The sequence below is a fragment of the Pelophylax lessonae genome (genome assembly GCF_965119305.1).
Source record: "Pelophylax lessonae genome assembly, chromosome: 6".
NCBI classification, from domain to species: domain Eukaryota; kingdom Metazoa; phylum Chordata; class Amphibia; order Anura; family Ranidae; genus Pelophylax; species Pelophylax lessonae.
Window position 1 is genome coordinate 24,953,619 of NC_138773.1, and position 214,115 is coordinate 25,167,733.

The 214,115-nt window shown below is 43.7% G+C and overlaps 2 protein-coding genes across 2 annotated transcripts; one reads left to right on the forward strand and one right to left on the reverse strand.

Annotated features, from left to right (window-relative positions):
• Nucleotides 1–24,272: 24,272 nt before the first annotated feature.
• On the forward strand, nucleotides 24,273–191,282 carry LOC309558501 (up-regulator of cell proliferation-like; the record flags this gene model as incomplete). The annotated part of the gene is made up of 2 exons (XM_082261581.1): nucleotides 24,273–24,478; nucleotides 186,592–191,282. The coding sequence occupies exons 1-2, from the start codon at nucleotides 24,319–24,321 to the stop codon at nucleotides 191,280–191,282; spliced, it is 4,851 nt and encodes a 1,616-aa protein (XP_082117707.1). The 5' UTR covers nucleotides 24,273–24,318.
• On the reverse strand, nucleotides 61,421–82,571 carry LOC309557643 (interferon-induced very large GTPase 1-like; the record flags this gene model as incomplete). Its single annotated transcript, XM_082260434.1, has 2 exons — nucleotides 82,265–82,571; nucleotides 61,421–66,060 (listed from the first exon to the last, which is right to left on the reverse strand). Exons 1-2 carry the CDS (start codon nucleotides 82,554–82,556, stop codon nucleotides 61,421–61,423), a joined length of 4,932 nt encoding a protein of 1,643 aa, XP_082116560.1. The 5' UTR covers nucleotides 82,557–82,571.
• Nucleotides 191,283–214,115: the final 22,833 nt, after the last annotated feature.

Here is a 214,115-nt window from a genome sequence, read left to right on the forward strand (position 1 = left end):
CAGAAATGGGGGGGCAATCATAGACAGGGTCTCATGGTGCAGTATATCAAATATATTTTAATAAATTGTAGCAAGCACTTACAATTCAGTAAACAGATGCAAACCCCTGATTCCGCACTCTCCGATACTTCCGGTTACGGCCGTAAACTGGAAGTGACGTCACCCGGCTCCCCCCGACGCGTTGCGTCACCAAAACACGTGACTTTCTCAAGGGATCCCTGAGAAAGTTGATCCCTTGACAAAGTCGCGGATCCACATTGGATTGGATTATCCTTTTTTCCACTTACATATTCATCATTTATCCATCTGTACCAGGAATCTGCACCGATTCTTCTTTTTTTCATATTATGTTTTACACATTAGATATGTCTAATATACATTAGAATTGGCTGCTTTTCCATCTGTGGTATTCGTTTCTACACACCTATACTATATTATTTTATCACTTACCTTAGGTAGAGCATTGTTTTTTCCTCCATGTCTCTGTGATTACATCACAAGCCACGCCCCCCCCCACAGTTAGAATCACACCCCCCCTAGGGATATACTTAACCCCTTGATCACCAGTAAAGTTACCCCTTCCCTGCCAGTGTAATTTTTACAGTAACAGTGCATATTTGTAGCACTGATTACTGTAGTAATGTCACCGGTACTCCCAAAAGTGTAAAAAATGTCCGTCAGGGGTCCGATCTGTCCGCCACAATGTCCCAGTCCCGCAAAAAAAAAAAAAAAAATTGCAGATCACCGCCATTACTAGCAAAAAAAAAAAAAACAATAAAAATGACATAAATCTTTCCCTTAGCTAGTAAACGCAATAACTTTTACGCAAACCAATCAAAATATGCTTATTGCGATTTTTTTTTTACCAAAATATGTAGCAGAAAACAAATTGACTTAAAATGTAGACAAATTTAGATTTTAAATTTTTTTTTTTTGAGAATTTCACATAAAAAAGTGTGAAAAATATTGTTATTTTTTTTTTAAATTGACGCTCTTTTCTTGTTTAAAGCGCAAAAAAATCAAAAAAAAATCGCACAGGTGATCAGATACCACCAAAAGAAAGCTCTGTTTGTGGGGAAAAAAAGGACATCAATTTCATTAGGGTACAGCATCACACGACCGCGCAATTGTCCGTTAAAGTCACGCAGTGCTGAATCGCAAAATAGGGCCTGGTCTTTGAGCAGCCAAATCCTCCAGGGCTTAAGTGGTTAAGGCGTGCTGCTTATGGGACTGCAAGAGGAGTTTCTCTCTAGAAGGGCTATCTGGATACCATGGAGTGTTAACCATTTGTCACACCACACTCACCGGAGAACAAATGGTTAACAGCATGTACACTCCATGGTATCCAGATAGCCCTCCTAGAGAGAAACTCCTCTTGCAGTCACATAAGCAGCACGCCTTAATGGACACACTCAAAGGACCTCTCCAGGGTATATGCAGATAATTCTCATAACTCCAAGATTATAAGCCGCCAAAGAGAAAGGGTAAACTCATACTACTGCTACGTACATGCAGTTAACCATTTGTTCTCTGATGAGTGTGGGACCATAGGGAGAGGCTGCACATGGTGTGGTGCTGGCTTAGTATCTCTACCTTCTGGACTTACCTCACGTGGTGTACCCCATGGACATCTATTCGTTTAATTAGCAGTTATATATGGACTAATGTTTATCCAATTTATTGGGACTAACATGTTGATTGGATTATTCTATAAGCCTAGCCTGCTGTAGGACCATGATGGGATGGGGAACCTTGTCACTCCAGATCTTTTGGAACTACATTTCCCATGATGCTCATGCACGCTGCAGTGTACAGTAAAGACCCCCTCCTTTAGTACAGACCACCCTCCCTTAGTACAGAACCCCTCCATCAGTATAGACCCCCTTCCTCAGTATAGACTCCCTCCCTCAGTACAGACCACCCTCCCCCAGTATAGACCACCCTCCTTTAGTACAGACCACCCTCCCTCAGTAAAGACCCCCTCCTTTAGTACAGACCCCCCTCTCTCAGTACAGACCTCCCTTCAGTACAGACCCCTCTCCATCAGTATGGACCCCCTTCCCTCAGTATAGACCCCCTCCATCAGTATAGCCCCCCTCCTTTATTAGTCAAGACCCTCTCTCAGTGCAGACCCCCCTCCATCAATATAGACCCCCTCTCTCAGTACAGACCCCCTCCATCAGTATAGACCCCCTCTCTCAGTACAGACCCCCCTCCCTCAGTACAGACCCCCTCCGTCAGTATAGACCCCCTATCTCAGTACAGATCCCACTCCATCAGTACAGACCCCCCTCTGTCAGTACAGACTCCCCTCTGTCAGTACAGACCCCCCTCAGTCAGTATAGACCCCCCTCTCTCAGTACAGGCCCCACTCCATCAGTATAGACCCCCCTCAGTACAGACCCCCCCTCCTTCAGTATAGACCTCCCTCCCTCAGTATAGACTGACCCCTTTCAGTATAGACCCCCCCCCCCGTACAGACCTCACCTCCATTAGTATAGACCTCCTCCCTCAGTACAGGCTCCCCCCTCCATCAGTACAGACCCCTCTGTATAGACCCCCCTCAGTATAGGCCCGGGGCCCCGACAGACACCAGCGCTCAATGAGCAATCAATAAAAAAAGATGGAGATTAGAGAATGTGTATATACATTCGAGGGTATGGGGAGGCAGAAGGGTATACAAGCAACCAGTAGGTTTGCTATATCGGTCAAGGGTATCATCTGAAAAAACCTTGAACTTTTTCCATATTGCTACTTGATTACTGATACCATGCCATTCAGTAATTGCTTGGGGCTAGGGTTGAGCGAACACGGACTGTAATGTTCAGGATCGTTCCGGACTTTTGGGTATTCGGTACCCTGACCCGAACATTTCACTGTATGTTCGGGATACAGTCCGTTATTTGGTAATTTATTTCATGTTTTGGCGCGGTTTTAGTGTTGAGTGGTTTCAACAGCTGCAAGGCAGCCAATCAGCAAGCGTTTGACTAGTGTGCCCTTAGAAGCCATCACAGCCATGCCTACTAATGGCATGGCTGTGATTGGCCAGTGAAGCATGTGACCCAGCCTCTATATAAGCTGGAGTCACATAGCGCCGCGCGTCACTCTGCTCAAACTATACTAGGGAGAGGTTTTCTGCTGCTGCTGAGGGAGAGATAGGAGATTACTGTAGGGTCAGGCTGGAGATTGCTTTCAGGGAAAGAATAGGAAGAATCTTCTTTAATCAGACAGCGATCTACATTGATTTTATTGTGTGGGGTGCAGTGCACAATCTTTTTGCCCTGACCTGAGCCCAGTGAGGAGGAGGGAGAAAAAAAAAATCTTTTATCAGTCTGTTAGGTGGGTGGCGTGCGGCGTGTAGTGCAAGCTCAGTGCATATGTGTCTGCTTAATCTGGATTTAAAAAAGAAAAAAACTTTTTTCCTTCATATTTTTCTTTGACATACAGCGTTTAGACACTGCTTTTCTAATTTTCTCTTCAAAAAGCACCAATGTAAGGGAAAAATAATTATTTTTCAGTTTTTAGGGAAAAAAAATATTTTTTAATTTTTCATTTAAATGGGTTTTTTTTTATTCAATAGCGGAATAGAACAACAACAGTACCCAACCTGTTAGGCGTGCAGCGTGTAGCAGCCATGTAATGCAACCTCAGTGCATATGTGTCTGCTTAATCTGGATTTAAAAAAAAAAAACATTTTTCCTTCATATTTTACTGTGACTTACAGCGTTTAGACACTGCAGTTCTAATCTGCTATTCAACAAGCACCAATTAAGGGGACAATTATTTTTCAGTTTTTCATTCATACTTTACTGTGACACTGTCATACAGTGTTTAGACACTTTTATGCAAATCTGCTCTTCAAAAATCACAAATTAAAGGGAAAAATAAAAAATTTTCATTCATACGTTACAGTGAGATACAACCATTGAAAACTGTTGTTGTATTCCGCTTTGCAATAAAAACCCATTTAGGGGGAAAAAAATTAAATTGCAGCCTAGTCTGCATATGTTACAGTGAGATACACCCATTGGATACTGCTGTTGTATTCCGGTTTGCAATGAAAACCCATTTAGGGAGGAAAAAATTAAATTGCAGCCTAGTCTGCATATGTTACAGTGAGATACACCCATTGGATACTGCTGTTGTATTCCGCTTTGCAATAAAAACCAATTTAGGGGAAAAAAATTAAATTGCAGCCTAGTCTACATATGTTACAGTGAGATACACCCATTGGATACTGTTGTTGTATTCCGCTTTGCAATAAAAACCCATTTAGGGGGAAAAAAATGTAATTGCAGCCTAGTCTGCATATGTTACAGTGAGATACACCCATTAGATATTGCTGTTGTATTCCGCTTTGCAATATAAACCCATTTAGGGGAAAAAAATTAAATTGCAGTCTAGTCTGCATATGTTACAGTGAGATACACCCATTGGATATTGCTGTTGTATTCCGCTTTGCAATAAAAACCCATTTAAGGGAAAAAAATTAAATTGCGGCCTAGTCTGCATATGTTACAGTGAGATACACCCTTTGGATACTGTTGTTGTATTCCGCTTATCAATAAAAACCCATTTAGGGGAAAAAAAAAATTGCGGCCTAGTCTGCATATGTTACAGTGAGATACACCCAATGGATACTGTTGTTCTTTTCCGCTTATCAATAAACACCCATTTAGGGGAAAATCCAAAATTAGATAAATATGAGGAGAAGGTCAAATAAGGGATGTGGCCTGGGTCGTGGTGCTGCTGGTGGAGCTCCTGTTGCAAGGAGAGGACGTGGTCGATCTGTGCCAGCTACACGCACAAGTGAAACACCTTCCTCAGGTGTGAGTAGGTGACAGAACCTGCAGCAGTATTTGGCAGGGCCTAATAAGCCTCTACAAATGTTGAGGCCAGAACAAGTACAGGCGTTAGTAGATTGGGTTGCTGACAGTGCCTCCAGTTCCTTCACATTGTCTCCCACCCAGTCTTCTGCTGAAAGGTCAGAGTTGGCACCTGCAGCCGATGTCAATCAATCTTTCACCTCACCCCCTTGCAAATCAGCCAAGCAATCTGAGCCCCAAGTCATGCAGCAGTCTCTTCTTCTTTTTGATGACTCTGTTAGCATGGTTTCCCAGGGCCATCCACCTAGCCCTGCCCCAGAAGTGGAAGAGATTGAGTTCACCGATGCCCAACCACTTATGTCTCAAGATGAGTACTGTCAACTTCTCACGTACCTGACTGATGAGCCCGATAGTGCAGAGGAAGGCCTCCCTTACGTATCTGACTCACGGCCCCTGGTAGAGCAGACAGGTGGCACGGGAGAGCAGAATGGTATGAGGGCCTGGCGGGTCAGCTGTTGGACGGGCAGCTCCAAGGTCCCAGATGCTTTAAAAGGAGACAACCAGCAGGTAGGAGGATCCCAACAGCAGGCAGGCAGAAGGACGCAACGCCCAAGTCCACACTCACTCTGGGGGCTCACAGGCAAACGGATCAGTTCACAGGCCAGGTCAACAACAGGCGGGCGGCGTGGAATCCAAAGGAGCATGCAGGTTCAAGGTCAAAAGAGAGCCGAGCTCAGGTGCAGGCGGAGAGCAAGGGAAGTCCAAAGTCAAGCCGGGTCAAACAGGAGATCAATCACAGAAGCAGGTAAACAGGAGCAGGGGTCACAGGAAGCTGCTTATCAGACAGCAAAGACATAATGCTTCTGAGGAGTTTAAATAGAGCAGCCTGTTGCCAATCACTGCAATTAGTCTGCAGACTCTGCACTAAGTTAACCCCTTAGGTTGCAGACCCATGACAAGTACATGGGAGGACCATCGCAGCACGTCCCTGATGATAACGAAACGCAGGTGCCAACTGCTGCGGAATTCCGAATTGTGGAGACCGACAAGGAGGGCAGGGGTGAAAACTGGGTGGAAGATGATGTGGAGGACAATGAGGTCCTTGACCCCACATGGAATGAATGTCATGCAGGTGACCTGAGTAGTTTTGCGGAAGAGGCGGTGGTCACACAGAGCCACCAGCACAGCAGAAGAGGGAGCCGGGTGCAAAAGCGGAGCGGCCGTGCCCTAGACACTACGCCTGCTATTGCCCAACGCAACAAGGGACTGAGCACACCAAAGCCAGATCAAAGGAGTTCCCTAGCGTGGCAGTTCTTCAGACAATGTGATGATGAAAGGACACGAGTGGTTTGCACGCTGTGCAATCAGAGCCTGAAGCAAGGCATAAACCTTCTCAACCTGAGCACAACCTGCATGACCAGGCATCTAAGTGCAAAGCACGAGCTGCAGTGGAGTGCACACCTCAAAAACCAAGAAAGGTCTCTGGCTCCTCCTGCTTCCTCTTCTGCTGCAGTCTCGGCCTCTTCATCCACCTCTGTAGTGATACCGGCACCTGCCACCCCGCAAACAGAGGATCTGCCAGCAACACCACCACCTGGGTCACCAACAACCATCTCCACAATGTCCCGTGGAAGCATTCAGCTTTCTATCTCCCAAACACTGGAGCGCAAGAGGAAGTACCCCCCTACCCACCCGCGATCCCTGGCCCTGAATGCTAGCATTTCAAAATCCCTGGCCTTTGAAATGCTGTCATTCCGTCTGGTGGAGACGCAGAGTTTTAAAAGCCTTATGGCGGTGGCTGTCCCACAGTACGTTGTGATCAGCCGCCGTTACTTTGCCAGGCAAGCCATCCCTTCCCTGCACAACGAAGTGGGTGTTACAAAACCAGGTGTGCACTGCGCAATGCCATCTGTGGCAAGGCCCACCTAACTACGGATACGTGGACCAGTAAGCACGGTCAGGGATGTTATATCTCCCTAACAGCACACTGGGTAAATGCAGTGGCGGCTGGGCCTGAGGCGGATAGCAGTTTGGTGCATGTCCTTCCACCACCGAGGATTGCAGGGCGCTTCAGTTTGCCTCCTGTTCCTAACTCCTCCTACTCCGCTTCCTCATCCTCTACCGCCTCCTCATCCGGTCAGCGTAACACCTTCACCACCAACTTCAGCACAGCCAGGGGTAAATGACAGCAGGCAGTTTTAAAACTTGCCTGTTTGGGGGAAAAACCACACACCGCCCAGGAGTTGTGGAGGGGCATTCAACAGCAGACTGATGAGTGGTTGCTGCCAGTGAGCCTCAAGTCCGGCCTGGTGGTGTGCGATAACGGGCGAAATTTTGTAGCAGCTCTGGGCCTAGCTGGTTTGACACACATCCCTTGCCTGGCGCATGTGCTGAATTTGGTGGTGCAGAGGTTCCTTAGAAATTACCCGATATGTCAGAGCTGCTGCAGAAAGTGAGGGGCCGTCTGTGTGCACTTTCGGCATTCTCACCCTGCTGCTGCTCGCCTGTCAGCGCTGCAGCGTAACTTCGGCCTTCCCGCTCACCGCCTCATATGTGATGTGCCCACAAGGTGGAAATCCACCTTGCACACGCTGGCCAGAACAGCAGCAGGCCATAGTGGAGTTTCAGCTGCAGCACGCACACGTGAGTTGCTCTGCGGAACAGCACCACTTCACCACCAATAACTGGGCCTCCATGCGAGACCTGTGTGCCTTGTTGTGCTGTTTCGAGTACTCCACCAACATGGCCAGTGCTGATGACGCCATTCTCAGCAAAACTATCCCACTTCTATGCCTTCTTGAAAAAATGCTTCGGGCGATGATGGAAGAGGATGTGGCACAGGAGGAGGAGGAGGAGGAAGATGAAGAGGTAACATTTCCAAGGCTTTCAGGGCAGTCATTCACAAGTGGCTCCTAGGGTGGGTTCCTGCACCCACAAATGCCAGGTACACAATTGTCCAGCAGGGGCACAGTTCTGGAGGATGACGAGGATGAGGAGATGGAGGAGGAGATGGAACCATGTTCACAGCAGGGTGGCACCCAGGCCAGCTCATGGCCATCACTGGTGCATGGCTGGGGGGGATACAGAGGACACAGAGGATACCCCTCCCACAGAGGACAGCTTTTTGTTGCCTCTGGGCAGCCTGGCACACATAAGCGATTACATGCTGCAGTGTCTCCGCAACGACCGCCGAGTTTCCCACATTGTAACTTGTGCTGACTACTGGGTGGCCACGCTGCTGGATCCCCGTTACAAGGACAACGTACTGTCCTTAATTCACTCACTGGAGCATGATCGGAAGATGCGCGAGCACAAGTGCACGCTGGTAGACGCGCTGCTGGTGGCATTCCCACCTGACAGCGGGGGCACAGTCGAAGCACAAGGCCAAGGCAGAGGAGGAGGAAGAGGTCGCCAACACAGCCAGGGCACCGCCAGCACCTCAGAAGGCAGGGTTAGCATGGCCGACATGTGGAAAAGCTTTGTCAGCACGCCACAACAAGCAGCAGCACCACCAGCTGATATGGAACGTCTTAGCAGGAGGCAACATTTCACTAACATGGTGGAGCAGTATGTGTGCACACGCCTAGACGTACTGAATGACGGGTCTGCCCCCTTCCAATTCTGGGTCTCCAAGTTGGGCACATGGCCTGAGCTTGCCCTTTACGTCTTGGAGGTGCTGGCCTGCCCTGCAGCCAGTGTATTATCTGAACGGGTATTTAGCATGGCTGGGGGCGTTATCACAGACAAGCACAGCCGCCTGTCCAGAGCCAATGTGGACAAGCTCACGTTCATTAAAATGAACCAGGCATGGATCCCACAGGACTTGTCCGGTCCTTGTGCAGAATAGACATGTATACCGGCCTTACCCAGCCATTGTTGTATTTGATCTTTCTTACTCTTTTGGGGTGTACCCTAATTTAAAAAAATTTTTAATTAAAAACCAAAACCAGTGTTGGCTCCTCGTCCTCCTCCTCCACCGCCATATCCACCGCCACCTCAAACTCCTACTCCATATGGGCCTCGTCCTCCTCCTACATCATTCAAGATTATTATTTTTTATTTTTATGTATTTTATCTTATTTTAAGTTATTTCCCTATCCACGTTTGTTTTTAGAGCACTTGCCATGCTCTTTGCAGCCCTCTAGCCCTTTCCATGTGTTTTTTAGAGCCATTTTAGTGCTCAAAAGTTCGGGTCACCATTGACTTCAATGGGGTTCGGGATCGGGGTAAAGTTCAGGTTAAGTCCAGGTCATGAACCCAGACTTTTTTTTCAAGTTTGGCCGGACCCGCCGAATCCGGACATCCAGGTGTTCGATCCAACTCTACTTGAGGCTGATGCAGGCCACCTTTTTATAATTAAACTGTTAAAATTCTGAAGTGTAGTATGTCAGAGTGAGTAATATCGAAAGTGAAAGCAGCACTTGTTTAATTAGTTAGTAATGGTTTTATTACTTTTAAAGCCTGCCCTGACCACACCTGGCTCTTGTTATAAAACAAGTAAAACCTGATTGCAGTACAGAAGAGACTACTGCGACACTGCCGAAAGCTAAAAGATCATTTTCGTAAAGAATAAGGTAGGCAAAATATAATTTTTATGAGTATTGTTAAAAAAGATGAGGTTTGGCTTTACAATGGGTTTGTGGAGAATTCTTCATGTTCAAGGTCTGCAGCACCAGTGAACCAATTAAGGATTTAACTCGGCTGAATTCTTTGTAACCATAATGCACTGTATGGCCATTGAACTTATGTCAGCTGGCTTAGAAGGGCCAATAATGGGGGCTTTGTTATCTGTATGTAAGGGTGGATTCCCAGAAGCCATTTATCCTTGTGTGTTGGAGTAGTTTAGGGAGAGCTGACAGTTGGTGTGAAGGCAAATTTAGTTGCTGCTATACTGTGTTGTATTGTGCTAAATTACTGTGGATTGCAATGTGGTGGACTTCATATTTTTGCGTATTTCCTGTGTTCATAGTGGAGAGACTCAAGAGTCCTTTCCACTACTTTTTGGTATGTGACAGCAAAAGTTATATATATAGTATACTAGGTTAAAAAATGTTTTTCTTTTGCATATTGGGGTTGTACTGTGCACCAAAGCACCATGTATTTATTACCCCTCTTGTCATATCTGCCATTAATTTGGAAAATCGCTTTTATTGAAGATGTCAGGCAGGTCTAATGTGAGAGACAGAGGTTCTGTATGTGACGGAAGTAGGAGCAAGCTGGTCCTGCAGAATAAAGTAGTGGTCGGGCACCACCATCTATAGGTAGGGCAATTTACCTTTGCTATCTCAAATTGGTCATGCTATACTGCCACAGCATTCAGAGGAGTTATTGAATGACTGATAAAACCTTCCTTTTTAAACCTCCTCCCATGTGAAGGGCAGCCAGTTGTCTGCAATGGCTGCTAATATACTTTCTCTATCTTTTTCAGCCTCTTTTGCTAATTTCGCCATAGCCCTGCAGATTGCCAATTGACAGTAATCAGATTTACTGTAGTCCATAACATAATCAACCACTTGCTGCAGGAGAATGATCCTATTCCCAGGATTGGTCCACAGAGCTCTGAAGCATGGGCCTTTTTTGACATATTTGCTGCTGAAAACATCCTTGTTGTCTTCAACCACTGCCTGCAATGTTTCAGCCGTGGTAAAAGTTCCAGCCATTTGGGTAGCACATGCGGGAGGACACACATGACTCTACACCACAGCGTTTGGTGGAATCATCCCCTAGGTGAGACAAGTCAGCAGCAAAAGGTCTACTATTTAATCACCATGAGACAGAGGCAGCAAAAGGCAGAGGAGGAAAATGAGTCGGGGTTCTGAGGTGATGCGGACAGAGCTTCTAGGGAAAGGTTTCACACCTTCCAAACCCCAGGAGTTCTACATGGATGGGGTTACATAGTTACATAGTTAGTGAGGTTGAAAAAAGACATCAGTCCATCCAGTTCAACCTATGATGTGTGTGTTTGCTATTAACCGTACATTGTATACCCCTGTATGTTGTGGTCTTTAAGGTGCCCATCTAATAGTTTTTTGAAACTCTCAATGCTCCCTGCTGATACGACTGCTTGTGGAAGAGAATTCCACATCCTTACCGCCCTTACAGTGAAGAACCCCTTACGCATTTTAAGGTTAAACTGCCTTTCCTCTAGTTTTAGTGAGTGGCCACGTGTCTTATTGTATTTCCTTACTCTGAATAGTTTGTTCCTTATGCTAGGGTCACCAGTACAGTATTTGTACATTGATATCATATCCCCCCTCAAATGTCTCTTCTCTAGAGAGAATAAGTTCAATGCTTGTAGTCTTTCCTCATAGCTGATGTCCTCCATTCCCCTAATTATTTTTGTTGCCCTTCTCTGGACTCTTTCCAATTCCAGCTCATCCTTCCTGAGAACCGGTGCCCAGAACTGGACAGCATACTCCAGATGTGGCCGGACCAGAGTCTTGTAGAGCTGGAGAATAATCTCTTTATTTCTGGAGTGAATCCCCTTTTTTATACATCCCAGTATTCTGTTGGCTTTGCTTGCAGCGGCTTGGCATTGCATGCCACTGCCAAGCCTGTTGTCTACCAGTACCCCCAAGTCTTTTTCCATCCTAGACTCCCCCAGAGGTTCCCCCCCTAGTGAGTAGCTTGCTTTCTGGTTTCTGGCCCCCAAGTACATTACTTTACATTTATCAACATTAAACCTCATCTGCCATGTAGTTGCCCACCCTGTTATTTTGTTCAGGTCCGCTTGTAAGGTTTCCACATCCTGCATAGAAGATATTGGCATGCTTAGTTTAGTATCATCCGCAAATACTGAGATTGTACTAGATATCCCCTCCTCTAGATCATTTATGAATAAATTAAACAGGATTGGTCCCAGGACCGAACCCTGGGGGACCCCACTTTCCACACCCGCCCAATCCGAGTACTCCCCATTAATCATCACCCTCTGGACTCTCCCCTGGAACCAGTTCTCTATCCAGGTACTCACCTTATGGTCCATACCTACCTTCCTTAGTTTGTACAGTAAGCGTTTGTGGGGAACGGTGTCAAAGTGGGGTGAGATTGTTGAGGACAGTGTTGTCCACTATACATTATTTGTTCCCATTGTCTCTCAAATATTACACTTTCAAGGAAAAATCTGCCTCATCTCTCCCTCATATATTGCAACTGTCTCCCTATTGTTCTGTAAAGCCACACACAACCTAAAGGCATCTCTCAGGTATGTAATTTAACCGATATTCAAGGAAAAAGTTTGACCGCACTCAAAAAGTAAATGAACTTGGAGTGTTTATTCCCATAAAACGAAGACAACAGTGCATCACACAGACATGGACATGGTTGACGCGTTTCGCGACTCTATGGGTCGCTTACTCATAACCAATAATTGGAGAAAGGCAAGGAGATCATATAGATGGGCTGGTAAAAGAATCAGCTGCAACAAATCTGGGGAGTGGACTCAAACACACCCAGAACTTGAAGTAAAATGCCTAACACCTGTAGATCACTTGCCTCAAACCAATTACTAATAAAGACAATATTGAACAACACATAAAGACACACTCTATATCCATGCCAAAAATATATTTCTCCAATTATTGGGGTCTAAATACCCCAAACCCCTCCTTTGTGCTTAAAAGCATTCAAAACGCCAATTTTGGCTGTTTTGAATGCTGTAATTTTTTTTAATCTGGCGCCGAGTACCTGGAAGTGATGTCATGTTTTACATGTTTTATGCCGGGTTTTACAGAGCCGAATGCGGCTTTGCTCGGGTCTTCGGCGGCCGTGCAGGCTGGCTGCCTGGGTCTCCCGGTGGGACGGGAGACCCGGGCGAGCGGCAGAAGGCGGCGGGAGAGGGGGGGGGACATCCCCTCCAGCTCCTTGTGATGACAGCCGAGTGGCTTCTCAGCCGCATCAGTTGTCATTAGAAGACAGCCGACCGTCGGCTATGGACGCCTGTACCGGGGTGATGCCTCTAGCTGCAGGAATCACTCCGGTACAAGCACTTTCCTGAAATATCGGCAATATCGGTAACCCCCGGGGCCAATTCCGATATATCAGGGAAAGTGCATATTGGCCCCCGATATATTTTACCTTTGTCGATAATTGGTCAATCCCTAATAGTAAGGATATATGTTGTAGGCAGGTCTGTAGTGGAAACTGATCCAATGATCAGGTGTGTATTACTCACACTAGAAGTACCATTCATCTATGCCGGACATGATCCACTGCCAGTATAGATAGCACACTGTCCTTTTAGACAAGTTCACATAACTGTCTGATGATTATAGCGGTGGATATACGCTGGGGGACATTTTTTTATATTTTTTAATAAAAGAATTGTCAAAAACTTGTGTTGTGTTTTTACAGTACTAACTTTTTACACTTGTTTGGTGAATGGGTAGGGGTACTATGTACCCCCTACTCATTCACATAGGGGGGCTGGGATTTGGGGGCCTCCTTGTTAAAGGGGGCTTCCAGGTTCAGATAAGACCCCTGTCCTCAGACCTCCACAACCACCAGCCAGGGTTGTGGGGAGGAGGCCCTTGCCTCCATTAACATGAGAGCTGAGTCCCCCTGCCTAAAAGTACCCTCCCCATGTTGAGGGCATGTGGCCTGGCATGTTTCAGGAGGGGGGGACTGCTGCCCCCCCCCCTTTCCTGGCCTGCATGCATGGATAAGGTTCTGGTATGTATTTTAGGGGGGATTTTTTTTTTGGTGTGGGGGTTCCTCTTAAAATTAATTCCAGACCTGAAGGGCCTGGTATGGATTGATGAGGGGGGACCCCACACTGTTTTATTCAGAATTTTTCATTGCCTGCATTTTTTTGTTTGCATTTCAGTTGTCAGTGGGGAATTCAGCTGACAGCTGATGAGTAGGGCTGAGCGAACACGGACTGTATTATTCGTGTTCGTACCGAATAATTGGATTTTTTTTACCCGAACACGGACACGAACACTTTACTGTATATTCGGGTAAAAATCCGTGTTCGGTCGTTTTATTTCCGGGTTTTGCATGCTTTGGCGCGCTTTTCATGGCGGGCTTTCAACAGCCAATCAACAAGCGTTTAACTGGTGTGCCTAAGCCATCCCAGCCATGCCTGCAAATGTATCAGTAGCTGTGATTGGCCGTCTCAAGCATGTGACCAAGTCTTTATAAGTTCGAGGCAGCGCCGCAGCGGCGTCATTCTGCTGCTTAGATCAGGGAGAGAGCACACATCAACGTGCTGGCTGCTGATTAGGGACAGACAGGCAGGAAAAAAACATTTGTGTCCGGATAGAATTGAGGGACAGGTCGGAGTGTGTTAGGCAGGGCGAGTTGTAGGCATTTTAGGGATAGAGTCTGCTGATTTTTAGGGAAAGTGTGTTCTACAAACTACAATCGATATTGCTGTGTGGGGTGGGGTCTGCACTTAGTCCCGATCTACGATCTCTTATCAATCCTGTTAGGGATAGAGTCTGCTGATTTTTAGGGAAAGTGTGTTCTACAAACTACAATCGATATTGCTGTGTGGGGTGGGGTCTGCACTCAGTCCCGATCTACGATCTCTTATCAATCCTGTTAGGGATAGAGTCTGCTGATTTTTAGGGAAAGTGTGTTCTACAAACTACAATCGATATTGCTGTGTGGTGTGGGATAGGAGATAGGCAGGTGTCAGTGATCCACATCCATTTTGCTGTGTGTGGGCTGCAGTGAACACAATCTTTTTGGGGTGCAGTGAACACAATCTTTTTGGGGTACAGTGAACACAATCTTTTTGGGGTGCAGTGAACACAATCTTTGTGGGGTGCAGTGAACACAATCTTGGTGCAGTGAACACAATCTTTTTGGTGTGCAGTGAACTAAATCCATTTGGGGTGCAGTGAACACAATCTTTGTGGGGTGCAGTGAACACAATCTTTTTGGAGTGCAGTGAACAAAATCCTTTTGGGGTGCAGTGAACACAATCTTTGTGGGGTGCAGTGAACACAATCTTTTTGGGGTGCAGTGAACAAAATCATTTTGGGGTACAGTGAACACAATCTTTGTGGGGTGCAGTGAACACAATCTTTTTGGGGTACAGTGAACACAATCTTTGTGGGGTGCAGTGAACAAAATCCTTTTGGGGTGCAGTGAACACAATCTTTGTGGGGTGCAGTGAACACAATCTTTGTGGGGTGCAGTGAACAAAATCCTTTTGGGGTGCAGTGAACACAATCTTTGTGGGGTGCAGTGAACAAAATCCTTTTGGGGTTCAGTGAACACAATCTTTGTGGGGTGCAGTGAACACAATCTTTGTGGGGTGCAGTGAACACAATCCTTTTGGGGTGCAGTGAACACAATCTTTGTGGGGTGCAGTGAACACAATCTTTTTGGGGTACAGTGAACACAATCTTTTTGGGGTGCAGTGAACACAATCTTTGTGGGGTACAGTGAACACAATCTCATACTTCTGAAGATTTGAGGGTGCTGCCTGTTCCATACTCCTACTCCTCATCCATCCTTTTAGGGGTACAAACAATAGTAATTGGGGCCTAGTGTGGTTGTGTACGTGTGAGATACATACACTTTTTTTGATCATATTTCCTATTCCGCTATTCAATAAAAACCTTTGGGGATCAATTAAATTGCAGGATAGTCTGTGTCGGTACATGTGAGATCAACCTTTCCAAGTTTTTGGGGTTCATCTCATACTTCTGAGGATTTGAGGGTGCTGCCTGTTCCATACTCCTCCTACTCCTCATCCATCCTTTTAGGGGTACAAACAATAGTAATTGGGGCCTAGTGTGGTTGTGTACGTGTGAGATACATACACTTTTTTTGATCATATTTCCTATTCCGCTATTCAATAAAAACCTTTGGGGATCAATTAAATTGCGGGATAGTCTGTGTCGGTACGTGTGAGATCAACCTTTCCAAGTTTTTGAGGTTCATCTCATACTTCTGAAGATTTGAGGGTGCTGCCTGTTCCATACTCCTACTCCTCATCCATCCTTTTAGGGGTACAAACAATAGTAATTGGGGCCTAGTGTGGTTGTGTACGTGTGAGATACATACACTTTTTTTGATCATATTTCCTATTCCGCTATTCAATAAAAACCATTGGGGATCAATTAAATTGCGGGATAGTCTGTGTCGGTACGTGTGAGATCAACCTTTCCAAGTTTTTGGGGTTCATCTCATACTTCTGAAGATTTGAGGGTGCTGCCTGTTCCATACTCCTCCTACTCCTCATCCATCCTTTTAGGGGTACAAACAATAGTAATTGGGGCCTAGTGTGGTTGTGTACGTGTGAGATACATACACTTTTTTTGATCATATTTCCTATTCCGCTATTCAATAAAAACCTTTGGGGATCAATTATATTGCGGGATAGTTTGTGTCGGTACGTGTGAGATCAACCTTTCCAAGTTTTTGAGGTTCATCTCATACTTCTGAAGATTTGAGGGTGCTGCTTGTTCCATACTCCTCCTACTCCTCATCCATCCTTTTAGGGGTACAAACAATAGTAATTGGGGCCTAGTGTGGTTGTGTACGTGTGAGATACATACACTTTTTTTGATCATATTTCCTATTCCGCTATTCAATAAAAACCTTTGGGGATCAATTAAATCATGGGATAGTCTGTGTCGGTACGTGTGAGATCAACCTTTCCAAGTTTTTGGGGTTCATCTCATACTTCTGAAGATTTGAGGGTGCTGCCTGTTCCATACTCCTCCTACTCCTCATCCATCCTTTTAGGGGTACAAACAATAGTAATTGGGGCCTAGTGTGGTTGTGTACGTGTGAGATACATACACTTTTTTTGATCATACTTCCTATTCCGCTATTCAATAAAAACCTTTGGGGATCAATTAAATTGCGGGATAGTCTGTGTCGGTACGTGTGAGATCAACCTTTCCAAGTTTTTGGGGTTCATCTCATACTTCTGAAGATTTGAGGGTGCTGCCTGTTCCATACTCCTCCTACTCCTCATCCATCCTTTTAGGGGTACAAACAATAGTAATTGGGGCCTAGTGTGGTTGTGTACGTGTGAGATACATACACTTTTTTTGATCATATTTCCTATTCCGCTATTCAATAAAAACCTTTGGGGATCAATTAAATTGCGGGATAGTCTGTGTCGGTACGTGTGAGATCAACCTTTCCAAGTTTTTTAGGTTCATCTCATACTTCTGAAGATTTGAGGGTGCTGCCTGTTCCATACTCCTACTCCTCATCCATCCTTTTAGGGGTACAAACAATAGTAATTGGGGCCTAGTGTGGTTGTGTACGTGTGAGATACATACACTTTTTTTGATCATATTTCCTATTCCGCTATTCAATAAAAACCTTTGGGGATCAATTAAATTGCGGGATAGTCTGTGTCAGTACGTGTGAGATCAACCTTTCCAAGTTTTTGAGGTTCATCTCATACTTCTGAAGATTTGAGGGTGCTGCCTGTTCCATACTCCTACTCCTCATCCATCCTTTTAGGTGTACAAACAATAGTAATTGGGGCCTAGTGTGGTACACTGTATTATAAAATTTTTCCTATTCCGCTATTCAATAGACACCCTTTTGGAGTGTAAAAAATTAAATTACGGCATAGTCTGTATCGGTACGTGTGAGATACACCTTTTAAATTTGTTTGGCGCATCTCCTTCCCCCGCCAAGAATTGCAGGGCGCTTCAGTTTGCCTCCTGTTCCCAACTCCTCCTACTCCTCTTCCTCATCCTGCCTTTAGGGTACAAAAAATTGTAATCGGGGCCTAGTCTGTGTTTGTACGTGTGAGATACACCGTATTATAAAATTTTTCCTATTCCGCTATTCAATATACACCCTTTTGGAGTGTAAAAAATTAAATTACGGCATAGTCTGTATCGGTACGTGTGAGATACACCTTTTAAATTAGTTTGGCGCATCTCCTTCCCCCGCCAAGGATTTTAGGGTGCTCCAGTTTGCCTCCTGTTCCCAACTCCTCCTACTCCTCTTCCTCATCCTCCCTTTAGGGTAGAAAAAAATTTAATCGGGCCTAGTCTGTGTTTGTACGTGTGAGATACACAGTTTTTTATCCTATTCCGCTATTCAATATACACCCTTTTTGTGTAAAAAACATTAAATTGCGGCATAGTTTGCATATTTGACTGTGAGATACACCCGTGCGATACTGTTGTTGTTTTGTTCCGCTATTCAATAAACACCTTTCTAGGCCAAATCTTAAATTACAGAAATATGAGGAGACCGTCAAATAAGGGCCATGGCCTGGGTCGTGGTGCTGCTGGTAGAGCTCCTGTTGCAAGGAGAGGACATGGTCGATCTGTGCCAGCTACACGCACAAGTGAAACACCTTCCTCAAGTGTGAGTAGGCGACAGAACCTGCATCAGTATTTGGTAGGGCATCATACGCCTCTAGAAGTGATGAGGCCAGAACACAGAGAGGCGATAGTAGATTGGTTTGCTGCTGACAGTGCCTCCAGTTCCTTCACATTGTCTCCCACCCAGTCTACTGCAGAAAGGTCACAGTTGGCACCTGCAGCCTATGTCCAACCGTCTTTCACCTCACCCCCTTGCAAATCAGGCAAGCAGTCTGAGCCCCAAGCCATACAGCAGTCTCTTCTTCTTTTTGATGACTCTGTCAGCAGGGTTTCCCAGGGCCATCCACCTAGCCCTGCCCCAGAAGTGGAAGAGATTGAGTGCAGCGATGCCCAACCACTTATTTCTCAAGATGAGTACATGCAAGGACCATCGCAGCACGTCTCCGATGATGACGAAACGCAGGTGCCAACTGCTGCGGCGTTCAGCGTTGTGGAGACCGACAAGGAGGGCAGGGGTGAAGACTGGGTGGAAGATGATGTGGAGGACGATGAGGTCCTCGACCCCACATGGAATGAACGTCATGCAGGTGACCTGAGTAGTTTGGAGAAAGAGGTTGCACAGAGCCACCAGCACAGCAGAAGAGGGAGCAGGGTGCAGAAGGGGAGCGGCGTTGCCCTAGACACTACGCCTGCTACTGCCCAACGCAGCAAGGGAACGAGCGCACCAAAGTCAGCTCAAAGGAGTTCTCTAGTGTGGAAGTTCTTTAGAAAATGTGCTGATGACAGGACACGAGTGGTTTGCACCCTGTGCAATCAGAACCTGAAGCGAGGCATAAACCTTCTCAACCTGAGCACAACCTGCATGATCAGGCATCTAAGTGCAAAGCACGAGCTGCAGTGGAGTACACACCTTCAAAACCAAGAAACGTCTCTGGCTCATCCTGCTTCCTCTTCTGCTGCAGTCTCGGCCGCTCCAGCCACATCTGTAGTGATACCGGCACCTGCCACCCTGCAAACAGACGATCTGTCAGCAACACCACCACCTGGGTCACCAACAACCATCTCCACAATGTCCCGTGGAAGCGTTCAGCTTTCCATCTCCCAAACACTTGAGAGGAAGAGGAAGTACCCCCCTACCCACCGATCCCTGGCCCTGAATGCCAGCATTTCAAAATTATTGGCCTTTGAAATGCTGTCATTCCGTCTGGTGGAGACGCACAGTTTTAAAAACCTTATGTCGATGGCTGTCCCACAGTACGTCGTGCCCAGCCGCCACTACTTTTCCAGGCAAGCCATCCCTTCCCTGCACAACCAAGTGGGGGAAAAAAATCAGGTGTGCACTGCGCAACGCCATCTGTGCCAAGGTCCACCTAACTACCGATACGTGGACCAGTAAGCACGGTCAGGGGCGTTATATATCCCTAACGGCACACTGGGTAAATGCAGTGGCGGATGGGCCTGAGGCGGATAGCAATTTGGCGCATGTCCTTCCACCACCGAGGATTGCAGGGCGCTTCAGTTTGCCTCCTGTTCCTAACTCCTCCTACTCCGCTTCCTCATCCTCTACCGCCTCCTCATCCGGACAGCGTAACACCTTCACCACCAACTTCAGCACGGCCAGGGGTAAACGACAGCAGGCAGTTTTACAACTTGCCTGTTTGGGGGACAAACCACACACCGCGCAGGAGTTGTGGAGGAGCATGGAACAGCAGACAAATGAGTGGTTGCTGCCAACGAGCCTCAAGCCCGGCCTGGTGGTGTGCGATAACGGGCGAAATCTCATAGCAGCTCTGGGCCTAGCCAGTTTGACGCACATCCCTTGCCTGGCGCATGTGCTGAATTTGGTGGTGCAGAGGTTCCTTAAAAACTACCCCGATATGTCAGAGCTGCTGCAGAAAGTGCGGGCCGTCGGTGCGCACTTTCGGCGTTCTCACCCTGCTGCTGCTCGCCTGTCAGCGCTGCAGCGTAACTTCGGCCTTCCCGCTCACCGCCTCATATGTGACGCGCCCACAAGGTGGAACTCCACCTTGCACATGCTGCAAAGACTGTGCGAGCAGCAGCAGGCCATAGTGGAGTTTCAGCTGCAGCACGCACGCGTGAGTCGCTCTGTGGAACAGCACAACTTCACCACCAATAACTGGGCCTCCATGCGAGACCTGTGTGCCTTGTTGCGCTGTTTTGAGTACTCCACCAACATGGCCAGTGGCGATGACGCCGTTCTCAGCTTAACTATCCCACTTCTATGCCTCCTTGAAAAAACAATTTGGGCGATGATGGAAGAGGATGTGGCACAGGATGAGGAGGAGGAGGAGGAGGAGGAGGAGGATGAAGAGGTAACATTTCCAAGGCTTTCAGGTCAGTCATTCGCAAGGGACTCCGAGGGTGGGTTCCTGCACACACAAACGCCAGGGACACAATTGTCCAGCAGGGGCACAGTTCTGGAGGATGAGGACGATGAGGAGGAGGAGAAGCTGGAGGAGGAGATGGAACCATGTTCACAGCAGGGTGGCACCCAGGCCAGCTCATGGCCATCACTGGTGCGTGGCTGGGGGTATACAGAGGACACGGACGATACACCTCCCACAGAGGACAGCCTTTCGTCGCCTCTGGGCAGCCTGGCACACATGAGTGATTACATGCTGCAGTGTCTCCACAATGACCGCCGAGTTGCCCACATTCTAACTTGTGCTGATTACTGGGTGGCCACGCTGCTGGATCCCCGTTACAAGGACAACGTACCGTCCTTAATTCACTCACTGGAGCGCGATCGCAAGATGCGCGAGTACAAGCGCACGCTGGTAGACGCGATGCTGCTGGCATTCCTATCTGACAGCGGGGCCACAGTGGAAGCAAAGGCAGAGGAGGAGGAGGAGGAGGAGGTCGCCAACGCAACCAGGGCACCGCCAGCACCTCAGAAGGCAGGGTTAGCATGGCCGAAATGTGGAAAAGCTTTGTCAGCACGCCACAACAAACATCAGCACCAGCAGCTCAGATGGAACGTCTTAGCAGGAGGCAGCATTTTACCAACATGGTGGAGCAGTATGTGTGCACACGCCTAGACGTACTGAATGACGGGTCTGCCCCCTTCAACTTCTGGGTCTCCAAATTGGGCACATGGCCTGAGCTTGCCCTTTACGCCTTGGAGGTGCTGGCGTGCCCTGCAGCCAGTGTATTATCTGAACGGGTATTTAGCACGGCTGGGGGCGTTATCACAGACAAGCGCAGCCGCCTGTCCAGAGACAATGTGGACAAGCTCACGTTCATTAAAATGAACCAGGCATGGATCCCACGGGACTTTTCCGTACCTTGTGCAGAATAGCAATGGATACCGACCTTACCCACCCATTGTTCCATTTTTGCTCTTTCTCACTCTTTTGGGGTGTACCCTCATTTAAAATTTGTGAAAAGAAGCAGTGTTGGCTACCTCGTCCTCCTCCTCAGGGCCAGATTAACATAGGGGCTATTGGAGCTGCAGCTCCAGGCCCCTACCTTTTTATATAGGCCCCGGGCTGGCCATATTCACTGTTACCGCTCTTCTGTCACTTGTAAACACAGAAGTCTGGCTTCTATGCTCGCTTCCCCAGGCAGCACCCTCAGAACCTCCCCACACAGCGCGAAGGCCGGACAAGGAGGGACAGTTGCCGATGCATGGATGTGTGTCCCATCAGCATCCCATGTTGAATTAGGCATGCATGGCTGCACCCTTCCTCCTCTGGGTGCATGCCAAGGCACGGCCCTTAAGGCCCTTCAAAATCCTCAGCACCAAGCCCATGATGCTCTTAATCCGACCCTGGTCCTCCTCCACCGCCGCTTCCACCTACACCGCCCATAGGTGTGCGCAGCCTATTGCATTAGGGTGTGCACCCCAAAGTTTAAATACACATGCATGTGTTTGCCTACATGTACATGGCCCCAATACATTACTCTCCCTGCTGGCAAAGAGAAATAGAGCAGAGCAGGTCCGAGGGAGATCTTTCCCATCTCCTCACTGGCAAACAGAGTGATAATGCTATGTGCCCTAGGTGATTAGGGTGTGACCAGGCACACCCGGCACACCTTGTGCGCACGCCTATGACACCGCCACATCCACCACCACCTCAACCTCCCTCCTACTCCATATGGGCCTCGTCCTTCAGAGATGAAGAACATTGTTTTATTTTTCAGTTTTTTTTGTTGTTTTAAGTTATTTCCCTATCCACATTTGTTTGCAGAGCACTTGCCATGCTCTTAATTACGTTTTGCTGCCATTTGCAGCACTCTAGCCCTTTCCTTTGGTGTTTTAGAGCCATTTTAGTGCCTGAAAGTTCGGGTCCCCATTGACTTCAATGGGGTTCGGTGTCCAGGAAAAGTTCAGCAAAAGTCCGGGACACGGACCCGGACTTTTTTTTAAAGTTCGGCCGAACCCGTCGAACACGGACATCCAGGTGTCCGCTCAACTCTACTGATGAGTCATCAGTTGTTAAGGACCTGGTGGCCAGTTTCCTGGCGGTATGATTGTTTCCAATTTTGGGTGCTGAAAGAGGTACCATTATTTTGCATGTAATTCTTAAGGACGAGCAGCCCAAACCAACTATTTACATATGATTTTTTTTTACTGTGCGTTCTTCTTTATATCATCCCAGGTATGATAAAGTTTAAAACACAAAATCATAAATTATAATGTAATAAATAACTATAAAAAAGTTAAAGTCTCTCTTTCTCTCCCAGGGGGCAAGTGCGTGCCGCTGGCGGCACACTCCCACCCCCACTCAGCAGCGGGGAAGCCTATGCTCCGATTGCCGCCTGACACCCGCGATCGCTCCCCGCTGAGAGATAAGGACGGTCGGCTGTTGTAAACACAACTGACCGTTCTTCTCCTTGAAATGAGATCCTTCTATATAGGATCACATGTCTCTATGGTCATTTCACAAGCCACGCCCCGCCCACAGTTAGAATCACTCCCCTAGGCTCATATTTAACCCATTGATCACCCATAGGGTTAACCCCTTCCCTGCCAGTGTCATTATTACAATAACATATTTTTAGCACTGATTACTGTAGTATGTAACTGGTACTCCCAAAAGTGTCAAAAATGTCAGTTAGGGGTACGATCTGGCCGCTGCAATGTCGCAGTCCCGCTAAAAATCGCAGATCGCCGCCATTGCTAGTAAAAAAAAAAAAAAAAACAATAAAAATCACATAAATCTTTCCCGTGGTTAGTAGACGCAATAACTTTTGCGCAAACCAATCAAAATACGCTTATTGCGATTTTTTTTTTTACCAAAAATATGTAGCAGAAAACAAATTGGCCTAAAATGTTAAAAACATTTTGATTTTTAAATTTCTTTTTTTGAGAATGTCATATAGCAGAATGTGAAAAATATTGTTTTTTTTTTTTTTTCAAAATTGTCGCTCTTTTTTTGTTTATAGCGCAAAAAATTAAAATCACACAGGTGATCAAATACCACCAAAAGAAAGCTCTATTTGTGGGGAAAAAAAGGACATCAATTTTATTTGCGGACATTTGTGAAAATTTGCGGCTGACGTTCGCGAACCGCCCCGGCCGATGTTCATCCATCACTACTGGTGGGTCATTCTATCCCTCCTAGTCCTGAATTGACTTTGTTGGGCATAGGAATTCTGGGATTTGCAGCCCCTCTTAGGACCGTAATCATGCAGATATTGCTTGCTGTTAGATCATCCATTTTCTCTAGGTGGATGTCAGCGGAAATCCCCACACAATATGAAAAAATTCTGGCATATAAGGATGGGAGAGGTCCAAAATTTGAAAAGCAATGGTCTCTGTGGCTTCAGTTTTACAATGCTTGGAAGCGATCTTAAACAAATATGGACTCTGATTTGTTCTTCAATATCTGTCTACTCTGGTATTTGAATGACTGCGTTAGCGTCGACAGCTCACGGTATTGTTTACAGTGGCTTTTTGACCAAGGTATGCAATATACTTATTTGGTTGTCTGTTCTTTCTTATTGTTAATCTGTAATCTTTTGAAAATCTTAATAAAAATGTATTTGAGAAAAAAAATAGTCACAGATTAAATGGTTATTTTATTTTATTCAATTGTATTTATTTTTTTATTCTTAGATTATGAAATAAAGAAATCATGGCTTCTGGCAGAGAAGTTGCAGAGATGATGATAAAACGTTTTCAATGGAAATTAGTGGAAGTATTCAAGGAAAATGTAGAAGGTTTGTGTGATGAGCTGATATCTCAAGGCCTCATAACCCCGGATGAGATGATTCATCTCCAACATGATGAAGATCCAAGAAGCAGAGTTGAAAAAATAATCAACATCATACTTCAGAAGGAAGACTGTCAAACATTTCTGTGTCATCTTAAGAACATGATCCCCAGATTTCCAGCACTAACTGATCTGTCCCAGCACTTTCCAGAAAGTGAGTCATCTCAGCTATAGAAATATTTGAGGCTGGGTATTATTTGTTTGTCTACTGAGCTTCCAAATTCTATCACGCTATACCCAACAGAGAAGGTGTGCCCCTGAGCCTCCTTTTAGTTTATGTTTAATGCACTTATGCTTCAGAGCATCCGTTCCCAAATTATTGGTCAATTAGCTGCAAGGGTCCAGAGATCTTCACTGTATGGCCTCCCAGAACTGCACAGCCCTGTCTAAAAATAAACCTAGTCAGACCCCTATGCATGAACACTGCATTTATCTATTCATTGCATTCATTCTATGTTCTGTTTTCTATTAATTATTATTATATTAATTCCAATGGAAACTACAGTGCCTTGCGAAAGTATTTGGCCCCCTTGAACTTTGCGAACTTTTGCCACATTTCAGGCTTCAAACATAAAGATATAAAACTGTAATTTTTTGTGAAGAATCAACAACAAGTGGGACACAATCATGAAGTGGAACGACATTTATTGGATATTTCAAACTCTTTTAACAAATAAAAAACTGAAAAATTGGGCGTGCAAAATTATTCAGCCCCCTTAAGTTAATACTTTGTAGCGCCACCTTTTGCTGCGATTACAGCTGTAAGTTGCTTGGGGTATGTCTCTATCAGTTTTGCACATCGAGAGACTGAAATTTTTGCCCATTCCTCTTTGCAAAACAGCTTGAGCTCAGTGAGGTTGGATGGAGAGTGCTTGTGAACAGCAGTTTTCAGTTCTTTCCACAGATCCTCGATTAGATTCAGGTCTGGACTTTGACTTGGCTATTCTAACACCTGGATATGTTTATTTGTGAACCAGTCCATTGTAGATTTTGCTTTATGTTTTGGATCATTGTCTTGTTGGAAGACAAATTTCGGTCCCAGACTTAGGTCTTTTGCAGACTCCATCAGGTTTTCTTCCAGAATGGTCCTGTATTTGGCTCCATCCATCTTCCCATCAATTTTAACCATCTTCCATGGCCCTGCTGAAAAAAAGCAGACCCAAACCATGATGCTGTCACCACCACGTTTGACAGTGGGGATGGTGTGTTCAGGGTGATGAGCTGTGTTGCTTTTACGCCAAACATAACGTTTTGCATTGTTGCCAAAAAGTTCGATTTTGGTTTCATCTGACCAGAGTACCTTCTTCCACATGTTTGGTGTCTCCCAGGTGGCTTGTGGCAAACTTTAAATTACACTTTTTATGGATATCTTTAAGAAATGGCTTTCTTCTTGCCACTCTTCCATAAAGGCCAGATTTGTGGAGTATACGACTGATTGTTGTCCTATGGACAGAGTCTCCCACCTCAGCTGTAGATCTCTGCAGTTCATCCAGAGTGATCATGGGCCTCTTGGCTGCATCTCTGATCAGTCTTCTCCTTGTATGAGCTGAAAGTTTAGAGGGACGGCCAGGTCTTCGTAGATTTGCAGTGGTCTGATACTCCTTCCATTTCAATATTATCGCTTGCACAGTGCTCCTTGGGATGTTTAAAGCTTGGGAAATCGTTTTGTATCCAAATCCTGCTTTAAACTTCTCCACAACAGTATCTCAGACCTGCCTGGTGTGTTTCTTGTTCTTCATGATGCTCTCTGCTCTTTAAACGGACCTCTGAGACTATCACAGTGCAGGTGCATTTATACGGAGACTTGATTACACACAGGTGGATTCTATTTATCATCATTAGTCATTTAGGTCAACATTGGATCATTCAGAGATCCTCACTGAAATTCTGGAGAGAGTTTGCTGCACTGAATGTAAAGGGGCTGAATAATTTTGCACGCCCAATTTTTCAGTTTTTTTATTTGTTAACAAAGTTTGAAATATCCAATAAATTTCGTTCCACTTCATGATTGTGTCCCACTTGTTGTTGATTCTTCACAAAAAAATTACAGTTTTATATCTTTATGTTTGAAGCCTGAAATGTGGCAAAAGGTCGCAAAGTTCAAGGGGGCCGAATACTTTCGCAAGGCACTGTATATACTGTATATATTTGGCTGTATATACATTGTAAGATTGGGGAGTCAACAAAGTTGTCTGATTGCAAGGATATCACACAAGAGGGATTCTTGTGAAACATAGCCGAATGCTTACCCTATATTGCAGGAAGAAGGTGGTCTGCTTCGATAAATTGTAAAATAAGATCAAGTTGAGCTTGAAAGTACACAAATAAGCACAATTCAAAATGTTCACAAGCTTTATTATCTTAATATATCTGTGTTACTTACCAAAACCAACACAATTGTACATTCAGTCAATATTTATTATAAAGTGTACTGCACTTATCAAAAAATGTATAACGCTAAATGCTAAACTTTTCTATGGGGGACACTAGTTCCTGTGACCTGGGGGTCCCCAAGGGATTCCCCTAATTTGCAGGGATATCCTCTCACTTCTTGTTTTGGTTATGGGACAGGAAGTGAAGGGAAATACCCCCCAACGGGGCACAAAGGACCAAATCAATTCCTTTGTCAATGCAAACAGCCCATAATGTCCAGTAATAAATTATAAATTCCTTAGCACAAAATGCGCTAATAAAGTGCAAACATGCTTCTTCCACAAAAGTGCCACGATGAACAGATCAAATGGGTATTCCCCCAGTTTCATCTTTTAGAAATAAATTTTCACCAAAAGAAGTTGACCACATACAGTAAATCATTTGGTTAAACAGCATGTAATGTTCAAATCTACAGTGATCCTACAATCATGGTTCTCTCCCGCCACTGCTTCTCCGCCAGTAATTCACAAAATATTACAGTGCAAATTGTGCACTGATTCATTATTTTGTGCCTGTTTGCACATCATAGTAGTTTTTTTTTTTTTTTTTTGTCTTAGTTAACCACTTTACCCCCAGCCCTATTTCGGACACTTTTTGTTCACAAGTTAAAACCAGTATTTTTTCCTAGAAAACTACTTAGAACCCCCAAACATTATATATATTTTTTTAGCAAAGACTCTGGAGAATAAAATGTCGGTCATTGCAAAATTTTTTGTCACGCGGTATTTGCGCAGCGGTCTTTAAAACGCCATTTTTTTGGAAAAAATTTGAAAAATCACATTTCACTAATTTAAAAAAATACTAAACAGTAAAGTTAGCCCATTTTTTTTGTATATTGTGAAAGAACATGTCACGCCGAGTAAATAGATACCAAACATGTTACGGTTTAAAATTGCGCCCCCCCGTGGGATGGCGACAAACTACGGTCAATAGAGATCTCAATCTGCGACGCTTTAAATTTATTTAACGGTTACCAGTTTTGAGTTAGAGTGTAGCTCTTTTTTTAAATTATTGCCCACGCTCTGGCGATCGCGGCGATACCTCACATGTGTGGTTTGAACAGCGATTTCATTTGCGGCTCGACTTGCGTATACGTTTTTTTTTGTGCGCGAGCTAACGGTGACGGGGGCGGCTAAATTTTTTTTTTTTTTTTTTCCTATTTATTTTTTCTTTTTTTTTAACTTTATTACAGGTTTTTAAAAAAAAAAAAAATCTGATCACTTATTTTGCTGTCACAAGCAATGTAAACATCCCTTGTGACAGCAATATGTGTGACAGGTACACTTTATGGAGGGATCGAGGGTCTAAAAGACCCTAGACCCCTCCACTACACTTCCCTGTATGCAAAACGCCAAAAACGGCATTTTTGCATACAGCCGTTTTTTAAATCTGCCGCCTTTTGCGGCACGGTAACCCGGATGTGACGTCATGGACGCCGCCTCCGGGTTACGTCATCGGAGACCCGATCGATGCCGTTTCCGGCATTCATCGGGACTCCATCCAGCCGGCGGACGTGTCGGCTGGGTGCTCGGGGCTCCCGGTGGGACGGGAGCCCCGAGCAAAGCCGCGGAAGGCGGCGGGAGGGGGGGGACGTCCCCTCCCGCCCCCCCGGGTAACGATCGAGCGGCTCCCGAGCCGCATCGATCGTTACCGACGGAAAGCCGACCGCCGGCTTCAAACAACGGTACCGGGATGATGCCTCTAGCTAGAGGCATCATCCCGGTATAACCACTCAAAGTCAGCCGACGTAGATCTACGTGGCTGGTCGTTAAGTGGTTAATAATATTTTATAAATGCAGGGCACCTTACATATACAGTATATACATATTTTCATAGAATCATACTAAGATTCGGAATGACATTGCACTTGCTTTTGTCAGCATTTCATGGAGTGAATAGAAATGTCACCCAAAGAGTCCAACATATTTGTTGGGAAATTAGGATTTATGTGGAAAGGAATATTTTAAGGTGTTTAATTAATTTAAACATACATGTTTTCTTATAAGTAGTAGTATTAGTATTATTATTCTTATTTCTTTACATTGGAAGACCAAAATGTTTGTCTGTCTTCAGCTTCAGTCACCAGAAGGACTCTCCTGCCAACCAGCCATTACAGAGCCCTTGTAATATATGAACATTTTTGTGTTGTAGGTATGTCTAGTGAGCCTGTTGCCACAGTCCTGAAGTGACCAAAGGACTTTGCCTTGCATGTCTAAGTAGGATGTAATACAATCATAACTTATGAAACATATTAATCTTAGTGGGTGTCCAAATCCAGTTCTACCTTGGAAACCAATGTCAACCAGTAACACATTTATTGTTTTAAATGTATTTATATTGGTAATTCTTAGCATTAGGTTTTATGTTAACAATATTTTGTTCTTTTTACAGATAAACAAAGGCGTTTCCATGAACTTCTTGTCAGTTTAAATATGGAGCATTTAACTAATTCCAAACTGACATTGAGTCACATCCTAGAAATTGGAGCAGAGACTTTGAGTGATGTCCAGCCCCAGGCCATTCAAGATGTACCATGGCATTTTTTAAGAAAGTTGATGGCCTTGAACAGAACTGCAGTTAATACTCAGTATGAACAAGATGAAGAAAAAATCAGTTTAAATGGAAGCAACACCTTTTTTGACTCATCAATGATCGAAGAGGAAAGTAGTTCAGCTGAATCTATTCACCCCTTGGATGTCCTGTGTGCTCTCCTGCATTGTTCAGATAGTTTTCTACAACAAGAGATTGTATCCAAGCTGTCCATGTGTCAGTTTGCTGTCCCTCTGCTTCTTCCTTCTGCTGACGGGTCACACTGCACCCTCATGCTTTGGGCAATGAGGGATATTGTGAAGAAGTGGAGACCGCAGTCACTATCTGACAGTAAAGGGTTCAGAGAGGAAAATGTGGTGAATATTTCTATGCCAATTTTCTCCTTCATCAGATTGGGTAACACCAAACTATCCAAATCTAAAATCCTGAATCAAGTTCTTAATCCAGCCCAACATTTCCACAACTTTTTCATCCACGAAGATATGGAGGGAGGAAACATTGAGAGGAAAATATCTGATGGACTTGTGGAAATGTCCTGGTATTTTCCTTGTGGTAAGTCTGATGTTTTCCAAGAACCCATCGCAGTGACCAACCTACGAGGAGACCTGGAGTCCAACTGGGACAAATTTGCATTTCTGGCTCGAGTCTCATCAGCTGTATTTATATTCATTGAGAGTATTTCGGAGATGCAATTCAAATTGTTATCATCCTTCAGTAATGCTGACGTCCAGTTTTATCTTATTGTTACTCCAGAAAAGGGTAAAAAAATAAACATGGAGACCTCAAAATACATAAACCATCTAATGCCAATTTTAAAAATGAGTTCGGAAAATATTATTACAAAAAACAGCACAGCAAATGATGCAGCATTGGTGAAAAAAATTCACAATGGCATTAAAAATGTTTTAAGAACCTCTCAGAAAGAAAGGCAAAACCTGTGTAATAATAAAAATAAAATTGAAGGACTTCAAATCTTTGTTGATGAGAATTCTGTTGAATGTCATAAAGCAAAAGATCTAGCAAGTCAAATTACTTCTGTGATAAACGATGTGGAAGGGTATAAGAAGGAAACGCTAAAATTACAGGGAGATCTGTGGAAAGAATTGTCAAAAGTAGAAAAAGAACTTTGCAGAATGGCAAAACAAGGGAGAAAAGATGCACAAGAATATAAATCTGAGCTTAAACAAAAGCGCAATTCACTCCACAAACAACAATACCAGCATGATGTTCCTGTAGGCATATTCGATTTTACTGAAGCAATTACTGACCTCTCCACGACTGAAAAACATTATTTCTTGAAATGGATGAAATTTGAACTGGATTCAGTTGCAAGAGACAACAATTCCTTGTTGCAGTTTGAATACAGGGAAAAATGTAACAGTAAACCGGATATATCAGAGCTTAAGCAGCTGGATCAGAAGATCTCAGACAGTTCTTTAGGAATAGAACATTTTCTGCGTGAGCTGGGACAGTTTTATGAGGCTGAGTATTCCATGGTTGATAAAAAACAGAATAAAGAATCCGCAAGACGATTCACTAAACTCCCAGGAATTGCTGCTGATCTTCTACTAGATGGGTTTCCGTTAGAGTTGATTGATGGAGACGCCTCTAATATTCCTATACAGTGGATAACTGATGTTCTGACTGAGCTAGACAATAAGACAGGAGGGCGATGCAAAATGAGAGTGATAACTGTACTGGGAGTGCAGAGTACGGGGAAGTCCACTCTTCTGAACACCATGTTTGGTCTGCAGTTCCCGGTGGCCAGTGGAAGATGCACAAGAGGAGCCTTCATGACTCTTCTAAAAGTGAAAGAGAACTTCCAGGAGGAGTTGGGCTGTCACTTCATTCTCGTAATAGACACTGAGGGGCTGAAAGCTCCAGAGTTGGCCTCGTTGGAGGACAGCTATGAACATGACAATGAACTGGCCACACTAGTGGTTGGGTTGAGTGATATCACCATCATCAATATGTCTATGGAAAACACATCAGAAATGAAGGATATTTTACAGATTGTGGTCCATGCTTTTCTTCGGATGAAAGAAATCGGGAAGAAACCCAACTGTCAGTTTGTACATCAGAATGTCAGTGATGTGTCTGCTCATGAAAAGAACCTGAGGGACAGGAAAAAATTTTTGGAACAGCTAGATGAAATGACAAAAGTAGCTTTAAATATGGAAAAGAAACGTGGAATCACCTGTTTCAGTGATGTGATGAATTATGATCCCGAGAAGCACAATTGGTACATTCCTGGACTGTGGCTGGGGGTTCCCCCAATGGCTCCGGTAAACTTTGGGTACAGTGAAAACATTTATGAATTAAAGAAATATTTACTGGGATTTTTAAAATCTCAAAACTCCAAAAAAACTCAATGTAAAATCCTTGACTTCATCACATGGATAAAAAGTTTGTGGAGAGCAGTGAAACATGAGAAATTCATCTTCAGTTTCAGAAACAGTCTGGTGGCTGAAGCTTATACCAAACTGTCTATGCAATACTCCATGTGGGAATGGGAATTCACTAAAAAGATCCATAGCTGGATGATCACCAAAGAAACTCACATCAGAAATCAATCTGCAGCCAGTCTCCATGCCGAAATGTGCATGCAATTTAAATGTGATCTTCAGAGCTTACTGGTAGAAGAAGAAATTAAAATGCTGAAGCTACTAGAAAACTATTTTGACAGCAATTGTGAGAACGTTTATCTCATTGAGCGATACAAGGATGATTTTGTCATGAGTGTGAGGTTTCTGAAGAAAGAACAGGAAAGGAATACTCTTAGTAAGCTCAACGAGGCGGTTTCAATCCAGAAAGACAAATGTAAGATTCTGGATATTCAGAAGAGATCTCAGGAGCTGATTGAGAATGAAATAACAAATCTCCTGAATAGCTGCAGAGAAAGAAATTGTGAACTTTTTGACATAGAAGCAGAGAAAGAATTTGAAGAGATGTGGAAGAAAACACTCTCTGATTTACAAATAGGGGAGCTGACAAGACGTAACATTGGACAAACGATTCTGCAGCAGCTTAACAATGAAATGGGTGTAAAGGGAGGCGGTATTAATGAAAACCTAACCCATGTGATGAGCTTGGATGACTATGGGAAAAATCCATTTGTTCCTGACAATAGCCACATTGACTGGACATTATTTTCCCCTAGTCGCAATCCATTCTATGTAGATAAGGCACAGCTGGACAAGATAGAAGGTCTTGCAACAACTTTAATAGATATGTGTGACACATACATGAAAGAGAAGACAGGCAACATAGGGGATTACAATGATACTTACTTTCAGGAGTTGCTACATATAATCAATGCTAAACTCAAAGATAAAACCACTGCAAAACTTAATTTTTCTCCAAAGTTTGAGCTAGATATAAAACTTTTTATTTTTGGAAAAGCATCTAGAGCATTTCAGGACATACATGACAGGTTCATTCAAGAAAATGACCCCAAAATTTGCCTTGAAAGATTAAAACCTCAATACCTGGCCACATTTGAGAGTATATTCCATGAAAAAGAGTGTCAGAATAGGGCCAAAACATTCTGTGAACATTGCCTGAAGCCAGCACTAACTGATTATATTCTGGGGCATCTCGGTAAGGAAATCATTGATGAAATTCTACAAAGTTCTGACAGCCACATATTTAGCAGCAGAAGCGCTTTTCAGTTTGTTGTACTGGAGGACTTGCTGAAGAAAATGGAATTTAAACAATACTTGTTGTACATTGATAATTATAGGGTCTTTTTGAAGCGCTGGATCCGTCAGTACATTACTGAAAAATATCAGAACTCATCAACTCTAAACGTCTTAGCAGAAAAATATTTATCTTCTATCATTGATATAATTGAAGAAGTCCTGAAGAGTGAGGAATGTGCGAAAACAGAAACCATTGTGACATTTCTGGAAAGTTTCTGCAAGTCACTAGAGAAAGAAATAGTGATTTCACAGAATGAAATGACAGTAGTCACTTTCCACAATACAGCAGATGTCAGCCAGTTCTCTGAGGACATTCTTTTCTATCTTCCTAACATAAAGGAGAAAATGTTATCAGACACAGAATTGTTGGACATTGAACGCCTCCTCTCCAGAGTCACACTGAAGCCTCAGGAGGAATTGATGCATAAAGTGATTGGCTGCAGTAAGCAGTGTCCATTCTGTAAAGTCCCCTGTGAGAATGCTGGTGGTGACCACAAGGAGCACTCTGCATCTCTCCATAGACCTCGGGGACTGGGAGGCTACAAATCAGACATAGATGGGACTTTAGTCACTGACATCTGCTCCACTGCTGTGGTATCTAACACTACATTTAGAAATTCTGACACAGACGGAGATTTTCACCCACACAAAGACTATCGTAAATACTATCCAGACTGGGTAATTCAGCCTGACCCCAGCCTTGAATCTTCTGATTACTGGAAATATATTTTTGTTCATTTTAATAGTGAATTTGCAGAAGAACATATTGCAAAGCCAGCTGAGCCTCCACAAGACTGGATGGAAATCACAGAAGAACAGGCTTATGCGAGTTTACTGGAAACTTTTAACATCAAACAAAAATAACATGGCTGTATTTGTGTCATCACTCACATATACAATGTTTTTCTGAACATTACAGTTATATTTTACTTAATTTAATTTTTATTAGCCTAAAATCCTTATTTGCATACTCTTGTCTCTCTGCAAATAGTAATCGTGGATCCCAGTAAACAGATTTAAAATTAGGTATGGGAATGTGGCTGGATTCAAAGTTTGTTTTTAAAATTTGACCCAAGGTCTGCACTGAGCCTTAAGAACTCTATGAACTGAGATTACATTGTGGAGGAAAGCATTAGGATCCAAAGAATCATTGTTTTAACTTCCATGCAACCTTCCCCAACGTTTGCAAATTCATAACTAGAGTACATGGACAGTTAAGAAATTGCATCAGAGCTGTGGATTTGTTTTGTTTGCATTTTCAGGAATATTCTTTATCATATATGAACATTATTTCTGCACGCATCATAAAAAAAAAAAAAAGTGATAGCAATGAACAAAGTCTTCATGAAAAGGGAGCTCATATACAATCTTCCTTCATCAACCCCAACCCATTGAAAAGCCATATTTCCATGCCATTGTTGGGTTCTTTTTCTGACTTCAAGCCACGTTATCTGCTCAAGAGTCATTTTTTTTTTGTACAAGCAGGGAAAATTATTATGAAAACTACCCAAGAAAAATAATTGGACCTTCCAAATCCCTCACCTATCCGGAGTCTATAGTGACTTTATACTCGACTTAAGCGTGCCAATAAATTTCAGGTGATGAGAAGCAGTTTAGCTAAATAACACTGTATATACACCTTAGGACAGAAATGTAAAGGGGTTGTAAAGTAAGAAGGTTTTTTTATCTTAATACAAAAGCCTTCTGTGTGTAGCAGCCTCCCCAGCGCCTCCTAATACTTACCTGAGCCCCATCTCTATCCAGCGATGTCCACGAGTCCCTCAGCTGCCCGGGACTTTCCCTCCTGATTGGCTGAGACACAGCCACAGTGCCATTGGCTCCAGCGGCTGTCAATCAAAGTCAGTTAGCCTATTAGGAGAGAAAGGGGCAGGGTCGAACGGCATCTCCGTGTCTGAATGGATACACGGAGCTGCAGCTTGGCTCAGATGTCTCCATAGCAAGCTGCTTGCTGTGGGGGCACTCAATAGGATGGAGGGGCTAGGAGCAGCAACAAGGGACTCGAGAAGGGGAGGATCCAGGCTGCCCTGTGCAAAACCAACTGCGCAGAGTGCAGAGGGAAGTATAACATGTTTGTTATTAAAAAAAAAAAAGACTTTACAATTACTTTAAGTCCACTTCCACAATTAAATACACAATTAATAGAGTCACGTTATTCCACTTTTTGGCATGTCTTGCTTTTCATCTCTTGCCAATAAGGAGAATTATCTTTCTTGTGATTCATTTTTCCAGCTATATACTCACTCATTGGCCAATGTCCATGGAAAGTTGTAGAAAATGTGCTGGCAATTGTATACAGTGTAATATTTTCCACATACCTGTTGGGACTGTTGGGTTTAACCACTTAAGCCCCGGAAGATTTTACCCCCTTCCAGACCAGGGGGTTATTTTGCGATTCGTCACTGCGTGACTTTAACGGACAATTGCGCGGTCGTGCGACGCTGTACCCAAACGAATTTGACGTCCTTTTTTTCCCAGAAACAGAGCTTTCTTTTGGTGGTATTTGATCACCTGTGCAATTTTTTGATCATGCGCTATAAACAAAAAAAGAGCGACAATTTTGCAAAAATAACAATATTTTTCAAATTTTTTTTATATGAAATTCCCCCCCCAAAAAAATGTAAAAAATCAAAATTTTTTTAAATTTTTGGTCAATTTGTTTTCTGCTACCTATGTTTGGTAAAAAAAATCACAATAAGTGTATTTTGATTGGTTTGCACAAAAGTTATTGCGTTTACTAACTAAGGAAAAGATTTTTGTCATTTTTGTTGTTTTTTTTTTTAACGAGTAATGGCGGCGATCTGCGATTTTTTTTTGCGGTACTGCGACATTGCGGCGGACAGATCGGACCCTTGACTGACATTTTTGACACTTTTGGGGTTACCAGTGACATTACTACAGTAATCAGTGCTATACATATGCACTGTTACTGTAAAAATGACACTGGGAGGGAAGGGGTTAACTTTATTGGAGAGGGAGGGGTTAAGTGTGTCCCTAGGGGCGTGTTTCTAACTATCATTGGATGTGGCTAGTGGTGTAATAGCACAGATCAACGGTCCTACATAGCAGGACCGAGTGATCTGTGTTTTTAAACATAGGACAATGACAGGCGGCTTTGTTTACACTAGCCACCTGCCTTTCTCCCTCTCTGCCCGACGATCACGAGTGACCGAGCGGGAGCGCGCCTCTGGCGGCGCGCGCTCGCCTCCTATTCGCTCCCAGGCTAGTGACGTACCGGTACGTCACTTTGCCTGGGAGGGGCTGACCGCCACCGTATATAGTCGGGCGGCGGTCAGCAAGTGGTTAACCACTTTACCACCAGAGGATTTTGCTGTCTTACGTCTGGGCCACTTTTTGCGATTCCGAACTGTGTGACTTTAACTGACAATTGCGCGGTCATGCAACACCGTACCCAAACGAAGTTTACACCTTTTTTTTCCCACAAACAGAGCTTTCTTTTGGTGGTATTTGATCACCTGTGTGATTTTTACTTTTTGCGCTATAAACAAAAAAAAGCGACAATTTTTAAATAATTATATTTTTCACATTTTTTTATATGAAATCCCCCCCCCCCCCCCCCAAAATGTAAAAATCAAAATCCATTTTTATTATTTTAGGCCAATTTGTTTTCTGCTACATATTTTTGGTAAAAAAAATCGCAATAAGTGTATTTTGATTGGTTTGCGCAAAAGTTATTGCGTTTACTAACTAAGGGAAAGATTTTTTGGTGTTTTTTTTTTTTAACGAGTAATGGCGGCGATCTGCGATTTTTTTTTTTGCAGGACTGCGACATTGCGGTGGACAGATCAGACCCTTGACTGACATTTTTGACACTTTTGGGGTTACCAGTGACATTTCTACAGTAATCAGTGCTATAAATATGCACTGTTACTGTAAAAATGACACTGGCAGGGAAGGGGTTAATTTTACTGGAGAGGGAGGGGTTAATGTATGCCTGGTGCTTACTGACATGTGTGGGGGGAGGGGACTGAGTGACACAGGGACAGATCGCATGTTCAGCTATGCTGAACCCTGCAATCTGGCCCTGCCTGTCACTTAGGAGATCCGCCCGCTTTGTTTACACAAGCGGGCAGATCTCCAGACTCGATTCCCCGATGATCGGGGAAGAGCAGCGGCGATCGCCCGCCGCCACTCCTCCCCTGGCCCGACTCCCGCTGTGACTGAATACAGCGGGAGAGAGCCTCCGGCGGCGCGCGTGCGCCACCGAGAACGGGGAGTGTCTGACGACGTAGGTCTACGTCGTCAGACCTACAAGAGCCACTTTGCCGCAGTAGAGCCCTAGTGAGCAGCGGCAAAGTGTTAATTGCTAAAGGCAAATCCACTGTGCACTACAAGTTCTCTGCAAGTGCACTTAGAAGTGCTGTAGCTATAGATCTAAGGGGAAGATCTGAACTGAGAGGAAGCTCTGCTGATTTCTATCATCCAATCATGTGCAAGGTAAAATGCTGTTTTTTATTTTTCTTGTATGTCCCCCTCAGATCTACAGCGACTGCACTTCCATGTGCACTTGTAGTGCACAGTGGATTTGTCTTTAGTAAATAAACCCCTTTGTGTCTCATATATGTTTATATGGCATTCTGTTCTTATATATTTTGCATCATAATGCACATTTAATCAAGTGCTTTTTGATATATAGTTTTATTCTCCACCTCTGGGCATTTTTATTCTGGGACTTATAAAATTATTGAAAGTACGTGGGTGTTTTGGGGAGAAATGGTGGGCTTGATTTTAATTAGATTTGTTATACCATGGTAACTTTTTTTAAAAGTTTGTAGAATAAATGTTTTCTATTTTTTGATAATATGATCTTAAGACTCGGTTCACACTACGGCAATCCGACTTAGGGGGCCACCTGTGAAGTCGCGTGCACAGCGACTTTGGCACGACTTGCACAGACTTCATAAAATTAATGTCTATGCAAGATGCTCCAGGTCACCCCGAAGTAGTACAGGACCCTTTTTCTAAGTCGGAGCGACTTGTGTCACTCCTATTAGAAGCGGTCCTGTACTACACCATGGGACGCGACGGTGCGTGACTTGTCAGGCTGACCAAGTCGCCTGACAAGTCGTACCAGTGTGAATGGAGACTAATAAAGTATGTTTTGATTATATGTCAATTGTTTCGCAAAATATATATATATAATATGTTGTAGTCTATACAGTGGTATTTGATTTTTTTGGTTGTTGCTGAAGTTAGTATAAAATATTTAAGGATTTTTGCCTATTACAAAGTTTCAAAGTCAGGCTGAAAAAAGAAACGTGTCTATCAAGATTAACCTTAGACTAAAAAACAAATACGTTGCTTCCTGATAAAGTTTAATTAATGTAGAAGATGCAAAAAATAAAAAAAAATTAAAAAAGCTCTCACAGAGAATAGATCCCATTCTAACCCCTAACAAAATCCATTTCTATTTATTTTCTTTATTTATTGTTCTAGGATAACCACTGTCACAGGCTAGCAGGATTGATGACCATCTTTGCCATGTGCAAGATTTGTGAAGGTGTGAGCTCCAAAAAGATCCAATGCACAGAGTCTATGGAACCACCAGGCATTCACCATAATACCCCACAAGGGATGATAAGCTTTGACGTGGGATGGTACCCAGATTGCTGCCCCTAATCACACCCATGCAGATAGCAGCTGACCTAGGAAGGAACCACTGTGTAGTAGAAAAGGGGACAGACTTAAGGCCAGGGCAGACGGTGAGCAAAGATACAAAGCTGAGGTCTATAACTGTAGAGATAGGAAATTTTGAACATGGAGAACAGAAGGATCACTGGATGATACAGGAAGTACAGAGACATTGGGTGACATGGGATACGCTGGGGTAATGGGGTGACACTGAATGCTCTTGGGGGTCACTAGGTGACACAGGATGCCCAGGGGATCACTGAGTGACACATGATTCTCTGAAAACAAAAGAGCACTGAGGGAGTCATTGAAGACAACTGGGCCATCGGAGATACAGAATAAGAGGCTCAATAGGGCAGAGGTTGCTGGAGACACTGTGCTCACAGGAGAGCACAGGAGTCAGCAAATCTCATGAGACACAAGGGTGCCGAGATTACTGGGGAGAATTGGGTAATGGAAGGGATCACTGAGTCACGGGAGGCATGGGAATCTCTAGAGCCAAGGGGATCTCAGGAGAGCACAGGAGTTATTGTCGATTCTACGGTCACTGTTCTGTTCTCACTACACTTATGCCCCAGGCGTGTGCAGCTCAACATACAGCTAAACCTTTAATCCTGCAATAACCAGTCCTTTTGTAACTTAAGGCTTTATTCCAGAGATAGAATAGTGGTCACATGAACAGGTTACAAGTCAGAATGGATATGCGAATAGGATTGTGAATAGAGGTGAAACTGTAAATAAACATATAAAGGCATATAATCAGTATACAAACATAAACAGTATATGCATTGTGTATATAACCAACAGTTCATAGGCATACCAGCGATGCTTCAAAGGGGGGTTCAGGAATCTTCCCACAGCAACCTCAGATACTGTCTGCTCCTTCCTGAGGTAAATCTAAAATGGAGATTCTCTCAGAGAGGGGTGGAACTAATCCAGCAATAGAGAACAGGAAGTACCATAAAGTACTGTACAACAGTCTGTGTCACAGTGGCATCTTGTGGACCATATTGGTATTACAAGTTCCAATAGAATTAATTATTTCCTTATGCTGGAGGCATGACAGTCACAGAAGAGCACATGGTTGAAAACAGGAACTGGGATCACTCAGAACCTGGGGCCTATAGCCAGGAATGACATCATTGCTCAGTCAATGCATGCTGGTATGAGCATCACAAAGCTTCTGGAGGCACAGGGAACACTGGGGTCACAGGAGAGCACATGGGTCAGGGAATCACTGGGGGTACAAGTGTGCAGATAACCACTTGACTGAGTGGAGTAACAGGAGTGGACAGGGTTAACTGATTCACTAGGGGCACATGAATCTCTGGAGACACTGTTAGGGGTCACGGAATCATAGGAGGCACAAAGATCATTGAGTCTCTTGGGTCACAGAGGAGCACAGGGCTAAAAACAGAATCTTGGATTGCTCAGGACCTGGGGTCTGTATTCAGGAGTGAAACCTATTGCTCAGGAATGGATGGTGGTATGAGCACAGCTTTAATAGAGGGATAGATTGACAGGGGGGGAGAGGACTGGCCATGAACAGCCAATCTGTGACATTGACCATTATTTTTTGAAACAACCTACTGTATTTGATAGTTTTACAGCTCTTACATCAAGGAATCCTTTGCATTTTGAAAATAAACATTTCCTCCAATCACAAGTGAAGAATTTTTGTCATGTGTGTCCACTTAAAGTGTATCTAAGTGAAAACGTATTTTTTTAACAGAGACGGACAAAAAAGAGTAGTTCTAAAGGGGGGGGGGGGATTTGGACCAAGCCACGCTGTGTGTATCTATGGACACATATAGCCAGGAGCAGGGGTGCACCAGCATGGGTGCCCCCATAGCAAGTGGCTTGCTTTGGGGGCACCCGGAGAAGAGGAGGAGCGGAGAGTTCCGGCTGGAGACCTCAGAAAAGGAAAGGAGGATTGGGGCCGCTCTGTGCAAAATCCTTGCACAGAGCAGGTAAATATAACATCTTTTTTTATTATTTTAGGGGAAAGAATGTAAGTCTTTATTATCACTTTAGCCTTTCTATAGTCTACAAAACTGAAAAAAAATATATAAAAAAAAAAATATATATATATATATACGTAAAAGCATCAAAAGGTTTTCCACTTAATATTCAGTGTGGGACATTTTTATATTTACACTTAAATTTTAAGGTGTTCATATGCTTTTAACCACTTTAGGCCGGGAGGATTTTCCTGCTTTACGTCCAGGCCACTTTTTGCAATTCGGCACTGTGCGAATCTAACTGACAATTGCGTGGTCATGCAACACCGTACCCAAACAAAATTTTTGTTCTTTTTTTTTGCACAAACAGAGCTTTCTTTTGGTGGTATTTGATGACCTCTGCGCTTTTCATTTTTTGCGATATTAATAAAAAATATCGACAATTGTGAAAAAATAACAATATTTTTCTACTTTGACAGTTACAAAATATCCAATATATTCAATTTTTGTCATATATTTAGGCCAAAATGTATTTAGCTACATGTCTTTGACAAAAAAATTCTCAATGAGCGTATTTTTAACCGCTTTAAGACCGGAGGATTTTACCCCATTCCTGACCAGGCCATAGTTTGCGATTCGGCACTGCGTTACTTTAACGAATAATTGCATGGTCATGCGATGCTGTACCCAAAATAAATTTATGTCCTTTTTTCCCAACAAAAAGAGCTTTCTTTTAGTGGTATTTGATCACCTGAGCAATTTGTACTTTTTGCACTATAAACAAAAAAAGAGCTTACATTTTGAAAAAATAACAATATCTTTCACATTTTTTTATATGAAATTCCCCCCCAAAAAAATGTAAAAATCAAAATTTTTTAACATTTTAGGCCAATTTGTTTTCTGCTACATATTTTTGGTAAAAAAAATCGCAATAAGCGTATTTTGATTGGTTTGCGCAAAAGTTATCGCAGCTACTAACTACAGGAAATTTATGTAATTTTATTGTTTTTTTTTTTTAACGAGTAATGGCGACGATCTGCGATTTTTTTGCGGGGCTGCGACATTGTGGCGGACAGATCGGACCCCTAACTGACATTTTGACACTTTTGGGGGGTACCAGTGACATTTCTACAGTAATTAGTGCTATAAATATGCACTGTTACTGTAAAAATGACACTGGCAGGGAAGGGGTTAACTTTTATTGGTGATCAAGGGGTTAATGTATGCCTGGCGCTTACTGACATGTGAGGGGGGAGGGGATTGTGTGACACAGGGACAGATCGCAGGTTCAGCTATGCTGAATCCTGCAATCTGTCCCTGAATGTCACTTAGGAGATCCGCCCGCTTTGTTTACACAAGCGGGCGGATCTCCTCACTCGATCCCCAATGATTGGGGAAGAGCGGCGGTGATCACCGCCTCTCCTCCCCTGGCCCGACTCCCACTGTGACTCAATACAGCGGGAGCGAGCCTCCGGCCGCGCGTGCGCCGCCCACAAGGGGAGGAGTCCAGCGACGTAGACCTACGTCGCTGGTCGATAACGAACCACTTTGCCGCAGTACGCTCAATGTGAGCGGTCGGCAAGTGGTTAACCCCTTTACAAATTAGAGTTATTTGATATCAGTTTGTTATAAATCCACGCTATAATTTCTTTAATCCTTTTCAGCATTAGCTAGCTTCTATTTATGATATTCATTTTGATCACATATTTTGAATGGCCCTTACCAACTACTCAAATATATCTCCAACATTAGAAGGAAAACGTACAGCTCTATATTTACATTACTTTTAAAAACAGATATCACAATAGCTTTACATCCATCTATTGATTCTATATTGGTCATAAAAAAAAAAATGTTTTTTTTAAAATAAATTTTATTGGTTTTTCAGTATACAAACAATGGAAGGCGTCGGGTAAAAGGGCCCGAACTGCCTGTACAGAAAAATACAACATATAAAACAGAAATTTCATCCATTTTTTCTTTGAAAAAACGTGGATGAAACTAACAGTCTGCATGTGTGAAAGGGGCCTAACTGTGGAACAACAAAACTGTTTATTTGCACAGTATATGCTTTTTGCTTTAATACAAGAAGTAACCCACAATAGTTTTGTTTCTAATCCTTAAAGTGGAGTTCCGCCCTATTTTGCAACTTTAGTGATTCCTGGAGTACTCGCTATGCTGATCAACAATTGGGCATTTTCAATTTTTTTCGGGGGTCCCTTACCTTATTTTCAGGACATTTTTGATTGTACTTCCTCCTTCTCCCCCCTCTGTGGCCATGGCCACCGGCATCACTTCCGCCTTTGCATTGCATCCTGGGAGCTGTTTGTCATCACTCCCAGGAGGCTGGAATCAGGAAGAACTCCCAGAACACTCCCTGGAATCAGGAAGAAGGACACAGCAGATTACACTGCGGCTTCAGGTGCCCACATCCAAGATGGCCACGCTCAGACAGTGTTTTTAAAAGTAAGATTTTGACTAAAATCCAATACTGTACACCTTGTAAGTATGAGAATAGCGGTTCTGTAAAGGGCGATGGATTAGTATGATAGGGATATTTTTAGGTTAAAAAGGTATTTGAGGCCGGAACTCCGCTTTAATGTGTGTTGAGTAAAGCATTAAATAGTGCAATGTGGTCACAATAAATTCATTTGAATCTTCTAGTTTTTGTTGAGTCTTTTGTTTAAAACTTTTTCTCCTAATCCATGAGCTGAAATGTGACCCCAAAATGGGCAGGTACTAAACTCACTATAAAAATCCGAATGCATTTTGTAGTCGATAAAAGAAAGGATTTCATTAGACTCAATTTACAAAGTTAACAAGGATAAGGATACACATTTTCAAAAATCGTGATAGTTATTTTTAGCCAATGAGAATCGAAAATAACAGTCATATGGCTCAAATATTGATATGTAACAAATCATTTTTTATTCAATTTTTTTTATTTTTTGGCTCCACCCCCACACCCCCACTGCATTCCAGCCTAGACCAGAATGACGTGTTCCTGGCTCTGCAGCTTCCTTGGATACTTACATCACATATCCCAAAAGGGAGCGCAGAGTAGCCAGTGGGTCCAGGTGTGCCAGCTGCACCTAGAAGAGATACAAGAGAGTACAAAAAAAGCAAAAACAACGTCTTGTCTCAATCCAGCTTTTTGCCCATTTGCAGCAGCGATGTTCTTTCTTCCTGCTCTCACAGGACAGACTAAAAGAGGTGGGAGCCAAAGGCTTCTGCTGCTGTCAGTAAAACCTTGTGAGGAGGGAACAGGGAGGGGTGGGGTCGAACCACGCTATGTGTATCTATGGACGCACAGGAGCGCACCAACAAGTGTGCCCCATAGAAAGTGCTTGCTTTAAAGGGCACTCGTTGCAGAGGAGGAGTGAAGAGTGCCAGCAGGGGACCCCAGAAGAAAAGGTAAGGGGCCACTCTGTGCAATATCCTTGCACAGAGCAGGTAAGTATAACATCTTTTTTTTATCTTAGGGGAAAAAAAACAATCCTTTATTATCACTTTAACCTTTCCCTACGCTATACAAAACTGAAAACTAAAAGAAATTAGCATTAATTAGTATAGTTAAGTTGGGGGGGGGGCCCCTGTAACAAAAAATGACACTATCCCCTATACAGTCAAAGGTAGGTCCCCATGTCCCCCCAAATGAGGAGATTATGGGAAAATGGGATTTTTAAGTGCCTAAAGAGATATCACATAGTACAATGTGTAAAAAACACAAATGTTATTTATACAAAGTTAAAAATTATTTAATAAGAACATCTTCTATCAGCACTGTAAACATGTAATATAACCATTCTGTGCGATCAGTGCGTGGTGTGATGTATATGGATCGATGCATTTCGTCCAGATAGGGTGCTTCTTCAGGATCCACATTTCAGTATTGAAAAGTCTAATACCTGATAAACATTGTAACGGATCAACTGACACCCCGACTGGGTACCTCCGTTGACGGATGCAAGCACTTCACCAGACACCATAACCACCTCAGACTCCACAAACCGCCACAGCTTGGTAGGGGTCTCGCCATCTCCTACCCACCCTGGACCTACGACAAGGCTCCAGGTTCCAGTGGGTGAACCTCTCTTTGCCCAGAGAGTGAAGCAGGAACAAGCTCTTACAAGAGCTTAGTGATTATTCAAGGGAGTATGAAGAGCATGGCAATCCCTTGAAGCAGATCCCCCCAATAAGAGACAGGACTCTAGATTGAGGGTGAAGTAGAACTCTAGGTTTAATGGTACAACTGCTCTTTTATACAGTTTTCCCCCACAAGGTTACCGCCCAGGTGGACCATGTCAGGAACAGGACATGAAGTTCACAATGAAATAAAAACAGAGTTTTACACTCAGTCACTCCCATACAATGTGCACAATCCCTCCCCTCTGCCTGATTATATTATCATATGCAGATGAGATTGTACACAGCAGTGGTTCTCAAATCCAGTTCTCAGGACCCACTAACAGGCCAGATTTTAAGTATTACCTTGTGGAGATGCAGACTAGAGTCCTGCTGCAATCACTGAGCATAAAATTATATCACCTGTGATGTGTTTCAGTTATCTTGCAAACCTGGCTTTTTAGTGGGTCCTGAGGACTGAAGTTGAGAACCACTGGTATATAAAAACAGAATTAACCTGAACTAATTATCTAGCCATCTGGACAGAACAATGTGAGATCATTAACATTTTACAATGGGACAGGCAGACTTAACACAATCCACATCCCAGCTCTATAGATAGACAATAGGACAAGACTGCCAATGACAGTCTGTCCGTCTACTACATTGAATATGTACAAAAAGAATTCCCCTTTGTGGTATGGGACTATAAATGCCGCTGAACACTGTATGCTATATAAGATAATCTTTATTGGTACAAAAGGACAAATCATGAAAACACAATATTGGAAAAAACACAACTTGTTTGTGAGTGGAACTTGTCCTGTTAAAATGTTGTATGGTCTTGGCCACCGTGCTGCAGCTCAGTTTCTCAGAGTCTTGGCAATATTCTTATAGTCTAGGCCATCTTTATGTAAAGCAACAATTCTTTTTTTTCACATCCTCAGAGAGTTCTTTGCCATGAGTTTCCATGTTGAACTTCCAGTGACCAGAATGAGAGAGTGAGAGCGATAACACCAATTTTAACACACCAAAATACTTAGCACCAGAAAATCATATCTGGTTCTGCATTCTCTAAAAGGGGAAGTGCTGGGAGGTGGATAGGGGTGGAACCAAGGGATGGTGCTTGAAGGTGGGTAGGGGAGCGGAGAAAAGAAGTGGCTCAGAAGAGGAGAGTTCCTGCACCTATTCTCTGAGAAAAAAACCCTGTATGTATATATATATATATATATATATATATATATATACTGTATATATATATATATATATATATATATATATATATTTTTTTTTTTTATCTTCTGCTACATGTCTTTGGTAAAAAAAAATCCTGATAAATGTATGATAGTAGGTTTGTTTAAAAAGTTATAGAGTATACAAGCTAGGCTACGTTTCATTGAAAATTTATAAATCCTGATGTACTGACTACCTATCTAATTTCTTGAGGCCCTAAAATGTAAGGACAGTACAAATACCCCCCAAATTACCCCTTTTTGTAAAGATGACAGTCCAATTTATTTAGTAAGAGGCATAGTGAGTTTTTTGAAGTTGCGATTTTTTACCCACAATAGCTTGGGTAATGAAGATTTTTTTTCACAAAATTGTCATATTAATAAGTTATTTCTTACACATGGCATAGATAAACTTGCAATTACACCCCAAAATATATTTTGCTAATCCTCCTGAGTATGGCGATACCACATGTGTAAGACTTTTTCACAGCCTGGCCACATACAGATGCCCAACATCCAAATAGCATCGTCAGGCGTTCTAAAGGCCTAAATTACACATTTCATTTCCTGAGTACCTATCACATTTTTGAAGGTCCTGGAGAACCAGGACAATAGAATTACCCCAAAAATTACCCCATTTTGGAAAGAAAACACCCTAATGTATATTCTACGATGTATAATGAGTCTTTTGAACATGTCATTTTTTTCCACAGGTTTTTGGAAAATGTGGAAAGAAAATTAATAATTTTGTTTTTTTAACAAAAATTTGTCAATTTATAAGATATTTCTAACACATACAGAGGCCCAACATCCTAGTAGCACCATCAGGCGTTCTAAAGGCATAAATTACACATTTCATTTCCTGAGTACCTATCACATTTTTGAAGGCCCTGTAACAGATGTTGATCACTGGGATGTTGCAGATGTTCACTGGGACAGATGTGGCAGATCATGGACGGATGTGGCAGATGTTGACTGGGACAGATGTGGCAGATAACAGACAGATGTGGCAGATCATGGAAAGATCTGGCAGATCACAGACAGATCTGGCAGATCACGGACATATGTGGCAGATGATCATAGACAGATATGGCAGATGATCATGGACAAATGTGGAAGATGATGTGCGCCAGATGATCATGGACAGATGTGCCCAATTATCACAGACAGATGTAGCAGATGATCACTGGCAGGTGTGGCAGATGATGTGCACCAGATGTGTGCCAGATGATCACAGACAGATGTGCCCGATTATCATGGACAGATGTGCTTGATTATCATGGACAGATGTGCCAGATTATCACGGACAGATGTGGCAGAATATCAGGGACAGATGTTTCAGATGTTCATGGACAGATGTGGCGGATGATCACGGACAGATGCGGCGGATGATCATGGACAGATGCGCCGGATAATCACGTACAGATGCACTAGATGTTCACTGTATCAGATTATTTTACTGGGACAGATGTGTGACAGGTGTTTTCACTGTGTGAGGAGAAACAGAGCATATCGCCGTTACAACGGCTGTATTGACATTACGTACACAGCCGTCATGTAATCAGGAGGGCCAATCACAGAGCCCACCTGCGGAGCGGTGTTGCGCTGTGTCCGGGGGACACAGGGACACTGAGATTAAGCAGCTGCGTGTGCATGCAGCCCTGCAATCTCCCTCCTTCTGAAGGATGTTCCTGAACGTCCACTCAGAAGGAGAAAGCTCCCCCTGGCATTTATAAACAATGTGTGATTGGTGGTTAATGGGGTGGAGAGATTGGTACTTCTTTTGTTCTTTATGTTCTTTTTTCTTAATCCTCTTCTTTCTTTGGTATATGATGTCCTCAGGATGCTTATACAAAAAATGTTTACTCTGCATGAGCTATAATGATCTTCACCTCTGCACACTAGCCAAATATTGCTGTTTTAGAAACTGTGTGTGTTTTTCTTTCTATGTTTTTTATGCAGCATGAGATATATCATTACTATTACTTGCCTGTCACTGGAGATTTGCTTATTATGCCATTTCTTCAGTAAACTTGTACACGTGCACTTCTCCTTTTATTTGTACTACAGAGTGTCATGTACACTCTTTGTTTTAGAAACTTGTTTAAAAAAAATTCGTATTTATAAAAAAAAGATAAAAAATATATTAACTGTGACGTTTTAGAATGTGGGACTCGTTAAAATGAAAGTTAGACTGCTAGAAGACAAGGGCAATAAACTGTATTAAATGTCTAACTTAAGCCGGCCATTGACAGATTGAAATTCTTCCGGTTCAACAGGAACCCGTCGAATTTCCATAAATTTATGGGCAGGCTGGTTGTACTGAAGTTGATCTATCAATCGACTTCAGTAGAACCAGCCTGTCAGGTTTTTTCCTACAATCACTGCCGCTGGCTATAGCTGGCAGCAGTGATCATTGTATTATGATGGTGAGAAGGTGGCAGTGGGAGGGATAAAGTGATTTTCTTTCCTTCAACCTATGGTTAAAGGAAAGAAAATTGTATAATATATAGCAAGCCTTTGGTTTCATGAATACAAGAAAAAGGGTGCAGTAATGTAAAGTATGATGATGTAATAAAACAATGGTAGATGCCCTGCCTGCGCCTAACAGTGATAAAGTTCAGAAACAACTACACAAAATAATTGTGATGTACCTGCACTCTGCAGTCCTGAAAGAACTATGCTCAATATATTAATTTATTCTATTTATTAAAGACTTTTTTGAATGATCAATATGGTATCAATTGGTTGAAGTGAAGCTATTGTGATATTTGTTTTTTTAAAAGTACAGTACATAAAGCCCCTCTGTATTTTGCTTCCAATGTTTGCAATATATTTGATAAATTGGTAAGAGCAATAAATAATATGTGATAAAAATAAATACCATTAATAAAAGCTAGCTAAAATTGAAAATCACAAATGATAGCATAGATTTATAAAAGACTGATGTCAAATAGCTCTACTTTTTAAAGGGTTGGTGTAAATACAACAATGTCCCACACTGAACATTTGGTTACAAAACGTTTGACATGTTTCCTTAAAGTTTTTTTTTTTTTTGTATAGAGTAGGGAAGGGTTAAAACCTGTCTTTTTTCTGGCAAAAGAAAAAGCTTTAGCTCTAGCACTTTAAATGGCCACAGGAGATATACTGTATACTAATCTTAAACTGAGATTGGCGGAAAGGTTTAATTTCATGCTGTAATAGATTTCTTGCTGAAAGAGCTGTTCGAATACAGCAGGTTGTTTCAAAAAAGGGGGTGGGTCAATGTCACAGATTGGCTGTTCATGGCCAGTGCCCACCCAGCCAGTCAATCTTACTCTCTATAGAAGCTGTGCTCATACCACCATTCATTGACTGAGCAATAGGTGTCATTTCTGGTTACAAACTCAGGTCCTGAGAGATCCCAGTTCCTGTCTTCTGTCTTGTGCTCTTCTGTGACCCCAGAGTCTTCAATGATCTCTGTGCCTCCTGTGATTCTGAGATCCCTGTGCTCTCCTAGGACCCAAGAGTCTCCAGGGATTCCTGTACTTCTAGTGACACTGTTATCCCTTGGCAGTCCTGCTACCCCAGTCTATGCACCCTTGTGCCTCCAGTAATTCCTTAAACCCATGTGTTCCCCTGTGATCACAGTGTCTTCAGCAAATCCTTTGCCTCCAGTGATTCATTGACCCCCTGTGTTTCCCTGTGACCCCAGTGTCTCCCACACTCCCCGTGACTCCAGTAACTCTGTGATGTCTGTGCTCTCCTGTGACCCCAGGGTTTCAGTAACATGTGCACCCTTCTAGTGATTCTATGCCCCCAATGGCCGCACTGCATTGACACCCCCCCCCCCCTCCCCAACACACACACACACTAAGTCTACAGCATCCCATGTCACCTTGTAATCTCAGTACTTCCTGACCCTTCTGCTCTCATGTTCCATAGTTTCTTTCTCTACAGTTAAAGTTTTGGATTTATAAACAAAATACTCTTGTACCTAATGGCCTAAACAAAGAACGGAATTACAGGTGTTCCTGGACTAGTGTCTTTGATGATAGTCATGATTATAACTACTGATGGATCTTAGCCTGGGGTGTTAGATTTATTGGCACTCATCTCTTTCGCTTTATGCCTGGATCTCAGTCCTTTGTGGGTGCTATATGCGCATGCCCATTCGCCAAATGGGAATGTTTGGATGTTAGGTGTAATAGTATTTTTACATTAGTTAATCTGTTGAAATAGATGCATTTCCCCCTTAAATATATGTATGAGCTGGGTCAGATGGTGTATTGAAGCACATCCCAGCTGGGGGCGCTACATTCTGAAGAAGCTGGGTTTCCAGGGAAATGCGTTGACGTCATGCAGGTGTGCGGTCACCAGTCACACTTCGCACTATCCTTATCTACACGGGAAGCTTTTACGGGATCCCAGAGAGAACGTGGCGAGCGCCGATACTGGCGGAACGCAGCCATCTCAAATCACGGCATGTAGAGAGCCTCGCCAACACCTTCTGAAGTGGTACACCTGGACAGAGTGAAGAGTATTCAGCTACCAGGTTTGGCACACACATGCTATATGCAGTATCTGGATTTGGATGCAGTACCTATCTGGAGTGTAGAAGCTGGGATCGCATGGATTGAGTTACTATTGTATGCCTTGTAAAGTACCAGATTTTTGCATATTTCCTCCGCTCCTTGTCTACAGGTGCTGTGTTTGCTGCTCTAGATCTTCCACCATGACTCACTGCTTGCTTGCCTTTTGCTGCTACTCATTTGCCCGCTGCCTACTATCTCCCGATAACCTGCTTTATGTCTGCTTGATGACATTGTGAGATTTGTCCATTCATGCTATGGATATATTGCGGCTAGCTGTATGTGGACCTTAGTCTGGCATAATTGTTTGCAGATCACTGTTGACACTATTAAGTGGAGACTATCCCATATTGTGATATTTTGTTTTCTGCTACCACTGCGCATGGACAGTTTTAACAGGGAACTCATGTTTGTCCCAATTCTATTATTATGGCCTCTATGCACTTGTGGAGCCTGATGTTGCAGCAGTGATGGACTATGAGCTGACCCAGATTGACTTGGACCTGTGCTAGTTGGGCTCCAACTTATTGTCCTGTACCTGCTGTACCATCTGGAGGAGCTATCCCAGGTGGTTTCCATATACATACTATCATCTTATTGTTTGTATTGCTAGAATAATATACAGTGCCTTGCGAAAGTATTCGGCCCCCTTGAACTTTGGGATCTTTTGCCACATTTCAGGCTTCAAACATAAAGATATAAAACTGTAATTTTTTGTGAAGAATCAACAAGTGGGACACAATCATGAAGTGGAACGAAATTTATTGGATATTTTAAACTTTGTTAACAAATAAAAAAACTGAAAAATTGGGCGTGCAAAATTATTCAGCCCCTTTACTTTCAGTGCAGCAAACTCTCTCCAGAAGTTCAGTGAGGATCTCTGAATGATCCAATGTTGACCTAAATGACTAATGATATAAATAGAATGCACCTGTGTGTAATCAAGTCTCCGTATAAATGCACCTGCACTGTGATAGTCTCAGAGGTCCGTTTAAAGCGCAGAGAGCATCATGAAGAACAAGGAACACACCAGGCAGGTCCGAGATACTGTTGTGGAGAAGTTTAAAGCCAGATTTGGATACAAAAATATTTCCCAAGCTTTAAACATCCCAAGGAGCACTGAGCAAGCGATAATATTGAAATGGAAGGAGTATCAGACCACTGCAAATCTACAAAGACCTGGCCGTCCCTCTAAACTTTCAGCTCATACAAGGAGAAGACTGATCAGAGATGCAGCCAAGAGGCCCATGATCACTCTGGATGAACTGCAGAGATCTACAGCTGAGGTGGGAGACTCTGTCCATAGGACAACAATCAGTCGTATACTGCACAAATCTGGCCTTTATGGAAGAGTGGCAAGAAGAAAGCAATTTTTTAAAGATATCCATAAAAAGTGTCATTTAAAGTTTGCCACAAGCCACCTGGGAGACACCAAACATGTGGAAGAAGGTGCTCTGGTCAGATGAAACCAAAATCAAACTTTTTGGCAACAATGCAAAACGTTATGTTTGGCGTAAAAGCAACAAAGCTCATCACCCTGAACACACCATCCCCACTGTCAAACATGGTGGTGGCAGCATCATGGTTTGGGCCTGCTTTTCTTCAGCAGGGACAGGGAAGATGGTTAAAAGTGATGGGAAGATGGATGGAGCCAAATACAGGACCATTCTGGAAGAAAACCTGATGGAGTCTGCAAAAGACCTGAGACTGGGAGGGAGATTTGTCTTCCAACAAGTCAATGATCCAAAACATAAAGCAAAATCTACAATGGAATGGTTCACAAATAAACATATCCAGGTGTTAGAATGGCCAAGTCAAAGTCCAGACCTGAATCCAATCAAGAATCTGTGTAAAGAACTGAAAACTGCTGTTCACAAACGCTCTCCATCCAACCTCACTGAGCTCGAGCTGTTTTGCAAGGAGGAATGGGCAAAAATTTCAGTCTCTTGATGTGCAAAACTGATAGAGACATACCCCAAGCGACTTACAGCTGTAATCGCAGCAAAAGGTGGCGCTACAAAGTATTAACTTAAGGGGGCTGAATAATTTTGCACGCCCAATTTTTCAGTTTTTCATTTGTTAAAAAAGTTTGAAATATCCAATAAATTTCGTTCCACTTCATGATTGTGTCCCACTTGTTGTTGATTCTTCACAAAATTTACAGTTTTATATCTTTATGTTTGAAGCCTGAAATGTGGCAAAAGGTTGCAAAGTTCTAAGGGGGCCGAGTACTTTCGCAAGGCACTGTATATTGGAATGAGTGTTATATGTGCATGAGAGTGTGGCGTCCGGCGCATCTCTTTTTGTACAGTATAGACAACATTGTCTTTCTTTGATTAGTGATGGTGGGTGGTTCCTGTTTTCTACTTTAATTACTGATATTATTTGTATTTAATAAAGTTTGTAATATTATTTATAATTCTATTCTGTATTAATTTTCTGTAACCATTCCCCGGTGACTCAAATACATGGTCCTTAGGGCAGCTCCTTCTGTCTGCCTTTTTTTTTATATGTCTTCAGCAAATCCTTTGCCTCCAGTGATTCGTTGACCCCTGTGTTTCCCTGTGACCACAGTAACTCTGTGATGTCTGTGCTTTCCTGTGTCCCCAGTGTTTCAGCAACATCTACACCCTTGTGCATATATTTATTCTATGCCCCCAATTGCCGCACTATCTGCATCACTCCTTGAGGGATGTGCTGGTGAATATCAGTTGGCTCCTTAGACTCTGTACCTTGTCCCTTTTTAGAGCTCACACTTCCACCCATCATGAAGACAACACTGAGGGTCCACATTCCTGCTAGTCCATGACAGTGGTTATCCTAGAAGAATTGATTTCATTAGGGGTTAGTAAGGGATCTATTTTCTGTGAGGGTGAAAGGTTTTTGTTTTTGGGCCAAATATTAACCTGATAAACATACAGTATCTCACAAAAGTGAGTACACCCCTCACATTTTTGCAAATATTATATCATATCTTTTCATGTGACAACACTGAAGAAATGACAATGTAAAGTAGTGAGTGTACAGCTTTTATAACAGTGTAAATTTGCTGTCCCCTCAAAATAACTCAACACACAGCCATTAATGTATAAACCGCTGGCAACTAAAGTAAGTACACCTCTAAGTGAAAAAAGTCTAAATTGGGCCCAATTAGCCATTTTCCCTCCCCGGTGTCATGTATCTGGTTAGAGTTACAAGGTCTCAGGTGTGAATGAGGAGCAAGTGTGTTAAATTTGGTGTTATCGCTCTCACTCTCCCATACTGGTCACTGAAAGTTCAACATGGCACCTCATGGCAAAGAACTCTCTGAGTATGTGAAAAAAAGAATTGTTGCTCTACATAAAGATGGCCTAGGCTATAAGAAGATTGCTATGACCCTGAAAATGAGCTGCAGCACGGTGGCCAAGACCATACAGCATTTTAACAGGACAGGTTCCACTCAGAACAGGCCTCGCCATGGTGGACCAAAGGAGTTGAGTGCATGTGCTTAGCATCATATCCAGAGGTTGTCTTTAGGAAATAGACGTATGAGTGCTGCCAGCATTGCTGCAGAGGTTGAAGGAGTGGGGGGTAGTGTTGAGCGAACACGGACTGTATTATTCGTGTTCGTACCGAATAATTGGATTTTTGTTACCCGAACACGGACACGGACACTTTACTGTATGTTCGGGTAAAAAATCCGTGTTCGGTCGTTTTATTTCCGGGTTTTGCATGTTTTGGCGCTCTTTTCATGGCGGGCTTTCAACAGCCAATCAACAATCGTTTAACTGGTGTGCCTTAAGCTATCCCAGCCATGCCTGCAAATGTATGAGTAGCTGTGATTGGCCATCTGAAGCATGTGACCAAGTCTTTATAAGTTCGAGGCAGCCGCAGCGGCGTCATTCTGTTGCTTAGCTCAGGGACAGAGCACACATACGTGCTGGCTGCTGATTAGGGAAAGACAGGCAGGAAAAACAAATTGGTGTCCAGATAGAATTTAGGGTCAGGTCGAAGTGTTTAGGCAGGGCGAGTTGTAGGCATTTTAGGGATAGAGTCTGCTGAATTATAGGGTAAGTGTGTTCTACAAACTACAATCGATATTGCTGTGTGGGGTGGGGTCTGCACTTAATCCTGATCTACGATCTCTTCTCAATCCTGTTAGGGAGAGGCTGCTGCTGAATTATAGGGTCAGAGTGTTCTACAAACTACAATCGATATTGCTGTGTGGGGTGGGGTCTGCACTTAGTCCCGATCTACGATCTCTTCTCAATCCTGTTAGGGAGAGGCTGCTGCTGAATTATAGGGTCAGAGTGTTCTACAAACTACAATCGATATTGCTGTGTGGGGTGGGGTCTGCACTTAGTCCCGATCTACGATCTCTTCTCAATCCTGTTAGGGAGAGGCAGCTGCTGAATTTTAGAGAAAGTGTGTTCTACAAACTACAATCGATATTGCTGTGTGGTGTGGGATAGGAGATAGGCAGGTGTCAGTGATCCACATCCATTTTTCTGTGTGTGGGCTGCAGTGAACACAATCTTTTTGGGGTGCAGTGAACACAATCCTTTTGGGATGCAGTGAACAAAATCTTTGTGGGGTACAGTGAACACAATCTTTGTGGGGTGCAGTGAAGACAATCCTTGTGGGGTGCAGTGAAGACAATCCTTTTGGGGTGCAGTGAACACAATCTTTGTGGGGTACAGTGAACACAATCTTTGTGGGGTGCAGTGAAGACAATCCTTGTGGGGTGCAGTGAAGACAATCCTTGTGGGGTGCAGTGAACAAAATCTTTGGGGGGTACAGTGAGCACAATCTTTGTGGGGTACAGTGAACACAATCTTTGTGGGGTGCAGTGAAGACAATCCTTTTGGGGTGCAGTAAACACAATCTTTGTGGGGTACAGTGAACACAATCTTTGTGGGGTGCAGTGAAGACAATCCTTGTGGGGTGCAGTGAAGACAATCCTTGTGGGGTGCAGTGAACAAAATCTTTGTAGGGTACAGTGAACACAATCTTTGTGGGGTGCAGTGAACAAAATCTTTGGGGGGTACAGTGAACACAATCTTTGTGGATTACAGTGAACACAATCTTTGTGGGGTGCAGTGAAGACAATCCTTTTGGGGTGCAGTGAACACAATCTTTGTGGGGTACAGTGAACACAATCTCATACTTCTGAAGATTTGAGGGTGCTGCCTGTTTCATCCTCCTCCTCCTCATCCATCCTTTTAGGGGTACAAACAATAGTAATTGGGGCCTAGTGTGCTTCTGTACGTGTGAAAAACATACACTTTTTTTTGATCATATTTCCTATTCCGCTATTCAATAAAAACCTTTGGGAATCAATTAAATTGCGGGATAGTCTGTGTCGGTACGTGTGAGATCCACCTTTCCAAGTTTTTGGGGTTCATCTCATACTTCTGAAGCTTTGAGGGTGCTGCCTGTTCCATACTCCTCCTCCATCCTTTTAGGTGTACAAACAATAGTAATTGGGGCCTAGTGTGCTTCTGTACGTGTGAGATACATACACTTTTTTTGATCATATTTCCTATTCCGCTATTTAATAAAAACCTTTGGGAATCAATTAAATTGCGGGATAGTCTGTGTCGGTACGTGTGAGATCCACCTTTCCAAGTTTTTGGGGCTCATCTCATACTTCTGAAGCTTTGAGGGTGCTGCCTGTTCCATACTCCTCCTCCTCCTCCTCCATCCTTTTAGGTGTACAAACAATAGTAATTGGGGCCTAGTGTGCTTCTGTACGTGTGAGATACATACACTTTTTTTGATCATATTTCCTATTCCGCTATTCAATAAAAACCTTTGGGGATCAATTAAATCCTCAGCACCAAGACCATGATGCTCTTAATCCGGCCCTGGTCCTCCTCCACCGCCGCTTCCACCTACACCGCCCATAGGTGTGCGCAGCCTATTGCATTAGGGTGTGCACCCCAAAGTTGAAATACACATGCATGTGTTTGCCTACATGTACATGGCCCCGATACATTACTCTCCCTGCTGGCAAAGAGAAATAGAGCAGAGCAGGTCCGAGGGAGATCTTTCCCATCTCCTCACTGGCAAACAGAGCGATAATGCTATGTGCCCTAGGTGATTAGGGTGTGCCCAGGTACACCCGGCACACCCTGTGCGCACGCCTATGACACCGCCACATCCACCACCACCTCAACCTCCCTCCTACTCCATATGGGCCTCGTCCTTCAGAGATGAAGAACATTGTTTTATTTTTCTGTTTTTTTTTTGTTGTTTTAAGTTATTTCCCTATCCACATTTGTTTGCAGAGCACTTGCCATGCTCTTAACTACGTTTTGCTGCCATTTGCAGCACTCTAGCCCTTTCCATTGGTGTTTTAGAGCCATTTTAGTGCCTTAAAGTTCGGGTCCCCATTGACTTCAATGGGGTTCGGTGTCCGGGAAACGTTCGGTAAAAGTCCGGGACACGGACCCGGACTTTTTTTTAAAGTTCGGCCGAACCCGTCGAACACGGACATCCAGGTGTCCGCTCAACCCTAGTGGGGGGTCAGCCCGTCAGTGCTCAGACCATACTCCGCACATTGCATCAAATTGGTCTGTGAGGCTGTCATCCCAGAAGGAAGCCTCTTCTAAAGATGATGTACAAGAAAGCCTACAAACAGTTTACTGCAGACAAGCAGACTAAGGACATGGATTACTGGAACCATGTGCTGTGGTATGATGAGATCAAGATAAACTTATTTGGTTCAGATGGTGTCAAGCGTGTGGGGGCGGCAACTAGGCGAGGAGTACAAAGACAAGTGTGTCTTGCCTACAGTCAAGCATGGTGGTGGGAGTGTCATGGTCTGGTGCTGCATGAGTGCTGCTGCCATTGGGGAGCTACAGTTAATTGAGGGAACCATAAATGCCAACATGTACTGTGACATACTGAAGCAGAGCATGATCCCCTCCTTTCAGAGACGGGGCCGCAGGGCAGTATTCCAACATGATAATGACCCCAAACACACCTTCAAGACAACCACTGCCTTGCTAAAGAAGCTGAGGGTAAAGGTGATGGACTGGCCAAGCATGTCTCGAAACCTAAACCCTATTGAGCATCTGTGGGGCATTCTTAAACGGAAGGTGGTGGAGCAAAAAGTCTCTAACATCCACCAGCTCTGTGATGTTGTCATGGAGGAGTGGAAGAGGACTCCAGTGGCAACCTGTGAAGCTCTGGTGAACTCCATGCCCAAGAGGGTTAAGGCAGTGCTGAAAAATAATGGTGGCCACACAAAATATTGCCACTTTTGGCCCAATTTGGACATTTGCACTTAGAGCTGTACTGTTGCCAGAGGTTTAGAGATTAACCTTCCTAGCGGTATTCCCGAGTGTGACTCGGGGTAAGATTTTAGTGCCAAAAGCGGTAACCCCGAGTCACACTCGGGGTAGCGCTAGGAAGATCGCTGGATGCTGGAGGAGGTTTTACTTACCTTTTCTCCGGGATCCAGCGAAGACTGCGAGCGGTGTGCGGCGGCGGAGCTCTCTCCCGATCGTCTGCGAGCCCCGGCTTCCGTCTCCGGCGACGTGACGTCCGCCGGGGGGTGGAACCGGCGGCAAATTCGAATGTAAAATGCACCAAACACACTGATATCGTTCAAAATAAAATAAAATCACATTACATTGCCCCCCAGTGCCCTTTCCTGCAGTTTTACTGTACTTTTTATGTAAATATATGTATATATATATATATATACATATATATATATATACAGTATATATATATATATACGTATATATATACACATATACATATATATATATATATACATAGTTACATAGTTACATAGTAGGTGAGGTTGAATAAAGACAATAGTCCATCCAGTTCAACCTGTGTAGGTGTGTGTGACTGTAATCATCTAACATAGCCCTTTATCTCCTGATCCTTGAGATGTAAGTCTAAGAGTCTTTTGAAAGTCACCATACTACCCGCAGAAACCACCTCTTGTGGTAGACAATTCCACAATCTTGTAGCCCTAACAGTAAAGAACCCCCCACGTTGCCTGAGGTTAAAACGCTTCTCCTCTAATCGCATTGTATGTCCTCGAGTCCTCATGCAATTCCTTCGAATGAACAGCTTTTTTTCTAAGCTGAGATCCCCATTAAGATATTTATAAATTGCTATCATGTCCCCTCTCAGACGTCTCTTCTCCAGGGAAAATAAATCGAGCGATTGCAGCCGCTCTTCATAGGTAAGGTATTATATATAATATGTATAATAAATGTATACAGTTGGTTTGGGCTGCTCATTCACAAGAATTACATGCTTTCAGCACCTAAAATAATGGTACCGCTTTCAGCACCTAAAATCCAAAAGAATCATACCGCCAGGGAGGTTAATGGCTGTGTGTTGAGTTATTTTGAGAGGACAGCAAATTTACACTGTTATACAAGCTGTACACTCACTACTTTACATTGTAGCAAAGTGTCATTTCTTCAGTGTTGTCACATGAAAAGTTATAATAAAATATTTACAAAAATGTCAGGGGTGTACTCACTTTTGTGAGATACTGTATATAAATATATATATGTATTCATATACAGTAACGATTGGTGAATATCCAAAACATACTTTATTAAGACCATTTATTGTACTAAATTTAAACAATTACCACGGTTTAACAAATTCTATTAAAACTAAAAACTAAATCCATCATTCCACCCCTAAAAACCCCCATATGCTTTCAATAATGTTATCAGTCCCTGGCCCATGACAGTGGTTATCCAAGAAAAACAGAATAGGAAATTAAAAAGGATTGTTTTCATTAGGGATTAGTAAGGGATCTTTTTTTCTGTGAGGGTGCATGGTTTTTGTTTTTGGGCTAAACATAAACCTGATAACTTGATAGACACTTGCCATTTTTTAAAGCCTAACCATGAAACTAAGCAAAATAAGCAAAAATTGTAAAATATTTAATTCCAACTTTAGAAATCCATCACCATTGTATAGACAACAACAGGTCATTTTATATACATATAACATTTGTTGAATAGCCAAAACATACTTTATTAAGACAGTACTGTACTACATTTAAACAGTTTCCATGGTATAATAAATTTTATTAAAACTAAGGGATCTATTTTCTGTGAGGGTGCAGGGTTTTTGTTCTTTTGCTAAAGATAAACCTGATAGACACATGTCTTTTTTAAAGCCCAACCATGAAACTAAGCAAAATAAGCAAAGATTGTAAAATATTTCTTTCTAATTTCAAAAATCCAACACCACTATATAAACTATAACAGATGATCAAAAAAGAATATATATATATATAAGCTTTTTTTGTCTTCTATATCAATTCAAGTTTTAAAAATTACCATGGTATAATGAATTCTAATAAAACTAAACCTACCATTCCCCCATAACAAAACTCCCATATGCTTTTATTAATGTTATCAGTCCCAGGACAAAAAATTGTCCAGAGGTCAAGACTAAAACTATATTTCGAAGAGGATTAGCCTTATTAAAAGCATACATATGTATCATGCTGCAAAATATGAAAGGACAAAAGTCCTCTCTATAAAGGCATATAGTACATGAGACACAGAGTCCCAACAGGTATTTGGACAATATTATATATAGTTGATGGAAAATGTTCAATAACTTTGCATGAACAATGGCCAATGGGTGGATATATAAAAAAATATATCCATGTATCATTCATAGACAGTGAAGAAAAATAATTCTCTTCATTGGTAAGACATGAAAAGCAAGGCTTGCCCAAAAAAAAAAATAGATTAACATGAAAATGATCCATTGGGTGCCTAATGTGCCAGAAAGCAATCCCTAAGAATGCCAATAAGTTTCAGATTCGGCTGCTCAGCTTGTTGACACTGAATATACTCCTTAGAACATACATTTAAGTCCACTCCAGCATTCAGTATATTAGGGCTCCTTAAGCCCCAAAGTCAAAGAAGCCAATGTCCATAATGTGATATAGGTGAGTGTATTAATATATCATATATGGGTCAGACAGATATCCATCCAGTACCATAGAGCCACTATTGTAATGTAAGATTGCACGTCAATTAGGTCATACTAATCGTGGACTTAATCATGGAAGTCAGATTAATTGTAGAAGTGGCAATTCCTATCCTACGTAAAATATACAGTGTTATCAAGCAGAGTGGCTTTTCATCTAAAACCTTTGGGCATGCCTGATGTGGAATATACTCCAGACAGGTAAGGGGTTTGGTAGGTCCATTTATTTTTCTTGGTTAGTTTATACTAATTTCTCCTGCTTGCACAAAAATGTACTCTTGAGTAGATCACGTGGCTTGAAGTCAGAAAAAGGGCCCACAATGGCATGGCAATATGACTTTTTAATGGGTGAATGATGATATTTTCATCAAGAGTTACTTCTCTGGTCATTGTTTTTACATTTTTTTCAACCCATGCGAAGAGAATGCTATTTAAATATGTTAAAGAATGTTCATGAAAATATAAGAGAAATATAAGAAAAACAAATACACAGCTCTGATGTTCTTTCTGACTCTAAACATGTACTGTAGTTCTTAAAATTTGTAAAAGTTGGAGATGGTTGCCATAATAGTTAAAATTAAGAATGACTTCTTAGATCTCACAGAGTTTTTAGGGCTCAGTTCTTAAGGCTCAGTGCAGACTTTGAGTACATTTTTAAAAACAAGCTTAGAATCCAGCCTTATTTCCATACCTAATTTTAAATCTGTTTATTTGCATCCATGCTTACTATTGCACATACTGTATAATATTGCACATGAGGAGTTTAGGAAAAATTAAAGACACTATACAAAAAAAAAAAATGTTTAGCAAATTATAACTGTAATGTTCAGAAGAACATGAATATTGTGAGTGATGACACAAATACAAATACAGCCATTTTATATCCATTTGAAAATAAAAGTTTCCAGTAAACTCGCACAAGCCTGTTCTTCTGTGATCTCCATCCAGTCTTGTGGAGGCTCAGCTGGCTTTGCAATATGTTCTTCTGCAAATTCACTATTAAAATGTACAAAAATGTATTTCCAGTAATCAGAAGATTCAAGGCTGGGGTCAGGCTGAATTACCCAATCTGGATAGTATTTACGATAGTTTTTGTGTGGGTGAAAATCTCCGTCTGTGTCAGAATTTCTAAATGTAGTGTTAGATACCACGGCAGTGGAGCAGATGTCAGTGACTAAAGTCCCATCTATGTCTGATTTGTATCCTCCCAGTCCCCGAGGTCTATGGAGGGATGCAAAGTGCTTCTTGTGGTCACCACCAGCGTTCTCACAGGGGACTTTACAGAAAGGACATTGCTTACTGCAGCCAATCACTTTATGCATCAATTCCTCCTGAGGCTTCAGTGTGACTCTGTTGAGAAGACGTTCAATGTCCAACAATTCTGTGTCTGATAAAATCTGCTCCTTTATGTTGGGAAGATATGAAAATATCTCCTCAGAGAACTGACTGACATTTGCTGTATTGTGGAAAGTGATCACTTTCATTTCATTCTGTGAGATCACTATTTCTTTCTCTAGTAATTTGCAGAAACTTTCCAGAAATGTCACAATGGTTTCTGTTTTCACACATTCCTCACTCTTCAGGGCTTCTTCAATTTTTTCAATGATTGGAGGCAGAAGTTTTTCTTCTAAGGCTTTTAGAGTAGATGGATTCTGGTATTTATTAATAATATATTGACGGATCCAGTGTTTTACAAAGACCCTATAATTACCAATATACAACAAATATTGTTTAAATTCCATTTTCTCCAGGCAGTCCAGCAGTACAAAAAACTGAAAAGCGCTTCTGCTGCTAAATTTGCGAGATTCAGAACATTGCAGAATTTCATCAATGATTTCCTTGCCAATATGCCCCAAAATATAATCAGTTAGTGCGGGCTTCAGGCAATGTTCACAGAATGCTATGGCCCTAGTCTGACTCTTATCAAATGTGGCCAAGTATTGAGGCTTTAATTTTTCAAGGCACATTTTGGGGTCGTTTTCTTGAATGAACCTATCATGCATGTCCTGAAATGCTCTAGATGCTTTTCCAAAGATAAAAAGTTTTATATCTAGTTCAAACCTGGGAGAAAAATTAAGATTTGTAGAAGCTTTATCCTTGAGTCTAGCATTAATCATGTTTAGCAACTCCTGATAGTAAGTATCATCGAAATCCCCTGTGTTGACTGCCTGCTCGTTGATGTATGTATCACACATATCTATCAGAGTTATTGAAAGATCTGCTATTTTGTCCAGGTGTTTCTGGCTTATATCAAATGCATTTTGCCTTTGGGAATCGTATACTTTGTTAAAGTGGATTTTGTCAGGAACAAATCGATTTTTCCCATAGTCTTCCAAGCTCATCACTTTGGTTAGATATTCGTTAATATCAGCTCCCTTTACACCCAGGTCCTTCCTCAGCTGCTGAAGAATCACTTGTCCAATGTTACGTTTTTTTAACTCTTCTATTTGTAAATCAGAGAATTTTGTCTTCCACATCACTTCAAATTCTTTCTCTACGTCTATGTCACCACGTTCAGAATTTCTTTCTCTGCAGCGTTTTAGGAGTTTTGTTATTTCTTCCTCGATCAGTTTCTGAGATATCTTCTGAATATCCAGAATCTTGAATTTGCCTGTTTGGATTGAAACTGTCTTGTTGAGTTTACTAATAGTATTCCTTTCAAGTTCTTTCTTCAGAAACCTCACACTCATGAAGAAATCTTCCTTAAATCGCTCAATGAGATGAACGTTCTCACATTTGCTGTCAAAATATTTTTCTAGTAGCTTAAGCAATTTAGTTTCCTCTTCCAACAGTAAGCTCTGAAGATCAGTTTTAAATTGCAAAAACATTTCAGTATTGAGACTGGCTGCAGATTGATTTCTAATGTAAGTTTCTTTGGTGATCATCCAGCTACGGATCTTTTTGGTGAAGTCCCATTCCCACAGGGAGAATTGCATAGACAGTTTGGTATAAGCTTCAGCCACCAGACTGTTTCTGAAACTGAAGATGAATTTCTCATGTTTAACTGCATTCCACAAACTTTTTATCCATGTGATGAAGTCAGGGATTCTACACTGAGTTTTATTAGAGCTCTGAGATTTTAAAAATCCCAGCAAATACTTCTTTAATTCATAAACATTTTCACTGTAGCCAAAGTTTACCGGAGCCATTGGGGGAACCCCTTGCCACAATCCAGGAATGTACCAATTGTGCTTCTCGGGATCATAATTCATCACATCACTGAAAAAGGTAATACCACATTTCCTTTCCATATTTGCAGCTACTTTTGTCATTTCATCAAGTTGTTCCAGAAATTTCTTCCTGTCTCTCATGTTCTTATCATGAGCAGACACATCACTGACATTCTGATGTACAAACTGGCAGCTGGGTTTCTTCCCGATTTCTTTCATCCGAAGAAAAGCATGGACCACAATCTGTAAAATATCCTTAATTTCTGTTGTGTTCTCCATGGCCAAATTGATGATGGTGATATCACTCAGCCCAACCACTAGTGTGGCCAGCTCATTGTCATGTTCATAGCTGTCCTCCAAGAAGGCCAACTCTGGAGCTTTCAGCCCCTCAGTGTCAATCACCAGGATAAAGTGACAACCCAGCTCCTCCTGGAAGTTCTCTTTCACTTTTAGAAGAGTCATGAAGGCTCCTCGTGTGCATCTTCCACTGGCCACTGGAAACTGCAGACCAAACATGGTGTTCAGAAGGGTGGACTTCCCCGTGCTCTGCACTCCCAGCACAGTTATTACTCTGATTTTGCATTGTCCTCCTGTCTTTTTGTCTAGCTCAGTCAGAACATCAGTTATCCACTGTATAGGAATATTAGAGGCGTCTCCATCAATCAACTCCAATGGGAACCCATCTATTAGGAGATCAGCAGCAATTCCTGGGAGTTTAGTGAATCGTCTTGTGGCTTCTTTATTCTGTTTATCAACCATAGAATACTCAGCCTCATAAAACTGTCCCAGCTCACGTAGAAAATGTTCTATTCCTAAAGAACTGTCTGAGATCTTCTGATCCAGCTGCTTAAGCTCTGATGTATCTGGTTTACTGTTATATTTCTCCCTGTATTCAGACTGCAACAAGGAACTATTATTTCTTGCAACTGAATCCAGTTCAAATTTCATCCATTTCAAGAAATAATGTCTTTCAGCCTTTGAGAGGTCAGTAATTGCTTCAGTAAAATACACTATGCCATCAGGAGTATCATGCTGGTATTGTTTTTTGTGGAGTAAATTGCGCTTTTGTTTGAGCTCCGATTGATATTCTTGTGTGTTTTTTTCACCTTGTTTTGCCATTCTGCAAAGTTCTTTCTCTACTTTTGACAATTCTTTCCACAAATCTCCCTGTAATTTTAGCGTTTGTTTTTTATACCCTTCCACATCATCTATTACAGAAGTAATCTGACTTGCTATTTTTTTTGCTTTCTGACATTCAATAGAATCTTCATCAACAGAAATATTAAGTCCTTTAATATTATTTTTAGCATTACACAGGCTATGTCTTTCTTTCTGAGAGGTTTTTAAAACATTTTCAATGCCCTTCTGAATTTTTTTTACCAGTGCTGCTTCATTTGCTGTGCTGGTTTTGGTAATAATATTTGCTCGACTCATTTTGAAAATTGTCATTAGATTGTTGATGTGCTTTGAGGTCTCCATGTTTTTTTTTTTACCCTTTTCTGGAGTAACAATAAGATAAAACTGGGTGTCAGTGTTACTGAAGGATGATAACAGTCTGAATTGTTTCTCAGAAATACTCTCAATGAATATAAACACCGCTGATGCAACTCGAGCCAGAAATGTAAACTGGTCACAGCTAGTCTCCAGGTTTCCTCGTAGGTTGGTCACTACAATGGGTTCTGAGAAAACATCAGACTTACCACAGGGAAAATACCAAGAAATTTCCACAAGTCCATCAGATATTTTCCTCTCAATATTTCCTCCCTCCATATCATTGTGTATGAAGACGTTTTGGTGTTGTTGGGATGGATTAAAAACTTGATTTAGAATTTTAGATTTGGATAGCTTGGTGTCACCCAGTCTGATGAAGGAGATAATTGGCATAGAAGTATTCACCACATTTTCCTCTCTGAACCCTTTACTGTCAGATAGTGACTGCGGTCTCCACTTCTTCACAATATCCCTCATCGCCCAAAGCATGAGGGTGCAGTGTGACCCGTCACCAGCAGGGAGCAACAGGGGGATGGAAAATTGACACATGGACAATTTGGTTACAATCTCTTGTTGTAGAAAACTGTCTGAACAATGCAGGAGAACAGACAGAACATCCAGGGGATGAATCAAATTGACTATTTGTGTATTTTTTTCATATTGAGTATTACGTGCAACTCTGTTTAAGGCCATCAGCTTTCTCAAAAAATGCCATGGTACATCTTGAATGGTCTCGGGACGGACATCAGTCAGAGTCTCTGCTCCAATTTCTAGGATGTGACTCAATGTCAGTTTGGACTGAAATGAATGTTCCATATTCAAGCTGACAAGAAGTTTGTGAAAAATCTTCAATTTATCTGTAAAAAGAACATAATGTTGTTAACAAATATCCTAATGCTAACCATTACCATTATAAATAATTTAAAACAATAATTGTGTGTTTGAATGGTTTTCTACCTTGAAAGCCAATGCCAGTCATCTGTTTCACTAACGAAATATAAGGCTCTACTCTGCGACTAACTGTTACAGACTGCACAGGCCCCCTGGGTCTTTCAGAGATTTACAGCTTCCCCAATTTTTTTGCTTCATGTGGACACGTGAATTGCTTCCTTTTGAATGGGACTGCCATACAGTATATAAGTGATTGGGTAATATAAAATACTTTTGGCTCTCCAGTTTGAAACTATATTAACAAGTTGATCTTTCTTACATGCAGTAGTCTATATGAACTTTTGGCCAGCTCCTATATCATATATGAATGGATCAATAGTGACCAAATGATATTGCTTTAAATTGCCATAATGAGCTAATGGCTGAATAATACATGGAGCTTTATAAAACATGTTTCCACCATAATGAAGCTTTGAGTAGAGATGTCGCGAACATAAAATTTTCCATTCGCGAACGGCGAACGCGAACTTCTGCAAATGTTCGTGAACGGGCGAACCGCCATAGACTTCAATAGGCAGGCGAATTTTAAAACCAATAGGGACTCTTTCTGGCCACAATAGTGATGGAAAAGTTGTTTCAAGGGGACTAACACCTGGACTGTGGCATGCCGGAGCGGGATCCATTGCAAAACTCCCATGGAAATTTACGTAGTTGACGCAGTCGGGTTTTAATCCATAAAGGGCATAAATCACCTAACATTCCTAAATTGTTTGGAATAACGTGCTTTAAAACATCCAGTGTGTGAATACGATCAGGTATGATGTTATATCAATCAGGTAGTGTAAGGGTTACGCCCACTTCACAGTGCACTATAAATTTACCAGGAAATCTTCCAAAGTAGTCTTTGCAACACAAATCAGAGATCTGGAGGAAATCTGATTTTACTATATGCTGTTGTTGCCTAGTCCATGAGAGTGGTTAGGCATATGCATCTGGTAAATCTGAATTTCTAATACTTCTCCCAGCACTGTGTGGTGGTGGCAAGTAAGGGTGGCCCCTATAAGTTGCACCTGTGATCCTTCTGTTTGCACTGTCATTGCTCTATGCACTTTATACCTATGGACTTTATGGACTCCTATTGATGTGATTTCATGCTTTTATGTATTTATGATTTTATGCTTATATTTATCACATCTGATTCATATATTTTGGTATATGTTATCATCCTATTTATTTGGTAAGAGGTTATCACCATCCCTGCACTACTGAAATTTGAATGAAAAAGCCAGTTCCTGTTTTTCTGGATGAATTTTATTTTTTATTATAGGAAAAATTAAATGAATTTTTTATCTTCAAGGTGCTGTGCCACCCTATATGAGTCGTGGGCAGTGGGCACAGTACAGTCTGTGGACCTGACACTCACTGGCAGGCAACTTCAATTATATTACAGAGGAAAAATTAAATTACTTTTTTATCTGCAAGGTGCTGTGCCACCCTATATGAGTGGTGAACAGTGGGCAAAGTACGGTCTGTGGACCTGACACTCATTGGCAGGCAACTGCAATTATATTACAGAGGAAAAATTAAATTAATTTTTTATCTGCAAGGTGATGTGCCACCCTATATGAGTATTGGGCAGTGGCAGTGGGCACAGTTCAGTCAGTGGGCCTGACACACATTGGCAGGCAACTGCAATTATACTAAAGGGTAAAAATTAAATTACTTTTTTTATCTGCAAGGTACTGTGCCACCCTATATGAGTGGTGTGCACACAGTACAGTCTGTGGGTCTGTGGCCTCTCACACACAGTGGGCACGCAACTGCAATATATATATATATATATATATATATATATATATATATATATATATATATATATATATATATAAATAAATAAAAGCAGACTGATATACCAGCCCTAAAAAGGGCTTTTTGGGGTGCTGCCAGGACGCTGTCCTTACAGCAGGAGTGGACACAGAACACTGGTCTAGCTAACAATTTCCCTATTTAATTCAGCAGCAGCAGCACTCTCCCTGCTCTAACTAACACTGCAGCTTCAGAATGAATCTAAGATGGATGCTGTCCTTGCTTTTTTATAGGAGGTGGGAGGGTCTGGGAGGGAGGGTATGCTGATTGGCTGGAATGTGTCTGCTGACTGTGAGGTACAGGGTCAAAGTTTGCTCAATGATGATGTATAGGGGGCGGACCGAACATTGCATATGTTCGCCCGCCGCGGCGAACGTGAACAAGCGATGTTCACCGGGAACTGTTCGCCGGCGAATAGTTCGGGACATCTCTATCTTTGAGTTTATTAGTACTACCACCATTTGCTTCAACATTGGGGTTCAAGAACTTAACCATACTTGCGGAAACACTCTAGCTGAAGTCCCTGGTTTGTTGATGTATAACAAAATAATCTGTACAACACTAAGTCATCAGGATCAGTTGTTATTTTATACATAGTTTTCATAGACTCTTTCCCAGTGTTTTACACTCTACAGTAGGGATGGGCTTGACTTTCGAGTCGAACATAAGCTGTTCGTGGGTTTGCTGAACACATGAACAAATGGACAAATGAACAAATTCGCTCGGAGGGAAGTTCGCCCACCTATGAGTGCCCCCATAATGCACTGCGCTGGTGCAGTGAATAAATTACTGATGATTGGCCAAAGCATGCACATGACCTGTATGCTTTGGCCAATAACAGCACAGTGTCCTGTCAGAGCCATGATTGGCCAAAGGCAGGCTGCCTTTAGCCAATCATGGCTCAGGGGCTAAGTCCACGCCCCACACTATATAAGGCTGCTGCTTACACGGCAGCCAAGTATAGTGCATGACAATAGAGGTTAGGCAGGTAGTTAATAGATAGTGAGTTGATTTAGATTAGTGCAGTCAGTGTAGTGAACAGGCATACCCCACTTTTATAATGTATAGATATGTTGTAGTCCTGGGTCCCCTCTCAGTGCTCCCCAAGTTCTGTGTCCCTGTCACTTATAGTTCGTCAGCAGTGCCATGCTAAGCTGTCCGAGATTTCCCATAGATGCCAATGTTAAAGACAGGAAGCAGTGCCATGTCAAGCTGACCGAGATTTCCCATAGACTCCAATGAGCAATGAAAGCTGAAAATTGGTCTGGACAGTAAGGGGTGAAAGTGCCCTGTATTTAAGTGGTTAAGGGGAATTTTAAATATAAAACTGTGTTGCGCAGAATAAAAATCTATTATATAAGATAAATATCTTCAATAAATAAACTGGTGCATATAAGGTTCAATTGGATGAATCCCTAATAATCCTCATCCATAAAAAATGTCTGGTATATATAAATAATGATCAATATAAAATGTACAAAGTGACCTGTGAATAATTTAGTATCATAAATAATATAATAAAACCTAATATACTCTCAATAAATCTATTAAAATCCTCATATAAGTGCGTAGTGCAAATACTGTGCAATATACATCAATATGCAAACCACAGTGCTAAACGAGTCCTAATAAAGTACAACATGAATTAATCCAATAATAAAGTGCAAAATATATAGGTGAAAAATATTAATATATAATTGGTGTCCAAAAACAGAAAATTCAAGTCCTTGTGAATCAGTGCGAATGACAATTCCTTGCAGTGCTCAGAACCACCTGTAGGTGACAGGTGCTCCCCAAGATAGTGAGTGACCAGAGTGTCACGGATCCTTAAATCACTGTGCACTTGTCTAAGTGGTTAAGGGGAACCCTATGACAGAATTTTAAAAAAATGGCATGAGGCCCCCCAAAATCTATACCAGACTCTTTGGGTCTGGTATAGATTTTAAGGGGAACTCCATGCCAAAATTTAAAAATAGAATGGGGCGGGGGGTCCCCCCAAAATTCGTACCAGGCCCTTTGTGTCTGGTACAGATTTTAAGGGAACTCCACACCAAAATTGAAAAAAAAAAAAAACGATGGGAAGCCCCCCCTCAAAATCTATACCACACCCTTATCCGAGCAAGCAGACTGGATGGGGGGGGGGGACAAGCGAGCACCCCCCCTCCTGAACCATACCAGGTCACTTGCCCCCAACATGGGGAGAGTGCTTTGGGGTGCACCCCAAAGAACCTTGTCCCCATGTTGATGGGGACAAGAGCCTCTTCCCGACAACCCTGGGCTGTGGTTGTGGGGGTCTGTGGGTGGGGGTTTATCAGAATCTGGAAGCCCCCTTTCACAAGGGGGCCCCCAGATCCTGCCCCCTCATGTGAATGGATATCGGGTACATCCTACCCCTACCCATTCACCAGAAATGTGTACAAAAAAATAAACACAAAAGCCATTTTCTACAAGTGCTTTAAAAAATAAAAATAAAAAAATAGTGTCCCCCAATGTAAATCCATCTCAATCACCGGTGGCACCACCCCCTTCTGACGTCCTCTGACTGGCTTTTGTGTTTATTTTCTTTGTACACTTTTTTGGTGAATGGGTAGAGGTACAATGTACCCGATATCCATTCACATTGGGTGGGGGGGGGGCGGGATCTGGGAGCCCCTTGTTAAAGGAGGCTTCCAGATTACAATAAGCAATCATCAACTATCTTTTCAGTAAAATAATACTATCTAGGATCAGTTTTGAACTTTCTTCTTGCTTGTTTGAAGTCATGTCCTTGTGTTCTTGATCATGTGGCTTCATATTGAGATGAATAGCATATATCAGCTGACATTGCCATTGTAGTGGGGTGTTATTTATCAATATACTTTTCTAAGAGTGTATTTTAGTCCTGAAAAAATGTGGCCTCTTTGCTGTGTTAACTCTGCTACACACAGTGACAACAGTTACTGGCCAATTATTTGTAGAACTGGTGTAATAAACCTGTAGCCCCCCAATGCCACAGATTAAAGCGGGTGTTATCTGAGTATACTTTCATTAGTATATTTGTGTCCTGCAACAATATTGCCTCTTTTGCTGCGTTAACTCTCATACACACAGTGCCAAACTCCCTGGCCAATTTTTTGAACAACTGGTGTGATAGACCAGTGGCCCCCCAATACCACATATTGAAGTGGGGTGTTATCTGAGTATACTTTTACAAGTGTATTTGTGTCCTGCAACAATATTGCCTCTTTTGCTGTGTTAAGTCTGATACACACAGTGCCAAACTTACTGGCCAATTTTTTTGAACAACTGGTGTGATAGGCCAGTGGCCCCCCCAATACCACGTATTGAAGTAGGGTGTTATTTAACAGTATACTTTTCTAAGAGTGTATTTTAGTCCTGCAAAAATTTGGCCTCTTTTGCTGTGTTAACTCTGCTACACACAGTGACAACAATTACTGGCCAATTATTTGTAGAACTGGTGTAATAAACCTGTGCCCCCCCCCCCCCCAATACCACAGATTGAAGCGGGGTGTTATCTGAGTATACTTTTACAAGTGTATTTGTGTCCTGCAACAATATTGCCTCTTTTGCTGTGTTAAGTTTGATACACACAGTGCCAAACTCACTGGCCAATTTTTTGAACAACTGGTGTTATAGACCAGTGGCCCCCAATACCACATATTGAAGTGGGGTGTTATCTGAGTATACCTTCATAAGTGTATTTGTGTCCTGCAACAATATTGCCTCTTTTTCTGTGTTAAGTCTGATACACACAGTGCCAAACTCACTGGCCAATTTTTTGAACAACTGGTGTGATAGACCAGTGGCCCCCCAATACCACATATTGAAGTGGGGTGTTATCTGAGTATACTTTTACAAGTGTATTTGTGTCCTGCAACAATATTGCCTCTTTTGCTGCGTTAACTCTGATACACACAGTGCCAAACTCACTGGCCAATTTTTTGAACAACTGGTGTGATAGACCAGTGTCCCCCCAATACCACATATTGAAGTGGGGTGTTATTTAACAGTATACTTTTCTAAGAGTGTATTTTAGTCCTGCAAAAATGTGGCCTATTTTGCTGTGTTAACTGTGCTACACACAGTTACAACAGTTACTGGCCAATTATTTGTAGAACTGGTGTGATAAACCTGTGGCCCCCCAATACCACAGATTGAAGCGGGTGTTATATACCTTGTTCCAGATATACTGCGATTCTCTAGAGACTTTTGTCACAGGGTAATTGTCATGGTCTTACCTTCTTGCTGTTCTCCTTCGTTTGACATGTGCTGGCGGCCATCTTGGTTTCTGGGTTTCTTGTAGCCTCCCACCCTGCGGCTCCTCCTTCCCACTGGGAGGAGCTGGATGCCTAGCTCATATATATAGGAGGTCTGTGGCTTCAGTTCCCTGCTTGGTCCTCCTGTGTTCACATGCTTCCAAGACTGCTGCTGCTTCTGATTCCTGTTCCTGGCTTCGTCTGACTACCCTGCTGGTTCCTGATCCTGGCTTCGTCTGACTACCCTGCTGGTTCCTGATCCTGGCTTCGTCTGACTACCCTGCTGGTTCCTGACCCCTGGCTTCGCAAAAGACTCTGCATCAGTTTCGCCATCCGTTTGGACTTTTGCTTTACAGCTTGTTTTTCAATAAAGCTTTCTTATTTTCACTTATCTGTTGTTGTACGTCTGGTTCATGGTTCCGTGACATTAGGACCAAGCCATGAATTCTGACGGTACAGGGCCATCCTCGCTACCCACGCTGGTTGCCAGACTTGATCAGCAGGATCACCTGTTGGGTCGGTTCGCCGTGGCGTTGCAAACCCTGCTTGAACGCACGGTACCACAGGCCATGAATTCTGACGGTACAGGGCCATCCTCACTACCCTCGCTGGTTGCCAGACTTGATCAGCAGGATCACCTGTTGGGTCAGTTCGCCGTGGCATTGCAAACCCTGCTTGAACGCACGGTTCATTTCGCTCCTGTTGCCGATGGGTCGGTTGTCGCTCCTGGGCCCGCTCCTACTGCCGCTCCGGTTGTTGCGCCAGAGTCTACCCCGACACCTGTTGTTGCGCCTGCGGTGTTTCGGGGTATGTCCGGTTCTGCCCCCCTTCCACAGCGCTTTGGGGGAGAGCCAACTCAGTGCCGAGGTTTCCTTAACCAGGTGGGCATTTATTTTGAGTTTCTGCCACATGCCTTTCCTACTGAGAGATCAAAGGTGGGCTTCTTAATCTCGCTGCTCTCGGACAAGGCCTTGGCCTGGGCCAGCCCTTTATGGGAGAACAACAATCCGGTGGTTGCCGAGTTTTCCGGTTTTGTTGCTTCTCTTCGGAAGGTATTCGATGTGCCGGCTCGTGCTGCCTCTGCTGCGAAGCTCCTTATGTCCATCAGACAGGGTTCACGATCCGTAGCTGAATACGCCATTGAGTTTCGTACCCTGGCAGCAGAGGTGGGCTGGAATAATGAGGCTCTGGCCGCTGCTTTCTCTCATGGTCTCTCGGATGCCTTGAAGGATGAGGTTGCAGCTAAGGACCTACCAGTGGAGCTCGAGTCTCTTATTTCTTTCCTGATTTTGATTGACACCAGACTCAGGGAGAGACCTTCCTTTAAGGAGAGTCTGCGGAGGCCTCCTAACAGATTGGCGCCTACCTTTGTTGTCCCACCCGTGCCTCCCTCTCCTCCCACGCCTCCTGGGGATGACTTGTCTGGGGGTGAACCCATGCAGCTGGGGTTTGCTCGCCTGTCCGAGGGGGAGAGGGTACTCCGGAGACGCGAGGGGGGATGCATGTACTGTGGTCTCGGTGGGCATTTTCGGTTGGCATGTCCGAACCGTCCGGGAAACGCTCGCACCTGAGATCCTGTCGGGGGCAGATCTTGGGTGGAGTCTCCTCGTCCCCGGTTTCCCGTGTTGACAAACCACTGATCACTGTTGTCCTCTCCTGGGTCGGGGGCTCGGTGACGACCCAGGCGTTGGTGGACTCTGGTGCTGGTGGTTTGTTCATTGATAGTGTGTTCGCTGCCGCCAATTCCATTCCTCTGCAGGCTCGAGGTTCTCCTCTGGCTCTTGAGGCGATAGACGGCAGACCCCTTCTGCCGCCACACGTGACTCATGAGACCCTTCCAGTGGGGTTAGCCATTGGTGCCGTCCACAGAGAGTCGGTCTGCTTCCAGGTTATTTCGTCTCCACACTACTCGTGGTCTTGGGGTACCCCTGGCTCCAGAAGCATAATCCGATTTTCGATTGGAGATCGGCCGAGATCCTCTCGTGGTCACCGCAGTGTGGGGCTAGTTGCATCCATGGGCCTGTCAAGTTGCTGTGTACTTCCTCGGACTCTCTGTTGCCCCCTGAATACGAGGAGTACCGGGATGTATTCGATAAGGTGCGCGCGGTTGCCCTACCTCCGCACCGCCCATACGATTGTGCCATCGAGTTACAATCTGGTGCCGTTCCTCCTCGTGGCAAAGTCTATCCACTGTCGGTAGTGGAGAATGAGGCCATGGAGGAGTACGTGAGGGAGGCGCTTTCACGCGGACACATTCGCAAATCCTCGTCCCCGGCAGGGGCTGGATTTTTCTTTGTGAAAAAGAAGGGTGGTGAGTTGAGGCCTTGCATCGATTACAGGGGTCTCAATCGCATCACGATCAAGAACGCTTACCCAATACCCTTGATTTCCGAGCTGTTCGATCGCCTTAAAGGGGCCACGGTCTTTACCAAACTCGACCTGAGGGCGGCATATAACCTCGTAAGGATCAAGGCGGGCGATGAGTGGAAGACCGCGTTTAACACCAGGACCGGTCATTATGAATCCTTGGTTATGCCCTTTGGGCTGTGCAATGCGCCCGCAGTCTTTCAGGAATTCATCAACAATGTTTTCTGTGACCTGTTGCAGCAGTGTGTGGTGGTCTATTTGGATGACATCTTGGTATATTCTGAGTCCATGGAGACCCACATTCTGGATGTCAAACGAGTGTTGCAACGGTTACGAGAGAACAAGCTGTTCGGTAAGCTTGAGAAATGCGAATTTCACCGATCCCAGGTAACCTTCTTAGGTTACATCATTTCCGCTGAGGGGTTCTCCATGGATCCTGAGAAGGTTTCGGCTGTCTTACAGTGGCCCCAGCCCAGTGGTCTTCGCTCCCTGCAGCGCTTTTTGGGCTTCGCCAATTATTATCGGAAGTTCATCAGGGACTTTTCCATCCTAGCCAAGCCTCTCACGGATCTGACCAGGAAGGGCAGTAATTCCCAGGTCTGGCCGCCCGAGGCCATCCGAGCTTTTGAGGCTCTAAAGTCCGCCTTTGTGTCAGCTCCGATTCTGTCGCATCCCAACCCTGGGTTGCCCTTTGTCCTCGAGGTGGACGCGTCTGAGACGGGAGTAGGCGCCCTTCTGTCTCAGCGTAGAACACCAGAGGGTCCTCTGCTTCCTTGTGGGTTTTACTCCCGGAAACTGTCTTCCGCGGAGTGCAACTACCAGATTGGTGACAGGGAGTTATTGGCCATCGTGCAGGCTCTTAAAGAATGGAGGCACTTGCTCGAGGGTTCGGTGGTTCCGGTCCTCATCCTGACGGACCACTAGAATCGGACCTACCTCTCTGAGGCCAAGAGATTGACACCACGTCAGGCCAGATGGGCTCTGTTCTTGTCACGTTTTAATTACGTGGTCTCCTACCTACCCGGTTCCAAGAACATCAGGGCGGATGCCTTATCACGGCAGTACTCCGACCTGTCCAGGGAGGAGTGGATTCCGACTTCGGTCATACCTCCGAATCAGATCCTGGCCGCCATTCGCACCAGCCTGACCTCTCCCCTGGGTGAGCAGATTTTGGCGGCTCAATCTGGTGCTCCCTCTGGGAGACCCAACTGCAGATGTTTTGTGCCTGAGGAGTTGCGCACTCGGTTGTTGCGAACCTACCATAACTCCAAGACCGCGGGGCATCCTGGAAAGAATCAGCTGTCCTGGGCTGTTTCACGTCTGTTCTGGTGGCCTTCCCTACGTTCTGACATCGCCGCATATGTAGCGGCATGCTCCGTTTGTGCCCAGAGTAAGTCTCCTCGGCACCTTCCGTTGGGCCTTCTGCAACCTTTAGCCACCGGGGAGCGCCCATGGTCACACCTGGGGATGGATTTCATTGTGGACCTCCCTGCATCCCGAGGCCATACGGTCATTCTCATGATTGTGGATCGGTTTTCCAAAATGTGCCACTGTGTTCCTCTCAAGAAGTTACCCTCTGCACAGGAGTTGGCCACGATTTTTGCCAGGGAGGTCTTCCGGTTGCACGGTTTGCCCAAGGAGATTGTGTCGGATCGGGGGAGTCAGTTTGTGTCCAGGTTCTGGCGCGCCTTTTGCTCCCAGTTGGGGATTCATCTCTCCTTCTCCTCAGCCTACCACCCTCAGTCCAATGGGGCCGCAGAACGATCCAATCAGGCCTTGGAGCAATTCCTTCGTTGCTATGTCTCCGATCACCAAGACAATTGGGTTGACCTCCTGCCTTGGGCTGAGTTTGCCAGGAACACGGCGGTGAACTCTTCCTCTGGGACGTCTCCCTTCATGGCCAACTATGGGTTCCAACCTGCCGTGTTACCGGAGGTATTCTCTCCCCAGGATATTCCGGCTGTGGAGGATCACCTTTCCGTCCTACGTGCTTCTTGGGTACAGATCAAGAGGTCCCTTGAGGTCTCTGCGCAGCGCCAGAGACTCCAGGCTGATCGCAGACGAGCGACTGCTCCTTCCTACCAGGCCGGAGACCGTGTATGGTTGTCCACCCGCAACCTCAACCTTCGAGTGCCCACTCCCAAGCTGGCGCCTCGCTTTGTTGGTCCCTTCCGAGTGCTTCGCAGGGTAAACCCGGTAGCCTATGCCCTTGCGCTTCCTCCTGGCATGCGGATCTCCAACGTGTTTCATGTCTCCCTGTTGAAGCCACTGGTGTGTAATCGTTTCACTTCCTCGGTTCCTCGGCCTCGTCCGGTCCGAGTGGGCAATCGTGAGGAGTATGAGGTGAGCAATATCCTGGACTCACGCCTGGTCCGCGGTCGGGTGCAGTTTTTGGTTCATTGGCGTGGTTATGGTCCAGAGGAGCGTTCCTGGGTTCCCTCCGCAGATGTCCATGCTCCTGCCTTGCTCCGAGCCTTCCACGCACGCTTCCCTCAGAAACCGTTCTTTACTCCGCGGAGGAGGGGCCCTTGAGGGGGAGGTACTGTCATGGTCTTACCTTCTTGCTGTTCTCCTTCGTTTGACATGTGCTGGCGGCCATCTTGGTTTCTGGGTTTCTTGTAGCCTCCCACCCTGCGGCTCCTCCTTCCCACTGGGAGGAGCTGGATGCCTAGCTCATATATATAGGAGGTCTGTGGCTTCAGTTCCCTGCTTGGTCCTCCTGTGTTCACATGCTTCCAAGACTGCTGCTGCTTCTGATTCCTGTTCCTGGCTTCGTCTGGCTACCCTGCTGGTTCCTGATCCTGGCTTCGTCTGACTACCCTGCTGGTTCCTGATCCTGGCTTCGTCTGACTACCCTGCTGGTTCCTGACCCCTGGCTTCGCAAAAGACTCTGCATCAGTTTCGCCATCCGTTTGGACTTTTGCTTTACAGCTTGTTTTTCAATAAAGCTTTCTTATTTTCACTTATCTGTTGTTGTACGTCTGGTTCATGGTTCCGTGACAGTAATTTAAAAACATGACAGGCAGAGGAAGAGGCAGACTCTTATGCAGGGGTGGTAGGGGTAAGGCAGGAGCAGTAGGCCGAAGCCAAAGTGTGAACTTTCAGAAGGCGCGTTCGATTACGTAAAAGAACGCACCAGACTTGGTTGAGTGGCTCACTCAGCCTTCCTCTTCTGCACCCTCCTCATTCTCTCTATCTGCACCCTCTTCACTCTCTGCTGTGTGCACCCCCAAAGACACCACCACAAACACCATCACCACCACCACATACCCTCCGCTTGAGTCACTGGAATTATTTTCCGATCCATCACAAGACATTTGCGATGCTCAGCCATTGTTTTCATCAGATCAGGAAGAGGAAGTAGCAACAGCCGCCACTCAGCAGTCTGACCACAGTACCCAGATCAGCCCAAGGAGGTTGGTCCCCGCTGTTGCTGCCTACTCCAAGATCTCGATTGTTAGTGGTGGGGAAGGTGACATGGATGATAACGTGTCTATGGACGTCACATGGGTGCCCACAAGAGAGGAAGAGAAAGGGAGTTCAGAGGGAGAGATGGACCGGCAGATAGGGAGGAGAGGCAGGCAGAACTTGCATTGCACAAGAGGTACAAAGCAGACTGCAAATGTATCAGGAGCGAGCCATCAACCATGTACAGTCACATCTGGTGCTCTCAGAACGCCGGAACATGGCTCCACAGTGTGGGCTTTTTTAATGTGTCCGTTGCTGACAACAGTGTTGCCATCTGCAGCCTTTGCAGTCAACGCATAAGTCGCGGTAAGCCCAACACTCACCTAGGGACAAGCGCCTTAAGAAGGCACCTGAACTTCCCTCACCGAGCCCAGTGGGAGCAACACCATCAGAACCCACAAAGCCACACTCCAGGCTCTCACCGTCCAGCCTCTTCTCCTTCTCCTTCTCCTCTCTCTTCATATTTGTCCTCCACTCCACCTTCCATGATGCCGTCGTCAGGTTGTTTTGGAAAAAGGCAGGCTTCTGTGTCCCAAATGTTGGAGCGGAAAAAAATGATGACGCCGGGTTACACTCTTGCCTAACGTTTGACTGCTGGCTTGTCGGAACTGATAGCCCGCCAACTACTGCCATATCAACTGGTGGACTTGGAGGCCTTTCGTAAATTTGTGGCCATTGGAACACCACAATGGAAGGTCCCAGGCAGGAAATATTTCTCGCAGAAGGGCATTCCAGAGCTGAATGGCCATGTTCAGGGGCAAGTGAATATATCTCTGGCACACATAGTTGGTGCCAAGATACATCTGACCGCAGATACATGGTCGAGCAAACAGGGGCAGGGAAGGTATATCACTTTTACTGCCCACTGGGTGAACCTTCTGACGGCCGTCAAGCATGTAATCCGTGGCACCAGTGTAGATTTGGTTGTACCACCATGGATTGCATGCAGGCCTGCCTCTTCTTCTCCTCCTCCTCCCTCCTCCCTCTCCTCCTCGGCTGACTCCTCCTTTTCTGCTGCTACTGTCTCTTCTGCTGTGCCGCCCAAGATCCCTAGAACCTATTCCACATGCCAGGTGAGACGTTGCCATGCTGTGCTGCATCTGTTGTGCCTAGAAGCCAAGAGCCACGCTGGTCCTGCACTCCTTTCAGCTTTGCGTTCACAGGCAGATCAGTGGGTGACACCGCTCAATTTGACAGTTGGTAAAGTGGTGTGCGACAACGGTTCCAATCTGCTGAGCGCACTGAAACAGGGCAAAATAACACACGTGCCATGCATGGCACACGTCTTGAACTTGGTCGTGCAGCGATTCATTGCCAAATACCCTGGTGTCCAGGACGTCTTTGCGGCAGGCCAGGAAAATCTCAGGCCATTTCAGAAGATCTTACACAGCCATGGCTCACCTTGCTGACATTCAGCAGCGACACAACCTGCCTGTCAGGCATCTTATTTGTGACTACCCGACGCTATGGAACTCAACGTTGCATATGCTTGATAGGCTGCTCCAGCAGAAACATGCAGTTAACGACTACCTGTACGAACTCTGCGGCAGGACAGGTTCTGGGGAGCTTGGGTTTTTTCACCTCCAGTGGCTGCTCATGTGGGACGCATGCAGACTTTTGCGGCCATTCGATGAGATCACCAAACTGGTCAGTCACGGCCAGGGCGCCATCAGTGACATCGTACCTTAAGCCTTCTTTCGGGAGCATGCATTGCGTTGTGTCATTGATCAAGCTGTCGAGGAGCAGGAAGATGAGGAAGTCGCAATGTTGGATGAATTCCAAGTGGGTGCTACTCCATCTGAGACAAGTCAACAGCAGGAGTCTGAAGAGGAGTCAGAGGAGGATGGTGCTGGGGGGATGAGGAGGAGCAAGAAGAGCATGCTTTAAACCTTTCTGGGATCCCTGGTGTTATCCGTGGATGGGGGAGGAGAACGAGGACGACATTTTCCTGGATGATGAGCTGGAAGCAGGCCACTACACCGCTTCCAGTTTAGTGCGAATGGGGGCCTTCATGCTATGGAGTTTTAAGGGGGACCCCCGTATAAAAAGCATAATGGTCAAGGACCATAGTGGGTTGCAACATACTTAGACCCCCGGTACAAACAAAAAATGGCGGAAATGTTACCACAATCTCAGAGGGCGGTCAGAATGCAGCACTTCCAGGCCTTGCTGCGAGAAATGCTGCATTCTGCTTTTGCGTGCACTGGCAGAGGAATTTCCACTCACAGATCAACAGTTGCGGGTACCAATCCAACAGTGCCTGCAAGAAGAGGGCGGTTTGAAGATGTGTTGGTCACTTCAGATATGAGATCATTCTTTCAGCCGACCCATCAACAGCTGTACTCTGTTTCCAGCATGAGGGAACACCTAGACCGACAGGTGTCTGACTACATCGGATTAATGGCTGATGTGGACGCTCTGAGGAGTGATGAACCCCTGGACTACTGGGTGGGCAGGCTTGACCTCTGGCCAGAGCTTGCACAATTTGCAATGGAACTGTTGGTTTGCCCCCTGTGCAGTGTCCTGTCCGAAAGGACGTTCAGCTCAGCAAGGGGATCGTGACCAATAAGCGCACTCGCCTGGCTCATGACAGTGTTGACTACCTCACATTTATAAAAATGAGTGAGGCATGGATCTCAGAGGAATTCAACACATGTGACCAGTAGACCATGTTTCATTAAAATTCCTCATGATAGGCCACAAATATCCACCAGACCGCCATCCACCCACAACAATTCATGGTCCTTGTCTTCGGTAAATACTGTGGCATAAAAGGCATTTTATGTCCATTGAATGCCTAATTTTTGGGGCCTTTCATGGCCAACAATTATTTATCCTGTCAATGCCTAATGTACCTCCAGCCACAGAATACAACGTTCTTAGCTGTCTGGTAAACGCATGTGGGCTAATTTTCTGGACCCTGGAATGTCCGACACTTACTTCTGTATCCTGTGAATGCCTAATGTACCTACAGCCACAGAATACAACGTTCTTAGCTGTCAGGTAAATGCATGTGGGCTAATGTTTGGGGCCTGGAATGGCCGACACTTACTTATGTATCCTGTGAATGCCTAATGTACCTCCAGCCACAGAAGACAACGTTCTTTGCTGTCAGGTAAACGCCTGTTGGCTAATTTTTGGGGCCTGTATTGGCCAACACTTACTTCTTTATCCGGTGAATGCCTAATTTTTCACACTGGAATTGAAAATCAATGGGTCTGTAAACGTTCTGCCAAATTGTGGAATGGATGCGGACCCATTTTACAGACGTGTGAATGGACGCTATATGTATTATACAATGTATTTACCGGCTGCTGTCAGTTCTGGCTGATTTAGGGGAAAAAAATGTTTTTTGCTGAAAAAAAAATTTTTTTAGGGCAACCTTTCCAATAGCAATACTTTTGTTATGACAGTGTCCATGTTGTGGGACTATTTGTGCACAGCTAGTAAGTATTTTGTGGCTGAAAATATGACCTGAAGGTTTTTAAAGTTCGCCTGCCATTAAAGTCAATTGGGCCTGCCGCGAACTTGCAGTTCGCGAACATTTGAGAAAGTACATCATGGGACACAGAGGTCCCTCCCCTCTTGCATGGGGTATTTATTGCTTGCTACAAAACTGAGGGGTTATGTAGGGGGACTCTCTGTCTGATTGGTTGCCAGTGTTCATTCACCTGAGGGTGGCCTGTAACCCAAATAGTAATGAATATGGCTCTGTGTCCCATGATGCACTCCAAGAAATGGATTTTACAGGTAAACTGTGGAAAAAATTCATATATTTGGCCTCTTGCCACTAGACAGCCTTTTCTTAAAAAATTAAGCTAGTTGGCCAGTACACTCCATGTACTTGCACGCCAATGTTTCTCATAATTCCAGGCAGTGAATGAAATTAATAGAAAGTGTGTAGGCACAGGGGGTCACTAGATAGATGTGGGAGGCTTTGCAGTTCTGGGAGGCCACACAGTGAGTATCAAAGTTTTCCTACAGCTAATTGACAAATGACCAGCGATGAGGTGCTTTGAAGGATAAGTGCATTAAGGATACACTAAAAGGGGGCACAGGGATTATTTGGTGGAGTTGCAAGACTCTCTTCAGCTCAAGTAACATTCAGCCATCTCCACCTGCTCTACTGGCTATAGAATGGTAAAATTTGGAAGTTCAGTAGACAAACAAATAACACCCAGCCTCAAATATTTCTATAACTAAGATTACTCACTTTCTGGAAAGTGCTGGGATAGATCTTTCAGCGCTGGAAATCTGGGGATCATGTTCTCAAGATGACACAGGAATGTCTGACAGTCTTCTTCTTTATAGAGAATGATGCTGATCATTTTTTCAACTCTCCCTCTTGGATCTTCATCAGGTAGAAGTTGAATCATCTCATTCGGAGTTATGAGGCCTTGAGATCCCAGCTCATCACACAAACCCTCCGCGTCCTCCTCAAACACTTCCATTAATTTCCATCTAAGGTGTTTTATCATCTCTGTGGCCTTTCTGCCAGAAGTCATGATTTCTTTATTTCAGAATCTATAATAAACAAGAATAAATAAATAAAATAACATTATTACCTAATCTGCAATTATTCAGCTTTAAAGCTCTGTTCACACCAGAATGCAGTTCGGGAAACCTTTGTTCTGTGCACGCTTCCAGAACTGTGCTCAAAACACTCTGCAGTTGCAATCTGCAGCAGGTGTCAGTGCCGGTTCACATTTGTGCGATCACAGAGATCGCGCATTATTCAGAGTGCACTGCTCCTAAAATTACATGCGATCTCTGTGCGGTGCAAATCTGATTGACAGATGACGTAACGCGTATAGGGGGGCGGAGTCTTCACCGGCAACCTGGAAGCTTACAGCTAGTTTGCTGCTCTATAATTGCAGTTTCCATGCACTATCAGTAGTGCCTGTACATGTGAGTTTTTTTTACCATTTTTTGTCCTGAATAAAAACCCCTGTTCATACTGAGAGCATTAGATCCTGTGCCTTTTATTTTTTATGTGATATCCATGATGAGATCCGTGTCCCTATGTTTGGCTATCTTCGGGCAGCAGTGTGTCTACTGAGAGGCTATGAGAGAGCCTGCCAACCCCTGCTGGGGATTATTTGCTTATTTTGACCTTGTGGTGAAACACGGGTCAAAACTTCAGGTGAGAGGCCAATTATCGAAGGCTGGCCATACATGTTCAGCTTTTGTTGTACAATTTTCTGTTAGATTTACCACAAACCACATAATATGAGGTCAAAGCTAAACAACACTTTCACTTGTATCTAATTAGGCAGGCCTTTGTACTACATAGTTGAAGGTAAATTTCAGGAAAATTGTTCAGAAAATTCTAAGAAAATTGTATTGTGTATGGCCAGCCTTAGGTTTTGGTGGTGGAAGACACACAGATTCACTTGTAAAACACTGGCTGGATTATCGTCATCAAGCTAATTTTGCACCAATTCTAGCACAAGACCACTGGACTCTTTGGATCTATCAATTATTTATATATTATATGAATTGGATTTATTACAAGCACTTTATTTCTATTATAGCACCTTAATATTGCAGTTATTTGTACTATGGCACTTTAATACTGCACAGATTTATGTATTATAGCACCTTAAAGCGGAGTTCCGGGCACAGAAAACATTTTTCAGTAAACATACCCCGGGGACAGTCAGGGCTAGTACATTCCACAATGGCTAGCCTCTGATCTGTCCCGGTTCGCACTTACCTGCAAGAAGAAATACTCACTTATAAAATTTCTTCCACAGCGTTGCCATCTCTCTTGTGGGCAGCTGAAGCCGGCGCGATCCTCTTCCGCGTCTTCTTCTGCGTCCTCTTCTCCCAGAATGCGCCTGCACCGGCCCCTCTCGTCACTTCCGGTGCGGCGCCGCATTCCTCCACAGCTTCTGGGCATGCCCAGAAGCTGTTTAGCAGGGAATGCGGCGTCGCCCCGGAAGTGACGAGCGGGGCCGGTGCCGTCGCATTGATTCCTGGGAGCGATGACGTTCAGCTCCCAGGAATCAGTGCAAGCCAGGAAGTGATGGCAGAGCCGCGGCGCAGAGGGAGGAAGTGAAGAATAGGTGAGTATATTCGATCTACAATTACAAGGTGAGTACAAAAAAAAAACCTAACTATCCAATTCTGTTTCAGGTGAAGGAGAACAAGCGGACGGGCACAAAAAAAAAGATTGATTTTGTGCCCGGAACTCCGCTTTAATATTGCATAGATAGATGTTCTTTTATTTTTACATATTATCACTGATTGCACCTTATTAGCGCTGTACCGTTGTTTTGGATTATTGAATTGCTTTGCAGTGGTAAACTCAGTTGGTATAGCAGCTTATTTTAGCACCTTTAGTTGATTGCATACAGCCAATTGTTTGCGCCGATATATTCACTTTTGCAAATTCAGCCATACAGTTTGTATGGCTGAATTTGCACCACAATCGCACCTAACTCACACAGGACCCTTTTTTTGGTCCGCAGCAGAATCGGATTGCATGGTGGTTAACACTAGTGCGATCCGATTCTGTGCGAACTGTCAGATTGCACTGCGATCCGGGGGTGTCGTTAACTTCTAAATTGACACCCCCAGCGTATCGCATATTGCAGTGTGAACTGCCAGGGGTGCGGATGCGATGCGGGAACACACTGTGTATTCAAAGCGTTCCCGCATCGCACAAATGTGAACCGGCACTTAATGTTAGGTTAACAACACCCCAAATGCAGCTCGCAAACGCAGTGCTTTTGCCTACACCAGATCACATAGTAACAAAGTACCATGTGATCTGGTTGCAGTACACTTTTAAAAGCAGTGCATGCACTACTTTTAGTGTGATGCAGTGCAATTTGAACCCATTTAAAATTAATGGGTTCAAATCGCATGCACTGAGCCACCTGTGAATCGCACAGGCTCAATGGAAAAGTGTGACTTTGTAATTATCACATACGTCAGTGCTTTAACCACTTCCCGCCCGCCCTATAGGCAATTGACGGCGGGAATGTGGTTGTATTATCCTGACCGGACGTCATATGACGGCGGCAGGATAATACAGCTCTGGGCTCCCCCGGGGGCGCGCAGAGCGGCGATCGGTGATGCGAGGTGTCAGCCTGACTCCCTGCATCTCCGATCTCGGTAAAGAGCCTCTGACGTAGCTCTTTACCATGTGATCAGCCGTGTCCAATCACGGCTGGTCACATAGTAAACAGGAACAGCCATTGATCGGCTTTCCTTAGTTCGTGCCTAACAGGCACGAGTAAAGGAGTGCCGATCGGCGGCTCCCCTGACAGGGGGGGGGGGGTCGGCACTGGTAATCAGATCATTGATTACCAGTGCAGACCCTCGGGGGGGGGGATGCCACTAGAACCACCAGGGATGCCCACTATGACCCCAGGGATGCCCACTATGGTCACCAGGGATGGCAATCAGGGCTCAGGGAGCCCCCCATTGCCCTCCCCATCAGTGCTGCCCACCAGTGCCCCCCCTATCAGTGCTGCCCACAAGTGCCCATCATTGCCATCTTTTAGTGTCGCCCACCAGTGCCCATTATTGCCCACCAGTGCCGCCTATCAGTGGCCATTAGTGCCCATCAGTGCCGCCCGTCAGTGCCGATCAGTGCCGCCTGTCAGTGCCCACCAGTGCCGCCTATCAGTGCCCATTAGTGCCGTCAGTGCCACCTATCAGTGCCCGTCAGTGCCACCTATCAGTGCCCATCAATGCCGCCTATCAGTGCCCAGCAGTGCCGCCTATCAGTGCCCACCAATGCTGCATATCTGTGCTACCTATCAGTGCCACATATCAGTGCCTATCAGTGCCGCATATCAGTGCCGCCTATCAGTGCCACCCCATCAGTGCCACTCCATCAGTGCCTCCTCATCAGTGCCTGTCAGTGCAGTCTCATCAGTGTTCATCAGTGCAGGAAAAAACTTATTTATTTACAAAATTGTATAACATAAACAAAAAAACTTTTTTTTTTTCAAACTTTTCGGTCTTTTTTTATTTGTTTAGCAAAAAGGAAAAAACCTTGCGGTGATCAAATACCACCAAAAGAAAGCTCTATTTGTGGGGGGGAATGACATAAATTTGGTTTAGGTACAGTGTTGCATGACCGCACAATTGTCATTCAAAATGCAACAGCGCTAAAAGGGGAAAATTGGCCTGGGCAGGAAGGGAGGAAAGTGCCCGGTATTGAAGTGGTTAAGTGGCCTAAAAGAGGTGCCGGTACTCTATTATAGCCTATACATTTTTTCCCCCTCCCCACCCCACAACAGGGGTCCCCACAGACCACCCCCCCCCTTGGCTTGGGCTGGGACTCCAGAGCAGGGGGACTCACTGGTGGTGACTGGTCTGCTCTGGAGTGGGAAATATTCTTGGAGGGGGGGGGGGGGGGCAATTGAGGGCGCAGATGTCCAAAATGAGCGTACTGGTACGCTAAGGTGCACGGAGAGGTGGCGGTATGCTCAAGAGCCGTATTTGGAAGTGGCGGTACTCAGTACCAGTGCATACCGGCCCACTTAAAGCACTGACATACATTACCTTATTTTAAGTATAAGCAAAGGCAATTGTATATATTTTGGATGGAGTGGAAAGGATTAGGCCCTTTGTCATGTTTCAATTGCTGTTTAAATCCCATGAGATTCACTTTTGTATTTGTCTTGATGACTATTGTTAAAAACTCATTGAAAAATCACAACAATTTTAAACTATCACAGGAACAGGAGGTGAGAGAAAATCTTGAAAATGGGGTAAACTGCTCTGGTGACAACTGAATAAATAAGGTAATTCCTCTCTTTGTAGATGTTTTCACTTGCTGTTGTGGCCCTAGTAGCAGGAATTTTAGGGGAAATCTTCCGAACTAACACAGATGCAAAAAAATAAACTTACAGGGATTTTTAATTCTCTCCCTCTATCAATAAAAAAGTTTGGCCCATGCATGCACTTTAACCGATTGCCGACCGCTCGCCGCCGATTTACTGTGGCAGTGCGGTTCTCCTACACAAAGCGACGTAGACCTACGTCGGTCAGGCCCCTGCAGCTAGGGGGAGAGCGCGCGTCACCGGTGGCACGCTTCTGCCCCCACTCGGCAGCGGGGACCCTGATGCACTGGGCAGGCTGCTCTGATTGCCACCTGACACCCGTGATCGCTCCCCGCTGAGAGAGAAGAACGGTCAGCTGTTGTAAATACAGCCGACCATTCTTCTCTCTGGAATGATCACAGAGCGCCTGTGATCCTTCTATATAGGATCACAGGTCTCTGTGATCATTTCACAAGCCACCCGCCCCCCCCCCCCCCACACACAGTTAGAATCACTCCCCTAGGCTCACATTTAACCCCTTGATCACCCATAGTGTTAACCCCTTCCCTGCCAGTGTCATTATTACAGTAACAGTGCATATTTTTAGCACTGATTACTGTAGTAATGTCACTGGTCCCACAAAAGTGTCAAAAATGTCAGTTAGGGGTCCGATCTGTCCGCCGCAATGTTGCACTTCCGCTAAAAATCGCAGATCGCCGCCATTACTAGTAAAAAAAAAAAAAAAACAATAAAAATGACATAAATCTTTCCCGTAGTTTGTAGACGCGATAACTTTTGTGCAAACCAATCAAAATACGCTTATTGCGATTTTTTTTACCAAAAATATGTAGCAGAAAAGAAATTGGCCTAACATGTTAAAAAATTTTGATTTTTAATTTTTTTTTTTTTAGAATGTTATATAGCAGAAAGTTTTTTTTTTTTCTTTTTTCAGAATTGTCGCTTTTTTTTGTTTATAGCGCAAAAAATAGAAATCGCAGAGTTGATCAAATACCACCAAAAGAAAGCTCTATATGTGGGAAAAAAATTACATCAATTTTATTTGGGTACAGCATCGCACAACTGCGCAATTGTCCATTAAAGTAACACAGTGCCGAATAGCAAAATATGGCCTGGTCATTAAAGCGGAGTTCCAGCCTCAGAAACTTTTTTTTTCAATAAAAATACCCCCGGGACAGTCAGGGCTAGTGCATTTCATAATGGATAGCCTCTGAACTGTCCCAGGGTTCACTTACCTTTTTGAAGAAATACTTACCTTGAAAATTTCTTGTCCAGGGTTTCCATCTCAGGTGTGGGCAGCTGAAGCCAGCGCGATCCTCTTCGGTGTCCTCTTCGGTCCCGGAATGCCCTGCACCGACCCCGCTTGTCAGTTCTGGTGTAGGCGTGTCATCCCTGTCCAGAAGCTGTTTAGCAGGGAATGATGCGCCTGCACCGGAAGTGATGAGCAGGGCCGGTGCAGGCACATTGATTCCTGGGAGCGATGACGTTCATCTCCCAGGAGTCCTCGCAAGCAGGAAGTGACAGCGCGGGCCGCGGCCGCAGAGGGAGGAAGTGGAAGTAAGGTAAGTATATTTTCTTTAAAAACAAGGTACGTGAAATAAAAAAAAAATGTAATTATCCAATTGTTTTTCAGGTAATTTAGAGCAAGAGGGGGGAAAGTGTATTTTTAGGGTGGAACTCCGCTTTAACCACTTGCCGACCGCCGCACGACTATCTGCGTCGGCGGTCAGCCCCTCATAGGCAAAGTGACGTAGGGCTACGTCACTAGCTTGTGAGGGTCTAGGGAGCGAGCGCGCGCCGCCGGAGGCGCGCTCCCGCGTGGTCACGGACCCCCCGCGCGTGTGACCAGCGGACCCGATGTCCGCCGGTCACTCTGCGATCGGCGGGGGAGGGGGAGAAAGTCAGGCGGCTTGTGTAAACAAGCTGCCTGTCATTCTCCCCTGTGTATGAAGGATGATCATACGGTTCTACTATGTAGAACCGTTGATCACTCTTCATACATCTGAAGCCACAGCCAATCACAGTAGAAAGCACGCCCCAAGGGACACACATAGCCCCTCCATTTCAAAAAAGTTAACCCCTTCACTGCCAGTGTATTTTTACAGTAACAGTGCATATATATAGCACTGATTACTGTAGAAATGTCACTGGTAACCCCAAAAATGTCAAAAATGTCAGTCAAGGGTCCGATCTGTCCGCCGCAATGTCGCAGTACCGCAAAAAGAATCACAGATCGCCGCCATTACGCGTTAAAAAAAAAAAACAACAAAAATGACAAAAATCTTTCCCTTTGTTAGTAAACACGATAACTTTTGCGCAAACCAATCAAAATACGCTTTTTGCAATTTTTTTTACCAAACATAGGTAGCATAAAACAAATTGGCCGAAAATGTTAAAAATTTTGATTTGATTTTTGGGGGGGAATTTCATATAAAAAAATGTGAAAAATATTGCTATTTTTGCAAAATTTACGCTCTTTTTGTTTATAGCGCGTGATCAAAAAATCGCACAGGTAATCAAATACCACCAAAAGAAAGCTCTGTTTGTGGGAAAAAAAGGGCGTCAAATTCGTTTAGGTACAGCGTCACACGACCGCGCAATTGTCCATTAAAATCACGCAGTGCCGAATCGCAAAATACCCCCTGGTCGTTTAGCAGCCAAATCCTCCGGGGCTTAAGTGGTTAAGGGAGAAAATCTTCCGGTCCAGAAGTGGTTAAAGTACTTTTGATGTGACTTTTTATACTTCTATATTTTTATTATTACCATACATGGGGAGAGACAGTATATAGATTAGTCATTAGAGTGAGCTTTGTATTTCGCTGCAATCTCTGGTAGAGTAAAATCTGAAAATTATCAGCTACACAGGGAGTGCAATGTTTTTAATAAATCAGTCTACTAACAGAGTAGTATTGCAAGGAGACGCGTTACAGCAAAACTACTGTGTAAGACTGCAAAGCAGTAAGCTGAGTATGTGAAGAGCAAGGATAACTAGCCCCGTGTGCATATATACTTACACACTACAAGCAAGAAACAGTAATAAGATATCTAAACTATCTGATATGCTTGATGACTAGTCATCACCTATCCAGTTTATGATTGCTTGAGTATATTGTCTTTAGATCTTTAGGTATAGGTCCTTTATGGTGTAGGGCACATATGTCAAGCACAAGGCGTGCGGGCTGAATCAGCCCCGCCAGGCCTGGTCCTATAGCCCTCACACCCAGTTCTGCAGCCCGAACTTGGCAGAACTCCATTCAGCCATCTCTGGCTCTCCCCCTCCACTCCCCCTCCCCACTGTCACTTGTAAAAACAGAAGACTTCTGTGTTTAAAAGGGACAGCTTTTCTCTCAGTGGCTCTAAAAGATCCCTGCATGCACTCAGTGAGGCATGGTAGGAACAGATGTCCAGAATCTGAGAGAGAGAACAATCTCCCTTCACGACAAGACAGAGCCGCCTACACAGGGGAGTACTAGAGATGGGCCAAGTAGGACAGAGCAGAGATGCGAGGAAGCTTAGGGGAGGGGTGTTGGATTGCACACTGTATACAGCCCACCCCTGAACTTTTCAGTCTGCACCTCTGCACTCTCTAAACCGTAATGTAAAAAAAAACTTATTAGGGAAAAAAATGGCCTTCAAGAAAAATAAATCGGAGGGCACAGTATCGCCTTTCCAGCAATACAAGGAGGCAAATAAGAAATGTAAATATGAAATCAAAATGGCTAACATCAACTTTGAGAGACAAATAGTGGAGGATAAAAAAAAGAACCCAAAGAAATTCTTTAAATATATCAACAGCAAAAAAACTAGGGCAGAGCATATTGCACACATAATTAGCGATGATGGGGGGATGGTTACAGAGGACACTGAAAAAGCAACCGTGCTGAATGCTTTTTTCTCCTCAGTCTTTACACAGGAAAAGGAGGGGTACACTGACCATGACTGTATGGTTAGTAGCAGTGTACAGGACTTGCCGCTATGGCTAACAGAGGGTGAAATAAGGGAAAGGCTGGATAAAATGAACACAAATAAATCACCAGGTTCGGATGGCGTACATCCGAGAGTACTCAAAGAACTCAGTAAGACTATATCTAGACCACTGTTCCTGATCTTTGCTGACAGTATTATGACAGTAGATGTACCAGGGGATTGGAGGAAAGCTAATGTGATACCGATATTCAAAAAAGGGCAGAGGCATGTCCCAGGAAATTATAGGCCTGTCAGTCTGACATCGATAGTATGTAAACTTCTGGAGGGGATGATAAGGGACTATATCGTAGAGTTTGCTAAAGACAACAACATTATCAGCAGTAATCAGCAGGGGTTTACAAATGGGCGTTCTTGTCAAACCAATCTCTTAACATTCTACGAGGAGGTGAGCTGTGAGCTAGATAGGGGGAGACCAGTGGATGTGGTGTACCTGGATTTCGCTAAGGCGTTTGATACAGTTCCCCATAAGCGCTTAATTTATAAAATAAGGTCTGCAGGCATCGACCAAAGGTTTGCTCTTGGATACGGAACTGGATAAAGGGCATGTCCAAAGGGTAGTAATAAATAGCGCATACTCAGACTGGTCTGAGGTGGTAAGTGGGGTCCCCCAAGGCTCAGTCCTGGGACCAACCTTGTTCAATTTATTCATAAACAGCATTGAGGGTGGGATTAGTAGCTCTATATCAGTTTTTGCAGATGACACAAAATTGGGCAGGGCAATAACTGCACAGCATGAAGCAGATATCCTACAGAATGACCTGGACAAAATAACAGAGTGGGCAACGACATGGAAAATAAGGTTTAATGTGGAGAAGTGTAGGGTTTTGCACTTGGGGACTAAAAACATAAAGGCACAATACACTTTAGGGGGGGGAACCTTTGGGGGAATCAAAAATGGAGAAAGATCTGGGAGTCTTAGTAGAAGATAGACTTAGCAATAGCATGCAATGTCAAGCTGCAGCTGCCAAAGCTGGCAGAATATTGGCATGCATAAGGAAGGGGATGTATTCCAGAGATAAAACTATAATCCTTCCACTTTATAAAACACTGGTCCGACCGCATCTGGAGTATTCTGTCTGGAGCTGGAGAGAGTCCAGAGAAGGGCAATGAAACGAATTAGCGGATTGGAGGACCTTAATTATGAAGAGCGCTTACAATCACTTGATTTATTCTCCCTGGAGAAGAGACGCCTAAGAGGGGACATGATAGCAATTTACAAATACCTCAATGGTGATCTCAGCATAGAAAAATACTATTCAGTGGCAAGGATTGCATGAGGACTAGAGGGCATACAATGCGATTAGAGGAGAAGCGTTTTAACCTCAGGCAACTCAGGGTTTTTTTTTACTGTTAGAGCAACAAGATTGTGGAATTCTCTACCACAAGAGGTACCGTATTTATCGGCGTATAACACGCACCGGCGTATAACACGCACCTAAATTTTTGGAGAGAAATTTCAGGAAAAAAGCTGAAATTTAAAATAAACAGCTTTGAACTCAGAACATTTTTTTTAATCAAATGCAGTCTCGCCAGTGCCCACGAATGCAGCCTCCTCATCAGCGCAGTGCCCATGAATGCAGCCTCGCCAGGGCAGTGTCCATAAATGCAGCCTCCCCAGCGCAGTGCCCATAGTTGCAGCCTCGCCAGCGCAGTGCCCATAGTTGCAGCCTCGCCAGCGCAGTGCCAGTAAATGCAGCCTCGCCAGCGCAGTGCCAGTAAATGCAGCCTCGCCAGCGCCATTGGTTCTATCTGGATTACTTTATAAAAAGTCCTGGAAGCAGCGCCGAGATGTAGAAGGGGGCGGGAGGGGCATGAGGAGAAGGAAGGACGCGCTGTCCTCGGAAGTCCCGACGCCTATGATAGACATCGGCATAGGAGGCGGGACTTCCGATGACAGCGCGTCCTTCCTTCTCCTCGGCCCCGCCCGCCCCCTTCTACATCTCGGCGCTGCTTCCTGGACTTTTATTTTTTTCATATCGGCGTATAACACGCACTGCTGCTTTTTCCTCTTTTTTTAGGAGGAAAAAGTGCATGTTATACGCCGATAAATACGGTAGTTTCTGTGGGAAGTATGGCTAATTTCAGACTCTTGGACGTACATCTCAATGATCAGAACATTCAGGGCTATGTGAGATGATTACAGCCACACACACCTACACAGGTTGAACTGGATGGACTGTTGTCTTTATTCGACCTCAACTACTATGTCACTATGTAACTATGTATGTATTTGGGTACAGCATCGCATGACCGCGCAATTTTTTGTTAAAGTAACGCAGTGCCGAATCGCAAAAAAACGGCCTGGTCATTAAGGGGGTAAAACCTTCCGGAGCTGAAGTGGTTAATATTAGCACATTACAAGCTTGAAATTTTTCCAAATGATCCCCCAAACCATATATTTTACTGTGGTGCAAAATCTAAAAAATGATAGGTTGTCCCTGTGTTAAAATGAAACTCTGGGAAAAGATTACATATATGTTATTGTCTGTCAGTAGCATACAGCATTGTCTGTTTTTCTGAGGCCCTCCCTGTAATATATATTTTTATTATTTGTTAGTCCTATCAGGAGATCGATTATTTTCCACCTCTTGTAACAGGTCATGTGCTGTCCTTGGATACTAAATATCCCTAGCAGCTGTTGATCAGCCAGTAGGGGGCACTGACTGCACAGGATTGAATAAAAGCATAAGAAGACCACTGGCCTGCAGGATTGGGAGCTGGTTGTCACCCTATGAACCATTTCTGGACCGGAAGGTTTTACCCCCTCAATGACCAGGCCATTTTCTTGCGATTCAGCACTGCTTAATTTTAACTAACAAATTGCGCGGTCATGCGACACTGTACCCAAAAGAATTTATATCATTTTGTTCCCACAAATAGAGATTTCTTTTGGTGGTATTTGATCACCTTTGCGATTTTTATTTTTTGCGCCATAAACAAAAAAAGAGCGACAATTCTGAAAAAAAAAAACAATATTTTTAACGTTCTGATATATAATATTCCCAATAAAAAAAAATAAAAAATCAAATGTATTCATCTTTTTAGGCCAATTTGCATTCTGCTACAAATTTTTGGTAAATTTTTTGTCCAATAAGCGTGTTTTGATTGGTTTGCACAAAATGTATTGCGTCTACAAACTAGGGGAAAGATTTATGTCATTTTTATTCATTTATTTTTTTACTAGTAATTTGCGGCGATCTGCGATTTTTAGCGGGACTGCAACATTGCAGTGGACAGATCGGACCCCTAACTGACATTTTTGACATTTTTACCAGTGTACCAGTGACATTACTACAGTAATCAGTGCTAAAAATATGCACTGTTACTGTTATAATGACACTGGCAAGGAAGGGGTTAACTCGGATGCGATCAAAGGGTTACATGTATGCCTAGGGGGTGCTTTCTAACTGTGAGGTGGGAGGGGTTTGTGAAATCAACACAGAGACCTGTGATCCTATATAGAAGGAACACAGGAGCTCTGTACTGATTCCAGAGAGAACAACGCTCAGCTGTGTTTACAACAGCAGACAGCCGTTCTCTCTCCCCGGGGAGCGATCGCAGGTGCCTGGCGGCCGCTGGCCCGGTGAGTCGGCTTCCCCGCTGGCTAATGGGGGCACGCCCTCAGGAGTGCTCCCGTGGATCAATGTAAAGATACAGCGATTCGCACAGCTGAGCCAGCCTGTCGCAGTATATATGCAGCGGACTTTTCAACTCAGAATTTTGACTTTTTAAACTCAGAATTCTGACTCTTAATCTCAGAATTCTGACTTTTAAACTCAGAATTCTGTCTTTTAATCTCAGAATTGTGTTTAATAAATTTTAGCATGGTCCAAACTTGTAATCTCAGAATTATGGAAGAGCCCTGGGGCCATCATAAGTTTGAAAATGTATTTTTTTTATTTGACAGAATTCTGAGTTTGAAAGTCAGAATTCTGAGATTACAAGTTTGGACCATGCTAAAATGTATTAAACACAATTCTGAAATTAAAAGACAGAATTCTGAGTTTAAAAGTCAGAATTCTGAGTTTGAAAGTCAGAATTCTGACTTTTAATCTCATAATTCTGACTTTCAAACTCAGACTAATCAACACCTGAAGACTTGCATTTCATCCAAACAACCAAAAGTATTACACAGCAATGTACTATCTTACCAAATAAAGCAAAAAAAAAAAAGTAGGCGCTGGTTCTGATACTAAAATATAACAATGACCGAATATTGTGCAAAATAAATCAATAAATATGACGAGACAGTGAGCTTAATCAATTGCTTGCTATTTAGCGCTCTAAACAATCATATTTAAAATGAACTAAAAATAATATTAATATACCATATCAAAAAGTGAATCAAATTCTAACTCAATAAAAATTATAAAAAAAAAAAAAAAAAAAAAGGGGAATCAAATGCTGTGATTTAAGAAATCAATCAAGCAATCAATATTAGTGTGCTACATAATAATGTGCCATATAAAAAAGTGAATCAAATACTGTGATTCAAAAAATCAATCAATCTATATTGGTGCGCTACATTAAATAGTAAGGGAAAATAAGTCCAAGAAAATGTCCATAAAAGTGTGTCCAACACCATATTGTAACAAGGGATAAGGAAAACAATCCACCTCGTGGGCTGTGATAAGTAGAATGCTCACCAGATACCAGCAGGTCCCAGGGACCCGTCACATTTATTGATTTTTTTTTTTCACAATATTCGGTCATTGTTATATTTTAGTATCAGAACCAGCGCCTACTTTTTTTTTTTTTTTTTGCTTTATTTCGTTTTATTTGTGTCGTTTGCACATTTAAGGGGGCAGCAAGTTGTTTCCAGCCTTTACCTATATTAAAAGGCCAGGCGCCTTCACATTGTTCCATACTATCTTACCACACTACAGATGCTTTGCATTGTTGGCAGATATTAGGCAGAGTCATAATACAAAGAAGGACAATAATTGGGCAAATTACCAACATAATTAGTTTCTTTCAGAAAAGTCTCTGTGACAGGTTTACAGACCCGTGTCCCTGTCTTCCAGCTAATTGTGACAGTTTGCAACATTAAAATACAGATTTTAAGGCACATTTACACTCTACAGAGACTCAGAATTAGGAAATGGTCAGGGTCAGGTTTAGTGTTGTCATCAAGTGTGAGTCAAAGGAGGAATTTTGTAACCTTGTGATAAACCTGTCTCACTGCTGCTGTTTAGTATTATTTTGCATTGCAACAGGATTGATAAATGCCCCCCCCCCCCATTGTACCTACCTCTTAATCCATGAACATGATCTATGAGCTTCTAGCAGAGTCTTGGTAGTCTCCTTTATGCTGATACTGTGTCGTTGTATAGGAAGAGTCAGGATCTGGGCAGGGCAGGCTTTTACAGAAAACATGCCAAGAACGCTGATTTCACTTTCACTTATACTCACTTAATGTACAGTTCATCCACCATTACTGAAGTGACTAGAATATATTTACCCCTTTCACTGTCAGACAATTTGCTCGACTTTCAAAGGAGAAGACCAGGCAAAACCTAACTAACGCTAAACCTGCTCTGTGCCAGATTCTAAACCAGGCATGTCCAACCCGCGGCCCGTGGGCCTCATGCGGCCCGGAACCGCAGGCAATGCGGTCCACCAGCCGCAGAACTCCAGACCAGGGGCGGGTGGGGGGGAGGGCAATGGGGCAATTGCTCCCCCCGAGAAGATTTTGGTGACTCTCCCTCCTGCTCTGCGATGGCGGGTTAGTAAGCCCAGATTGCGGGTTCCCGACTCGCCATCCCCGAGCATTACACCACTGTAAATAACGGAGCCGGCACTAGAGAATACAGAGCCGAAGCTTCCTGTACAGCGCTGGCTCCTGTTACAGGCAGAGTGATACCAAATGCACTTCACCTGTGGCAGGAGCCGGCCGGCGCTATACAGGAAGCATCGGCTCTGCTTCCTACAGCGTGGCTTCTGTGACTGTCATGCTGATCCTCAGGAACGTTGGGTCAAGAACACACCAACAGTACCTGTCAGCACCAGCCAGCAATACCCCCCAACAGTAGCCCCCCAGCACCAGCCAGCAATACGCGCCAACAGTACCCCACCAGCCAGCAATACCGGCCAACAGTACCTGCCAGCACCAGCCAGCAATACCCGCCAACAGTACCTGCCAGCACCAGCCAGCAATACCCACCAACAGTACCCCGACAGTACCAGCCAGCAATACCTGGCAACAGTACCTGTCAGCACCAGCCAGCAATACCTGCCAACAGTACCACACCAGCCAGCAATACCACCAACAGTACCTGCCAGCACCAGCCAGCAATACCCACCAACAGTACCCGCCAGCACCAGCCAGCAATACCCGCCAACAATACCTGCCAGCACCAGCCAGCAATACCTGCCAACAGTACCCACCAGCAACAGCCAGCAATACCCACCAACATTACTAGCCAGCACCAGCCAGCAATACCCGCCAACAGTACCTGCCAGCAATACCCACCAACAGTGCCCACCAGCACCAGCCAGCAAAACCTGCCAACAGTACCCACCAGCACCAGCCAGCAATACCCCCCAACAGTACCCGCCAGCACCAGCCCGCAATACCCACCAACAGTACCAGCCAACAATACCCGCCAACAGTACCTGCCAGCAATACCCGCCAACAGTGCCCACCAGCACCAGTCAGCAAAACCTGCCAACAGTACTCGCCAGCACCAGCCAGCAATACCCACCAACAGTACTCGCCAGCACCAGCCAGCAATACCCGCCAAGAGTACCTGCCAGCAATACCCGCCAACAGTACCCGCCAGCACCAGCCAGCAAAACCTGCCAATAGTACCCGCCAGTAGAGATGGACGAACATCGGCCAGGGCGGTTCGCAAACGTCAGCCGCAAATTTTCTCAAGAGTCTGCGAACCGCGAGTTTGCGGCGGCCCCATTGACTTTGATGGGAGGCAAACTTTAAAAAGCTTTAGGTCATATTTGCAGCCACAAAAGACGTACTAGCTGTGCACAAATAGTCCCAGCACATGGACAATGTCATAACAGAAGTATTGCAATTGAAAAAGTTGCCCACTTGGGTTTACCTGACAGCTAAATACGTAGTATTCTGTGGCTGAAGGTACATTAGGCATTCACATAGTATACAGAAGTAAGTGTCGGCCTGTATAGGCCCCAAAAATTAGCCCACATGGGTTGAACTGACAGCAAAGAATGTAGTATTTGATGGCTGGAGGTACAGTAGGCACAGGATACAGAAGTAAAAATAATTGTCGGCCCTGAAAGGCCACAAAAATTTGCCATTCAATGGACATGAAATGCCTTTTATGCCGCTGTATGTAGCGAAGCCAAGGACCAGGAATTGCTGTGGGTGGATGGCGGTCTGGCAGATATTTGTGGCCTGGCATGAGGAATTTCGATGAAACATGGTCTACAGGTCACATGTGTTGAATTCCTCAGAGACCCATGCCTCATTCATTTTTATAAATGTGAAGTAGTCTACACTGTCATGAGCAAGGCGAGTGCGCTTATCGGTCACAATCCCCCCTGCTGCGCTGAACGTCCTTTCGGACAGGACACTGGATGGGGGGCAAGCCAACATTTCCATTGCAAATTGTGCAAGCTCTGGCCAGAGGTCAAGCCTGCCCACCCAGTAGTCAAGGGGTTCATCACTCCTCAGAGCGTCCACATTGGCTGTTAACCCTAAGTAGTTGGACACCTGTTGGTCTAGGCGTTCCCTCATGCTGGATCTGGAGTACAGCTGTTCGATGGTTCGGCTGAAAGAAGGATCTCATATCTGAAGTGACCAAGACATTTTCAAACCGCCCTCTTCTTGCAGGCGCTGTTGTATTGCTACCCACAACTGTCTCTCTGTGACTGGAAATTCCTCTGCCAGAGCACGGAAAAGCAGAATGCAGCATTTCCCGCAGCAAGGCCTGGAAGCCCTGCATTCTGACTACCCTCTGTGATTGTGGTAACATTTCCGCCATTTTTTGTTTGTACCGGGGGTCTAAGTACATTGCCACCCACTACTGGTCCTTGGCCTTTATGCGTTTTATATGGGGGTCCCCCTTAAAACACTGGAGCATGTAGACCCCCATTCGCACTAAACTGGAAGCGGTGTAGTTGCCTGCTTCCACGTCATCATCCAGGATAATGTCGTCCTCGTTCTCCTCCCCCCATCCACGGATAACACCAGGGATCCCAGAAAGGTTTAAAGCATGCTCTTCTTGTTCCTCCTCATCCCCCCCAGCACCATCCTCCTCTGACTCTTCTTCAGACTCCTGCTGTTGATTTGTCCCAGGTGGAGTAATGCACGCTCCAGAAAGAAGGACTAAGGTACGATGTCACTTATGGCGCCCTGGCCGTGACTAACCAGTTTGGTGATCTCATTGAATGGCCGCAGAAATCTGCATGCATCGCGCAAGAGCAGCCACTGGCGAGGTGAAAAAAACCCAAGCTCCCCACAACCTGTCCTGCCGCCGAGTTCGAACAGGTAGTCGTTAACTGCACGTTTATGCTGGAGCAGCCTATCGAGCATATGCAACGTTGAGTTCCATCGCGTCGGGCATTCACAAATAAGATGCCTGAGGGGCAGGTTGTGTCGCTGCTGAATGTCAGTAAGGTGAGCCATGGCTGTGTAGGATCTTCTGAAATGGCCCGAGATTTTCCTGGCCTGCCGCAAGACGTCCTGGACCCCAGGGTATTTGGCAACGAATCGCTGCACCACCAAGTTCAGGACGTGTGCCATGCATGGCACGTGTGTTATTTTTTCCCTGTTTCAGCACACTCAGCAGATTGGCACCGTTGTTGCACACCACGTTACCAACTGTCAAATTCAGCGGTGTCAGCCACTGATCTGCCTGTGAATGCAAAGCTGAAAGGAGTGCAGGACCAGTGTGGCTCTTGGCTTCCAGGCACAACAGACGCAGCCCAGCATGGCAACGTCTCACCTGGCATGTGAAATAGGTTTTGGGGATCATGGGCGGCGCAGGAGAAGAGACGGTAGCAGCGGATTAGGAGGAGTCAGCCAAGCAGGAGAGGGAGGATGGAGGAAGAGGAGAAGAAGAGGCAGGCCTGCTTGCAATCCATGGCGGTACAACTAAATCTACACGGGTGCCACGGGTTACATGCTTAACGGCCGTCAGAAGGTTCACCCAGTGGGCAGTAAAAGTGATATACCTTCTCTGCCCGTGTTTGCTAGACCATGTGTCTGCGGTCAGATGTATCTTGGCACCAACACTGTGTGCCAGAGATATATTCACTTGCCGCTGAACATTGCCATACAGCTCTGGAATGCCCTTCTGCGAGAAATATTTCCTGCCTGGGACCTTCCATTGTGGTGTTCCAATGGCCACAAATTTACGAAAGGCCTCCGAGTCCACCAGTTGATATGGCAGTAGTTGGCGGGCTATCAGTTCCGATAAGCCAGCAGTCAAACTTTGGGCAAGAGGGTTATCCGGCGTCATAATTTTTTTCCGCTCCAACATTTGGACCACAGAAGCCTGCCTTTTTCCAGAACAACGTGACAACGGCATCATGAAAGGTGGAGTGGAGGGCAAATGTGAGGAGAGAGGTGAAGGAGAAGGAGCTGGACGGTGAGAGCCTGGAGTGTGGCTTTGTGGGTTCTGACGGTGTTGCTCCCACTGGGCTCGGTGATAGGAGTTCAGGTGCCTTCTTAAGGCGGTTGTCCCTAGGTGAGTGTTGGGCTTACCGCGACTTATGCGTTGACTGCAAAGGCTGCAGATGGCAACACTGTTGTCAGCAACGGACACATTAAAAAAAGCCCACACTGTGGAGCCATGTGCCGGCGTCCTGGGAGCGCCAGATGTGACTGTACATGGTTGATGTCTCGCTCTTGATACATTTGCAGTCTGCTTTGTACCTCTTGTGCAATGCAAGTTCTGCCTGCCTCTCCTCCCTATCGGCCGGTCCGTCTCTCCCTCTGAACTCCCTTCCTCTCTTGTTGACACCCACGTGACGTCCATAGACTCGTCATCATCCACGTCACCTTCCCCACCACTAACATTCGAGATCTCGGAGTAGGCAGCAACAGCGGGAACCAACCTCCTTGGGCTGATCTGGGTACTGTCGTCAGACTGCTGAGAGGCGGCTGTTGCTACCTCCTCTTCCTGATCCGATGCCAACAATGGCTGCGCATCGCAAACATCTTGTGATGGATCGGAAAATAATTCCAGTGACTCAAGTGGAGGGTATGTGGTGGTGGTGGTGGTGGTGTCTTTGGGGGTGCTCACAGCAGAGCGGTGCAGATAGAGAGGATGAGGAGGGTGCAGAAGAGGAAGGCTGAGTGACCCACTCAACCAAGTCTGCTGCGTCCTTTGCCGTAATTGCACGCGCCTTTTGAAACTTCACAGTTAGGCTCCGGCCTACTGCTCCTGCCCTACCCCTACCACCCCTGCGTACGTCTCTGCCTCTTCCTCTGCCTGTCATGTTTTTTAATTACCCTGTGACAAAAGTCTCTAGAGAATCGCAGTATATCTGGAAAAAGGTAGATAACACTCCACTTCAATATGTGGTATTGGGGGGCCACAGGTTTATCACATCAGTTCTACAAATAATTGGCCAGTAACTGTTGTCACTGTGTGTAGCACAATCAACACAGCAAGAGAGGCCAAATTTTTGCAGGACTAAAATACACTCTTAGAAAAGTATACTGTTAAATAACACCCCACTTCAATATGTGGTATTGGTGAACCACTGGTTTATCACACCAGTTGTTGAAAAAATTGGCCAGGGAGTTTGGCACTGTGTGTATCAGACTTAACTCAGCAAAAGAGGCAATATTGTTGCAGGACACAAATACACTTGTAAAAGTATACTCAGATAACACCCCACTTCAATATGTGGTATTGGGAGGCCACTGGTCTATCACACCAGTTGTTCAAAAAATTGGCCAGGGAGTTTGTCACTGTGTGTAGTATTGCTGCAGCAACGCTCAGTCACCACACCTGTCACAATGCTGCACAGTGCACAATAATACTACTAATCCAGTATAATATGCTTTCTACAAAGTATATTATACTGTGGATTACCCCCCTCCCCCACCTGTGCACTGCACAGCAATACCAAAAAATTTGCAGCCCTTTAAATGACTTTTGTGGACATTAACAGAGCGATTTGTGTCACTGCAGATGACGATCTCTAACTGCCCCTACAGCACAGACTGGATACCTGTCCCTATACTGAAGAGAGACTGGACCTATACCGAAATACCAGCCCTGAAAAGGACTTTTGTGGACATTAACAGAGCGATTTGTGTGACTGCAGCCAATCTCTAACTGCCCCTAAAGCAACGACTGGATACCTGTCCCTAAACTCAAAAGATACTAGTAGACCTATACCGAAATACCAGCCCTGAAAAGGACTTTTGTGGATCTTTACAGAGTATTTGGGTACAGCGTTGCACCACCGTGCAATTTTTCGTTAACCTCCTTGGTGGTATTCACGAGTGTGGCTCGGGGTGGGAATTCAGAGCCATTAGCGGTAACCCCGAGCCACACTCCGGGTTCCGCTAGGGAGCATCGCTGGATCCTGGTAGAGGAGGGTACTTACCTTGTCCCCGGGATCCCGCGATGTGTCCCTGCAGCATATGGCGGCCGGATCCACCCGATGCCGTGAGCCCCGGCTTCCGTCTCCTGCGACGTGACACTCACAGGGGGGTGGAACCGGCGGCAAATTTCAAAAGTAAAACACACAAACACACTGATATATTGTAATCTTATTGGATTACATTACAAAATAAAATAAATTGACATTAGTTTGCCCCCCAGTGCCCTTCCCTGCAATTTTACTGTACATATATATATATATATATATATATATATATATATACTTTAACTTATTTATAGTTATTTATTATATTATAATTTATGATTTTGTGTTTCAAACTTTATCATACCCGAGATGTTATAAAGAAGAACGCACAGTAAAAAAAAAATATGTAAATAGTTGGTTTGGGCTGCTCGTCCTTAAGAATTACTAGCAAAATAATTGTACCGCTTTTAGCACCTAAAATCTGAAACAATTATACCGCCAGGGAAGTTAAAGTAACGCAGTGCAGAATCGCAAAAAATGGCCTGGTCATTAAGGGGGTAAAACCTTCCGGAGCTGAAATGGTTAAAATTCCCATTTAAAAAACATGACAACAAATGATAACATAAATCTGAATAACCACTTTCATTTCATTTCATTTCCTGCGTTAATAGCGTTAATAGCTCTGGGAAAAAAACTGTTTGAATCTGTTTGTCCTTGCTTGTATCACCCTAAAACATCTCCCAGATGACAAAAATTCAAAGAAATGACAGCCAGGATGGGCCTGATTTCTCACTATTTTTTCTGCCCTACAAAGGCAGTGAATCTTATAGATTTCATCAAGGGAAACAAGTTCACACTATACAATTTTCTGTGCTGTTTACTCTCTTTAAAGCATTTCTATCTGCCCGCTTACAACTAGGATACCAAACTAGAATAATAGGTTAGTATGCTCTCAATGGCAGAACAGTAGAAGGTCTCTAGTAGGGATGATCCAACGGAATCACCCGAACCACCCAAGATGCAATGGGACAGGAAGTGGGCTTTAAAAGCCCGTGATTGGCCCAGAAACGTCAGTAAAAGCCAATGAGGGGGCAGGAGTCTGCTAGGAACGTTATTGGAGTGACTACGGGGACCAGAGGCCAATCAGGAGTGAATACGCCCCCCCCCCCTCCCCCAGTATATAAAATAGCCCCGCCTAACCTCTAGCACTGTAATACAGAGGCTTTGAAAGAGACTGTTAGCATTTGTGTTTTTCCTGCTGTGTTAAACGTTTGCTGCATAGCCGATTGCTTGTAAAGCTCCATATCAGCAGAAGAGAAGTCAGCTTACAGAAAGATTGTCAGTGTAGTTAGAAATACAGCGATTGTAGACAGTTAGAAATTATCTTCTGCTGTATGGAGCTGTTCTTTTAGTGTGAGGAAAGGGATATGCAGTGTAGTTAGGGTACTATATACCACTATAGTTAGATTCAACAATCTAGTTTTTGTAGGGATACTTTTAAGTGTCAGGGTTCCGTCTAGTGAGCACGTTGCACTGCTGATATATCTACAGCAGGTATATGTGCTTGCTAGTCAGCTATTGTGCAAAATACATTTCAGCGATACACACATCTGCTGTATTTAGCAACAACTTTGGGTCGCAAAGAAGTGTGCGGTTTGCAGGTGAATTTCACCGCGCAGAGTTGCCAAAGCCTCAGTGACAACTTAACGGCTGTTCTTGTTGTAAGCGTTAAGTCCACTGCAAAAGGCTTTGCTACTCTGCGTCACACACATTTGCTTTATTTAGCAACAACTTTGGGTCGCATAGCAGTGTGCGTTTTGCAGGTGAATTTCACCGCGCAGAGTTGCCAAAGCCTCAGTGACAACTTAATGGCTGTTCTTGTCGTAAGCGTTAAGTCCACTGCAAAAGGCTTTGCTACTCTGCGTCACACACATCTGCTTTATTTAGCGACAACTTTGGGTCGCATAGCAGTGTGCGTTTTGCAGGTGAATTTCACCACGCAGAGTTGCCAAAGCCTTAGTGACAACGTAACGGCTGCTCTTGTTGTAAGCGTTAAATCCACTTCAAAAGGCTTTGCTACTCTGCGTCACACACATCTGCTTTATTTAGCGACAACTTTGGGTCGCATAGCAGTGTGCGTCTTACAGGTGATTTTCACATCGCACAGTTGATAAAGCCTCAATGACAACTATGCATAAATTCAAATTCATCACAAAAAAAAATGATTATTTTTCTTAGAATTTCAGTAGCGCAGGGATGGTGTTACCCTCTTTTCATAAAGTGCAAATAAATAAAGTGCATACATTGCATAAATAATCCAAAACATCCAACTAAGCAAGAACAGAGTCCTTCAAAAGTCTTTGTTTATGTAGTTCCAGAGCAATACACAGTGCCTTTAATGATGCAAGGTCATTGGTGTCAGTTATAGGAACCACCGTACAATGTCACCACCACCAGCTCTGGCACTACATAAACAAAGACTTTTGAAGGACTCTGTTCTTGAAGAGAGCACCCCTGACCTAGTATTCATGGTGGCTTTGGCTACCATGAAGAACGGGGTTCTGCCAGGCCTTCTGGCTAGGCAGATCATGGAAACCCTATGTCCCCGTCAGGAGACTTGCCAACCAGTAATCCGCACAAGTTAGAATGTGGACAACTTGGCGGTCGTTGCGCAGACATTGCAGCATGTAATCGCTCATGTGTGCCAGGCTGCCCAGAGGCAACGAAAGGCTGCCCTCTGTGGAAGATGTATTGTTTGTGTCCTCTGTATACCTCCAGCCACGCACCAGTGATGGCCACGAGCTGGCCTGGGTGCCACCCTGCTGTGAACATGGTTCCTCCTCCTCCTCCTCATCCTCATCCATCATCCAGCAATTTTTCAAAAAGGTATACAAGTGGGATAGTAACGCTGAGAACGGCGCCATAGGAACTGTCCATGTTGGTGGAGTACTCGAAACAGCGCAACAAGGCACACAGGTCTCGCATGGAAGCCCAGTTATTGGGGAAGTGGTGCTGTTCTGCAGAGCGACTCACGCGTGTGTGCTGCAGCTGAACCTCCGCTATGGCCTGCTGCTGCTCGCACAGTCTTGCCAGCATGTGCAGAGTGGAGTTCCACCTTGTGGGCACGTCACATATGAGGCGGTGAGCGGGAAAGCCGAAGTTACGCTGCAGCGCTGACAGGCGAGCAGAAGCAGGGTAAGAACGCCGAAAGTGCGAACAGACGGCCCGCACTTTCTGCAGCAGCTCTGACATATCGGGGTAATTTTTAAGGAACCTCTGCACCACCAAATTCAGCACATGCGCCAGGCATGTGCGTCAAACCAGCTAGGGCCAGAGCTGCTATGAGATTTCGCCCATTATCGCACACCACCAGGCCGGGCTTGAGGCTCGCTGGCACCAACAACTCATCGGTCTGCTGTTCCATGCTCCTCCACAACTCCTGCGCGGTGTGGGATTTTTCACCCAAACAGGCAAGTTTTAAAACTGCCTGCTGTCGTTTACGCCTGGCTGTGCTGAAGTATGTGGCGAAGGTGTTACGCTGACTGGATGAGGAGGCGGTAGAGGATGAGGAAGAGGAGTAGGAGGAGTTAGGAACAGGAGGCAAACTGAAGCGCCCTGCAATCCTCGGCGGTGAAAGGAGATGCGCCAAACAAATTTAAAAGGTGTATCTCACACGTACCGATACAGACTATGCCGCAATTTAATTTTTTTCACCCCAAAAGTGTGTATATTGAATAGCGGAATAGAAAAAAGTATGTAAAACGGTGTACCTCACACGTACAAACACAGACTAGGCCCCGATTACAATTTTTTGTACCCTAAAGGGAGGATGAGGAAGAGGAGTAGGAGGAGTTCGGAACAGGAGGCAAACTGAAGTGCCCTGCAATCCTCGGCGGTGGAAGGAGATGCGCCAAACAAATTTAAAAGGTGTATCTCACACGTACCGATACAGACTATGCCGCAATTTAATTTTTTTCACCCCAAAAGTGTGTATATTGAATAGCGGAATAGAAAAAAGTATATAAAACGGTGTACCTCACACGTACAAACACAGACTAGGCCCCGATTACAATTTTTTGTACCCTAAAGGGAGGATGAGGAAGAGGAGTAGGAGGAGTTCGGAACAGGAGGCAAACTGAAGCGCCCTGCAATCCTCGGCGGTGGAAGGAGATGGGCCAAACAAATTTAAAAGGTGTATCTCACACGTACCGATACAGACTATGCCGCAATTCAATTTTTTTTACCCCAGAAGGGTGTATATTGAATAGCGGAATAGAAAAAAATTTATAAAAACAGTGTATCTCACACGTACAAACACAGACTAGGCCCCGATTACAATTTTTTGTACCCTAAAGGCAGGATGAGGAAGAGGAGTAGGAGGAGTTTCGGAACAGGAGGCAAACTGAAGCGCCCTGCAAGCCTCGGCAGTGGAAGATCCGCCCAAAAAATTTGAAAGGTGTATCTCACACGTACCGATACAGACTATGCCGCAATTTTATTTTTTTTACCCCAAAAGGGTGTATATTGAATAGCGGAATAGAAAAAGTATATAAAAAGGTGTTTCTCAGACGTACAAACACAGACTATGCCGCAATTTAATTTTTTTTACCCCAAAAGGGTGTAGATTGAATAGCGGAATAGAAAATAGTATATAAAAAGGTGTATCTCACACGTACAAACACAGACTAGGCCCCGATTACAATTTTTTGTACCCTAAAGGCAGGATGAGGATGAGGAAGAGGAGTAGGAGGAGTTCGGAACAGGAGGCAAACTGAAGCGCCCTGCAATCCTTGGCGGTGGAAGATGCGCCCAAAAAATTTGAAAGGTGTATCTCACACGTACCGTATGCCGCAATTTAATTTTTTTTACCCCAAAAGGGTGTTTATTAAATAGCGGGATAGAAAAACAGTATACAAATACAACGGGTGTATCTCACAGTCAAATATGCAAAGTATGCCGCAATTTAATTTTTTTCACCCCAAAAGGGTGTATATTGAATAGCGGAATAGAAAAAATTGTATAAAACGGTGTATCTCACACATACAAACACAGACTAGGCCCCGATTACAATTTTTTGTACCCTAAAGGCAGGATGGGAATGAGGAGTAGGAGGAATTCGGAACAGGAGGCAAACTGAAGCACCCTGCAATCCTCGGCAGTGGAAGATGCGCCCAAAAAATTTGAAAGGTGTATCTCACACGTACTGATACAGAATATGCCGCAATTTAATTATTTTTTACCCCAAAAGGGTGTAGATTGAATAGCGGAATAGAAAATAGTATATAAAAAGGTGTATCTCACACGTACAAACACAGACTAGGCCCCGATTACAATTTTTTGTACCCTAAAGGCAGGATGAGGATGAGGAAGAGGAGTAGGAGGAGTGTAACGCTCTGGTAGATTTTATATTGGACTGGATCTACAGCTGCAGAGTTCCACTCAGTAGTCTTGCAGAGATATGTCAAATCACCTGACTTAACTCTCTTGACTCATCATAGTGGTTCAGCCTGGTTCTTAATGCACATGCACAAACTCTCAGCAAGTAATGTTATAGGAGTGATAGGTACTAATGCAGGTAGCAGTGAATGATATACACTGGAATCAATAATATAGGTTCAGTGATGCAATTAGTAATTGGTAATGATTAGAGTTCTCAAGTGTTAGCAATCAGATACGTCAAAGCAGGTAGTAGGTAATAGTAGACAAGATGTACAAGAGCTAGCAATCTAGTTCAGCAATGCAGGTAATAGGTATTAGTAGGCAAGATGTACAAGAGCTAGCAATCAGGTTCAGCAATGCAGGTAATAGGTATTAGTAGGCAAGATGTACAAGAGCTAGCAATCAGGTTCAGCAGTACAGGTAATAGGTATCAGTAGGCAAGATGTACAAGAGCTAGCAATCTAGTTCAGCAATGCAGGTTATAGGTAGCAAGCGGTGTTGATAAGGAGGGGTCCCCTGTGGGGTACTTATCAATATCCAAGATGTGAGCAGCGGTTAGCAAAGGGTAGCGAAGCTCCGGTCGGTCCAGCAATGAGGTGCGGGTCACTGGAAGATTCGGCAGCGTTAGGTTAGGCATCTACTGTGAGCGGTTGCACGAACAATGTGTCCATGAAAACCGCTAGTTGAAATAGGCGCCCTCAGCGGCGCCCGATGATGACGTCACAGCGCTGTCAATCTTCACCACGCCCATATGCGTTCCACCTGACCGAGCGGTGGAACGCAACCCGGAAGAATGGAACCATGAAAGCTCTTAAAGTACCGAAGGGTCTTACAGTACCCCCCCCCCCCGTAGGGCCAGCTCCAGAAGGCCTACAAACCTGGTTTCTCAGGGTGTTTAATATGGAACCTTTGAGTGAGTCTAGATGCATGAACATCTGAGGCATCTAACCAAGTGTCATCTTGAGGACCATCATTTCTCCACCTTATTAAATATTGGAGTTTTCCTCTATGAATTCGAGAATCCAAAACATCTTGTACCTCATACTCTTCTCCTCCTTCCACTTGCACCGGAGGTGGAGGCAAGGTGGTAGATCTGGTTTCTTGACTTGGTATGTAGGGTTTTAGTAGAGATACATGGAATATGGGATGTATCTTTAAGTCTATCGGTAATGTAAGACGGACTGCAGATGTTCCAATGAGTTTCTCAATAGGAAAAGGTCCTAAAAATAAAGGTCCGAGTTTTTTGCTGGGGATTCGTAATCTCAAATTTTTTGTAGATAACCAGACAAGATCCCCAACTGTATATTGGGGAGAAGGTCTTCTACGGAGATCATAGTACCGTTTTTGTTGGCTGTGGGCATGAGAGATGGTGGTGTAAAGCAGATCCAGGGAGTCCTTTATTTGTGTGAGGTAGTCAGTGGCTACCGGATTACTAGAAGGTAGAATACGTGGAGGAAGAAGTGTGGGATGAAACCCATAATTAAGGAAGAAAGGACTTTGTTTAGTAGTACTATGTGTTGCGTTGTTACAGGCAAATTCTGCCAGAGGAAGAAGATCTACCCAATCATCTTGTAAGTAGGAGATATTACAACGCAGGTACTGTTCTATGCATTGGTTGACTCACTCAGTCTGTCCGTTAGTTTGTGGATGATATGGCGAAGTTAGTTTTCATTCAATACGTAGAATACGACATAGGGATTGCCAAAACTTTGAAATAAATTGTGAACCCCGGTCTGAAATAAGAGTCTTAGGGATCCCATGTAATTTGAATACATGTTTAACAAGTAATTCAGCTGTCTCCTTAGAGGAGGGTCAAAGCAGATAGTAGGTAATAGTAGACAAGATGTACAAGAGCTAGCAATCTAGTTCAGCAATGCAGGTAATAGGTAATAGTAGGCAAGATGTACAAGAGCTAGCAATCAGGTTCAGCAATGCAGGTAATAGGTATTAGTAGGCAAGATGTACAAGAGCTAGCAATCAGGTTCAGTAGTGCAGGTAATAGGTATCAGTAGGCAAGATGTACAAGAGCTAGCAATCTAGTTCAGCAATGCAGGTTATAGGTAGCAAGCGGTGTTGATAAGGAGGGGTCCCCTGTGGGGTACTTATCAATATCCAAGATGTGAGCAGCGGTTAGCAAAGGGTAGCGAAGCTCCGGTCGGTCCAGCAATGAGGTGCGGGTCACTGGAAGATTCGGCAGCGTTAGGTTAGGCATCTACTGTGAGCGGTTGCACGAACAATGTGTCCATGCAAACCGCTAGTTGAAATAGGCGCCCTCAGCGGCTCCTGATGATGACGTCACAGCGCTGTCAATCTTCACCACGCCCATATGCGCTCCACCTGACCGAGCGGTGGAACGCAACCCGGAAGAATGGAACCATGAAAGCTCTTAAAGTACCGAAGGGTCTTACAAGGAGTTCGGAACAGGAGGCAAACTGAAGCGCCCTGCAATCCTTGGCGGTGGAAGATGCGCCCAAAAAATTTGAAAGGTGTATCTCACACGTATCGATACAGACTATGCCGCAATTTAATTTTTTTCACCCCAAAAGGGTGTATATTGAATAGTGGAATAGAAAAAAGTATATAAAATTGGTGATTTTTCAATAGCACATGTGAACACAGCAGTGTCTTATGTTTTATGTCATGGCCAGCAGCAGGCTATGAAGGGAAAAAAAAGAAATTCCCCTTTAACTTTGTAATTTTTAAATAGCAGATTAGAACAGCAATCTGTAGTAAAATATAGCTGAACGCTGCACACAACAGACTGATAAAAATATATTTTTTTCTCCCTCCTCCTCAGTGGGCTCAAGTGAGGGCAAAAAGATTGTTCACTGCACCACCCCCGACACAGCAAAATCGATGTAGATCGCTAATGGACGATTGTTCTGTCCTGTGTCTCCTATCTGTCCCTGCCTACTCTCTCCAAGCCTGTCCCTAAAATGCTTAAATATCTTTCCCTGCTTACACTCTGACCTGTCCCTGCATTCTTTTTGGGCACAATGTTGTTTTTCCCTGTCTGTCCCTAATCAGCAGCAGCCAGCACCGTTATGTGTGCTCTCTCCCTACACTACAGCAGACTGACGCACCGCGCTGTGTCTCTCGAGCTTATAAAGACCTGGGTCACATGCTTCAGCTGGCCAATCATAGCCATGCCATTAGTAGGCATGGCTGGGATGGCTTCTAAGGCACATCAGTTAAACGCTTGTTGATTGGCTGTTGAAAGCCCGCATTACATACAAAACAGGAAATAAAATTACCGAACACGGATTTTAAACCCAAACATACAGTAAAGTTTTCGGGTCCGTGTCCGGGTAGCAAAAATCCAATTATCCGGTACGGACCCGAATAATACAGTCCGTGTTCGCTCAACACTAGTCTTCTGTACTTCTTTTTGACCTATATGCAAAGGGATCTAAACTGTCTGGTAATATACTTCTGATGTTTTTCAAAACCACCTCTCAAAGCACTTCATTAATACTCAAGTCAAAGCTATTAGCCTATAATTGTCCAAATTTTCCACAGTTGACTTTTTTGGAATTGGAATGATGACTGCTGATTTTAAACAGGACGGGACAACAGCCATAATTAACCACTTTAGCCCCGGAAGATTTTACCCCCTTCCTGACCAGGCCCTATTTTGCGATTCGGCACTGCGGGACTTTAACGGACAATTGCGCGGTCGTGCGACGCTGTACCCAAATTAAATTGTCCTTTTTTTCCCCACAAACAGAGCTTTCTTTTGGTGGGATTTGATCACCTGTGCAATTTTTACTTTTTGCGCTATAAACAAAAAAAGAGCAACAATTTTGAAAAAATAACAATATTTTTCACATTTTTTTATATGAAATTCCCCAAAAAAATGTAAAAATCCAAATTTTTTAACATTTTAGGCCAATTTGTTTTCTGCTACATATGTTTGGTAAAAAAAAATCGCAATAAGCGTGTTTTGATTGTTTTGCGCAAAAGTTATTGCTTTTACTAACTAAGGGAAAGATTTCTGTCATTTTTGGTGTAATAAGCGGCGATCTGTGATTTTTTTTTTGTGGGACTGCGACATTGCGGCGGACAGATCGGACCCCTAACTGACATTTTTTACACTTTTGGGGGGGACCAGTGACATAACTACAGTAATCAGTGCTATACATATGCACTGTTATTGTAAAAATGACACTGGCAGGGAAGGGGTTAACTTTATTGGTGATGCAGGGGTTAAGTGTGTCCCTAGGGGCGTGCTTCTAACTGTAAAGGGGTGTGGCTTGTGATGTAAGCACAGAGACATACAATCCTACATAGCAGGATCGTATGATCTCTGTTCTTACATCAGTGAGAATGACAGGCGGCTTTGTTTACATTAGCCGCCTGCCTTTCTCCCTCTCCTTGGGGAGATCGTGAGGGGCCGGCGGTCACACGCACGGACTTGTTAGGGAGCGAGTGGGGGTGGGAGCGCGCCTCCAGTGGCGCACGCTCGCCCCCTAGAGGCTCACAGACTAGCGACGTAGTCCTAGATCACTTTGCCTGTACGGGGCTGACCGCCGCAGTAAATAGTCGTGCGGTGGTCGGCAAGTGGTTAATGAACAATTAAAGATCTTAGAATAGACTCCAGCTGATTGATCAGCATTGGCCTTAACAACCCTCCCTGGGATTCCATCTGGACCTGATTATTATGCCTGGACAGCAGCTTCCATGGAAGAACCTATCTACCACTGTAACCAAAGCTCGGTACATGCCTGCAGTAGGGTTCACCCAGTGTCGCACGGGTACCCATGAAAAACACTGGGTCATCTGCCCCACCTGTCAAAACATCTGTTCCTTCACCCACAGCCTTGCTGTCCTCAATGCTAGTTGCTCCTGTTCAGACCCCTGGATGAGGTCAAGACTGCAATCATCCTCGACTTCAATGACCTGCTTGTGAGTATCGAGAACACCAGAGCCGCCACTTACCAGGAGCCCCCAGCCAAGATATTGTGGCTAACACTAAGGGACTCTCCTGGGGTGTGACCGACACTGGACCCAGGGTTCACCCTGTTCAACCAAGGTAGAGTCTCAGTTTTTTCTATCCATGAAGACCCTATTAGACGAGGTTCCACCAACACCAATACTGGACATATCCACCGTGGCTCCCCCAGACAGTACCAGCCTGCCTATCCTGGATTCTCCGGTACTGGCCCTTCTGCAACAACCTCTCTTGGATACTACTACACCGATGGAAGCACTGGCAACAGACAAGCAAGCTCAGTTTGTACTGCCAGTCACCAAGTGGAGTCTTCACCTCCTGCATGCCAAATCTAGCTATTCCTCGGGCACCTCCTCAACCCAAAATAGCACCAGTTGAAAGAACTGGCCACAAGTACAGCTGCCCAATAGATGCTTTACTGCTAGAAGACAAGATCTACTTTCGGGCCAGGTCAGGCCAGGATCACCAGGGTAGCCCATCTGCAGTGCTACTTTGATACCCATGTGTGGGAAAAGCACCGCTGTGTTTATCCTTACATGCCTAAGACTCTGTTCCTCCAATTAAAGGAAGAGCAGCCTGAAATCTATAGGCACACTATTTGGGAGAGACTTTACATCCCCGTAGTTTCAGGCAACCGAATGAACATATGGGAGGCAGAATTCCATCACCTTTACAAAGAATTTAGCATCGACCTAAACATTTACATGGACCGAGTGGAGGCCATTAAGCCTGGTCACCTCTACCCTACTGTCCACCATATCATAGGAAGCCACCCCACCATCGGGTGTGACCCATCCAGCTGCCTAATTCTGATTTATGTGTGAACTGCACTTTGCTCACTTTAATACAAGAGGGATTACCAGCAGATGGAAAGAGGTCCTGATTTCCCTATATAGATCTTTAGTTATTATTAGAGGGTTCAACAGCAAGTGGAAGGAGGGCTTGATTCCCCTACATACTGTAGATCTTTAGTTATCATTAGAGGGCTTATCAGCAAAAGAATAGAAGCCCTGATTCCCCTATATAGATCTTTAGTTATCACGAGAGGGGTCACTAGCAGGAAGGAGGAGGTCCTGATTCCTTTATATAGATCTTTATATCACTAGCGGTGTCACCAGCAAGGGGTCCTGATTCCTCTATATAGATCTTTGTCACTAAAGGGATCAGCAGCAGAAGGGAGGAGGTCCAGATCCCTCTATATAGAAATTTCATAACTAATTTTAGAAAGTATTATTTAACCACTTACCGACTGCCCGCCGTCATTATACGTCGGTCTTTGATGCTAAATACCGGGGTTATGGCAGCAGATAGCCGGGCAATCGGCTTTCAGATAAGGGTGGTCCCAGCGGCGGATTCGCTGCAGGATCATCCTTACAGTGCAGCGCAAGAGGTGCCCCCCCTCCCGCCGCATCCCAGTCATTTTCCCCGCTGCCAGGGGGGAAAACAATCTGGTCCACCCTCCTCACAGACAGGAAGTCAAGTGAGGGCAAGATGGCCCCCACTTGGCTCTATGGTCTTGGAGAACCGGAGCTACGTCAACGTCATTGTCTAGCAATTGGTTTAAAGGGCCGATTTTTTTTCCAGCTATTTTTTTTTTCTTTTTTAGTGAAGTTGTGAAATCTGAGTCTTTTTTGACCCCAGATCTCACAATAAAGAGGTCCTGTCATGCCTATTTCTATTACAAGGGATGTTTACATTCCTTGTAATAGAAATAAAAATGATACATTTTTTTTTTTTTTTAAAAACTAAAAAATAAAATAAATAGGAAAAAAAAAATTAAAGCACCCTGTCCCTGTTAGCTCGCTCGCTCACTGTGAGGTATCATAGTTAGCTCGCTCACTGTGAGGTATCATAGTTAGCTCGCTCACTGTGAGGTATCACAGTGATGATTAGAGCAAGAGCAATAATTTGAGCTCTAGACCTCCTCTGTAACTCTAAACTGGTAACCTGTAGAAATTTTTAAAGTGTCACCTATGGGGATTTTTAAGTACCAATATTTGTCGCCATTCCACAAGCGTGCGCAATTTTGAAGCATGACATGTTGGGTATCTATTTACTCGGCTTAATGTTATCTTTCACATTATAGAAAAAAAATTGGCTAACGTTTTACTGTTTTCTTATTTTTTTAATTAAAAAAAGTGAATTTTTTTCCAAAAGAATTGCGTTTGGAAGACCGCTGCCCAAATACGTTGTTCTAAAAAATATTGCAATGATCTCCGTTTTATTCTCTAGGGTCTCTGCTAAAAAAATATATATAATGTTTGGGGGTTCTAAGTAGTTTTCTAGCAAAAAAAAACTTGTAAACACCAATTGTCAAAAATAGGCCCGGTCTTAAAGTGGTTAACCAGTTCTGGACAGGAAGGATTTGCCCCTTAATGACCAGGCCATTTTTTGCAATTCTGCACTGCGTTACGTTAACGTAAAATTGCGCGGTCGTGGGACACTGTACCCAAATGAAATTGATGGGTTTTCTTTCCCACAAATAGAGTTTTCTTTTGGTGGTATTTGATCACCTCTGCGATTTTTACTTTTTGCGCTATAAACAAAAAAATAGCGACAATTCTCAAAATGAAAACAATATTTTTCACATTCTGCTATATAACATTCCCAAAAAAATAAATAAACATTTTTCATCCCTTTAAGCTAATTTGTATTCTGCTGCAAATGTTTGGTAAAAAATAGCAATAAGCATATTTTGATTGGTTTGCACCAAAGTTATCGCGTCTACAAACCAGGGGAAAGATTTATGTTATTTTTATTGATTTTTTTTTTTTTACTAGTAATAGCGGCGATCTGCAATTTTTAGCGGGTCTGCGACATTGCGGCAGACAGATCGGACCCCTAACTGACATTTTTTACACTTTTGGGGGGGACCAGTGACATTACTACAGTAATCAGTGCTAAAAATATGCACTGCTACTGTACTAATGGAACTTGCAGGGAAGGGTTTAACCTATGGGCGATCAATGGGTTAAGTGTGAGCCTAAGGGAGTGTTTTCTAACTGTATGGGGGATGGGCTTGTGAAATGATCATAGAGATCTGTGACCCTATATAGAAGGATCACAGGCGCTCTGTGATCATTCCAGGGAGAAAAAGGGTCAGCTGTGTTTACAACAGCTGACTTTCCCTCTCTCTCAGCAGGGAGCGACCGCGGGTGCCCGGCGGCAATCCCTGCTGCCTAGCGGGGGCAGGAGCGCGCTGCCTGCAGCGCACGCTCTCCCCCCAGCACCACACACGTGACCGACCTAGAGCTACATCGTTTTGCGCAGTCGAGCCAGCCTGCCGCAGTAAAACTGCGGCAGGTGATTGGCAAATGGTTAACTGATGTAGCTGGTGCCACTCAGCCACCCACTGCCCCGCACCTCCCACTGGCTGTGCCAGTATACACGCTGACAGGCTTACTGAAGGGAGACAGAGCCTGTCAGTAGCTGTGGGGGAATTCCCCCCTCCCTCTCCTCACTGAATTTTACACAGTGTGCAAGCGGCGCTCGCACAGGAAGCCACCCGCCCTACTCCCTCCTAAGCTTCCTCATTGGCAAGAGGAGAGAAGCCAGTTATCTATGGACTGCAGGAGCAGCAAAGGATCCTGGGACATGTAGTCCCCAGCACAGGCAGCCATACAAAAATCTCCTGGGGGGCAAACTTAACACCCCAGCATACCCCCAGGAGGAAAGAAGGGAAGGACACCAAGAGGCTTCCTGGGAGTGAGGAAGAGACCACACAGCGAGGGAAGAGCCCAGATGCAGGGGGAAGAAGTGCTGCCATCCAGGGTCGATGAGCCTGTTTCCTGCCTCAGATCTACAGCTGGTCACAGACATCCCACCAGAGAGAGAACCCTGGGTGTATCTCCAGGCGTGAGGCATTCCAGTTGTGAGGTAGCCTACCAGGGCATTTCCCTTAGGCCTTGATCGCAGGACTGGTGTGGGTGATGGTGTGGTGAGTGGGCACTTGCCCATCATACAGATACACAATGTCAATATTTTGTGTGGCCACCATTATTTTCCAGCAATGCCTTAACCCTCTTAGGCATGAAGTTCACCAGAGCTTCACAGGTTGCCACTGAAGTCCTCTTCCACTCCTCCATGATGACATCACGGAGCTGGTAGATGTTAGAGACCTTGCGCTCCTCCACCTTCCATTTGAGGTTACCCTACATATGCTCAATAGGGTTTAGGTCTGGGAACATGCTTGGCCAGTCCATCACCTTTACCCTCCGCTTCCTTAGCAAGGCAGTGGTTATCTTGGAGGTGTGTTTGGGGTCATTATCATGTTGGAATACTGCCCTGCAGCCCAGTTTACGAAGGGAGGGGATCATGCTCTGCTTCAGTATGTCACAGTACATGTTGGCATTCATGGTTCCCTCAATGAACTGTAGCTCCCCAGCACCGGCAGCACTCATGATGCCCCAGACCATGACACTCCCACCACCATGCTTGTCCGTTGGCAAGACACACTTGTCTTTGTACTCTTCACCTGGTTGCCGCCACACACGCTTGACAACATCTGAACCAAACAAGATTATTCTTGTCTCATCAGACCATAGGACATGGTTCCAGTAATGCATGTCCTTAGTCTGCTTGTCTTCAGCAAACTATTTGCGGCTTTCTTGTGCATCATCATCTTTAGAAGAGGCTTCCTTCTGGAAAGACAGCCATGCAGACCAATTTGATGCAGTGTGAGGCGTATGGTCTGAGCACTGACAGGCTGACCCCCACCCCTTCATCCTCTGCATCAATGCTGGCAGCACTCATATGTATATTTCCCAAAAGACAACCTCTGGATATGACGCTGAGCACATGCACTCAACTTCTTTGGTCGACCATGGCAAGGCCTGTTCTAAGTAGAACCTGTCCTGTTAAACCGCTGTATGGTCTTGGCCACCATGCTGCAGCTCAGTTTCAGGGTCTTGGCAATCTTCTTATAGCCTAGGCCATCTTTATGTAGAGCAACAATTCTTTTTTTCAGATCCTCAGAGTCATTTGCCATGAGGTGCCATGTTGAACTTCGAGTGACCAGTATGAGAGAGTGAGAGTGATGATACCAAATTTAACACACCTGCTCCATTCACACCTGAGACCTTGTAACACTAACGAGTCACATGACACCGGGGAGGGAAAATGGCTAATTGGTCCAATTTGTACATTTTCACATAGGGGTGTACTCACTTTTGTTGCCAGTGGTTTAGACATTAATGACTGTGTGAGTTATTTTGAGGGGACAGCAAATTTACACTGTTATACAAGCTGTACACTCACTACTTTACATTGTAGCAAAGTGTTATTTCTTCAGTGTTGTCACATGAAAAGATAGAATAAAATATTTACAAAAATGTGAGGGGTGTACTTACTTTTGTGAGATACTGTAAGTTGGTTGAATTGTGCTATTTGAAATTTGTACGTGACTTTGTGTTATACTGTTATATATCAGTTTTTTTCCTTTTTCTGATTTTTGTTTTTTGTTTGATGGTAAAAAGTCTTCCAGTAAACAAACTTTCTGGTTTACCCCAGTTTGTGTCTATTTACTATTGTGTCTGCAGTAACACTGTTTAGTAGGTGTGCCAGAGGGGCTGGAGCTGTTCCTGCGGTTGTAAGGCAGAGTACAGAACTGAATCTATTCAAGTGGTTTACTTTGGGGGTGGCGCTACACTGAAAGAGTTTATGATGTTTGGAATAAACTTCTAGCAGAGATACAGTATCCCAAAAAAGGGGGCAATCTAGATGGACTCCTTGGTCTTTTTTCTGCCTTCACTCTTCTATGTTGCTGTATATGGTGGTGAAATCTGTGCTTTGTTCTTATTCTGTGTATATGCACATACATTTTCTATGCCACAACCTTTGACCGCATATTTATCTTTTCAGACAGAAAAAAAAAATGAAAATACATAGTTGCTATACAGACTCAGTAGACTACAGAGACAAAATCAAATGTGCCTGAAGAACCAGCTTGCGTGACAGTAGATGATGAAATAAACCACTTCTGCTCTCACACCTGTTTACCCCTTATGGACCAGAGTCATAAGGGGTAAATAGGATTTTGGTACAAAGCATTGGAAAGTTATTTACAAATGAAGTAAACTGTTTTTTTTTTTTTTTCAATTTTGCGCTTTTTTTTAGTGTGATACATGTAAATGTATGTCAAAAGTGTGAAAATATCAATAAACAAAACAAACAAAAATGAAAAAAAAAAGTTTAGAAAAATATAATGTAGTGCTGCGTTGCCTTTCTCAAAGTGCAAAGTGATAAATACAATAAATAAATGAATGAGTGTGTGTTATCTTGTGTGTGCAAAGATGCAATAATTTACATAAATAATAGATACAAATATTGCACAAAAACACTAATTATATTGCATAATGTCCCAAAAAAAGTGATGAATAAGGTGCTACTAGTCCATAATAGTGTGAATAATAGTGATGCTATAAAGTGGTTTGTGGAGCTGAGTGTCTCCACTAATTAAGATTGTAGACCATAAAACAAAAAAAATCTAATAAAATTATATCCAACGTGCAAAGTATATCAGACATTGTTTAGTGTCCATATAATAAGTGGTCTATAAGTATAACACATCCAGTGGTCGCTTCACATTCATCTTTATCCTCAAGGTTGTGCTCCAAAAAGACCAATCGTGGTGTATCCAAATAATAGTATATATCAATCGGGCAAATTAGACCATGTATGTCCAAGCAAAGAAGCGTGCATCCAGTGAGCCTTTAGGTGCTGTATAGTGTTGAGCGAACACGGACTGTATTATTCGTGTTCGTACCGAATAATTGGATTTTTTGTACCCGAACACGGACACGGACACTTTACTGTATGTTCGGGTAAAAATCCGTGTTCGGTCGTTTTATTTCCGGGTTTTGCATGCTTTGGCGCTCTTTTCATGGCGGGCTTTCAACAGCCAATCAACAATCGTTTAACTGGTGTGCCTTAAGCCATCCCAGCCATGCCTGCAAATGTCTCAGTAGCTGTGATTGGCCGTCTGAAGCATGTGACCAAGTCTTTATAAGTTCGAGGCAGCCGCAGCGGCGTCATTATGCTGCTTAGATTCAGGGACAGAGCACACATCAACGTGCTGGCTGCTGATTAGGGAAAGATAGGCAGGAAAAAACCATTTGTGTCCGGATAGAATTGAGGGACAGGTCGGAGTGTTTAGGCAGGGCGAGTTGTAGGCATTTTAGGGATAGAGTCTGCTGAATTATATAGGGTCAGTGTCTTCTACAAACTACAATCGATATTGCTGTGTGGGGGGTGGGGTCTGCACTCAATCCTGATCTACGATCTCTTCTCAATCCTGTTAGGGACAGAGTCTGCTGAATTTTAGGGAAACTGTGTTCTACAAACTACAATCGATATTGCTGTGTGGTGTGGGATTGGAGATAGGCAGGTGTCAGTGATCCACATCCATTTTTCTGTGTGTGAGCTGCAGTGAACACAATCTTTTTGGGCTGCAGTGAACACAATCTTTTTGGGCTGCAGTGAACACAATCTTTTTGGGCTGCAGTGAACACAATCTTTTTGGGCTGCAGTGAACACAATCTTTTTGGGCTGCAGTGAACACAATCTTTTTGGGGTGCAGTGAACAAAATCTTTTTGGGGTGCAGTGAACACAATCCTTTTTGGTGTGCAGTGAACACAATCTTTGTGGGGTGCAGTGAACAAAATCCTTTGTGGGGTGCAGTGAACACAATCTTTTTGGGGTGCAGTGAACAAAATCCTTTTTGGGGTGCAGTGAACAACATCCTTTTTGGGGTGCAGTGAACACAATCTTTTTGGGGTGCAGTGAACAAAATCCTTTGTGGGGTGCAGTGAACACAATCTTTTTGGGGTGCAGTGAACACAATCTTTTTGGGGTGGAGTGAACAACATCCTTTTTGGGGTGCAGTGAACAAAATCCTTTTTGGGGTGCAGTGAACAAAATCATTTTTGGGGTGCAGTGAACACAATCTTTTTGGGGTGCAGTGAACACAATCTTTGTGGGGTGCAGTGAACACAATCTTTTTGGGGTGGAGTGAACAACATCCTTTTTGGGGTGCAGTGAACAACATCCTTTTTGGGGTGCAGTGAACACAATCTTTTTGGGGTGCAGTGAACACAATCTTTGTGGGGTACAGTGAACAGAATCTTTGTGGGGTGCAGTGAACACAATCTTTGGGGGGTACAGTGAACACAATCTTTGTGAGGTGCAGTGAACACAATCTTTGTGGGGTGCAGTGAACACAATCATTGTGGGGTGCAGTGAACTCAATCTTTGTGGGGTACAGTGAACACAATCTCATACTGAAGGTTTGAGGGTGCTGCCTGTTCCATACTCCCCCTACTCCTCATCTAGCCTTTTAGGGGTACAAACAATAGTAATTGGGGCCTAGTGTGGTTGTGTACGTGTGATATACATACACTTTTTTGGGATCATATTTTCTATTCCGCTATTTAATCAAAAACCTTTGGGGATCAGTTAAATTGGGGGATAGTCTGTGTTGGTACGTGTGAGAGAGATCCACCTTTCCAAGTTGTTGAGGTTCATCTCATACTTCTGAAGGTTTGAGGGTGCTGCCTGTTCCATACTCCCCCTACTCCTAGCCTTTTAGGGGTACAAACAATAGTAATTGGGGCCTAGTGTGGTTGTGTACGTGTGATATACATACACTTTTTTGGGATCATATTTTCTATTCCGCTATTTAATCAAAAACCTTTGGGGATCAGTTAAATTGGGGGATAGTCTGTGTTGGTACGTGTGAGAGAGATCCACCTTTCCAAGTTGTTGGGGTTCATCTCATACTTCTGAAGGTTTGAGGGTGCTGCCTGTTCCATACTCCCCCTACTCCTAGCCTTTTAGGGGTACAAACAATAGTAATTGGGGCCTAGTGTGGTTGTGTACGTGTGATATACATACACTTTTTTGGGATCATATTTTCTATTCCGCTATTTAATCAAAAACCTTTGGGGATCAGTTAAATTGGGGGATAGTCTGTGTTGGTACGTGTGAGAGAGATCCACCTTTCCAAGTTGTTGGGGTTCATCTCATACTTCTGAAGGTTTGAGGGTGCTGCCTGTTCCATACTCCCCCTACTCCTAGCCTTTTAGGGGTACAAACAATAGTAATTGGGGCCTAGTGTGGTTGTGTACGTGTGATATACATACACTTTTTTGGGATCATATTTTCTATTCCGCTATTTAATCAAAAACCTTTGGGGATCAGTTAAATTGGGGGATAGTCTGTGTTGGTACGTGTGAGAGAGATCCACCTTTCCAAGTTGTTGAGGTTCATCTCATACTTCTGAAGGTTTGAGGGTGCTGCCTGTTCCATACTCCCCCTACTCCTAGCCTTTTAGGGGTACAAACAATAGTAATTGGGGCCTAGTGTGGTTGTGTACGTGTGATATACATACACTTTTTTGGGATCATATTTTCTATTCCGCTATTTAATCAAAAACCTTTGGGGATCAGTTAAATTGGGGGATAGTCTGTGTTGGTACGTGTGAGAGAGATCCACCTTTCCAAGTTGTTGGGGTTCATCTCATACTTCTGAAGGTTTGAGGGTGCTGCCTGTTCCATACCCCCCCTACTCCTCATCTAGCCTTTTAGGGGTACAAACAATAGTAATTGGGGCCTAGTGTGGTTGTGTACGTGCGAGATACATACACTTTTTTTGATCATATTTCCTATTCCGCTATTCAATAAAAACCTTTGAGGATCAATTGAATTGCGGGATAGTCTGTGTCGGTACGTGTGAGAGAGATCCACCTTTCCAAGTTGTTGGGGTTCATCTCATACTTCTGAAGGTTTGAGGGTGCTGCCTGTTCCATACTCCCCCTACTCCTAGCCTTTTAGGGGTACAAACAATAGTAATTGGGGCCTAGTGTGGTTGTGTACGTGTGATATACATACACTTTTTTGGGATCATATTTTCTATTCCGCTATTTAATCAAAAACCTTTGGGGATCAGTTAAATTGGGGGATAGTCTGTGTTGGTACGTGTGAGAGAGATCCACCTTTCCAAGTTGTTGAGGTTCATCTCATACTTCTGAAGGTTTGAGGGTGCTGCCTGTTCCATACTCCCCCTACTCCTAGCCTTTTAGGGGTACAAACAATAGTAATTGGGGCCTAGTGTGGTTGTGTACGTGTGATATACATACACTTTTTTGGGATCATATTTTCTATTCCGCTATTTAATCAAAAACCTTTGGGGATCAGTTAAATTGGGGGATAGTCTGTGTTGGTACGTGTGAGAGAGATCCACCTTTCCAAGTTGTTGGGGTTCATCTCATACTTCTGAAGGTTTGAGGGTGCTGCCTGTTCCATACTCCCCCTACTCCTAGCCTTTTAGGGGTACAAACAATAGTAATTGGGGCCTAGTGTGGTTGTGTACGTGTGATATACATACACTTTTTTGGGATCATATTTTCTATTCCGCTATTTAATCAAAAACCTTTGGGGATCAGTTAAATTGGGGGATAGTCTGTGTTGGTACGTGTGAGAGAGATCCACCTTTCCAAGTTGTTGGGGTTCATCTCATACTTCTGAAGGTTTGAGGGTGCTGCCTGTTCCATACCCCCCCTACTCCTCATCTAGCCTTTTAGGGGTACAAACAATAGTAATTGGGGCCTAGTGTGGTTGTGTACGTGCGAGATACATACACTTTTTTTGATCATATTTCCTATTCCGCTATTCAATAAAAACCTTTGAGGATCAATTGAATTGCGGGATAGTCTGTGTCGGTACGTGTGAGAGAGATCCACCTTTCCAAGTTGTTGGGGTTCATCTCATACTTCTGAAGGTTTGAGGGTGCTGCCTGTTCCATACCCCCCCTACTCCTCATCTAGCCTTTTAGGGGTACAAACAATAGTAATTGGGGCCTAGTGTGGTTGTGTACGTGTGATATACATACACTTTTTTTGGATCATATTTTCTATTCCGCTATTCAATAAAAACCTTTCTAGGGCAAGATCTTAAATGACAGAAATATGAGGAGACCGTCAAATAAGGGCCGTGGCCTGGGTCGTGGTGCTGCTGGTAGAGCTCCTGTTGCAAGGAGAGGACATGGTCGATCTGTGCCAGCTACACGCACAAGTGAAACACCTTCCTCAAGTGTGAGTAGGCGACAGAACCTGCATCAGTATTTGGTAGGGCATCAAACGCCCCTAGAAGTGATGAGGCCAGAACAAGTTGAGGCGATAGTAGATTGGTTTGCTGCTGACAGTGCCTCCAGTTCCTTCACATTGTCTCCCACCCAGTCTACTGCAGAAAGGTCAGAGTTGGCACCTGCAGCCAATGTCCAACCGTCTTTCACCTCACCCCCTTGCAAATCAGGCCAGCAGTCTGAGCCCCAAGCCATACAGCAGTCTCTTATTCTTTTTGAGGACTCTGTCAGCAGGGTTTCCCAGGGCCATCCACCTAGCCCTGCCCCAGAAGTGGAAGAGATTGAGTGCAGCGATGCCCAACCACTTATTTCTCAAGATGAGTACATGCAAGGATCATCGCAGCACGTCTCCGATGATGACGAAACGCAGGTGCCAACTGCTGCGGCGTTCAGCATTGTGGAGACCGACAAGGAGGGCAGGGGTGAAGACTGGGTGGAAGATGATGTGGAGGACGATGAGGTCCTCGACCCCACATGGAATGAACGTCATGCAGGTGAACTGAGTAGTTTGGAGGAAGAGGCGGTGGTCGCACAGAGCCACCAGCACAGCAGAAGAGGGAGCAGGGTGCAGAAGCGGAGCGGCCGTGCCCTAGACACTACGCCCGCTACTGCCCAACGCAGCAAGGGAACGAGCGCACCAAAGTCAGCTCAAAGGAGTTCTCTAGCGTGGAAGTTCTTTAGAAAATGTGCTGATGACAGGACACGAGTGGTTTGCACCCTGTGCAATCAGAGCTTGAAGCGAGGCATGAACCTTCTCAACCTGAGCACAACCTGCATGATCAGGCATCTAAGTGCAAAGCACGAGCTGCAGTGGAGTACACACCTTCAAAACCAAGAAACGTCTCTGGCTCATCCTGCTTCCTCTTCTGCTGCAGTCTCGGCCGCTCCAGCCACATCTGTAGTGATACCGGCACCTGCCACCCCGCAAACAGACGATCTGTCAGCAACACCACCACCTGGGTCACCAACAACCATCTCCACAATGTCCCATGGAAGCGTTCAGCTTTCCATCTCCCAAACACTTGAGAGGAAGAGGAAGTACCCCCCTACCCACCCGCGATCCCTGGCCCTGAATGCCAGCATTTCAAAATTATTGGCCTTTGAAATGCTGTCATTCCGTCTGGTGGAGACGCACAGTTTTAAAAACCTTATGTCGGTGGCTGTCCCACAGTACGTCGTGCCCAGCCGCCACTACTTTTCCAGGCAAGCCATCCCTTCCCTGCACAACCAAGTGGGGGAAAAAATCAGGTGTGCACTGCGCAACGCCATCTGTGCCAAGGTCCACCTAACTACGGATACGTGGACCAGTAAGCACGGTCAGGGGCGTTATATCTCCCTAACGGCACACTGGGTAAATGCAGTGGCGGATGGGCCTGAGGCGGATAGCAATTTGGCGCATGTCCTTCCACCACCGAGGATTGCAGGGCGCTTCAGTTTGCCTCCTGTTCCTAACTCCTCCTACTCCGCTTCCTCATCCTCTACCGCCTCCTCATCCGGACAGCGTAACACCTTCACCACCAACTTCAGCACGGCCAGGGGTAAACGACAGCAGGCAGTTTTACAACTTGCCTGTTTGGGGGACAAACCACACACCGCGCAGGAGTTGTGGAGGAGCATGGAACAGCAGACAAATGAGTGGTTGCTGCCAGCGAGCCTCAAGCCCGGCCTGGTGGTGTGCGATAACGGGCGAAATCTCATAGCAGCTCTGGGCCTAGCCGGTTTGACGCACATCCCTTGCCTGGCGCATGTGCTGAATTTGGTGGTGCAGAGGTTCCTTAAAAACTACCCCGATATGTCAGAGCTGCTGCAGAAAGTGCGGGCCGTTTGTGCGCACTTTCGTCGTTCTCACCCTGCTGCTGCTCGCCTGGCAGCGCTGCAGCGTAACTTCGGCCTTCCCGCTCACCGCCTCATATGTGACGTGCCCACAAGGTGGAACTCCACCTTGCACATGCTGGAAAGACTGTGCGAGCAGCAGCAGGCCATAGTGGAGTTTCAGCTGCAGCACGCACGCGTGAGTCGCTCTGCGGAACAGCACCACTTCACCACCAATAACTGGGCCTCCATGCGAGACCTGTGTGCCTTGTTGCGCTGTTTTGAGTACTCCACCAACATGGCCAGTGGCAATGACGCCGTTCTCAGCTTAACTATCCCACTTCTATGCCTCCTTGAAAAAACAATTCGGGCGATGATGGAAGAGGATGTGGCACAGGATGAGGAGGAGGAGGAGGATGAAGAGGTAACATTTCCAAGGCTTTCAGGGCAGTCATTCGCAAGGGGCTCCGAGGGTGGGTTCCTGCACACGCAAACGCCAGGGACGCAATTGTCCAGCAGGGGCACAGTTCTGGAGGATGAGGAGGATGAGGAGGAGGAGGAGCTGGAGGAGGAGATGGAACCATGTTCACAGCAGGGTGGCACCCAGGCCAGCTCATGGCCATCACTGGTGCGTGGCTGGGGGGATACAGAGGACACGGACCATACACCTCCCACAGAGGACAGCCTTTCGTTGCCTCTGGGCAGCCTGGCACACATGAGCGATTACATGCTGCAGTGTCTCCACAACGACCGCCGAGTTGCCCACATTCTAACTTGTGCTGATTACTGGGTGGCCACGCTGCTGGATCCCCGTTACAAGGACAACGTACCGTCCTTAATTCACTCACTGGAGCGCGATCGCAAGATGCGCGAGTACAAGCGCACGCTGGTAGACGCCATGCTGCTGGCATTCCCATCTGACAGCGGGGCCACAGTGGAAGCACAAGGCAGAGGAGGAGGAGGAGGAGGTCGCCAACGCAACCAGGGCACCGCCAGCACCTCAGAAGGCAGGGTTAGCATGGCCGAAATGTGGAAAAGCTTTGTCAGCACGCCACAACAAACAGCAGCACCAGCAGCTCAGATGGAACGTCTTAGCAGGAGGCAGCATTTTACCAACATGGTGGAGCAGTATGTGTGCACACGCCTACATGTAGTGAATGACGGGTCTGCCCCCTTCAACTTCTGGGTCTCCAAATTGGGCACATGGCCTGAGCTTGCCCTTTACGCCTTGGAGGTGCTGGCGTGCCCTGCAGCCAGTGTATTATCTGAACGGGTATTTAGCACGGCTGGGGGCGTTATAACAGACAAGCGCAGCCGCCTGTCCAGAGACAATGTGGACAAGCTCACGTTCATTAAAATGAACCAGGCATGGATCCCACGGGACTTTTCCGTACCTTATGCAGAATAGCAATGGATACCGACCTTACCCACCCATTGTTCCATTTTTGCTCTTTCTCACTCTTTTGGGGTGTACCCTCATTTAAAATTTGTGAAAAGAAGCAGTGTTGGCTACCTCGTCCTCCTCCTCAGGGCCAGATTAATGTAGGGGCTATTGGAGCTGCAGCTCCAGGCCCCTACCTTTTATATAGGCCCCGGGTTGGCCATATTCACTGTTACCGCTCTTCTGTCACTTGTAAACACAGAAGTCTGGCTTCTATGCTCGCTTCCCCAGGCAGCACCCTCAGAACCTCCCCACACAGCGTGAAGGCCGGACAAGGAGGGACAGTTGGCGATGCATGGATGTGTTTATGGGCTTCAGAGACAGCATCCCATGTTGAATTAGGCATGCATGGCTGCACCCTTCCTCCTCTGGGTGCATGGCAAGGCACGGCCCTAAGGCCCTTCAAAATCCTCAGCACCAAGCCCATGATGCTGTTAATCCGGCCCTGGTCCTCCTCCACCGCCGCTTCCACCTACACCGCCCATAGGTGTGCGCAGCCTATTGCATTAAGGTGTGCACCCCAAAGTTGAAATACACATGCATGTGTTTGCCAGCAGGGAGAGTAATGTATCGGGGCCATGTACCTGTAGGCAAGGAGAAATAGAGCAGAGCAGGTCCCAGGGAGATCTTTCCCATCTCCTCACTGGCAATGCTATGTGCCCTAGGTGATTAGGGTGTGCCCAGGCACACCCAGCACACCCTGTGCGCACGCCTATGTCACCGCCACATCCACCACCACCTCAACCTCCCTCCTACTCCATATGGGCCTCGTCCTTCAGAGATGAAGAAGAACATTGTTTTATTTTTCTGTTTTTTTTTGTTGTTTTAAGTTATTTCCCTATCCACATTTGTTTGCAGAGCACTTGCCATGCTCTTAATTACGTTTTGCTGCCATTTGCAGCACTCTAGCCCTTTCCTTTGGTGTTTTAGAGCCATTTTAGTGCCTTAAAGTTCGGGTCCCCATTGACTTCAATGGGGTTCGGTGTCCGGGAAAAGTTCGGTAAAAGTCCAGGACACGGACCCGGACTTTTTTTTAAAGTTCGGCCGTACCCGTCGAACACGGACATCTAGGTGTCCGCTCAACCCTAGTGCTGTATTAAAACTCTGGTCCGACCGCATCTGGAGTATTCCGTCCAGTTCTGGTCGCCAGTCCTCAGGAGGGATGTGTTGGAGCTGGAGAGAGTCCAGAGAAGGGCAACTAAACTAATTAGGGGATTGGAGGACCTTGACTATGAAGAGCGTCTACAATCGCTCGATTTATTCTCCCTGGAGAAGAGACGTCTGAGGGGGGACATGATAGCAATTTATAAATATCTTAATGGGGATCCCAGCTTAGAAAAAAAGCTGTTCATTCGAAGGGATTGCATGAGGACTCGAGGGCATACAATGCGATTAGAGGAGAAGCGTTTTAACCTCAGGCAACGCGGGGGGTTCTTTACTGTTAGGGCAACAAGATTGTGGAATTCTCTACCACAAGAGGTGGTTTCTGCGGGTAGTATGGTGGCTTTCAAAAGACTCTTAGACTTACATCTCAAGGATCAGAACATTCAGGGGTATGGGAGATGATTACAAGCCACACATGCCTACACAGGTTGAACTGGATGGACTATTGTCTTTATTCAACCTCACCTACTATGTAACTATGTTACAGAAAGTGAAGGTGATTTTCCGTGTAGGTGCCTCCACACTTGTGTGCCTGGCCTCTCACCTCTCACTTTCTTGTAAAAAAGGCTTATGGATAGACCGGTTAATCCAGGGGTCCTAGGTAGTAGAGGCCCTCGAAATGTGAATTGTCTCACTGCTCCTCTTTGTCTTAACCTCTTGCTCTCAGGGGGGACGAGGTATAATAGAGACCTCTCATGGTGTAGTATTTCAATCACGTTTATTAAAAAAAACAAGTAGTAACTCACATTTAAGATAGTATACATTGGCGTCTGTCTCGGTGTGTATGCCTCTTTCTGGTTTGCGTCACTTCCGGGTACGCTCCTGACCTGCCCTACACGTTACGTCACGTGCGTCGTGACATCTTCCGGGGATGGCGGGAAATGTACAGGGAGGCGGTTATATCTCAGCGTTGGACCAATAAAACAGCCATGTTGTTGTGGCAGAGAACAATGTAGCTACAGGGAAAGGGGTAGCAGCAGGAGACGCTGCTATGAGATCTTATCCAATAATCCTATTATCCTCCATTGTATAGCGGCTGATGAAAATACAAACCTAAAAGATGACTATACCCGAAAATAAATATTTCAATAAAAGGGCAAAAGCATATCTGTATAATAGCCGCAGGGTCATTTTGTCTGGGCTATATTGGATATTGAGGGTGGAAATGGAAAGGACACGCACACTTTGCCAGGGGCTGCCAAGATTATAAAATCATGTAGACTTATGCAGACATATATAAAAGAATATATATAAATTAATGACAATGAATAAAAGGTAAAGGTGATGTATTCATTTTCTTGTAGATAAAAATGAACTATGAATGAGTGGGTGGAAAAACTGACAAATGCTTTCATAGATATAGACACATACTGAATATTGTGACATGACACAGGGTATATGTCAAATATGCAATATTTTAAAACATGCATCATGTATATGTTTATAAAAAATCCTAGTAAAAATAATAATAAAAATAGCTAAAATGTACAACGATGTAAGGGGAAAAAAAGGGGGGAAGAGGAGTGCTGGAGCTAGGGAATAAGGTACTAGAAGTCGCTTAAAAAAAAACAGTTAAGATCAAATTCTATGTTTAACCTAGAGGGGTGGAAGGTGTTTATTAAGTAAATCCATTTGGATTCAAGTTGACTGAGGATTCTGATTTTGTGGTCTCCTCTCCAGTGTTTTTTGTAGGGTATTATTCCCCAAAATTTGAGGTGTGTGGGGTCTCTGTTATGTACTAGATCAAAGTGCTTAGACACGCTATGTTTATCAAAGCCCTTGCATATATTCTGTATATGTTCCTTGATGTGGATTCTTAGTAGTCTTTTTGTGCGGCCTACATACTGTAGCCCGCAACTGCATTCTAAAACATATACTGCACCCTCTGTATTGCAACTAATAAAATCATTGATTTTAAATGTGTTCCCATTACTGTTAGCAGTGAATTCTATTTTTTTATTGTTCAATCGTTTGGTTTGGTGCATGCATAGCATCTTTTGCAGTGGTAAAATCCTTTACCTGAAATGAATGAAAACATTTTCTTGAGTGGGTCTACCACACTTTTAACTACTTTATCTTTGATGGTGGGTGCCCTTTTGCACACAAATTTTGGATGATTAGATAACACATCTTTTAGATGTTTATCTGCTTGTATGATGTGCCAATGTTTCCTTATGATGGTTTCTATTTTTCTGTGTTGTATGTTATAGTCGAGAATCAAGGGCATCTGTTTCTTTTAGTCGTTGGTGTTGGTTTTTTCCATCATAAACTTCTCTCTTTCCAGCCTTCCTACTTCTTTGATTGTTTCTTATATATAGTTTTGTTTGTATCCTTTATCTATGAATCTTTGGCCCTTATTTGTTGCTTGCTTATGATCCTCATTGTGATTGCAATTGCGTCTTAGTCTTATGAATTGACCCTTAGGTATGTTGTATATCAAGTTCTTGTGATGACAGCTTGTAGAAGGTATGTAGCTATTTCTGTCTACACTTTTGAAATGCATTTTGGTAACAAGTGTATTATTTATTTAGGATATTTCTAGATCCAGAAATGTAGTTTTTTTTTCTTTATTAATGTCGCTGGTTAATGCGATATTCCTATTATTTTGATTGAGTAGATTGATGAATTTTGTCAATTTGTTCTTTTCTCCTTTCCATAAAATGATGATATCGTCTATGTACCTTTTATAAAAAGTGAGTTCTTCAGGTGGGTATGCATAGACGCTCTCTTCTTCCCATTGGGCCATGAATACGTTTGCAACACTAGGTGCAAACTTACCGCCCATGGCTACTCCAGTATTTTGTAGATAATGGGTTTTTTTTGCCAGAAATAGCTGTTTTTCAAACAGAAGTCTAAACATTTGACCAGGTATTTTTGCTGTTTGCATGTGAGTGTAGAGAGGTGTCTTAGAGCCCATTTAGTTGCTTCACAATGCTTGGTGGTGCTGGATTATAGTGTACAATGAGGATACATCAATGGTTGCCATTATGTAAGGGCCTTCTTCTCCTTTTTTATCCTCTAGTAGTTGTAAAACGTGTTTTGTATCTTTATGTATGATCTGGTTTGTTGTACCAAAGGCTGTAGGTAGAAATCCACGTATTGGCCCAATTGGTCTGGGTAGTGGTTTTCCACTATTTTTGTGTATCTCAGGCACTACGTATATTATAGGTGTCCGACAGGATTTTGGGATAAGATATTTCACTTCTTTTTTGTCTAGCATGTTTTTCTTCATTCCTAATTGTATTATTTTTTCCAATTCCTTTTTGTACTTAAAAAGTGGGTTGCTCAGTAGTGTACAATAGGTCTGTTGGTTGGTCGATAGTTGTTCCATCATGTTTTGTTTGTAGTCTTTGGATAGTATTACTGTGACCCCTCATTTGTCTGCAGGTCTTATCACTATGTCTTTCCTTTCCGTGAGTTTCTTGATACCTGCCTTTATATATTCTGGTTCGAGTATTTTTTTTCACTTTCAGATCATTGATTTCTTGTAGTACCAATTTTATAAATACCTCTAAATGCTTGTTATCATTTACTGCTGGGTTAAATATCGATTTATTGCAGAGGTTGCTATGTACAATATCCTCAGGTGCATTTATTGTTTCCGTGTGTATTATTGGATTGCTTAATATATATTTTTCAATATTAAATTTTCTTACATTTTTGAATCCCTATGTACGTGTCGAATTTGTTCAGATTCTTAATGAGTGCATATTTTAAACCTTTTTGTCTAGTACTTTTAACTCTTCTTAAGTAAGGTCCTTGCTGCTCAGGTTGAACATTCTTCCTTCTCCTATCACTCTCGTTTTCTTTTGTTTTCTCTTCCCTGATTGGCATCCTCTCTTCATTCCATGCTTCTTCTTTGTGCTCTCCCTTCTTCTCTTCTCCTTGGTGAGTGATTCTCCATGCCTATTCCTAAAAAATCTCTCCTGGAATCTTGTTCATATCTTTGTGGATAGTGAGTGGTTTCTTCTTCATGTTGGTCTCTGAGGGGAGCGTAATAATTGTTGGTGGGTATTGGACTTCTATCTCATGGTCTCTGATGGTATTGTTCTGGTGGTCTGTAGTAATGTTGGTCATTTGGTGGTCCCCTTCTTTCTTTTGGCCAGTTGTTGTGTCTATTCCAGTTGTTATTTGGTATTCTGTTGTTTCTCCAAAATGTTTTTTTTTTCATCCGCTCCGTGGTATCCGTTCCCATTGTGGTGTTCTTCTTGGTGTGTGTCCCTGGTAATAGTTATAGTCTGACTCGTTTCTAGGTCTCTTAGGTGTCCTCCATTGGGGTCTGTGATCCCTGGGTGCTTCAGTTGGTATGTATTGTTAGCAATCTTGTTCATGCTTGGGGTATGTTGGTGGTGGATGACGATTATATTCCCTTTTTATTATCTATTTTCACTGTTTTTTCTGGGTTGGAAAAAGTGGAAGTTGGGTTTGTTTCTCCTAGTGTGTTCTGCCATTTGTATACCTGATCTGTCTTATAGTCATTGCTGTCTCTTGTATATTTCTTCCCTTTTCTGAGTTATACCTCTTTATCATTTTTGATGAGATCTTTGTTGAGGAGTGCAGTCAAGGCTGTGCATTCTTGTGTGTGCTTGTGAATATCCAGTTGGCTTCTAAGTTCTCCAATTTGTTGGTCTATTTTCCTAATTTTTCTTTGTTTTCTCTTCAATAGAAGTCTGAGTAATTCTAGTCCCTTTTCATTGAAGAAATTGAACCATTCTTCGACTTACTCCTGATCTGTTAGAACAGTGTTTCTCAACTCTGGTCCTCAGGGCACACGAACAGGCAAGATTTTAAGTATTACCTTGGGGAGATGCAGACTAGAATACTGCAATCACTGAGCAGCAACTTATATCACCTGTGATGTATTTCAGTTTTCTTGCAAACTTGGCCTGTTAGTGTGCCCTGAGAACTGGAGTTGAGAAACACTGTGCTAGACCATCATTTAAAGGGACACCCCATCTCAGTCTTCTGGGTGCTAGGTTTTCTTTAATGTATCTGTCAAACGTGGTAATGTCTCACCAGAGACTACTTTTTCTTCCCCATGGTGTGTCCCAATTTTCTCATAAGGCTATCTAGGCCTCCATTCTTGTTACTAAGGTGATTGCTATTAAATATTTAATCGAGGTTTATATTTCTATGTTCTTTAAAATTGAATACATCCATGATTGCTGAGAGAGGGAGTTTGATGGGATGTTGAATAAATAATAAAGGGGACTCTCGTGCTATCGTGGCAAATGAGTGACTGAAACTGATGTATCAAAGGCTGCTGCTGACACTTAGAGCTTATCCTTAGCCTTGGAAGTATAGAAAAATATAATGTAGTGCTGCAATGCCTTTTTTAAAGTGCAAAGTGATAAATACAATGAATAAATAAATTAATAAGTTTGTATGTTATCTCATGTCTGCAAACATGCAATAATTTACATAGAAACATAGAATGTGTTGGCAGATAAGAATCATTTGGCCCATCTAGTCTGCCCAATATATCTGAACTTATGAATAGTCCCTGGCCCTATCTTATATGAAGGATAGCCTTATGCCTATCCCATGCATGCTTAAACTCCTTCACTGTATTTGCAGCTACCACTTCTGCAGGAAGGTTATTCCATGCATCCACTACTCTCTCAGTAAAGTAATACTTCCTCATATTACTTTTAAACCTTTGCCCCTCTAATTTAAAACTGTGTCCTCTTGTGGTAGTTTTTCTTCTTTTAAATATGCTCTCCTCCTTTACCGAGTTGATTCCCTTTATGTATTTAAAAGTTTCTATCATATCCCCTCTGTCTCTTCTTTCTTCCAAGCTATACATGTTAAGGTCCTTTCCTGGTAAGTTTTTTCCTGCAATCCATGTACTAGTTTAGTAGCTCTTCTCTGAACTCTCTCTAGAGTATCTATATCCTTCTGGAGATATGGCCTCCAGTACTGCGCACAATACTCCAAGTGAGGTCTCACCAGTGTTCTGTACAGCGGCATAAGCACTTCTCTCTTTCTACTGCTTATACCTCTCCCTATACATCCAAGCATTCTGCTGGCATTTTGTGCTGCTCTATTACATTGTCTTCCCACCTTTAAGTCTTCTGAAATAATTACTCCTAAATCCCTTTCCTCAGATACTGAGGTCAGGACTGTGTCAAATATTCTATATTCTGCCCTTGGGTTTTTACGCCCCAGGTGCATTATCTTGCACTTATCCACATTAAATTTCAGTTGCCAGAGTTCTGACCATTCTTCTAGTTTTCCTAATTCCTTTTCCATTTGGCGTTTCCCTCCAGGAACATCAACCCTGTTACATATCTTTGTGTCATCAGCAAAAAGACAAACCTTACCATCGAGGCCTTTTGCAATATCACTTATGAAGATATTAAACAAAATTGGTCCCAGTACAGATCCCTGAGGTACCCCACTGGTAACATGACCTTGTTCTGAATGTTCTCCATTGACTACAACCCTCTGTTGTCTGTCACTCAGCCACTGCCTAATCCACTCAACAATATGGGAGTCCATGCTCAATGACTGCAGTTTATTGATAAGTCTTCTATGTGGGACAGTGTCAAAAGCCTTACTAAAATCTAGATATGCAATGTCTACTGCACCTCCACCGTCTATTATTTTAGTCACCCAGTCAAAAAAATCTATAAGATTTGTTTGACATGATCTCCCTGAAGTAAACCCATGTTGTTTTTCATCTTGCAATCCATGGGATTTAAGATGTTCCACAATCCTATCCTTTAATAGGGTTTCCATTAATTTGCCTACTATTGATGTCAGACTCACTGGTCTATAGTTGCTCGATTCCTCCCTACTACCTTTCTTGTGAATGGGCATGACATTTGCCAATTTCCAATCTTCCGGGACGACTCCTGTTACTAATGATTGGTTAAATAAATCTGTTAATGGTTTTGCCAGCTCACCACTAAGCTCTTTTAATAATTTTGGGTGTATCTCATCAGGACCCTGTGACTTATTTGTCTTCACTTTAGACAGCAATCTTAGAACGTCTTCCTCTGTAAAGACACATGCATCAAACGATTCATTAGTCATCCTTTCAAGTGGAGGTCCTTCTCCTTCTTTTTCTTCTGTAAAAACTGAACAGAAGTGTTCATTAAGGCAGTCAGCTAGCCCTTTATTCTCTTCTACATACCTTCCGTCCTTTGTTTTTAATTTAGTTATTCTTTGTTTTAATTTCCTTTTTTCATTTATATATCTGAAGAATGTCTTATCCCCCTTTTTCATAGACTGAGCTAGTTTTTCTTCTGCCTGTGCTTTAGAAATTCTTATAACTTGCTTGGCCTCTTTCTGCCTACATAAATAATAGATACAAATATTGCACAAAAACATTAATTATATTGCATAATGCCCCAAAAAAAGGGATGAATAAGGTGATACTTGTCCATAATAGTGCAAATGATAGTGATGCTATAAAGTGGTTTGTGGAGCTGAGTGTCTCCACTAATTAAGATTGTAGACCATAAAACAAAAAAAATATATAATAAAATTATATCCAATGTGCAAAGTATATCAGACAGTGTTTAGTGTCCATATAATAAGTGGTCTATAAGTATAACACATCCAGTGGTCTCTTCACTAGGGATGATCGAACTTTTGAAAAGTTTGGTTCGACCAGAACACCCGAATTTCCTGAAAGTTCGGTTCGGATTCCAGAACCCCATTGAAATCAATGGGACCCGAACTTCTGGAATCAATAAACACCATTTTGAAGCCCTAAAACCCAATAAATGCCCCTAAAAAGTGCCTAGGGTTCTGGGTCATGCCCCAGGGACTATTAATCACACAAAAAAAGTTCTTAAAAATTGTCATTTTTGATAGAGAGCCAATTATTGAAAAACTTATTGAAAAAAAAAATGAGATTTCTTTGGATTTAGTGTCTGTGGGTTCTAAAAAGTGTACCTGTGAAGTTTCAGCTCTATAGCATGTCCAGAACCAGGAAAAAAAAAAGTTTGTTTGTATTAGAATTAATATAGAACAGGGATATGGCTCCGCTATTTTCACACCTTGCCGGTTTTGTAGCAAGCGTTTTTTTGGGCATTTTTTGGGGGTCTTTGGAGGCAGGCATAACATCAGAACTTCTGTGTAGGGGTATATATACACATACACACATGTATGTATATATACACATACACATATATAGGTGTGAAAGTAGCAGAAACCTATGCTTGCGCTAATTAAATAATTAACACCCATATGGCTTCTCTGCCATAACACCTATATGTGTGTATGTGTATAAATACATATAAGTGTGTGTGTATATATACCCCTATACAGAAGTTCAGATGTTTTGCCTGCCTCCAAAGACCCCAAAAAAATGACCAAAAAAAACGCCTGCTGCAAAAACACATCTGGGCGTTTTTGTAGCTGGCTTTTTTTGGGCATTTTTTGTGCGCCTTTGGAGGCAGGCATAACATCAGAACTTCTGTGTATGGGTATATATATACACACACACACATGTATGTATATATACACATACACATATATAGGTTTGAAAGTAGCAGAAACCTATGCTTGCGCTAATGAAATAATTAACACCCATATGGCTTCTCTGCTATAACACCTATATGTGTGTATGTGTTTAAATACATATAAGCGTGTGTGTATATATACCCCTATACAGAAGTTCAGATGTTTTGCCTGCCTCCAAAGACCCCAAAAAAATGCCCAAAAAAAACGCCTGCTGCAAAAACACACCTGGGCGTTTTTGTAGCTGGTGTTTTTTTGGGCATTTTTTGGGCGTCTTTGGAGGCAGGCATAACATCAGAACTTCTGTGTAGGGGTATATTAATTCTAATACGCCCAGGTGTGTTTTTGCAGCAGGCGTTTTTTTGGGCATTTTTGGGGGTCTTTGGAGGCAGACAAGACATCAGAACTTCTGTGTAGGGGTATATATATATACACACACACATGTATGTATATATACACATACACATATATAGGTGTGAAAGTAGCAGAACCCTATGCTTGCGCTAATGAAATAATTAACACCCATATGGCTTCTCTGCTATAACACCTATATGTGTGTATGTGTATATATACATACATGTGTGTGTGTGTATATATACCCCTACACAGAAGTTCTGATGTTATGCCTGCCTCCAAAGACGCCCAAAAAATGCCCAAAAAAACGCCAGCTACAAAAATGCCCAGGTGTGTTTTTGCAGCAGGCGTTTTTTTGGGCATTTATTGGGGGTCTTTGGAGGCAGGCAAAACATCTGAACTTCTGTATAGGGGTATATATACACACACACTTATATGTATTTATACACATACACACATATAGGTGTTATAGCAGAGAAGCCATATGGGTGTTAATTATTTCATTAGTGCAAGCATAGGTTTCTGCTATTTTCACACCTATATGTGTGTATGTGTATATATACATACATGTGTGTGTGTATATATACCCCTACACAGAAGTTCTGATGTTATGCCTGCCTCCAAAGACGCCAAAAAAATGCCCAAAAAAACGCCAGCTACAAAAACGCCCAGGTGTGTTTTTGCAGCAGGCGTTATTTTGGGCATTTTTTGGGGGTCTTTGGAGGCAGACAAGACATCTGAACTTCTGTATAGGGGTATATATACACACACACACACTGATATGTATTTATACACATACACACATATAGGTGTTATAGCAGAGAAGCCATATGGGTGTTAATTATTTCATTAGCGCAAGCATAGGTTTCTGCTATATTCACACCTATATGTGTGTATGTGTATATATACATACATGTGTGTGTGTATATATACCCCTACACAGAAGTTCTGATGTTATGCCTGCCTCCAAAGACGCCCAAAAAATGCCCAAAAAAACGCTAGCTACAAAAATGTCCAGGTGTGTTTTTGCAGCAGGCGATTTTTTGGGCATTTTTTTGGGTCTTTGGAGGCAGGCAAAACATCTGAACCTCTGTATAGGGGTATATATACACACACACCTATATGTATTTATACACATACACACATATAGGTGTTATAGCAGAGAAGCCATATGGGTGTTAATTATTTCATTAGCGCAAGCATAGGTTTCTGCTATTTTCACACCTATATGTGTGTATGTGTATATATACATACATGTGTGTGTATATATATTCCCCTACACAGAAGTTCTGATGTTATGCCTGCCTCCAAAGACGCCCAAAAAATGCCCAAAAAAATGCCAGCTACAAAAACGCCCTGGTGTGTTTTTGCAGCAGGCGTTTTTTTTTGGCATTTTTTTGGGGTCTTTGGAGGCAGGCAAAACATCTGAACTTCTGTATAGGGGTATATATACACACACACCTATATGTATTTATACACATACACACATATAGGTGTTATAGCAGAGAAGCCATATGGGTGTTAATTATTTCATTAGCGCAAGCATAGGTTTCTGCTACTTTCACACCTATATATGTGTATGTGTATATATACATACATGTGTGTGTGTGTATATACCCCTACACAGAAGTTCAGATGTCATGCCTGACTCCAAACATGTCCTCAAAAAAGCCCTATAAACGCCTGCAGCAAAAAGCAGGGTGACAGGGGCGAAGCCATATCACTGTTCTATAAGTGTTCTAAGAGAAACGATCTTTTCTCTATAGCGGTCACCCTGACTTGGAAGGGTTTTGTCACCCTGCCATAGCAGTCAGAGTCAGTTAACCCTACACTACACTACGGTCCCCTTACACTTAACACTTTCCCTACAGAAACTAGATTATTAAATCTAACTTTAGTGGAAAATAGTACCCTAACTACACTAGATATCCCTTTCCTCACACTAATAATTGCTAAATGACACTTTGAAGCAGAAGTAACAGAACTGCTTCCACTCTCTTCCACGTCCCTGTATTACAATGCTAGGAATTTGGCGGGGCTATCTTATATACTGGGGGGCGTATTCACTAATGATTGGCATCTGGACCCCCTAGTCACTCCAATCACATTCCTAGCATTCTCCTGCCCCCTCAATTGGCTTTTGCTGATGGTTCTGGTCCAATCATGTGCTTTTAAAGCCCATTTCCTGTCCCATTGCATTTTGGTCGGTTCTGGATGCCGAATTCCAAACTTTTTCAGCAAAATATTCGGAATTCAGCCGAACCTCGAACAGGCAATGTTCGGGTCGAACCGATGGTCGCGACGAACCGTTCGATCATCCCTACTCTTCACATTCATCTTTATCCTCAAGGTTGTGCTCCAAAAAGACCAATCGTGGTGTATCCAAATAATAGTATATATCAATCGTGCAAATTGGACCATGTGTGTCCAAGCAAAGAAACGTGCATCCAGTGAACCTTTAGGTGCTGTATTGTTACAGAAAGTGAGAGTGATTTTCCGTGTAGGTGCCTCCACACTTGTGTGCCTGGCCTCTCACCTCTTACTTTCTAGTAAAATAGCCTTACGGATAGACCGGTTAATCAAGGGGGTCCTAGGTATTAGGGGCCCTCACAATGTGAATTGTCTCACTGCTCCTCTTTGTCTTAACCTCTTGCTCTCATGGGGGGAAGGGGTATAATAGAGACATCTCATGGTGTAGTATTTCAATCACGTTTATTAAAAAAACAAGTAGTAACTCACATTTAAGATAGTATACATTGGCGTCTGTATGCCTCTTCCTGGTTTGTCCTGACCTGTCCTACGCGTTACATCATGTGCGTCGTGACTTCTCCCGGGGATGGTGGGGAGTGTACAGGGAGGCGGCGGGGAGTGTACAGGGAGGTGGTTATATCTCAGCGTTGGACCACTAGAGGCCAAATTCTGAGCGGTGAAAACCACCATGTTGTTGGGGCAGAGAACAATGTAGCTACAGGGAAAGGGGTAGCAGCAGGAGACGCTGCCATGAGATCTAATCCAATCGTCCTATTATCCTCCATTGTATAGCGGCTGATGAAAATACAAACATAAAAGATGACTATGCCCGAAAATAAATATTTCAATAAAAGGACAAAAGTATATCTGTATAATAGCCGGGGGGTCATTTTGCCTGGGCTATATTGGATATTGAGTGTGGAAATGAAAAGGACACGCACACCTTGCCAGGTGTTGCCAAGATTATAAAATAATGTAAACTTTATGCAGACATATATAAAAGAATATATAAATTAATGACAATGAATAAAAGGTAAATGTGATGTATGCATTTTCTTGTAGATAAAAACTATCTATGAATGAGAGGGTGGAAAAACTGACAAATGCTTTCATAGATATAGACACATACTGAATATTGTGACATGAAGCAAGGTATATGTCAAATATGAAATTTTTAAATTGTGTCTGCAGTAACACTGTTTAGTAGGTGTGCCAGAGGGGCTGGAGCTGTTCCTGCGGTTGTAAGGCCGAGTACAGAACTGAATCTACTCAAGTGGTTTACTTTGGGGGTGGCGCAACATGGAAATAGTTTATGATGTTTGGAATAAACTTCTAGCAGAGATACAGTAGCCCAAAAAAGGGGGCAATCTAGATGGACCCCTTGGTCTTTTTTCTGCCTTCACTCTTCTATGTTGCTGTATATGGTGGTGAAATCTGTGCTTTGTTCTTATTCTGTGTATATGCACATACATTTTCTATGCCACAACCTTTGACCACATATTTTTCCTTTCAGACAGAAAAAAAAAAATGAAAATACATATTTTCTATACAGACTCAGTAGACTACAGAGACAAAATCAAATGTGCCTGAAGAACCAGCTTGCGTGACAGTAGATGATGATCTAAACCACTTCGGCTCTCACACCTGTTTACCCCTTATGGACCAGAGTCATTTTCATATTTCTGCTATGAGCCTGTTTATTCAGTGATAATTTTGTCATTACTTAACAGAACAACGTAATACATACATTGTTTTTTTAAGGACAAACAAGGCTTTCTTTTTGTGAATATTGTCCTGCAACAATAATTTTTTTTTCATAAACCATTAGACAAGAAACATAATAAAATTAAATTAAAGGCATTTGTTTTTCTTTTTTTTGAGCAGTGTTAGCTTAAAAATAGCGTTACTAAGTATAAAAAAGCATGCATTTTATTCTATTATTTGTCCTGTATAAAACCACACTAAAATTATGATTTTGGTACAAAGCATTAGTTATTTACAAATGAAGTAAAGTGTTTGTTTTTTTCAATTTTGTGCTTTTTTCAGTGTCATACGTGTAAATGTATGTAAAAGGTGTAAAAATATTAATGAACAAAACAAACAAAAACGGAAAAAAAAAGTTTAACTATTAGAAAATAAAATAGAAAAAAACAAAGTCACCAGGAAAATTACAATTGAATAAAGGAGAATATACAGTTAATTAATGCTGATTAAAGAAAGGGGTTAAAAAGAGGTTCAACAGAGAAACATTTAATTAGAAAAAAATTTTTTTTTTACTTGTCAAGGTTGCTTTAAGCCTCGGTTCACACTAGGGCGACCTGTGAGGCGACCTGGTCGCCTCACAGGTCGCCGCAGGTCGCCTCCCATAGGGAAGCTGCGGACCCGTTCTAATAGGAGCGACACAAGTCGCTCCGACCTAGAAAAAGGGTCCGGAGCTTCTTTGGGGCGACCAGGAGGCGACCGCCATAGACTTCAATGTTATGAAGTCTGTGGCGGCCGCTCCGAGGTCGCGGCGCGCTGCTCGCACCGAGATCTCGGAGGTCGCCCCGGGAAGTAGCGTCGCGGTAGTTTGAACCGGCGCTAACTCTCTTCATCTGAAGATAAATGTTTGTTCTGTAAATGAAAAACACAGAAAGTTTAAAATTATACAATGTTTCAATGTAATTTTCTGTATGAGCAATGTTGTTGATAAATATTGCCAGACTGCTTTTTTTTTTTTTTTTTTTTTTTACAGCTCCTGCTGCTGACCTTCTCTGTTTACTCTTCAATGCAGCTGTGATTAATCAGAGTGGAATTGCACTATACTGAGACAGGGGAAATCCGAGCAGCAGAGCAGCAGGGCTGGACTTACTGGACATGCCCTGCGTACAATGATTCCATGTTTTTGGGCATGTCTAGTACATCCAGAGTCTGCAAATGGTTATAGATATTTAGCGCAGATTCCTTGTTAGCAATGCAGGTAGGTGTAAAAGTAAACATGTGTGAAAACAATATTGTTTTTTGCTAGAAAATGACTTTGAACCCCTAAACATATATATTTTTTTAGAAGTGACCCTAGAGAATAAAATAGCGGCCCTTGCTATTTTTTATATCACACTGTATTTGCGCAGCAGTTTTTCAAACACAATTTTTTTGGGGAAAAAATACACTTTAATGAATTTATAAAACACAATATATAACCCAATTTGTCTGTAAAATATAAAAAGTGATGTTACACCAAGTAAATAGATACCTAACATGTTATGCTTTAAAATTGCACATGCTTGTTAAATGGCGTCAAACGACGGTACCTAAAAATAGGAGATGCCTTTAAAATGTTTATAGGTTACCAGTTTTGAGATCTAGTGCTAAAAATATTGCACTCGTTATAGCATTCATGACAATATCTCACATGTGTGGTGCGAACACCGTTTACATATGTGGGCATAGCCTACGTATATGTTTGCCACTGCACACAAGCACAGGGGAACGGGTTTTTGTAGTCAATAAGATGGAAAGATTTGAAGTCAATAAGATGGAAAGTATCAGAAAAAAACAAAAACAAAAACATTAATCTAATGCTTTCCAAAAAAAAATGCCTTGTTTACATCGGGTGTGAACCAGAAGTGACCCCATTAAGTCACTTCAGACCTCCTAGGCCATAGAGAGGAGTGGAGACCTCCTTTCCTCTTGTAATCTCTGTAGCCAGCCGCCCCCACCGGAAGATCGGTCCCCAGGTTTCTAGGTAACCCCCGAGACCCACCGGAAACTCTGCGACCTCTCCTGCTGCTTCTAAAAGATAATCCAGTGGATAATCAGCTGCCCGGATTACTTTTAGCAGAAACAGCAGTGGCTGATGAAAATTGTAATACTGGGGTTATGGCATCCAGCTGCAGCCATAACCCCAGTATTAAACTGCAAAGTCATGATGTACATTTCCAGTTAGGAGGTCAGCAAGTGTAAATTGCAGGATAAATCACATTTCTCTTTCGTTCATTGATAGACACAGCTCCAGAATCTTCTTGACCATTGGGTATTGCTGCCCTCTACAGGAGTAGGACACTAGGCAGGAAAAAGCTTTACCACACTTATGGGGCAGTCTCAGGGGGTATACTCCCACTTCCTGCCATAGGCATTCAGTTTTTTCTGCCTAGTCAGGAGTAAGGACCAAGTTCCTTGCTGGGATCTCTGGCCCTGGCATTTTTTCCTTTTTTAAATTGAATTTTTTCTCCTCTTTTATCATCTTCTGTTTCTGTGAGAACTGCAATCAACTGCTGGACAGGGCAACGGACTGGATATTCTAGATCCTTAAGGTCTCCACAGTCCAGCCAGCGAGTGCGTGCAGGCCTCAGCTCCACACTAGGTTAGCCGCAACATAGCCCCACTGGACGGGGACTGGCCTGCGAGTTAAACGTCTAAGTCTGAGGATTTTCCTCCTTGCCGACAGCAACCGCATTCTGGTGGAGAGGTGACCTGTCTAGAGCGGTGAAGAATCCAAAAAAGTAGACCGCACTCAGGAAAGTAAGATGAAAACAATCAAAACTCCTTTATTCTTCTTCGGTGCAGCAGACAGACACTTACTATGGTTATGTATGGTTATGAGTAAGCGATTTAATTCGTGAAACGCGTTAACCCGGCACGTCTGTTATGTGCATTGTACTGTCTGTCTGCTGCACCGAAGAAGAATAAAGGAGTTTTGATTGTTTTCATCTTACTTTCCTGAGTGCGGTCTACTTTTTTGGATTCTTCATAGCTCGGACGGCGGATCTGACCAGCACCACCCATTGAACTGACACCTGAGCGGCTCTGCTCTTTGTTGCCACCTGTCTAGAGCGGTGCCCACCCGTTTCCATGATATGTAAAGTAGTTGTCCCCCCTCCCCCTTGAGGGTTTTAGGGTAGACATGTGCCACCCCCAGGTTCCCCTCCTGCTCCCCAGCCACTCTAGATTAACCGTGGGTCTTCGGTACCTCCTCAACCCCCCCTCCTCCCTGGAGGTTGTGAGCTGGCTTTTTCCATGTGCTCAGAATGAGAGCTACCGTAGCTTTAGGGCTGTTGCTGACCAGTTTTATCGGGGGTTACAACAGGGTCCTTCACCCCCCTGGGGGATTAGTGACCTGGGCAGGGGGGTCCTAAGGGCTTCTGGCTGTTGTGTTGGGCTGGGGGAGCGGATGGCTTTGTGGCCTTCCGCTCGGATGCTATTTTGGGAGGCCCCAGTGAGGGTGGCTGGAGCCGCCACCCTCCATTTGGGCATCCGCCCTCTCTCCTGTTGTTCCTGGGTGGTCAGATCTGGCGGGCTTCGTACCCAGACCCGTACCCGCTGGGCGCCCCTCGTAAATTTAGGCCATGAATTGCGGCCCCCTGTGAGTGTCCTGTAGCCACCCACCTCCCCTTGGATGGGATCTGTGCAGCTGGGACTCCACCTAAATTTAGGCCGAGGCCTGCGGCTTACTAGGCCATGCAGCCAGCTTGGCGCCTTCCCTGGGGGGGCGCTGTGGGGGTGGTCACCTTTGTTTGATGACAGCATGCCACCATTTTGCGTAAGTCACCCCCCTTTAGTGCTGCGGACCCTCTGGGTACCTTGCCTGCGCGTCCACGTCTCGTGGGGGGTGGCCCCCTTTGAGGAGACCATTTTTTCATGCGGGCCTCTATGGAGGGGCTCAGAGGGCGACTCCCAGAGTTGCATAAAGTACTCGAAACCCATACTTGAGTAAAAGTACAAGTGCTAGATCAAAAAGTGACTTGAGTAGAAGTGGAAGTGCTCGATCAAAAATTGACTTGAGTAGAAGTACTAAAGTATTCAACATTTTTTGTACTTAAGAATTGCAAGTAGTTTTTTTTTTTTTTTTTGCTACACAAGTACTGAAAGTAAAAGTACAAGTACTGTGTTATGTAGTTATCAAAGAAAGAAGTCAAAAGTTTGAACATCATATTGTTTTTTATTATTTCAAATGCAGCTTTTATTTATACATACAGTAGCTTTTATTTTCGTATGCGCTGATAATACACATGTTTTGAGCTTCATGAAACCTGCCATCTACTGTTCTGGCAGTGGTAATTTTTATAACTGTAATGAGTAACTATGCAGCACAAAAAAAATATCGGAGTAGAAGTATTGAAATCATTGAAAAAATGTAGTGAAGTAAAAGTGGAAGTAGGAAAAAAAAAATCGACTCTAGGAAAGTACAGATACCGCCTTTCGGTACTTAAGTACAGTAGTGAAGTAGTTCTACTTAGTTACTATACATCTCTGGCGACTCCCCCTTTTTGGATCCAGTAGGTGGTCCATTCGTGGCATTCGTGGGCCATGGGTCAATATCCCCTTGCGGTATCGCAGTCGGTGACCCTCACCTGCCTGTTTTGTGTCTGTAGCACCCTCATAGGTAGGTACTAGTGAGAGAGTATAGTTTTTGGCTCTGTCTGCCTAATAGAGGAGCAGCAGCCAAATCTATATTGTTTTCTGCCTACCAGAGAGCAGGATCTGTGAGTGAGGTCTGCTCAGTGTGCTCAGGATGTGATTCATTGAATCTAGAGAGAGTTTCACAATGGTCCAATAGGGAGTCAATTTAGACAGTGGGAGGAAACCTGAGCAATAGATACAAAGGCTTTAATACAGTTCTGGTGATTGGCAGAGACAGGTTGTCTCGGTGCATTCTGGGATACTGTACAAAAGCCAGGAGCACATGTGCTGTGGGGTCTTTGGCTGGTGAGCAGAGTCCCGGAGGGAGGTCATCCTGAGGGCAAGAGGAGTGGAGGTTCAGGAGAAGCTGACTGAGGGGGAGACACTGGAAACCCTAGAAAAACAGTATCGTCAGTACAGGGGATTATGTCAAGGGGCCTGACCTGAGGGGGGCCACCCCGTAGTAGGATAGTCAGTGGATGGGTGTCAGTGGTCAAGAGAGAGGATACTAGTAGAGTGTCCTAAAGATAACTTTAGTTCATCAAGTCATCTGGAAAGAGACTTAACCCTAAATGCACCTAAGTGGCAAGGTGGATCAACAGCCTGGCTGTATAAAGAGATAGATGTCCTCCAAAGTCTTGTGTATAGTTAATCTAGAGTATCCCACTATTCCCTTCTCCCATCCCAAACTATAAATAAAACACAAAACAACTACATACCCCTGGACTAATTATTGACTGAGCCAAGAAGTAAAGTGATAGACTGTGAATGTCAAAGTTACTAATGGTAACCCAGGGGGACCCAACAGTGTGAAAATCAAGCAGTCCTTAAGGGGGCAGTTCTACATTTGGGGGCGTCGTCTGGGATGCACCCTTTGTTTACTGCAACGGTTGCTAGCGGCAACAGCCGAGCAGTCCCGCCAAGTAACACTATGCTGTCCCAAGTAATGTGTTGGAGTGTCAGTGAAGAAAGGAATGTCTGCTCTACAGTGATCAGTGTAAGTGTCCTGACAAGTTATGTTTGCAACAGTTTTTGCTACGGGCAACGAACGGACATTCACCCAAGAAACAGTATGTGTTCTCAAGTAAAATGCAGGAGAGTTGATGGAGGAGAAATGCACTGTACTGTACAAAAGGACTGTGTCTGCTTTACAGTAATCGGTGCAAGTGTGGATGAGGAGAGCGGTGACCCGGGACACAGGGATTGGTGTGTCGGGGGTTATGTCTACACATGTACTGCGAAGGAAAGTGTTGACGCAGTTAATGACAACGGGACAATTTTCTTAAACAGTATGGGAGGTTAGCTGGCTTGGGAAGAAAGAAGTGCAGCTGAAGCCCAGGTACAGGTGGAAAAGGCAGATGTGTGTTTGTTGGTGAACACAATCTGCCACGCAGTGACATTCGTCCTGGCTAAGCAGAGTTGTAGCGGCAGTGAAGAGGTTACTGCATCACACGGGAAAGCATGTGCTGAAGAGATCTGCCTAACAGGAGGAGCCACCGCCAGAAAGTCAGCTAGCCTGGAGTTGTGGGCGGACTCGCCGCCCACAGACTGCCAATCCGAGTGGAGGAAGAGAGCTGAGATATCACTTCCACCTTCGGATGTAGCTGAGGAGCAGACAAGTGTGTGGAGGAGCAAGATGGCGGATGCCGGATTGAGCCAGAGCATAGGGGCTATCCCACGTGTTGGCGGCGTGCCTGGAAAGTTGATGGAATCACCGGAGTTGGTCCTGTGGGATACAGGAGTTCGGATGGTGCAAACTGGAAGGCTGGCACTGTGCAGTGGAGGAGACAAGGAGCATGGTATGCAGCCAATGCTGGAATGTGTCTATGTGGCTACAGGCCTGGAGTCAGTGCGGACATTGCGTGACTTGCTGGTGCAGGTGGTGGAGTGAAGGTTGGCCCAGGAAGCTGAGTGTGAGCTGGGAGACAAGATTCACCCAAGAGTTGCTGGTGCCTCTGAGGATCTCTGTGGGCAGAGGAAGGGGAGTGCTGAGAGCACTGCTGGAGCCGGGGCCAGTGGTGCAGACCTACACTGCCATATGCCAGACCAGGGAGACTCACACCTCGGAGGTGAAGTATACCCAGATGGTACAGGCCGAGTTGCGGCCAGGAGGAGGGCCAGCAATATCTGCACAGGCAGAATCCACAACTTTTGTCAGGGCAGAGGGGAATCAATGGGAGAGAGGCCTCCAGTGTGTCCAGTGAAGGGGAGTGTCAGTTACCTTGATGGAGGCCGAAGTGCTGAGAGGGCTTCCTTTGCAGCTCGGTGCAGATCACCCCTGGAGGTGGAACAGGAGATGACACGTCCCAAGGAGCACTGGATGCGGGTGGATTCCGTATGATGAATGGTATGGTGTGGACTCACAGGACTGTTTCCAGAGGATCTAAAGATGATTGAAACAAGAGACAAAAAGGTAAATGCCAGGCCGAGGGTCATACACAGTGAATCAGTCCGAGGAAATGGAGGTACAGAGGGGTAAGACAAGGAGAGAGTCCGTGGAATCTAGGCCAAGGTCGATACACAGAATATCCAGCAGAGGTATGGTTCCGGCAAAGAGTGGTCAGGTAAGCCGAGGTCAAACAAGGAGAAGTGCAGATGGGTCAAGCAGCAAGCCGGGTCAAAAGCAGGAACGCAGAGAAACAAACAGGTCACGGGTACGAGAGCTGATGATAAACTAGCACTGAAGCACAGCCAGAGAGCGCCTTATATAGGGCCAGGGCTGGGGAGAAGGGCGTGGTGACACACCTGCTCTGCCTCCAGCATTCTATTGTTTCTAAATGGTAATTCCTTTCCTGACAGGGAGGTCGGAGCCATTGATGTAGGGTCACCCAGCTTCCAGCATCGGTTTGGGTCCTTGGAAGAAGGAATAGATGTGTGGAAGTCTGAAGGAGAGACAGAGTTGGACTGGGAAGCAGATGAGAGGAGCAGCTCTGCAAGTCCCAGTTTACCTGATGAGGAGACAAGGGAGTCCGTGGTACACATGCAGTGTGCCAAGAACTTGGGGTTCTGTGAGACTTATGCTACAAGGGTTCTGGATTTGTCCCCACCTTGCACCTACACCCGAGCTCGGGATCAGAACGAGGCCTACGCCAAACTCCTCAGGAGAAAAGAGACCCTATATTCCCCACCTGGGAGAGGAAACAGGCAGACCCTCAGAGAAAGGTGTCCTTGGAGTATGGTTATGACTACCCCTGCGCTCCCAGGGAGATTATGTAGAAGATAGAGGTCAAGAGAGAGGATCGGAATAGGGAGAGGCCTGAGCTGTGAACCCCCTTTTGCTCTGTGAAGACGAATTGGAGTTTAGGGCGAGATTCACTGCCCAAAGGGAACAGCCCAGGCTTGGTCTGTCTGTGTCCAGGACTCTGAGGGGAAGGCTGTGCAGATCCCTCATCCCAATCACTATTGCTGAGGGTGTAGGATCCCACCCCTGTAGAGAAATTGCTGTTACATGGCTGGCTAGCCTAAAAAGAAAAAAAAAAAAAATAATAATTCTTTGAAAAGAAATGGGGCTGGAGAGCCTGAAGTTCCAGTTTAAGTTCAAAATTCAAATTCAAGTTGTTGTTGGGGTTAATAACCCTATTCTCACGTTTCCCTCAAGGGACACTTTGCAAAGAAACTTGGGCCAACGGGTCAGGAGAAAGAGTACAGGAGAAGAGCATTCCTTTACAAAGATACTTTGCTGAAAGGACACTTTGTGGGGATCCTGTTGAGAAAAATTTGTATAAGCTACTGCCTTGAGAAGGAGGTAGTGGCTCATGGTCTCTTCAGAGGAGGGGATGCCAGTGTGGGGGACCCTTTCGAAGAGATATACAAAACTCACAAGTTGGACAAGCTTGCTCAGGCTCCAGCAATATAGCTTGTCGCAGAAGATGTGTTGCCTCGGTGTTACAGAAGGAAAGGACACTGTGAACACCAGTCAGGTGGACTCTGCATGTCTTTATTCTGAACTTGTGGGTCTGACTATAATAGGAAGAGAGTCAGTGCCCTAGTGTCGAGAAGGGAGTCAACAAAATGATTCTTGGAGAAAATTGAAATAGAAGTGTTAGATAGTTAGCTTGGCAGGGTCTAATTGTTATCTGTTTCAGGAATAACAATGGAACGTTGAGTCAAGTGTGCCCTGAGGGGGTAGAAATTGAAGAGAATCTCAACAAGAATGTGCAGTTAGAGATAATGTGGTGAGAAGGTCGCCTCTAAGGAGAGGACCGTCTCACTGGTGTAAGTAGTAATGCCTTAATGTTTACCAAACTTCCTTTGCAGGCTTGCTTGGGATTTTCGGGTCTGGCTAGGCCCTCCACTATCCAATGTCAATTTCTATGCCATGTAGATAATGTCTCTAGTTAGCTAGACAGGATGATGTTTACCTGTCCAAGCAGATTTTTGTTTGGCGGGGGGTACATTGATTTAAATGCACTTGCTATGTGTAAATAACCATGTGAATATTTGTACAGCAGAGTCATATATTTTTTCACATAATTTATTATATCTACTGGCCACATATGGGGTATGCCCCATGGCCCTATATATTTGTTACTTCCCTTTTCCCCATTTCCAGGTTCGTGGGGTACTTCCTGGAAATGTTTGTAAAATAATTTTTGTTGGGGCGGCTGCCCAGATCCAGTGAGGACATGGCTCATTTTGGCGGGGGGTGAGTGTAGCACCCTCAAAGGTAGGTGCTAATGAGAGGGTATAATTTTTGGCTCTGTCTATCAGAGGAGCAGCAGGCAAATCTATATTGCTTTCTGCCTACCAGAGAGTAGGGATGATTGAACTTTTGAAAAGTTCGGTTCGGCCAGAACGCCCGAACTTCCCAAAAGTTTGGGTCCGGATTCCAGAATCCCATTGAACTCAATGGGACCTGAACTTCGGTAATCAAAAAACACCATTTTGAAGCCCTAAAACACAGGGTTCTGGGTCATGCCCCAGGGACTATTAATCACACAAAAAAAAGTTCTTAAAAATTGTCGTTTTTGATAGAGAGCCATTTATTGAAATAATTATTGAAAAAAAAGAGATTTCTTTGGATTTAGTGTCTGGGGGGTCTAAAAAGTGTACCTGTGAAGTTTCAGCTCTGTAGCATGTCCAGAACCAGAAAAAAAAGATCATTTTTCTTAGAATTGTTATTAGCGCAGGGATGGGGTTCCGCTCCTTTCACACCTGGGTGTTTTTGTTTCAGGCGTTTACTAGGCATTTTTTGGACGTCTTTGGAGGCAGGCATGACATTTGAACTTCTGTATAGGGGTATATATACACACACACACACATATATATATATATATATATATATATATATATATATATATATATATATATATATATATATATACCCATACACACATATAGGTGTGAAAGGAGCGGAACCCCATCCCTGCAAATAATTTAATTAGCTCAGGGATGGGGTTCCGCTCCTTTCACACCTATATGTGTGTATGTGGATATATACATATATGTGTGTGTATATATACCCCTACACAGAAGTTCAGATGTCATGCCTGCCTCCAAAGACGTCCACAAAAAAGCCCAATAAACGCCTGAAACAAAAACGCCCAGGTGTGAAAGGAGCGGAGCCCCATCCCTGCTCTACTAAAAATTCTAAGAAAAATTATCTTTTTCTTCTTGCGGTCACCCTGACATGGATGAGTTCGGTCACCCTGGCATAGCAGTCAGAGTCAGTTCACCCTAAACTACATTACGGTCACCCTGACACCTAACACTTTCCCTACAGAAACTATATTTTTGAATCTAACTATAGTGGTATATAGTACCCTAACTACACTGCATATCCCTTTCCTCACACTAATAATTGCTAAATGACACTTTTGCAGCAGGAGTAACAGAACTGCTTCCACACTCTTCCACAGCCCCTGTATTAAAGTGATAGAGATTTGGCGGGGCTATGTTATATACTGGGGGGCGTATTCACTACTGATTGGCATCTGGACCCCCTAGTCACTCCAATCACATTCCTAGCATCCTCCTGCCCGCTCAATTGGCTTTTACTCACGTTTCTGGTCCAATCATGGGCTTTTAAAGCCCAGTTCCTGTCCCATTGCATTTTGGGCGGTTCTGGTGCCGAATTCCGATCTTTTACCGCAAAAAGTTCGGAATTTGGCCGAATTTCGAACAGTCAATGTTCGGGTCGAACCGATGGTCGACCCGAACCGTTCGATCATCCCTACCAGAGAGCAGGATCTGTGTGTGAGGTCTGCTCAGTGTGCTCAGTATGTGATTCATGGAGTCTAGAGAGTGTATCACACTGGTCCAATAGGGAGGCATGTTGGACAGTGGGAGGAAACCTGACCAATGGATAAATAGGCTTTGATACAGTCCTGGTGATTGGCAGAGACAGGTTGTCTCGGTGCATTCTGGGATACTATATAAAAGCCAAGAGCACATGTGCTGCAGGGTTTTTGGCTGGTGAGCAGAGTCCCGGAGGGAGGGTGGTAGCGGCCTCCTCCTCTGTAGCAGTGGCACATGGCTTCAGGAGGTTGTCCTGAGGGCCAGAGGAACGGAACTGAACCCAGAGATCCAGGAAAGCTGGGGAGACACTGGGGACCCAAGAAAAACAGTATCGTGAGTACAGGGGATCGTGTCAAGGGGCATGACCAGAGGGAGGCCACTCTGGAGTAGAATAGTCATTGGACGGGTGTCAGTGGTCAAGAAAGAGGATACTAGCAGAGTGTCCTGAAGATAACTTTAGCTCATCAAGTCATCTGGAAAGAGACTTAACCCTAAATCCACAAGTGTCAAGGTGGATCAACAGCCTGGCTGTATCAAGAGATAATAAAAATGAAAAAAATCAGCGCTAAACTCTAAATGAGGGGGACCACTCTCTCTACCTCCAATGTCCAATGTTGAATAGTATCGCAAAGCTGTAGATCACAAGGATCTGATGATAAATGTCTATGAGTGTATAAGTGAATGATAAACAAAGATATGAGAAGATAAAGAAAATCAAAATAGTAGTGAATGAAAGGTATGTAAAATGTACTCAAATGGTCATCCAATCATAAAGAAACTGCTAAATATATAAAAATGAGTGCTCAGGTGCAATCACAAGTGACTGGCCATGCAAGACAGGATGATGTGTAAATCGTATATAATCATACAAATAATGAATCGCACTTAACAAATAAATACAAAAATGCACATAACAACATAAAATGGTGATGTTGATGTAAACAATGAGTGAAGTGTCACAAAACGGACTCAAAAAAAGTGCAGCAGTGCCAAACTAGAACGTGCTTGAATTGTTCACAAGAAAAATCTAAAAATTATATCAGTCCAATTAAGTGATTAAAGTGCAGGGTGCCATGAGATTAAGTGGTCTTTTCCAGTGCAATCTAACGGTGAGGTTCTATTTGCAAACACAGCAGAGTGAGTGTGTCCCGGTGAGCTCACAATCCAACACCGAGTGCAGTGGCCGCTCACCTCCACAACACTCAAACAGAGCGTTAGGTATAAATTATCCAGGCGCCTCTCAATCTTCCGCCAAATGCTTAATATCCTCCAGCAGTAATGGGTTAAGTAGTTAGAGTAGGTCAACGTAGGTATCTCTTAATGCCTTAATCCCTGTATTTAGTGCTTAAGCAAAGAGAGGCTCTCATGGTGCAGAACGTAGGGTATACTTTATTAAATCAAAGTTACAGGCTACTCACATCAAAGAAGATCATAACGTGCAGACAGTCTCCAATACAACCGCCGATGCGGTGAGATCCGAAGCTTCCGGTCTCGGCCGAAGACCGGAAGTGACGTCAATACGGCTTAACCCTGACGCGTTGCGCTACGAACACCCGTAGCTTTCTCAAAGGGAAAAGCTTGAGAAAGCTACGGGTGTTCGTAGCGCAATGCACCTATAACCTATAAGGTTATAGAATAGAGAAATTCCTTTTTTCCTGTCTTCCGTAGTTGAATAAAAATCTTGTACTCGGCTGCCAAGTTGTATGTTATGAGGGGGGTGTTTACTTAAGAAGGTACGAATTTGTGTGTAGGAAAAGGAGATGAAAGGGGGTAGGTTATAAGTTTTAACGAGATCAGTTAAAGGTTTAATGCTTCGGGTGTCCAGAAGTTCATTTAGCCACCTGAGGCCCTGATCGTACCATTTGTAGGTCGCTAAATAAGGAATGAGTATATTGAGAACTCGGGTGAGAATGCGGAGGGCCGGGGAGGGTGGGTGAGCGGTTGAGGAGGAGATGAGTTTCCTCCATGCTATTAGAGTGGCTTGCGTTGTGGGGGGTAAGGAGTTGAGGCGCAGAGGTTTCCATGCAAGTAGTAAGTGTAAGGATGAAAAGCAGGTCATCGCACTTTCAATCTGGACCCATAGTGTATCTGTGGAACCATTGTTTAGTTTGTGATAGTATCAATGCCATGTAGTAGCCTTCTATGACTGGCCAGCTCATGCCCCCAACCCGCCTGTGCTTTGTAAGATGAGTCATGGAGCATCTGGGCTTCTTCCCCAGCCAAACAAAGCGTTTGAGCAGGACGTTAAGTTCCTTAAAGTACTTTGTGTGGATGGGGAGTGGGATAGTTCAGAATAGATATAAGATTTTTGGGAGTTCCAAGATTTTAAAGGACGCAATCCTGCCTATCCATGAGAGTTCTATTTTTGCCATTCGCTGCAGATTTTGGCGGATTTCTGTGATTAGGGGTTTGAAGTTGATGTCTATAATTTTGGAGAGGTCAGCGGTGAGATGTATGCCCACGTAGGGAATCGTATCCCTGGCCCAAGCATATGGGAATTGTTTTTGTAAATGGACCTTAGTGAGGGTATTTATGCCTAGGTCTAGTATTAAGGACTTATGAAAATGTACTTTATAGTAGGACAGGGCACTAAAGCGGGTGAGGGTGTCGTGGATAAACGGCATAGAAACTAAAGGATTGTTGATTATTAAAATGACATTGTCAGCAAAGAGATTAATGACATGGGGAATGCGGTTAGCAAACAAGCCGGTAATGTGGAAGTGGGATCGGATTGATTCAGCGAGAGGTTCCATCATCAGGTTGAATATGGCAGGAGACAGGGGACAACCCTGCCTCGTGCCCTTGTGTATAGAGAATGATTTCGATAAGAATCCAGATGTGTAAACTCTCGATGAAGGCCGCGACTATAGCGCTAGTATGGCGGATAATATATGACCTTTAAAACCAAATTTGTTGAGTGTGGCCTGCATATAGCCCCAATGTATTCTATTGAATGCCTTTTCGGCGTCTATAGAAATTAGCAGGGTTTGCAGTTTACGGGTTTTTACTTGGTGGATGATGTTGAGAATATGCCGGGTGGCATCAGGTGCCTGTCTGCCCTTAGTGAAGCCCGTTTGGTCTGGTTTTACCAGACTGGGTATTAAATCATACAGGCGTTTGGCCAGGAGTTTGGCATAGATCTTGATGTCCGAATTTAAAAGGGAAAAAGGGCGGAAATTGGGTGGTGAATCAGGTGATTTTCCTGGTTTGGCAAGGTCACGATGTGTGCAGAGAGCATTTCCACGGGAATGCACCAGCTGGAGCTGCGTGTGTAAACAAGGATTGTAGGTGAGGAGTCAATATTGATTAGAAAGTTTTATAGTATTCGTTTGTTAAGCCGTCAGGGCCCGGGGATTTGTCTAGAGGTAGCGTGGATATTACATGTTGGATCTCAGAAGGTGAGAAGTCGGTATTTAAAATCAACAATTGAGTTTCGGATACCTTAGGTAAGTTAAGTGTGGCTAGAAATTCGTTTAGAAGGTTTTTGGAAGGTTGCGGTGTGTTGGGATCATTATGTAGATCGTACAAGGACCTGTAATATTTGGCAAACGTGTCTGCTATGACTTGTGGGTTTTCTATTTTGGATTTTGTGACGTGGTGGAACATGTAGGGGATAGTGGATTTCGTTCTTTGAAGTTTAATTCTCCTGGCGAGGAGTTTGGCAGCTTTGTTGTGGTTGGCATAGCATTTATGTTTGAGACATCTAAAGTAAGTGTCGCGTTCTTGGCAGAAATGTTCTCTGAGCTTGTAACGTAATTTGAAGAGCTGTGAGGCTAATTTCTGTGAGGGGTGGGTTTGGTTAGCCTGATCTAGATCCCTAATTTCAGCAAGGAGTGAGTCCAGTTGTTCAGTTTGCTGACTGCGTCTACGGGCTTTAGCTTGCAGCAGAATACCCCTCATATACTCCTTATGGGCGTTCCAGTTGATGTGGATGCTGGTATCTGCTGGGTAGTTTTTGTGAAATCATCTCTCGGCATTCCATGTTCTGGAGGATAGCATTGTCACATCTCCATAGACGGGTGTACCCCGTAACGCTGCCGGTCGAGATAGTCAACGAGATGGCTGCGTGGTCCGACCACGATATATCATGGATTGAGGAAGTTGTGACCCATTGAAGCAACAGTCTATCCACCAGAACATAATCGATCCTAGAGTATGAGTTGTGCCTAGTCGAATAATAGGTATACATACGTTCTTCAGTGTGTTGGCAACGCCAGGCGTCGTGCATGCCCCCGGCCAGCAGAAGATGCCGCAATGGTGAGGACCCTGACCGGCCCGGAGAGGATGAGTCGAGGCCGGGATCCAGCATTGTATTGAAATCGCAACATACCACTACATTCCCCTGTCGCACCTTGGAGATTAGCTTGAAGGTTTTCCGTAGGAATCTTGTTTGCTGCGATTTGGGAGCGTATATGGTCGCTAAAGTGTACAACACATTATTCAATTTACAAACCAATATGATATACCTCCCATCAGGGTCTAGAAGCGATTTGAGCAGTTCAAATGAGACATTGTTGCCGATAGCTAGGAGGACACCACACTTCTTTGCTACCTTGGACACCGTGAACAAATGAGGAAAGTCCCTGTGGGAACAATACAGGGTTTTGTCTTTGTGGAAGTGTGTTTCCTGCACCACTACCACGTCTGCCGAGCACTTTTTAGCGTCCCCCCACAGTGATCTCCTCTTGGCAGGGTGGTTTAAACCCCTAGCGTTGATCGATAAGAGGGTTAATGTCATGGCAGGGTACAAGGAAACATGGAGGGTGGTCGGTCAGGGAGGAGGATACGAGACCCTGTCCGCCGGCCCATGGACTGAAAGACAGTCCTAGGGATCCATTCGCCCATGTGAGTGTGAGAAGGGAACCCGCAAGGGCAGGCAAAAGGGATGTGCATACAGTCCACAGTTGAGGGTGGTAGTCTGGTAGAGAGAGACAATATGCCACAGAAGATAGTCTATAGCTAATGGTACATCTCGGCGGATGATCTGGTCTTGGAGCTTCAGGAATTGTATATTCAGTAGGTACATGTAGTAGAGAGAGTAGGACGATAGTTCAGAGAGATATGTCCGTGAATGGAGGGTCTGGATGCTGTGCAAAACGAAAGCTTGGTGGAAGATGCGAACTGTCAAAGAGATGCCAAAGGAGAGGCATAAATGGAACCAAAAAAGGGTAAAAAAAAGTGAGCCCATTGGGGCTCGCTTAGCGCATGCTGCCTTGTCAAAATGGGGTAGGGTACGGTGTAGTGTACTCGATGATGCGCCCAGGGAGGCTGGTTATATGGTCATTAAGAAACAAGCAAAATCATGACAATCATTTCTTCTTTTTGGTGCATTTGTGATGGACTACTTGCCAATCTGGAGTGACGTGTCGGATGCTATCCTCGAGGAGAGGGGGTCCAGAGCCTGGAGGTTGTTGATGGTCTAGGGGAATAATTCCCCATTGCCGTAGAAGCCGGAGGCCATTTTCCATTGTTGTGACAAGGCGAGTGGAGCCATTGTGCGTAATACTCAGCTTTGCAGGGTACTTCCACTTGTAGGCCACCCTTGGTTGCGGAGGGCTTTGGTTATGGTTGACAGATCTCTACTCTGCTGAAGCGTATGCTTGGAGTAGTTTGGCAGGAGTTGTAAAGTCTTCGCGTGCGGTGGAACCGTTTCTCCTTTCCTGAAGGCATCAAGAATGCACTCCTTCACTTGGAAAAAATGGACTCTAAGTATTATGTCCCTAGGGATTTCCGCCATTGGGTCAGCTGAAGTTAGAGAAGGAACAAGTTCTTTAAAGAGGGAGTGCACGTAGTGCGGTAATTGTTGCACAGTGACAGTTTCAGGGACCCCTCTAATTTTAATATTGTTTCTGCACAAACGGTCTTCGAGTTCTGCAAGTTTGTTTTTAATCATGAAAAGTTTGTCCTTGTGGGAGTTGTGAGAGTATACCAGTGCATTGTATGAGACCGCAACTTCATTATGTTTAGTTTTATTAACATGTACTCTTTGGCCTAAATCGTGCATTTCGGCTTTACATTGTTGCATGGTTGCCATCATATCAGCCTGCAGTGATGCCCGTAAAGAAAGCAGCATGTCCTTTAAGGTGACATCTGATATTGGCTGGCCTGTTGTGAGGAAGTGAGCAATGGGATCATTGTGGGGGCTTGGAGCAGTCAGGTGTACCTGCGTATTATTTGCAGCCACAATCTCCATAATGCTTTGCATGGTCCCAGCTTCCCGGCATGGTTTTGATTTGAGGGGGCTGGGGTGGAAGGGGTACTGAGGCAGAGGTGTCAGAGTATGTGTAGCGGGCGTCTGCATCGTCCATGTGTGCGGGATGCGTGGTTGCCCCACCCACCGCTAGAGGAGAAGGAGGCGGCAGCGTGAGGTATCTCCCGCCGCCATTTTGTTGTGGTCAGACAGATCTGTCTGGACGGAATGGGGAAAGGCCAATGCTAACAGGACAGGTGCTAGCAAGTCATTCTTCATGAGCAGGTACTAATTGCGGAGCCATAAGGAGACAGGATCTTGGGATCGTTGTATCAGCTGACAGCCTATATTCTGGAGTGAGGAGACTCTATTCCCTATGCTAAGTTCATTTGGCATCCGGTAAGCGGCTTGCAGTGTACATACACGCCAGGTGAAGGTGCATGGGAATTGAGTTGACATTTCACAGATGTATATTACTCACGCTTTATATAAGTTTATCTGGTAAGAAGATTAACCTGTCGGTGGTGGGGATCGTCTCACGTGGTTATCACAATTATCGAATTGAGTTCACAAGATTCACATCACTGTTAAAGTCACATCAGTTTATTTTTTGCACGTTGTTACAAGAGAATGGACTTTTAAGTTTGGACTTTTTTTCACATATGTTTTCAATTTATTGGCATTATTGTGAATATTATTTGTTAGTTTAGCGCACCAAATTATTTTTCACAACTGTTCTCCAATTAGGCAGTGTCGTTTCTGGCTTGGTGGCAGGTCGGATGTTCGTTCTGCAGTCCAATCTCCCTGGGCGCAGAGCAGAGCTCCTCTAAAGCACGGCCATCTTACAGTGCGGTTGCCACGCCCCCAATACTGTCACTTTTTTAAAATCAGTGCCATTGGCAGTCGAGCAAATCAGAAGTGACGTCGCTTCCGGTTTACTACATTGGAGACCCTATTAAAGCCAAATCCGACTTTGTTCAGGACTCCAACCAGCCGGTGGACATGCCGGCTGGTGGCTCAGGTCTCCCGGTGGGACAGGAGACCCGGGAAGAGCCGTGGAAGGCCCCCCTGGGATAACGGCCAAGTGGCTGCGATCGCTTGAAAGCCGACCACGGCCTCTAAAAAACAGTACCGGTTGATGCCTGCAGCTGCATATCATCCTAGGACAACCACTTCTGCAAGCCGACTTACAGGTACGTCTGTTTATGGGAAATGGTTAATGGGAGGTCAGATTTACAAATTATGTCAGGAGAAATGCAAAACCAGGTTTATCTCCGAACCCTTTTGCTGCCAGAGCCTTCTTTGTGTTTTTTACACCCATGTTTAAAAATAATAATTTTAGGCCTGAAGATTACATAAACCCCACAAACATTATATATTTTCTGGAGAATTTTTTAAAAGATAGAGCCACTATAGTATCAATCCATTAATGCACCAACATCCCTATATAATACAGAAAAAAGAACAACTACAGAGTATCGTGGGACTTTTAGGGTGCGTATTTTTACTCCATTGAGATAATAATGATTATCAAGACACAAAGTATAATTTTAAAAAAGGAAAATTTATTTTCCAAAAATTTATTAAGCAACTGTATTAAAATACATATGAAAAGACACACATAAAAAATACAAACTTCATGCCTTGCCAACGGGCATGATGTAGGATAACTTTCTTGAAACGCTAAGTAATTTTGACCGGTTTCGCCAAAATCAGGCTTCCTCAGAAAATTTAGCGCAAGACACTAATCCTTCTATCAGATACAAAAGAATATATGTCACATACATTATATATTTTCTGAAAGACGACACCCTAGAGAATAAAATAGTGGTGGATCCAATTTGTTTGTCACACAATACTAGCGCAATGATTTATGAAATGCAAAAGTTCAGTAAAAACTGGTTGCTAGGAGGTTGTTGGCTGTGAACCTCGCAGCACCCTTAACAAGCAGTGACAAGTGGAGAGGGGAGGGGGTAATGACAGCATGCTTGCCAACTGCTACACAGTGTACAGAGATACACTATATTGCCAAAAGTATTGGGACGCCTGCCTTTACACGCACATGAACTTGAATGGCATCTCAGTCAGTCCGTAGGGTTCAATATTGAGTTGGCCACGCCCTTTGCAGCTATAACAGCTTCAACTTTTCTGAAGGCTGTCCACAAGGTTTAGGAGTGTGTCTATGGGAATGTTTGACCATTCTTCCGGAAGCGCATTTCTGAGGTCAGGCACTGATGTTGGACAAGAAGGCAGTCTCCGCTCTAATTCATCCCAAAGGTGTTCTATCGGGTTGAGGTCAGGACTCCGTGCAGGTCAGTCATGTTCCTCCACCCCAAACTCGCTTATCCATGTCTTTATGGACTTTGCTTTGTGCACTGGTGTGCAGTCATGTTGGAACAGGAAGGGACCATCCCCAAACTCTTCCCACAAAGTTGGGAGCATGAAATTGTCCACAATGTCTTGCTATGCTGATGCCTTAAGAGCTCCCTTCACTGGAACTAAGGGGCCTAGTGTAACCCCTGAAAAACAACCCCACACCATAATCGCCCCTCCACCAAACTTTACACTTGGCACAATGCAGTTAGGCAGGTAATGTTCTCCTGGCAACTGCCAAACCCAGACACATCCATCGGATTGCCAGACAGAGAAGCGTGATTCCTCATTCCAGAGAACACATCTCCACTGCTCTAGACAGAGTCCAGTGGTGGCGTGCTTTCCATTACTGCTTCAGACGCTTTGCATTTCCCTTGGTGATGTAAGGCTTGAATATAGCTGCTTGGCCATGGAAACCCATTCCACAACGCACTGTTGTTGTGCTAATTTGAAGGCCACAGAGGTCTGGAGGTCTGAAGTTACTGACTCTGCAGACAGTCGGCGACTTCTGCGCACTGTGAGCTACTACATGCACTGACCCTGCTCTGTCATTTTACGTGGTCTACCACTTCATGGCTGAGTTGCTGATGTTCCCAGTTGCTTCCAATTTGTTATAATACCACCAGGGGAGGACTGGGCCAGGGGGCAGGAGGGCATTTGCCCCCTGGGCCGCTCTGATTCCCCAAAAAAAGGCTGCACCACTTCTGCCAAAGACATGCCTAAAGGATTCCTGGTGAAAAGAAGTAAAGAATCCCTGTCGCTAACCTATTGCGTGTGGGTTGAAGACAAGGAGCGCAGCCCCCCAGTATGGGTGGTGTAAACTGTTTCTGAGCAGAGGCCGGTTCCATTCCACTGGAGACTCTTCTGCCCCGGCCAGCCCCAATCGAGCTGTCCCAGCTCCCCCCAACTGCCCCCTACTGGCCAGGTCGGGAACCCAGATTCAGCCGGTAAGTAGAGAGTATCTGGAGCAGGGCTTCAACTTGGAATGGGGGTCAGGAGGAGGATTTGGAGAGTGGGAGGGGGAGTAACGGAAAGTGGGAGGGGGGCCGGGTTACTGCACCATGGACCTCTGGTTTGCACTTGCCCCCTGGGCCGAAAGCTGCCAGTCTGCCCCTGAATACCACTAACAGTTGACCGTGGAATATTTAGTAGCAAGGAAATTTCATGGATGGATTGCACAGGTGGCAACCTAACACGGTACAACACTTAGAAGAAGCAGTCTGCGTGCCTAGGTGCTGGACTGTATACACCTGTGGCCATGGAGGTAATTGGAACATCTGAACACAATGATTTGGAGGGGTGTCCCAATACTTTTGGAAATATAGTGTAGGTACTCTGTATTCTGTTTTTCTCTGTACACCAGCTTAGAGTTGGTCAAAATTACATCCAGTTTAGTGATCTACAAACCGGTAATTATTTTTTAAATGTGTGCAGTACTCTGCCTATGCACTCTCCCACATACAGAATAAGAACAGATACTGAGAATTACACCCGGCATACAGGATAAGAGAAGTGGTACTGTGCAGAGTCCATACATACAGAATAAGAACAGATACTGAGAATTACACCCGGCATGCAGGACAAGAGAAGTGGTACTGTGCAGAGTCCATACATACAGAATAAGAACAGATATTGAGAATTACACCCAACATACAGGACAAGAGAAGCAGTACTTGTACATTTAGTTTTACATGGAACCTATTTTTTATATGCAAAATGATGACCTACACTGAAGATGATTTCCTAAAACTGCAGAATGCAAAATCGGGAGCAGCTGTGCACAGAAACCAATCAGATTCCAGGTTTTAGCCCCCGTTCACATCGGCACTATTTGACATGCGATTTTACAAGTCAAATTGCATGCTATTGCCGGCAATTGGAGAGTCCCAATCAGTGCGAAGATGTCTTTGAAGTCGACCCGAAGTTGGACTCGAAAAGAAGCTGATTGGCTACAATGCACAGCTGCACCAGATTTTTTCACTCTCTAGTTTTAGTAAATCAACTCCATGTATATAAGAGTGAGTAATAATGAATGTGAAAGCAGCATTCTTTTTACGTATTGTAGACAGTCTGTGAGATCCTGCCCTGCCCAACTTCTGGTTATACAACTTGTAAAACTGGAGTGCAGAATCAGCGCAGAGAAGCTTGCCGAGACACTGCTGAGAGCTAACCGATCGTGTTCATGGGGTTAGAGGTAGGTACCAGGTAGGGTTGCCACCTCATCCCATTAATTCAGGACACATATTAATTACACAGGTTCTGGGGCTGGTTAAGGTGGTAATTAAACTCACTTAGTGCCTTATGTGCATTATATCAGCCTCAGAACCTGTGTAATAATTGTGTCCTGGATTAAAGTGATGAGGTGGCAACCCTAGTACCAGGGTGGCTGTTAGAAATCATAGGGCCCTCACCCAAGCCTACAGGCAGCCAGAAGAGAAGAGGGCAATGTGGACAGTATCAAGTGGAAAAATGTGGGTGTGGAAAAATTGCAGGGGTAATAACAGAGTTTAACATACAGAGTGCAGATATCAGGTGTATGCAAAAAAACTTACAAAATGCAGGTGTCAAGAAAATGTAATATACAGAGTGCAGAAGTCAGGGGTATGGACATAGTAATGGGTCAGGACAGGAGTGGTTAATATACAGAGTGCAGGGATACGTACATAGTAAGGGGTCGGGAGTGTTTAATTTACAGAGTGCAGAAGTCAGGGGAACGGACATAGTAAGGGGTCGGGAGTGTTTAATTTACAGAGTGCAGAAGTCAGGGGAACGGACATAGTAAGGGGTCAGGTGTGTTTAATATACAGAGTGCAGGAGTCTGGGGAACAGACATAGTAAGGGGTTGGGAGTGTTTAATATGCAGAGTGCCGGAGTCGGGGTACGGACATTGCAAGGGGTCACGAGTGTTAAGTAAACAGAGTGCAGGAGCCAGGGGTACGAATATAGTAAGGGGTCAGGAGTGGTTAATATACAGAGTGCAGGAGTCAGGAGTACAGACATAGTAAGGGGTTGGGGGTGTTTATTATACAGAGTGTAGGAGTCAGGGGTATGGACATAGTAAGGGGTCAGGAGTGTTTAATATACAGAGTGCAGGAGTCAGGAGTATGGACATAATAAGGGATCGGGAGTTGTATATTATACAGAGTGCAGAAGTCAGGGGTACAGACATAGTAAGGGGTCAGGAGTGTTTATTATACAGAGTGCAGAAGTCAGTGGTCCGGACATAGTAAGGGGTCAGAAGTGTTTTATAAACAGAGTGCAGGAGTCAGGGGTATGGACATTGTAAGGAGTCGGGAGTGTTTATTATACAGAGTGCATAAGTCAGAGATACGGACATCGTAAGGGGTCAGGAGTGTTTAATATACAAAGTGCAGAAGTTGGGGTATGGACATAGTAAGGGGTCGGAAGTGTTGAATATACAGAGTGCAGGAGGCGGGGCACGGACAAAGTAAGGGTTCAGGAGTGTTTAATATACCGAGTGCAATAGTTAGGGGTATGGACATAGTAAGGGGTCATGATTATTTTATATAGACAGTGCAGGAGTCAGGGGTACGTGCACAGTAAAGGGTCAGGAGTGTTCAATATGCAGAGTGCAGGAGTAGGGGTATGGACATAGTAAGGGGTCAGGAGTGATTAATATGCAGAGAGCAGGAGTCAGGGGTACGAACATAGTAAGGGGTCAGGAGTGTTTAATATGCAGAGTGTAGGAGTCAGGAGTACAGACATAGTAAGGGATCGGGAGTGTTTAATATACAGAGTGCAGGAGTCAGGGGTACGGACATAGTAAGGGGTCAGAAGTGTTTCAAATACAGAGTGCAGGAGTCAGCGGTATGGGCATAGTAAGGGGTCTGGAGTGTTTATTATACAGAGTGCAGGAGTCAGGGGTATGGACATAGTAAGGGGTCAGGAGTGTTTAACCTGCTTAGCGGTATCCCCGAGCGTGACTCGGGGTGGATTTTCCATGCTATTATCGGTATCCCCGAGTCACGCTCGGGGTGGATGTGCAGGACGAGCAGCGGTGTCTTACCTTCTCCTGGCGATCCAGCGATGATCTCCCATTGCTGTGATCGCCAGCCGAGATCCCCGCCGCTCGTCCGTCGGTATGAGGACTTCCTGGTTCCGTTCCCTGCAGCAGCAATGCTGCATGGGAGCGGAACTAGGGAGGGAAATTCAAACGTTGAACGTTGCACAAAACACAAACACATAACATTTATATATATATATATATATTTATACAGTATATATATATATATATATATATATACACACACACACATATATGTGTGTGTGTGTATAAATATATATATGTATGTATGTATATATATATATATACACACAGTATATACATATATATATACATATATATATATATATATATATATACATATATGTATTTATACACACACACACACACACACACACATATATATATATATATATAAAACGCGTGAATTATAATCTAATCAATAATATAATTTTATTATATAATATAATATATATATATATATATATATATATATATATATATATATATATATATATTATATTATATATTATAGAATTAAATTATATTATTGATTAGATTATAATTCATGCGTTTGTGTTTCAAATTTATCACATCTGGGATGTCTACTAGAGTCTTGTTTTGGTCAGGTTTAAGTCAGTAATTACTAAGAATTGTAGGCCTATAATACATAATGCCAAATTTCCATGCAAAAAATTGTACCGCTTTTGGTACAGAATTCCTGACATAATCATATCGCCAGGGAGGTTAATATACAGAGTGCAGGAGTCAGGGGTATGGACATAATAAGGGGTCGGGAGTTGTTTATTATACAGAGTGTAGGAGTCAGGGGTACAGACATAGTAAGGGGTCAGGAGTGTTTAGTATACAGAGGGCAGAAGTCAGGGGTCCGGACATAGTAAGGGGTCAGGAGTGTTTAATATACAGAGTGCAGGAGTCAGGAGTACGGACATAGTAAGGGGTCGAGAGTGTTTATTATACAGAGTGCAGGAGTTGGGGGTATTGCCATAGTAAGGGGTCAAGAGTGTTTATTATGCAGAGTGCAGGAGTCAGGGGTACGGACATAGTAAGGGGTCAGGAGTGTTTATTATACAGAGTGCAGGAGTCAGGGGTACTTACATAGTAAGGGGTCAGGAGTGTTTAATATACAGAGTGCAGGAGTCAGGGGTACATACATAGTAAGGGATCAAGAGTGTTTAATATATAGAGTGCAGGAGTCAGGGGTACAGACATAGTAAGGGGTTGAGAGTGTTTAATATAAAGAGTGCAGTAGTTAGGGGTATGGACATAGTAAGGGGTCAGGATTATTTTATATAGACAGTGCAGGAGTCAGGGGTACGGACATAGTAAGGGGTCAGGAGTTTTTAATATACAGAGTGCAGGAGTAGGGGTATGGACATAGTAACGGGTCAGGAGTGTTTAATATGCAGAGTGCAGGAGTCAGGGGTACATACATAGTAAGGGGTCAGGAGTGTTTATATACAGAGTGCTGGAGTCAGGGGTATGGACATAGTAAGGGATGAGGAGTGTTTAATATACAAATGCAGGAGTCAGGGGTACGGACATAGTAAGGGGTGAGGAGTGTTTAATATACAGAGTGAGAAGTCAGGGGTATGGACATAGTAAGGAGTCAGGAGTGTTTAGTATACACAGTGCAGGAGTCAGAAATGGGTAATGTACATCGTTTCGTTGTCAGGAGTGAGTTCCATATAGAGTGCAGGGGTTAGTTGGGGTAACACATAAGCAGCAAATGGGGGCATACAACAATTATCCTGCTTTCATTTGGTCCAATGTGACCCATTCCACTAAATAGGGCCATCATGCAACAGTGTGCAATGAATGCAGTTGCAGCAAGGTGGTGCAGGTTTTAGGGGTAAAATCCGGCAGTAAGGAGGGAAAATAACATTTTCTCATCACCTGGCAAACATCCTCTGAGAAGTGATCAACTGTGGGTCAATCATCAGAGGGTGACACAAGCATACACTAAACCTCAGCATTAATGCCCCTGAGATGTGTCACTCCAACCATGTAAAGCGTATTGCTGCAGTATCTAATAAGAGGATAATCATTAAAATAAATCAACATAATAGCAAATACAGCAGGGAGAAATTCTGAAAAGAATTTCAGTCTGTCAATGCTACCATTGGGCAATTTGGTGTAACACCATTGTGCAGACTGACTTGACTACAAGTCTCTGGTCCCGTCTCACCCCCACACCCACCCCACCCCCTCTCCAAGCACCTAGTCAAACTGGCTGCTTTTATATGTGGCTTGTGTGCAGATCTTCTCTGGTGGGGGTTATCCTCTGAAGATGGGAGTCTGGGGACCAGCCAGGAGCTGAGCACTGCTAAAACTTCCTCCTGGGCACCAAATTGGGCTCAGGCTGGGGGGCAAAATTAAAACAATTTAACCACTTTTGGGTTCAAGCGGCATCGTCTGTAGCTGCTTTTCATACAATTCCCAGCTGGCATATTGATATAGAAGAGGCCAGGACGTTGATGTATTTGGTGTGAAATGCGGCTGCAGATTACTCCACTTATACCCGAAAGTGGTTAAGTTGTGCCCCTTTCCGCCCCCTAGACCCCGCACATTAATGCACAAGGGGTAGTGTTTTTTCAAAAATTGAGGCAGAGCGCATGATTAGTGTATTCAATAAAATATAAATTGGCATTAAAATCACAATATGAAATCACAATATAAAATCACATAAATCAGATGTGATATTGTGCAAATACCCACTCCAAAAAATGAATAGGTGAAAGTGCATAAAAAATTCCAAAGTGATGGGGGTGGATTCAAGGAGGAAAGAAGCTGAATTAGGTGTTAAATGCCTCGCCAGAAAGGATTAGTCAGCCCATAGCCAGTATATAGTATTTCCAAATAGCCAGAGAGAGCTTCATAAAGGTATGCCTCTTGTAAAATATTGGGACCTCGCCAGGACTGATATGTATATCTGTATATTTTTACTTTTCTTTAGTAGCAGCTATTTATCCTCCTGAAGAAACAGGCATAGATTTCTGTGAAACATTTTGAAGAACCACAGTCATCTGTGAAAAAACACCCACTTCTGGAGCTGAAGGAATAGCGTCTGAGATACACAATGGGGTACAGCAATTGTGCCCCTAATATTATTAGTGCTGTTGCGCCACCAACAAAAACACCCACGTCTGGAGCAGAAGGAATGGCGTCTGAGATGCACAAGGGGGAACAGCAATTATGCCCCTAATATTATTATTATTATATAAATCACGGGGACCGGATGGCTTGCACCCGAGGGTTCTTAAAGAGATCAGCCAGGTGATTGCCAGACCATTATTCTTGATCTTTAAGGATAGTTTACAGACGGGTATGGTGCCCGATGATTGGAAAAAAAGCCAACGTGGTACCAATATTTAAAAAGGGGCCGAGATATATCCCAGGTAACTATAGGCCGGTCAGCCTAACATCAGTAGTCTGCAAGATTTTGGAGGGGATGTTAAGGGACCACATACAAGACTTTAGTAATGAAAACTGTATTATAAGTAGTAATCAGCATGGATTCATGAAAAATCGTTCTTGCCAAACCAATCTATTAACCTTTTACGATGAAGTGAGCTGCCACCTAGATAAAGGTAAGCCTGTGGATGTGGTGTATCTGGACTTTGCAAAGGCCTTTGACACCGTTCCCCACAAACGCTTACTGTTCAAACTAAGGAAGGTAGGTATGGACCATAAGGTGAGTACCTGGATAGAGAACTGGCTCCAGAGAAGGTTGCAAAGGGTGGTGATTAATGGGGAGTACACAGATTGTGCGGGTGTGGAAAGCGGGGTCCCCCAGGGTTCTGTCCTGGGGCCAATCCTGTTTAATTTATTCATAAATGATCTAGAGGAGGGGATATTGAGTACAATCTCAGTATTTGCGGATGATACTAAACTAAGCAGGCCAATATCTTCTGGGCAGGATGTGGAAACCTTACAAGCAGACCTGAACAAAATAACGGGGTGGGCAACTACATGGCAGATGAGGTTTAATGTTGAAAAATGTAAAGTAATGCACCTGGGTGCCAGAAACCAGAAAGCAAGCTACTCACTAGGGGGGGGACCTCTGGGTGGGTCTAGGATGGAAAAGGACCTGGGGGTACTGGTAGACAACAGGCTTGGCATTGGCATGCAATGCCAAGCCGCTGCAAGCAAAGCCAACAGAATACTGGGATGTATAAAAAAGGGGATTCACTCCAGAAATAAAGAGATTATTCTCCCACTCTACAAGACTCTGGTCCGGCCACATCTGGAGTGTGCTGTCCAGTTCTGGGCACCGGTCCTCAGGAAGGATGTGCTGGAATTGGAAAGAGTCCAGAGAAGGGCAACAAAAATAATTAGGGGAATGGAGGACATCAGCTATGAGGAAAGACTACAAGCACTGAACTTATTCTCTCTGGAGAAGAGACGATTGAGGGGGGATATGATATCAATGTACAAATACTGTACTGGCAACCCTCTTATATGGAAAAACCTATTCAGAGAAAGGGAATACAATAAGACACGGGGCCACTCACTAAAACTAGAGGAAAGGCGGTTTAACCTTAAAATACGCAGGGGGTTCTTCACTGTAAGAGCAGTAAGGATGTGGAATTCTCTTCCACAAGCAGTGGTATCAGCAGGGAGCATCGATAGTTTCAAAAAACTATTTGATGGGCACCTTAAAGACCACAACATACAGGGGTATACAATGTATGGTTAACAGCAAACACACACACACATCATAGGTTGAACTGGATGGACTGATGTCTTTTTTCAACCTCACTAACTATGTAACTATGTTATTAGTGCTGGTTCGCCACCAAAAAAAAGAAAAACACCCACTTCTGGAGCAGAAGGAATAGCGCCTGAGCTGCACAAGGGGGCAGAAATTATGCCCCTAATATTATTAGTGCTGCTGCGCAACAAAATATAAAATCGAAGGACGCACCTGCAACAAAGAAGGGGGAGTACTAATATTGCAGCAACAGAACCTGAAGCTGTTAAAAAAAAAACACAACCCCTCACAGTTACTCTTGCTGGGAGCTGGAATGGGCCCTGCTGTTAAAAATTGTTGAGTACTAATATTGCAGCAACAGAACCTGATGCTGCTAAAAAATAAATTGAAAAAAAATTGAAAAAAAAAAAAAAAAATATATATATATATATATATATATATATATATATACATGTATCAATGAAATAAAAAAGGGGAACAGTGGGGTGACACAGACGTGTTGTATATAATACACTTCAGTGGCCCCACAACAATCACAGCACAGCACTAAACTGACTGCAGTACACTGTGTAACATAAGAATCAGCCCTATGGCTTATATATATATATATATATATATATATATATATATATATATATATATATATATATATATATATATATATATACTGCATTGGCGGATGTATACACTGGACTTGGCTGATATATATACAGTAGGGATGATCAAACTTTTCAAAAGTTTGGTTCTGCCAGAACATCTGAACTTCCCGAAAGTTCGGCCCGGATTTCAGAACCCCGTTGAAATCAATGGGACCTGAACTTCGGTAATCAAAAAACACCATTTTGAAGCCCTAAAACCCAATAAATGTCCCTAAAAAGTGCCTAGGGTTCTGGGTCATGCCCCAGGGACTATTAATCACACAAAAAAAAATTCCTAAAAATTGTCATTTTTGATAGAGAGCCAATTATTGAAAAAATAAAAAAAAAACTTAAAAAAAATAAAAAAATTCTTTTGATTTAGTGTCTGGGGGGGGGGGGTCTAAAAAGTGTACCTGTGAAGTTTCAGCTCTGTAGCATGTCCAGAACCAGAAAAAAAAAGATTGTTTGTATTAGGTCACTTATAGAACAGGGATATGGCTCTGCTATTTTCACACCTTGCCGGTTTAGTAGCACGAGTTTTTTTGGGCATTTTTTGGGGTCTTTGGAGGCAGGCAAAACACATACTTATATGTATATATACACCTAGACATATATAGGTGTGATAGTAGCAGAAATCTATGCTTGCGCTAATTAAATAATTAACACTAATATGGCTCCGCTCCTATCACACCTATATATGTGTAAGTGTAAAAATACATATAAGTATGTGTGTATATATTGCCCTATACACAAGTTCAGATGTTTTGCCTGCCTCCAAAGACCCCAAAAAAATGCCTGCAACAACACACCTGGGCGTTTTTTTTTTGGCGCTAGCGTTTTTTTGGGCATTTTTTTGGGCGTCTTTGGAAGCAGGCAAAACATCTGAACTTGTATATAGGGGTATATATACACACATACTTATATGTATATATACACCTAGACATATATAGGTGTGATAGTAGCAAAAATCTATGCTTGCGCTAATTAAATAATTAACACTAATATGGCTCGGCTCCTATCACACCTATATATGTGTAAGTGTAAAAATACATATACTGTAAGTATGTGTGTATATATACCCCTATACACAAGTTCAGATGTTTTGCCTGCTTCCAAAAACGCCCAAAAAAATGCCCAAAAAATCGCCAGCGCCAAAAAAAAAAAACGCCCAGGTGTGTTGTTGCAGGCATTTTTTTGTGGTCTTTGGAGGCAGGCAAAACATCTGAACTTGTGTATAGGGGAATATATACACACATACTTATATGTATTTTTACACTTACACATATATAGGTGTTATAGGAGCCGAGCCATATTAGTGTTAATTATTTAATTAGCGCAAGCATAGATTTCTGCTACTATCACACCTATATATGTCTAGGTGTATATATACATATAAGTATGTGTGTATATATACCCCTATACACAAGTTCAGATGTTTTGCCTGCTTCCAAAGACGCCCAAAAAAATGCTAGCGGCAAAAAAAAAACGCCCAGGTGTGTTGTTGCAGGCATTTTTTTGGGGTCTTTGGAGGCAGGCAAAACATCTGAACTTCTGTATAGGGATATATATGCACACGTTATATGTATTTATACACTTACACATATATAGGTGTGATAGGAGCGGAGCCATATTAGTGTTAATTATTTAATTAGCGCAAGCATAGATTTCTGCTACTATCACACCTATATATGTCTAGGTGTATATATACATATAAGTATGTGTGTATATATACCCCTATACCCAATTTCAGATGTTTTGCCTGCTTCCAAAGACCCCAAAAAATGCCCAAAAAAAAAAGCCAGCTACAAAAACGCCCAGGTGTGTTTTTGCAGCAGGCGTTTTTTTTGGGCATTTTTTTGGGGTCTTTGGAGGCAGGCAAAACATCTGAACTTGTGTATAGGGGTATATATACACACATTCTTACATGTATTTATACACTTACACATATATAGGTGTGATAGGAGCGGAGCCATATTAGTGTTAATTATTTAATTAGTGCAAGCATAGATTTCTGCTACTATCACACCTATATATGTCTAGTGTATATAAACATATAAGTATGTGTGTATATATACCCCTATACACAAGTTCAGATGTCATGCCTGACTCCAAACATGTCCTCAAAAAAGCCCTATAAACGCCTGCAGCCAAAAAGCAGGCTGATCGGCGAGAAGCCATATCTCTGTTCTGTAAGTCACCTAATAGAAACAAACTTGTTTCTATTGCGGTCACCCTGACATGGAAGGGTTTGGTCACCCTGCCATAGCAGTCAGAGTCAGTTCACCCTACACTACACTACGGTCACCCTGGCACTTAACACTTTCCCTACAGAAACTAAATTTTTGCATCTAACTAAAGTGTAAAAAAGCACTCTAACTACACTAGATATCCCTTTCCTCACACTAATAAATGCTAAATGACACTTTTGAAGCAGAAGTAACAGAACTGCTTCCACTCTCTTCCATGTCCCTGTATTACAATGCTAGGAATTTGGCAGGGCTATCTTATATACTGGGGGGTGTATTCACTAATGATTGGCCTGTGGACCCCCTAGTCACTCCAATCACATTCCTAGCATTCTCCTGCCCCCTCAATTGGCTTTTACTAATGTTTCTGGTCCAATCACGGGCTTTTAAAGCCAATTTCCTGTCCCATTGTATTTTGGTCGGTTCTGGTTGCCGAATTCCGAACTTTTTCAGCAAAAAGTTCAGAATTCGGCCGAACCTCGAACAGCCAATGTTCGGGTCGAACCGATGGTCGACCCGAACCGTTCGATCATCCCCAATATACAGCACTGGTTGATATATATCCTGCAATAGCTGGTAAATATATATACTGCACAAGCTGATATATCCTGCAATAGCTGATAAATATATATACTGCCCTATCTGATATATCCTGCAATTGATGATAAATATATATACTGCACAAGCTGATATATCCTGCAATAGCTGATAAATATATATATATACTGCACCATCTGATATATCCTGCAATTGATGATAAATATATATACTGCACAAGCTGATATATCCTGCAATAGCTGATAAATTTATATATATACTGCACCATCTGATATATCCTGCAATAGCTAATATATGTATATATACTGTATACTGCACTGATATATCCTCCAATAGCTGAAATATATATGCTGCATAGGCTTATATACAATAGCTGATAAATATATATACTGCACCATCTGATATATCCTGCAATAGATGATAAATATATATATACTGCACAAGCTGATATATCCTGCAATAGCTAATAAATATATATACTACACTATCTGATATATCCTGCAATAGCTGAAATATATATACTGCACAAGCTGATATATCCTGCAATAGCTGATATATATATATATATATATATATATATATATATATATATATATATATATATATATATATATATATATATATATATATATATATATATATATTGTGTCTACACTGGCTGATCTATAAATATAAAACACACAATCCACTAACTACCCTGCCTAATCTCACTCCTATCTCATCCTCTAACCCACTACACAACGGCTGCCGTGTAAGCAGTTTTATATAGTGTGGGGCGTGGATTTAGCCTCTGAGCCATGATTGGCTAAAGGTACCCTGCCTCCTGCCTTTGGCCAATCATGGCTTTGATAGAACATTGTGCTGTGACTGGCCAAAGCATACAGGTCAAGGTGCATGCTTTGGCCAATCACAAGAGCTTAATGCACTGCAATTGCGCAGTGCATTATGGCGGACGAATTTGCCATGAGCGGCCACGTTCGTTGTTCGTGTGTTCAGCGAATGCACAAACACCCGATGTTGGAGTTGAACTTATGTTCGACTCAAACTCGAAGCTCATCCCTAGTTACCCGGCATGAATGTAAACAACCTGCAGACTGTGTACAAAAAGAACACTTCCTTACACTGTATTTTCCTTTAAAACCAAATACCTGTAATTGTAGACTGGTTATTTTATTTATTTATTTATTTATTTGTGCCTTTTTTTTAGATTCTGAAATAAAGAAATCATGGCTTCTGGCACAGATGCTGCAAAGAAGATAGATTGTCTTAGATGGAAATTAATGGAAGTGTTTGAGGAGGACGCAGAGGGTTTGTATGATGAGCTGGGATCTCAAGGCCTCATAACCTGGGATAAGATGATGCAAATCCAAAATGATGATCCAAGAAGCAGAGTTGATAAAATCATCAGCATTATACTTCATAAAGAAGAAGACTGTCTGACATTCCTGTGTCATCTTGAGAACATAATCCTCAGATTTCCAGCACTGAGAGACCTGTCCCGGCACTTTCCAGAAAGTGAGTCCTCTCAGCTAAAGTAATATTTTAGGCTGGAAGTTTTGTTTGTCTACTGAGCTTCTAAATTCTACCATTCTTTAGGCAACAGAGCAAGTGGAGATGGCTAAATGATACTTGATTTGCCTCCATTTAGCTGCAGGGATCTGGTGATCTTCACTGCATGGTCCCAGTACAGCACACCCTCTGCATGCGATTCGGCTCCTGTTATTCAATCGCCGGTCATCTCTCAGAACTTGCATGCAGGTGCTGGGTCTGATGGTTTCTATCTTCGAGGCCCTTCCATTCACTCAGTTACATGCCAAACTTCTGCAAAAGGTGATTCCAACCAAATGGGACAAGAATCCACAGTCTCTGGACAATCTGATACTGTTGAGTCAGGGTGCGTGAGGGTCTCTGCTTTGGTGGCTCCGCTCTCCGGGGCTTCAACAAGAGAAGTACTTCCTTCCCCTGTTCTGGACAGTGGTTACCACGGACGCTGGCCTGTCCGGGTGGGGAGGGGTCCTGGGCACGGAAACAGCCCAAGGGTTCTGGTCTTAGGAGGAAAATTGGCAGGCGGACTACCTCAGTCATCAGGCACTGTGTCCGGGCGAATGGTCCCTTCACCCGGAAGTGTTTTAACAACTGTGTCTTCAGTGGGGGACCCCCAATGTGGACCTGTTGGCCTCTCGTCTCAAGGTGAAGGCTCCGCGATTCGTTGCAAGATCTTGGGAACCTCTGGCAGTTGCCACGGACGCTCTGGTGGTCCCTTGGGGGCGGTATCGTCTAATTAATGCATTTCTGCCAATACAACTTCTGCTGAGACTTCTGCGCAGAATCGAGGCAGAAGGGATTCTTCCAAAGACTGCTGGCAACAATTTCCTTGGTTTACACCCTCGTGCAGGGAGTTCATCATTTGGCCCCTCCGATGCAGTCTGTGGTGCCTCCGTAGGATCTTAACCTGGTATTGTCTGTTCTTCAAAGACCACCCTTTGAGAATATTTGTGAAATTCCTCTACTTACCTTGTCACAGAAAGTGGTTTTCTTGATGGTTATCACTTCTGCACGCAGGATCTCGGATCTGGCTGCTTTGTCCTGTCCGTCGCCTTACCTGGTGGTTCACAGAGACAAGGTGGTGCTTTGCCCCTGTCATTCGTTCCTTCCTAAGGTTGTTTGGGGGTTCCACTTGAATGAGGACATTGACCTAAGCAAAAGCACCCAAAAGAGGTTGCTTTGCATTCTTTGGATGTGATCCGGGCTATCAAGGTGTACTTGATGGAACCGGAATATTCGGAAATCGGATTCCTTGTTTATTCTTACGGATGGTCCTCGTAAGTGGCAGGCTGCATCTGCTGCGACCATTTCCAGATAGATCAGGAAAACGGTAGTAAAGGGCCTATTCCATTAAGGGTTAGGTTCCACCTTTTCCTGTTAAGGCGCATTCCACAAGGGCGTTTAGTGCCTCCTGGGCCTTCCGTCATCAGACGTCAGTGGTCTAGGTTTGCAAAGCGGCCACCTGGGCATCTGTACACACATTCACCAAGTTCTACAAGGTGGATATTTTTGCATGTGCAGATGCTGCCTTTGGCCACAAAGTTTTGCAGGCCTACGGGCCCCAAAACACCACTGGAGGCTTCTACTGACCCCCATTAACCAGTCAGATCTGATTTGGGCCAGATAGTCCCTGATTGGCAGAACACAGGACTTGCGGCCTAGTCGCTGGCTGCAGCCACGGCCTTTCCTGGCGGGGACCGCGACCATACACACAGGACCCGGTAAGAATCTAAGCTTACTGGACCCACTTTTACTCCCCGGGCATCCCCTCAACTGCACAATCACCTCCAGCTCCCCACAGGAACCTCACCTGTGCCCTGCAATTCACCACAGGCCACACCACCCGCCATCTTCCTGGCACGAGGTGACACAGCTCTGCTATAGACCGCACTCTGCTCTCCCCTAAGCGCAGCCATTCCCCTTGTATTCTCTGCTGGACAGATAATTTTCATTTCATTAATCACTCTATATTAAGAACTCTATTCATTATTGATCCTTTACTGAAGTGATGCAGCGTTAACCCTTTACTCTCTGGCTCACCAGTCAAGTTGCACACAGCAGGATCCTCACGTCTACCGTCTGCAACCCACCCATATTTTCCTCAATATGCCATCCACAAAAAGGAAGGGACCATCCAAACCAGCCAAAATGACAGACTTTTTCCACAAGCCTCAAAAATTTAATTTCCACGATGATCCCGCAGTCAATCCATGTCCATGTCCGAATCCTCTGGGCGCCGCAATGCAAATGCTTCCTCCAGCAACAGCCAATCTCGTTCTCCTCACCCTTCGGGTGATACTAGATCAAGTGCATCTTCCTCATCATCCAGCCCAGCAAAATCCAAACTCAAACTTCATGAGGACAATTACCCCCGATCCTCTGTGACACCCAATGCCTCCCTGGATCTTACCAGGGAACTGCAAGATTCCATACTTGAGTTCCCCACTTTGAATCAGCCAGTTATGGATACCATACTGAGGGATACTGCTTTGGGACGTCCCATCTGTCAAATGAAGATATGAAGCTGTGTCCGTCAATAAACGAAAGAGAAAACTGGATATTTGTCTTACCGTAAAATTATTTTCTCTGATGTTCATTGTCAGACACAGTACCCACCCCTCTGTAGAGTTAGCTTATGTATTCTTCTGACACTGCTTGTTACAAAACTGAGATCCTAGAGCAAAAAGTGTGAGTATACCACCTGGAACTGCCCCATAGGCATAGTTAAGCTTTGTTAACTTTTGTTAACCCTTTTCAGCCTAGTGTCCTACTCCTAGGAAGAACAGCATAACCCACCTGTCAAATGAAGATATGAAGCTGTGTCCGTCAATGAACATCAGAGAAAAGGATTTTACGGTAAGACAAAAAATCCAGTTTTTAGAGAGTTCCTGAATAACTTCTTGATCGTTTACTTTTACGTTTTACGTTTATTTTACCTTTGTTTTATTCATCTTTCATCACCGGCCACACGTGCTCACCTCATTTAAAGTCCTGGGGCCACATTTGCTTTTCTTTATAGTGAGTATATATGAACCATACAGTCCTTGTTGGATGGTATATCTCAAGAGAAAAAAAAAAAAATTGAAAAAACAGTCCAATTTAAATCGTTGTGTATTTGGTCACCACTCCTTCTGTGCAATTCTTAAAAGTGCTCATCTACTACAACAAGTGATAACACCCCACTCAAGCTCCCCTTCTAGTTGTGCTCCCACCTCTATGGCAGCAACCTCACAATTAAGTTTGGTCAGTGCTCGCTTTTTAGTCACCAGTGGACTAATAAATAAGGATATTCTGTCTTCCTTTAATCCTCTTTGTCTGTGTCTCTTACCATAGGATTTATGTATGCAAGAAAAGATACTCTGATAGTGCTTATATCATTTAAAACCCAGCACTTTAATAAAATGTTAACAAAATCACTACTTACATATTCAGGGTGCTTGTAGAGCACCATTTTGACTTTGTTTGATAAGTCAATGCAGTGTGTTGCCTCAGTGACACCAGCGGCTCGTTTGCAATTCCTCCCAATGGGTGCACTCACAGTACTGTCCTCCTTGCCCCTCTCCTACACATTACGCCACAGGGTCATGTGGCTTCCTCAGGGGAATTCTATTGGATGGTAGTTGAGTGCTCTTTTTATAGCGTTAATCACTGTATGTATACATATATTATGTATACATATATTATATATATATATATATATATATATGCGTATATATATATATATATATATATATATATATATATATATATATATATATATATATATATATATAATGTATACAGTTGGTTTGGGCTGCTCATTCACAAGAATTACGTATATATATATATATATATATATATATATATATATATATATATATATATATATATATATATATATATATATATACGTGTGTGTGTGTATATATATATATATATATATATACATATATCTATATATATATATATACATATATATGTATATATGTATATGTATGTATATATATAGATATATATATATATATATATGTATGTATATATATATATATATATATATATATATATATATATATATATATATATATGTATATGTGTATATATATACGTATATATATATATATATATATATATATATATATATATATATACTGTATATATATATATATATATATATATATACATATATTTACATAAAAAGTACAGTAAAACTGCAGGAAAGGGCACTGGGGGGCAATGTAATGTGATTTTATTTTATTTTGAACGGTATCAGTGTGTTTGGTGAATTTTACATTTGAATTTGCCGCCGGTTCCACCCCCCGGCGGACGTCACGTCGCCGGAGACGGAAGCCGGGGCTCGCAGACGATCGGGAGGAAGCTCCGCCGCCGCACACCGCTCGCAGTCTTCGCTGGATCCCGGAGAAAAGGTAAGTAAAACCTCCTCTAGCATCCAGCGATCTTCTTAGCGCTACCCCGAGTGTGACTCGGGGTTACCGCTTTTGGCACTAAAATCTTACCCCGAGTCACACTCGGGAATACCGCTAGGAAGGTTAACTGACAGACAAAATATCGCAGCTTTATATATATCTCCACCATACCATGAGTTTCGGGTTGTCTGTTAAAGCGGAGTTCCGGCCTCGGGGGTGAATTTTAGATAAAAATACCCCCGGGACAGTCAGGGCTAGTGCATTACATAATGGATAGCCTCTGTACTGTCCCGAGTCACACTTACCTTTTAGAAGAAATACCTTTAAAATTTCTTCTCCAGCGCTGCCATCTCATGAAGCCTTACAGGGGGTGTATAACCTTGTCCGCATTTGTCAAGGAGATGATAAATAAAAAAAAAACGCCTTTAGAACCAGATATGGGTCATAAGTTATGCCTTTTTGACCTTTGCAATGCCCCCGCAACTTTCCAGCACTTCATCAACTATGTTTTTCAAAACTGGTTGGACCAGTTTGTGATTGCCTATCTGGATGATATTCTTATCTTTTCCAATTAACCATTAGGAGCACTGCAAGCATGTTTGCACTGTCTTCGAAAGATTAAGGAAGAATCGACTTTATATCAAACTGGAGAAATGTGAGTTTGATTAGACCAAGATCCAGTTCTTGGGGTATATTATTTCTCCAGAAGGAATGAGCATGGATCCCAAGATTGAAGCAGTGGTAGATTGGCCAGCCCCTAGAAATGTTAAAGAAATACAATTAATTATTGTATTTGCCAAAATAAAAAAAAGAGGTTCCCTTTGTATGGTCACCTGAGACACAGACTGCTTTTAGTAAGCTAAAGACTCTTTTTACTTCTGCACCAGTATTGGTTTATCCCAACACTGAACTACCTTTTATCATGGAAGTGGATGCTTCAGACCCTGCCGTGGAAGCTATCCATTCTCAGAAAAGATGCAGCTTCATCCTTCATCAATGGCAAAAAGGGAATCCTTTTCTGAATGGAGGCATCTGCTGGAAGGGGCTAATCATCCTGTAACTAGAATTCATTAGTTCTGCCAAGAGATTGACTTCTAGACAAGCACGTTGGTCTCTATTATTTTCCAGGTTAAATTTTATTATCTTGTATCGACCTGGATCAATGAATGGCAAGGCCAATGCCCTATCAAGGATGTTGTCTGAGCCTCTCCAGAAAGGCGACTCTGAATGTACAATCCTACCTCAAAAGAATTTTCTAGGGGCAACAAGTTCCAAGACATTCTTGAGTCTCCTCAAAGAGCGGTATGAGAATGACCCACTTTCATCCTGCTAAGAAAATTATCCTTGAATAAAAGTATGGCTTTTGGACTCAAGTACATCATCTCTATTTATCCAAATCTACTTGGGATGGAACGCTCATGGTTAAATCATGGCCCTAAAATTGCAGTGCATTTTGGGATGTTTAAAACAAGAACTTTTGGCATGTTCCTTTTGGTGGCCTAGTTATGTCAAATGAAGACCTGTGCATGCAATAGGACTTCTCTTTTGGGGTTGCTTCAGCCACTCTCTGTTCCTTTAAGACTGTGGGGGTGAATTTGCACTTTGTGGTTGATTTTCTTCCCTCAGAAGAAATGACCACTATCTTGGTAGACGTTGACCATCTGGCTTGTATACCAGTCAAGGGGGTACCTTCTGCTGAATAAACTGCGGAGTTGATGGTTTGATAAATCTTTAAACTACATGGAATTCCTGATGTGGTGTCTGTACTGTTTATCTCAAGATTTTGGAAAAGCTTTTGTTCAGCCTTAGGTGTAACTATTAACCTGTCCTCTGCTTTTCATCCTTAGTCTAATTGTCAGACTGAGAGGACCAATCAAACATTGGAGCAGTACCTTTGATGTTTTGTCAGTTATCTTCAGACTGACTGGGCGGACTATCTTCCTAAGGCAGAGTTAGGCAATTCTAAACATAGCTCCACTTCTCAAAGTCCTTTTTACTTAACCGGTTGCCGACCGCCGCACGACCATATACTGCGGCGGTCAGCCCCGGCCAGGCAGAGTGACGTATGGGTACGTTACTCGCCTGTCACTGACTTGAGAGCCAGCTCGTTCACTGACAAGTCAGTGCATGTGACCGGCGGACCCGATCGTCCGCCGGTCACTCACGATCGCTCCGGTGAAGGGAGAAAGGCGGAGCGGCTTATGTAAACAAGCCGCCCGTCATTCTCCCTGGTGTAAAAATGAAGATCAGACGGTTCTACTATGTAGGACCGTTGATCTTTGTTTTTACACCAATAGCCATGTCCCTATACAGTTAGAAACACGCCCTTAGGACACACTTAACCCCTCCCTCTCCAATACAGTTAACCCCTTCCCTGCCAGTGTCATTTTTGCAGTAACAGTGCATATGTACAGCACTGATTACTGCAGTAATGTCACTGGTAACCCCAAAAGTGTCAAAAATGTCAGTCAAGGGTCCGATCTGTCTGCCGCAATGTCGCAGTACCGAAAAAAAAATCGCAGATCGCCGCCATTACGCATTAAAAAAAAACACCAAAAATTACAAAAATCTTTCCCTTTGTTAGTAAACGTGATAACTTTTGCGCAAACCAATCAAAATACGCTTTTTGCGATTTTTTTTACCAAACATATGTAGCATAAAACAAATTGGCCGAAAATGTTAAAAAGTTTTGATTTTTATATTTTTTTGGGGGAATTTCATATAAAAAAATGTGAAAAATATTGTTATTTTTGTAAAATTGACGCTCTTTTTTTGTTTATAGCGCATGATCAAAAAATCGCACAGGTGATCAAATACCACCAAAAGAAAGCTCTGTTTGTGGTTAAAAAAGGACGTCAAATTCGTTTAGGTGCAGCGTCACATGACTGCGCAATTGTCTGTTAAAGTCACGCAGTAAAAAATCGCAAAAAACCCCCTGGTCTTTTAGCAGCCAAATCCTCCGGGGCTTAAGTGGTTAAACACCGGGTATCATTCAGTTTTTATTCCTGATCTTCCTATGACAACTCCAATTCCTGCTGTTACCAGTAGACTAACTACATTACAGGAGATGCGGGAAAAAAATTATTGATACTCTGAAGGAGGCTCAGAACTGTTACAAGAAGGCCGCTGACAGACATCGTAGGTCACCTCCTACATTTTATGTGGGTGACAAAGTTTGGTTATCTACCAAAAATGTAAAGGTTCATGTTCCATCTGCTACACTGGGCCAAAAAATTGTAGAACCTTTCCAGATTTCTGCTCAAATCAATCTGGACAGCTTTTGTTTAAAATTTAATGACAGTATGAAGATTCACACTGTTTTTCACATATCATTACTCAAATCATTGCGTGAAAATACTTTTTGCGGAAGAATTCTTCCACCTCTTTCCACAGAAACCCGGCCCTATCACCTCCAAGGGACGTCCTGGGAGGAGGGTAGTACTGTCAGGGCCTGGATTTGGACTCGAGACCTCTGCTGTGTCGGCCTGCGTCTATTCTTGCTGAGCTACCTGGAATGTTGGACAGTTCCCGGGACAATTCCTTGAATGATCCTGTCTTGAACCTTGCTTGTCTTGAACCCTGAACTCTTTGCTCTTTATATGAACTTCCATATTCAAGCCATGTCTCTGAACTTCCTGTTTGCCACATTATTGTGCTCTCTCCAGCAAGTATCTCGCTCCTGTCTTCCTTGCTGCCGCCATATATTTTGCTACCATTCATTATCGACCTTGGCTTGTTCCTTGACTATGCTTCTGCCTGATCTCAACCTGCAACTACTCATTACTGACCGTTTGGCTTGTTTACTGACTACACTTCAGTTTGATCCCTACCTGCTTATCCGATACTGAACCCCGGCTTGTTCACCTCCTGGTAGGGTGATCCTAAGGAACGGGACCTGGTACTAACAAACATAAAATCCATCTCCACCTTTAGGAGCTCTGATGAACACCAGTTAGTACTTAGACTCAACACCTCAGATGAGCTCAGCATCATTCACCAGGGTGACTGCCTGTGCACCTGTTCTGCTGGTCAGTGGTAGCAACTGGTCTTCAAGCCTGACCCCTGATCGTGACAAACCGTTCTTATCTAAGTCTATGTTGAGACCCAAAGGGAAGGGAATATGTGACTCTTTTCTGACATATAACACTAGATATGTTGTATACTTACCAGAATGTCCTTGTGTTAAACAAAACGTAGGTAGGATAACACATAGGTTAGGGGACAGACTGCAAGAACATATATATATACAGTATATACAAACTTTTGCGGGGATTTAAAAGTCATAATTTGTTAGCTAATTTTTGGAAAGATCACAGAAAAAATCCTAAAGGCCTAAAGTTTGTGGCTATAGGCTCTATAGACCCACACTGGAGGAGCTCTAACAAAGTGCAGGAAAGATCCAGATTGAAGACCTGCTGGATATATATGAAAATTGCTGCACCTTTGGGCTTCTGGACAGGAAGTGTATTGCTGTCTATTGAACAATGGTTGCTGGACTTTGGCAAAATGGCAATGATGCACTTTCTATATAGATATGTGGAATCACAGTGTGTTTGCCCATAAGCATTTGGCTGCCAGACTATGACAAGATGGCTGCCGTTTAACAGTCTGTTCAATCCAATCTAATTGAGATGTGTATACTGTATATATGAAAATTGAGGATGCCGTTGCGCATGAAATGTGATGGGTGGAGTTTAGAGTGCTGACGTCACACCACCACATGCTGGCAATTTTTTATGATTTTCTTTTCTTTTAACCAATGTTTTGTACTGTGTATGCAGATATTTTAAATACTGTAAATACTACACTGTAGAAGCTAGATCTGGCTCTATCCCACACACCTACACTCTATATTCATGCACCCTGGACCATGAAGATCTGGACAGTGGATTCATTCAAAGGAACTGCTTCCATGAGAGAGCTTTTGTCATCTTGGTAATTACATACACATGGTGATACACATGAGTGCTATTGCTGCTTATAATTTTTGTTCTGGTGAGTGTGGAGTGTTGGTGGTGGTTTTGGCGTAGTGGATTTTCACTGTAATCTTGATTAAAGTAAAGGAGGAATTTATGCACCATATGTTCAAGAATTGGTGGACGTATTATACACATTGATATATGGACTATTAGTTGGTATAATTGGTGTTTTTATAATATTTTAATATTCATGTATCATTTTTTCACATTTACGTTTTTGCTTGTAAATTTAATTCTATATAATATTTTTTTTATTTTGCACTGAAGTCTTTTTACTAAATTAATGGTATACATTTTAGATGTTAAAATGTGTTTAGTGCTGTACCCATATATCTTTACAAGATAGGGGCCGAACATCCCCCTGTTTAGTTCGCACCAGAACTTTCGAACAGAGAAAAAGTTCTGACCCGAAGCACTATTAAAGTCAATGGGACCCAAACTTGAAAAATCAAAAGACCCCATTTTGGAGGCTTATATGTAAGTTATTGGCCATAAAATAGGCTATGGGGGCCGGGTACTGCCCTGGGTGACATGTATCAGTGCAAACCTTTTTTTTTTTTAAAGGATTGTTTTTACAGGAGTAGTGATTTTAATGATGCTTAAAGTGCAATAAAAATGAAAAATTCCTTTAAATATAGTGTCTGGGGGGTCCCCTTAGTCTGGCTGTAAAGTGCTGTGGATAGAACCTACTGCAGCAAAAACGGACATTTCTAAAGAACAAAATAAAATGAAATTACATTTAAATTGTTGGCAATACAATACCATTGCCAGCAATAGAAATTTTTTTTTAAAAGAATGGCATAGCCCCCCCCCCCCCATTCTTAACTAGGCCATTTGGGTCTAGTATAGATTTTAAGGTAAACCCCATGCCAAAAAAAAAAAACACGTGTCCCCCCTCCCCCCCAAGATGCATACAAGATCCAAGCATGAAGCCCGGCAGGTCAGGAAATGGAGGCACGAGTAAGCCCCCCCCCCCCTCCTGAACCATACCAGGCACATGCATTCAACAGGGGGGGGTTCTGCGGGCAGGGGGCTTATCGGAATCTGGTATCCCCCATGTGAATCAGTATGGGGTACATAGAACCCCGACCCATTCACCAAAAAAGTGTAAAAACAATTAAAAACAGGAGACAGTTTTTGACAATTCCTTTAAAAAAATTTTTAAAAATGACCCCCGATTTAAGTCCATTGTCAATCTCGATGCTGGCTGCATGGCCGAACCCAAAACCCCCTCCCAAAAAAATGCTCTGCCATCAACTAAGGCAAACCGCCAAATGCCTGGCTTGCTTTTTAAAAGTTCTTATATAGGTAAGGGGGGGAGCCACCTGGCAATGTCACCTGTTGGCACCGCCCCCCTTTTGATGTCACCGACTGGTGTATAGCCCTGCCCCAAAGCACCCACCCCCCATGTTGAGGGCACGTGACCTGGTAGAGTTCGGAGGGAGTGCTTGTTCACCCCCCTTTTCTGGCCTGTCAGGCTGCATGCTAAGATAAGGGTCTGCTATGGATTTTGGGGGACATGGCCAGCATCCCGACCCTGCTGCTATTCACTGTGCCCTGATTGGGCAAAGCTTTTTCCAATTAAGGGTTTAGAATGCACTGTGCAGTACCTTGCAGGGCATTCTGCGGGGCATTCGGCAGGGTGAACACTCACCAAACACCCTGCAAAGTCCCCACAACAGGCAAAAAGGCAATGTTCAGGGCGCACTTTTGCTTGGCCCAAGCTGTTCACCCAACCCTAATCTTTACATTGTTGGTATATGTAGTGAGCCTATTATTCCATTCACACAGTTCCTAAGTGACACAGGGACCTGGGATTTCTTGTCATAACATGTTATACAGCCATTGTGTATTTCTATATGACTCGCGCCACTGGTGTATCCAATGTGGATATCAATCAAAGAATATAATGGGAGCTGCTGGTTCAAATAATTAATATTGTATGGAAATGCAAGTAAATAAAACTGCGCTACCCCTAAATTGAAAATAGTGCCTGGTGCTAATGTGACAATAAATATATCTAAAATAAATTATGTGTACCATCCATAGGCACTACAACCTATGGATGGTACACATAATTTATTTTAGATATATTTATTGTCACATTAGCACCAGGCACTATTTTCAATTTAGGGGTAGCGCAGTTTTATTTACTTGCATTTCCATACAGCCATTGTGTATGAAACCTATTAATCTTAGTGGGTTTCCAAATCCAGTGCTGGGTAGCATGATAAAAATGTGAAAAGGTCCAAGCGCTTTGATAACCTGAAGATTGAAAGGATTAAAAGAGGTGCATGGAAGCCAGTCGGCCCCCAGTCTGATGTACTCACCCTCCAGTCTGCCACCAACCAAGTAGACCTGTCTAACGATATAAATAAAGAACAGGGGTTTAATTGACACACATTTGCACACCATTAGCAGCCATGTGCTTCCATTATGGAGACACTCAAAATAGTCAGTGTTAGGACTGCAAGTAACACGGGGTGCCGTGTAGAGACCTTGTAGCTTACACATGTGTTTGCAAATGTGTGTCAACTAAACCCCTGTTCTTTATTTATATTGTGAGACAGGTCTACTTGGTTGGTGTCAGACTGGAGGGTGAGTACATTAGACTGGGGGCCGGCTGGCTTCCATGCACCTCTTTTAATCCTTTAAATCTTCAGGTTTTCTGATACAGGATGGAGACGCTGGGCATTACCTGCTGGTGTCTCACTTAAAGTCCCAAATAGCCTATATTGTCCAAGCACTTTGATTGCCCTGTATTTCTCCAGTGAAACAGATCATTGGAGTTTTTTTCCAAGGTAGAAAACCATTCAAACACACACTATATAAAATCTCTGGCAGTGGCAATGCCTAGCATTAGGTTTTATGTTAACTACATTATGTTCTTTTTTTAACAGATAAAATGAAGAGTTTCCATGAACTTCTTGTCAGTTTAAAAATGGAGCATTTAACTGATTCCAAACTGGCATTGAGTCACATCCTAGACATTGGAGCAGAGACTCTGAGAGATGTCCATCCTCAAACCATTCAAGATGTACCATGGCATTTTTTGAGGAAGTTGATGGCTTTAAATAGAGATGCACTTAATACTCAGTATGAACAAGAGGAACAAATACTCAGTTTAAATGAAAACGAGGAGGAAGATAGTTTAGGTGAATCTATTCACCCCCTGGATGTCCTGTGTGTTCTCCTGCATTGTTCAGACAGTTTTCTACAACAAGAAATTGTATCCAAACTGTCCATGTGTCAATTTGCCGTCCCTCTGCTGCTCCCTGCTGTTAATGGGTCACACTGCACTCTCATGCTTTGGGCAATCAGGGACATAGTGAAGAAGTGGAGACCTCAGTCATTAGCTGAAAGTAAAGGGTTCAGAGAGGAAAATGTGGTGAATATTTCCATGCCAATTTTCTCCTTCATCAGACTGGGTAACACCAAATTATCAAAATCTAAAATCCTGAATCAAGTTCTAAATCCAGCCCAACAACACCACAACTTTTTCATACATGAAGATATGGAGGGAGGAAACATTGAGAGGAAAATATCTGATGGACTTGTGGAAATGTCCTGGTATTTTCCCTGTGGTAAGTCTGATGTTTTCCTAGAACCCATCGCAGTGACCAACCTACGAGGAGACCTGGAGACCAACTGGGACCAGTTCATGTTTCTGACTCGAGTCTCATCAGCTGTATTTATATTCATGGAGAGTATTTCTGATATACAATTCAAACTGTTATCATCCTTTAGTAACACTGACACCCAGTTTTATCTTATTGTTACTCCAGAAAAGGGTAAAACAAACACAGAGACCTCTGTTCACATAAAAAATCTAGAGACAATTTTAAAGATGAGTGCAACAAATATTATAACAAAAACCAGCACAGAAAATGATGCAGCATTGGTGAATAAAGTTCAAAAAAGCATTGAGAATGTTTTAAAATCTTGTCAGAAAAAAAGGAAAAACTTGTATAGTACTAAAATTAAAATTGAAGGACTTCATATCTCTGTTGACGAGAATTCCGTTGAATGTCAGAAAGCAAAAGAAATAGCAAGTAAAATTACTTCGATAATAGAAAATGTGGAAGGGTATAAAAGGGAAACATTAAAATTACAGGGAGATTTGTGGAAAGAATTGTCAAAAGTAGAAAAAGAACTTTGCAGAATGGCAAAACAAGGTGAAAAAGATGCACAAGGATATACATCAGAGCTCCAAGAAAAGCGCAATTTACTACACAAAGAACAATATCAGCATGATACTCCTGATGGCATAAATAATTTTACTGAAGCAATTACTGACCTTTCCAAGACTGAAAAACATTTTTTCTTGAAATGGATGAAATTTGAACTGGATTCAGTTGCAAGAAATAACATTTCTTTGTTGCAGTCTGAATACAAGGAAAAATGTAACGGCAAATCAGATGCCTCAGAACTTAAGCAGCTGGATCAGAAGATCTCAGACAGTTCTTTAGGAATAGAACATTTTCTACGTGAGCTAGGACAGTTTTATGAGGCTGAGTATTCTATGGCTGATAAGAAAATGAATAATAAAACCACTAGAAAATTAATTAAACTCCCTGGAATTGCTGCTGATCTCCTGCTAGATGGATTTCCATTGGAGTTGATTGACGGTGACGCCTCTAACATTCCTTTACAGTGGATAACTGATGTTCTGACTGAGCTAGACAAAAAGACAGGAGGACAATGCAAAATGAGAGTAATAACTGTACTGGGAGTGCAGAGTACAGGGAAGTCCACCCTTCTGAACACCATGTTTGGTCTGCAGTTTCCAGTGGCCAGTGGACGATGCACACGAGGAGCCTTCATGACTCTTCTAAAAGTGAAAGAGAACTTCCAGGAGGAGCTGGACTGTGACTTCATTCTTGTGATTGATACTGAGGGGCTGAAAGCTCCAGAGTTGACCTCTTTGGAGGATAGCTATGAACATGACAATGAACTGGCCACACTAGTGGTTGGGTTGAGTGATATCACCATCATCAATATGGCCACAGAAAATACATCAGAAATGAAGGATATTTTACAGATTGTGGTCCATGCTTTTCTTCGAATGAAAGAAATTGGAAAGAAACCCAACTGCCAGTTTGTACATCAGAATGTCAGTGATGTGTCTGCTCATGAAAAGAATATGAGAGACAGAAAGAAATTTCTGGAACAACTTGATGAAATGACAAGAGTAGCTGCAAATATGGAAAAGAAGCGTGGAATCACCCGTTTCAGTGATGTGATGGATTATGATCCTGAGAAGCACAATTGGTACATTCCTGGACTGTGGCTGGGGGTTCCACCAATGGCTCCAGTAAACTTTGGTTACAGTGAAAATGTTTATGAATTAAAGAAGTATTTGCTGGGATTTTTAAAATCACAAAACTCTAACAAAACTCAATGCAAAATCCCTGACTTCATCACATGGATAGATAGTTTGTGGAGAGCAGTAAAACATGAGAAATTCATCTTCAGTTTCAGAAACAGTCTGGTGGCTGAAGCTTATACCAAACTGTCTATGCAATTCTCCCTGTGGGAATGGGAATTCACCAAAAAGGTCCATAGCTGGATGATCACCAAAGAAACTTACATCAGAAATCAATCTGCAGCCAGTCTCAATGCTGAGATGTGCAACCAGTTTAAAACTGATCTTCAGAGCTTACTGGTAGAAGGGGAACTTGCAATGCTGAAGCTACTAGAAAAATATTTTGACAGCAAATGTGAGAACGTTCATCTTATTGAGCGATACAAGGAAGATTTCATCATGAGTGTGACGTTCCTGAAGAAGGAACTGGAAAGGAATGCTCTAAATAAACTCAGCGAAGTGGTTTCAATCCAGAAAGGCAAATATAAGATTCTGAATATTCAGAAGACATCTCAAGAACTGATCGAGAATGAAATAACAAATCTTCTAAAAAATTGCAGAGAAGAAAGATGTGAACTTGGTGACAAAGAAGCAAAGCAAATATTTGAGGAGATGTGGAAGAAAACACTTTCTGATTTACAAGTAGAGGAACTGACAAAACGTGACATTGGACAAATGATTCTTCGGCAGCTGAGGAAAGAAATGGGTCTAAAGGGAGGTGGTATTAATGAAAACCTAACCAATGTAAAGAGCTTGGATGACTATGGAATCAATCCATTTGTTCCTGACAAAAGTCATGTTGAATGGTCATTATTTTCTCGACATCGCAATCCAGTCTATTCACACCACCTGGACAAGATAGAAGGTCTTTCAACAACTTTGATAGATATGTGTAACTCTTACATCAAAGAGAAGGCAGGCAACAAAGGGGATTACGATGATACTTACTTCCAGGAGTTGCTACACAAGATCAATGATAAACTCAAAGACAAAACTTTTAAAAAACTTCATTTTTTACCCAAGTTTGAGCTAGATTTAAAACTTTATATCTTTGGAAAAGCATCTAGAGCATTTCAAGGCATTCATGACAGGTTTATTCAAGAAAATGACCCCAAAATTTGCCTTGAAAAATTAAAACCTCAATACTTGGCCACATTTGAGAGCATATTCCATGAGAAAGATGAGTGTCAGAGCAGGGCAAAAACATTCTGTGAACATTGCCTGAAGCCCGCGCTAACTGATTATATTCTGCAACATCTCGGCAAGGAAATCATTGATGACATTCTGAAAAGTTCTGACAGTCACATATTTAGCAGCAGAAGCACTTTTCAGTTTGTTGTGCTGGAGGGCTTGCTAAAGAAAAAGGAATTTAATCAATATTTGTTGTACATTAATCATTACAGCACCTTTTTGAAAGACTGGATCTATCAGTACATAACTGAGAAATACCAGAGTAAATCAACTCTAAACACCCTAGAAGAAAAACTTTTATCTCCAATCATTGACAAAATTAAAGAAGTCCTGAAGAGTGAGGAATGCATGAAAACAAAAACCATTGTGACATTTCTAGAAAGTTTCTGCAAGTCACTAGAGAAAGAAATAGTGATTTCACAGAATGAAATGACAGTGATCACTTTCCACAATACAGCAAATGTCAGTCAGTTCTCTGAGGACATTCTTTTCTATCTTCCCAAAATAAATGAGCAAATTTTATCAGATACAGAAATGTTGGACATTGGACATATTCTCTCCAGAGTCACACTGAAGCCTCAGGAGGAATTGCTGAATAAAGTGATTGGCTGTGGTAAGCAGTGTCCATTCTGTAAAGTCCCCTGTGAGAATACCGGTAGTGACCACCAGGAGCACTCTGCATCTCTCCATAGACCTCAGGGACTGGGAACATACAGATGGGCCAACAATGAGACTTTAGTCACTGACATCTGCTCCACTGCTGTGGTGTCTAAAAGTAAATTCAGAAACTCTGACACAGAAGGAAAATATCACCCATACAAAGACTACCATAAATACTATCCAGACTGGGCAATTCAGCCTAACGCCAGCTTAAAATCCTCAGATTACTGGAAATACATATTTGTACTTTTTAATAATACATTTGCAGATACATATACTGCAAAGCCAGCTAACCTTCCAAAGGACTGGAAGAAAATCACAGAAGACCAGGCTTTTGCAAGTTTAAATGAATCTTTTAATATCAAATTAAAATAACATGACTGTAATTGTGCCATCACTCACATATAATATAGTGTGTGTGTGTGTATATATATTCTGTATTGTGGGAACAACTGTTAGGGATCAGGAGCTAGGGGTTGCCCACATCCCTGTTGATAGCTAAACAACAAAGAAGAACCCTCTGGGCGGGACTTTAAAAGACAAGATTAGTCAGAAAGTGGAAATCGGAAAATTAACAATTTATTTATTGTCTCAAGGTTAAAACCATGAATAAAATGGTGAAGCATAAAATAAAGAAATTTAACAAAATCTTTTTTTTTTTTTGCAGTCTTAAATAAAAGCATACTGTAAGCAAAAAGCACATGCTTCCTGTCATAAGAAGTTGCTACAATGACAGGGGTAACACCCAACGCGTTTCTATATTGTTTGTTCAAAAATTTTCCTCAGGGGTATATATGTGATTAGTACAATGTATGTTTCTATAATAGGAAAAATAGGAAAACTAACAATAAGTACAAGGTGTGCAACAGTTTCAAAGTGACAAACATTTATATTCTGTTCCTGGACAGTTACTAACCGATAGATGACAATGTTGGTGAAGTATGTCACTCCAGTACCCCCAGTGGTCTAGGGCAGTGTTTCTCAAATCCGGTCCTCAGGGCCCACTAACAGGCCAGGTTTGCAAGAAAACTGAAATACATCCCAGGTGATATCATTTGCTGCTCAGTGATTGCAGTATTCTAGTTTGCATCTCCCCAAGGTAATACTTAAAATCTGGCCTGCTAGTGTGCCCTGAGGACCGGAGTTGAGAAACACTGGTCTAGAGGCATGCATTCTTGTGTCACCACTCCTTCCTAAGGTGGGTATCTATTGGCTTGCAATATTCACAGTGTTTTTCGTGTTTTTATATGCAGTCTACCATACGCGTGCACACATTCCTTGCGGTTAGTAACTGTCCAGGAACAGAATATAAATGTTTGTTACTTTGAAACTGTTGCACACCTTGTACTTATTGGTATTTTTTTCTTATTATAGAAACATACATTGTACTAATCACATATATACCCCTGAGGAAGATTGTAGAACAAACAATATCGAAACACGTTGGGTGTTTCCTCCGTCATTGTAGCAACTTCTTATGACAGAAATCATGTGATTATCGCTTACAGTTTGCTTTTATTCAAGACTGCAAAAAACGTTAAATTTCTTTGTTATGTTATGCTTCACTGTGCTATTCATGGTTTTTAACCTTGAGACAATAAATACATTGTTAATTTTAAGATTTCCACTTTCTGACTAGTCTTGCCCTTTTAAAGTCCCACCCAGATGTTTTTTTTGTTGTTTTTATATATATATATATATATGTATGTATATATATATATATATATATATATATATACGTGTATATATATATATATATATATATATATATACACATATATACATACATACATATATTCAAATGGAAGGTGTGTTTGTACCACAAAATTATACACAAAAGATACATACATATATATATATACACACACATATATATATATATATATATTCTGAACATTACAAATGTTTATTTTTTTTCTTAATATATTTTTCAGAATAATAGTTCTCATAAACCTAAAATCCTCATATGCATCTGTCGTGGAATCTTTTACTCTCAGGTACAGATACCTGACACCTATTAGTCAGTGATAACAAATCAGATATGTAGCTACATATGAGATCAACAAGAATCAGTAAGTTTAAATCAGAGTGATCTGAATTTTATTTTTCCATGCTTGAGATTAAATATGCAATATGACGTATATAAAATAGGTTGTATCAAAGATATCATTTGACCAATCAAAGGTTAGGTTAGCTCAGAGTTAAAAGTTAATAATCCAGTGTTTGAAACTTTTTGGAGGGGATTTCCCATCAAAGATATAAATGTCTTGTGGTTTGTCCTGCCAGACTGCCATCTGGGCTTTTTTTCAGCAGGTCCCTCAATTGTAGATCAAATGTTTCAGCAATCATCAGATGTATTTATTTCTTTTTGGCAAGTATGCATGTAAAATAAAGAAATAGACTCAGATTAGTATTTTCATTAGGAAAGCCATTTTGTTTTAAGCAGCCCTCTTGCCACCTCACATTCTCTGACATTTGTCTCCCTGCACCAAAAGTCTCCTTACATTAGTAAGGGTTGATGCCAGTGAACAACTTAAAAATTAGGCTTGGGAATATGGCTAGATTCAAAGTTGTGTGTTACGCCATGTATTGTATTAAGGCAGCCCATCCATCCATTTGAATGAGCTGCCTAATGCACCAAAATGCACCAACAAAATGTGCCTGTGCCACAACACAGGTAGAGCATTACTGTGGTGCAGTGCAAAGCATGTTCACCAGCAAGGTGCGTTAGGTTAGGAATCCATTCAAAATGAGCCTTGTGAGCACAGGCGATTTATGATCTAAGGAGCCATTCTAGTTCTTTTACATATCGTAACAACCATCCCCAACTTTAGTATATTTTATGAACCACTGTACATGAAACAAAAAGGGCTCCCTAACCTACTGTATTGTATATGTACTATCTTTCTTTATTTTAGGTACTACATAAACTGCTGGCGCTACTGTATATAAATTCCGAATAATAGTAATAAAATTTATATAAACAAAAGTGTACCGTGCTAATGATAAATAAACGTACATAAACCAAAATGCTGCTGTTCAAAAATTAGGTGATACCCAAATTCCTCAATATAAAGTGCCAAAATACAGCGCAGAAAGGTTAGTGATAAATAGTAATAAATAATCACACTAAATACTCATAAATAGTCATAAAGTCATATAATCCTCGTTTTTTTTTAAACTATAGCCATTCCCCCCATATATCCAGATATTTCGCACAGGAGTCCTCTGCTGTATACGTTGTTTCCTCCATAGATCTCGCCCAATCCACCCTTGCAGCCCAGTCCCTCATATTCGGGACTTGTGCCGGTAACAGGCTTTTAGCTGCGTTCAGAAGGTGAGGCACTAGCGTGCTCGTATATGTCCTCAACTTTTTCTCTGTGTTGTGAAACTGACAACTCCAAGGTTCCACCTGGATATCGTCTCCTGTAATCTGGTGAATTAGCCTAACAATCCCTTCCCAAAAAACTTGAATCTTTGTGCACTCCCACCACAGATGCGCAAAGGTCCCAGGAGCAGTGTTGGGGTAGTTACTCAAAAAATGTAATTAGTTATTAGTTACTAGTTACTTCTGTAAATTGTAATGAGATTACTTTACTAGTTACTGCATTTGAAAAGTAACTTCACTACTTATTACTTTACTTTCCTCTTTATTAATTTACAGTGTAGAAGAAGATACATGGACAAACATTTACTCTTTCTGCATAAAGTTTATTGTATAAATATTGAACCATATGAAAGAACAATGAGTGATCATTCAGACTGGGTGTGAAAAAAAACTGAAAAACTAAGGAGGTGTCATAATGGACCAAAATAAGTGCCATAAAGAAAAGGAAGGGAGTAAGTGATAAAGAATACACACCGAACTAACCGCAGTGCCTGGGCTGTTGTTACAGAGGTGTTGGCTGAGGTGGAGAAACTGCATAGAGAAAACCAGGAGATGAAAATGAAGAATTAACAAGAGAGTGGATGTATTCTGGATTTGCCACAGGCCGCTGACCCTGATGCGCCCAGTCACATCAGTGCGAGGTGCCAAACCATCCCACGGGCTGCCTCAAATGCACTGGGGTGGAAATGCGTCTAGACGGTGTGTTGGCGCCAAAATGACGTCACACGCCTGTGCAGGGCGTGGCACCGATGGGCAGCAGCGCCGCCCACCCGATCCCCCGCTCTCAGAGGAGCGTAGGGAGATGTCGATCTCAATGGCAACGACGGCACACGCACCGATGCACCCCACGCATGCACCACACGGCTTGGGTAACACAGGAAAGCGCGTTCCTATAGCCTAGTAAAGTAGTGTAGTCACCAATATTATTAGTGTAATGCGTTACGTTACTTCGTTACCCAAAAAAGTAATGTAGTTACTGTAATCCATTACTTTGTAACTCGTTACCCCCAACACTGCCCAGGAGCTACTCATCTCCTCCAGCAAGCTGAAGATGTCTCTGCACTGAACCTCTGGGCCCTCTGCGGGGTGAGATACCATCTAGTGAAAAGCTTGTAACACATCTCTGTTGTCCTTAAATCAACCGATGAATAAGAAGCTAATTTTAACACTTTCTTCCTCTTTTCCTCATCTTGGAGGGATCCTAGTTTCTGTTCCCATTTCTCTAAATAACGTGGGTATACGGACTCTGTTTCCCCTTATAAGATCTTATGTATTTTAGATATCCTGTGCTTAGTACATGCAGGGGAATTAAACAGTTTCTCCATTGGCCTCATATTATCCCTACCCCGCAGAGGCAGGGCCGTCTTTCCGAATGGGCAGGCCCGGCGGGTGCCCGGGGGCCCCACTTGCCAAGGGGCCCCACACACAGGGTGACAATGATCTGTCCCCCTCAGGACAGATTACTTTACCTGGTGGTCTAGCCCCCCCCCCCAACCAGTTTGTCCCCTAGGAACGAGTGCCGGCTGCTTTGCTGTGGCTCTGAGTCTCCGCTGCACTGGTTGCTAGGAAGGCAGCCTAATGGCATCTAGCAACCAGTGACGTCCTGAGTAGAGGAGACCCAGCATGCACAGGGAGGAGGATCCTCCTCGGCTCGTCCTCCTCTGCCCCTAGAATGGCTCCACCCACCTCCTCCCTTCATGTGCTGTGCTGCTGTGGAAGGTAATCAGACTGCTGCAGCCTGCTTGATTTTTCTCTCTCCCTCTCTCTCTCTCTCCATCCTCTGTGTGCCATCCTGTGTGCCATGTACATCCTGTGTGCCATGTACATCCTGTGTGCAATCCTGTATGCCATGTACATCCTGTGTGCCATGTACATCCTGTGTGCAATCCTGTGTGCCATGCACATCCTGTGTGCAATCCTGTGTGCCATGTACATCCTGTGTGCCATGTACATCCTGTGTGCCATGTACATCCTGTGTGCAATCCTGTGTGCCATGTACATCCTGTGTGCAATCCTGTGTGCCATGTACATCCTGTGTGCCATGTACATCCTGTGTGCCATGTACATCCTGTGTGCAATCCTGTGTGCCATGTACATCCTGTGTGCAATCCTGTGTGCCATGTACATCCTGTGTGCCATGTACATCCTGTGTGCAATCCTGTGTGCCATGTACATCCTGTGTAGGGTGACCACGTGTCCCGGATCGCCCGGGACAGTCCCGCATTTGGAGAGTCTGTCCCGGGTCCCGGTCACCCTCATTCCGGGACAATGCAGTGTCCCGGAATGATCTGAGCCCGTGAGCCGCCGTCCGCCGACCGCTGCTGTCAGCCCACCATGACAATAAACAGAGGCAGTGTGGAAGGTGAGAGGACAGACCAGGGACACTGACACTCATGCCACCTACTGCCAGCCCTTCCTTCACCTTTCACACACTTTCCACAGATTAGCCGGCGTCACGTGCTTCTCCGGCGTCGGCCAATGACGTAGCCGGCAGTGTTGTTGCTGTGAGGAGAGCAGTGATCACCGGGCTGACATTGACATGAGCGGGTTACATAGACTGTGTGTCCACCTCGGGCGGGTAGCCCGGGTATGGGGGGCTCCGGTACAAGTTCGTCCAGTCAGACTCTTCCACACCGATCCCCGGTGTCTGGCTTACGCCAAGCAACTCTGCCTGGGCCAAATCAGTAAGGTAATTCTCCTGTACTACAAGTCCCAGCGTGGCCTGAGAGTTCACACTGGAGGGGTGGGCCTGTATGGTGTCTCCTGTACTCACATTACCCTGGGCTCACACTTGGGGCTTATTGACATCAGCAGGCAGGTACCTTTTAAATGCAGGAGGAACACACATGCAGGAGAAATGATTGTATTCTAATGGGCCAGCTTCACACCATTGTAATGCATTCATGTGTGTTTAATAAAAGTACAGTGTGCTGCATTGTTCTGCCCCACAAACAGCTGTAAGTTGAAATGAAGAAAATGATTATTGAAAATGGGTGCAAACGCAGAGATTTTGGTGCAATCGAGCCCTTAGTGTTTTTGTAAATATATGCAAAATCGTGCTGCGCATTTCCATGTGTTCTGCGCTGCGCATTCATTTGAATGGCCGGCCCTTCACGCGACAAAGCCGGATGAAGTAGCTCATGCAACATTTTAAGCTTGGAGATTTGCGTGTTTTGCCACATGTAATGGCCCATACACACGATAGGGAAATCGGAAGCAAAAGTTCGTCCGGCGAACGGATCGCTGGTATGGTGCTTTTGACAGCCGATTACGCACTTGGGAAAGTAAGTGTCCCTGAATGGCAGTTAGGAAATGTGGTCACCCTGATCCTGTGTGCGATGTACATCCTGTGTGCAATCCTGTGTGCCATGTACATCCTGTGTGCCATGTACATCATGTGTGCAATCCTGTGTGCCATGTACATCCTGTGTGCAATCCTGTGTGCCATGTACATCATGTGTGCAATCCTGTGTGCCATGTACATCCTGTGTGCAATCCTGTGTGCCATGTACATCCTGTGTGCAATCCTGTGTGCCATGTACATCCTGTGTGCAATCCTGTGTGCCATGTACATCATGTGTGCAATCCTGTGTGCCATGTACATCCTGTGTGCAATCCTGTGTGCCATGTACATCCTGTGTGCAATCCTGTGTGCCATGTACATCCTGTGTGCCATGTACATCATGTGTGCAATCCTGTGTGCCATGTACATCCTGTGTGCAATCCTGTGTGCCATGTACATCATGTGTGCAATCCTGTGTGCCATGTACATCCTGTGTGCAATCCTGTGTGCCATGTACATCCTGTGTGCCATGTACATCCTGTGTGCCATGTACATCCTGTGTGTCATGTACATCCTGTGTGTCATCCTGTGTGCCATGTACATCCTGTGTGAGTCACCCTGTGTGTCATGTACATCCTGTGTGCCATGTACATCCTGTGTGCCATGTACATCCTGTGTGTGTCACCCTGTGTGTCATGTACATCCTGTGTGCCATGTACCTCCTGTGTGCAATCCTGTGTGCCATGTACATCCTGTGTGCAATCCTGTGTGCCATGTACATCCTGTGTGCCATGTACATCCTGTGTGTGTCATCCTGTGTGTCATGTACATCCTGTGTGCCATGTACATCCTGTGTGTGCCATCCTGTTTGCCATGTACATCCTGTGTGCGCCATCCTGTGTGCCATGTACATCCTGTGTGTGCCATCCTGTGTGCCATGTACATCCTCTGTGTGTCATCCTGTGTGCCATGTACATCCTCTGTGTGCCATCCTGTGTGCCATGTTCATCCTCTGTGTGCCATCCTGTGCGTGCCACCCTGTGTGCCATGTACATCCTGTGTGTCATCCTGTGTGCCATGTACATCCTCTGTGTGCCATCCTGTGTGTGCCATCCTGTGTGCCATGTACATCCTGTGTGTGCCATCCTGTGTGTCATGTACATCCTCTGTGTGCCATGTACATCCTCTGTGTGCCATCCTGTGTGCCACGTACATCCTCTGTGTGCCATGTACATCCTCTGTGTGCCATGTACATCCTGTGTGTCATCCTGTGTGCCATGTACATCAAGTGTGTGCCATCCTGTGTGCCATGTACATCCTGTGTGTCATGTACATCCTGTGTGTCATCCTGTGTGCCATGTACATCCTGTGTGTGCCATCCTTTATCTGCCATGTGCATCCTCCGTGTGCCATCCTATACTTGCCATGTACATCCTCTGTGTGCCAGCCTATACCTGCCATGTACATCCTCTGTATGCCCTCATCTATGTGCCGTCCTATATCTTTCCTGTACATCCTCTGTGCCATCCCATACCTGCCATGTACATCCTCTGTGTGCCATCCTATACTTGCCATGTACATCCTCTGTGTGCTATCCTATATCAGTCCTGTACATCCTTATAGTGTCCAAACGTTGTGTTAATGTTTAAACACTGATTTTGTTGGAGGTACCAATAAATATCGCCTTATTGATAATTTGCATTTTTATTCTCGTGGGTGATTGTGTAGGCGGGGCCCCAGTGCACTGCATTGCCCGGGGGCCTATAAGGCTCTTAAGATGGCACTGCGCAGAGGCTGCGGTAGATTGTGCACAAAGTGCTGCAATTGTGTATATCTCCATTCATCAAGTGTCATATTCCCCCATTTTTGTGTTAGTTCAAAAAAAAGAGCACAGTCTATTTCCCACCATTACATTTCTTAACTGTATCACCTCCTTTTTTGCCCATCTAACAAAGTATAAATAATCCTCTTTCCCTGGTTTAAAATAACTTGTGTCTATTAATTAAATTAACGATGCATTATATTCCCAGTGAAATAATCTGCATAAACTCTCCAAAGTGCTTAACATGTTCCTAGTCAGTGTACTCGTGTTATTGATCAAGTCTCAATATACCCGTAGCACCTACACCATTTTTCCCCAAGTCTACATTACTTTGTGCACACTCATCTCCACCCAACACCTACCTTCCTTATTATGTATCCAATCAGCTTTTCGTGCTATAAAGATTGCCTGATAATATTTTTTTTAAATCAGGAGCAGCTACCCCCCTGACCCTTTTCCCTTTGTTAGTACTGCATAGGCGATTCTCGGGCGTTTGTGTGCCCATTAGGGATGATCGAACTTTTGAAAAGTTCGGTTCGACCAGAACACCCGAATTTCCCGAAAGTTCGGTTTGGATTCCCGGACCCCATTGAAATCAATAGGACCCGAACGTCGGGAATCAAAAAACACAATTTTGAAGCCCTTAAACCTAATAAATGCCCCTAAAAAGTGCTTAGGGTTCTGGGTCACGCCCCAGGGACTATGAATCAGACAAAAAAAAGTTCTTAAAAATTGTCATTTTTGATAGAGAGCCAATTATTAAAAAAATTATTGAAAAAAAAAAAAAGATTTCTTTGGATTTAGTGTCTGGGGGGGTCAAAAAAGTGTACATGTGAAGTTTCAGCTCTGTTGTATGCCCAGAAACAGAATTATAGCATGCCAAATCTTCAAAAATGACTTTTTTGCTTAACCGTGCCTTTCTTTTTCTCCTAATCAACTGCACAGCCAATGTGTATGATGGGGACATAATAAAGTGCACTGGGAACAAGATTAGAGGTTTTTTTTGAAAAGGTGCTGTCTCTTTAAATGTGGATATAATTAACGGGTGTATTTTCACAATGGGGCTATTATTACCAAATGTTTTCAAGAAGTCAAAAGATGTATGTAGAAGTGCTTTTGTCACTGTTTGTAGTGTTGCTGCAGAAACGCTCACCACACCAGTCACAATGCTGCACAGTGCACAATACAAATCTACTCTGATATGATTTCTATATTAGAAAGTATATTATAAGTGTATTACACCCCTATATAGTGCACTGCACACCAAAAAATAGTACACCTATACCAAATACCAGTCCTTAAAAGGACTTTTGTGGACCTATTACCGAGCGATTTGTGTCACTGACAATCTGTCCCTGCTGCACACAGCAAACCTCTCCCTACACTGACAAAAAGCAGAATGTAAAATGGCAGCTAGCTCAGGTCTATTTATAGGGTAGGGGGCATGTCCATGTGCTAAAATGTTTCAATTGGCTGTCCTGTTCCACCTGATGGCTGTGTCATGGGTCAAAGTTCTCCCCAATGTAAACTAATATGGAAAAAATGGAGGGTTGGTACAGGGATATGCCAAACCAGCCTGAAATCCCTTCCCCAAACTTATTCATGGAAGAAACAAAAAACAATGTCCCTGGGGAATTTGAGTGGATAAGGCTGGGATAGTAAATGTAGTAAGAAATGTATAGAAGGAGTATGTAAAAATTAACATTTATTAGACTATTTTAAAAATACAAATCACATATAAAGAGATAAAACATTGGGAAGCATGATGATATAAAGCGTTCAATATACATATCCTGGTGAGGAATACAGGTCAGAGGTTCTTGAAACAGGTAAGTGTATCCAACATGTTTCGGAATTTTGAAAATTCCTTCTTCAGGGAAAATATACACAACCATACAATCAAAACTTGAATATCTAGAAAAATATACAGTACAAGGTAAAAGTAATATTATAATGAAAACTGCGCATATGTAGAAATCATCTTTTCATCAATAGGGGCAATCCCGATAATCTACAGAGATCAAGGCATGTCTATATAAAATAAAATATATATATACACAAAGGCACATATATACCCATAGATGTAATACAACAGTAAGGGGCTATGTGTGTAAATGCATCAACTTACCCACACGGCAGGATGCGAAGTGCAAACGTCCTTGCGTCAGTGCATTGAAGGAGAGAGAAGATAGGTATCTATGCTGCCATTTAGTACAGCCCATTCATGGAGTCCACTTATATTGCACCAATGAATGAAAAAAGGTACATAGGTGTAACCAGGTCCACTGGATGTGATATAATATGCAAGGGAGTATGGACCCCCCTGCGACCTGGTGGTACCCGGGTGTCCCCTCTATCAGTCTTATCTGCCCCCAAACGGCCGTGTCCACACAGTGGTCACAAGGAGCGCCTGGGAAGGAATGAATCCACACCTGAGATGAATAAGGAAATAAGGGGGAATTAGCTATGCCTAGCTGGAAGTAGTATAGCAAGTTCAATGAGGAGAGGAGAAGGGGGGAATGTTGATAAGCCACTTACCCAGCTGGAAGGGAATATCCAGTGCAGAGAAACGCCAGGTATCGCTGCAATGACCCAAAGGTAGTAGGGGGTATCTAGCCAGGAGCATTTATATGCTCCATATGTTGGCACTTACCTAATTAGGAGAATCTGCAAGGGTCATGTGAGGGGGAGGTTCTACTTGGTGTGTGGCCTAATCCGTGTCCCCATTCCTTAGAAAGCGGTGGTATCCTGTCAGTGGGTCTTCATGGTGCCAGCCCCCTCGCTTATCCCCACAAAGGGGGAGACCGGGGGAGAGAGGATGTGGATCCACGCCAGAATGGCGCTCCCCCGGTCAATGCGGCGCCGGACGTCGCATCGTATGGATGACGCAACGGCGCCCGACGTTACATGACCACCGGCACTATCGCGAGAGGATGGGAACAGTCTCGCAAATGGGCATGAATGGAGGACTCGTAGCGTCACTCAGGCGCTAGAGTACCTCCACCGCCCAAAAAAAAGCTACCCAAACTACAGGCCCCAGCTAGCATTGCGGGGGCCTTTCCTTGCCGGGGAACGCTGTGTGGTTGGCCGGAGGAAACAGAAAGATAGACAAACCTACGCAATGAATGTGTATAGATTCAAAATAGTATTCATTTTGGGGCACAATGTGGAATCAAATGAGCGGCTACACAAAGATCATTTTGTATGTCATGGGATCCCCTGATAAAAAATGAAAAGATGGGTATATGTTCGCAAAATCGGCAGGCTGCGTACGAGCAAAGTTCGCTGCGAACCGACCACCGGGTGAACCGCAAGGCCATCCCTACTGTGCAGTGTGTCTCCTTTTGTAACTTTATTGTGGAAAATACCTTTTTTACAGTCATGTGACCTGTCGGAGCACTTCTTCCCCACTGAGAGCACTGCAGAGGCAGGGGCTGAGATCCACGCTTATGTCAGCTACGCTCTGAGTACTGCAGAGGGAGAAAAATAGAAGATTTACGACAGGTTACGTGAGCTCCCAGCGGCGCTGTGAATAAGGTATTTTCCACAATAACGTTACAAAAGGAGACACACTGCACATTATATAATCTTTTTACAAGGGCTTATTTTCGGGATAGGGCATATATTGCAGCCAATGCCATTCTCAAAAATCACACTAGGTATTATTTTTGGGGTAGGGCTTATTTTGGGGGGAAAACAGGGTAGCAGCTCTCCACTCCTAATTTCCTCTCCCTCTCCTCCCCCTAGTGCTTTCTATTGGCTAAACAAAAATGCCTAAAACTGTAAAACACTTGTAATACACTTTTTAAAATGCTTTAAAAAAAATTGTAAAAAGCTTCAAAAAAGCTTAACCACTTTAAGACCGGAAGGATTTGCCCCCTTCCTGACCAGGCCCTATTTGCGATTCGGCACTGTGTTATTTTAACAGACAATTATGCCGTCGTGCGACGCTGTACCCAATTAAGATTTACGTCCTTTTTTCCCCACAAACAGAGCTTTCTTTTGGTGGTATTTGATCACCTGTGCGATTTTTATTTTTGCGCTATAAACAAAAAAGAGTGAATTTTGAAAAAAAAAAAAAACAATATTTTTCACATTATGCTATATGACATTCTCAAAAAAAACATTTAAAAATCAAAATTTTTAACATTTTAGGCCAATTTATATTCTGCTACATATTTTTGGCAAAAAAAATCGCAATAAGCGTATTTTCATTGGTTTCCGCAAAAGTTATTGCGTCTACTAACTATGGGAAAGATTTATGTCATTTTTATTGTTTTGTTTTTTTTTTACTAGTAATGGCGGCGATCTGCGATTTTTTGCAGGACTGTGACATTGGGGCGGACAGATCGGACCCCTAACTGACATTTTTGGCACTTTTGGGGGGACCAGTGACATTACTACAGTAATCAGTTCTAAAAATATGCACTGTTACTGTAATAATGACATTGGCAGGGAAGGAGTTAACATTATGGGTGATCAAGGGGTTAAATGTGTACCTAGGGGAGTTATTCTAACTGTGGGGGGCGTGGCTTCTGAAATGACCATATAGACATGTGATCCTATGTAGAAGGATCCCAGGAGCTCTGAGATCATTCCGGGGAGAAGAATGGTCAGATGAGTTTACAACAGTTAACCTTTCTTCTCTCTCAGCGGGGAACGATCGCGGCATCGGCTTCTCCGCTGACAAACGGGGCGGGAGCGCGCCGGCGGGGGCGGGAGCGCACCGGGGGGAGCGCACCAGCGCGGGCGGGAGAGCACCGGCGGGGGCGGGAGCGCGCCTGAGAGCGAGCGCCATACATGTACGGCGAGTCTTCTGGGAGCGGATGCCTGCCGCAGTATATCTGCAGTGGGCGGTCGTAAAGCAGTTAAAAAAACACCCAAAAAAAGCCAATAAATTGATAGGCTGTGAATGGAGCCTAAGTTTTTAGCTTTCAAAACTTTTTGAGAATTTACTGTTTCACTTCCACCTTGGTAAAGAGATTATTCTAAATGCATTGGGCAAGCAGATTAAAACTAAGGCCTTTTTTAGCCTCCCTTCTTCATTATAGCATCAGGTATATTAGGCTCCCATACCAACACTCAGCTACAATATATTTCTCTTCTCAATTTCTTTAGGTTGATTAGAGCCCCATGTTGAGAATTTGATTCTTGTTAGCTCTGATAGCCGGTACCTATTTCACTCAACCGAGGACACCCCTGGTTCAAACACCCTAGCGGAAACTCTTGCAATAATAGTAGAGATGAATAGAGAAAACGGTATTTAATATTGTTTACTTGGTTATTATATTTCCCTTATGTAGTGAATTATTCACTCTTTGTATTACCTCTTCCTGCAGGGGTATGAGCCCCAATTGATGACTAAACAATTGTACTGTAAAAAATTAATTGTTAACTACCATGTATTTTTTTGAAAATGTAAATGAAGTTCTTGGAATAAAAAAAAAAATTCCACCAGGACTCTCTTTGGGCGTTATCTAACATAACTGCCCCCCCCCCCCTCCAATATTTCCATACTTTTACCACCCCCCCCCCCCCCCCACACACACACACACACGCACACACACACACATACATTCTTATGGGGTGATAGCTCCTTCACTAATCAATCCTTTGACAAAGCCTGGAGGGATGATACACGTCAGCTTATCGGTATGTAGTGATTATATCCTGCTAGGCAGGGACCGGGTGCCATCTTGCCAAAGTCTAATCTGCCATTGTGAGAGTATACTGTGCTTATTACCACACATGCAATGTGTTTTTTTTATCCTGTGAGTGTTATTTTAGCTTTCACTTTTAATTTCTTTTTTAGCACACTCACTTCATGCCCCCTCCCCATTCATGGCTAGCCAAGAGGCATGCTTGCCTTAAGAGAGTGGGTTTTTATGTGGAGGTCATGCATGTAAGTTATTGTTGTAGTACTGAACATGATGTTCCCTCTTAAAATCCTAACATACTACATTATTAGTAATTAGCCCAACAACTTTCAAAACAAACATGCATTTTTTTTGCTCATCCTAAATAGCCAAGATTTTGCCAGAAACAACAACTTTGTAATCATAACCCTATATTCTCCTCCAGGCTTCTCTGCGGAATCATCCTGGTTTTCCACACCAAATTTCTGTCCTGATGATTGGCATTACCCTCTGGAGGGTAAACCCCCTTACTAACAACCCCCTGACCTAGCTGTTCCTTGGTGTGCTGCACAAAATCATCCACTCACCTCTGAACCGATTGGAAGGTGTGTGGATGGTGGTCCTCTGTATTAAAAGCACCATGAACTCCCCCCACAGCCTCTACTTTTTAATAATAGAGGTGCGTGATGCAATAGCAACCCCCCCACCTCAGTCATAAAAACTAGCATATACCAACACAAAGAATATGTACTGCTCCGGCATGCAGCAACTGTGGACTCCAAGCATCCCTCACATTAATATCAGACAAGCTGGCCCATTTTCTGGTAGACATAATGAATAGGGGTGGACAGCTGGTCTGACTTGGTGGTGGTGGTGGAGGAGGCACCTGCAGGCAGGTTAAGGTAGTGGTGGTGGCAGCAGACATCCTCTCTTCCTGCTGATGTGCTGTGAACATTACAGTGACATTTGAAAAGAGTTTTTTTGGTGCTATATCGGCTTCTTATACATGTACCTAAACATTTATAAACGTATCCTACTAAGGGGGTGTTGGAAGAACAACAGCAAAGTTGCTTTTATATACTGTGAACTATATGTATGCATTATACCAGCAGGTGGTGCTGTAGTGTTATAGTGTAGTGTCTTTCTCTGTATATGTACTTGTATGCTTCTGCTACCTGTTCCATGTAAAGATATGTTCAATTCCTGTCTCCATGATGTGAAGATATGTATTGCTATCATCCATTCAAGTAAATATGTTATATGTATTCAAGAAGCTTCCAGAGAATCATTTTAATACTCTGCCAACAGGGGGACCCTTGTGATGGAGTAGGGGCTCCTGCAGATGTAGTACTGTGAACATAAGCCTGACATTTGAGAAGAGGATTGTTAGTGCTATATCAGCTTCTTATTCATTCGCTCACACATTTATAAGCTTGTCCTTACCAAGAGGGTGCAGATAGATGTAAGGGCATGGCTGATGGTGGTTCTTACAGCCCTGTCGGAAGAGGCCGGGGAAGAAACAAATGTTGCTCCTCAGCCCTGTCTTCGCCAACCACAGCAGTTCCCACACCGTACATGTTAGGAAAGCATGAGAGGCTTTGATATCCATTGCAGATTCTGTCTGACGAGAGAAGTAGTTATGCACCAATTTAGCCCCAACTGGCAGCAGCCATGCGGTTCCAGGAATAGTGAAGTTGCTTGTTAACTTCTACATTTTTGAGTGTGGCTTCTTTGGCATTATCTGTGGCCAGCCAAACATGTTCAGGGTGTTCACGCAGGTCATTGATGCCATTCTTGACTTTGTGCCACAGTATATCCACTTTCCACAAACTGCAGACGAGTGGAGGGACTTGAAGATGGCTCTTTACTGGCGGGCTCACTTCCCAGGCATCATGGGGGACCCATATTGCCATTAGGCCCCCCCAGGCACAGGAAAATTAACTTTCAGAACCTCAAGCAGTACCACTTGCTCAATGTCCAAATTGTGTGTGACACCACACAATTTGGATGTTGAGGGCTAAAACAGGTTTCCTTGGGTCCTGTCACTGCGCCTACATCCTAATACATTTCGGGCTATTCTGAAAGTTGAGAGCAGCCAAATGCTCTCAGGTTGGCTTGTTGGTAAAGAATTGTGTCTGGGTGTGTTGGTGCAAGAAATCAACATGAAATTGGCCTACTACAGAACATGTGCTGACATTGAAATGGAAAGAGCATAGAAAGAGAGAGTTAAATCATTTGTTACCCCAACATTTCCTATTCCTGCTATGTGTCTGCTGTACCATGTACTTGTATGAGAAAGTATCCAGTTATTATTATCCTGTTATTATTATTAGTATCCTGTTAAGAGATTTATTATATATTTTTTTATATCTATACTCAAATGTTTTGCCTTTCATTTCTATTTTAAACCGAATGGGTTCTTTTACAAGATGATTGTTTACAATCATTTTACAATCATTTTACCCACTTGCCGACCAGCTGCCGTAGCTTTACTGCAGCAGGTCGGCTCTGTTATGCGAAAAGACGTACCTGTATGTCACTTCGTGTAACAGTTAGTAGGGGCACGCGTGCCGCCGGAGGTGCACACACGTGCCGATTGGCCAATGAGGGAGCCAGTCAGCGGGGCCGGCGGACACAGTGTGCGTCGGCCACCACGATCACTCTCCATGGAGACAGAATGGCGGTCTGCCTATGTAAACAAGGCAGACCGCTGTTCTGTCAGTAATGAACACAGGTCTCTGTGTTCATCCAGTGATTACATCCCCCACACAGTTAGAAAGCACTCCCTAGGAGCAAACGTAACCCTTTGATCGCTTCTGGTGTTAGCCCCTTCCCTGCCAGTGTCATTAGTACAGTAACAGTGCATATTTTTAGCATTGATTGCTGTAGTACTGTCCCTGGTCCCCTCAAAAGTGTCAAAAATGTCAGTTAGGTGTCCGATATGTCGCAGTTCCACTAAAAATCGCTGATCGCCACCATTACTAGTAAAAAACATAAATAAATAAATAAAAATGACATTAATCTATCCCCTATCCTCCCTTTGTAGATGTGATAACTTTTGCGCAAACCAATCAATATATACTTAAAATATGTAGCAGAATAAATATTGGCCTAAAATGACGAAACAGTTTTTTTTTTTTTATTGGATGTTTTATAGCAGAAAGTAAAAAAAATGTTGTTTTGTTTTTTTTTTCAGAATTGTAGCTCTTTTTTTGTTTATAACGCAAAAAATAAAAAACGCAGAGGTGATCAAATACCACCAAAAGAAATCTCTATTTGTGGGAAAAAAAGGACATCAATTTTATTTGGGTACAGCGCCGCAAGACACCATAATTGTCAGTTAAAAAAACACAGTGCCCTATCGCAAGAAATGGCCTGGTCATTAAGGGGGTAAAACCTTCTGGTCCTTAAAGAGGAAGTAAACCCCCCCCCCCAAAAAAAGGAAAAAAAAGAAAAACCCTGTAAGACAAAGGCATAATGAGCTAGTACACATCGCATACTAGCTCATTATGAAATACTTACCTTAGAACGAAGCCCCCGCCGTGCCGCCCACTCAGTGACAGGAGGGCAGACATGTTCGGCTGTCCTGCTTTCTAGTTTGCGTCCTCCGGCCATCTGATTGGCCGGAGGCGCAATAACATCACTCCCGCGCATGCGCGCGGGAGCCGCCATCCACGGCACAAGGCTCTGAAGGAATGGCATTGGTTGCCGTTACTTACAGTAAGAGAGCATGCGCTGATGACGTCATCGGCTGCATTAAAAGTAAATATCTCCTAAACGGTGCAAATTTAGGAGATATTTACAATACCTATAGGTAAGCCTTATTAAAGGGTTATCTATAGGTACAAGTTATAAGTGAGGGTTTACAACCTCTTTAAGCGGTTAACGCTGACCTAGTAAAATAAAGACTGGCTTATTTTTAAAAAGATTTAGAAGCCAGCTCCCTTAGGACAACAGCTAGCCACAGATATGACCATGCTTTTGAACAGACCAGAAATTTGACAGCCATTTTTGTTTGGAGGGTTCTAAGGTTCATTAACACATTAGGAATAATTATCTGTTTTCTTTCCTTTTCTAGGGAATGCAGGCTACCTGCAGCTAAGGTAACTCATGGCTCCGATCATCCACCCCAGAGTGAGACGGAGATCAGTTAGAACAAGGCTTTGCAGAGAAGCTACGTATGTGTTTGTATGGACCACATTTGGCCTCCTCAAAAGTCGTTTCTCTGCTTGGCCAGGTCCAGGGGTGAGCTCCTGTGTTCTTCTTACTTGTTCCCTCTTACATGACATCTGCCTTGCAAGGAATAATTTATGAGGGAATGCGGAGAGGGAGCCAGAGGTCCATCAGGTGACCATCCACACAACCAGAACACTAAGGCTGGGCCTGGACGTGCTGCCCTAAGTGACCTGGTAGTTCTATTCTTTACACATACAGTAGGTATTCACACATACTGTACAATAGGTATTGCTTGACAGCAGCTCATATCTTCCATTGTCCAAAAAAAAACACCTTTGACCTATCTCCCTAATGGGGTCATAGATGGCAATAAAAACTGACAGGTAATGTGAAAAATAAAACAAAAGAGGGTGCACTGGCCTAGTGCATTATCCAATATAAATTTATTGTAACAAAAAATAGTCAAAATATCTACTCCCATACATGAATGTACAATTCACTCAACAGTCCTCATGCGTGGCTGATCTCTCCCAGAACGCCTGGAACACCAAGCCGGGGTGGTGGGACCCAATACCTGGTTCCTGCTGGCTGATGCATTTCGAAGGACAAACCTTCTTTCTCAGAGCCTAGCTACAAATGGTTTGATCAGCAGTATTTATACCTATACAGACACAGACACGCCCACAATGTGGGAGCCATGGTCCCTCCCAGGGGATGGGATAAAGAAGGGTGGGGAAAAGGAATGTAAGATAATTATTAAAATGATTGTGAGACAGATACTGAACTAACTATATATATGCTGGCTTATACTGAACTCCAATGTAGTGATACACATATGTAAACAATAATGTGTGTGGAGATACTACTGTTAATAATCTGTATTATATGATGGATCATTGTATCTCTAAGGAGATAAAAGTGCCATGGGTATTACTGATAGATGTCCACCTTGTACTCACCTGACTTAGGAGAAAGCAATATGATGTGGTGTGCTTTCTTCCTGTTTACGTGCTTCCAAGTTTCCTTCAGGGGAGCTGTAAACAAGTGAAGGATCACGCGGTGCGTTTGCGTGGAACGCACGCCAGACGCTGGACCCGGAAAAAAGGTATGCACTCCAGTGACTGCTTCCGCACAGCCCTCGCGTCAATTCCCTTCCGCAGGCTGCTGCCATCTTGGCGGAGTCCGTCACTGGAGGCCAAGCCTCCCTATATACGAAAGAGAAGGAGCACTCATCTAGGTAGAACGAGGTGTTATAAGGCCAACATCCCAAATTGTATAACAAAGAAAAAAAAACCCTGGTAGGGAACGGGACTTTAAGGGCCGAAAATAACACCACATATGTAAATAAAAACATAATTTGAATAAATCACAATAAAATCAACATATCAGGGGTGTGGCTTGGCGTGCAGCGTGGATGGCTGCCTGAGACCGGAGCTCCAGACCTGAAGCGGCTCTTTATATGTTTTGCAGCTCCATCCCCACTCTATTTTGCTGAAATATGGGCAAAATAATCAAGGCGAACTCCCAGGGCAAAAACTTGAAGAATCTCAAGTCGTCTAACGGGAAGATCATTGCAGATATCTTCAAGGCCCAGGCATCGGCTCGGAGGCATACCTCAGGCACCAAAATGGCGCGGAGGCCGACACATGATGAGGAGGAGGACATCGATAACGACTCTATAGCGGGTTCTGAGGAGACTGTAAGTGATCTATCACCCAATGACAGACAGTTAACCATTAATGATATGACCACAATTGCGGCCGATATCAAAGGCTCTTTTGCAGCAGCCATTACCGATTTAAGAGCGGACATTGTGAGACTGACTGACCAGATGGTAGGCGTAGAAAGAGCTGGCAAACAGAGAGACAAGGCGATTAAAAGACTTGAGGACGTTACAAGCACTCACTCTGGCCATTTGATTGCAATGAACAGACAAGTGGAAGATTTAGATAATCGGGGCAGAAGGAACAACATCAGGGTAAGGGGCCTACCTGAGTCTGTGGATGGAGGTAACATTGGATCTGCTCTGACTTCCATTTTCAATCAATTATTAGAACGACCACCTGAATCTCCAATTGAAATGGACAGGGCGGATAGAGCTCTTAGTCAGAGAGCTCCAGACTCCATGCCAACTAGAGATGTGATCTGTTGTTTAACCAGTCACACACTTAAGGAAGAAATTTTGGCCAAGTCCAGACAGAGTGAACAAATACTATTCAATGAGGCACAGATCTTGCTCTTTCAGGACCTTTCACCAATTATCCTGAAAAATAGGAGGGCGGTGAGACCTATTCTGGAGGCTCTAAAAGAAAAAAATATTCCATACAAATGGAAATACCCGTTTGCAGTTCAGGCTACTTATCGCGGGAAACAATATCTTTTGCGCACCCCTGAGGACCTGACTTCCTTCTGTTCAAGTCTCCAACTTGATCTCATTAGCCTCCCAGAATGGTACGCTGAGTTTCTCCTGCCTTCTTCACCAATCAGTCATCCAACATATGAAAGCTCTCCATCTACACACAGATCTCCATTCACTAAAGGGAAAAAAGCAAAGAATAAAAGTTCACACTTGCCTTTCTCATCTCCCCCGAAAACGCCAAGATTGAGAGATTTCAATTAATGATCTTTGCCCCAGAAGATTATGACTGTTGCTTCTTTATGCTGCTGATTGATCCATGTTTGCCCTTTCTGTTGTCCTGGGCTTTGGGACACCTTTCTGTTCCTTGGATTCAATAATCTCTTTATGGTTCTTACCTACAAGTATTAATGATGGTGTACTTCTGATTTTCGCCAGCAGATGGCGCCATCAGCTAACAATGGAAGCTATCGCACTTACACGACAAGCTGAAAGAATAAATAAATCAAGTTGAAGGGTAATGTTATTATCCTACCACTAGATGTCGTCACCGCTCAATTACAGCTTATATGTTACCACTGAGGACAGGAAAGGAAATCGAGACTCTTGCTTCCTTAAGGCCCGTACACACGTACCGATTGTCGGCCGTAAAGATTCGGCCGACGACCGATCGGCCGATTGTAGGCTTGTTAGTATGATGCTTCCGACAGCCGACAGCGCACTTTCGGCCGAACAGAATCTGTCATGCAAGCATTAAAATTTTTGTAGGCCGACACCAGAATTGTTCGCCAGTCAGTACAGATTTCGGCCGACAGACAGCAGATTTGCAAGACTGGGCATGCTCAGAAAAGAAAAAACACAGGGAAAGTTAACCATCACATGACATCACTTCTGCAGTCGGCTGTTGTTGGCCGACAAAATTTGTGTGCAGTCTTTTGGCACTTTTCAGCGGACAGGACATCCCTGGACAAAAGACGGCCGATCGGTCGGCCGACGATCGGTACGTGTGTACGGGGCTTTAGAGATGGGCAGGTTTTCATAGCTGTTACACAGTCATGCATTTTCAAGTGGGTTAAGAGGAGCTACAGTCTACACTTCTGAGTGCCAGCTTGATTAGTAGACTGACACTTTTTGCAATTTTGGCTCTCTGGTCCCCCCGGAGATAACTGTGGTGATCTCAAGCAGACCTTGGCTAGTTGTTTTTTTTGTTAGTTCCAGATTTGTGCTCCCACAAGAGTCTAACCCACCTACATTGCAAGTCTTTGCTGAACATACTTCATTGTGGTCCATTGACAGTTGCTAAAGGACTCCTATGCCTGCCTTATTTTCATTGACACACATTGGGTGGCATACAGGGTTTTGAGCTAAAACGCATTTGTCTTTCACATAATATAAATTGACGAGGCTGAAGTTGGTTTCTTATTCGTCCAGTTTCTTATTCACTGAAGTTGGTTTCTTATACAGTTGGGTATTATGGAGGGGTTCTTATTCTTTATATTTCTACCCTTAGATTAGTGGCCCAACAGCGTTTAACCCCTTAAAATCACCAGTTACTTATTCAAAATGCTGAAAATGTATATAGTTGGCAAGGTTGGCACCTGTTTTAATGCCAATCCACAGTTTGGGCCAGGCTGGATTCAGTTGGGTATTATGGAGGGGTCCTTACTCTTTGTATTTCCATTGTTAGATTAGTGGCCCAACAGCATTTAACCCCTTAAATTCCTCAGTTACTTATTCAAAATGCATATTTTTTCATCCATTTTCACTATCGTTTTTTTAAGTAAAAACACAAATAATCTAGATTTCTTTTTATTAATCTGATTGTTCACAAATAATATTTAACATTTATGTAGAAAAAAAACAGATTTACTGCAGAGGAATAAGAGGAAAAAAGTTTTATTTGTCATAGTAATGTATAAGAAACTGCCGAATAAGAAACCAACTTCAGTGAATAAGAAACTGGACGAATAAGAAACCAACTTCAGCCTCGTATATAATTGTTTCTTTTTTTCATGAGGACAGATCACAGAGATGTCACCCATGGACTACCTCAGCTATACACTTTTCCTGAAGGACTCAACTTGATGAGGAATAACTCATTCCCCCTCGCTCCTTTTCTGCCATCAGGGAAGTATCCTCGGTTTTGACATTCCAAATGCTCATCTCCTAAAGGTACTGTACCTTACACCTATGAACAATGAGGTCTTGCCTCTTCAGCTCTTCCTGTTCTCAAACACTATATGTGAGCTCAATGACACCCTATTCATGTTCTAACCTCAATATTTTATTGTGAGCTTCCCTCTTGGTAAGGACATACATCCTCGCAATTCCATGACTCATGATGTCCATGCAGTCTTCCATATCGTTTTTCGCTTTTTTTTTTTAAGTTTGATGCCTCGAGATTTATAAGGTTTCTTTTTTGACCCTCCCTTTTTCTTTTTGGGCCGCAGAACTCATTTATGTTTTCAGGTTGTTTATTTGATGTAAGAGCCATCTTCCTGTGGTTCGAGACACTTTATCTTGATACACAGGAACTTTCGGCCCCCC